This window comes from Rattus norvegicus, chromosome 1 (assembly GCF_021556685.1).
Source record: "Rattus norvegicus strain SHRSP/BbbUtx chromosome 1, alternate assembly SHRSP_T2T, whole genome shotgun sequence".
Taxonomy (NCBI): Eukaryota; Metazoa; Chordata; class Mammalia; order Rodentia; family Muridae; genus Rattus; species Rattus norvegicus.
In genome coordinates, this window is record NC_141534.1 from 266,300,845 (window position 1) to 266,589,202 (window position 288,358).

General features: G+C 44.3%; 5 protein-coding genes, 1 long non-coding RNA gene and 1 other non-coding gene across 53 annotated transcripts in view; 5 read left to right on the forward strand and 2 right to left on the reverse strand.

Moving 5' to 3' along the window:
* Window positions 1-600, reverse strand: part of LOC120100058 (uncharacterized) — a 3,349-nt gene extending 2,749 nt beyond the window's left edge. Inside the window, exons 1-2 of one of the 2 annotated variants that reach the window (XR_015653663.1) lie at window positions 318-600; window positions 1-229 (exon numbers count right to left, since the gene is read on the reverse strand). The exon at window positions 1-229 is cut by the window's left edge and continues 189 nt beyond it. This is a non-coding gene — a long non-coding RNA (uncharacterized LOC120100058). The remainder of the gene's footprint in view (window positions 230-317) is intronic. The other variant, XR_015653669.1, reaches the window with a different exon arrangement.
* Window positions 1-8,830, forward strand: part of Rbm20 (RNA binding motif protein 20) — a 202,680-nt gene extending 193,850 nt beyond the window's left edge. For 2 of the 3 annotated variants that reach the window (XM_087565441.1, XM_087565442.1), the window contains one exon: window positions 5,768-8,829. In XM_087565441.1, coding sequence (XP_087421567.1) covers window positions 5,768-5,878 — 111 coding nt within the window. In that variant the 3' untranslated portion in view covers window positions 5,879-8,829. 3 annotated transcript variants of the gene reach the window in all.
* A 16,562-nt stretch (window positions 8,831-25,392) lies between these two features.
* Pdcd4 (programmed cell death 4) lies at window positions 25,393-66,937 on the forward strand. 16 transcript variants are annotated; one of them, XR_015638196.1, is made up of 14 exons: window positions 29,254-29,579; window positions 29,897-30,272; window positions 47,686-47,792; window positions 49,657-49,959; window positions 51,485-51,579; window positions 53,249-53,362; window positions 58,743-58,964; window positions 60,281-60,378; window positions 61,066-61,180; window positions 62,946-63,053; window positions 63,274-63,384; window positions 64,072-64,211; window positions 66,074-66,187; window positions 66,803-66,937. XR_015638196.1 is itself a non-coding variant. In XM_087586734.1 (13 exons), the coding sequence occupies exons 3-13, from the start codon at window positions 47,750-47,752 to the stop codon at window positions 66,132-66,134; spliced, it is 1,410 nt and encodes a 469-aa protein (XP_087442860.1). In that variant the 5' UTR covers window positions 25,393-25,573; window positions 29,897-30,272; window positions 47,686-47,749; the 3' UTR covers window positions 66,135-66,937.
* An 877-nt stretch (window positions 66,938-67,814) lies between these two features.
* On the reverse strand, window positions 67,815-82,010 carry Bbip1 (BBSome interacting protein 1). Of its 19 annotated transcripts, none has more exons than XM_087658647.1 (6): window positions 81,951-82,010; window positions 81,036-81,129; window positions 75,629-75,782; window positions 71,502-71,558; window positions 69,048-69,124; window positions 67,815-68,374 (listed from the first exon to the last, which is right to left on the reverse strand). In XM_087658647.1, exons 5-6 carry the CDS (start codon window positions 69,091-69,093, stop codon window positions 68,208-68,210), a joined length of 213 nt encoding a protein of 70 aa, XP_087514773.1. In that variant the 5' UTR covers window positions 69,094-69,124; window positions 71,502-71,558; window positions 75,629-75,782; window positions 81,036-81,129; window positions 81,951-82,010; the 3' UTR covers window positions 67,815-68,207. The 19 variants fall into 19 exon arrangements, with proteins under 19 accessions (XP_087514773.1, XP_087514378.1, XP_087514881.1 ...); XM_087658252.1 differs by lacking the exon at window positions 81,951-82,010 and adding an exon at window positions 81,690-81,745 and having other exon boundaries at window positions 81,036-81,145; XM_087658755.1 differs by lacking the exon at window positions 75,629-75,782.
* On the forward strand, window positions 81,587-170,247 carry Shoc2 (SHOC2 leucine-rich repeat scaffold protein). 11 transcript variants are annotated; one of them, XM_087565473.1, is made up of 10 exons: window positions 81,587-81,835; window positions 107,303-107,411; window positions 118,624-119,535; window positions 136,450-136,587; window positions 149,593-149,723; window positions 162,339-162,527; window positions 164,708-164,830; window positions 166,518-166,655; window positions 166,938-167,055; window positions 168,227-170,247. In XM_087565473.1, exons 3-10 carry the CDS (start codon window positions 118,833-118,835, stop codon window positions 168,433-168,435), a joined length of 1,749 nt encoding a protein of 582 aa, XP_087421599.1. In that variant the 5' UTR covers window positions 81,587-81,835; window positions 107,303-107,411; window positions 118,624-118,832; the 3' UTR covers window positions 168,436-170,247.
* Window positions 93,602-93,729, forward strand: LOC120100368 (small nucleolar RNA SNORA20). The gene has a single exon (XR_015655865.1). It is a non-coding gene; the product is annotated as a small nucleolar RNA SNORA20 (small nucleolar RNA).
* A 13,896-nt stretch (window positions 170,248-184,143) lies between the features above and the next one.
* Adra2a (adrenoceptor alpha 2A) lies at window positions 184,144-186,944 on the forward strand. The gene has a single exon (NM_012739.3). The coding sequence runs from the start codon at window positions 184,144-184,146 to the stop codon at window positions 185,539-185,541; it is 1,398 nt and encodes a 465-aa protein (NP_036871.3). The 3' UTR covers window positions 185,542-186,944.
* The last annotated feature ends 101,414 nt before the right edge of the window (window positions 186,945-288,358 follow it).

Sequence of the window (288,358 nt, forward strand, 5' to 3'; positions counted from 1 at the left end):
CCGGGCCTTCAGCTGCAGGTATTCCCCGGTCTCTTCCTCTGCGCAGATAACTATATATTTACACACTGGAATAAAGATCACAGTTTCACTTCCATTGAAATGTCTAGATAGCATAACAAATGGTTGTCTCAGGCAGTGCACACACTCGGAACTGTTCTAGGCTCTGCGGATACAACAGCAACAGACGTAGACAAATCTCTCGTAGGGCTTCCGGTCCAGTGTAGGATACCTGTGCAAAATGAAACAGCCAACTGATAAGATATCACTTACAAATACACTAAGCCACATGTCATCCAAGCTAAGACGCCTTTACTTACAAATACCATTTGTTCTTCATGTTTACTCTTTGTCACACGGGAGGTTGGACCTTTAAATATACCAGTCACACTCTCTGCCTCTGAGCCACACCCCCAGCCTGATACACTGTTTCAACACCAATTAGGAAAAGTGATACGGCGAGTTAGACAGTGAGACGCTGTCAGTCGAAGGAAGCATTTTTAACTCAGAGATGTTGGTGGGTTTTCATAAGTATCTAAAGTCAGTGAGCAGTGCTGATTGATGTCCGCCGTTCTGTCAAGGCCTCTGACAGAAACCCTATCTGAGATGGCAGAGGCTCCTGGCTCCCTCATGGGTACACCAGGGAAACTCGAACAGAGGTGGGGCAGAGCTAAGGCAACGTCTGCGCCTAATGTTTTCAGGATTAAGTTCTGGTACAGGCTGGGCTTTGCATGTATTTCATTTATGGGCTCTCTCTCTCTCTCTCTCTCTCTCTCTCTCTCTCTCTCTCTCTCTCTCTCTCTCTCTCTCAGTGGGTAGTGGGGAGTGGGTGCTTCAAGGCAACTGCTTTTTTACTGTCAGAACCAGAGTTGAGAGGTGGGGAGCTGGGTCAGGCAGTAAAGTGCTTGCCATGTAAGAATGAGGACCTGCATTTGGATCTTTGACACTCACACAGAAGCTGGCTGTGATGTGGCACGCGCTGATAGTCCCAGCCCTGGGGAGGCTGGGGAGGCAGAGACAGGAGAATCTCTGGAGCTCACTGCAGGCAGTCTTGGTGAGTTCCAGGTTCAGTGAGAGACCCTGTCTTAAAATGTAAGGCAGAGTGAAAGAAGCAGACACCTAATATCAGTCACACACACACACACACACAGAGTCACACACTCACACACTCACTCACATACTCACACTCACTCACACAGACACACACGTTCACACATGGACACACTCTTTCTCACACACATACACACACATACACATACTCTCACAGTTACACACACTTACACACTCAGTCTCACATACATACACACGGACACACACTCTCATACATATTCTCACACTCACACAAACTCTCTCACACACACTGTCACACACACAATCCCACACACACATTCACACATGGACACACTCTTTCTCACACACACACACACATACTCACACATACTCTCACAGTTACACACACTTACACACTCAGTCTCACATACATACACATGGACACACACTCTCATACATATTCTCACACTCACACAAACTCTCTCACACACACTGTCACACACACAATCCCACACACTCACTCACACTCACACACACATACTCAGTCTCACACATACACATACACATACACTCACGGACATACTCACACACACATACTCTCATATACACTCACATACTCAGTTACACACTCATACACTCACACTTATACACACTCACACACACTCACATGGAGACACACACACACGGGGACACACACTAAATAAGTAACCAGTGTTTGCCCCACATGGCTCAATCCAAGAAGTGCATGGAGTGTTGCTGCCACTGTTTCGGGGCAGGCATTCCTCTTATAGTTAGTCTTTTAGAGTGACTGCTCTGATCAGGGTTTCTTTTTAAATCGTGTGTGTGTGTGTATGTGTGTGTGTGTGTGTGTGTGTTATTTTGTTTTGTATTCAAAGTAGGAACATACATGTGGAGATCGGAGGACAACTTTAAAGAAATCCATTCTCCCTTCTACCATTTGAATTCCCAGGATCAAACCCAGGTCCTCACCCTTCCCCTCGGAGCCGTTTCACTGGACCCAATCTAGAGGGTTCTTAAGCAGGAGTGTGAATCTTAGCATATGTGTAATCAGTCACGCACTGGGGTGGAGTGGTAACATGTCATTTAGGAACATTATTTAAACGGTTACAATGTGAACATCTACACTCACACTTACACACATTGGGAGGTGGGGAGGCACCCTGTTAAGAATCCTGGGTCTGCTTTGTCCTTGAGGAAGCTGAAGCAAGTTCCTAGGCCTTGGGCAGATGCTTTGATCCCTGATCTCTTCCTGTTACTCCAATAGTTAATATTCAGAACCAAGGCCTATGGCCTCTCGGCCTGGCTTTCTCACCGGTAGAGTCTGTCTCTGACTGAACCTGGACAGGATCTCCCTGTAGGGAGCAGCTGTTCTGTGACCACACCGGTCACATGTTCTGGCTCCTTTCAGGGAGGAAAGGGAGTGGAGGCCTGGTTTGTCCAGGGCAGGGACCTCGGGCTGGGCTCTGCAGGGCTGCTTGTGCAGTCAGCCACCCAACCCAAAGAAATCATCCTTTTTAGACCTTTTGCTCACTGGAAGGGTCATGGGGTTCTCTGGTCCTCATTTCCCATCGACTTTGCTGGCATCTTCTAGAAATGCATCTTCTTTGAGCCTCCCCTCCCCTGCTTGCACACTCCTTTTAGTGTAGACCCAGGAATCTTCATTCTTAAAGGTGTATGGCGCTAAAGGCCCAGCCCAGGGCTTTGAACCCAGAGCACATGTTATTCTGTACACCTGAGCCACACACCAAGGCCAAGAATCTTCATGTCTCACAGACTTCCTGGGAATGCCTTAATTCCTCACTCTTTGGTTTCAGAGGAATTGTATAGCCCCCAGGGAGAACCCAGAGTTCAAGTTCACTCCCACTAAGAGCTGTAGGAAGAATTCAGAGACTTCCAGGGCAGTGGCCTGCACTGAGTTCAGGGCCTCTAGGGTCAAACTCCAGGCAGCTTCCCAATCCCACAGCAGACCAGACCGCCATGAGCTCCCTAGATACATTGGGTGTAGACATTGCCTCAGCTCCGGACTCTGTCTGACCTCAGCTCGAGTTTCACTGGTATACCTCATGTCAGGGAGCCAGGAGCCTCGGCCCCAGCGATCTCAGGTAGCGTTTCTCTCAGGGGCCTTGGCTGAATGAACGCTTCTGTCTCTACAGCCTCTCCCACTTCACTCCAAACCACAAGTGTGGAAAGTGATGAAGTCTGGCCCACGGGGCATGTGCTGTCTGACTCAAGACAGGCAACTTCGAAAGTTACCATTCATCAGGAGACCTGACGTGGGGTCTCCCTGGGATGCCTCAGGAGGCAAGAGCCGGTCAAAGCTGTTTCAGTGCAGCTTCTAGAAATCTCACTATGCCGTCGCTGGTCATGGCTCTGTGAGCCCATGGGGAGTGGCACAACAAGTGTAGCTGGGACAAATATGGCTGCAGACCCCAGAGAAGAATGCACACAGACAGGGTGCTCACCCCCTCAGAATTCTCCAGTCAGACACAGGAGAAACTGGGGCTCCCCAGCTGCAGCCTTGCCCACAGGCGTCTGCTAGGGGCCCTTCTCCAAGTCAAACTGCTCCCACTTCCAATGGTGAGGATGACGTTGCTCTCACTCCACAGATCCGTTGTCTGTGGGGGTGGGGAGAGGTGAGGGGCTCCCCAAGTCCTACATCTACTTTAGCCCAGCCTGACATTCCTGAGTATTTACAGTGTGCCAGGCATCATGCCGAATGTTCTGTGAGGCATCCTGTCAGTTCCCCACTCTTAGGAAACACTGCGCCCCCACTCCCTGACTCCTTGCAAGGTTGCCACGGTTACCCTCACTTTACAGACATTAGGGAGATTCAGTCACTTGTCTGCAGAGACAGAAGATTTGAACCCAGGACATCTGTTAGCTGAGACGGCACACTTGACCACCGAACTGGACCTGACCCTTTCTAATTACCAAACGAAGTGCTGGTCGCCTTGTTCTTACCTCTCCAACATGGTCAGGCCTTTCCTCATCTCATTGTCCCATGCATTACAAGCACAGACCAGCCCCAGCTGACTTGTTAGCCAGGGCTGTTCACAGCCCTGAGTGCTCCCAGCACTGTGGAGGTGGTCCTCCATTGGAGAGAGGCCATGCTGTTCTTAGTCTCTAGCTGCCCACCCCCACTCTCCATAGCTTGTCCTACAGGATTGCTGGGCATCTCCGATGTCAACATTTCACAGAGGACCAGTCCTGGGTTTCTGCCACCCTCCACCTTCCCTCCTTCTGCCGTGACAAACAGGAAGCATTGTCATGAAGAATGCGTTCATGTAGTCAGGCAGCCACTAAGCGCTTGGCAATGAGGAGGGGCCAGAGGGTCGTTTGCTGTGGTTAGTATCTACACTTTCCACTTTCCTCACAGGAGACTCACGTTGTCTGTGAACTAATATAATGTGGTCCCATTGCCCTAAGATAGCTGGAGAGGAGTGACATGGCCCCATTGGCCAAAAGTGACATCAAAGCAGTCCTACACACACACATACACACTCTCACACAGAGGGAGGGGGGAGAGGGAAGGAGGGAGAGGGAGAGACAGACAGATGCATATACACACACACACATACACACACACAGAGGGGGAGGAGGAGAGGGAGAGAGAGAGGGGGAGAGACAGACGCACATGCACACACACATATGCACACCCGCACATACACACATACACACACATACACACACATATGTATACCCACTCATACACACATATACACACACACACAGAGAGAGAGAGAGAGAGAGAGAGAGAGACAGAGAGAGAGAGAGACAGAGACAGAGAGGGAGAGGGAGGGAGAGGGAGAGACAGAGGGGGAGGGAGAGAGGGAAGGAGGGAGAGGGAGAGACAGACAGACGCACATGCACACACAATATGCACACCCGCACATACACACATACACACACATACACATATGTATACCCACACATACACACAGAGAGAGAGAGAGAGAGAGAGAGAGAGAGAGAGAGAGACAGAGACAGAGGGAGAGGGAGAGGGAGAAGAGAGGGAGAGGGAAAGAGGGAAGGAGGGAGAGGGAGAGACAGACAGACGCACATGCACACACACATATGCACACCCGCACATACACACATACACACACATACACACACATATGTATACCCACTCATACACACATATACACACACAGAGAGAGAGAGAGAGAGAGAGAGAGAGAGACAGAGAGAGAGAGAGACAGAGACAGAGAGAGAGGGAGAGGGAGAGGGAGAAGGGAGGGAGAGGGAGAGACAGAGGGAGAGGGAAAGAGGGAAGGAGGGAGAGGGAGAGACAGACAGACGCACATGCACACACACATATGCACACCCGCACATACACACATACACACACATACACATATGTATACCCACACATACACACATACACACACACATACATACAAACACATATACACACACACAAACACACACATACCCACAGAGAAACAAAGAGAGAGAGACAGAGGGGGGGGGAGGGAGAGGGAGAGACAGACAGACACACAGAGTGAGAAAGACACACACATACACACAGAGATAGAGTCAAACAGACACAGAGAGTCAGACAGTCAGACTCACGCACATGTGCACCCATGCACACACAAACACACATACACATCACATCCACTAACATCTCTCTCTCTCTCTCTCTCTCTCTCTCTCTCTCTCTCTCTCTCTCTCTGTAATGTCCCTCTCCGTGCAGAAGTACCTGTCCCAGCTGGCAGAGGAGGGACTGAAGGAGACAGAGGGGGTAGACAGCCCAAGCCCCGAGCGCAGCGGGATTGGTCCACACTTGGAAAGGAAGAAGCTATGATACCGAGGCTGCCACCGTCTCTGGAAGGTGGATGGGAAGCCTGCTGAGCTAAGGCCAGCCTGGTCTCAGGGACAGAACTGAGACCAGAGAAGAAGGAGAGCCAGGCAGGACATGCTGCCGAGATGAGAAAAACACCTTGAAGCCTCTCCAGGAGCTGGCTCACCCTTCCGGGCCCAGCCACCAAGGGTGACCAGCTTCCCATGGCCTCCTGATTCCTTTAGTCTGTTTTCCCTCTCTCCCTCTCACTATCCCTTCTGTGCCAAAGTTTATTTCCTTTTCATAAAACCCAACTTCTCAGGGATTGTCGCTGTGTTTCAAGTTTTGATTGGATGTGGTAGGTCCGTCAAGTGAGGCTGGGTCACACAAGAAAAAAGTTTAATGGAAGGTCTGGGCTTAGAGTTATTTCAGTGAACCTGAGGTGGCCTTGGAACCTGGCTTCTGTGCGTCCCAAGGGTAGGTAAGCTGTCAGGTTCTGCAACCAAGGAATCAGTTGGCAGAGGTGGAAGTGGTTTCACTAAGGTTTCCTCTAGTCGGATCCTCGAAAAGGCTTCTTTTTTCTTTTCAGTTTCTGGCTAGTGCTGGAAATGGAACCCAGAAGGTCGTACATTCTAAACAGGTGCTGTCCCGATGAGCTGTCTGCCTAGCCAACATGTCCCAGGGACAGGGCTCACATAGTCCAGGGATTGCCTTTAATTTCTTCTGAAGCCAAGGTTATCTTGAACTCCTCATCCTCCTGCTTCTACCAACTGAGTGCTGTGATCCCAGGTATTGTGCCGGGAGGGGGGGGAACCCAGGGCTTCCAGCACAAGTGGCAAGCCATAGCCCTATTTGAGGAAGTCATTCATCCTCAGCTACTCTAGAAAACCACTGGGCTATGCCTTAATGTGCAATTGCACCGTATTATAGCAACAATGCATTATTGTACATCATTAGTATTTAAATTCACATTCATTTTATGGAGTGAAGAAGAACCCTGTATTGAAGAAGCTCCAACAGATTCAATCCAAGCTTCTTGGTTTAAGGATTATTCAGGATCTGTTCTATTCAGGACAGTGAATATGGTACATTGACTAAGCTCGAGGTCAGCCATGTCTTCTCTCTAGAGGATTTACTCCCTCAAGGAGGCAATCAATGTAGGCCTAACGAACATCACATGCTGACCACTGCCCTCTGCCCTCTGGCCTTCATTCATCCTTGGTGCCTCTGCTTTGGGTTACTCGGTATTAGAACGATTTGAAAATGCTCTCCCGTCAGAGGAGAAACCAAGAGACGGAGGGGTTGCTTATGCCGACTTGGAGGTTAAAACGTTAGAAAGAGCAGGTCCCTGATTCCCAGCAGGGTCAGCGCCCCCTCCCATACGGGCTGAAGGATTGTAGGGGAAGGTCTTGGGACAAAGGTACCGGAAGGCATGAGTACCACTAGAGCCATAGAGCGGATCCCCGAATCAGAAAGCCTGGCGCTGTCTTCACGGGTAGGCATGCCTCCTTGAAGGCTCCCCCAAACCCCCCGTCCATGTGGATGGTTTGCTTGTGTGAGTTTCCTGTTTATGTTCCCAAGCAAAGGAAGGCAGAGCAGACAGGGAGCACGTCTATTTGCTCCCCCCCCCCTTATACTGACATTCTACATTCTCCACCAACAGAAGGGCTGTGGAGAAATGATTTAGTTCAGTGCTAACATTTTATCATCGGGGAAACTGAGGCACAGAAAGGAGACAGGCGTAGAACCTAAAATAACCATGTGTCCACTTGGAGGCCTGTGGCTCCTGGGCAGGAGTGAAAGAACTTCTGGGATCTGTGAAAGAGGAGTTAGACAGAGAGAGGCCAGTCTGGAAAGGAGTGATAGGAAGTTGGGGCTTCGGGAAGGTGATATCCATCCCCTGGTGGATCCCAGAGGAGGTAACCTAGCGTCATGGTCATGAGCAAAGTCTCTGCTATTTCTCAGAAAACCTTTGACCTCTGGGAACAGCTGCTGCCCACATCCCTACACCCATCAGCACCCCCATCAGAGGCTGGACATGATTTCTCTTCCAGCAGAGTGAGGCAGACCTCCCAACAGCACTGGCTCCCCTGCTAGTGGCCTTTCTAAGGGAAGCCACATGGCCCAGCTCTCAGCAGCGGGATGGCTCCCTTGGCTATACATTGACCATCATATAAATATCAGCAAAACTGAAGGGTTAAAGAAACAGCAGTCTCTATGTTTAAAGTCATGGATGGTCCTATACATGTGTGTGTATATATACGTATATATTTTTATATAATTCCATTGGCATGGTTCTTGCATTTTTTAAAAATTCCTGTGTGTGTTCCATGCATCACAGTATTAAAGACAACCAGGAAGATATTTATTTCTTTTTTTATTTTATTTTATTTTATTTTATTTTATTTTTTTTTTTGGAGCTGGGGACCGAACCCAGGGCCTTGCGCTTCCTAGGTAAGCGCTCTACCACTGAGCTAAATCCCCAGCCCCTCTTTTTTTAAAACATTAATTCAGTGTCTCGTCAATCATTACAAAACGTCTCTCCCCAAGGTTGCTCATAAACAGTTGCTACCTTGTATAAAAAATTCATTTGTGCCCTGGGTTAATGTGTCAGCAAGCCAGTGTCCTTGAGTACTCACTGTTGGTACCTGATGGTCCTCCAGGTGGCACACCCAGAGGCTGTAGTGAACCTGTTGGGTGAGCAGCAGCCATTAGCGTTCAGGTTTCCCATTCTTGGACAGTCCGAGGCGGTGATCTGTAAGGTTATGCTTGAACTGGACCAGAGTTCCTTTGTTTCTGTGAGATTTTGAAAAACAGAACTATCAGTTAAGTTTGAACTTGTAAAGTATTAGAGTATTTTGAGTGTCTTATATAAATTGTCACCACTTTTTCTGATCTATATAATTGACCTAAAGTGTTTGTTTTTACAAAAGGAAAAAAATGGTTTTTAATAAAGAGAATTTGAAAGCTTGTGAGTGGCTGTGTCATGCCCGGATCATTCAATATCTGGTCAGGGCTCACAGCATCTCTATGCCAGCATTTGGTCTTCTGACTTTCTAGTTTACATGCGTGTGTGCAGTGTGTGTGTGCAGTGTGTGTGTGTGCATGCAGTGTGTGTGTATGTGTGTGCACTGTGTATATGTGTGCAGCATGTGTGTGTGTGCAGTGTGTATGTTTGTGTATGTGCAGTGTGTGTGCATGTGTGTGCAGTGGTTGTGTGAGTATGTGCAGCATGTGTGTATGTGTGTGCAGTGTGTGTGTATGTGTGTGCAGTGTGTGTGTATGTGTGTACAGTGGGTATGTATGTGTATGTGCATTGTGTGTGTGCAGTGTATGTATGTGCAGTGTATGTGTGTGCAGTGTGTGTGCAATGTGTATATGTGCAGTGTGTATGTGTGTGCAGCATGTATATGTGTGTGCAGTATGTATGTATGTGTATGTGCAGTGTATGTGTGTGCAGTGTGTATGTATGTGTATGTGCAGTGTGTGTGTGCAGTGTATGTATTGCAGTGTGTGCATGAACAGTGTATGTATGTGCAGTGTATATGCAGTGTATTTGCAGTGTGTGTGCACTGTGTGTATGTGTGTGTAGTTTGTGCATGTGCAATGTGTGTGCTGTATGTGTATGTGCAGTGTGTGTTTGTGTATGTGCAGTGTGTGTTTGTGTATGTGCAGTGTGTATGTGTGTGCAGTGTGTATGTGTGTGCAGTGTGTGTATGTGTATGTGCAGTGTGTGTATGTTATGTGCAGTGTGTGTATGTGTATGTGCAGTGTGTGTATGTGTATGTGCAGTGTGTATGTGTGTGCAGTGTGTGTATGTATGCCCAGGTTGGCAGGGCAACACTTCACTGCCAATGTCACCATCTCCAAAGCCTTCGAATCTTCTAAGGGTTTGAGTTGAGACTACAAACCAGCCCCCACTTAGGGCTCTGGCTAGGTAACCAGAGAGAATGGGGCTCTCAGTGGCCTAGTGGGTCTAGGGTACCCTTCTGGAACTCCTCACAAACCTGTAGTGCTGTCACCCAGTGTTCCCCAATCTTCTGGTGTCTGAACCATTTGTCTTGAGGTAGGGTCAGACTGTCTTTGATGGTGGACAAGAAAGATCTGGTGATCAGTGCTGCTGTGGACACTGTCCCTAGCAGAGGCCTATCTTTGCTGTAGTCACCTCTGTCAGCTCCTTGCTTGGGTCCATTTTCTTGAGCCCAGAAGGAAGTGATGCTATTAATCACCTCCAGGGTTGAGGTAGTTTGCTGGGAAGAGCTCTGGTATCCTGCAGGCAACACAACTTTGCTTTATGCCTCAACCTTCCCCTGTTCACGAGCTTGTTCATGTGAAGCTATGTGCCTCTCCTGGGCCTCTTGGCTAGGGTTTCCAATGGCCTAGAACCTTCTCTATGCCCTTCTTTCTTGTTAGCAGTACCCATGAGTCAATGAGGTTGGGATAGGCAGCCTGGATCCAGAGGTCAGAGTGGGGCCACCCGTCATTACTGTAGCAGATTACAGATCTAACAAATGCTTCTGTTGGGGCTGTTATGGCCCCACCCACACCCCAGTCTCAGTATGGCCAGCCAGGGGCTGACCCCAGGCCTCTAGTCCCCAACAGGGCTGGAAAACATCCTCGTAGCTACTGTCTGTATCCTAACTAACCAAAGACAAGAATGGGCCAGAACTTGTTCTTATGCATTTCTGCCTTTGGTCAGGGCCTGGGAGGCCTGAGGTGCTCCAGTGTCAGGTGTTCAATCCCAGAGTGTTGCTGGATGTGCACAGCTCTGGAGAACACAGTCTGTTTGCCCAGGCCCCAGGGCTACGCAGTGTAGATACTCTGACCAAGACTTGCCCTAGGCTTCCCCATGCCTGTGCATTCTCACCTGCTCTCTGAAGTCCCTAAAGCCTGGTTCTGGGCCAATCCCCTTACATTCAGATCCCACCTTGTACACACACCTCTCCTGACTGGCTTTCATGGTGTACAGGCTGGGGTCGCTACAGTGCATTAGTGAGGGCACTGGAGATTTAGCTCAGTGGCAGAGAGCTTGCCTAGCAAGTGCAGGGGCCTGGGTTTGACCCTGGACACCAGAGGTGGGAGGAGGGGGCTCCTGGATGGTGATGTTAGCCTCTGCTCTGTGCCCTTTGAACATCAACAGCAAGTGCTGTCTGTCAGATGTCTACATAGGCAGCAGTGGGGTGTCTAGGCACACCTCCAAGAGCTCTCAGTTTCTTTGTCTACCGTGATGCTCTTAGAACCCCAAGCATTTAAGGGTAGGATGACCTCAAAGACCCTAAGGTCTTGATCCTTCCTTCCTACTTTGTTTATCGACTGGGTGTTTGAGACAGGTTCTTACTATGTTACCCATCCTGCTTTGAATTCCTGAGCTCAATCCCTACCCAGGTCTTCTCCAAGCACATGTTCCTGGGCCCAGCATGGTCTTTCTTTTTGCAAGAAGGCTAGAAAAGACAGGGGCAGGTACAGAAAGGAGCAGTGACTTGCCTACAGCAAATCAGCTTCTTAGCGTTCACTCTGAGTAGTTAGTACTACTGGGCTACCCAGGGTGCTATTATATCATCCAGGGACTTTTTCAGGTCTGCCTCTTGAAGGACAGTGACAGTCAGCAGCACAGTGAAGACAGATCCTTGGTCTAGATCACCTTGAACTTGCCAGAAGACAGGTTCAGTCCTCCCTTGGAGAGTCTAGTCAAGTTGAAGCCCGGACGTTTGCTTGTCTGCAAGCCTCCAGGGAATTCAGATGGTGTCAGTGACCTTCTATGACAACTAGGGACTTCCCCATCAGTTCCTAGAATAGAAGGGACTTTCATTATACTAGGTACACACACAGGAGAGAGATGAATGGAGACGATTCAGGGGAGTGCAGAGCACTGTGGTCTAGTGAAAGACTGGCCTGGCTCTGGCAGGAGCTGGTGGGAACTGGTATGGTGGAGGGCCAGAGGGTGAGGTATGAGGCAGGATTTGTTTAATGGCATTCATAGTTACTGGGCATAGCCTTCAGGTTCTTTCTTTATAAACTTAAAATTTTAAATGTGTATAATATGCATTTTGATTATTATAGCTATTCGCCATTATCCCTTTCCGTCCCCTCTGAACTCTTTCTTCTCTGGGGTCTCTTTCTGTGAGTGATTGCAAGTGTCCACTCTTTAGCCCTTAGAGATGGTCCTTCTGGGGAGACTGCAGTAAGAGGAGCTTGAGCAGGATCATGTCATGTCAGCAGGAGTCCTGAGGCTCCTGTGTATGTTCTTCCCTGCTTTGCAGGAACCAGTGGACCCAGCATTAGCCCTGTTGATTCTCGAGGCCCTCTGCAGATCACCTGTGTGTGCTCTGCAGGGACCGTGTCCCTTGGCTTCTTCACAGTGCTGAAACATAGGTACTGATATTTTCCCTAATGGGAGAAAATGAGGCTCTGAGAGACAAAGTCATTTGCAAAGGACTGGACAAGCTGTGGGTAGGGAAACTGAACTCTAAGGAAACATTTAGTTCATGTCCTTTTTCCCCCTTCCTTCCTTCCTTCTTTCCTTCTTTCCTTCTTTCCTTCTTTCCTTCTTTCCTTCCTTCCTAATCCCCTCCCTCCCTCCCTCCCTCCCTCCCTCCCTCCCTCCCTCCCTCCCCTTCCTTTCCTTTCAAGTTAAGTTTTTACTATGTATCCCAGGCTGTTTTTGAACTTATGATCATCTACCCAAGTCTGGTGAGTACTGGCACTTAGGCATACGCTACCACACACTGGGCTTCAAAAACACACTCTTGACCTCTGTCTCCTCTGCCCATCTCAAGCCTGCCTTTTGTTCCTAGAGGCCATCGGCTCTGGATGAACCAAGAACGGCATTGCTTAGCTGTTCTGCAGGTGTTCATGGCAAGTTTTCTCATTACTAAACTCTTGACAGCAATGGCCCCATGCCTGCCCTTCCTAGAAAGATCAAGGAAAGACCCCACACAGGGGAGAAACAAGAAAAGGAAGAAGGGAGGGAAAAACCATTTTCTTCCTGTTCTCTACTCTGAAGATCTGACCCAGGGCCTGTGTCTTGTGGGGACAAGGGGAAACTAGAAGAAAGGGTCTGTTCACCTTCCTCCTGCTCCAGGCAGGTCAGGAAAGGAAAGCACCTGCTCTCTGCTCTCTTGGCTTTAGGGGACTTCAGACTGAAAGGTGATTTCCCTTGGCCTCAGAGCAGCAGCCAGCACCTTGAGCTGTTTTGCCCCCTCTTCTTCAGTGAAAACTGTTTGCCCGATAACCCCTTTCCAAGGAGTTGACAAGATGCGCAATGCAAGTCAGAGGAGACCAGATTAAGCCAACTGAGACCTGTTAAATGATAACCAAAGAAGGTTCGAGGCAAGAAGAGTGTGACCTGTCAGAGGTGACTGACATGTGGCTGGGAGCTTCAAAAGAGGAAGTGTGGTCTAGTCACTCTTCCTTGTTAGAATCTCCGTTGGGGGGAGGTTGCTCTCACCGAGTCTATTCTATTTGGTTGAAGTTCTCTGGAGAAGTCCTTAGGATACATTTTCCTCTGTATTAAGAAAGTCTCATTGTCCAGGGGACATCCGTGTGTCCAGAAACTCCCACCTCCTACCTACCTGAGGATCACCGCTTTACCGACAGTCAGCAGAGCTTTCCTGTTCTGTCTGTCTCCTGTCGTCTGGCTGAACTCCCGGGACCGATGTCCATCCGATGTGGAAGAGGCTGCCGTCATCCCTTCACATGTCCCTGTTGTGTCTGGCCATTCCAGACAACAGAGAGCCCGCGTGAGGAGACTGCGCATCTTAATTCTGGGGGGAAAATAAATTTCTCCAGCAATTGCTCCTTGGGGTCCTGGCAAAAAGATGACTGCTGCCTACTGGGAAGTAAGGAGTCCCCGAGGTGACGTGAGAAGCCCCAGGTGTCTGAGAAGGTGTGGCTCAGAGAGGACTGCAGGAACACTTTGGTTTGCCCTCAAGCCCAGGAGAATGGCTTTCTATCTGGGTCAGGACCCTAGAGAGCAAATCTGTCATGAGGTTGGGAAATGTCGCCTACTGCCACCTCCATCTCCCTGTGTGCCCCGCCCTTGCCCGTGGTATTGCAGTAAATCCGAGACTGTTCATCCCAATAAGATATGGCGGCTGCTTCCCTCCTCAGATGTGTCATAATGTCATAACCCTTATACTCCTGACTGCAGAGTGGAGAGGGACACCACTGGCTCTCGTCTTCCCAATCTGATAAAGAGTCAGTTATCAGCACACAAAATGCCTCCCAAGCCAGGGTTTCTTGGGAGCCACTACCTTGGGACCCAGGTCTTGGTTTATTTTTTTCTTTACCACAGAACCAGAATCATTAACTTCTTTCTACTCATCCCTGGGACCAGCTACAGAAGAAGTGTCCTGAACAAGTCTCTGCCCAGTAACCAGACACCACGAGGACTGGTCTAGCTAGTTGACTGTAGTTACAAGCCCTAGGGTACCACACCTAATTCCTGCACTGTTTTCCCCATCTTTCCATCTCTAGCTCCCCCTACCCAAGGGCTGGGAGTTGCCTCTGATGGTCTCAGAGCCCTGCTTAGTTGCTCCAAATGCAGCCTCCTAAACAGACCCATCTCTCCGAACCCCTGGGGGGCATCCCCTCCCCAAGTCTTATCCCTGACCTAGCCAGGCTCACCCTGTTCCACGGGACCTTCCCAGGTAGAGCTTGGAACAAAGCAGTATTTGTGACAGTTGTGTCAACACTGGATAGATGGCCTTGGTTCACCTCGAACCTGGGAAACCACACCTGCCTACCCAATGCCCACACCTCATACCAGTCCAAGGACTGTGGGGAGCTCCTGGCACTTTTTCCTCCAATCCCCTAAAAGGCACAGGGTACAGGGGTAGGCAGAAGATGGAGTAGGAGAGCCCTGGCAGAGAGAGACCGTAGTCTGGGTTGGAGGAATCGGCCAGGTGGTTAAGAGTTAAAGCTGACTTTCTGGAAGGAGCTCACCTACAGATGGCAACTCTCAGAGCCACGCTGAGCCTCAGCCCGGCCCAGTCTTGGAAGCTCCCAAGGAACAAGGCCTCAGGGACTTGAGGATTCTGACTCTTCTACCTAAGCTTTCCACATTCTTCCAAAGAATCCTTTCTACACTGTTTCGAAGACTTTGAACTCAAGGAAGCCTTGGGCCCCTGCGAGGGTGCAGCTATCACTGGCCCTGCTCTCTGGTAAGATTTGTAGACCAGACAGGGACTTCAGCTGCGCCAGTGTGACTCCCCATTTCCCTGTGAGCTCCTCCTGAGCCCAGCCACTCCCTTTCTTATTGATACTCCCACTGCCCAGCATCCTGCAAAAGGGAGGGACACACTCAGCCTGCTGTGGGCAGGCTCCTTGCCTTATGCTATCCGGTGAACAGCATTTAGCTCAGAGAGGCAGGATCCACCAGTCAGGCTGCACCCGCCCCATCATCAGGGATCTAAATCCCAGAGTCTGTCTCTAGCCCTTACCCTCCAGCTACTCACAGACACTTTAGAGGCTGAGTGCCCAAATGCCAGGGTGCAGTAAGATGGACAAACTGGGGCTCCCTCCCTTATCCCTTTTGCAGATGATGCCTCTCAGCTTTGGCCTTACTTCTCCAGGGTCTTGGGAATATATTATCTCCCAGAGCCCAGCCTCCCCTTTCTCCTTACAGCCCTACAGCTTCCCACAGCAGTTCTGAAGCCTTCTTCATTGACTGAAGGCTTCTGTCTTTTTGCCTTTTATTGTCCAGACTTCTAAAAAGTTTGTTTATTTATGTAATGAATGTGTATGGATGTCTGTGTGAATGAGTTTATGGGCATAAGTTACATGCAAGCGCCAGAAAGAGGAGTCAGATCCCACGGACCTAGAGTCACAGGTGCTTGTGAGTTGGCATGAGAACTGAAGCCAGGCCTTCTGAAAGAACAGTAATTGCTCTTCACCATGGAGCCGTCTCCCTAGCTGCTGTCCAGCCTTTGGAGGCTACTGTTTATCTACAAAAATAGGAATGGAACTCAGTCTCCAGGAGGGTCAACATAGTCTTCTTCCCCAGCACGAGACCAATTCCCAACCTTTCTGCTCAGTCTGTCTGCCTCAGTCAGCCTGGCCAGCACATGGGGGCCATTTCCTGACCTGCCTCTCCCACTGACTGTCTGGGTCACCTAATGGGGCCACTTCTTCCCAGGATGTCTTCCTCCGTCTTTCTCCCTCCGTCTTTCTCCCTCCTTCATTTGAGGTAGGATCCATGGTCACAGAAAGGCTTTGACCTAGTGTTTAAGCACACGCACAAGCATGTATGTGCATGTACATTTGTGGGCAATTGTTAGGTGTGTGAATGTGTGCATGTGAAGCTCACACAGAGCAGTTGTCATGGTTAACGGTTTTACTTTCTAAGGACTCCTGGGATGCCTGTGGGTAACACCCCTTTGCCCCTTCACCCATCTGGCCTTCATTGTACATAGCTTAGGGAACCTGCCTCCATCTGCCCACTGCCCCCATTCCTAGCCCAACAGCTATTTTTTTAAAAGATTTTATTTATTTATTATGTATGGGTACACTGTAGCTGTCTTCAGACACACCAGAAGAGGGCATAGGATCCCATTACAGGTAGTTGTGAGCCACCATGTGGTTGCTGGCAATTGAACTCAGGACCTCTGGGAGAGCAGTCAGTGCTCTTAACCGCTGAGCCATCTCTCCAGCCTCCAGCTATTCTTATGGGACTACTTAGAGCTTCTTTCCTTCTAGCCCTCCTTTCTAAATAAGTTCTATCTACCCAGCTTTCCCCTTCTCTTTCCTGTTAAGTAGAACCGACTAAAAACTGGCTTAGAGGGGAGAAAAGAGATGAGGGAGGCTGGGAAATATCCAAGATGGCTGAGATTGGCAGCTGGAGGAGGAGGGGAAGAGGGAGGAGGAGGGGAGAAGGGAGAGGAGGAGGAAGAAAGAAAGAAGAAGAGGAAGAAGAGGAAGAGGAGGAGGATGAAGAGGAAGAGGAGGAAAAGGAAGAGGAGGAAAAGGAAGAGAAGAATGGTTTCTTTCTCCAGGGACAATTACGTGGTTGGCTTATTGCATATGGCTGGGGAATTGGAAACCTGGAAACACTGCTGTGGATTATAGATCTGATCTCATTTCATGCTCTTCAGGGGAAGCCGTGTTCTACTTTTCCCTTACCTCAAGACAATACTAACTTACTAGTGAGAAGTCTCTCTCTTACATTTTGGATAACTGGAAAAGGAAACAGTACTGTTATTCAGTCACACACACACACACACACACACACACACACACACACACACACACCCATCATTAGTTAGATGCATCCAGTTTCCGGGGATGTTCAAGTGTGAAAAAGAAACACGGATCACGGCAGACATGTGCGTTGTGTTACTTCTGGGTTCATTTTCCACTGACTTATGCATTTATTTACTCACTTTACACCCCAGTCGAAGTCCCCTCCTCCCCCCTGCCCAGTCCCACCCTCACGGATCCCTCCCCCAGTCACCCCCTCCCCTTGAGTACCACCCATTCCAACACATCCAGTTGCAACTGGACTAAGCGCACCCTCTCCCTCTGAGGCCCAACCAGGCAGTCCAGTTAGGGGAAGGGGATGCAATGGCTGGCACAGAATCACAGACACCTCCCCTCCCTCCCGCTGTGATTGTTAGGGGAGCCACAGGAAGACCAAGCTGCACATCTGCTAAAAATGTGTAGGGGCCTAGGTCCAGCCCATGTATGCTCATTGGTTGGTGGTTCAGTCTCTGTGAGCCCTCATGGGCTCGGGTTAGTTGACTCTGTCGATCTTCTTGTGGTGTCCTTGACCCTTCTGGCTCACTCAATCCTAACTCCCACTCTTCCACAAGACTCTCCAAGCTTTGACTGTGGGTGTCTGCATCTGTTTCCATCTGCTGCTGGGTAAAGCCTCTCAGGAGACAGTTATGCTAGGCTCCTGTCTGCACGTATAGCAGAATATCAGCGATAGTGTCAGGGGGCTCTCTTCCATGGGGTGGACCTCAAGTTGGGCCAGTTATTCTTTAAAATCCAGCAATGTTCTGGGCAAGGATGGCTATGCAGGTTTTTCAAATCCACGGAGACAGACGTATCTGTGCTTCTCCTCACCTTGTGTCCTTATGACACCTTCTCTTCATGCTTGCCACATGAGATGGACTCAACTGACAGGAGCAACGGCATTCTCTCCAGGAACGCCCAGTCCTCTCTCAACGTCTCCGTAGACACTCAGAAATGTGGATGTCAAGCTGAAATGTGGATAGAAAACATGTCACATGAGCACCCTCACATGCCTGCCACAGCATAGTCTACACCCCAGGGAGTTCATAATGGTTTGGTTTCAGTCCCCCCTGCTGTATGTTTGGGCTGTGACAGATGTTCTCGGTGTCACTTGCTCTGACTATCCCGGGCTCTAGAGAGAAATGAGCACACAAAGGACATATTTGTGCGTGCAGAAGTGGGGGCGGCCTGCAGCTGTTTTAAGAAAGAAATGTGGTAGAAACTGAGGACACGGGGACAGATCAGACTACCCTTAAAGGGAAGAATGGGGGGTTGTGGTGGAGCCCCCCCACTCCTGGCATCACTTAAGAGCTCTGTAGAGAGGTATGGAAAGAGGCAACCAGAAAGGTAGGTGGAAATCTGGGGAAGCATGACATTAAGAAAAGCCAAGGGAAGAAGAACCTAAGGAAAAGAAGGTCCAGCAAGGCCCAGAGGGGGATCCAGCTCAAGGGGAGGCCCCAAGGCCTGACACCATTACTGAGGCTATGGGGCGTTCACAAAAAGGGACCTATCCTGACTGTCCTCTGAAAGCAACAAGCCGCTGAAAGGGTCAGATGCAGACATTTGCACCCAACCAGTGAACAGAAGCTGCTGACCACTGTGGTGGAATGAGGCAAAAGCTGGAAGAAGCTAAGGGTAACCCTGCAGGAGGACCAGCAGACTCAATTAACCTGGACCCCCGAGATCTCTGAGACGATGGATCACCAACCAGGCCGCATACACCAGCTGAGATGAGGCCCCCAACACATACACAGCAGAGGACTGCCAGGTCTGGGTTCAGTCAGAGAAGATGCACCTAATCCTCAAGAGACTGGAGACCCCAGGGAGTTTAGACGTCTGGTGGGGTGGGTGGGGGTGGGTACATCCTTGTGAGACGGGGGTTGGGGGGGGAGGTATGGAATGTGGAACAGTCGGAGGGTGAACCAGGAGGGGAATAAAATCTGGAGTGTAAAAATACATACATACATACATACATACATACATACATACATACATACATACATACAATAAACTAAATTAAATTAAAATAAAATAAAATAAAAAAGAAAAGCCATGGAAGCCTTTCTAGTGGGGGAGGCCTGGGCTTCCCCACGTGTGTGTCCTGAGAAATCTGCAAGGCACACTGTGGTTCTGAGCATGCGCTGGGCTGGGCAGAGAGGTAACTGGGAAAGGCGACACAGGGAGCACTGTGTCTGAGCTAAGGCCGTTTCAGAGCTGCTGTGCCTGGGGCGACACAGCTAATTTTCCTCAGTCGGTAGATGAATGCATATCCGACCTGTGGCCCGTCAGCCACGTGTGTCTATGGCTGTGAGTGTGGCCCAAGCACAAATCCCTAAGCTTACTTGAAAGTCTGACTATGAACTCTGAGGATGGAAAAGTCATGCTGCAACGTTAAGAGGTTGGGCATGGGGTGTGAAGATGACTCACGTTAAAGCGCTTTCTAGGGAAGAGATGGGGATCCCCCAAACAGGCTGGCTAGGCAGACTGGCCCAACTGGCAAGTTCTGGGTTCAAGAGCAAGAACTTGCCTCAGTGTATAAGGCAGAGAGCAACTGAGGAAGACATTCAACATCAGCCTGTGGCGTGCACACATGTGTACATATGCAAAGGTTCATCCACATGTTCCCACATGGATGTAAACACGCATACATATATGTATGCGCACACATGCACACGTACTCACACACACACACACACCCCACACGCACACACAATTTTATAAAACAAACAAACAAACAAATCAAAAGGTTGCATGTGGCTGATTCAACTCCCAACCACCCCTGGAGACTCCGTTGGCATTGGATTCTCAAGCCAAGCCTGACCAAGATAGGAAATGTATAAACACTCACACCCACCATTGCTGAGAATTGCTGCAGGAAGAAAAAAGCCAACCTCTGTGAACACATGTGGTCTGACCAACTCGGGCTCTGGCTTCTGGGTCTTGCCTGCCGAGTTGAGTCCTGCTGAACAGGCTGCAGGAGCTGCGGCCCTAGAGGGGAGCCTCTCTGCTTTTATCCCCCTTCTAGTCTGCTGCTGCTGGCCTCAAGCTTCCTCTAATGGATCTAATCCCCAGTCAGACCAACCTACTTACTGAGTCACATAGACTTTGATTTTTCGTATGACTGTCCCTGTTGTAGTAAATAATTAATCGGGGGTTTCTACCCCACCTTTGATCATTTAGTTCCTGGATAAAATATATAAAAGCTTTACATTTATATCAAGCTTTAATAGCACAAGAGCTTGGCAGATATCAACCCTCTCAGCTATTTTGTCTTCTTCCTGGACAAACAATGCTAAGATGCGACTTGGCATGTTCTCTGGGACCTCTCTTACTCTGAGTGCCCTTCACGGTCAGTTCTCAGAATCCCTTACCCCAAGGTGTCTTCCTCTTTCTCCACCCTTCTCTCCTCACAGTGTCCACCTCTGACCCCAAGCCCGGAAACTCAAGCCATGCCTACCTCTAGTCTGCCCAGCTATAGGCTCTAGGCCTCTTTATTGACCAATTAGGGATAACTTGGGGGTTACTTAGCATTGTTTGGTGTACCTGAGGATTTCCTCATCCCTGAGGGCCATCAGATCTTGGGGACTAGTATTTAGCATTACAATACATAGCAAGAGACCAAACCTCAACGCATCCCTCCCTTCTTCATAATTTGAAGAGACTGCACCTTTGAGGAGTCCATTCCCTTTAATTTGAACAGCAAGACTCAGTCTGTCCTATCCCTCTCGGGTAGCTGTTTACCAGAGCTAGACCTCAGCAATCGGAACACTTCATCCATATTCATTCATGTGGGAGAGGGACAGTTGGAAAATTCTATTCTCAGGCTGGGGCAACGGCTCAGTGGTTAAGAGCACTGACTGCTCTTCTAGAGGTCCTGAGTTCAATTCCCAGTAACCACATGGTGGCTCACAACCGTCAGTAATGGGATCTGATACCCTCTTCTGGTGTGTATGAAGAGAGCGACAGTGTCCTCACATACATAAAATAAATAAACCTTTTTAGAAAGTTCTGCTCTCTCTCCATCTGCCTCCTATGACTGTTTTATCCCCCCTTCTAAGTGAGATTCAAGTTTCCTCACTTGGGCCTTCCTTCTTGTTTAGCTTCTTTGGGTCTATGGAGTATAACATGAGTATCGTGCATTTTATCCACTTATAAGTGAGTGCTTACCATGCATGGCTGTCCTCTGAGAGGCTCCACCCAGCAGCCGACTCAGACAGACACAAAGACCCACAGCCTAGCATTCAATGGAACTTGGGGACTCTTGTGGAAGAAGAGTTGGGGAAGGATTGCAGGCATCAAAGGAGAACATCACAGGAAAACCAATAGTGTCAATGCCCCTCCTGCCTCCACCCCCCTCCCACACATATGTATCAGATGTGCAGCTTGGTCTTCATGTGGGTTCCAAAACAACTACCATGGGAGCTATCCCATAGGATGTTGCCTATCTGTGGGGTATGTTCTAGCGGGGCTGTTGCGTCTGGCCTCAGTGGGAGAGGATGTCCCAGGCCCCACAGAGACTGAAGGTGCTGGGGTGAGGAATACCCAGGGAGTCCTCCATCCACTCAAAGGAGAAGGGGGGAGGGGGGAAGGATGGTGTGAGAAGGGGGAGGGGAGGTGGGACAGTGAATGGGATATAAAGTGAACAAAAGAGAAGTTCTATTCTGAGTTCACTCAGCTTATGTCTGTGATCATTTGAATGTAGATCTTTGTATAAAATAAGGTCAGAACTATTTTTTGCAGTCATATTAAGATTTTATTTGTCCCTGTACTTGGGAGGCAGAGACAGGTGGATCTTTGAGTTTGAAGCCAGCCTGGTCTTCAGAGAAAGCTCCAGGGCTATACAGAGAAACCATGTCTTGGAAAATTAAAATAGATAGATAGATAACTAGACTGACCCCCCCCTTTGAAATCATATTTTATTTGCCTTTCTCACTTGTTGACACTTAAAGTGACAGGACAAAAGCAATAAAGAGAACAACTCTGGGTGCCTCAACCATGGGTGCCTCTGCTCTCCTTTGGGAAAGCACCGAGGGTCAAGTGGCTTCAGCTCCTCCTTTCAACAGTGTTGTTGTCCTAAAAGTTCCTCCATGACTGAAACATCCCACACTACAGGGAAGCTATTCACACAGGAAAGTGTATAACTCAAAATAGCTTCAGGAAGTCCCTGAAACTGAGCAGATTCAGTAGGCCCCTCCCTCCCAGAGTAAACAATAAAAGTTGAGAATCCTCCCTACACTGAAGGATGCCAAGCTGCAAAGATTCAGGCAAGCCAAGCTGTAAGGAAGTCTGAGACCAGACTAGATGCCTGGAAGTAGCAGAAACTAGCTGAGCTGCCTGGAAGTGGTTTATAACAACTGGGATACCTGGAAAAGTCACTCTCCAACCTGTTGAGCTGCCTGCAGGCTGTGTAGTATACTCCAGGTTCCCAGCTTTTTTGTGCTGTCACTCATGCCGGAGTGGGCTTTGGTGATGCAGAACTCTTTGAGTCATTTTGGCTCCTGTAAATAACCCCTCACCCATATCCCCGTAAGTCGTCCCAAGAAACCTCATTGGCTCACCAAGTTAGACTTTGGTGGTGGTAGCCACATTTTAGGTTATCATCGGCTCCCTCTCTGGGGTGAGTAGGTATGTGTATTACAAGAAAAGTTTGTCACACAAGTTAACAGTAACCATCAAGAAGTAGGCCTTGAGCCATATGACTATTGTGCTGCCAATATAGGTTTTACTCTGCAGTTGCAGATGTCATGGCAAATGGTTTTTAACTTCAGGGTCACATGGATATCTGTCTGTCTGTCTGTCTATCTATCTCTCTAGCCATGTAAATGCTTTTATTGGCATTGTCTCTTGTACAACCTACATGCCAGTTTACAATAGTCCTGAGAGCCATGTTTTCTGGACTGTTTCCTGTGACTTGGTGCCCAAAATGCACCTCATGGAATGATAGTTCATGGATTTGAGATGTAGCTCAGTGGATAGAGTGCTTGCCTAGCATGCACAGAGAACTTGGTTTAACACACAGGACCTTATAAACTGGGAGGACCCTCAGACGCTTGTAACTCCAGCTTTCAGGAGGAAGAGGAAGGATCTCCACGAGTTTGTGGCCATCCTCAGCTACATATGAGGTTCGCCCTTAGCCCAGGTTTCAAGAGCTCCTGTCTCTGCAGTTAAATGAAGTCAAAATAAAAATAGTCATTCAATTTTCCACACCCATCTACATCTATGTAGTCAACCAATTATAGATCAAAAGCATTAGGGAAAAAATGTGTGTCAGTGTTGAATGTATAGAAACACTATTCCCTGGGTGATATTCAATAGCTAGTCACCTAACATTGACATTACATTGATAACCACAGACAGTTTACAGGTCATTTAAGGTATATGAAAAGATATACGTAGGCTTATGCAAACATTATACCATTTTATACAGGGGCTCGTGGATTTCGGGTTTCTGAAATCAACATCCTGAGGAATGAATACCATAAACTCCACAGGAAGAGAGGCTGTGTCTGTTTGATTTTATGTACGCCTAGGCCTTGATATGTGCCCAGTCCATCACAGACCCTTGAGAAGTGTGTTGAATAACAAACTAATGGATGAGGAATGCTCTTTCTAGTCTCCAAGCCCCTTAGCCAGATCCCTCCCTGCATTATTGATGCTGCTGCTGGCACTGGACTCAGTTGTCCTCCCCGATGATATGTTTTTCAAGATGGAATGACATTTTTAGATTCAAAATTGTTCCCTGCGCTGCCAGGACTCGGCAAGAACAACTGTTTTCCATTAAACTCGGCCTCTGGGAAGCCTCCAGTCTCCTGGTGGTCTGGCCTGGGGAAGAGCCAGTGGTTTTTGGTTGTCATGTTATTAGACAAAGTGCTAATGCCAGCCATGGAGAAGGAAAAACCCACAGGAACTCTGCTGTTAAGCAGTAGTTTTCCAGGAAGCATGTATATATGTTCTTGGGTGCTTTTCTGAGCTCTTAGGTCTATGCTTCCTTCTTGAAGAATTCTGTAAAAAGTGTAAAAGTTTCAGGGACGTAGAGGTAGCAGTTAAGAGCACCGGCTGCTCTTCCAGGAGACCCAGGTTCGATTCCCAACATCCACGTGGTGGCTCACAACCATCTCTAAATCGAGTTCTGGGAGAATTAAAATCCAGAAGAGGTTTCAGTAAGTATCGGGCATGTACATGGTGCACAGACATACATGCAGACAAAACACGCACACATGTAAATTAAAATAATAATACATTCTCCTGCAGGTGATTTTAGAGGCAGAGACAGGAGAAAGAATGAATGTATCCTAATTGATATCATCTTGAAAGGATTGACACATTAGTTTACTATCTTCCAACTAAAAAAGAATATTTAAAGAAAAAAAGGAATATTTTATGATATCCTTATTATGTTAAATTTACCTGCTTCTTTCAAAGCATAAAATCTTGTTACATAAGTAGATGAACATTTGAAGTAGATTTTAATAATAGAAAACACTTTCTTTGAATCCCAACTAGGCCAAAAATTATTCCTCAAAAGAAAGTTAACTTTTCTCATTAGGAGACCTGTATGATAAAAAGCTATTCCTAATTATTAGTACTCTTTTAACCTCACCAATAAGAATCCCTTAAAGGGCTAGAGATGTGGTTCACACAGTAGAATATGTATCCACAGAGCCCTGAGTCCAATCTCCAACCCCACACGACGAGGCTTGGCAGAACGTGCCTGTGATCTAGGTCTCGAGTTCTCCCCTGGTTATACATCGAGTCCCCAACCAGCCTGCACTGTATGAAACCCTTAACCCTTCTCTTTGAAAACATCTAGCCGGGCAGTGGTGGCGCATTCCTTTAATCCAAGCACTTGGGAGGCAGGGGCAGGCAGATCTCTGAGTTCAAGGCCAGCCTGCTCTCTATAAAGCGAGTCCCAGGATAACCAGGGTTACACAGAGAAAGCTTGCCTCAAAAAACAGAAACAAAATAAAACAAACAAACAAAAACCTGAAAAATAAAACCCCATATCATAGAAACCTGTTTTCCCTGTTGCTTTTTAAGTACCTAGATAATTATATTGTTTTTTAGCTCTTAAGACCCACAGACTCTAAAATATTTACTAATTTTTGTTTTTTTATTTTGTTTTTATATTTTGTTTTTTGTTTTGTTTTGTTTTGTTGCCAGTCTGTGCTTAAATGGGGCATCTACAGCATCTTTAGGAGTCGCATGTGGCAAGGAAGAAGGGGTGTAAGTAGGCTGATCCGGTATTTGTGTAGTGCTTGTAGGAAGTCCTGCGGGGTTCTGTCCTTGGGGAGCTTACCCTCCAGAGTAGGACAGTGGAAAGTGGCTGGCTCTCGGGTGCCTGTGGATAGGCTGTTGAGACAAAAATGCCCCTAACAGCTTAAGGACTTTCAATGTGTCAGCTTGTCACAGGGTTGTCTTGGTCAGAGTATGTCTTCCCAGAAGGGATCTGTTGGAGCAGTTCCGTGTGTACAAGGAAGATTGGATCAGGTGAGAACCATGAGACCAGCAGGGAAGAAGCCAAGTCCAGAATGTTAACCAGGATGGGGTGGCGCTGTGATATTGGTTCAGGCAGGAGGCCAGAGAGTCAGCCAAAGGTGGCACAGCCCAGGAAAAACAAGTATGTAGGACTCAGAGCTCTGCCTGGCCAGTGGCTTTCCCTCCACTCTCTAGAGAGAGTGGCTAAGTTGATGCCTCAGTTTCCTGGGCTCCAGGATGGCTTAGTACAGCAGGAGTGCAGGGTGGCCCTCTCAGTGCAAAGGCCTGTGGGTATGTTGCTGCTTGTGCTTTGAGAGAACATCTGGGTGCCTTGGTGATCATCCCAGCACAAGCCATGTAATTCTGACCACCAGTGACGGGGAGGGAATCAGGTCGGAAGAGGAGCATGACCAAGAACGTTCTAGCCCAGTGCTATCAGAAGCCACTCAGGAGATGACTGTAGGGCTGATTACAGATTGACCCCTGCCAGAGCAGGTCCTTAAGAAGCTAGGCAAGAGGGTGTAAACTATTTTTGCTAAGCCACCCTGGGAATGGCTTGGCAATGTGGGATGAAGAATGTGGGCTTGGGGTCAGAAGAAAGCTACCTTGAGTCCAGGTTTTGTCTCTTAGTGGTCTGCCAATTGGCAAATAACAGCTTGCTATGTATATGTATGGATGTTGATGTGTATATGCGCATGTATATGTGTAAATGTGCATGTATAGGTGTAAATGTACATGCATATGTTAAATGTGCATGTATATGTGTATTATATATGTGCATGTATATGTATATGTGTGCATGTATATGTGTATGTATATATGTATATGCCCATGTATATGTGTATGTGTGCATGTAAATGTGTATATGTACATGTATATGTGCATGTATATATATACATGTATGAATATGTGTATATGTACATGTATATGGTATATATGCACATATATAAGCAGCATGTACTTACTCATGCATGTCCATATACATACCTATGTGTGCATGTGGAGGCCAGAGGTCAACACTGAGTGTCTTTCTTTATCCTTCCCCTGTATATTTTCTGAGATACATCCTCTCACTGAACCTGGAGCTCACTGGCTCAGCTCCACGAGTTGGCCCGTTATCTCCCAGCCTCTGCTCCATCAGTGCTAGGGTTATAGATGTGTGCAGCTGTACCCAGCTATTATGTGGATTCTGGGGATCCAAATGTACGTCCTCATGCCTGCACAGCAAGCCCTTTATCCGCTGAGCCATCTCCTAAGCCCCGCACACGATAACCTCTCTAAGTTAGATGTATGTCTGACGTCAAGATAACAAACGAACCTATTAAGAAGACAGAGAAAAGCCCTCTCTTCTCCAACTAACTCCCCATCCCCAGACACGTTTCATTAGTACTTTGCTTCTGATGCCCCGAGGCTTCCCCCAAAGCTTGTATTGACATGAATAGGTAAAGAACGGGAGATCAAAGACCACACTCACAAAATACACTTCTCGTTGACCTACTAGTGTTTCCTCATATGTGGATTAGCACAGCCTACTGATGAACATTCAGCGTGTTCATTTATCTGCGATGGGCACGCATGTGGGTATGAATTTGTGTAAGTTCGATCTCTCAAAAAGTGCTACTGCTGGGTCAAAAGGTAGATACACTGAACATTCTAGAAGAGCCTGCCAGATCGGCTTGTTCTAAAGTGTGCTGATCTGAACTCACAAGGGCAGTGGACGGACACTTGTTTCCATATTCCCACAAGCACTGGGTCTTACTACTTTTTGAGCTTCTGTATTTCCTTGACAACAGTGAGGTTGGGCATCTTTTTGTGCTTATTAACCATTGCCCTTTTCTCTGAATTCTTTATTTATATTTCTTACCTACTTTCCCTTTCAGATGTTTAAGTTGGGCACTCTTTGGACATTATGTGTGGAAATCTATTCGCTGAGAAAGTGAGGGAGAAAGAAAAAGACAATGTTCTGAAGCACCCAGGCGGGGGTGGAAGTCAGAGTCTGACTGTAGCAGGCACCAGGCATCTGTGTGCTTGGTGAGAAACATTAATCCTCTGTCCACTGAAAGCTGAAAATATTTTGCCCTAGCCTGCCATTTGTTTTTGAGCTTGGTCTGCACTAATCTTTCTTCATGCAGGAGCTCAGAACATTCCAGTGTTCAGGGTCTGCTTCTGGGCTTCCTGTCTTGCTTAAGCGGCCTCTTCATCTTCACGTTATGCAAGCTGTTTCCTGGGTTTTCTGGCAGTATTTTTTATAGCTTCATTTATTTACTTGCATGTGTTGAGTGCATAGGGGTTTGTACTTGGGAACCCAGGAGGGATAGAAGTTGGCGGGATAGTCATGGTCATACTGTCAGAGCTGCTTCTCTTATCCCTAAGTGCATCAGGGAGACGGTTTCATAATTGACTTTGTTATTTGGTGATGGCTTGGATACACACAGCATGTTTTTCTTTCTCTCCGTACCTTGCCTTTTCTTCCTCCATCCCTATTAAGTGCCCGCTCTCCTTCCCACCCATTCCCCTGTTACAGGAGTCAGTGGCTGGGGCAGTTACAAAGGTATCTGCTGTTCTGTCAAAGCTATGTTTCCTTTGAGAAAACGTTATCCAGCTTTGGTGAGGGTTTCTCCCTGAAAACTTGGAGACCACAAAGGACCAGACTTGTTGCCCTTGTCCTGACCAAGCCCTTACCCAGTTCATGCCTTCTGGTTTGGTTTTGTCAGTCACTGGATCAGAACTATCGAATAGTGCCTACCAGAACCATCAGTGGCCTGGTCTTCCCCGAGGCAATGATCTTCCTTCTCCCTGAATCTATCAGTAGCCAATAGATCAACAGTGAGGGGTAGGGACCCCTGAATACCCTGTGCTTTCCAGTCTACTGATGGGTCCGTCCTTTTACAAGCTGCAGGCATCTGCAGCTGCCGTGATTTGTGGCCGTCAACTGTATGTCTTGCCCTGAAGGTGGCATTTTGCAGCCCTTCTGGAAGGTTTTTATTTTTGGGCAAAATAAATAAATAACTCTCATTAATGCACTCATTTACATGCGCGACGCGACAGCTTGTTAACAATGGTTATTAATGTACGCCATGCGGTAACTGGTTATTTATAATGGGATTGCAGATGTTTCTAAATTTTCTTCTTTTTATTTGTATTTTTGTGTTGTTGTACATAAACGATATTTACCTGGACACGGAAATATATTTAGAGAAACAGTGTCAAGAAGGTGCTTTTATAACCAGGACTTCCCTTTAGCCCAGCTGTCTTGGCTAGAAGGCTGGAGATTGCCCAGGACAGCCCTGGGCAGTGTGGTTGGTGCCTTTTGCCCTCAAACACTGGGCTTGAAACATGGCAGACACCTGCTCAGTTGGTTCCATTTCTCTAAAAACCCACAGGATTCACACAGATGTAATGACAACAGATCAACTCATTGAACTTAGGTGTTTGGTCTGGCCACAAATCTTATTTCCTGATCCGCCCCCTTTCCTCCCCTGCTGGGTAAACCACATGCGTTTGGAGGAAATTTACCCTCTAAAACCATGGGTAAAGGTCAAACAGATTTGCATCCTGGGCCAACCGATCAAGGAGCATGCCTGTTTGGTCCATCAGACCTGTTTGCGGATACAGTTGGGCAAGAACGTTCTTGCCCGCCCCCACCCCGTGGTTAGCTGGGGTTGCCTTTATTCCTTTTGAGTAACGTCTCTATCTCTGACTTTTTGCATGATCCCCGGGGCCACTCTTGATAGGCAGTCAGCTGACCTAACTGTGGCCAGAGCACTGTGGAAGAGGCTTGCTGTTCCCTGGGGCTGGAGGTCTACCCCGGAGAGTTTCCCCTTTAAATACTCAAACTTTAATGCGTGGAGATATTTGAAGATAATTTGTTTTCTAAAACGACATTCTGTAAAGCATCGCCTTGTTAAACTCTACAGACTTGCTACCATTAGAAATGTCTTCAAAGCCCCCAGAGGGATCTTTGCACTCCGACGTCCGAGTGAGCGACATGTATAGACCTGTTTGTCGGGACAAACAGGTCCTGTTGCATTTCAGGGTCTTCCTTCCTCTCTACAGTTTGTTTTTCCCCTCGTCTCTACAGTTTGTTTTCCTTCCTTTTACCTTTTAACACTTCCATCAATAATCAGTGCGTTTATCTCCGGCAGCCAAAGTCATGCTAATAATCACATGTCTCCAAGGGTCCAGAGCGAGGGGGGGGGCAGGGGTGGGGGGTGGGGGGACACCAAGCCTATTGTCAGTATGCAAACAAAGAAAGCACCTTCTCCAGGGGCAAACCTAATGGGACTTTTGTCTGAGTAAGGTCTGATTGGGGTTCTCCATCTTGCTCCTTCACAGGTCTCTGAGGGGGGATTTTCTTCCTGGTTTTCACAGCGATGAGATACTGTCAGTTTACAGCTGAAGAATGCATACCAGTAAGACGTGACTCAGGTAAGAACACAAAGCAAGTGAGTGACACACAGCAGTGTCTGCCTCAATCCCATGCTCTCTCTCCTGAGGTTGGACTCTTATGAGACCCTGGGCATGCTTGGCTGGAGCAGAGCTCCCTAGAACCGTCCCAGACTGTTGAGCAGCAGGGGCCAGATGTAGACCCCGTGTCTCCCGGAAGCTTCCCTGCGTTTCATGATCCTCTCGGAACCCTTCTGCTGATAAAGCATCAGGAATTCGTTTTCTGGATTGCCGCGTTTATCTCTGGAGTGCTGGTTTGTTGTAGGTGAGTCCTGTGGGCGGCGGCGATTCAGGCTTATCTTCTAGGTAGTCATGCGCTGAGGGCTGCACAGTTCGACCCAGGCGGAAATCAGCTGCAAAACACCTAGTCCAGAACACACACCCCACACAACTGAAGCCAGCTGCTTCTCACTGACACATCCTGTCCCCAGAAGGCTCACTTCTTAGAATGTGGAGAGCTGGGCCAAGACAGGCCAGGGCAACAAAGGCCCCGAGGGAGTCTGTCTACTAAGAAAGGACTCTCTACGCAGTTTGTCTCACTTTTACTTCTCTCATGCAGGCAGATGGCTGGGTGAGAGGGCAAAGAAGAAAGCCGTAAGGCTACCGAGCTGGCCAGCAACAAGCCGCAGCCTTCCGCGGCTGCACGGTTTTTATTTTTTGTTTTTGTTTTTGTTTTTAATTCTGAGCTATTTCATTCAGAGAACAAAATACCCACTGGGAAAATGTTTTCTGGTTTTTCGTTTTGTTTTGTTTTTGTTTTTTTCTCACTTTGGGAAATTCTATAGAGGGCTATCAAAAGACACCACCCTGCTCCAACTCCTATGACCCTGGGCTGCTAGCCATCCACTGGTCCTCACATGTCTGACCTACCACTTAAGATTATGAGAGATTAGTTGTGCCTTTCCCTCCCTTCGAGTCCTCCTCTCTGCTTTTCACCCTTCCTAGGCTTTGATCTGAGGCGTTCCTAATGTACTCTTTACTCCTAACCGCACACGATACTTATTTTTGTGGGTCGTCTTTTCCCCGCTGGTCTAATCTGTGTGTTCCTTCAGGGTAAGACCTCTGCTTAGCTTATGTGCCCAAAGCCTTAATATCCTCTTTGCTGTGAGATGCTCAATACAGTTAAAGTAGACCAGGAACAGAGCCACAGGGTTCACCCTTAGACGTGGGAAGAACACCTCCACTCTAGCCTGGCCAGAGAACATTGCAGACAGAGACCTCAGTGTCGTGTGCCTCAGTTCCTCCAAAACAAGGAGACAGAAAGCCAGGGCTGGACAGTTAGTGTGGTTAACTTCATTTATAACCAAGACAATCAATATTTGACCAGGAGAAGTCAGGTAGGAGGTGGGGGAGCTGACATTTAAGCCAGGTTCTCCCTGACATAGAAGCCCCCCCCTTTCCATCCATGAATGACTCCATAACCCCACACCAGAGGATCCAACTGCTTTGCTGATTTCCCAGAAAAGGGCTCTGGCTGGCCAGGCCTGGGAGGGTCTAGGCACCCAGACAGGCAGCAGCTGGCTGCAGGCCATTCCTCCAGCTATGTGGCTGGATGAGCTGTTTATGTACTCTGCCTGTCTGAGCCCCGGCACCTCAGCTACCCCAGCTACCCCAGCTGGGGGCTTTTCACAGACGACCCAGCAGGCAGCCGTGGTGTTTCCCTGTGAGGAGTTTAGGTTGGCCATGGTGCTAGGGGGCAAGGGAAGTGGAGGGTCTCCAGTCTTCTTTGCCTCTGAACCTTTCATTCCAAGAGAGCAAAGAGGAGGGAGTGATGGGGTGGCTTGGGCCAAGCAAAGCCTAAGTGGAAATACGAAGGAAAAATGGTCTGGACTGTATTCAGGGCAAGGGATACAGGGGCTCCTTGAGGACTTGAACTAGGTTTTGTGTCACAAGGCAGCAGATGACAGCAGAAAACTTGGTGTTGATTGATGGTTTAGATCCCAGCCCTGCCTGTCACTGCTGGGGTGGGAATAGGCAAGTCAGTTTTGTTTTGTTTTTGTTTTTGTTTTTGTTTTTTAACCTCTTAGCCTTAGCTTCTTTATCTGTTGCACAAAGAGGACAACAGCAGCATTTTCCCGGGTTTGGCAAAGACACAGAGACGCCGTATCGTGCTAGGCACATAGTAGCCAGTAAGTGGCAGAGTCCCTATGAATTTTTCCTTTAAGTATCTCTTTGGTTCCTAGACTCGTGAACTAGTGAAAAGGTCAGGGCTACAGAGGACACCCACACAAGAGTGTCTAAAGACTGTGGATGGAGAAAAGGGAAGCAAAATCCATCGTGAGCAGATCCACATTTAGAGGAACTGAGGCTGAGTGGGAGACGGTCTGTTTCTAGTTAGGGAACAAACAGCCAACAGGAGAACTGGACAGTTGTTGTTGCTTCATAAGTGTCAAAGTTCAACTGAGAGAGAGAGAGAGAGAGAGAGAAAGAGAGAGAGAGAGAGAAAGAGAGAGAGAGAGAGAGAGGTATGTCTGTGTATATGTGTTGTATATGATGTACATGTGTGTAGCCTATGTACAGTGTGTGCAACTGTATGTACATGTGTTGATTCCTCTGTGTGTGTGTATGTGTGTGTGTGTGTGTGTGTGTGTGTGTGTGTGTGTGTGTGTGTGGTGTGTAGTGTTATGACTATAGTAAGACTGTATAGTAAGACCTTGGCTGTTTTCACTTTCTGTGTCTTAATAAGGACAAAAATATTTTTATGTAAATCTTTACTTTTAGCATATGCATGTCTTCTGTAATTCTCCCAGTGGCTCTCGGATAAGGAAAGCGAGTCTTGGAGAGGTCACTTGTGGGATGACCAACCCGATAGAGGTGGCCCTGAGCCTAGATCTACCCAACAACAAAACAGCAGCATTCAGGCTCACCCTCTGAGTGAAGGGACTCCTGAGTGCAAATAGACTTCAGGCTTGGCTCTGCGTCTGCCGTGGTGAGCTTTTCTTGTGGCGAGTCACCTAAACAACTGTGTTCCCTTCTGGCTCCCAGACCCACCACTTCCTGTGCAGCTTGTTGCCACCTCGTTTTTATTTTTGTCAGCTCTTCCTCTGGAGCAGGCCTCACCCCAGTGATGCAGGCTCACTGGTGGGAAGAAGACTGGCCTCTCAATTCTGCCTCAGCCCAGGCCAGCCGGGCGTGTCAACTTGATCCTGATGCTTGGGATCCCTTGTGGTTGGGGGTCCTGGAGAACTTCAGCTTCCTGCCATTCATGGGGTGGGCCTGCGGAGGAGAGAAGGACACCAGTCCCTCTCTTTGTGCGTTCACAACACAGTAAGGCTCCCGCTGCAAGCTGTCTCCAAGACTGCTTGCAGTATTTTTCTCTGAACAGCTCCCTGCAGACCCAGCAAACGACAGGGATGGCCTGGGCCAAACCTGGAAGTGAAACCCTAAGGACAGCCCCACATAGCTCTTGAACAGGAAATAGAAGTTTTATTCGTTCCTTTACTCTTTTACCAAACATTTACTGGCAAGCGCCTACAGGCACCAAGGTCTGGCCTTTCAGAAATCCACAATTCTGATGGAATAACCAATGTCAAAACGAAAAGCACAGCCCAGAGGCCAGCATGAGGCTACACAGGCAGCTAGGGAATGGTGGAACCTGTCCACCCTGGCTCAGCCAGGGGAAAAAAAATCACTCAACTCCGAAGGCTCAGTCAGGATTTGAGAAGTAAAAGCTGATGGCAGCCAAACACCATTATTTACCAAGTGTTGTAAGATGTCAGGTTCCCCCACTAAGACCCTTACAAATACTATTTCGTTTAATTCAAACGTTGGCCCTAGTGCAGAAGATGCCATACGTCTCTGTTTTCAGGAGAGGAGGCCGAGGACAGTGGGTGTGAGAGGTGACTTGCTCAGAGCGAGGATTTTATTTGTTGAGCAAAGTTCATCTGGGAAGTAACCCGTTTAGCTTTCATGAGGCTAAGGAGCAGAGAGGAGATAAGATTGGTGTTTTCAAACGGCTCCTTGAGTGAGGCGGAGGATATGCTGAGCACAGCCTGCTTGGACACGTGGTCCTCCCTGGCTACCAGGTCACATAAACCACCACGGCTGTGGCTGGGAACAAGTTTTTCCATGGAACAAGTTCTAGCTTGTGGCTGGCCCTGCTCCCTCAAGGCCTGCGGCCTCTACTTTCAAATAGGTCTTCCTCCCTTCTCTCTGCCTGTAGAAATTTTATAAGGCTTCCTGGACTTAGGATCCAGAAAGCAAACACGGTCTTAATGTACCACCCCGGGGCTACTTCCCTACTGATTAGGCAAGAGCTGGAGCCATTTCAGAGGCAGTACTTTTAAACGTCTTCTCAGGCCTGTAGCGTCCCCTGGGAAAGTCGCTCTCAGGGCTGTCAGTGACTCAGACATCTTTAAAGACAGCTAGAGTCAGCACTCTGAGGGAGGAGATCTACTTCTGGACGGTAACAGTATTTTTGGGAACAACTGCCCCTTTGAAGGAAGTCACATTTGTCTGTGAAGGTCCTGTGACATGACCGTGCCTGGTAAACTTTGGTTTCAAAGCAGTTGTATAGTTCCAAACCAACCAGCTTCATCAATGTCTATAGCCACCAGCCAGCCAGATCCAGTTCACCTTGTGGCTTTGAGCACAAGTATTCACCATGCATGATGCTGACAAAGTTTCGCCGTGTTGGTTCCTCTTGGTCCTATAACACCTGCCTTATATCTCTAAAGGTTTCTTAAGATTTAGTTTTCGTGAGTGTGAGTGTTTCGCCCGTGTGTAAGTGTGTATATGTACCATGCATGTGCCTGGCGTTTAAGGAAGTCAGAAGAAGGTCTAAGTTCTCTGGGAACTGGAGTCACATAAAGTTGTGAGCTGCCTTGTGGGTGCTGGGAATCGAACCCTGGTCCTTTGCCTAAAGAACAAGTACTCTTACCTAGTGAGCCTGTTCCTGAGGTCTAGCAGAGTGGTTCTCAACCTAATGCTGTGGCCCTCCTTATGTTGTGGTGACCCCCAGCCATAACATTATTTTTGTTGCTACTTTATAACTGTAATTTTGCTACTGTTATGAATTGTAATATACATATCTGTGTTTTCCGATGGTCTTAGGTGACCCTTGTGTACTGTCCCCAGGTTGAGAGGCGCTGCTCTGTGGGGCACCTAAGAGAAGGAGGCTTATGAGCAAACATTGCCATGCAGCCTCCTGGCTGCAAATGTGTGTAAATGTGGACAAGGGCTGCCTAGAAGCAGACTCTTACATCGTCTGCCAAGATTATTTTGGGGGTCTAGAGAGATGGCTCAGTGCTTAAGAATGCAGACTGGTCTTCCCGATGACCAGGAGGCTCACGACCATCTCTGACTTTAGCTCTGCCAGATCTAACCTTGTTTTCTGCCTTGGTGGACACTGTACTAATGTGCATGAATCCGCACAAAGACATGCACACATACGTACTTTTTAAAAAAAAAACAGGTATTAGGAGGAGATCACGAGGGTGGAAACCTAAGGCCACGTGTACAAGGAGCCTCCTTAGTGGACCTGGAAACCGCACCAAACTCCGTCCCCTTGCGTTGTTGTTTTCCACTGTGCACCCCACAAGGTGTTAATAGGAAATGGGCACAAAGAGGGCCAGGGTGAAGGCGTTCACTCTGCCCCACGTTATAGAAAGTCACAGGAAACTCGCAGAATGCTTCAGAGCACATCTCCAGAGGAATCAAGTGGTGTCCCTCCCCAGGAACTTCAAGGATTTTAAACAATCAATCCGTGAGTGGCATGGCTGTGCCTTTGTTTAGAAAGCTTTTGGGGACTGCACCTCTGTGGCTGGCATAGTGTGATTCAGTGGGGGTAGCTTCCGTGCGTAACCAGAGTAACTACTGGGGTGTCCTAAAGTAGCATTTCCACCGTAATTCTAGTAACGTTGGGGCTCCTTTAAAGATGCTTTGTGATGGGGCCTGTTGTGGTGGTACATGCCTTTAACCCCAGCACTGGAGGCAGAGGCAGAGGCAGAGGCAGAGGCAGAGGCAGAGGCAGAGAGGCAGAGGCAGAGGCAGAGGCAGAGGCAGAGGCAGAGGCAGAGGCAGAGGCGCAGAGAGGCAGAGAGGCAGAGAGGCAGAGAGGCAGAGGCAGAGGCAGAGGCAGAGGCAGAGGCAGAGGCAGAGGCAGAGGCAGAGGCAGAGGCAGAGGCAGAGGCAGAGGCAGAGGCAGAGGCAGAGGCAGAGGCAGAGGCAGAGGCAGAGGCAGAGGCAGAGGCAGAGGCAGAGGCAGAGGCAGAGGCAGAGGCAGAGGCGCAGAGAGGCAGAGAGGCAGAGAGGCAGAGGCAGAGAGGCAGAGAGGCAGAGAGGCAGAGAGGCAGAGAGGCAGAGAAAGAGGCAGAGAGGCAGAGAGAGAGGCAGAGAGGCAGAGAGGCAGAGAGGCAGAGGCAGAGGCAGAGGCAGAGGCAGAGGCAGAGGCAGAGGCAGAGGCAGAGGCAGAGGCAGAGGCAGAGGCAGAGGCAGAGGCAGAGGCAGAGGCAGAGGCAGAGGCAGAGGCAGAGGCAGAGGCAGAGGCAGAGGCAGAGGCAGAGGCAGAGGCAGAGGCAGAGGCAGAGGCAGTCTGATAAAAAAAAAGCTTTGTGATGATGTAAAATAAATGCACTGCTCTTGTCTCAATGGGAATGAGAGATAATTTATTCTGGAGCCAAATATGATCATGACCTAAGAACACAAATTTAGGTTACAGTAAATAGCAGTTTCAACATAGGAACTGTTCCAATTAGTTTTGTTTTGTTTGTCCCAAGACAAATGTTTCTTTGTGAAGCCCTGGTTATCCTGGAACTTGCTCTGTAGACCAGGCTGGCCTTGAACTCAGAGGTCTGGCTGCCTTTGTCCCAAGTGCTGGGATTAAAGGTGTGCACCACCATTGTCCAGCTCCAGTTAGTTTTTCATGCTGACAGAACAAAGGTCATAAGTTAAAATACTTTTCAAATGCATCAGTGGGTTCCTCAGGTAGGTGGTAACAGGAAGAGGAAAGCCCTTGATTTAGGTCTTACAAGCTGTCTGGTGGCATTCTGTACATTCCAAAGAAATTGAACTAAAAGTCACAAGGATGTGCGGTCACACACAGAGGTGGGCAGTAAATTGCCACTTAAGGGGTTAACAGTCAGAGAGAATTTATCTCTGGACCTGCAACGTCCCACCCTTTCCACAGCTGCTGACGCTCTACCAGCTAAGCAGCTCCGTCAGATGTTCACTGTGGCTGCAGCTCTTTTCCTGGGAAAGTTAACTAGCATTTGGGGCTGCTCCTGGCTCACCCTACAGAGGAATGGGCCGTTCTGGTGGAGCACTCACCCTCAACGGAGACCCGAGTGTTAGACAGAATAGGTACCATTTCCCAAACCTTGACCGTTTTGGTGATGTGATCCTTTTTGCCGTCTTTAGAAAAATATTATGAAGCAGCTGTGGTATCAAATGCATGTTCATAATTAAACTTGCATAAAAGTTAGAAAACCTTTTACACCATTTGAAGTGCATCAATAAAACATCGACCTAGATTCCTTGTCTTCAAAGAGAACTATCTAAAAATACCATGCACACACTCACAGATACAGACACATACATACATACATACACACAGACACATAGACACACACACATAGTCACAGATACAGACATACACAGACACACATACACAGGCACGCACACAGGTACTCACACAGACACTGACACACAGATACACACACAGACACACGTACACAGAGAAACACACACAGACACACATACACAGAGAAACACACACAGACACACACACAGACACACAGATACACACGTAGACACACATACACAGAGAAACACACACACACAGACTCACAGACACAGACACACACACATACAGACACACGAGCAGACACACACACAGTCACACACACAGATACAGACACACACATACAGACACACACGCAGACACACACACAGTCACATACACACATACAGAGACACACACAGACACACACACAGGCATACACACAGTCACACACATAGACACACACACACAGATACACACACATACAGACACACGCACAGACACACACACAGTCACACACACAGACACAGACACACACAGACACACACAGACACACACACAGACACACACACAGTCACATACACATACACAGACACACACACACAGACACACACATAGTCACACACACAGACACACACACAGTCACACACACAGACACACACACAGTCACACACACAGACACACAGATACACAGACACAGACACACACACACAGACACACAGACACAGACACACAGACACAGACACACACAGTCACACACACAGACATATACACAGACACACACAGACACACACATAGTCACACACATAGACATACACAATCACACACACAGACACACACAGACACACACACAGACACAGACACACACACAGACACAGACACACAGACACAGACACACACACAGACACACACACAGACACATACACAGACACATACACAGACACACATAGACACATGTATGTATGCAGGAATATTGTCCTATTGTCCCCTTTGCAGTTATTTTTCTTTCCTCTGCATTTGTAGTTCCCAGAGGAACTTGCTGCCTGCTAGGTCCTATCTGGAGGACAGCTTTGTCCGCTGTGCTGAAGAACTGCCAACTATGCTTCTGGTCTGCTCGGCTGCAGAGTCCAGGGATTTCCTGGAGGTGTGGTGTCAAAATGTCAGGCCTAGTTTTTCTGTTTAGAAGTGGTCTTCCTAGACTTTTGGAAGGAGGAAAAAGGTGTGTGTGTGTGTGTGTGTGTGTGTGTGTGTGTGTCCATGAATTTGTGTGTCTGTATGTGTACATGTGGTGTGTTGCAAACATAAGGAGAGGTGCAAGCCACAAGCAAAGGATCGTGGGGAAAAGAAAGGAAGGTGGCCACAGTTGGTGAGACCACTCAGTGGCCTGCACTTGCCTGGCACCAGATTGCTCTTTTGTTTGGGTTTGGGTTTGGTCTGTTTTCCTGTAACCTGGGCAAACTGTCTTCACCAGGCCACCTCCATTGCCCTTCCACTGTTTCTGACCTTCTGTGGAGTCCAATATCTAGGGACTGAGGATGGTGCAGTCAGGGAAGAGCTTGCTTTGCTAGGACCAGGACCCCAGTTCCATCCCCAGCACTCGTATAAAACCTGACACGGTGATATGACTGATACTCCTAGTGCTAGGGAGGTGAGGACATGCCGACCCTGGGGCTTGCCGGCCAGCCATGTAGCCCAATTGGTGAGCTCTAGGCAGAAGAAAGACCTTGTCTCAAAGGAGGTGGGGGATGTTCCTGAAGATGCCATTTGAGGGTGTCCTCCAGCGTCCACATGCGTGTATGCAACATGTAACTGTGCATGCACAAACACTCATAAAAATTGGTTACAATATCATTTTTTTTGGCTTTCCCCCTTTTCTTGTCACTAATTTGATTTTTCTGATCAGGACAAATACAAGTTTGATTAACTGTTAATCAGCTTCAATTTCCACCCCTTTTCTCTTGAGCCCACCCAGCACCTCTTTCCAGCCCTCTCTGCATTTCCTAGTAGAGTTGCTTCTTTGAATCACAACTCTGGGCCATTCATTACTCTCGGAGGCTCTCTTGATGCTACTAGCCTTAAGATTGGCATTTGGAAGGCGAGGGAGGATAATGTCGACTAAGAGGGAGAAGAGAGGGTTTATTCTGAGGTGTGTGAAGCCTGGCCCAGAACCCACTGTTCCAAAAGAATGCAAATAGAGCCCCCAGAGATACAATGGGAGGAGCCCAACACCAGTGGTAGTAAGCACAGGAAAGCACGGGGTTCCCCGACCGATCATTGCAAAGGCCGGGGGAGCTGGGCCGGAGGAGCTGGCACGGGCTTGGAAGTCAGGGCAGGTGTAGGTGTAGGCATAAGGTGTAGATGTGGCAAAATTTTATTTTATTTTTCAGGGGAACATGTTTTTCTGGCGTTCCTTGTCCCTAGGTGAGCTTGTTCCTAACTTGTAGCAGGGTAGATTTGGCAAACAAGCCATATAAAAGACAAGATGCCACGAAAGCCTCTCAGAGCCGAACTGCTGAGGTAAAAGCTATGGAACTATGGAACACTCCTGGGTATATACTGCGCCGACACATTGCATCTATTATATCCGTGCTGTGCTTCTGATCTTACCGTGGTCTTCTTGCCCAGAATGAGGCTCTTGGAAATGTCTACGAAGCATTTTAACGTCATGCGCTTTCGCTCTGCTCTAGCTACGCCATTCTTCCTTTCCCTTTATGATGACAGGAGAAGGCTCTGGAGACCAGACGTCTGGCTGCCATTAGAAAGACTCAAGGCTGATCAGTAGAAAGAATGTAGTGCAACCTGGCTTCCGGACAGCCAGTCTTCCTGTCCATAGGATCCCTACATGGCCTGGGCACGGAAACTGGATTTCCTCTCCTGGCTCTGGTTAGGAAGCAACTCACTAAATTCCTCTGCATCTGTCTCTGTACTCATCAAATGAGAAGTTTCAAGTAGGGAATCGCCCAGATTTGCTTTCCACACAAAAGCCCCATGATTCCTAGTGACCCCCTTATGTTTCACCTCCATCACCGCTGAAGCACAGAGTGTCCTACCCACATATTGGGGGGAGGCGAAAGTATACAGAGAAGTGCTCAGTAAACCTTAAAGCCATGCAAATGTCAGCTGTCTTCCTTGAGACTCTTTCTGCAGCTTCCTCTTCAGGCTATGTTTCAAGTTTCACCACTTGCGCTAAAGGAGACATAGCTTCTTATGGAAATTCCTAAAATCTTGTCTTCCGGAAAAAGGAGGCCAAGAGATCAGGGCAGGCAAACAGGGCTGATGCCTATGCTAATCCCATCTGCAAGTTCTCTGGAAGGAAGCGGACCACTCTCACTGCGAAAGATGGATTTTTCCAGTTTCATGCAAGGGTGAGAACAGTGCTAAGAGTTCAGATTTCAAATGTGGCTTTGTTCAGAGCATGGAGAGGCTGTCAAGAGCCCGGAGGTCACTGCGAGAACTTCTGCAGTTTGTCTTCCATTTGTGTATTTCTTGGCAGTTTACTCATGTGCCAAACCTAACACCATCCATTTCTCTGCCCTTTTTCTGATTAGGGGATGCCTTCACGCTGTTGCCCAGGCTGGCCTGGGACGCATGGCAGTCTTCTTGCCTCCCTGCTAACTGCTGGAATCATAGGTGTGACCACCATGTTTGACGACTGCTGTCACTCTTGCCAGTGGGATGATGGGAAGTTTTATCGTCAAAGCTTTGCATCCACATGTAGATCCTAGATTGAGAGCCACAATTATTTTGCCCGTATGTCATTGAGTCGTTTCTCAATACTAGAGGAAAATTCGGTTTTCTCTTGTTTTCATTTCCTGGACTCCTGTGGTGTACCTAAGTTCTTTGCAGAGCCTCTCAAGGTGTCAGGACTTGAATGAGTTCCAGAGAACCCTTGAAGTAGGCCGTCTTTTACAGTCCAGATCTGGGGAAGAGAAGTTGAAATGCCCCAAGCAATGCAGTTAGGAACAAAGTCAATATCTTAAAAGCAAAAACTGGAGACTTTGTTTCTCTTCTTCTCACAAACCTTAACAAGCCATACACCTGCTCTGTGCATCTTATCGCTGCTCAGACCTGCGGCTTCCTGGGGAAGGGAGGGTATTTAATGTCTGTCTGAACACATGGTAAAGGCTCTGCTGACACTTCTGGTGAGGGAGCACCCTCATAGAAGCAGGGAGAGGGAGGATGGGATAGGTTTCCAGAGAGGAAACCCGGAAAGGGGATAACATTTGAAATGTAAATAAATAAAATACCCAATTTAAAAAAAAAAAAAGAAAATGCCTTTTGCCAAGAACACAGCTGGATTAATTAGGTGCTTTTCACAGACCAGGCAGCCGATAAATACTTGCAGATTGATTTGCTAGGCAAGGGTTCTTGGCACCTGGCTACTTTCCTAGTTCTAGTGTATTTCTTTTAGTTTCAATCTTTTAGAACATTTAGCTATAAAAGCACCGGTGGTCAGGGTCCAGTGTGGCTAGAAGGGATGTCCGTGATAGTGGCTGTCATTACCTATATTCCCAAACTGGTTTCTTGCACCATGTTCCAGGATATCTTGAAGAAAAAGATATTAATAGAGAGACATTGAGTTTCTTAGACTGGCCACCAAAGTTGCCACAGAGTTTAGGAGTAAAGGAAAATTTAACTTTGTTGAAAGGTGTTCTCTCCAAGATGTGGCCATAAAACAGTTTCTCCCCCTGTGTTTTTTTTTTTTTTCAGGATACCTATTAAAATATTGCAAAATTCTTGTACTTCTGAATTTTACTGGTAAAGAAACAGAAGTCTTGAGGAGGGAGTGGGGTTGTTATAGAGAGTAGGCAGCTGGGACTAGGACACCATTCCTATCTTGCTCAAACTGGCCAACCACATACTACAGTGTGTTTGGGGATTTCAGGTATCAGGGTGAGGGTCGAGATGGTTAGCAAAGGGAAGGGAATGTTTTATTCTCTATTCGGCCCTCTTCCTGGGGGCCAGGTTTCCTAAACGGACTCTTTTCAAAGGTCCAAGATGCCCTTTTAAAAAATGGGAGTTGTACTTTATTCTTATTTACCAATTTTGGGGTATTTGCCCCATAAAGCCTGGACGTAGCATGTGTCAAGTGATGCTTCAGATACTGGCCATGTGACGAAGTTCTGAGGGAGAGACAGTGATGACTCCCAACTCCTGGGATTCTCTGAGTTTGCACAGAGCATATTTATTATATGGGCATAACATATCTGCAAGGTGCCTCTCAAGCACGCGATGCAAAGGGCGAGTGAGACACAGGTCTTGTGAGATAAGCCAGGACTGGGACTCAGATAAAACAATGCCAGGTAGAACGCCATCAGCCCCGCAGACTGGCTGGTACTCTGAGGAATCAGGTTTCAGAAAATGGATTATATTGGCATGAGACTTGACAAAGACTGAGGAAGGCTGAGAGACTTGGATAGGATGTACCAGGCAGAGATACCAGCTAGGAGAAACATTTCGAGATGATGCGATAAAAAACCTGGCGAGACAAGGGAGGATGTGGAGCCGTGAGCTGTCCTAGTGGATTCCAGAGGAGGGGCATCTATGCAGTGAGGAAGGCTGTGTGTGTGTGTGTGTGTGTGTGTGTGTGTGTGTGTGTGTGTGTGTGTGTAATAGCGTTAGATAACACCAGGCAGAAGGAGACTGGGTAGAAAGGCCCACGTTAGGGGGTGGCGGCTGCTATTGAGCAGTTCAATTCTGAAACAACCAAGAGAACGTTCTGGTATTGCCATCAGTCTAAATGTAAACAGGCCTGGAGAAAGCAGGTCAGTCACTTTCCAAGTGCACAGGGAGAACATACGGTACTGCACATTATCTCAGGAGATAACGACTCAGACAAAATGAAGGCTAGAGATGGCAGCCTGAAGGAAAAGTCACGGAAGACAGCTGTAGAGGACTCTTTCAATACACAAACCATAGCCAAATGGCTGAGAAACCCAGCTTTGGTAAGAATGCAAGAACCACAGTGGCCTGGCTGGTTGGCAAAGGGACTTCAATGTTTGTATCTCTTTATCTGGGAAATGGGAGCGATTTTTATCTCAAAGGGGTTAGGCCTTTGCTGCAAGAAACTTCCTGAGCACGTGGACACGCGGTAGGAGCCACGCGTGAGCAAGGGCCAGCGGCAGAAGTAAGTAGAGGTTGCAGATTCTTCCAGACGCCCAGAAATGGCAGGGACCTCAGGAAACCCAAAGCCTTTGCAAGGGTTGAGACGCCCCGTGGAGAGGATGGGCCGGTCCGAGCCACCAGCCGCACCCAGCCCCCACCCCAGCTCAGCCCTCCACCCGCTTTCACAACCCAGCCCTCCCACCTGCCCCCACCCTGGCGAGGGGCCAAGCCCAGCGCGCATGTGCCGACGTCGGAGCCCCCCCCCCCAGCTCCGCCCCTACTTTCCACGTCTCACTTCCCCTAGCTCTGCCTCGCAGCCTCGGCAGCAGCTCCGCCACCACGATTGGCTACAGGACGTCCTCCTCTCGGCCAATAAACGCCACGCCGTCGCCCCCGTGTTACTGGGTAGAACAAAACAAAAACAAACAGAGCGAGCGGGGCCAGAGGCGCTCCGAGGCGGTGGCGGAGGCTGAGGAGCGGGGTCGGGGCCCGGCGGACCAGAGACCCGGGCGAGCGGTGGCGGCCCGAGGGGGTCAGTACGGTGGGCGCGGCTCGCACGCTCGGGCGGGCGGCGTCCTCCTTCCGGTGGCCCCGGGTCGGCGCAGGCTGTCGCACGTTGGGAGGGGGAGGGGGCGTGGAGGCCTCGCTGCGGCGGTCCGGACGGTCGGTCCCGGTCCCCACCCGCCTCGGAGCCCTCGGGTCACCCTCGTTCGCCCAACGCCCGGGGCTGCGGGGAGTTGCGGGTGCTCGCTCTCCGAGGCCAGGCCGGCCCGGCCGGGGCGCTGCAGCGCGGGCCCGCCCCCTCCTCCGCAGCCTCTTCCCCGGCGGCCGGGCGTGCGTGCGCTCGCGGCCCAGAGGAGCCCCCGGGCGCCCGGCCGGACGCAGTTGAACGCGGGGGACGGGACGGTAGGAGAGGTGTGTCGACCGGACGGAGATCCGGTGAGGGGTCCGCGCCCCGAGCCCGGGCCTGGCCACCTTGGCTGGCCCTACTCGCTGCGGGAGGGTCGGGGTCCTGCGGGAAAGGCGCCGGTCGGTGCGGGCACGGGGCGCGGACAGCTGCCCGCCCTGACCTGTGCCAACTCCTCCTTGCTGTCTCCTGCACAGGGTCCCTTAAAAAAATAGAATATAGCCTAGAGAAAACAAAGCCGAGAAGGGAGCCCCCTCTCTGTGTGAACGCATGCTGTGTTTGCTGCACGTCTGTCCGCTACTGTAATGTACGTAGAGGGCGTGCTTTTTTGTTTTTTTGTTTTGTTTTGTTTTGTTTTTTTGTTTTTTGGCGCCCCCCACCCTTACCCTCAACAGTCTCAAAACTGCAGATGTAGGTATTGCCTGTCTTCCCAGGTCCCCGTCCTTGGGAACTGGGTCTGTAGCCAGCCTCTGTAGTCTCCTTATCTGCTATGAATGATTCAAAATGCGGCTCCTGGCCTGGGTGAGGTGTGGGTGTGAGGCCTACAGGCTGCGTTTAAAACAGTTTGATAGTCTCACAGTTGCATTATTCTTGATTTAAGAGTTTGAGACTTTGAGGGAAGGCCCTATTTATTTATTAAAAAACAAAACAAAACTGAGGCTTTAGCTTATGTGCTCGTCCTAGTATTTATATCCGTAATGGGCCTGCGATGTCTCTGTGTATCTCGTAGTAATAGTAAGGGCAAATACTTGTTACGACTGCAAAAATAAATGTGCATGCTTCTTCTCTATAGTGGTTGCTTTTTGCATTATTGTCACAGAGCGCTTTTATCTGATTGCATGTTACTAATTAATATGATTGCATCCCAGGGAAGAATTAAGGTACTTTTCTAGTTAACATATGGTCTAAACTTAACTTCCAGGATGTCAGAGTAATTTATCGGGCATTTTGGAAACGCACTGGAGAACAGTTAATTTCAGCCTTCATTTTTTTTAGCTGTATGCATGGCTTTTTTTTTTCCTCCCTCGTGGGAAATGATTTTGTATAGATTAGTGTGGAGCAAGTGGAATTTAGATTTTTTTTTTTTTTTGGCCTACATTGTTTGAAGTAAGCATTTTAAGGATTGTTAAATTAAAAGAAAAAGGAAAAAGCCTACTGAAGAGAGTGCAGCATACTGTCCTTTATAACAGCTGTGATGCTATCGGTGTGACTGGGCCTTGACTGTTTGATCCGGCTGTTATCTCCATGGTTTGGCTGTTATAATTAATAAAGCAGTGTATTATGTGTGTTGGTTATTTGCTGATAGCTGTTTTCAGTATCATAGTTTATTTTTAGTGTTTGGAAAGCAGAATTAACAGTTGGTGCAACAAACCTGTGCTGTCATAAACTTCTTTAACCCTAAGAAGGACTTCCCTATACGGCGCTGTAAGCTCCTGTAGTGTGTTTACCAGATCTGGATTCTTGTTGTGGTTCACCGGCTGTGCTGCTGTTTCTTCTTGCCCAGGCCACCTTCTCCTTCTGAACCTCTACATGAAGAACATGAAATAACGCGTATCCAATGCATTTTGAACTACAAAGGGCCTGAGAAGCATTATTTATAATATTTCCCCCTTTATTAGCTGGATGCTGCAGAAAATATTTTCTCAAAGGTTCTACTCGCATCCAGAATGAAAATAACACTTGAAGATGTAACTTTGGTTACATTCAGATCACATCAGAGCTGGCAGATTTCCTCTAGCGAGTGATCCAGGCATACGCTGAGGGAAAGCAGGATTCAGCAATTTCAGCCACGGAAAGTAGTAAAATTCTCCATTTCCAAACTATACTTGGTCTTACATTTGTATGACTCTCTACGTATCTACTTTAAAATTCATTTTTTTTTCTAGATCCCAAGTCATTTAAAATTAACACCGGGAAGTAAGTGGCCATTCAGACCTACATGTCAGTTAATTCTGAGCAGAACTAGAGAGTGATTTTTACCATGTTCTGTTTCTTGGGTAGGATAACGTCTTGGTGTAGCCTAACAGTCATGACATCACCTCAGCATAAGGTGTTACTCTTGTTTCACAAGTTGATACCTGTTTTAGGGAGAAAGGATATAGATGTGGAGGGCCTTATGCTTGTTAAACTTGGTGAAGTTTATCACCTGTCTGCTCTCCACAGCACACAAAGGTCTCACATGCAGGTGTTAAACTCCTGGTGACCCATGTGTGTCCTCTAGTGCTGCGATTACGTGTGTGTGTGTGTGTGTGTGTGTATTTTAACCACATCTGCCTTTTATTCTTAAAGCAGGTTGTGCTTTTTTTTTAAGAATGAAAATTTTAGATTATAAAAGCCATATGCTGAATATAAATCACATAATAGAAAGGGTTACTTAAAAATCTCTTCCTGTTTCAGTGCCTCATAAAAAGACAATGTAATGGACGAGGAAATGAAATGACAGCTGCCTCTGGTTTTGGATAGTCTGTGATGGGAAAGATCAGTACATGAAATGTTCTGATTAGCCAAGACTGTTGTTTTTATTTTAGAGTAAATTTTAGTTTTTGTTAGAGATTTATCCAGTACTTATGTCCCCGTATGTGGATGTCAAATTAATTTTAAGACTGTATTAAATGTGGGCTTGGGAGATGGAATGTGGGTTAAGAGTGCATAATGCTCTTCCAGAGGACCTGAGTTCGGCTCCCAGAGTTCACATCTGTTGGCTCACAGCTCTCTGTAAGTCCAGCTCTGGGGGAATCCAGTGCCCTCTTCTGCCCTACACAGCTGTCTATTCACAATGTGGCTTATAATGTGGCACACAAACACATGCAGAAGCACGCACACACACGTGCACACATGCATGCATGTACACGCACATGGTAATGGGGGGAGAGAATCGTAAAAGATTTGGTGTGTATGTTTAAAAGATGTGTGTTATAAATGTTTCTTTAAACCTCACGTTTAAGGGATTCATTGGCACATGCTGAAATCTGATGTAATTTTTTGTTTTTCTTTTTGTCTCAGAAAAGCTTATGGAGAAATTGGGAGCTAAGTATTAATTAGACTATTTTTGAAGGGATTGAGGCTTTTTTTTTTTTTTTTACATTTTATTCAAGTAAGTTGAATTTACCTTATTGTGTCAGTTTAGAAGATGTTGAACCTTTTTCTTTTCTTTTTTTTAAAACGTAGATTCTAAAGGAAGACTTCCATTTAGTAATTTGCGTATAATCAGTGCAAGTGAAATTAAGGAAAAATGGATGTAGAAAACGAGCAGATACTGAATGTGAACCCCACTGGTGAGTTGTATTCTAACCCTGCCTTGTGACCAACCTTGAAGCTGTTCCAAATGAGAGTAAAGCTCTTAAAGTACTTTCTTAGCCATGCTTAAGGTATCCTGGCTCTACAAAAAGGCAACGGAAACTAGTAAAAGTTTTGAGTACTTGCATTTAAAAGTGGTCAGCATTGAGGGTGGTACACTTAGCTGGGACAGTGTTGAGCGACGTTATGTTACAATAGTAAGGACTTCTACACTGAGATAATGTAGAAAGCTTTGAAAGAGTTTTTCAGTAAGGGCATGCTTTAGAACACCACTGTCTTCACTTTGGAGACTGTTGAAGATCGAAGGAGAGAGACAGACTAATGAAATGCTGTAACACACTATGTGTGTTTGTTTTGGATTACAGTGTTTTCTTATTAACATTTGTACTTTTTTGCTAAGAATCTAAAAGAATTGAATACATCTGTGCTTTTTAAATTGATTCAGTTTTCACTTTTTAGACTCACAAACTACAATAAAAGTCATATATGTCAACTTTACATCATAATAATAATTATCATAATTACAATTACACACCAGACAGTTTGGGTGATTTGCCTCTTATTTGAGTTACCCATCTGGGAAAATAAACTGCTAGAGTGGTAATGAAGCCAGTGGCCTTTCTGACTTAAAAATGTCTCCAGAGCAAAGCTGAGGCGCCATCTGCTTGTCAAAGACATCTGAGACAGGGGAGAGTGGTCTGTGGGGTGCTGTTGACAGGAAGTGCAGTCTGGTAATAGCCCCTTCTTTGAGGCTATGAGCAGGGAAAGTCATAAAAGAAGTAAAGCATTGATTGCTGCAATGGGTTGAATGATCATTGTATGACCATGTAGTGTTCTAGTGGCTGAAGTTGTTAGGATGGTTTTCATGGAGGGAATGAGATTTGGGTATATTTTGAAGAATTCTGATAGCAAATTAGTAACTAAATGACTTCTAAGCAAAAGACCATTTGGTCTCTTTTAGGTACTAATGTGCCAACCACTTTAGGTGCTAATGTACCAACATGTGTAGGCTGGGGACCTTTCAGAGATAGAAATTTAAGGAAATAGTTTTGGAGATAATGATTTTAAGAGCATTTCCTATATTGAAGGCAGTCAGTTCAACAGTTGTATTTGATTACAAGTCAAGTATATATTGCAGACATTAAGTCTCCTAAACATTTGTAATTGAGCAGGGAGAGTTTTGAAAATAGTTTAAATACCATCAGAACCTTGATTTCCTCATCTGTATGACGTGCTGAACTTGTACTGTCCAGTAGAAAAAGTATGTTAGACACTGTGCAGTTTATCTCCTTTGTCTCAAGATTCTTTATTACCTCTCTCTACTTGGTAACTCTTTGCTCACAAGTCTATAGTTTTTTTGTTCTTCATACTAACATAGATTTTTATTATCCAAGCAAGTGTAATAACTTTTTTTTAGAAAACCCTGTTAATTAAAATTCAGTACCTTCATTTACTTTCCTTGGTAATGGGACAAATAATCTTATCTGTCCTTTATTAGATCAAGTCATGTAAAATTGCCAATGTATGACTACTACTAGCCTACAGAATGTTAATTGCATGTGAAGTAACCAAATTAAATTGTACCTGACGGGGCTGAGAGATGACTCAGTAGTTAAGAGCACCGACTGCTCTTCCAGAGGTCCTGAGTTCAATTCCCAGCAACCACATGATGGCTCACAGCCATCTGTAATGGGGTCTGATGCCCTCTTCTGGTCTGTCTGAAGACAGTGACTGTGTGTACAAATACATAAAATAAATACATAAATCTTTAAAAAAAATTGTACCTGACATAACAGTGGATATTGGAAATACTTAGTTTGGTTTTCTTTTTTCTCTTTTAAGACCCTGACAATTTAAGTGACTCTCTCTTTTCTGGAGATGAAGAAAATGCTGGCACTGAGGAAATAAAGAATGAAATAAATGGAAATTGGATCTCCGCATCTACTATTAATGAAGCTAGAATTAATGCTAAAGCAAAAAGACGACTGCGGAAAAATTCATCCCGGGACTCTGGCCGAGGCGATTCAGTCAGTGATAATGGAAGTGAAGCAGTTAGAAGTGGAGTAGCTGTGCCCACCAGTCCAAAAGGAAGGTTGCTAGATAGGCGGTCCAGATCTGGGAAAGGAAGGGGGCTGCCAAAGAAAGGTTAGTGTGTGCTGTGCAAAGAAACAACTGGAAGAACCCCGGTTCCTGTGCTAGGACTCCCTTGTTGTAAACAGAGAAAGCATTAACAGTCCTAGGGCTTTATGAGTTGCATGAATCTTTATGGCAGAGCTGAAGGCCCATACCACTTTTTCTTTAGGTTGCTTACTTTTTCTTTGGAGTAAACTTTCTCTTTTCCTCTCAGCAAAATATAGTAGACATTGATGCTTTCAGTTATGAATTTTATACACATTATGAAGGTGGTCAGGTTTATTATAACTGTTACCAAATGAATCTATGTCTAATGTTAAAAATAGTGACTATGCATTTGGTAACATATACGTGGATCTGGGTCTGAGCTCTTTTTAGTTCTGCTGCTTGAGTGTTGGAGTAGATTGATTTATTTCACTGTAGTATCCAGTGCCTAGAATACTGATAGACATTTAAAATTCATTGGATGAGAGGCTTTCAGCCTCTGTCTATAGTAGGATTTTAGTAGAATTGGAGATTGGACTGGATTTTGAATGGTGTGAGCTTCAGTTACACATTTAAGACGCTGATAATTTAAATGGATCTTGTGATGAAGTGTTTGGAAAGAGGGGGGAACTGAAACATGGAGATTGAATTTCAGCATCTTTTATTAATGAACATAGAACTAATGCCAAGAAAAAATATGATTATGAAAAACATTTTTGTTGAGGTGAATAGGGAAAGATAAATATATCAGTATTCAGTGGTCTTTCAGAAATTATTTTGTGATTAGCTTACATAATCATATCAATCAAAGTGATCTGAAGTTATCTGGTTCTGGTCTGCTGTGTTGGCAAGGATTATAGTCCAGGTATAGAATGAAAACTTAAAAGGGGGGCAATGGCATTCTGAAGGCTTTTTAAAAAGTATTATTTTAGACAAATTTGGCCTTCTAAAAATGCCACAGTAAATTGATAATGGAAAAGTGAATTGCTCAGTTGAAGTTATAGTCTTTGTTCTATATGCAGAAGTAGAGAGAAACAGCTGTTACTGCTGTTGATTTTTTAAATAGCAATTATTTGTTAAAATACTGCTAATTTCTAAGTATAGTTTAATGTGCACTTTATGTGGAAGAATATTACATGTTAGCATGACGGTAGTCATTATAGATATCTGTGGAATGTTTTTTTTTTTTTTTAAATGTGTTGAGCTTTTAATGCCACATTTCCTGGCCCAAAATGTTTTTCTTCTTTATTCTTTTTTCTGGTTCCAAGAAATGCCAAAATTTAGAGCTGCACCACAGTGTCATGTTCTGTAAGGTCTGTGGTACAACTATTGCTCAGATTAAAAAAATATTTTAAAGATTTTGCCTTTGTAATTTCTAACTAAGTTATTTTGACTTAATGCTTTTAGAAATATAATCTATTATTGAAAAAGTGATCTTTATAGGAATTTCAAGTGTAATTCTCAACTGGAAAATAATTAGCATAAGAATTTTTACATTTGAAATTATTTCAGATTTCAGTTAATATTTGTGAACTATCAACTGAACTTTCAGGTGGTGCAGGAGGCAAGGGTGTCTGGGGCACACCTGGACAGGTATATGATGTGGAGGAGGTGGATGTGAAAGATCCAAACTATGATGATGACCAGGTATCAGCTATTTTTTTTAATATACTCAATGTTTGTAAGATTTCTTGATTTTCACTCATAAGATTGTCAAGTGATACATGGTTATGTATCAGTACTCCATAGCTATGAAGATAAAGACAACATGAATAGAAAAATCATATATACAGATTAGGAAAACCAGGTTTTTTGATAGTAAAGTATACATAATTTCCACTTGGTTTTGGGAGTCAGGAGGTCTTTATTGACTTGAGACTGGTGATAATAAAGGAGTATCATGGGCTGCAGGTATTGGGTTCCTTTTTAGAATCACTACTTAACATGAGTACTAGTGTATATGTTGTTCTGGGGACATGTGCATTTTCTCTCTCATGATAATACTTAATAAGGAATATCTTAATGCATCATTGTGAAGTTCTTTCTGTCTTTCTAATGGAAAAATTTTAAAAGTATAATTGGTGCAATGAATCCTACTGGTACTCTTCTTCCAGCTTCCCCAGTATTAACTCACAGGCTATCTTATTTAATCTATATCTGTTTACTTGAAAATGTCAGTGTGTGTGTGTTAGATTGTTTTCTTTGCACATTATTCTCATATGTGTACTTACCAGTTTTAACAGATGGATATGGAAAATTTCTAAGAGATTATAAAAATATTTAAAAGCTGTGGGATTGAAATACCATGTACTTTGCTAAATATTAGTCTTTTAAGTATATGCTGCAAATAATATTTTAAGTGACAAGTTGTAGGTAAATATTTTAGCTTTTCTGTAGAGTAGACACATGGGTTCATGATAAGCATTTTTTATCTTACTTAAGTTTCACTTGAACTGCTTTTTCTTAGATTTTCAGTCATTACAATATTGATCTCTTATTTTTATTATATTAATTTTGAAAGTTTCTGCTTTTGACAATGTTAGTACATATATAAGAATACTTAATCTTGTTAAAAAGTCAAATTTTAATGAAAGTATGTGCTGGGATGCCATGTTAAAGGTTTTGGGTCGAAAAGTTGGTTTTGCGAGGAATATAAAAGTTAACATAAAAGCTGAGGTGGCTTAGGTAAGGTGTTGCTATGCAAACAGGGGACCTGAGTTTGGATTTCTAGCACCTCTATAAATGCTGGACATACGGTGATCTCAGCATTGAGCTCAGCATTGAGAAGTGGAGACAAGTGGGCTCCAGGGCTTGCTAGATGGGGCTCCAGGTTTAGTGAGAGACTTTTTCCTCAGAAAATGAGGTGAAAGGGATGAGGAGATGGTTCAATAGGGAAAAGCACTTTATGTACAAATTGGGCAGCTTGAGTGTAGTCTCCACAGTCAGGAAACTGATAGGAAAAACCAGCTGTGGTGGATGCATCTGTCATCCAGTCCTTCAGTGAGGACATGGTAGGTGGAGGTAACCTTGACCTCTGGTCCCTGCACACCACATGCATGCATGGTACATGCTCCCCCCTCCATACCCAAGTAAGTCAGCATGAAATACAGAATTTGGGAGAAAAATTACACATTTGCTGCCGTGAGTGGGTTTGTTCTGTCTGGGGCCTGTTGACGCTTTGTGACAGCGTCGCACCCAGACTGATTACAGCAGGAAGCAATGTCCTTTTCTTGCCTTACTGGTGATCAGCTGGCGGAGCTATGAAACGATGGTTTCAGTTTATTCGAACATTTAATTTGTGATGCCCTTCTTTCAGGAGAACTGTGTTTATGAGACTGTGGTTCTGCCCCTGGATGAGACGGCGTTTGAGAAGACGTTAACACCCATCATACAGGAGTACTTTGAGCACGGAGATACGAACGAAGTCGCGGTAGGTTTTCAGGGGCAGGGGGTAAACACCATGGAGAGCGATTGGGGTTACTCTGGATAGAGCCATTGGGGTTACTCTGGATAAATTTATGTTCTTTTCTTTTGTAACAACAACAAATGTCAACCAAGAAAGGAACGTGGCTCAGTCACTGGGCGACACTCAGCAGCTTCAGAGGACACTGGTCCCAAGGGCAGCTTGCCCAGCCCTTGTGCGGGGCCTGTGCATGCCACTCCTCACTGTTATAAGTGTGCTGCCGCCTCCGTAGAGCTGGAGTCTGTGCTACAACAGAGAGCAGTTTGACCCGGTGCCTTCTTCTAGCCCTTCGATGGGCAGCTGTTCTTGAGTTGCTAGGGTACTGGGTTGTAGGCTCCCCTGTTGCAGGTAACAGTTGCTGTTCTGTTCTTCTGCTCCTTTCTATAAAAGACCCAAACCCTGCTGGGCCTTTGCTCAGGCTGCTTTTGCTATAGTGTCCAGCTACAGCCTTATCAACGTCTGGTAACTTCTAACAGGAAGAGACAGATTGTTTACCTGTACTACCGTGATCTTAGCCCGCTCAGAAGACATTTTAGCCTTTTCGTGCCAATCCCCCTTTCATTATCAATTTATACAAAGGATGGGCAGCTTAGGCAAGATGGGGTATGAAAATCTGCTACTATCCCAAGAGCTCCCCAAAGCCTCTAGCACCTTTCTGTTTGCAGACGTAGTTCATTGTAGGATTCTGACAGTAATGTTGACAGGTGTCATATGTGTCTTACCGTACAAGACCTTCGTATTGCCAAGGATTTCACACCTGTGCCTGGCCCTTGCCCCTGTGGGTTGATCTCCCATCTTCATTGAAGGGACTGGTATTGTCTCAAGATCCACAAGACCAAGTTCTGTAGAGTGACAAAAGTCAGGGAATAAGAAACAAAGACAGGAGGGGGAGGGGAAAGGAGAAGGGAAAAAGAAACAAGAGGGAGGGGGAAGGAATATTTGTCTGAGGAGGGGGAGTGGGATGATGACAACAACAGACAGGCTCTGAACAGTGGAGACAAATGTGATTCATAGCAGATGACAGTTTATAACGGTTAAAGGGAAACTCAGTGTAGGGTGAGCTGCTTAATTTTAATTAGGCATGTTAATTAGGTGAGGCAAAGGGGATTTTTGATTGCTGGACCTCAGTACTTTGATAGCTGGACCTTGGTTGTCAGCCTCAGGAGGAGGACGTGGCTGAGGGGACTCGACCTTGGTGGTTAGCCTTTGGAATGTAATCTAATGGTTTTTAATAAGGCAGAGAGAATGGGGGAGAAGGGCAAGGCCTGCAGGAGCCATGTTTGCTGTGCTTGGACTTCTAGGGTTCCTTCCCTCTTCCTTTAGATGCACCTGTAGGTCCTTTGGGTATACTTCTAGGTGTTCAGAAACACTCAGAAGTTAACATTATGTCATTTATATAACACATTTTCTAGAGGATGGGTGGGACAAGGCAACACCCTAACGTACCAACCCATGACAGAGGGAGGCTACAAAGGTAACATTGGTGAAGCACTCTGAAAGTCTGTTTAACCTGTTCTGAGCAAGCGTCAGGTGAGTGCAGAGGTTCACAACTAAGATGTTCTAAAGTGTAACGTAAGCAGGGCCGAATACGGAGAGGCTCCATGCATTTGTAGCAGTTCCTTCCTCCCCAGATCATAGTTGGGTACCAAGCACGTGGATGGGAGGCATTAACTTCATTAGCTCTCTGTAATCCTCAGTCATTCTCTCTGAGCCATTAAGTTTCCGATCCCGGGGCTCTTCCACAGTCTTCCTACATTTCTCCAAACCTGACAAACTCAGTAGCCTGACTCAGTCTGCTCAGACCTGCTCATGGCCAAAGGTGAATGTGGCTCTGCTCTCTCCCGCTGTACCTAATGGCTCCCTAGGTCAGAGTGGCCCTTGGTTCATGGTGGCTGCAGCTTCTCCATTCATACTGGGCTGTTGGAATTCCTGGCTGGGCAAACCATCTCCACTGCTAGCATAACCTTTTGCTGGAGGGAAATATACCCTTCATAGTCTCGGGGGATAATTCCACCCTTGGGGCAGGCTTGATCGTCTTCACTGTGCCGATCTATTCTGGGTGTCTTCCAGAAGCCCTTTAGCACACAGATGGCTTTCTTTGTCAGTCTTTTCCTTGGGAACTCCAGTGAGACCCAAATCCCACCACATCTGTCTCTGAATAACCCAGGCATCTCTTTATCTGCTGTGTCTTTTTCTTACCTCCTCTAGGGCTCTCACATTACAGACTCTCTACATCTTGCTCTAAGTCACTGAGATCTGTCAAATCCCCTCCTACTTTATAAAGATCTTACCCCACCAAAGGGCTCAGAAAAGCCACTAAAGCTCCACACTAGCCATGAGGTCCCTGCTGGATCAACCTTTCCTTTGCCTTCTCTGTGAACGCAGTTCTACCTGACCCAGTGAACCAGGTTCAAACACTGCTCCTCTTCCTCCTAGTTCCCTCAATAGCACCTGCCCCTCCTTTTTGGTCCTCCAGTTCCTGATGTTTATGGGGACTTCAGACAGAGATGACCAAGTGTTCTTCATGGCTTTCATAAGCCAATCCACCAAAGACTATGTCCATCACACTGCCTCAGGCCATGCAGCCTTTGCCTTAAGGAGGGATGGGAAGTTACATTACTCAGTTTTTCTGTCTCCACAGCAGTCAGATGGATCCCATCCACCCGTGTCCCACAGCCTCACAAGCCAGGCTAAAACAGGCTCTTTTGCTACTTGTTTAAACTTCCCTAATTTCAGCACTTTTAGTGCTGAGTATCTCTTGACCACTCTAGTTTCTTGCATGGGACCATATTCTGGATCATAGATTTTCCCTTTTATTCCATTAAAGGTTGGACCTCTATAGTATCTTGTATTGCTTTTACCATGATCTTCCTCACGTTGACTCTTCCTGTGGATTCCAAGGTCTCGGATCCCAGGCTGGGCTTCTGAGCATGGGTCTAACTTGCACTCTCTTTTCCTTGTGGCCCCCAACCCTTAAGAAGTCACCTCATCTCATTCTCTTGGTTATATCTGATTTGCCAGATTAGATGCTAACACGCAGGATGCTGCCACATCTCTTGTCTTGTTGCAATTGCTTATTTTTACACAAACAGGTTCCTGTTTGGCAGCCATCTTAGCCTTGAATGGTAACCTCTGCTGCTGCTTGCTTACAGTCCCCACCCTTGTGTGCTAATCTTAAAGACTTCAACTTTTTCTCTAAGATTCCTTCAAGATTCCTAATGCTGTGACCCTTTAATGAAGTTCTTCATAATAGGGTAATGCCCCAACTATAAAATTATTTCATTGCTACTTGTACTGTTATGAATCATAATGTAAATATTTGATATGAGGGATATATATGACCCCAAACAGGTCATGACCCACAGGTTGACAACCAGTGCTAAACTTTTAACTGTTTTCAGAGCATCTCCATATCCACGAGAGGAGCCCACTTCTCAGGCAGGCATGCCACTCACACTGTAGAGACCGAGATTGCCATCTGGGGCTCTTCCCACAGATACTGCTACTCTTGATGGCTCAGTCCTAGTTGCATGTCTCGTAACAAGAACTGTGCAACTTCTAGCACCCAACTGTAGTACAAAAGCACACTAACACACTCAATAAAGGAAAGGAAGATTGTATTAGAGATCACTGACAAGGACACCACTTACAGTGTTGTAAAAGTAGGCACCTCCTAGTTGTATATCATGGTTTAAAAATCCCAAGAAAACTTTAAAAGTGGGCAGTGTTAAGTAACCAAGTTAGAGTTAGAACTCTGCCTTTAAGGTTGTACTACTGCAGGTATTGGACTATTTTGAGCATTAAATGGAGTGGCATGATACCTTATAACCTTGTTGCATAGTTAGTAAATATTTGGAACTATTTGTTGTGATTTATAGGGAAATTTTTATTCCATCATTTAAAATATTAATCCCACTTAAACACTGAAGATCCCACTTTATATTCACATGAGAGAATAAAGCAAACATGTACTGTAAGAGGAGGCGAGGTCTTACTACAAGCTCTGGCTGGTTTGGAACAAACTATGTCAGTAAGGTCATGTTGGCCTTGAACTCTGAAGTCTGCTTGCCTCTGCCTCCCTAGGGCTGGGATTTAGGCATGTGCTATCAAACCCAGTCTTCAAGAGAAAACATTTAAGTGGACTATATAAACACTCTGTATATGAAGTAATTTTATCCACAAATGTTCATCAATTATTTGTGGAAATAATCATAATAGATTGTAGAGTAGAGGAGAATTAGTTTGGTTGGATGGACTGTTAAGTAGAGGATTAGTTAGTTGTGGCCGGATGGACTGTGTGGTAGAGGACTAGTTGTGGCCGGATGGACTGTGTGGTAGAGGACTAGTTGTGGCCGGATGGACTGTGTGGTAGAGGACTAGTTGTGGCCGGATGGACTGTGTGGTAGAGGACTAGTTGTGGTCGGATGGACTGTGTGGTAGAGGACTAGTTGTGGCCGGATGGACTGTGTGGTAGAGGACTAGTTGTGGCCGGATGGACTGTGTGGTAGAGGACTAGTTGTGGTCGGATGGACTGTGTGGTAGAGGACTAGTTGTGGTCAGATGGACTGCTCACACTGCTCTTCATATCCTCAGTGTATGATATTCAGGCAGGGAAAGCTCATATCACCGCTGTAGACCTAAGCATGACTGATGATATTTTTTTAATTGGATATTTTCTTTATTTACATTTAAAGTGTTATCCCCTTTCCGGGTTTCCCCTCCAGAAACCCCCATCCCACCCATCCCCCGGCCTCTATGAGCATGTTCCCCCCCCCATCCATTCACCTACCCACCCACTCCTCCCCCTTCCCCTTCCTGGCATTCCCCTACACTGGGGCTCGAGCCTTCATAGGACCAAGGGCTTCTGCTCCCATTGATGCCTGACCAGGTCCATCCTCTGCTATAGATGGAGCTGTACTCTTTGGTTGGTGGTCTAATCCCTGGGAGCTCTGGGGTTTCTGGTTGGTTGATATTGTTGTTCTTCCTATGGGGTTGAAAACTCCCTCAGTTACCTCAATCCTTTCTCTAACTTCTCCATTGGGGACCCCATTTCTCAGTTCAATGGTTGGCTGTGAGCATCCACCTCTGTATTTGTCATGCTCTGGCAGAGCCTCTCAGGAGACAGCTATATCAGGCTCCTGTCAGCATACACTTCTTGGCGTCCCCAGTAGTGTCTGGGTTTGGTGACTGCATGTGGGATGGTTCCCCATGTATGGCTGTCTCTGGATGGCCTGATGATATTTCTAAAGATAAAGGAAGGGCACTGTAGACACAGAGAATCATGACTGCAAACGTAAGACTGTACTGAGCTAGAGAGCCAAGTACCCTTGTTCATTCCTCCACACAGGAGATGTTAAGGGATTTGAACCTTGGGGAGATGAAGAGTGGTGTGCCCGTGTTGGCAGTGTCCTTAGCCTTGGAGGGGAAAGCCAGTCACCGGGAGATGACTTCCAAGCTGCTTTCTGACCTTTGCGGGACAGTGATGAGCACAAATGACGTGGAAAAGTCATTTGACAAGTTGTTGAAGGATCTCCCCGAGCTAGCCTTGGACACTCCGAGAGCACCACAGGTTTGTGACACTTCTTTGTTCCTTTATCTCTTACAGGTACATGACGCTCCTAGCAGATCACAACTTTGCAAGGGAATGGCCCATGTTTCTAGCCATACAAGAATAGCTCTGCACATTTTTAGGTCCCCACTTTGTCTCATAAACAGAGGGCCACCCACTTGCTGGCTAGTGCTGTACACGGAGCTATACTGAGCTGTGACCTACCTAGGTCTTGATGGAACTCAGCAACCCTTTTCTGTTTGCTCTGTGTAGTTTTTAGGTCATATGTAATACATGTATTTTTTGCTCATAGTTTTTTAAATAATATGTACATTATTTTACTAGCTAATAATTTTAAAGATATTATGTTGCTATAACAGATACTGATTTACTTGAGTGGAATTTATTAAAACAGTTCTAACTGTTCCCTTTTGTCACTTTGAAACCATGTAATTGCTATTAACATTTGCATAAAAATTGAATTTATAGGGGGTTTCTAAATGCTGTTTCTGTAACAGGAAGTTTATATGAGTAAAAAACAAATATTTCTTTTCCCCTATTTATATACACACTTAAAAATGGTCATCTGAGTTCATATTAATTATAGAATTTTTGATAAATAAAATCTAAAATGAAGACAGGCCAGGTGAAAAACCCCAACACCAAGCTGTTAATGTTTTAATAAGTATTTTTTATTTCTAGGGTTTTTTTTTGGTATTTATTAGTGTCATTTTACCTTTATTTAGTTAGAAAGTAGAACTGTACTGCAGACACTGTTCTGTAGTGTTGACTTTTCCCATAAAATCTGGCTCCTGTTTCCGTGGTGTGGCCCCATGTGTGTGTGCTTTGTGTGCACTCACTGCTGGATACTGAGCTGCTTTCAGGTTTTCTAATAAAGATCACTGTGGTCAGACTTAGAAACGGACATTTATTTGTGCCTAACTTTTCTCCATAACATATATTTTATAGTTAGTTGGGAACACGCTCTGGGTATTGAAGAGGAGAGGTTTCTCCATGACTTTGAGGTCATTTTAACAGATACTATTGAGTATATGTTGAGACTGGGTCAGTGTGCAAAGTCCTGGAGATTATGTAGTGAGCAGAGCAGAGCAGAGCTGCCTTTCCATCCTGATGGCATGGACTTGAAGGTCAAGCTAATCAAGGACAGGGCGTGCGCAGTGCAGGGCGCACAGGTGTTTCTGCACCTCCCAGCACGTGAAGGTCAGTGAGGACAAGGAGTGTACACCATGCTTAACCAGCAGCTGCTCTTGCATATCCTGCCATGTACTTTAGGTATGGCGTGTTTAATGAGACGGTTTAACCATTTCCTCCTACAGTTGGTGGGCCAGTTTATTGCTAGAGCTGTTGGAGATGGGATCTTGTGTAACACCTACATCGATAGCTACAAAGGCACTGTGGACTGCGTCCAGGCCAGGTGAGTGAGTAGGAAGTGAGATTGCAGCGTCCTGTAAAGTGATAATGCACACGAGTCCTGTGAGTGCGGCGTTACGTCTTCATTGTTAAAAGATGTTGCTGGGGTATAACAGGAAGACGGCAGTAATAAAAATGCAGTAGTTTTGAATTAAACTACGAGGCTCCCTCTTTTTAAGTCTCCCTTCTCTCGGCCTCAGTGTCCCTGCTTATAAAATGGAAGCATTGAACGTGTAGTGTCCATGATGCCTTCTGGCTGGGACAGTTCTTTGGTTTAATGAATTAGAAGCCAGAGGTGCTGTTCGACGTTTCTAAACTTCCTGGAGACTGATTTAGACAGCCAGCCCTCAGGCTTTCTCAGATACAGATACTGATTTTGAGGGGCTACATTAGGTCACAGTGAGGAGATCTCCCTGGGTGGGAAGATGGGAATCGATGTAAAAGTTCTTTCCTGGTTATGTGACTGTTATTTTACAGTGCATTTTGATGAGAAGTAGTTGTAAAAGAATACGAGAATGTAAAATATTTTTAAAAATACCTATTTGAAAAGTTATTTTTAAAAGTACATATGTTTTGGTACATTAAGGTTGTTACTACATACACAGTTTTGTAAACTTTATTGATAATATGGTAAACATCAGGCATATCTATCTGCTAAATGAAATTCTTCTTTTTCTGTCTTTTTCGATAGGGCTGCTTTGGACAAGGCTACTGTGCTCCTGAGTATGTCTAAAGGTGGAAAGCGTAAGGATAGTGTGTGGGGATCCGGAGGAGGGCAGCAGCCTGTCAATCACCTTGTTAAAGAGGTACTTACTGAGAGCAACAGAGAAGCAACAGAACAAGTACTGGATGGTGCCTTGGTGGGCAAGAATTCAATGTGGTCATATGTGGGCAAGTAAAGCTGAATAACCTGTGAGCTAGAAAGATTACGTAGTCGTTGCTGTTTTATCCTGTTTTGTGATTTAATGGCATGACTATTAGATCTTTCATGAATGTAAGAAGTCTGTGAACACCTAAGAAATGAGTAATTAGAAGAAGTCTGTCTGTAAAGTCTGTTGTCCGAAGTCTTTTTTATAGTAGTATTTAGTTTAAATATGCGGCTGAGGGGAGGTCATTTGTAATTATTCACTGTGTGACTTACATGAGCAGTGGAGTAACCTGACACTCTGAGTTAGGGATGATGGACATTAGAGTAGGTCAGTGGTGGAGCTTGAGTTATTAAAGTGCAAGGCTTGCTTCTTGTCCATTTCCTCTTGTTCTGTAACAAGTGGACCTGTAGTGTCCAATTGCACATGTGGAGACAGACCTGCAACAGAAGCACGCAGTGCGTGTGCTTGTTCAGTGCATTCCTCTCGTTGGGTTTTTGATTAGATTGTGTGTGTGCACGTGTATGTGTATGTGTGTGTGCGTGTGCGTGCGTGTGTGTGTGCATGTGTGTGTGCACGTGTATGTGTGTGCGCGTGCATGCTCGTGTGCATGTGTGTGCGTGTGTGTGTGCGTGTGTACGTCTTCGAGTGCGTGTATGTGGATGTGTGTGCGCATGTGTGCGCACATGTGTGTGCATGTGTGTGTGTGTGTGTGTGTGTGTGCGCGCGCGCGCGCGTGTGTAGTGTGTACGTGCCTGCCTTGGGTCTTCATGCTTGCAGTGCGAGTGCTCTCCCCACTGAGCTATTTGCTTAGCCTCAAATGCATACTTAAAAAAAAAAAATTTCTAGTTAGGATATAGTTTAGTTGTAAAATTTCACTTTTATGAAGACATTATAGAAGTTGAAGTAGAGGATATTTAGATAAATTAATTTTATTCATCCAGCCATAATTCACTTATTGCCACTAGATACAAATGTCCTTTTCTCAGAAAATTTGTAAGGAAGATTATTTTTAGTGAAGCTCTTTTGCTGAAAAAACATGTTTTTTTCCCCTAGAGCCATAAATGATACTGTACAAGCTTTAGTTGGAAATCAAGAATTGTCTCTCTTGTTCAATTACTCAATTTTTTATTTTTTCACATTAATGCTTTAATGGGTTGGGTAGGTGTTTTGTGGCATTCTCAGTGATGAGACTTTAAGTTAGTGCCCTCTAGTGGCATAAAAAGTTCCCTGCTCTTTTTAAAGATTGATTTTAATTACATGTATGTGTGTAGGAATGTGCACATGAGTTAAGGTGCCCACGAGCTGGAGTTATGGTGGTTGTGAGCCATGTAAAATGGGTGCTGGGACCTGACCTCAGGTTCTCTGCTGAGCAGGGCGTGCTCTTAACTGCAGAGCCAGCTGTCCAGCCTACATCCCTGTTTTAATAGGATACATGGGAGCAGGATAGTCACAAGCCGAGTTCTTCATATTATAAAACCTACTTGGATACTGGAAATGCTTAGAAAACCAAGCACTGCGTTACTTTATAACAGAATCACTTGAAGCCCAGGACTTTACTTTTAATTATGAGAAAGTTCTTTTTTGACACCACTCTGCCAAATCCCTATGTTCAATATTGGTGCGAATGTTAATAAATCTTTTAGGCAAGTACCCATGTTTTCAAAATTAGAAATTCTAATATTTCAACTTTTAAATCTAATAGATCGATATGCTGCTTAAAGAGTATTTGCTCTCTGGAGATATGTCTGAAGCTGAGCACTGCCTTAAGGAACTGGAAGTACCGCATTTCCACCACGAGCTGGTATATGAGGTAAGGCTCTGTCCACATCACAGAGGGCTTTCCAGTCTTCTACACCACAGTAACCAAGGCTTCCTTAATAATACCAAGTTTTTTCCTTAAACATATTAAAGTAATTTATAAGTTTATATAATCGCTACATGTTAGAGGAGGGATTGGATTCATTTTTAGGACCAGTTTCTCATAAGTTGATTCCCAAAAATTCATTAACTCTTTTCTGTTCAAATTTTAGGCCATTGTAATGGTTTTAGAGTCAACTGGAGAAAGTGCATTCAAGATGATGTTAGATTTATTAAAATCCTTGTGGAAGTCTTCTACTATTACCATAGACCAAATGAAAAGAGTACGTATGGCATTACTGTGAATACGTTTTAAAGGTCCATGCTTCAACTATATGATTGCATAAGAGTTATGCATTTTCTTTTTTAAAGATTTATTTATTAATATGAATGTACACCTGCAGGCCAGAAGAGGCCATCAGATCCCACTACAGATGGTTGTGAGCCACCATGTGGTTGCTGGGAATTGAACTCAGAAACTCTGGACGAGCAGTCAGTGGTCTTAACCTCTGAGCCATCTCTCCAGCCCGAGTTATGACTTGTTAATGAAACTTGTCTTTTAGGGAATGTGTAATGTGTAGTATTATGCCTTTGGATTTTTTTTTAGCTCTTTATATTTTTGGAAAATGACAGTTTGGGTTTTTTTTTTTCTCCTTTTAAAGAATAATTGTTCAGTTTATGTGATGCATAGAGGAAACATTTAAATTTTTTTTATACTTAAAATTGTGTTTTTTGAAATGTTGATGAAATGATCTTATATTTTAGACAAATAGTTAAGAGTAGATGGGGAAGTCGATAGTCAGGGAGTCTGGCTCTTGCCTGGAGCTCTTTTGGGAATTTTTGAAGAAAGCAAGGATATGTTATTTTCCAGGGTATGCCAGCTTGAGCTGTGGTGGTCATGGTACAGGGGCAGTTGTTTCGTTGTGTATGCTGTTACATGGGCTTACGGTTGTGTATCAATTCTGTTCTAGGGTTATGAGAGAATTTATAATGAAATTCCGGATATTAATCTGGATGTCCCACACTCATACTCTGTGCTTGAGAGATTTGTGGAGGAATGTTTTCAGGCTGGAATCATTTCCAAACAACTCCGAGATCTTTGTCCATCAAGGTACTTTATTTAAATAATACTTTCTCACTGAACAATACTGAACGAGAGCCTTGGGAAGCTAAGGTAGCTGTTTGTCATTCTGGCTCTCAGAAAAATAAAAGTGTCTTTCTTGAAGTGACTGGAAATGAAGAATCATCTGCTTAAGAGTTGATGGAGAAACAAGCGTGAATCTTGTCTCCTTGCAGCTGTGGACAGGACTGGCATTTGGAGGGAGCTGACTTTATAGTGTACATCTTTGCTAGGATGTACTAATGTTATGTTAGAGTCCGGATTATCACCAGTAAGAGAAAATTGGGGATTTTGTAGTGAACCTTCAAGTTCTCACAGCTAGTACATTGTATTGGTAACATTTGAATTCAGACTTTTTTAGACTTCAACGTCTAAACTCTGCTGTACTCTGTATAGCCACTCTATAGTGGCTTCAAACTACAGGTGGGCATGATTTTTTTCAGGGGGAAAAATATTTGTACTTCTAGGATGTAACGTAAGTGTTGGTAAGGGCTTTTCCCCCTAAAATCTGTGAGCTTGTAATGTAATAAGTTAAGTATTTAGGTGGAGCCAAAGCTACATTTTATATACATTTTTATGTCTGGAAAAATGTAAGCTTTGAATATTTTTGTTTTTCAAAGACTCTCAGAAAAACTATTTCTAGGTAGGCTTCCTTGCTCTAAAAAGTTTAGACGCTAAGAGCAGATGATGGTGGGAAGTGTGTAGAAATGTCTGGAATGGAGTTGTTGCCTAGCTGTTGTGTAGACAGCATTAGAGAAGCCTCGCCCTGGCAGAGCCTTTCTCTTCACTGTGTCACCCTGCTCCTAATGGAGTCTGCAGCCTTTCTGTTCAAGGCTGAACACATGAACGCAGTATGTTTCTCTCAGCACCTTGTGGTTGCTTTTTAAGATTTGCTTTTTAAGCTCATATTTGAAAGTCTGTATATTTCCTGGGACTTTATTCTGAAGAGTCATTTGGAGAGTTCTTACATTGTGTAAGTCAAGAACGTAGACGTTTAGCCTCCCACGTTTTTACTTTCCTGTGCTCAGGGTACATTTATGCGCCATCCTTGCTGCTTGTGCTGGTGACGGGGAGAGCAGGGGCTCGTCCTCAGACAGCTCTTTGCACGCACTGAGGGAGGCTGCCGGGCAGCTGCAGAGAAGGCTTTCTTGAGTTTTCAGTGACAATCAGGAATCCCCAAATGGGGTATTCAGGCTAGAAGAAAGTAGATTCTGATTTGGTTATGTACGCTCAAGATTTGGACTTTCCTAAGACCAAAACGTTATTAATCAGATATTTGGCCATATACATATACATTTGTTAACATTAATTTGTTGTATATGGATTTGTGTGCCTATGTCATGGTGTGTATGGGGAGGTCAGAGAGCAGCTTGTGGGAGTTTGTTCTCTACGTTAACTATGTGGGTCCCAGGAGTGATCCTCTGGCTTGTTAGCAAGAGCATTTACTTGCTCTGAACCATCTTGCTGGCCACACGTGGATATTTCGATAAGTTGTATTGGTCCATCTTTAATTCTCACCGCTGTTTAAAGTAGTGTTTGGCCCACATGCTTCCAAGTAAGGCAGGAATAAATAAATGTGAATGTGTAAGTAAAATGTCTTCATTTTCTAATTTAACTTTATTCAACTCCAAGTAGATGAAGAAAGGTCATTAGTAATTATGCATTTATCTAAGCTATCATACATGTTTGTCATCTGATGTCTTATAAACATCTAATGTGACTAGTATGTAGAAAACATTTCCAAAGAATTCAGACACACCAGCCTAACAGGAAAACCCTTGGAAAAGTCGAGGCTTTAGCGTTTGTCGATGAGTCATATTTTAAGTGCTTTCGTTTTTGTCTTTTCATTACAGGGGAAGAAAGCGTTTTGTAAGTGAAGGAGATGGAGGTCGTCTTAAACCTGAGAGCTACTGAGCACAGCAACTCTTACAGTCAGTCTTAGGTGTTACCAAGAACAGATCTCAATTGTAAGAGTTGTCAGCACAGCTTTTCTTTTTTCTTTTTGTTTTTGTTATTGTTTTTTTTTTTCTTTTTTTAAAGAATTTGTTTTGGGTACAAGGCATTTCTAAAATTTTATAAACTTACATTTAATGGGAATTTTTGAAGGAAGTATTTTCTTTTTTTTCTTTTTTTTTTCTTTGAGGGGAAATTAAAGGAGGGACCGAAGAGTAACCACCTATGTGTGGGGTGTTCTGATAAGCTACTTTCTAAGTGCCATGTTTATGACCTAATCATTCCAAGTTTTGCATTCATGTACGACTGCCACTCCTTTCTTTCAAGGACAGTGTTTTTTGTAGTAAAATCACTGGTTTATACAAAGCTTTAGTTAGGGGTGAAGTGAAGCTGCTAAACCCCATTTTGGCTGCTGCTGTGGAGATGCTGTGCTTTGAGAGTAAACACACACACACACACACACACACACACACACACACGCATACACGTACATAGACATACACACACAGACACGCACACACGTACATAGACATACACACACAGACACGCACACACATACACGCACACAGATTTTTGTCTTAACGGACTTTAAGAAGCGAGTTAGTCATGAGACTTTTTCGTCTTTCCAGGGAACGTATTGATTGCCCTTAAATATTAGACAGTTAAGTAAATGGTGGCTGGAACATCTATTTTTCTACAAAACTGGAAAAACGAACCCGGTTCTACAAGAATGTACAACAAAATAAAACATGTGAACACTGTCACTTCTCCGTGGGAATGCATTTGTTTCGTCTTTTAGGTCTCCTGTGTGACTCTTGCTGGGCCCTGTGTTCAGTCCAGCAGTGCAAAATAAACAAAAACATTTCATTGTTTGGGACAGAATCTCCAGGCTGTCCTCAAACTCAGGGTAGTCTTTCTGTTTTGGTGTCCTGAGTGCTGAGAATAAAGGTCTAGGGGATCAGATGTCTTCTTGTGCTTCCACGGGTGCCTGTATACAGGTAGCATATACACAGACATATAAATTAACAAATTTTAAAAATGTAATAGTTAAAGACCTTTTAAGGTTATACTAGGGAGATACACATACACTCTAAATTTCTATTTATTGAGAGTTTAATGAGTGAAATTTGTCTAATATATAAACAGCTCTTACCCTTAAATTGTTAATGTGTTTAACAGAAGCATTCTCCATGTACTTAAAGCTTTACATTTATCTAAATAACCAACATATAACTACCAGTAAATGTTTCCTCACGGGGGTTACATTACTACCTCTTATAAAGCCTGGGTACTTAGCAAGGTAACTAGGTCCTCAGGATCTGTGGTAACTGAAGGTGTCTGCTGACTGTAGCAAACCATTACCAGTTCCTTGGTTATAGGGTTTACAGGGTTACGTACTCTCCTTCTGAAAGAAAAGTTTCTAGTATTCAAACTTCATGGCTCTTGGACGCTCATATTAAGTTTTTTGCTGTAATAAGCATTTTCAGGTTTTGTGTTTGGTACTTGAGTAGCAGTTATGTAATTCTCTATTTCTTAAAATTAGTGTAGTTCAGAGCTTATGTCCTTGGTCAGGTCAGCAGTGAACATGGTGTGGCACGCAGTTGGTTATGTTTACTTTTGGGTAATGTACAAGCCCAACAATATGTTCACAGTAAGAGTTTATTTTCAGATTCAGGTGTTTAATAAACATAAAGAAATCCTTCATCCACAAAAGACGCATTTAATTTCTTACACTCCTAACAATAGGTGCGATAAACAAGGTGAGAAATTTATAATTTAAAAACTTTGAAAATTCCGTAAAACCTGGTTCAAAGTTTTTCTCTTAACACAAACCAATGTTTAAACACCTGAATTTTCTGTTTTAAGTTTGGAATGACCAGTTTAAGCATTTTTAGCCTACGGATGCAGAATAGTCTCTAGTCACTGAACAGATGCAGAATAGTTCTAGTCACTGAACAGTTAGGATTCCTTAGCCTACAGATGCAGAATAGTTCTAGTCACTGAACAGTTAGGGATTCTTTAAAGCGGGAGTGGCTAGTGGGTTATTTGCCGGTTGTCTTTTTCTGCCATTTCTTGTTGGCGAACTGTGTCCTGTGCTGTTTGCTGCATTTTCTCCAGTCTTTCCAAAGTCAGAGATTTTAAGGGTAAAAGCTTGGGTTTACACAGCACCATTGTGGTTACATCTTCCACAGACAACTGCCCTATTAATAAATAAGAAACTAATTAATTTGAGGAAGATAACTGGTGATTTAGATTTGTAACTAGAATGTAAGTACTATCAATAAAACAGTTTGTGTTCCTAGACTGACAAAGCAGTACTCCACAAGCAACATTTCTATACACCCCAGGGTCAGGCAACAAGAGCTGGACATGGCTGCTAGACTCTTCTGTTGCCACAAGATGTAGCTGTGTGGGCCAGATGTTTAATTGGCAGTATACAGGCAACATAAAAATACAGCAAGATGCAAAAAGTAACAAATGCTCAACTTATGAATGGCTACCTTGGTTAGCTTAACTAAGTTTGACTTAGGTTAATTTCCCCAGCTTGGAATCTTGCTTTGAATTAATTCCACTCAACAATTTCACATAGGGTTTGTAGTTATAGGAAGCAGCATTTAATTTTTAGATCGCCCATTACGGAGAAAGTTGGGATGTTTCACGGCTTCCTCATGAATAGTGTGATAGTGTGGAAGTGCACAACAGACGAGGCAGACGCCGCCAGCCTAGTTGCAGATACTTAGCTATGAGCTGGGGCACACGGTCCATCCCCTTGTAAATCTCCAGTAGCCTGTGACCCAGATACTTGGGACGTGTGTGTACACGCGCACACACACGCACGCACGCGCGCGCGCGCACACACACACACACACACACCTTGTTTTGGAAGGACTTCTCGGAACATCGACTTCACTTCTGCCATCTGTAAACTGCTGGGTACAGTGCTTTCGCTCCTTCAATGAGAAATCAGTTACCAACATTAAAATTCTCAAAGACTGGAGATTAACTGAACCACAATTCCTACAGAAAGTGAACTACATTATCTGCATGAATTTCTCATTTGCTTTCTCCTCTTCCCTGAAAATCAGGGGGAGACATTTCATATGTATGATCTTGTCACATTTTTATTCAGTAGTAATTGGAATATCAAGCATTCTAACTTCTCGTTCTAGGAAAATTTTTTTTCCTTTTTAAAAAGAATCAGTTGAGAAAAGACAATTTACAAATAGGTCATCTTGGTTTACTGATTGCTTCTCCCGAGGAGAGATACTACTAACATAATTCCCATCTGAAAAGGGACGCAGAGAGAAATGAGGTAACTGGCCAGCAATTCCTTTTTCAAGAATGTATTTTGAAACGATTTATTTATTTCATGGTCACTGGGATTTTGTCTGCAGGTTTCGCCCCTGTGAGGTGTTGGCGGTACAGAGAGTTGTGAGCTGCCGTGTGGGTGTTGAGGACAGCAGCTCTGGGGGAGCAGCTACTGCGCTCAACCACTGGGACAGCTCTCTAGCCCCTAGCGTTCTTTTTCTTAAAGAGCTTAGTTCTACTTTTCAAGGCCTTTGCTAATAGCAGGAAATACCATAACGCTCAATTCCTGGATGCATAGCTGTAATCTGTAAGAAAGCAATACAGTGGACCAAGAAGCTACAGACTAGATAGAAAAGTATGCTTCCAGCAGTCCTGCTGAGATACCGGGTGATAAAGGTGTCCTCTTATGTTAGTCTGTTAGGGCTACCTAAGCACATACTACTTACCTTGCTCCGAGTGCTATAGCCCAGATTACTGTTCTGCTGTATGCTCTTAAGTATTGTGGATCAAGTAGTAGAATGATGTCTTCCTAAAATGCTTTTCCAGACAATGCCACCCATTTAGTGATGTTTGACCACACTGAGGCAACCTTACTATATGTCTTTCACAATGTTACCACCAAGACTTAGTATTTATAAAGTGGTGCTGCTGGCTTGGTGCCTGCCTTTCCCACCCACTGCAAATTAATTATAGCCAAGTGAAGCTGCTTCTGTTTTTTGTCATTCTTGTTCAACTACTTTGGCATTCCTTGTAAAAGGATACTCTGTATTCTTCAAGCTGGTTATTCTCTCATTCAAATTACTCTGGAATGCCCAGGTTTCCCAAGAAACCTCCATCTGCTCTCAGAACTTCTCTTCAGACTTTTGAGAGGTGATGTAAGAATGGGCCAGGAAAACAACTCGTCATAAACTGAGCATGAGTTAAGTCTACAGTGCAATTACTTTAGAATGCACAGTTCCTAGAACATTTCTTTCTTGTATCTATACCTGGTACCTAATACCACAGCCTTTTTCTTCCACGTTGGGTTGAAGGCTGACAGCACTGCTTCATACCAATGAAACTGACCAAAACCACGGAGCCCCTAACCTTTGCATTAAAAATATTACAGTGAGACACTGCCAGAGCCAGGCAGCGGCAGTAGTGGCGCACTCCTTTAGTCTCAGCACTGGGCAAGCAGAGACAGGTGCATCTGAGTTCGAGGCCAGCCTGGTCTTCAGAGTAAGTGCCAGAGCTGCCAGAGCTACAACAGAAAAACCCTGTCTTGGAAAAACAAATACTGTGCCTGCATCAGGCACAGCTCCGTCATACCACTGAAAAGCATGGGATATCACTGCCTTTGAGAAAAGTAAAGCATAGTAACTATTTTATACACATCACCAAGATGCAACTATTATAATAGGTTAAGTTGTAGCTGTCTATAGAATGAACAACTCTAGCTGTGTAATTAAGTCACTACTCGTTTTTCTTTAGTTTGTACCTCTTACACATCTGAAATACAGCCCAAGGAAAACAGTGAAGCTTGACGTTCATTTCTCTGTTTGACTGAACCACTGTACATGGAAAGGGTGTGGGGCTAAAGGACTGGCAGAGAATGGGTTGGGTCTGGTGTGGGTAAGATCAGTGCCCTCATTTGCTTAGGCAGTTTCTACTTTAGTAGGACTGATTCTTGTGCGAGGCCCCTTAGGCCTTGACAGGAGAGAAACAGGAAGGGAAGGGCTAAAATAAGCAAGGTGGAGATCCGATGGCCAGCGTTGGCCAGGATCCACAGTTTTCATAGCTGCCCTGGAAGTCTAGAATAGGACAGGACATTCATTTCTTTTTCTCCTAGCAGTCTGCTATTAGCCAAACAAAAGTTTTTAGGGTGTAGTGTTTTCTATGGAGTTGTGGCTACTCTAAATATATTATCAATGTAGGTGAGGTATGTATAAAACCAGAAACAGATGGATCAAAAGAGAAATATTTGCAAACAACTATTACTGAAATGTGTACTGGAAAACTGCCGTGACGATGAGGGCCTACCGTGCGCCAGGTGAATGTTCATTGGTGAACGAATAAGAATCGGTTGCCTTTTGGACTCTACAGCCAGAGATAAGGGAAGAGAAACAACACAAGGAAGTCAAATGCTGCAGATACAAGTTTAAACCGAGAAATGCTGGAAGAGGGTAATCCAGCTGTTAGAAAATCATGGTGGTGCCGTAGGGCGGCCCTAAGCAAAGCTTTAGTGTGTGGGTCTATGTGCCTTGTCTTGGGATTGTAGACAAGCCAAAAGCCTGTTAATTCTACAGTGAGAAGGTTTAGGGAAATGAGCAGCCTGATTCAACTCTTTTAACGTAGCTGCTTTGCTGTCTCTACTAAAACCAAATGTTCTACTTCAGTAGAAGTACAAAAAGAGTGCTTGAGAATAGGGATGCCCATTCGGCAATGCATTAACGATGAAACTGATTAGAAAATGCTAAGCAACACTGACCCACTGATTAACCAGCTGGCCAAGAGTTAAAAGTATTGGTTATGCATTGATTAGAATATTATTTTAGAATGAAAAAGTTATCTAGATTGTGATGATTATTAAGAGAGAAATATTAAGATACAGGACTAAACTTACTGTGCTGCAACCCAAAATTTTAATACTCAACTAAATGCAATGTCACTAGACCATAGTTTGAAGCTCTTAGGGTGATCTTTTTAGAGTTTGTAATCTTCAGAGAATGTAGTTCTGATTGGGTAGCACAGCTCAAAATCCTGTAAACTACCATAGCACTGGATTGTCTAAAGTGAATGTAAGAGAATGCAAAAGAAGACAAACCTTTGCCATAAGATATTTTATGGCTTTTGCAGTGTTGAAGACTTGTCTAAGAAAGACAGCTTTGAAAGTCAATACTGTATGTGGACAAATTGGAAGTTCTTGGAGTATAAGATCACTGAAAAATGCATATTGTTAAACTCTTACCTGCAGAGCCTTAGTATTTTGGAGAAACTAGAATTCTCAGTTTGCACATTTTTAAATTGACATACATTCTTCATTTTAATAATTATAAAGGGGATGATTTCCATACACTTTAACATGAAGTTTTAAAATATTCAATGTAAACACAGCAATTTGGTAGCTAACCTCTCAATAAAAAATGAAGTTCTTTCTTAGAAATTTTATATTATTCATACCTAGACCTCTTTATTTCTGTCACAATTTTAATGTAATGTACAATTTTCATGCTTGATATTTGATCATATAATCATATCTGGCTATAAAATTTATAAATTTAAATTATAAATTTAAAATATTTACCATGTATCTGTTACTAAGGAGACCTTTCTCAGTAAGTTCATGTATGCATGACTGAGAATTTATTTGGATTGCCACAGTCTGGTTTTTCATTTATACATGCATAAGTACTATGAACATACTGGAAATTTTTTTTGTTCAAGTTTTGAACATTATATATTTAAAAGTAATAGTGATCTATCATGAATAAGAACTTTTAAAGATTTTATTTTATGGCATTGATGTTTTGCTTGCATGTGTGTGAGGTTGCCAGATTGGAATTGGAATTGCAGATAGTTGTGACATGCTGTGTCCCATGCTGGGAATTGAGCCAGGTCCTCTGGACGAGCAACTGATGCTCTTGGCCACTGAGTTGTCTCTCCAGGCCCATTCATAAGTAGTTTAATGAACTGACCAGTAAATCAGGACTTACCATTACCACGTTAGACAAGGGCTGTACCGTGCAGCTGCACTGTTAGTGCAGTTATGTGTCCTTCTGTAGCTGTGGAGGCTCAGCCTCCTTAATCCCAAGTCCTCAGTCTTATTAAGAGCTTTATTTGCTTATTGTCTCTGGCACCTAAGAGACTTCTGCTCCTAGAAGCATTGAATCACAGTCAAATTCTACATTGAATAGAAAATGCCCCCTTTGGTGAGGTGACTATGAAGGGAGGGTATGTGAAGTGACACTGAAGACACATTTCTAAGGTGATCCAGATCAGAGACTGACCGTGGAAGTTAACAGTCGGCACGTTTGTGGTTCTTAGCCTTGTTACCTCCACTCTGTCCTGATTGTCTTCAGGTGTCTTGACAAATATATGCACCCTGGCTTCCATACTCTGAGTTGTACAATAATCACATTATGCTGCCTTTAGACATGTTAATAGATTACCTGAGGGAATTTTATAGTTCTGAAACTTGAGGTAGCCTGGGAAGGAAAGAAGTTAGATTTTTCTTTCTAACACCAAGACTCTGTTGGACTTCAATATACTCAGGTATGTAATGCATCTGTAGCAGAACTGACAAATGTGTTATTTGCCAAACTTAGTTCATCTTGGACTGTTTCAGAATGCTTATATGGTACAGTGTTTACTGTAACATACTAGATGCATGAGTGATAAGACACAACACCATTACTTATAAAGCCAATTCAGAATCACATTTTTCTGAATAATAAAGAACAAGCCAAGATGGTTTACTGCCTTGCCTTAGTGAGATTCATATTGTACCATTCTATACAGCACTCCCTTTGGGTGGTAAGAAAATGAACAAAGATGACTAAAAAAAATGCTAAAATAACTGGATTATGCAGGCATTGATTAAAATTTGGAAGGAATAGTAAAGCCCATGTGTAGTGGTTTGAATGGGATTGGCCTCATAGTGTAACAGTTTTGAATACTTAGTCACCAGGGGATGGCGCTATTTGAAGGGATTAGGAGGTGTGGCCTTTTTGGAGGAAGTGTGTCACTGTGGGGTGGGATTTGATTTTTCAAAAGCCCGTGTGAGGACCAGAATCTCTTGGCCAGCAGACACAGACGTAGCTCCCAGCCACTTCAGAGCCACCTCTGCCTGCGCGCCGCCATGCTTCCCACCATAATGATAATGGACTGAACTAACGGGTCCTCAGTTAAATGCTCTCTTTTATGCTTTTTCAAAGTTCTTTTTTGCTTTGGTCATGGTGTCTCTTCACAGCAATACAACAGTGACTTAGGACAGCACACTTGAGGTTTCGGCTCATTAAGTAGGTTAAGTCTAATTTGAAGGCACAGTGATGGAGGTAGAGTCCGTTGCACATCAGCGTGAATGATAGAGGTGCACTGAATTACTCAAGGGCCTGGAAAATGGTGGGTGGTGGGATCAGTGCTAAAAGATAAGTGTACACAGCAGTTAAGAGCGCAACTTGTCTTCTTTTAAAGCACAGTGATTAGATTTTTGCTTATTTTGTATGTGTGCAGGTGCACATATGCCATAGCAATGCATGGAAAATAAGGAATTCACATCACACCAATCTCTAGCACATAAGGGCTCACTGAATATTCGCAGTCCTTAAGTACGGTACCACTGTAATGATGCCACACAACTAGATTCTCAGGAAGAATGTCTGATAACAGTTATGGGGCTTATTATTATTATTATTATTATTTTTGGTTCTCTTTTTCGGAGCTGGGGATCGAACCCAGGGCCTTGCGCTTCCTAGGCAAGCGCTCTACCACTGAGCTAAATCCCCAACCCTGGGGCTTATTACTTTTAATGGATAAAAACAAACCAACCAGCACAGAGGGACAGTTGAGAATTACTCATTCATTGCCCCATCCACTATCCAGACCAGAACCTACTTGGCTTCTGAGATCAGACCTCTGCACAGTGCCATGTCTACAGACTCCCACCATCCTATCCAGAGCCGTACCCTCATAGTAATAATCTCCAATGCAGGTTAGTCTAGTGTATCTAGCTGGGCAGCTGGAGCAGGCCTTTAATCCAAAGGCAGAGGCAGCCAGGTCTCTGAGTTTTAGGCCAACCTAGTCTACAGATTAAGTTTCAGGCCAGTCAGGAACACTGTCTTAGAAAAACGCTCCTCCACCTCCAATCAATCAATCAATCAATCAATCAATCAATCAATGCATCTACCTACCTACCTATCTTAGCTTCAAAATGTCAAGCTGTATTAATCTAGACGTTTGAACTGTGTGTAAATGTTACCTCAGAATGGAACTTTAGAATTGAGTTACTTTAGGTGTAGCCAGAGTAAAACCAGAATTACCCGTCTCCCATTAACCCTAAAATATATATATTGCAAAATGTAAAAGACTAGAAGAAAAACGTGACCATGTCTAAGAAGAAAAAGGATCCGTCATACTCCATTACCTGGCCCTCTTCTCAGGTCTGTTACCTGGGCAAATAGCTTGGAGGTCCTCTAGAAAAACACAAACGTCCACTGTGTTAGAGAGACGAGCGAAAAGAGCTCACAATGAGTGAACCCAATGAAGGCTGGAGTGCACCTCTTCACAATCGATTGGAATGGGCAGCAGCTCTGATGTGACTGACTGCGGTTAGAGAGGGAGTGAAAAATGAGCCCGAAGGAAGTCTCAGGGATGCGCACATGTTTAAAAAGGAGCATGGAACACAAAGAAAGTAAAGCATACTTTTTTTTATCTCATTAGCAGCAGCCCCAGATGATATATATAGCACACAGTGTTCTTTCTTAGTTTGTAAGTTGAGTATTCTAATTGACATAATTGACACCACCCTGAAAACAGCACAGGATGACAGGTTGTTTCTTGGCCATGGGTTTTATTTACAGCTATAATTTTCAGTGCTGCTGACCAACTCAGGGTCTTGTTACGCTAAGCAACTGCTCTACTATGGAGCCTCAGCCTTAGTATTATGTTTTAAAAGAATGTGCCGTGGGAGCTGTCACATTAAGCAGATATGAAATATGTTAAATAGATAATCCGGGCTCTAGGCTTTAGTTCATATCTTTGTCTAGCTATCTTGAAAATGCAAGCTGTGGTTAAAAGTGATAGATAGAAAGGCGACTGTCGCTAAATCCTAGCTCCAGTTACATGCATGACAGGGCTTGGCTCTGTTTTTAAGACTGTTCTAGCTCACAGGAGTGTGTGACTGTGTTATGTCTTTTCTCAGTACTCTGTGCCCAATACTCTTAACTTGTTTTCTGGTCTTCACCGACCCTCCGTTCCCCTCGTATTAAATACACTCATCAGCATATCCTGACCACATCTCCTACGTCTGCAACGGAACGCTTCACGGTAGTTTAGGAGTCCACATGTTTTCAACAATGCTATGACAACAAAGCAATTGCATGATCTGAGTCACACAAGCTTGCGCTGTGCTTTTTCCTCTAGTAATCTACTTACATTTATATTTTAGTGTGATACAGACTGTCCCTAGGGCTAATTAGCTAGCTGGTTCGCTCGGTTTCATGTTCCTCCTTTAAATGATTCTGAAGTTATACTGATGGTAACTGTGCGACCCTGAGTACATCTGCAGCCTGATTTCCTCATGGACATTATCTATACAGAATTGTAAGCGTCAAGTAAAGAGTAGACACCAGAAACGTCTAGAGATCAGTATGGTTTACGATCCTAAGTCAAATCTTTACGTCACGAGGGACTTGCAATTAAGGGATTTTCTAAGTCCAAGATTTTTGAATCTTTATAGACACCATATCCTATAATATGGCACGATCTGTTTAAACATGAATTAACACTTTTTATAAACTTATTTAAATTTAAAGCAGCATGCACTGCCGAATACTTAAATGTTTTCAAATGAAGCAAATATACACCATAGTATCTGTATAACTCAAGGTTGAAATCATGTCGAAGGTTTTAAGTGATCAGCGAAGAGCAGAGACCTACGCAGACTAATGATGGGAGCAGGAGTCTTGAACGCTAAAAATACATCTTGAATTTTTGGTAGAGATGACAAGTGACTTGATTCTTACCAAGAGAAGTAAAAGAAGTACTTTAAAGCATTCTGATTGTCTTTACACAAAGTCCTAGTGTTTTTATGTAAGAAATATAGACATCATAAAGCTACAATCCTATAGACCCAAACTAGTTTAGTTTTTTCTTTTTTTTTTTTTTTTTTTGGTTCTTTTTTTCGGAGCTGGGGACCGAACCCAGGGCCTTGCGCTTCCTAGGTAAGCGCTCTACCACTGAGCTAAAGCCCCAGCCCCTTAGTTTTTTCTTATGGTCTGCTGGACATTTAAAAAGTTTTCGAACCAATTTTGGAAACCTACAGGTTTGACATAAAATCCAAATTTTGCTATACCTGGCAGTATTTGCTGACCATGTGCTCTCACATTCCCAGTCTTCCTATCCCACTGCTCCCATCCTCTCCTCAGCTCAGCCATTGTATGTGACACTGACCTGTAGTAAAGTATAGAGACAGTGCGATACACGCCAAATTGTCCGACTGCACCCAGTGCACACCGACCGATCCTTTTTTTGAGACAGGATCTGGGTGCAGCTGCTTAGGTTGATCTGGGACTCCTGGGCCCCAGGAATCTTCCCTGCTGCATCCTCAGCAGGAACTGGTTCTACTGGTGCAAACCACTGGATCTGGCCTGCTAGGCACTGAAAGTTAAATCCCAGAGGCTGAAACACCACAAAGAATTCTATAATATAAAGGGTATTTGTTGCAAGGGCTTTTAAGTAAACTCTTTTGCGAATATTAAGCCAGCTCCTCTAGAGTAAATTCAGTTTCGTGAGGTGCGGTTTCAAGTGAACATGGCATAGAATTGTGGGAATAACAACAAAAATTTTGTTTTATTCAAAAGTTGAAGTTGAATCATAGATGAATTTTCAAAAACATAGATTTTGGAGGAATAGGAGCTAGGACAGTACAAGGGATTACACTTAGAGCCTTGTGTACACTAACCAAGCATTCGCTGCTGAGCCACACCCTTAGTTCCCTAGTCTCTGTCCAAGCTAATAAGAAAAGGGGGAGAGAAAGTCCAGAAAGAACGTTTTCCCCGGCATGTACAGTAGTAACACCCAGTTTTACTCCAGCAATTGCCCATATGCTAGCAGAGTATGGACTGATAACATTCATGTGGAGAAGCCAACTGACATCAGATATCAGGCAGTTGGAGACATAATAGATTCTATTCTGCATTGCTAGCTGTCATCTGCTAGTATAATTGTGTTGCAACATGCTCAATTTGGTTAATTAACTCAGACTCATGTTAATAAAATGTGTGGTGTCTAGTTTCTGAAATGCGCCCAAGCCCCAGAACAGGCATTGTTGATGGAGATCTGGAAGATGCCGTAGTAATACTAACGTTACATTCATATTCATCTCATGTGAAATACTGCTCTCTCTAATAACTCGTTTCACAACTTGGTTCTGTGACAGTCTTAAAAATACTAACCAATAGCCGTTGTGAAAAGTTAATTAGTGGCTGAGATAATTGGCTAGCTATTTCCATAGTATATAAGGAAAGAACTATTTTGATAGTTTACATTGTTTTCCAAAGCCCAGTCCTCAAATCTCAGAATTTCTGCATTAAAAACCTTGTGTCATCATTAAAAAATATACATTTTTTCCTAAAGTCCGCCAGAATCACTGTATTACAATCTTTTTATATGTTTGACATTGAACTTGGAGATCTCTCTCCACACACACACACACACACACACACTCATTAAATTTCTAAATATTTTAATGCCCAATGTGCCCAAATTATACATTGCTATAGAAGTTTAGAACAACAATGATACTCTGACCACATTCTGTATGCCATGAGGCAAGCTGAAGTACTTTGCGTTCTGTTAAATTTAGTTTTAAACAGCCATAGACACTTAGCTAGTGAATGGGCATCTTCCTAACTCCAGGTCTGATTCTAAAACCTAGTCTTAACTACTATGTTATTTAGCCTTCCTGAATTCAGTATTAAGTTGAAATTGTTTCACAATCATATAGGAGCACACTTCCTCCTACACAAAGAATGCAGCTATTGGAACATGTTATTTTAACTTTCAGTATGACTGCTAACAGCATTCTATGCTAACCTAAGAAATCTCCTTTTAACTTTCAAGAAGAAAAGTGAGTGTGGAGCAGGAGGACCACGGGAGCTCTGCATTCTTGGGAGGGTTCCTCTTGTCATTATAAACCAAATCCCACAGTTCTCTCCACTGGGCAGAGCATGCTCCTAATGAGATGTTAAGTTTAAGCTTGGTTTTTAATAGGCAGTCCTTACTACCAGAAAGCTATTACAGAAACAACAGGACCAATGAGATCTTGCAGAAGAATTTCAAGGAGAAAATACCATTGCCTAGACTGGATTGTGGCCAGAGGGACAATAGTTACCTGGGTATCTGCTGAGATAACATCAAGATTCACATATTTGAATTACAGAGCTATACATCTTTCAACAGCAGTCTGCAGGGTGCCAGGACTTGAAACTCAAGAAACTATGCTGACATCAGCATACTTTACTGTAGATTTCATTGCATCAGCATAGGCAAAGTAGCCACATTTATCAAAGGGAGACAGTCTATATTGACAGCCTAGGGCACTTTAAATACTCTATACACACAGGCAAATTAAATGCCAAACTCTCAGCTTGACAATGGGATGGACTTTACTAGTAACACGAGGCAAAGGTATATGTAGTTGCATTTGAGAACCTAACTGGAAAAAGTTACACAGTTATGCACAAAAAAAAAAAAAAAAGAATTAAAATTAATCAGGCCTCAAGTCTAACTTCTAATTGGTATGAAATAAAAAAAAGGGATCCCTTTTCAACAATACCTCTGGATTTCTTTGACTTTGTTAAAATGTCAGTGTCACAGAGAGGAAGATCGGGACAGCTATAAAATTCTGAAGTGGCAATGCCCATGTACAATACAAAACTTCTGAAGTATTTTGATTTGTATAGTCTCTGTATTTTATGTTACAAAATTGCTACTTTTCTTGGTTGTAATAATACTGTATTTTACTAATTTAAGATTTTCAAAATCTTAAATTAACGTTAGGGGGTCTAACTGCAGATCAATATATTATTTCTAAATAGTACTAAAGTAGGAATGTGAAGAGGAAAGAGGTGTATATATATCAGAATCTGAATAAGTATCCAACATAGGTAAATAGGTCTAAGGCTGTAAGTGCTCCCCGCCCTCCTGTTTTGAGATAGGATTTCACTCTGCATCCCTGTAGCTTTGAACATGAGATTCTCTTGTTTCAGCCCCTAAGTGCATCACACCATCACACCTGGCTTTTTTAGCTTTGTAATGTGTGCACGTTTTCTCTCTCTCTCTCTCTCTCTCTCTCTCTCTCTCTCTCTCTCTCTCTCTCACACACACACACACACACACACACACACACACACACACACACAGTCGGGAGGGTAATTATGTTGTAAAGACTTCAGAGGTCGACCCTAAGAAGCACTGAGTGCCAGGGACCATGCTCAATTCTGCTACTGAAGGACACTGCTAATAATTTAACCCTTTAGGAGAGCACTATTATGTGCGGAGCAGGTGAATCCCACACGGATCACGTTGTTCAGGCATAACACAGTCAACACAGCAAAAGGTCCTCAAGCAGCTGACCCATGAGATAGTGAGAAGGGTAAGGTTTCCTGTTGGAGAGATTGCGGTACACATCTCCAAGGATAACAGAATAACTGACACAAGTCACAAAAGGTGACAGCCGACTTCAACGATTAACCTCAGCAGAAACAAGACTACTTCATTGTTTGCTGGAACACTGGTGGAGAAGGCAGATTCGCACTTTTTCGATTGGTTAGGCAGAAGCATATTTTAATTTACCTGAAAATTGTTATCTTTTTCTTGCAGCTTTAGGAATCTGATCTGTAGTTATCAGAACGGTTGACTTCTTGACTCAAAATGCCCACAGAAGGAACTACAAGAGACAATATCTTGGAGACACATAAAGCATTTTAAGTATTTTTAAATGTTCTTTAAAAGGATGGTCACAATCGTAGACACCCAGGACTAACTACTACAATACACCCTAACCCAGAACTCTAGTGAAAGCTTACAAAGTGCCCAGAATGGGAAGAAAAATCAGAAGATGAGGGCTGGCTCAGGGAAGTCATCTTTTTCTTTGATAGTTGGGGTGGAAACTGGTTCCTTTTGGTTCCCGAAATCTAGAGTTTCTAAAGGACAGGAGGTGAAAGGACCATACTCTAGAGGAACTCGCGGAGGTGTGTCGCGTGTCCCACAGTGCAGACCTAGGGTCTGCGGGTCCTCTGGTCTGGCCGGGGTGTGGGTCAGGCAGCCTCGCCCTACAGGGAACCTCAGAGGGGCGGAGGGAAGGCTGGCCACCGCCCCACCAGCCGGAAAGGAAACCTTCTGCCAGCGGAAGCGGCCCTGGGCCTTAGCTAGTAGTCTTCTCCGAGCTCCCTCCCTGCTGTTCATCCGGCCTGGCCGGCCCCGTGGTAAGGCGTCGGGAGCACTTACCTCACTCTTCAACTCTGGAAGAGGAGGTATCCCCTGGGGCGCAGGCTGGGGCGACTACTCCCACCTCCTGGCCATGACCCTACTAGGAAGTGCCAAGCGTAACTTCCGGCGCGAGGGAGTTTTGAAGCTCTAAACTGTAGTTCTAGGTAAGTGATCAGGCGGCTCAGTGAAGAGCCTGAAAAACCAAACCTGCAGTTCCTGGGCGCGAATTAACTCGTCCAGTGTGGACTATCTGTGCACATCTTGCGTAAGTATACTTACAGGTGCAGCCCTTTCCAGATGGCTCTGCTGTTGCCTGGGGCAACGGAGGGGACCGAATGCAGGAAAAGTATACGTCAAACGGGTGACAGGAAACGCCTCCTGCCATTATCAATTATGGCTGCCTGGGCTTCAACCGTAACTTCCGACTGGGAGTTGTTTCTCTACCCGGCTGGAGGCTTTCTCTGTGGCGGAGCTAGCCAGCGGCGCCCAGTGGGCGGGAGACCGCGCGCGGCCGCGGAGGAAAGGAAAAGGGCGGGGACAGGGAAGCTGGCACCAATGTCTCGCTCTGATTGGGCGACTCCATTTGCCATGGCTCCGCCCATTCCCTCCTCCCTAGCGAATGCCCAGGCTTGTTCAAGAGGGTCGGGGCGGGGCGATTGGAGCCAGAGTGTGTGGAGGGGCGGGGCGAGTGGGGGAGGGGCGGGGGGGCGGTGGCAGGGGAGCGTCGCTCGGGGAGCGGAGGACGAGGAGGAGGAAGGAGGTGAGCGGGGATGGTGGAGTCGGGGCTCCGGACGGCAGCCTGGGGCGGGAGCAGCACAGGGGCGCCCGTGGGCCAGTCCTCTGCCTTCCTGCCTGTCCGGGGACCTGGCCAGCCGTCGGTAAGGGGAGGCCCACAGGTCCTGACAGGCGCGAGCCGCGGGGGCCGGGGCGAGGCCTGAGGGGTCGGGGCCCTGGGAGGCGCCGCGGCTGCTTTCCGGGGTGCCACGGCCCGGGGCTCCGGGGCCTCGGAGCCGCTGCCCGCGCGGGGCCAGCGGGCGGGGCACCGGGAGCAACCGGCTGCCCCTGACAGCACCGGGCCGGGCCTACTGCGGAGCGGTCGGCTGGGACAGCGCCGGGGCGCGGGCGCGGGCCCGGGGCTGCCGGTCGGTCAGTCGCGCTCCGGTTGCTCCCGGCTCTCGGCGCCTCCGGGCCGGGACTGCGGGGCTGCCCGGGTCGTGCGGACGTTTGGCGCCGGGCGGGCGGGCGGACCGGCGGGCGGGCGGGCGGGCGGGCGCGGCCGTGGTTATGTGGGGCTATGAGGCTGTGGAGCTGTGGGGCTGTGGGGTGGGGTCGCTGCACCTCCTCCCCAAAGTCCTTGGCTCTGGGCGGTCTCCTCCCCACAGACCGACCCTGCGGGGAGATCGGCGGATCGGCGTTGGGTGTGTTGCGGAGTGAAAGGAGTTGTGGCCGCCGAGACCGCCCTGCTAAACACGCCTGATGGCAATCTCCGCGTCGGCTTTGAGGGCTAGAGGAAAAGTAGTGTAACTCCCCGCCCCCAGCTCGGAACGCAGGAGGCTGCAGGGCAAAACGATTTTCCCCCTAGCCCCTCGGTATCCATTGTTTTGTACCATCCCCTCCCCCATGCCTAGGTAGAAGAATAAGGACTCCAAAGCTGTAATTCGCCCGCCTCTCCCCACTCTTCCCCCCAACCCCCCAGTCCCTCTCAGCAGAGGTTTGGGTTAACTGTGCAAGTAGGGGTTTACAAACAGGTGGAACGCTTGTCTATTTGGGAATCGGAAAGATGATGTTTTTGGGGTGCGTTTTTCATCTGATTTCACCTTTACACTTGGGAGATTCGATTTTCTCCCCATCGGTTTGTAGCTTTATGAGGTGATGAAAATAAAAGAGGAAACCCTGTTTTGCGACCTATCCCCTCAAGTGTTTCTGAGGGCTCTGGGGAAGTAAAAATTAGCTTACAACTGTGGACTGTTTGGTATATTGGTCTCCAGCAGGATGCTGAGTCTGGGAGCTTACCCCTGTGTAATCTTGTACACTCTTTGTAGATGTCAGAAGTTCTAGCATCTACCGGAAGGATTGCCGAGTCAAAAACTTTGCTGTTTTTCAGAATCGAAGGGTGGACTTGTGCAAGCAAGCGTTTTTGTGTTTAAGTCATCAGCACTGACAAAGATGTTTGGTTTTAAAGACCTACATTTATTAGTGCACTCCTCGTTCCTTTAGTCACCCATCGTTGGCATGGTCTTTGTAACTGTTCTTTGTTATATATTTGAAGAAACTTAAAGGTTTAGCTATTCACAATGTGTAATATTCAATAAGTCTACAAATTAAGTTCCAACTATGTTTGAATTCTTCAAATGTTTTATTTTTCATATGAGAGTTAAAGATTATAGAAATAAATTACCTAAATACTTAAATCATTCACCACAATGGAGCTTAGGCTGAATACTTAAAAACTTTTTAAGTATGAAGTCTTTTAAACTTACTGAGACTCAAAGTATTTTTATTTTAGATTGAGTGTGCAAAGTAAAATAAAGGGTTTTGTCTAAGGTTTGTACCTTTCAAAGATTAAATATGACATAAAGGTAACATGACATCACACTCGTGAAATCTCAGTTTGGAGTTAGTCTCACCTCACTCTAACCAAGTATATTTTCCCCAGATGCTTATTCAGTTTCCGAAGAAACTATATTTGTCACGGTTGGCATTTCGGTTATGATATTCTCAATGTTTTTCTTTCATTATTTAGAAGTTAATATGGATTGAAAAATGGTATAAAGAGATACCTTAGTATTTTGAATCTGGATTACATTTTAGTTTGTTTTTCTAAGATGTCATGATCAGAAATTAGATCAGAACTGATTTTGGTCCTTGTAGCAAATATAGGTGGAAAGTTGGCGTGTGAACTTCAAAACAGTCATAAATTTGGAGCACTTCATGTTTAAATAAGAACAGGAAAATTATTACTTTTGATGTGCTTGTAGAAACATTATCACATTGGCTGAGGATGTAGCTTAGTGGTAGAGTGTTTCCATAACATGTACAATGCCCTGGGTTTGATTTTCCTAGCCCTGTATTAAGTACATACACACATACATAGCTGTTTTTTATGTGACTCAGAACAGGACAATGGCTTTCCCTCTTCCAGTAGTAACTAATTATATTCTATATGAGGTAACCTCAGGATGGCGTCTGACTTGTTGCTGCGATGTGAGCTTGTTTGTTCTTATGTGCGTGAGTTTTGCCTGCATGTGTATATGCAGCACAAGAGGCCAGAAGACGGCAGATACACAGGAGTTGGAGTTACAGAGGGTTGCTGGTCCTCTAGAAGAGCAGCCAATGTTCTTAAACTGCTGAGCTATCTTTCCAGCCTCAAATATAATTTTTTTGTCTTCTATTATCAATATCAATTGTGGATAAAATTGGGATGTTTTGTGCAAGTAATGAAATTTCAGTCATACTTTTAAAAATTTGCTGAATTATTTTTTGTATATTATGTTTCCGAAAGGTTCTTGTTTTTAAAAAGGTAATTCACATATAAAAATTTTCTTAGACCGGAACAAAAACTAGACCTCTTGTGTATAGATCTAAGGGTGTGACTGTTTGGAGTGTGAAGATGAAACAAAAGAACATTTCTGAGGCTTAGTTGCTGTGCCCTTCATCTGTCTTTCAAGGATGAAGAAGCATAAAAAAGTTCCCTCAGTGAGCTCTGAGGTTTGTAGCTTAGATGTGGTGTAAGACTTCTGGAATTTGTTTACAAAACTATCTAAATTAAGGGAGGGGATTTAGATATTAGGAAGTATCAGTGTTTATTTTTATTAGACTATTAGTGAGTGGGTAAATGTTTTCTTGTAAATGAATTGACACTGGCTATATAATCTAGCAGAATGATATGTAAAGTGATACTTGAAATGAGTCGTGTAAATAATTAGTTTGGTAGACAATCTTGCTTAGTGTCAGACTTACCATAGTTTGTGCATTAGCTGTTTTGTATCACATCATTTGTAACTGAAGGCTAATGAACAAAAGCATGAGCATAACTAAGCATCTGCTCTCTTTACAGTATCCTAACTGCTAGGCCTTCATACACGGGCTACACCACATCAAAGCTGTGCCCTCTAGACCTTTTTAGAAGTATTTTCTCGTAATGAAGTAACTCCCAATATTCTTATCTACTTGTCTAAGCTTGACTTTTAAAATTTGCAGTTTCATAAGTTACAAGGGACTGTGGTGTGCTTGGACTTGGACTGCTGCATAGTATCTGAAATGTGCTTGTTAATCAGTACAGGGTAGAGAAAACATTTGGTGAGTCTGAAAAAAAGTATTCTAAAATAGGTACCCATTTTAAAGTAAAATAGTTTTTATTCAGTGTATTCTCCTTGTCCCTAACTTTTTAGAAAGGCATTGTTAGTTCAGTGAAGCAAAGTTGGAACACATAAAAAGAGTATTATAATTACAAAGTGGTTTTAAGCTTTTGAGATGATGACATGTGTTTCTTGAGTAAGTATGTAGTTCTCATTGTCAAGATTGAAAGAGAACTAATTAGATTTCATACTGTCTCAGTGCAATTTAGGATAGTCAGAAATGATAACAAAAAGTAAGGGCTCTTTTCTAGGGAGAGTGGACACACTGCTTGTGTCTAAACTACTGTTTAAAGGGTAAAGTTAGCCTATTAGTATACCTGAGAGTTTTATGAATTGTTTTTGTGACGTCTTTATGACACTATGAATTTCTAATGTTTCAATATATTAGCCTCCATTGCTATCCAGAAGTTTTACCATTTTAATTATATAATTTTATAGCTGATAAATTTTTTTATTAGGGTCTGGGGAGATGGCACAGCCTTATGTAGTCCAAGTTAGCCTCAGATCTGAAGTAACAGGCTGGCCTGCCTGCAACTCAAGCCTCTGCCTCAGTTTCTGGAGTGTGGGGTTTTACAGGGTAAGCTACCATGCCTTCTTTTAATTTTTTTCTAATGTTCTAGAAGTAATGATTACATGGCTTGTTTTGATACAAGTAGTTCCTAGATTTTGAAATTAACCTGATTTCAGGGTTTCCAGTTTGTATTTCTTGTCCACTTTGCTTTCAAGCCTTCCTAGTAGTGCAGTCTTTAACTTTTTGATACATTAGATAGCTCTTAATTATAATCAAATTATAATCTGCACATGGCATACTTATCTTAGGAGCTGATGCAGAGGTAAATACTCCTTGTTTTCTGCTTTCCTTAAATTACAGTTTGTTGCCATGAATTGGACAGGCCACACTTACACAATGTGACAAGTGCCATGACAGCAGAATCATGGCAGACTTGCATATGACTGAGACTGTGTAACAACTGGCAGTGCTCATTGGAGGATATACCCTGTGTGTGGTAGTCGAAGGTAGAAAAAGAACAAGGGTTAGGTATTAGGTCCATTTTGAAAATTATGAGTACTAGTTGTTTGGATTCCAGTAATACTTTTTTTTTTTTTTAAAAATCCTTAAATTTTATTTGAGGTGTGTGTGGGTACAGGTAAATGAATGTCACAAAGAAGGGCAGGTGTGAAGGTCTGAGGGTTACCTGCCATAGTTGGTTCTCTCCTTGCACCACATGGGGTCTTGGATGGAGCCCAGACTCTGTGCCACCTGCTGTCTTTGGTATGCCGGCCAAGATTTTAAGCCCTATAATAGATTTTCATTAAAGTTTATATTTTTGGTGTTTGTTTCTTGTGTACTAATTCAATTTGGGCTTTGGACTATAGACCTGCATTAATGTGAAGGGGTACTGAAATTATTACTTAAAATGCTTACCTAAAAACATTTTTGATTAATATTTAATGAAATATGAAGAGAACATATTAGCCTAGTATGTGATAATGTTGAGGCTCACTGATGATGTACTTTTACATTCAAATATTGTTTCCTGGGGTTGGGGGTTTAGCTCAGTGGAAGAGCGCTTGCCTAGGAAGCGCAAGGCCCTGGGTTCGGTCCCCAGCTCCGAAAAAAAGAAAAGAAAAAAAAATATTGTTTCCTTTAGGCAATATATGAAGAATGATATTTAGATACTTAGAACATGGTTAAAGTTATTATGTAAAAACCTTATTCTTATTCTGGATGACTAGTGCTAACTTTTCAGGTGCTTCTGATTCTGTGGTCAGAGGTTAGATCCTGATGGAGAGCTTTGTATGCTTTCACTGTCTGAACTTAGGCATGAGTGATGTCATTGCTGTTTGAGGAAGGATCTCCTTAGGTACTCTCCACAGCCTGCAATCAGCCATCTCCCCTTCCAAGCACTGGGAATATAAGCCTGGGCTACCACATCTAGCAGTCAAGTTTCTTCCTCCTCCTCCTCTTCCTTCTTCAGTCAAGTCATGGTTTTTTACAATAATCTTTCCTCCTCTTTCTTCTCTCTTTCTCTTCCTTCCTCCCCGCCCCCTCTTTTTTTCTTCACGACACGGTTTTTCTGTGTAGTCCTGTCTTGGAACTTACTCCATAAACCAGGCTGGCTTTGAACTCAGAGATCCACCTGCCTCTGCCTTTCTAGTACTTCAGATAAAGGCCTGCATCACCACTGCCCCATTCAGTATTATTTCTTGAAGGGTATAGAGAGACTTGCAGAAATTTTGAGTATTCCTTTTTTATAGATTTTTGTATTTCAGCAGCCACCTTAGAATGTTATATATTATATTCCATGCATCTCTATGTTATTGGGAAACTAAGGATTTCTGATTGGATTTGCTTTCATACTACCTACACCTCTTTGATGAACTCGAGGTCTTAGTTTGATATGTCATTTGGAAGATTTTGATCTCCAGATTTAAAGAATCTTATATTTTCTCTTTTGTAACATTCATCACTTTTAAAATGATTTGCTTAATGTCTGTTGACTAAAATATCAGATTCATGTTGAGCATTCACTCTTTGTCTTTATTGTTTTTTCAATGTATTAACACAGTGTTTTGACCTTGTAGATTTTTAGTAGAAAATTACTTTTAAGTTATTAATAATGCAGAGCCCCAGACAGACTGAATAGGCCATTAAAAAGAACAAAGAGATTTTTGCACATTCTTGTTCTCAAATACACAATTTCTAAATCCTTGGAGCCCCTCAGACCTTAATTTAGGCCTTTTTTGCTCTCATATAATATACAATTAAAATGAATAACAAATGGTAAAAAGGCTGGAATTAATTCTTATAGGTTGTAAGAAAGTTGACAATAAGAGTTTGGGAAACTGCTTGTAAAACAGTTGGAAGCTGGGTGTGGTAGATGTAATCCCAACAGTTGATTGCCCTGACTTCCAGGCCAGTCTGTGCTTTAGAGACCGTGTCTCAAAACAAAAGAAACGACAGAAGATGTTTAAAGAAAGATAGTAGCTTAATTTGTAAGCATGTTGAATCTGTCAAGGTGGCATTTTTTTATACATAAAATAATCCAGGGATAGTCTTAATTCCATAAAGAAGTCAACTGGTGTGATTTGTTAAAGATTACAAAATGTTTATTTCAGAAAGATTTCCTGCCTGAATGATAATGTTAAAGCTTTTAGATTTAAGCTGTTGTTATTAGGAAACTTTGCATGATGAGGTGAAACATAGCAGGTATCAAGGAGCATTTACTGGGCAGAGTAAATGGAAACAATTATCTGGAATTATTGGAATAGTATAGTAACTTATTACTACTGTAACATTTTCAAAGGTGGAATTTTATATTTAACCTCTAGTTGATTGGTTAGCTGTGCAATATGTGAAATTTTGTAGCATGCTTTTCTTGATCAGTGTTGTTTGAAAATGTAACCTGTTAAAGTGACAAAGTGGCCACAGTGTTGTAGCTTTATTGTTTACTGGGAGTAAGCTTTATTTCTCTTGCCATCTTTCAGTCATCTGGATTGGGAAATTTCCGTTCAATATTACAGTTATTTCTTTACCAACATTTAGAGGTGTATAAGAGATTGGATGACCTGGTGGAGAGAGTGTTTAATTGTGAAGCTTTAGTTTGTGTATATATGGGATAGAGGGTTTAACATTTCACTCAGAGCCTTTATTTCTAGTTCAAATATTTGCATTTATATCTTAATATTAAGATATCTTGAATTCTGTGACTATATATGGGTAGGCAGAAGAAAGGTTACTTTTTTTTTTATAACAAATACAGGCTGATCTCCACATGTTAATCATAGTTCTGAATTCATAGAAGTGAGATGCTTATATACGGTTGGGGATTTAGCTCAGTGGTAGAGCGCTTGCCTAGGAAGCGCAAGGCCCTGGGTTCGGTCCCCAGCTCCGAAAAAAAGAAACAAACAAACAAACAAAAAGTGAGATGCTTATATACAAGGGAGCTTAAAATAGTAAAGTTTATGATTTAACCTTGAAGACGTTTATTTCTGTGCTTTGGAAGTAGTGTTTTGAAATTCTTAATACTAGAAATCTGGCCTCAGTTCAGAACACCCACTAAGCAGCAGCAGTGGGAACTTAGCATACTCAGTATTTTAAGTTTTCATCTTTCTGTTCTATGATAGCTTATAGTGGGACATGTAGAACATGGGTTAACAATAAAGTGTAATAATCAAAGACTCTGTAAGACTACCAGGTTTTGTTTTTGAATTCTAAAGAACTAAATATGATCAGTGAAAGTTTGCAAAAAATTGGATGCAGATGTTTTATGCATGAAATATAAAAGTTATTTTGGAGCTTGAGAAAAAAATTACTTTTTAAAAATAGGGTCACTATTTTCAAACGTTTTGAATTTTTTTTTTTTTTGGCTAAGCCAGGTGCAGTGGTTTATGCCTTTAATGTCAGCACCTGGAAGGTGGATATGGGAAATCTGGAAGTCCAGTGTCATCTTTGGCGTTACAGTAAATTCAAGGCCAGTGGGCTCTGTCTCAAATTTTTTTTTTTTTAGCCAAGGTAGTTTTGGTAATTGCAGCGAATATTTCCACAGTGCTGTGTACAGTACTAAAAGCTCAGTGAGCAATTTTCCTTTCACCTTAATTTTAAAAAGAGGCTTCTGTGTGGCATGCCTGTGAGTGTGGGCATCTGCACAGACCTGAGGCTGAAGTCAGGTGCTTTTCCTCCATCCGTCTCTCTCCCTTCCATTCTGATAGCAACTCTGCTGCTGGCCAGTGAGCTCCGCGGCTGCCTCCCAGTGTTGGGGTAACAGACATACCTCTCCATGCTGACCTTTTATTAGACTGTGGTGGATCTCAGCTGAGGTCTTCATGCATGCAAAGCAAACACTTTGAGCCATCTTCCTCTCCTGTGATCTAATCAAAACCCACTTACTTCCCTAAGGCTCCGTCCCTAAAGATGATCAGCTCATTGTGGGTTAAGCGTAAGCCACAGCAGCAGGTCATTTCCTAGTGTGGTGGGGGTTGGGTGCGGTGTTTACATTTAGAAGGTAGCATTTCCAACTAGGAATTATATGGTTCTGTTTAATGTGTTAATAAAGTTTGTAAAATGTTTGCTGCCTTTGAGTATTTTGAGAATCTTGATGAGAGAAATTCCTTTTAACCTTGTTAAGTTAGTCATGACTGTTGGATGTTTCTTTTGATCTTCTATGAGTAGTTTTGCTTTGCAATATTTGGAAATACATAGATATTTTTCAAATCTAAAAGATGTCATGTATGTTATATTAACCACTGGGCTGGAGAAAGCTCAGCAGTTAAGAGCACACTGGCTGCTCTTACTGCAGACTGAGCTTTAGTCCTCAGCTCCCACATAATAGATTACAGCCATCTTTAATTCTAGCGCCAAGAGATCCTACACCCTTTTCTGACTTGTGGGCATCAGGCACGTATGTGGTGCACATACATCTGGCAAAACTCATATATATATATATATGATTTTTTTAAAGTAAAGTTACATTAAGACTCCTCAAAGTTCCCAGGGACTAAACCACCAACTAAAGAGTACACATGGAGGGACCCATGGCTCCAGCTGCATATGTAGCAGAGGATGGCCTTGTCTGGTATCCCTGGGAGGGGAGCCCCTTGGTCATGTGGAGGCTCGATGACCCAGGGTAGGGGAATGCAGAGGCAGGAGTGGGTGGGCAGGTAGGGGATCACCATCGTAGAGGCAGGGGGAAGGGGGAGAGGATGGGGCTTGTGGAAGGGAAACTGGGAAGGAGGATAACATTTGAAATGTAAATAAATAAAATAACCAATAAAAAATAAAAAAGAAAAGTTACATTAAAACCATACTGTTAGGATAGTAGGCAAATAGAATAGTTAAGCATACAAATCTTTTTAAAAAAGTGTACTATATAAATGGTTGAAAGGCCATTTGCTTTATATAACCACAGCAGATTACCTGTAAGTTATATACATTGAAGATCATATGCTCTGACCTTGCTGTTTGTGGTACTTAATGTTTTTGGGAGAAATTTACATAGTCATTGACAAGTGAAGGTCTGTGGGTTTATGCATATACTGAAACACTAAATGTAATAGCTTAGAAGTACTGAAAGATCTATTGGGTATTATAGTGACCTTAACATGTGTAATAAAATAGTAATTACATTTTATTTCTCTTGTTTTACATTCATCTACCCTCTGGGTTCTTGGTTAGTCTATGAATTAAATTGACATAGTCAGATTAACAAGAGAAAAACCAAACTTCAATTACATGTTAAAACAGGTATCTTATAAAGCACAGACAGACCGATGATTAAAACAATGCAGCGTCTTTGTATATGGGATATATGTAGGCTAGAGAGAGGAAAAGAGGGTGTGGGCTTCTGGAGGAGATAGGGGTTTGTGTTATAGTATGTGAATGGAGGGTTGTACAGCAATAATGACAGCCTTGTTAGTAAACAAAGCCAGGTACTAGTTACATGAGAAAGGGCTTGGTCTTTAACTCAGTCTTAGAAAGCTTGCTCAGCGTGCACAAAAAGATTAGTTTAGTCTCCAGCACTCCAAATAACCACAAGCATCTATAGTGATACTGATAACTTGTCAGTCCTCAGAGTAATCTGATAAGAATATGCCAGTGGAAATTCATTTTGGGTGGCAAACATTGGCTTCCAAAAGTTATGTTTAGGTCATGTGTTCTGAGCCCCATTGATAACCAATATTTTAAACTTACTTCCAGTTTATACAGGGAAATTTGGAAATATTAGATTGTCTTGGCAAGAAAGACAGTTTCAACAGTATAAGTAAATCTTTTTTTTTGTAGAGTTTCTGTGGTATAAAGACTTTTTAGGTAATGTTTGATTAAAATGTCTGATGTTGAGACTGCTGAGGAACTTTACAACTTATGTACCTGGTAAGTTAGAGTTGTACGAGAGAGCTGTAGTCCCAATTAAGGTTTATGTTGTGGGTTGTTAAGTAGGAGTTTTCAGCTCTTTATTTTAAATCTGCATGTCTGGACTCTTAAGTTAATATATACAGTAATGCAAATTTCCTGAAAAAACTTCCATGTATTTATAGCAATATCAAATAAGTCAATCCCGTCTCTACGTCTGCTGAACTGTTAGTATTTTATCTTGCTTTCCTAACAAGGAATGGGGGAAAAGTAAATTTGAAGGTAATGTATATATGTACTCTTTTTTTTTTTTTTTTTTTTTTTGGTTCTTTTTTTCGGAGCTGGGGACCGAACCCAGGGCCTTGCGCTTCCTAGGCAAGCGCTCTACCACTGAGCTAAATCCCCAGCCCCATGTACTCTTGACATAATTCTAATTCCTACGGACACGTAGAGGAAACATTCATGGGCAAGAATTCTTTTAAACCCCTGTGAAAATGAATCCTATCTCAAATTCACTTCACTGTTGTGAAGAAGCATTCCTTTAGTTCTCTTGAAAATAAACAGTGTGTGTTAAAGCATATTACCGTTATCACATATTTGCTTGTTTTTCGGACTACTACTTTGGCTTTCTGATTTGGAGGATTCTTTTCTTAAACTCTTTATCTTGAAAAATAGTTCTGTGTCATTTTGAATCAAGAGTTTTTTTTTTTTTTTTTTTTTTTACCCCCATTAATTTGCTGCTCTTTTCTATCAGTGATAGGAGCGGTTATACGCATGGGATAAAACAATATTGGGCTATTGTACACGGAGATGAAGTGTGTTTTGTCTCTTGTACATGGTCTGGACATTGTAAAAAAGATTTGTTATTTTTATCCTTAAGTTATTTAAAAGAATAAATAACTTTTCAGATCTTCATAAACAGTAACAAAAAATTAGACCTGCCATCTTGCCATGTTTCAGATGTAAAAATCTGAGTGAGTTGTTCTAAGTAGCCTATAGAGAAACATTGTATAAGAGATAAGGGCTTGTGTTTATTCAACCATATTCAACAAATGTTTATTGATTTATGCATATTTGTGCCAAGTAAATCTATATCTTCTGTTATGAAGTGCTTCATGTGAAAATGCTTCTTTATAGAAGGAGTTTGCTTAGGGAAGAACTGTATATATTTCTAGCAGAAGAAACGGCTTGTGCAAAGTATTAGTTACAAGCAATGACAAGCCCCAGTATGGTCTGAAAGACGCTCGTGCGACCAGTGTCCAGTGGGAAATACTAGGGTTGTGGCAAAAGGATCGCAAATTACTGCCGACTTTCTTGGATTTATCTTGAGGGCTGTCTCTAATTGTTTTCCTTTGCCGTGACCTGTTAGATTTGAGTGTTTGAAAGAGCACTAATTACAGTGATTATGCTAAGAACAGAGTTGGGGTGGACATGGGAAGGCAGGTAAGAATGTCATTATGGAGAGAATTACCTATACCTGATTGTAAGTGGGATTAAAGCCTGCGTTGTGGGCAGTGGCTTGGGAATACATAGAGGTTGATGAAGTCAGAAGTTTCTGGAGAAGAAGGAATAGGATTTGGTAATTGTGGAGAATTGGAGAGAAGAAATCATGACTTTTCAAGATTCCTGGATACCTCCTACCTATTTGGAGGGTGGTTGTGGGGGTTGATTTCTGCTTAAATGTTCTCTCCCAGGAAGACTTTCCTGATCCCCTACTTTGAGGCCTCTGTTGATTGTTTTCTCTTTATGCTCATGGATGGATTATTGCTTTGCTTTACCCGCTTGTCTGTCAGTGTATAGGCAAGTACATTGAACTCGACCATAATATGTAGAGAATAACATTAGCAATAAATATTAGTAGCTGAAGATTGTCTTAACTTGGGCTTTATTGCTGTGAAGAGACCACAAGTACAACTCTTACAAGGACAAACATTTAATTGGGGTTGTCTTACAGTTTCGGAGGTTTAGTCCATTATTATCATGGTGGGAAGCATGGCAGTGTGCAGGCAGACGTGGTGGTGCTGGAGGATCCACAGGCAGCAGGAGAGTGCTTCACCCCCACAGTAACACACTTCCTCTAACAAGGCCACACCTACTCCAACAAGGTCATTCCACTTAATAGTGCCACTCCCTGTGCACCAACCATTCAAACACATGGGTGTATGGGGCCATATGAAGTCTTAATTGTTGATTAAAATTTTAATGTTTAAATTGTCTTCTAAACTGTTAATGTCTCCAAACATATCTGTTCACTTATGAATTGGATCATTTTTTGACTTTTAAACACTACTTGTAGAAAGTATGTTTAATTGACTTGAAGTATTTGATAAATTATTTAATAAAATTTTATAGGCTTTATTATTATTGACCTCACTTCTATTATACATTCAGGCTTTTTCCCCTATCTCTTATTTGGTTTTCTTTGTCAATTTCAAAATAAACCTACCCAACCTTCAGACTGTAACTTAAGCATAAAGCCTTATCTGTTCCTGTTCTAGCACCCAAATTATTGAGACGAAGACATTAAGTTTATTAACAAACTGTAAATCTAGGCTGGGTGAGTTCTGAGCTATTCTAACCCCAAGACTGTTAATACTAGACAAATGTCTGGTTACTTGCCAGCCTAGTTTTGCCTGGCTCCCTCTGGTCCCTGTGTGTTCTCACATCTGCTCTCTCATCTCAACCTCATAGTGAATCCTCCTGGTCTCTCCATGTGTTCTCTCAACCTTTTTTTCGTCATGGTCCTTTTTCTACTTCTCTCTCTGGGACTTATGGCTGGGATTAGATGAGCCCTTTATTGACCAATCAGAAGGTGAAGAAGAATGTTTACAAAACACCGAGACAGGTGATGCTTCATAGAAGTAAAATATTAGTGTCCTGGCCTGCACTTAGCTCTCTGTCAGTAAAGAAATCAGCATTTGAGTAATAGATGCATAATCTTTACACAGGGCACAAAAACATTACTCCATCACAGCTGGTATTGGATTATTTGATGTTTAGAAATTTTAAAAGCAGTGTTGATCATTGTAATATATTTAGCAAATGTTCATATAGAGATAAAAGCAAAAGTGAATGATTAAAACAAAAATCCCAAATGAGAATGTTTATAACTTGTATGCAAGACAGAGTAGTAACATACCTTTCATGCAAAGAATCCTGATGAACATTTTGTAATGAAATAAGCCAATATAAATGAAGACCTTCCTGTCTGTAGCTGACAGTACTTGCTGCTTTCCAGAGGATCCAAATTCATTCTCATCCCCCTTGTCAGTCAGCTTACAGACATCGTAACTACAATTCTAGAGGATCTGACACCCTCTTCTGCCCTCTGCAGGCACCCACACATTTATGGCATACAGTTAGGCAGAGACATAAATTGAAAAAAAAAATGTAAAGGGACAACCAGGGCTCTAACCTTCAGTTGTGTAGGAGACCAGGCATATACATAGACATGCGTGAAGGCAGAAGCACTGTGTCAAGTAGCGGAGTCAGGGCACTCAGGGTAGCTTTCTGTCAGTTGACTGTTGTCCCTGAGAGGTGTGGACCCAGGAGACCCCAAGTAGTTTGATGTTTTTAATGAAAAGAAAGAGTCTAGGTTTTTGTGTAAAGCTCTGATTAAGTGGTGGTGATTTCAAAAAAAAAAAAAAAACACTAAAACTACATTATGTGTTAAGCAAAATGTAGCTATTAGACATATTTTCTCTGAATATTACAAAAGTAGGAGATTGAAATGAACTGCTCACTAATAATTAGATTAAAAAGGTACTTTATCAGGTTGATAATTTAAAAGACTAGGAATATAAATTAATGGGGGGCTCTGAAGACAGACAAAATACCACCTATAAATTTTTTTAAATGTATATCAGTTCTTGGTTCAACTTTTAGCCATGTGCCTTACAGTTTTGATGAGGCCAGTTTTATGGCCAGTGATGGCATTATCTGTCCTGGTAAAAACATTTTTTAATATAAATGAAGAGAGTAACTAGTAACAGCCTATACGTGGGTTGATGCAGGAATAAGTTGCTGTAACCATACTACAAGTCAGAAGCAATAAGAAAGATGAAATCTATCTATATGATATGGGCCCAGAATTTAGTTTATCATTCATATGTGGAATTCTAATGTATCATACACTTATACTATATATGATATAGATTATATGATGTCTATATAATATTCCAGTGGATTGTACTGTGTTTTAATATCTTAAATTTCCAGTGTTTTGTTGTTTTTATGCACATGATAGTAATAAGTTCCTTTTAACACAGTGACACATTAAAATACTTAGCTTTTTGTTTGAAGAAATATATTTGCATCTGAGAATTGGTATTTATATGGCCTGTGAAATGCAGAATTACACTCTTGTGCATGGTGGTTAGAAAAACTACAAGACAGGGCTTTGTACAGCAGCGGATTCCCTCAGGTTTTAAAGGTGCTTTGCTTTAGTAGTTTGTATTGAGTCAACACAGAGTTAGTCCACAACATCCAAAGGGAGAATGTAAAATTTCTCCTACTTAGAAATTTCTGCTTGGTTTTAGTTTCTTTTAAAGTCTAAATTTGAAAGTGTATTTGTGTATATGGGTGTTTTACCAACATATATGTTTGTGCACCATGTGTGTGCTGGGTGCCCACAAAGATCTAAGGAGGGTATTGGATTCCCTGGAACTGAAGTTACAGAAGGCTTAGGGTGCTGGGAATTGAAACAGTGTTGCTGTAAAGTTATAAAAAAGGCTGTCTTTTATCCCCACTAGGTCTGGCACCTTAGTGCCTCAAGATATCTGATAGATATCTTAATCTCAGTCAGCAAAGCCTCTCACCCGCTTTGCTCCAACCTATATCACATTGCCAATAGCCTCTCTCTGAGCCTGGTAATAATCTCTCTACCTATCCAGTTCCCAAAGCAGACTGCCACCATGTCAGAAAATACATCTCAATTCCGCGGAGACCACATACTCTCTTAAACTTAATTCACCACAAGAAAGAACACACAACACAATAACCTCTGATCCAATTGATAAGATATAATTGCCCACCTAAACATACAAAGCCCTGTACACACCCATCCCTTAAGGACATTCATAACAACCTGTAAAGGTACAGAGAGGAATCTTTTTTTTTTTTCTTTCTTCTTCTTCTTTTTTCTTTTTTTTCTGGAGCTGGGGACCGAACCCAGGGCCTTGTGCTTGCTAGGCAAGTGCTCTACCACTGAGCTAAATCCCCAACCCCGAGAGGAATCTTAACATCTGCCTCCATGTTCTCTTCCTCCAGTCCCCTTTTGTTCCTGTCTCCTCCTCTTCTCTCAAACTTTTCTCCTCCCCATCCTTCCTTCTCGTCCAGTGACAGGCCTCCTCCTATCTTGAACCTGTCTTCACCTGTGTCCTACAAGACAGATAGCAACAGATATTCTTAACACGGAGCTTCCTCTTCAGCCCCCATTTTATACTCTTTGGTAATTTCTCATGGGACTACAATGTATTTAGACTCCTCCTCCACAAATCTTCTGGACTCCTGTGACATCATTTTCTCCTAATTGGATGTTTTGTTATTTATCTTTTTCTTTCTCTTTTTTGCAACTGAATTTAGTTAGTGGTGCCTAAGTATGCAGGGCATAGAGCAGCGTCCACTGGAGCATGGCTACTTACTGTGGGCTGGCTCCACTGCTGATTGATTGTCTGCCCCAACAGTTGTAGCTGCCATTAGCACCTCCAGTAGGTGAAGGGCTTCCTGAACGTTTGTGCTGGTGCTGGACTCTTGACTGGTTAAGTTTTATGCAGGTCTTTTTTTTTTTTTTTTAATAACTATAAGGTACTGCAATTTTGTGAGTAAGACATCCTGTTAGGTCTTAGAGAACAGTTTTGTAGTAGTCTTCCCTACTCTGTGGCTCTTACAGTCTTTCACACCCTCATGTTTGGGAGGAGGTGCAGTTTAGGGCTGAGTACTCCACACACACTTTTCAGTGCAGTGTGACCAATTGTGATTCTCTGTATTAACTACCATCTGCTGCATAAAAAGCTTCTCTGATTAAGGGTGAGAATTGCACTAGTTTGGATAGAAGGATAAGTATTTAAATGGCAGTTTAATACTATATCCCCTGGATAAATTAATAACAGTAGGGGTTGTGGTCTGCCAAGCCATAGGCTCTTGATTAGGTTTATAGTTCCAGGTCTGAGCTCCCTCCAGTACAGTGGGCCTTAAGCTTGATTTAAAAAAATCTCTTGGTTACTGCTGTAGCACTCATGACACTTGCATTCACGAGCAAATCTTAGCAGGCAGTCCTTATTGGAGCTCACAGGACTTTTCAGCAGTTGGTGGCACTTTTCTTTCAGTACCCTGCAAAGCATGTTCTAGCACTGAGAACGCTATTCAGCAGGGAGGAAGCTTTCAGATCAGTTTGATTATCTATATGCTGTAATCAAAATCATATGATGTCTTACCATCAGGTTTTAGTGGGTGACTCAGAGCAATGGCAATGGCCTGTATAGTTTGGGGGGGTCCTCTAGGACCCTCCCCTGACTAACAACACCATGACACTAGGCGTTGTGTTTACTCACCTCTAGCTTCTGTGAAACTCCAATTAAGCAGGTGAATACATATTTTTGGTGTATAAAGTGGTTGGTTTCCTTACACTTTTTCAATAATCCTGTTATCTCCCCTTTCTTGCCTTTTCCCCATTGCATTTATCTATTTGTGTGTGTGTGTGTGTGTGTGTGTGTGTGTGTGTGTGTGTGTGTGTATGAGAGAGAGGGGGGGAGAGGGAGAAAGGGTGAGGGAGGGAGGGAGGACATTGTGATCTAGTCTGAGACTTTTAAAATGAGCTTATTAAACTTATTTATATTATGATGTCTTTTATAATTGATAGAAATAAACTAAGAAATATATTTAAAGGTATAAAGCAGTTTAGCATAAATAATGTGAGCATATATCAGTCCCTTTATTCTACTTTTTGTTGATCATTCAACATTGACAGGGATTGTAGCATTTACATTGTATTTGGTAGTTATAACCAATCCTCACAACTTGCCTTTTTGCCCTGGTTACTGCTTGGCTGAATTTTCAAGGTTAGCTCATAAGAACAGTTTGAGTTCTTAATATATGTTAGTTTTTAACTGTTTTTAATCATGAACCATAGTCTGTATATAAATTCTTGGGGTACACTTTTCTCCTTGAAGTGTTTGTAGGTATTTCTCTGTTGATTTTTATCACTATTTACTCTTTCCTTTCTGTGTTTATAAACTTTAGACATGCATGAGTTATTCTTAGTCACTGCAGTCTTGACAGTGTAGTAGGGATTTTCTCTAGTTTATTTTCTGAACACCATGTAGGAACCTTAAGATTTAATTTTGAACACTATCTGGAATTAGTGTCAGATTACTTAGGTTAAAAGGGCTCAGTGCCAAAATATTGCCTCCACTTTAAGCATCCAGACTTCTAGCCAACTAGCCAACTCCATCTTTTTTAAAAATTTAATTTTTATTAGATATTTTTTATTTACATTTCAAAGGTTATTCCCTTTCCTGGTTTCCCGGACATAAGCTCCCTATCCCATCCCCCTCCCCGTCTTCTATGAGGGTGTTCCCCTTCCCCAACCACTCTCCTTCCCACTCCCCCTCCCCAACCACCCCCCTTCCCAGTCCCCCTGACATTCCCCTGCACTGGGGGGGGGGGTCCAGCCTTGGCAGGACCAAGGTCTTCTCCTCCTATTGGTGCCCAACAAGGCCATCCTCTGCCACATATGCAGCTGGAGCCATGGGTCTGTCCATGTGTCCTCTTTGGATGGTAGTTTAGTCCCTGCGGGCTCTGGTTAGTTGTTGTTGTTTTTATGGAGTTGCAAACCCCTTCAGCTCCTTCAATCCTTTTTCTAACTCCTCTAATGGGGACCCCGTTCTCAGTTCACTTGTTTGCTGCTAGCATTTACCTCTGTATTTCATGTGCTCTGGCTGAGCCTCTCAGGAGACAGCTATATCAGGCTCCTATGAGCGTGCATTTCTTGGCTTCATCAATATTATCTAGTTTTGGTGGCTGTATATAAATGGGCTGTATACCTAGGTGGGGCAAGCGCTTGAATGGCCATTCCTTCATTCTCTGCTTCAAACTTTGTCTCCATATTTCCTCCTATGAATATTTTTGTTCCCCCTTTTAAGAAGGACTGAAGCACCCACACTTTTCTCATCCTTCTTCTTGAGCTTCATGTGGTCTGTGGATTTTATCTTGGGTAATTCGAGCTTTTGGGCTAATATGCACTTATCAGTGAGTGTATACCATGTGTAATTTTTTTTTTCTTCTTTTGATTGGGTTACCTCACTCAGGATGGTATTTTCTAGTTCCATCCATTTGCCTATGAATTTCATGAAGTCATTGTTTTTGATAGCTGAGTAGTAGCACTCCATTGTGTAGATGTACCATATTTCCTGTATCCATTGCTTTGTTGAAGGGCATCTGGGTTCTTACCAGCTTCTGGCAATTATAAATAAGGCTGCTGTGAACATAGTGGAGCATGTGTCCTTGTTGTATGTATGTTAAAGCATCATTTAAGTATATGCCCAGGATGTAAACTCCATCTGTAAGTAAAGAATTACTAGAAGGGCTCATAGAACTTGGGAAGTTCTATTTTTAATTACTAGTTTAATATAAAGGATATTCAGCCCAGAAAGAGTTAAATGGAAGAGATGTATTAGGCAATACGGGGAAAAAGGATGACTGTTTTATTCCTTTATAGTACCTTTGTATATTCACCAAAACAGAAATTCTGCAAGCCCTGTAGTTTAGAGATTCTTACATAGATTTCATTACATAGGTGTATGATTGATGAAGTTGTTGGCCATTTGTTATTAAGCCAATACCCAGCCATCTCGTGTATACATGGAAGTGGCTAGCACTGTTTCAGTAGCCTTGTCAGGTAATTGGAGGTGTTCTGTGATACTTCATCCAAACTTGACAGAAGTCATTCCTTGACGTTTAATGTAGTTGTAAGACTATACCAGTGAGCCAATTCCAGCTTTTTATTTAGAAATAATAACAAACTCATGAGAAATTACAAAAAGAGTGTATCACCTGACTTCTCACATTGTTGAGAAGCCTACAAAATTATAGTACAAGGTCAGTATCAACTCTAACGTTGACATTAATAGCACTATTCATATTCATACAGTAACATATGTTCTTTCGTGTATTCGTTGGGTGTGTGTATAGTTTTACCTATTTTTATTTCATATACATTCATTTAGCTACCAACACAGTCAAGATACTGATTGGTTTTTGACCAGATACCAGTTTCCCCTCCTGCCATGTTCCATCTGCTAGGAACCGCGGCTCTGCTCTCCACCTCTTTACTTTATCATGCTAAGAGTGGTCTGTGAGTGGGATTGTAAAGTATGCCACCCTTTTGAGATTGGCATTTTTATGAGGCATGATGTCCTTGAGATTCAGGTTGTTACACCCGTCAGTCGTTTGTTCCTTTTTATTGCTCTGTGGTGTTCCCCTGTATAGTTATATCGGGGTTTGTTTAACTGTTTATTAAAAGACATTTGGGTTATTCCCAGTTTTTGCCATCATAATTAAAATTTGTAACAGTGGTGGTGGACAGAGTTTTGTGTCAATGTGTTTCAATTTCATAGGAATGACTGTCAAGAGCTGCAGTTATGTGATGTAAGATAATGTGCTGTGCATAGTATAGTATATGGTGTGTTCTAGAGTGACTTTACCTGCATTCTTTTGCCTTAGACCACAGCTAAAGGTAACATTTGGCTGTGACTTTGGTTTTACTTCAGGTGTTCTGCTAGATATGTAATAATGTATCAGTATGTTTATCATTTTTATAAACTCCTCTGTGTTAGTATTGTATATGACTGCAGACAAATGAGTTGCTTTCTCAGAAAGAAAATCAAATTTTAATAAAGTGTACACCCAATTTCCAATTGGTGCTCTAATTTCTTGTTCCCTCTTTTGCTGTCTTTTCAACCGTTCTTTTCTTCAGTCCTGCCTGCACAGTGTAGTTAGTCCTTTATTTCCATCCTTGGCCTTCTAAGTCTCTCAACGTAATTAATTTAGGAATAAGGTGTAGACTACCAAATACAGTTCAGGAGGAAAAAAACCCACCTGAATACAGTTTTAGAGGAGAGTGTTATTATATGTTGATACCTGAATGTCTCAGATGCTAAATGTACTTGCCTCTCATTCATGTCTTTTGTCTGTTCCTTTTTACTTCTTTCTTCAAAAGCTTTCACGTTGCTGTCAACAAATAAATTTGCTTCTGCCCTTCCACTGTGTATGATTGGCGATAACGATATCTCAACTGCTTTCTGTTTTCTTATCTCCAAAGAAATATGCTTTCTCTGAGTCCATGCTCATCTGTTTGAAAAGAAAAGGAATCATCTCTTTTCTCTAAGGCTAAGTTTTATGCTAGTACGTATACCCTTTCCACTATTCCTTGCAAGTTGCAAGTAGCCGGGCTGACTGCTTTAAGAATTACTGTTGCTATTGTGTCTACATCATGGTGTGTGGTAGAGGATAGAAGCTTGTGTACCATGGTGCATGTGCAGAGGTCAGAAAGCAACCTTGGTGGGCTCTTTTCCTTAATGTGATAACTCAGGTTGCCAGGCTTGTGTGGTAACACCATTGCTCAGCTGCTCCTGTACTGTGGCTTTGCAGTATGGTTACTCAGTCCATGTGTGTTCTTTATCCATCCCAAGATGTTTGCCTTTTCCACAAGTACCATCTTTTTATTTATACTCTATGGATATACTGTATAAAATTATTTGTTAGCAGTTTCATACATGCGTGTAACACACTGTGGTCACTCTTACACTCCTGTTCTCTTATCCGTTATCAAACACTATTAACCCTTCTCCTCCCACCATCCTACTTTCATTTTCCTTAATTAAAATGTTTTCTGAGAAATTCATGCATGACTACTGTATTTACATCATTTCTACCCCTCCTCCTTACTCCAATTCCTCCTATATGCCAAAGCTTGGTATAGCTTGTTGATAGTAGATCTATTTTTAGCTTTCTGAGAATTCTCCACACTGATTTCCATGATGATAGTACCAGTTTGTAATCCTACTAACAGTGAGTGGGTTTTCTCCTTTTCCTATATCCCCACTAGCATTTGTTGTTGGTTGTTTTCTTGATGTTTACTTCTCTGACATTTGTATGATAAAAGCCTCAAAGGAGCTTTAATTTGCATTTCCCACATTGCTAAGGATATTGAACATTTTAGAAGACACTTATCCATTTTTATTGCTTCTTTTGAAAACTGTTCAGACCCATGGCCCATTTTTTTGATTGGGTAGTTTATTTCTTAACACTTTTTATTGATTCTTTGTGAGTTTCACATCATGCACCCTAATCCCTTCCCATCACTCCATATCCACCTTCCGCCCTTGCAACTTCCCCACAAAATAAAATAAAAAATAAAAGTAAATAAATAAAACAAAGCATGGGAAGTATCTTTTATCTTTATTAACTTGAGTATTTCTTATTTACATTTCGATTGTTATTCCCTTTCCCGGTTTCCTGGCCAACATCCCCCTAATCCCTCCCCCTCCCCTTCTATATGGGTGTTCCCCTCTCCATCCTCCCCCCATTACTGCCCTCCCCCCAACAATCCCGTTCACTGGGGGTTCAGTCTTAGCAGGACCCAGGGCTTCATGGGAAGTATCTCGTCTTGGAAGCTGTAGTGTCCTACTGTATATATACCTGTTTGTCCCCACGTCTTACTTGCGATGAGTACTTCATTTTCTTGATTTGTTTTTGACTGTCTGTATATTCTGGATGTTAATTCTCCATCAGTTTATAACTGGCAAAACTTTCTACTCTGGGCTTCCTCTTCACTTAGTTGATTGTTTGGTTTTAAAAGGTCTCTTCTATTGGTCTTAATTCCTGAGTGAATGCAGTCCTATTCAGGAAATTCTTTCTTGCACCTATCTCTTTTTGGGCACTGCCTGCTTTTTCTTCCAGCACTTTCAGATTTCACATTGAGGTCTTTGATCCACTTGGAATTGATTTTTGTGCAGAGACATAGATATGGATCTAATTTTATTCTTCCACATCTGGGTATGCAGATTTTCCATCACCATTTGTTGAAGATACTGCCTTCCTCCAGTGTATACTTTTGGCATCTTTATCAAGTATGAGATGGCAATTAATTATACGTACTCACTTTGGGGTTTTTTATTTTATTCCACTGACTGATATGTCTGTGTCTGAGCCAATTTCAAGCTGTTTTTGTTACTATAGCTCTGTGATAACTTGAAATGTGGTGTAGCAATCACTCTGTCATCCCTATTCCCCAAGATTGCTTTGGCTATTTGGGGTCTTTTGTGATTCTATGTAAATTTTAGGATTTTTATTTTTCTACTTTCAAAGAGTGTCGTGGAGATTTTTGTTGGCTTGATGAAGTTTGGAAATGGCTTTTGGTAGGATGGCCATTTCTACAATTTCTGTGGGTATATAAGCATGAGAGGTCTTTCCATCTTTTAGTGTCTTTCTTCAAGACTTAACATTTTCCTTGTAGAGGTCTTTATCTTTTTAGTTAAGCTTATTCATAACCTGTAAATGGGAGAGTTTCCATGATCTTGGGAGTGTTTCCTCCCCACTTGCCTTTGGTCCTGCTGTTTGATGACAGCAGTAGTAATGTTGTCTAGGACAATGTATACATCCTGTCACTTTGCTGAAAGCATCCATCTCTGCTGTGTTTGCTTTGAATCTTTATATAGCCCTAGCTCTTCTGGAACTTACGTAGGACAGGCTGGTCTAGAACTCACAGAGATCCTCCTGACTATGCATCCTGAGTGCTGGGATTAAAGGTGTACAGTACCATGCCAGTGAGTGTTGATCGTTTGTAGAAATTTTCTGATACAAATTTTGGATTATTTTATGTATCATCTGCAAAATAGGAATAATTTGATTTCTTTTCCTATTTGTATCCCCTTAATTTTCTTCTTTTATACCAGGTAGCACTATATACTGAAAAGGCTTGAGAAGAATGGCTAGCTGTATTTTGTTTCTGCTTTTCATGGGATTTCTTTGGGCTTTTTTTCATTTAGGATAGCATTGGCTGTGGGTCTGTTGGTCTCAATGTGCTGAGGTGTGATCCCTCTAGTTTTACTCTTTATTATGTTTGTCATGATGGTGTTTATTTCCCACTGTGATTGATCAGGCAGCCTGTGGGCATGGGTGTAGAAGGAACATGGAGTTCACCAGTGGCTCTCTGAAGGCAGTGGCTTCCTCTCTGCTAGCAGCAGTCACTGCCATTAATCTGTGAGCTCAGATAGAACTCTGGGTCTGCTTCATGTTTCTATTCAGATTCCTTTCTTTGATTTTTGTTTCCAAACCATCTCGTATGATATTCCTATTTTCTGTTATTTGTTTATTTTAAGCCAGTGGTTTTAAACTATATTAAACCTAATATCCCATGCATGTAGTAAATTTTTATAATGTAACCTTCATAATTAAAAAAATCAATATAATAATTAATTGGCAAGTGAAATATAAGAAAATTTATTTTGTATGTCAGCATGTGGATGTTTTGACACAATAACAAGGAACAATGAAACATCTGGTATATATTTTTCATGTTAATATGAGAATGCTCAAGCACAACACTAGAAAATGATGAAGACCAAAACAATGCACATGTATCACCACCAGTAGCTGTAAGTATAAACTGGAACAGAAGTATTTCATTTGTGACTTAAACTCCAATGTTAATATGGCTGTCAGTCAGTGTCAGGTAATGAATAAACCTTAAGTTTCAAATTAAAGTGGTTTCTGTCTGGAATGAACACATTACTTTTTACAATTTAAGAACTTCTGAAGTGTCTGAAGAGAACTACAGTGTACTAACAAATAAATAAAATAAATAAATCTTTAAAAAAAGAACTTCAGAAATAGCTGACTCTCATGGGTAAAATGGATTTGGTTCTGGGTGATTGTTATGAAGTTGTTCATCTAGTTGGCATCTGAAGACTAGATAGTATGCAGAGATAGTCCTTGTGTGCTAATCTTGTCTATTGAATCTAATTCTTACGTATTTCAATTAAAAATAATTAGATTATATATTCTTACTATATTTGGCATGGGCTGTTGAAGTGTTTTCCAGATTTTTCCTTACCACAGATACTCATTTGGTTAACATTCTTAATTCCTAGGATTGCTAAGATCCTCAAATGGATATCACTGATTGGCATTGATGGGGCATTTGAGAATTTATTATTAGATTTTTTTTTCTTTAACTATTTTGGTGCTCGGAGAACATCTGGTTTAAGAAAAACGATTTTGTATTGTATCAGATATAAATTTAAAATTATGCCTCATTAGAGTTGGGAGATGATACTTTGAAAATTATAGTGTCTGCAAAAGAGAGTCCACATTATGAAAGCTGTATAACAAGCTTTTCAAGGTTTGACAACTTATATTTGCAGTCATATCACGGGCCCTGAGCTCCAGTTGTGGGACGATTACCCTATGATTCTGCAGCGCTTTCCTCGGCTCTGTCACGCTCAGGAAGTTGATACCTACACAGGGTGAGCGGTGAGTTGTGCTGAGCTTCCAGCCTCATCATGCTCTTCAGGCTCCCAGTCGTTCTGCTCTCAAGTTTCATAACTTGTCTGTTTCTTTTCCTTATTTAAAATCATTGAAAGTAAGAATGTTATCTTTTCCAGTAAGCCCCAGATATAATTTAGTGTTTTCCCTCTTTAGTATAGAATAGAGTTATTAAGGGCATGGGGAGGGGAGTTGAGGGGGTAGGGGAGAGAGAGAGAGAGAGAGAGAGAGAGAGAGAGAGAGAGAGAGAGAGAGAGACAGAGACGCCAGCCATGAGCACATGGAGAGAAGGGGGAGGTAATGGGAAGAGAGAGGGAAGAGGGTAAGGGCAAAGAGATAGTAGTGTTTAGAGAAAGTATATGGATTGATTATTCTTTTTAATTTTTTAATGTACAAAAATGGATTTGGCTGACATTTTCATGCAAAAATATCATTGCACTTTGTTCATATTTTCCTTTCTGCTGCACTTCTTTCTTTGCTTTGCTTTTTGGGGTGGGGGTGTCAAGATAAGGTCTTACTATGTAGTTCTGGCTGTTCTAGAACTCACAATGTAGGCCAGGCTGACCTCAAGTTAATAGCCACCTACCTGCCTCTGTCTCCCTTGGGATTAAAGGAATGTGTCACTATACCTGGTTTGATCAATTACTTTAAAATTTTGACTTATATAATATAGCTTTTAATATAAAACAAAATACTTTACATCTATAGTAGGTCAGCAAATTATATATATATATACATATATATATATGTTTGTGTGTGTATACGTGTGTGTGTGTGTGTGTGTGTGTGTGTGTGTGTGTGGTCTGAACTTTGATATAAATGATGCTCAATACAATGAGTCATTTCATTGAAGTTCAGCTAATACAGAATGCATGAGAAAATCTAGAAGGAAATTCAGCTTTACTTGATGAGAGTTTAGAGTAACTGCTTTACCTCTACTTCATGTTAGAGGCCGCTTTAAATACCCCATGGTTTGAGTGCCTCGCCATTGGATGTTAGAAGGATTCTGTTTTACCTTTTACCTTGGTCCTCAAGTGTTTCTAGTTATGGCTAGTGGGAAAAGTGTGTTCCCATTTTTGACACACTCCCCCACCCCCCAATAATCTTTCGGTTTGTGAGCAGAAAGTGAAGCCAGAAGTTTCCTTTAGTCACAGCAAGGAAGTTTTTCTTATCAGTTGTGTTGTGTTGCTAGTGACTTTCTGCTAAAATTAAAAAAATTTTTCTTTCTTTCCTCCTCCTCCTCCTCCTCCTCCTCCTCCTCCTCTTCCTCCTCCTCCTCCTCTTCCTCCTCTTCCTCCTCTTCCTCCTCTTCCTCCTCCTCCTCCTCCTCCTTCTTCTTCCTCCTCCTCCTTCTTCCTCCTCCTCCTCTCTTCTCTCTTCCCCTTCCTCCTCCTCTCTGTTTTTCCTCCTCTCTCCTCTTCCTCTCTCCTCTTCTCCCTCCTTCTCCTTCTCCCCCTTCTCCTCCTTCTCTCCCCTTCTCCTCCTTCTCCCCCTTTCTCCTTCTCCTCCCCCTTCTCCTCCTCCCCCTCCTCCTCCCTCCTTCTCCCTCCTTTTCCTCCCTCCTTCTCCCCTTCCTTCCCCTCCTTCCTCCTCCTTTTCCCCCTCCTTCTCTCCTCCTCCCCTCCCCTTCCCCTCCTCTTTCCCTCCTCCCTTTTCTTCTCCCTTCCCTCCTTTTCTTCCCCACCTTTTCTTCTCCCTCCCCTTTTCTCCCCCTTTTTCTTTCTCCCCTCTTTTCTTTCTCCTCCTTTCCCCCCTTTTCTCCCCCCTTTCCCCTCTTTTTCTCTCCCTTTCCCCCTTTTCCCCCTTTTCTCCCTTTCCCCTTCCTCTCCTCCTTCTCCTCCTCTTCCTCATTATTATTATTATTATTATTATTATTATTATTATTAATTTTTAACCTAGCAATCAGCTGTTCCTTTTTCTTCTTTTCCTATGTAGAAGTTGACTCTATAGATTGCCATCACCCCAGGTAGGTTTTAGATCTTTGGACTAGTAATGCTCAGATGGGAACGTTTATGTAGATTTTCCAAACTTCAGAAAATTGGTTATTCTAAACTACTACTGGTCCCAAGCATTTTCAGTAAGGTCTACTATACTAAACCTGTATTTTGTACTTGTCAGCCAGTTAGAAAACGAAGTCTAATGTTGGTATAAGCAACAAAGAGAACAATCATCTTGAATAAAAACTGAAAATTAAAATATGGATATCAACACTTTAAGTAAGTGGATCCAGGTTTGAAAAGGGTGTATGAGGAGTGAAATGAGGCAAACTCAAGTTTAGCATGTATATCTTTATAACATTTGGGGAACAGGTTTGAGGTAGAAGAGAAGGGTGCCTTTATATATAGTATAATTTCACATTTGATTTGTACTATAATAGATGCATAAAACAACGATGGGGGCTGGGAATGTAGTTATTCAATGGTAGTGTCTGGAATGTGGGAAACCTAGGTTCGATATCTAGCATAACAAAAATACAAACCATAAAAAGTACCCATTGGTTTTTAAAAGAAAGTCGAAGTAGTGGCTTTAGAAGTCGGGGGGTAGGATAAGAGGTTAGTCACAATGAGAATCAAAGTTACGTCAGAGTAAGTATGACAAGATTTTAACTTATTTTTTTTTTTAATAATAGGCACTTCCCAAAATGGGGCTGATAATTCACATTTAATGTCTGGTTTATAATACAGACTTGTTATTTTACATTGATAGATTTCAAAGATGATACAGTTTAATCATTTGTGGCAGTCTGGTTTAGTGGGTGACATGTAGTTCTCTTTACACTGTCTCTCATGTTCATTTGTTCAGTAGGTTAACCACAATTTCTGAAACTCACCACCGTCAAAGTTTGATCTGTAGGTTGCCGCAGCTCCAAACAGTTCTTTCAAGTGTAGAAGAACTTAGTCTTGGTATGGAAGTCAGTGCGTGATTTAGGAATTTGAAAAATCCTTGCTGGGGCTCACGAAGAGGAAGAGAAAGAAACAAAATCCGTAGAACACATGGAAATTGGGGAAAATGATTTTGTAGTGTACCATAATAAACCACAGTAAACCCACGGGACTTGCAGCATAATGTAAAAGCCCTTAACTGTGGTGTTGCCTTTCTCCCTCGGTCAGAAGTGGGGAAACAGTCTATTTCACTTAGCTCTTCTGTCTCACTGTTCTTACGGTTTTCTGCCCTTGCCTGGTTCCTCATTATGGAAAGTATTATGAATTTTTCCCCACTACATGAATATAGGCACCTTGAAGGCAAGGCAGGAAACAAGACGCCTGTTAACCAGCACCTATTACATAATAAGGACCTTGTTTCATGGTGCTCTGCGGGCCTGTTCGTCCCCTGGGAGCTTACTTTTCCCTGGCATCTCCGAACTGCCCAATCCATCTCTTTTAAGTATTTTTTCCTAAGTTTTCTTCTGAAAGTTTTATAATATTTTTTTACATTTAGGCCTTTGATTCATTTTGAGTTAATTTTTGTGTGAAATATGTGATTTAGGGCAAGGGTTTTTTAAAAAATGTCTGTTTTATTTTCTGTAGCACTAAGATTGAACCCAGAGCTTTATGAATGCTCAGCCATTATTCCACCAGTGAGAGGTGTCCCCTGCCCCATTCTTTTACACTTTAATTCGAAACTACTAGATTAATTATAGTTGAGTAGTTCAGTAGTGTTGCTTATAGCTGTGTACAAAGTTCAGAAAAGAAGAAAATGAGGCTAAAAAAAAGTTTCTAGACGAAGAAAAAGATGCTGAACTTACTGAGTTTAGTTGGTTTTCTTGCCTTTTATTTTGTGCTCCCTAGGTAATGGCTGTGCCACTGCACTGCATCTCCAGCACATACACATGTCCATACACACATACTTGCCACAGCGTGCTTGTGGAGGCCGGAAGTCAGCCTCGGGTCAGCCCTTACCCTCCACCTTGTTTGAGGCAGGGACTTAAGTTGTTCTTAACTGTTTATGCTGGGGTTGTACGGTTTTAAGAATACAGTTCTGTGTGCATGTAGTAGTTTTTTTTTTTTAAACAAGTATTTTATTTTCAGAGCTATAGCAAGTGAAATTATCTTTTAAATTTTAGTATAAATATTTTGTTTCTAGTTTATTGCAATATGGTTTCTGTTAGCCCAGTTCAGGGACTGAGGTGGACTTAGTAGTTTAAAGAAAGTTTTGAAGATTCCCTTTAGTGTCATAGACAGTATGTCTGCAAAACAAAGTACGTTTGCTTGGCATGTGCTCCTGCTCCTTTCCCTCCCTCCTTTCTTTTGCCTGGCTAGAACTTTCACGCTATGTAGAACAAGCATGGTAAGAGGTGAATTAATTTTCAACCATGTTCTTAAAGATTTTTATTGCTGTTCATTAAGGTTGTTGGCCTGTATAGCTCCCTGTGTTTTTTAAGCTCATTTGTCTACTTTAAATATAGGGTATTGTGTTCTCAAAGTGATTGTTGAAGGAGACTGTATAGAATTGATGTTCTTTTGTATTTTGATTTTTTTAAAGTTTTTAAGTTGGAACTGTCACCTTAGGGTGTGCTCCTGAGTTGATGGTATCAGTCAGATGTTTCTCACAATTCATTGGCATGTGTGGTTGATAGGTTCCTCTTTTGGAAGGGTTTAAACTGCTTTCAATTTCTTTTTTTAGAATTATCCAGATATAATTAGTTTTGAGTCCTTGTTTTTATAGTATGTAATTTCAAGTATTTAGCCCATTTTTTTTTTTCTGTTGTGGAACATAGTTACAGAGTTGTCTTTAGTGTCCTGTGCTCCCTTTAATGTGGGATCTTCAGTGACATCCCCCATGTGCCTGTTTTTATCTTTGTCAAAGTTGATAGATGTTTATCAGTTTTGTGAATTTTTAAAAATTGAGTTTCTGCTGTTTTAGTTTTGATTTCATGGGTGTCTTCTTGTGTATTTTGTTCTACTTTCTTTGGATTTCTTTTACTTTTTCCTAGTATCTGGGTGTGGAAATTTAGATTACTGGGATTATATAGTCTGATATCATAACAGGCATGAATATATTTCCCTCTAAGCTGCTGCTTACACCCTATAGATTTTGATATGCTTCACCTTTACTCTGCTCAGTAATCCTATTTAACCCATAGATTATTTAGTATTTATTTTCATGTGTTTAAAGAATTTTCTTGTCTTTCTGCTACTGCTTTTAGGCTTATTTCTTATGATCTTTAACATTTAAAGTTTCTTTATGTTTTAGGATAAAGCCCATTTTGATAAATGTTGTATAAATCCTTGAAAGAAATGTGTATTTTCTAATCACCTAGTTCCAGTTAGTTTATTTTCTTTTAAATAGCTATTCTGTAGTTGAGTTAGTTGAAATTCCCGTGGTGTGTGTGTGTGTGTGTGTGTGTGTGTGTGTGTGTGTGTCTGTGTGTCTGTGTGGTGGAGGTCAGTGTTCTCCACATTAAATTTTGTGACAAGGAGTCTCACTGGACCTGGATCCTTTTAACCAGCCTAGGATCTATCCTGTCTGGCCCAGCACCTGGGTCACAGAGTGGGTGCTGCCATTCCCGGCTTTCATGTGGTGCTGTGGATCTGAAGTCTAGCTCTAATGCTTGAGCAGCAGATACCTTGCCAACCAAGCTAGCTCGGGTCTGTCTTGTCATGAATATGTGTATTTTAAAACCATATGATTTTAGAATACCCATTAGTAATTATTTTCCTGGAGAATTGACTTTTCATATCAGCTCTGTTTCTGTTCCTGATAATGCTACTTTGATACTGTTTTTATTCTAGATTTTCTTTGATTAATATTTCCATGCTCTCTTTTCCCATCTTTTTTAAAAACAATATATTTTTTTTATTCTTTGAGAATTTCATATGTAATTTCCCCACTCCAGTTCTTCCCAGTATCCTTCCCATTTTTCCCTCTCAACTTTTTGTCTGTTTTTGTTTTTGATTTTTTGATTTTTACGCACAGTCCAGTTAGTGCAGCTTGTTTGTCAATGGGTGCATTGACATGCTCTAGAGCGTGGGCAGCCTACCCGGAGCCATAGCTTCTACTTTGCCCAGTTACTACTGCCACTAGTTTCTCAGCTCGGGATAGGGATTCATGAGCTCTTCGCCCATTTGTTGCGGCTTGATTGAATGCTGCTTTTGTGCAGGCAACCATAGCCACTATGAGTTCACGGACAGTCACTCTGGCAGGCCCAGAAAATGCTATTTCACATCTTCCAACCACCAACTCTTAAAATTTTGGGCCCTCTCATCTTTAATCTTCCCTGAGTCTTGGCAGGGTTAGGGAGGATTGCTTCAGTGGTCTCATTTAGGGCTGGGTAAACGCTACTGGCATTTGCTCTGTTCATATTGAGTAGTTGTGACTCTCACTAACCCATCTACTGCCAAAGGAAGCCTCATGAGGGTTGAGAGCTACACTGACCTGTGTGTAGGAAGAAGCATGGGTACCAGGCGGTGCGCTCCTGTGTCCATTCTCTTCTGTGTAACCAAGTGTGAGCTTAGTCCTCTGTGGTGGGCTGTGAATCTAATTTTAACTGCCCTGGATGGCTATATTGACTGTTTTTATAGATTATTTATGGTCCTTTAAAATCATCCTGCCTGTCTTTTTTTTGGGGGGGGGGTTCTTTTTTTTTCGGAGCTGGGGACCGAACCCAGGGCCTTGTGCTTCCTAGGTAAGCGCTCTACCACTGAGCTAAATCCCCAGCCCCCCTGCCTGTCTTTTTAATTGTGTATTGCTATGTTGGAACCCTTAGATTTAATGTTGTTGTGCTTGGATTTAAATGTGCTGGCTTTGTATTCTCTTATTTCATTCATCATATTCTCTCCTGTCTTAATGAATTATCTGAACCTTGTCTTAAGGATTTCATTGTGTGTACTCATTTTATATTGTCTTTATATTGTCACCACATTATAATTTATGACTTACAGTATCTTAAAATTTTATTATTCTTGTGTCAGAATTTTACTGGTGTAAGTAGAGTGTATTTAGCATAGGCCAAGTCTTTTTCTTTTCACTTTATGATACTGTCATCTTGACTATTACTGTTCATGTATTAACATTCATCCTTGCTTTCAACAGTGGAGCATAATTTCAACAGTCAAACAGTTTATAAAACTGAAGAGAAACATTGCAATTTTATATTCTTTTATCTTCATTGATTTTTTTCATTTCTTTTTTTAAATTTTAATTTTTTTAATTGAAAAATAGATTCCCAGCCAGTTTCCTACCCCCCCACCACCCTCCCCCGCCTCCAAATTCTCTTCACCACATCTAAGCCTCCATCCTTTTCTCTTCAGAAAAGAGCATGCCTCCAAGAGAGAACAGCCAAAATGGCAAAACAGATACAATGAGACAAGGCAAAGCCCTCATCTGGAGGGTTGACAGAAACCCAGTAAGAAGAAAAGAATCCCAAGATCAGACCAAAGAGCCAAAGACACCCCACTCCTACTGTAAGGAGTCCTACAAAAACACCAGGCTAACAGCCATAACATATGCAGAGAACTTGGTGCAGACCCATGTTAGCCCCGCTTAGTTGGCTCAGTGGGCCGGGTTTTCTTGGTGTCTTCAGTTCGCTCTGACTCTTAACAATCTTTCTTCTGCCTCCTCTTCAGGGTTCCCTGAGCTCCAAGCGGAGGAACCCAATGGAGACCTCCAATTTAGACTTCGTTTGCATAATGTTTGGTTGTGGGTCTCTACACCTACTCTCATCCTCTGCCAGAGGATTTACTGCTTTGCAGATTTCCAGTCTGCAGTTCAATTACCCAACAATGGGCAGCTGTTTCGCTCAGTCCCTCGAGGCTAGGTGTTTCAGTTGGTCTTCTGTGTAAGGTGGAATCCTGAAGAAGGCTCCAGTTTGCTGGCAAGTTGAAGAAGGGAGCCTTCCTCCTTTCATTGTCCTTATGTAGACCTCCAGCAGAAGGCTTGGTCCAGATTAAAGACATATACCCCACACATAGATCTAAGTTCTTTACATGGAACTTACTCTGTCTCAGGCTGCCCTTGAACTCAGATCTGCCTGCCTCTGTCTCCTGGAATTAAAGGCATGTACCACCTTGTCTGGGCCTAGACTTTTCTTGGCCACTGTACCTCAAGATCTAGATCACGGGTGTGCCCACCTTTTCTAGACTGTAGTTCATTCCAGGTATAGTCAAGTTGATAAACTGGAATAGCCATCACACCCCTTTTCATTTCTAATTTGTTAGTTTGGATATTTTTTATCTTTGAGTTTGGGTAAGGGTTTGTCTATCTTGTTTATTTTTCTCAAAGAACCAACATTTTGTTCATTGATTCTTCTATTGTTCTTTGTTTCTATTTGTTGATTTTAGCCCTCAATTTGATTATTTCATGCTGTCTACTCCTTTTGTGTGTGTCTACTTCTTTTTGTTCTAGAGTTTTCAGATGTGCTGTGATGTTGCCAGTATGACATCTTCCCATTTTTTATGTAGGTGCTTAGTGCTATGAACTTTCCTCTTAGCACTATTTCTATAGTGTCCCATAAGTTTGAGTATGTTGTATATTTCTTTTCATTGAATTCTGGAATGACTTTAATTTCTTTATTTCTCTTTTGACCTATATTTCATTTTGTGTTTCTTTGAGTTCTTTCTGTTGTTGATATCTAGCTCTAATCCATAGTTGTCTGGTAGGATACAGGGAGTTATTTCAATTTTCTTATATCTCTTGAGATTTGCTTTGTGCCTGAGTATGTGGTCAGCTTTAGAGAAAGTTCATGTGGTGCTGTGAAGAATTTATATTCTCGTTTATATTTATATACCTCATTTATATTGTTTGGCTGGAATGTTCTGAAAATATTTGCCAGGTTCTTTTGGTTTATAACATCAGTTAACTCCAGCATTTCTCCTTTTAGTTTTTTTCTGAATGATCTGTCTCCATTGGTGAGAGTGATATATTGAACTCTCCCAGTATGAGTGTGTGAAGGTTAATATATGATTTAAACTGTAGTAATACTTCTTTTACAAAGTAGGTACCGTTTTGGGGGGATGAGGTTATAGATGTTAAGAATTGACCTATTGTCTTGTTGGGTTTTTCCTTTACATATATAATGTTCATCCCTATCTCTTTTAGTTAATTTTGGTTTGTAGTCAATTTTGTTAGATATTAAAATGGCTATACCAGCTTGCTTCTTAGGTCCATTTGCTCAGAATATCTTTTTTCTAAGTCTTTACCCTGAGGTGATGTCTATCTTTGATGTTGAGGTGTATTTCTTGCATTCAGTAGAAGGATAGATCTTATTTTCACATCTATTCTGTTAATCTGTATTATTTTGTTGGGGAATTGAGATCATTAATACAGAAAGATATCAACGTTCAACAATAGTTAATTCCTGTTGTTGTTGATGTTGTTGCTGTGTGTGTATGTGTGTGTGTACACCCTGGATTTGTAGATAGATTTTTTTTTTTAAATTTGATTTTATTATGGAATAACTCATTTTTCCACCGATGGTAATCGAATGTTTTGCTGGGTATAGTAATCTGGGCTGGCATCTATGATCTCTTAGAGTCTGTAGCACATCTTTCCAAACTTTTTTGGCTTTTAGAATTCTCCATTGAGAATTCAAATGTAATTTTAAAAGGTCTGCCTTTATATGTTATTTGATCTTTCTCCCTTATAGCTTTTAATCTTTCTTTGTTCCATATGTTTAGTGTTTTGATTATTATGGTGAGTGGACTTTCTTTTCTGGTCCAATCTATTTGATGTTTTGTGTGTATGCCTTTTCTACCTTTATAGGTATGTACTTCATTAAGGGTAGGAGATTTTTCTTCTGTGACTGTCAAATATTTTCTGTTTTTTTTTTTTTTTGGTTCTTTTTTTGGAGCTGGGGACCGAACCCAGGGCCTTGCGCTTCCTAGGCAAGCGCTCTACCACTGAGCTAAATCCCCAACCCCATTTTCTGGGTTTTTGAGCTGAGTTTTTTCTTCCTCTATTCCTATTATACTTAGGTTTGGTCTTTTTATAGTGTCCCAGATTTTCTGGGTATTTTGTGTCAAGAATTCTTTCTACATTTTCCTTTGACCTATATATCCATTTCTTCTATAGCATCCTCAATGAATTTTTCTTTTTTTTCATCTCTTGTATTGTTGGTGAAGTTTGCCTCCTGTTTGCTAAATTTTTCATTTCACAGATATCAACCAGCCTTGGCATATCAAGTTAGGCACATCTTCTATTGGGTTAGACCAGGATGCCCATTAGGGGCAATGTGTCTTAAAGGCAGGTAACAGTCAGAGACAGCCCCTAATCCTGCTGTTATTAGTCCTACATGAAGACCAAGCTACATATTTGGCCATGAGACTTGACATCTGTTTTTATAAGTTGCTGGTGAAGTCTCTCTAATGAGAGTTATGCTAGGTTCCTGTCTGCAAGGATAGCAGAATAGCATTAACAGTGTCAGGGGTGGGCTCTCTCTCATGACATGGGTCTCAAGCTGGACCAGTCATTGGTTGGCCATTCCCTCAACTTCTGCTCCATCCTTGCAGGCAATACAATTGTAGGTTGAAGGTTTTGTGGCTGTGTTGGTGTCCTAGTCTCTCCATTGAAGTCTTGCTGGGTTATGGAAGATGGCTGATTCAGGCTTCATATCCCCTGCTGGAGTCTTAGCTAGGGTTACCCTCTTAGATTCCTGGGAGCTTCCATTGCCTTAGGCTTCTTGTTTGTCTCAGAAGTGCCCCCATCCACTTCAGTTGTCTGTCCTAGTATTTTCTCACTCAGTCCTCCTGCCACCTGTTCCCTCCTGTTCATTCTCTCCATCCAGTTCCCTCCACTCCTACCCCATCCATCCACAATGTCTATTCTAGTTTCCCTTCTAAGGGAGATTCACATGTCCTCCCTTAAGCTCTCCTTGTAACCTAGCTTCTTTGGAAACAACTTATTCCCACAAGGACTACTTAGATATATTAAACGAATAAATATTTTAAAGTCATTGGAACCGTGTTAGTACATAGAAAGTACTTAATTATTAGCTATTGTGATTTTGCTTACTTTTGAGCTCTCAAAACTTGGATTCTTTTTTAAAAAAACCTTTTCCTATGAGTTTAACAAGTTCTATGAAAGGAGGCCTGGTGTGCTGTGCACCTCAGCTCTTGTAGTTCACAATGGATATTTCATGATAGAGGCGAGTAGAGTAATGTAGAAGATATAAGGAAAATGACAAATTCTGTGATTGTTTTGAGAGACTTTACGTAATGTAAATTATAACTTAAGGTAACTTACCACTGTCTGTGTTGTATTTCAGGAATCCTAATGAACTGACCAGCAGCATTTTCACAAGTTGAAATGAACAGAGAGCTTTTAGAGCCAACATGTAACAGATGGATGTGAGCCCAAGGCCATCATCTTCATGCCGACACTCTTGACTGGGTAGGATCTGTCTCTTCATCTTTGATCTGGATTGCTGGCAAATAAAAGGAGTTCATGTAGTGTTTTAGTTAAGCTTGAGTCACCATGAGTAGTAGTTTAGGAAAAGAAAAAGACTCGAAAGAGAAAGATCCCAAAGTACCATCTGCCAAGGAAAGAGAAAAGGAGGCAAAAGCCTCTGGAGGTTTTGGGAAAGAAAGCAAAGAAAAAGAACCTAAAACCAAAGGGAAAGATGCCAAAGATGGAAAGAAGGAGTCCAGTGCTGCCCAACCTGGTGTGGCTTTTTCAGTCGACAATACCATCAAACGGCCTAATCCAGCACTTGGGACTAGAAAGAAATCCAGCAATGCCGAGGTAACTAAGGAGCTTAACAAATGCCGGGAGGAGAACTCAATGCGCTTGGACTTATCCAAGCGGTCTATACATATACTGCCGCCGTCAGTCAAAGAGTTGACACAACTCACGGAACTTTATTTATACAGTAACAAATTGCAGTCCCTCCCAGCAGAGGTGGGCTGTCTAGTCAATCTTATGACGCTGGCTCTCAGTGAGAATTCACTCACCAGTTTGCCTGACTCTCTCGATAACTTGAAGAAGCTGCGGATGCTTGATTTACGGCATAATAAACTGAGAGAAATCCCTTCGGTGGTGTACAGGCTAGACTCCCTGACTACTCTCTACCTTCGCTTTAACCGCATAACCGCTGTGGAGAAGGACGTCAGAAACCTGCCGAGGCTCAGCACGCTTAGCATCCGAGAGAACAAAATCAAGCAGCTCCCTGCCGAGATCGGTGAGAGGGTCGGGGTCCTTGGTCTCTGTTAGATAAGTGACTGCCTGAGCTCTTTCATACCAGAAACTTCTCAATGTCGGGAAACATCTTATTTCTATAATTTTTCTTAATTACAGTTTATTAAATATGAGTAGATAGAGATTATTTTATTAAGTGAGTTTTAAAATAGATATAATTAGACTTTTATTAGACAACTGAATCTGCTTTTTCATTGGAGAAAGAATTTAAAAGAGGTTTGCATAATTTTTAAGTCGTTATTTTAACACTTGCTTTTATTAAGTATGTTTATAGATATATTTTATGCTAGCTATGTTGTATCAGCTTTCCTATTCTGTCTCTCTCTTTGTATGAAAAACGTTAATTTAAATTAATATCACTTTGTACCTGATTACCACAGTCAGTTGTCTTAGCGGTGTGAAAGGCCACTGCCATAGTGTGTTTGAAAGGACTCGCATGTTTGTTAAAATAAAGTGCAGAAGCTGGGCACAGTGGTGTGCAGGACCCAGGACGCCCCACTCTAGGATGATTACTGGAGCCCAAGGTTTGGGTGCGTCCTGGCAGGCAGAGCCTCAGAAACAACAAGAAGCAAACAAAGTACAGCATAGAAGGGCAGAGGACAGATTTATAGTGCGCACACACGTTGCTACTGGCAGTTTGATACATTTCACTGTAGTCTGATGCATTATACTGAGACAGAGGAAGGACTTACTTAAACTGCTGTGGGAGAAAGGAACAGGTAAATACACAGATCTATACAATCAACTTTCTTGATCCTTTGGAACAAATTTTGGCTATTTTTTTAAATTGTGGAATTCATTTATGAACCATTTGGAATATATTAATAGTTTTTGAGAAATTTTAAATGATGTCTTTGAGCCCTTTTGATAAGATGTTTAAAATATCAAAATAAAAAATGGATTTGAGAACATAAAGAGTTTTTCATGTTGTTATAGGCAGCCTGTTTGCTTATGAAGAACCACAGATGAAGCGACTATTTTGTTGACTGAAGGGTTGTCTTAGGGATGATATAGGAAACGTGCATGCTAGATTTTGCAGCTTCTTGGTGATGCAGTGTTCTATGCTTAAATTAAAATATGACAGTTAAGTTTCAGATATGTTCTTATATTTTACTCTACACACTTAAACATTGATTTTGTCTTGTGGCTTCCAGCCCTAATGAGAGAGGTGCTTCCTCATAAAGAACATTGGAGTTGTCTTAGTGTTCTCTTGCAGTGAGTAGCATGTCAGCTTGACAGCTAACTGAGACATCTAGGTCCAAAGGCAGTAGGAAGAGAGACTCTGGGCTTGCCGTGGGCTTGTGAAACCTAACAGCCCACTTGGAACAAAGCCACACCTCCGCCTAATTCTTTCAAATAGTACCATTTAAACTGTGACAGACGTTTAAATCTGAGCTGGTGGAGGGCATTCTTACTCAGACCACTGTAGGAGCCTGCAGAGACTCATGGTTGCCCAGTATACAGAAAACAAGCCGCTGACTGTAGGCCTCTAAACAGTCCCTCTACCACCCCTCTTAAGGCTCACTCAACAGAACAGTGGGGTCAGGAAGACTGTAGGAACCAGAAGATGGGGAAGGGCTGGCTACAAAAAAGCCATTCCCTGGATTGGATACAGCTGCTGTAACTAAATCAGGTACAGGTTCCTGTACTGGCTCCACACAAGACCAGTACTATCAACAATTAGTCAAGGGAGCCTGGGGTCACAGCTCCAACAGGTCCTGGGGAGGAGAAATCACAGTCTTTGTTGTGAGCTCTCTGCTCCATGCAACAGGCAGGCTCCAGTGGCTAGCTCCAAAACCATGGTCACACAGATGGCCCTGGGTATTCTTTTTGGGTCACAAAGCAAACCAGATAGGCAAAGCTGCATGAGAGATTTGTAGGAAAGGGGAGATGGGCAGGGTTGGTGAGGATAGAGAAAAATGGTCAGTATTCAGAGTGCATCTGCCAAACTAAAATGCCATAATAATAAAAAAGAAAAAATTAATTTTTCTTAAATATATTTAGACAACCCAATATAGATATTTCTCAAGTAATGTGCATACGCGAGATGACTCACTCTTGAGCTATTAAAATAGTCTCAAAAAAAAAAAAAAAGAAAACGAGTGGGTGGAAATGTTTCATTCCACGTGTCCTATAGGAAAGTAGCTGCTGAGTGACTTGCTTTAGTACTAGCTTCAGTTAGAATTTGACTCCTACAGATAGCTCATTGTTGACAGAAGTTTAGTATTTTGTAAAAAGAAATGCTGATTTTTTCTTTAGAAATATAAAACCATTTCTGTCCATGCCCTCATTGTTCGGTGTTTGTTTATACAGGGTCCCCACAGATTGACTAATTCACAAGTTTTCTCTCTTAGGACTTGCTTCCATAGCATTGCTATCAAATACCCTGGAATTGAAGGGATACATTTTTTTCTGGGCATGGTGGTATACGTCTATAAGGTCAGCATTTAGGAGGTGTTGCCAATTGGAGGTTGAGGCCATCCTGGACCATACAGTAGACCTTATCTCAAAACCAAGCTAAAGTATAATGTTATGTAGGAATGAGAAGCTGGGGGAGGGGAAGCACATGACCTGGAGCAGTTTAGGGTAGGGCCTGGTGAGAAGACCTTTGAGGAGCACAGGCACTGAGTGAGTCTGGAGGTCAGCACTGGCTTTGTGTAGTAATAGGCACCACAGCCATTGGTCCTGAGTTCCTTTTGGACCTGACACTTTTCTTCTCTTTAATCTTGAGGTAGACTCTCTTGTATAAAGAGTAGTCAATAGGAAATACTGGCTGTTCCTTTAACTTCCTCATTGGTTGCTTTGAGTCCCAGGTAAAAAGAGTTTGGAACCGTCATTCACTGCAGGCATGTTGAGGTGGAAGTCAGATTTAGGTGAATAACTGATTTAGTTATTCAAGTTGAGGATGATCTGGACAGTGACATTTTACAAGATTTTATTTTTTTGGGATGGCCATGATTATTATGCTTTGAACCCAGAGATAAGCCCCATCTTTGTGTTATGATTTCTTTTCTCTCATTAAATGTGTTTGACTTAGAATGTTTTAAAGTAACTAATTAATTACAATCTTCAAAAATTATTCTTTAAAAACAGTTGAATTAGAATGTTTGTAAAAGTTCTTTTGTACTCAATAAAATGTTACATATTTATTAGCATACAATTTCATATGAATTTGATTGTCAAAAGAACTGTTTTTGCTAGCAGAATGATCTAATTGTTAAAGGGTACACTTTAAGACTCAGATCATTTCCCTCATTTAAAAACAATTCTCATGGGGCTGAGGAGTCAGCCATCAGTGAGTACTCCCAGAGGAGTACAAAGATATGTAGTTCTCCTGGGCCTAGTGAGCAGCCAGCCTAGCCAAATAGGTCCCAGTGAGAAATCCTGCCTTAAAGAAGACATGGTGGGTAGCACCTGAGGAGAAATGACACCCAAAGTTGTCTTCTGGTCTCCATCCATCTTCTCCACTCCCAAACCCAACCCAGCCCAAGTCAACCCAATCAAACCTTCACATGCATATGTGAGAAAGTAAAGTCAGTAATATTCTTTTTATCTGTTTGACATAACATTTATTTGAAAACAGACAATTCATGGTACTTGGCAGTTATAGTTTATCTTAAGTCAATTGGTATGTAATCAATATGCAATAAATATGTAATCAGTTATTTATTCATAATAATGCAAAATAAACAGAATTAGTGGTCTTTAAAAATTGAATAAATTTAGTATAGATTAACTGTTTCTGAGGTGCATTTTCTTTGAATATCTTAGATGCTAAATACATATGACTTGAGGGCTGGAGAGATGGCTCAGCAGTTAAAGGCTAGGCTCATCACCAAAATAGTAGTAATAATATAGAATACCGACAGCTTGAACAGAATTTATTTGAAACCCAGTATTTACTCTCCCCCACCCCCACTACTTTGGTGTTTTATATTTTAGCATTTTTAGTATTTTAGTATCATATTGTAACATTCTGGTGTTATAATAATATTTTAGTGTTATTTTCATTAAATATTTCACCTTAAATAGTAAGCTTTAATCCCTAAAAGTTCTAAAATTCCTATAGTTTTTCTAGGAGCAATAGAATTGCTTTAGTGGATCCAGACACTATTGATTAAAAATCTCATTTGAAATTTTTTTTAACAAATTCCAGTACATAACTTTATAGGAACTAGAGATTAGTAAGAAATTTACAGAGTAGGGAATGAACTGTTCAGATTGGCAGGTCTTTTACCAAACAATCAATACTTGGAGGATAGAAGCTCTCATCGTTGCTCAAAGAGATAATTGGAGAAATAGAAACGGTATGTGAGCCAGAGAAGCATTCCGATTGTGTTGCCTGAAGTAAGTGGGAGGGAGACATCAGTCATACCCTTAGAGCATGTTATGTTACCCAGTGATGACAGTGATGACAGGGGTTCACTTCTGCTGTTCATGTCCCTTCTTATACAAGTACTTGTTTAGAGGAGACTACAGACTTAAGTTTTTAAAGAGGTGGGGAGTGATGGTTTGCTTGAGTGTCAGATTGCTCTATTTCTCTAAGTCTACTTGTTGGTTCATCCTATTTAATCAATATTTCAAACCTTTTTTATGTCTGTATTACAATGTGGGTGGAATCTTTGTTCCCTTTTTTGTGGGGGGGGTCTAGTGGGGCTCATTTTGTCTTGGGGAAACTTATTTTTAGTAGTCTTGTCAGGATTCTTTTCTTACTGTTCTGTTACTTCATGCTTTGAGATCATACTTCCTATATTTAGACGCTGGGTTACATTTTAATTGGATCTCAGAGCATTGTTACAGCATTGTTGGATCTAGATTTTGTTGAGTTACTTTAATTAATATTAGACATACAGTTTGGCATACAGTTCAGTTACTTGGGAATCAATTTGATTCTTTGTGTTTTCCTTTTAACCTTTGTTTGCAGTTATTTTGTTTAGATCTAAATTATTCCCAATGTGCTGTTCTCAGGACTCTTCCAGATAGACTGTATTTTTAGGGGGGCTTTTCTAAGTGGCAGTTACTTAAACTGTTCCCAGCCGTGTGCTACACTACTGGGAATTGTTGGCTCTTTGCTACCATTCCTTATTTGATTCTATATGATGATCAGAGTGTAGGCACATTCTAGGTGGGACTCCCTTTCAGGTTGCACGACTCCTGTGCTGCTGTGCCATTCTCTCTTACACGCTGCCTTAAAGCAATTTGGAGGCACTTCTGTTGTCTTGACTAGTCCTTTCCTGCTTGTTTTGTAATTTGTATCACTCTTGGGCAGTAGCTTGGCAAACAGAAGATTCATATAGTTTTCCTTGGTCTTGGAGAACATGATTATGTTTAGCTCTTGCTACTGCCCTAGGCACCATTTTCCTTTATGCTGTGTTAGTTCATTTTAGCCATTGTGGTTCGTACTGGCTGACATCTAGTCATTGCTGATTAGATGGTTTGGATGGCGTATATGTGATGATTATGGATGAATTCTCCTGTCACCCTCTTGTAAGTATTAACAGTTTGTTTTGCTCCATAGTTAAATTTCCTTCAAGTCATTTTAATCTTGTAGAGATTTAAATTCAGCTCTTAGGGGTTTTGTTTGGACGTCCTATATTCTTAAGCTGTGATTATTTTTGGTTTCTCCTCTGTTATATAGCTCTTGATACTGTTTCCTAATCCTTCTAATTTGGCAGGGCTGAGGTTCCAAACTGTTTGGCACCATAGTAAGGCTGATCTACTCTCTCTGTTTTCAAACTATTGTTTCCTTTTCAGGCTCTCATAATCATCTCTCACACATACTTATTTTTATGTACCGCAAATTTTGGGACTCCATTCTTTGTGGTTTTTTTTTTTTTTTTTTTTCCTTTCTGCTACTAAAGTTCCAGTTGCTTTAATAACTGAATCTTGTCCTCTGGCTTCTCAGACTATTAGAGCTCTGGCTTCTGATGAGATTATTTTCCCCAAGCATATTTATGAGAAATGCATAATTAAAAAACGAAGATTTTAAATAATTCCTTTATTAATTATCTCATATAACAAAGCATAATTCTTTTTTTTTTTGGTTCTTTTTTTTTTTTCGGAGCTGGGGACCGAACCCAGGGCCTTGCGCTTCCTAGGTAAGCGCTCTACCACTGAGCTAAATCCCCAGCCCCCAAAGCATAATTCTTAAAGCAACAGTAATTTGTTCATCAGTTAGAATTATTTTCAGTGGACTCCTGAGTCAAGATTACTTTCCCCAGAGCCTCTCATCAGGCTCTTAGCCGAGGTGTCGGGTGGTATCTGAAGGCTCACCCCAAAAAGGTCCCACACTTACGTTCAGAATATCCCTGTCAGGCTCAGCTGGCAGAGGGACCTTGCTCCATCAAGGATGGCAGCTTTGAGAAATCACAAGAGTATAGCAAGGTGGAAACCACAGTCGTTTGTAATTAATCACAGACGTCATATGTCATAGCATGGTTAACATATTTTGCAGTTCAGTGCACTCAAAGGAAGCAGGTGATTATTTAATCAGTATGTGTATTTATCCTGAAGGAGGAGTCACTGTGGGCTGTTTTAGAAATCTTGTTAAGGTTCTCTGCTTTTAGGGGTTGAGTTCTTTCCACCTCTCCCAGTAGCTCTTACAGTAAGCACTGTGTTGATTACTACCTAGTTGAAATGACTTACCCTAGACTCTAAAGTGTCCCGCCTTCTTGCAGAACATCCATTCAAATCTATGAGAAAATGGGCCTTTGGAACAGTTTTCTAACCATCTGTTTCAAAGCTTTAATTTATATTCATTATTTGGTCCAAATGGTTCATATTCCGTAGCTGACATTTAGTCCATGGCACATTCCCGCTTCTTCCCCTTCCATGCCTTCGTTCCTCTGTGCACACGCTCATCTACTCTGTCCTGACTGCCCTCATCATTGACTCTTTCCATCCCTTCACCCTGCTCTACTTAGCATTACATCCTATTCTTCTGAGTCCTGACCCCATGCTCTGTCTAGGGTAAATTTCTTTACTGCTGACTTCCAGTAGGTACACAGTACGTTTTTCTTTAAAAAACAGGTGAGTGAAGTCATGAAGTTAGAGATCATTAACTAGATGGCTATGGTGGCACATCATGCAATCCCAACACTCAGGAGACCTTGGGCTTAAGGGTCTGAGGCCCACCTGGAGCTGCACAGAAAGATCCTATATAAAAGCAAACAAACCTGAAGAAACCGTTACCATTAATGACCTTTAAGGTCCAGAAGAATGGCTCTTAATGTTGAAATTTTATAAGCAAGCAATAAAGGGCCAATTTGGAGTACAGATCCTCTTTAGCTCCCTTTAATAATTTATAAATAGTCTTACTAATTTCCAGTTTCAAAGGAACACCCATTTGATGTTTTGTATTGTAGTCTGTTTCTTCAGCATCCAGTGTGGAACCCAGAGAAGAGAATACATGATTGTTTGAATTAATGCCCAGGTAGTAGTAATTTATCTTCTGTTAAGTTTTAGAAATATGCGTGATTGTGTAATAGTCTTTAAACTTGTTATATGAATGGTGTGTGTGTGTGTGTGTGTGTGTGTGTGTGTGTGTGTGTGTGTGTGTGTGTGTGTGTGTGTTTCTGAGGGTCTGTCTGCCCTGGGGAACTGAGTGTTAACGGAGCTAATTCCTGGTGTGCCCATCCACAGGGGAGGAAGTAGGACTTCGCCTCACTTTTCCTTTCTGCTTGATGAGCGTTAGTCTACATCCCAGTAGGTTTACTCTTGGGCAGCAGAAGTCACATTACCATTGTCTGAATGTTTAACACTGTCTGTATCATAAACTGTCATTTATGGTACATTCTAGTTTGAATTATCACCTTTGGGAAGAGATATGTCTGACATTTTGTTGTCTAGTCAGTGTCATGCTTAGAAAGTATAACAACATTTTGTAATTCTTTTCTAGAGACAAAAGTATTTTTAAAGAACTGAGATACAATTATTTTATACTTAGAAAACTTATGTAGAATAAAATGTTTTCACTAAAGTATGTTAAAAATTGTTCACTTTTGCAAGTTTTCCAAACCAAACCCTCATGCAGTTTTTCTGTCTTAGTTTAGATTAAATGTTCAAAACAAAGAACTGAGGTAATGCTTTTGTTTATCTTTTTATCAAAGAATATTTAAAGAAGCTTGCACCTGTCGTTAAAATATAGTGCAACTAATGTTAACAAATCATGTAATCAGCGTCGCAGTTAAACAGAACACCAGTTCCAGCCACTGATGCTAGTCTCCGCCATTACCTCTAGCGGCTGTACCCATGGACACAATGCAGCACGAGAACTTCTATAGAAGTACATTAATTTTACTTGATTGTATAGGGAGAAAATGTATATTTTATATACATCTATATTACACACACACACACACGCACGCACACACATTTTTGTGTGTCTGACCTCTTCTACTGGCATTATTTTCTGTTGTATAAAGTTAGAGCATGTCTATTTGCATTCTTACCTGACCAACAGGATAAAACATCCACATTTAATCCCTTTGCTTTCCTTTGGTGATTTCTAGATAACAGTTAATGCAAACATTGCCGTTGTATATTAATACTGATTTTGGTAAACCTATGAACTTGTTTCTGTTAAACTTTGCAAATAACAGTGAAGTCGCTGAGTCCATGATTTCCCTCTACTTCTTTTACTACTTTTAATTGTGCTCTCTAGGTAGTTTTTGCTCATTTTGTATATTGTAGCCTTTTAAATCCACTCAGCCAGACTTGCTTTTCTCTTTACTCATAATTCAATGTATATGTTTTATGTGTGCTCTAATGTTCAGTTCATAATTTGCCACAGTAGATGTTTAAGCTTTGTGAGAACGAACACTACCACATCACTAGTTCCTCCTTAATAAAACCACCTGATGTCCCGTGAGATCCCCTCTCAAACTGTAAGCACTGCACACACCAGAATGTCAAAAATCAAAAACACTGATAATCTCTAATTTAACTGAGGATTCTTACCCATTGTTATTGCAAAATGGTTTGACCCTTTAGATGACAGTTATCCATGCATTACAAAGTTAAATGATGTCATCATAATAGATTTTGCCATGTATGCTTCCAAGTATATACCCAAGTGAATTAAAATTTATGTTCACATTAAAACTTACACACGGATGTTTTAGTTAGCATCTTTATTATTGCTAAGACTAGGAAGCAACTGAAATGTCCTTCATTAAGTAAATAGATTGATTGTCTATCAGCAGTGGGATACTGTTCAGTGACAGAATGAGCTATCAAGGTGCTGAAACCAACCAGGACTTTTTGGGTGTAAGTAAAAGCTATTCTGCACATCCTGTGTGTCACCAGGGGTCAGGACTCCTTGAGGAAATGTCTGATGGCCTAATATGGAGGTGCTGTTTACATACAGGAGAGTCTTCAACAAAAAGGAGTCTAGTCTAAAACAAATCATAGTGCTTGCTGAGTTTGAGAAGTCCTACAGATTGTTAATTAGCCGTGTTGAATCCCAGCCGCTCCCAAGTGAGCCGTGCTCCGTGCTCTAACTTGCTGTGTTTAGTTGCCCCGCCCATCTGGATGTGCTCTGCACCCTCCTTTTTACTAGTGGACATTCATCTTAGTTGGAGTTGAAGCAACTTTTAAACATTTATTATTAAAAAGACAGGGACAAGCCAACAGCGGTGGTTCATGCCTACAGTTCTAGCACTTGGGAGGCAGGGGCAGGGGATGGAGAATTTGAGTACTATGTGAACCACGTAAAGAGACTTTGTGTCAAAGTGGGGGAAGGAATGAAATAACAAAGTTTTATTTTGCACTTGATCTTAGCCAAAAGGCCAAGAAGTGATAGGAAGTTTTATTCTGATGAATATTAGTCTTCAAAATTATTTTTTCTTTCAGTTAAAATGATGGTTTGCACTAAGCACTGTGCAAGATATGGAAAAGAGATATAGGTGTGTATTTCTGTCTTCCAAGAGTTGTCCCAGGGAGAAGGAGGGGGAGGGTCAGGAGGGGAGGAGGAAAGGAGGACTTTTCGGCTGCTGTTAGCTGCTGCTTACACTTGTGCTGGTTTTTGAGGAGATCTGGAGGAGAGACCTGGACCTTGGAGAGTGATACTAGTTGAGAAGGGAGAAAATGGTGCTTCACATTGAGAACCATTCATCAAATGTTAGAATAGCTATTTCGATTATTGCTGAATAAAAAGTATTGAAGATCTCTAAAATATAATAAAAGGATCATCCATTCATTTAGCATTATGTGATTTTTTTTATATCCTAATAATTTACCTTTTTTTGAAGTATGCTTTGCTTGAAATTGCTCAAACTGACCTAGTTTTCACTTGGTTAATATTAGCCTTAGGTTTCTGACCACATATTGAAGTGCTGAGATTGCAGGTGTGTATCACCAGGTCTGGCTCTCGATGATGGTCTTTCCTTTTAAGGGGTGTTGCTTGCTTGTTGTAAGTTTTAGGACATTCAGGATAATATTAATTTGCTTCCAGTGAGCACTGTACCGCTGTGTGGCAAGTGTGGACGCCTTACAGCAAAATGTCCCTCTTTTTCTCTTTCACCTTGGACCATTTCCACTTCTCAAGATCTTACCACTGTTAATGCTTTGACCAGACCGATACCTATTCTATCAGTTAATGTGTTTAAAGATGTTAGCTGTGCTCTTTCTTTGCTACCTTCTGTATGTCGGTTACGTTTCTATATACATTATTTTCCTTTTCTCTGAGTTTTAGTATTTCTTGTAAATCAGTGGGTACAGGTGCCCTCAGTTTTTGTTAGTCCTGTAAGTCGTTGTTTCTGGGTTCCTTTTGAAGGTATTTTTATTGGTAACCGACCTTTATAAGCAGATGATCCCCTGCATCCTCATTTTGGTCTTCCTTCTACTTGAGCTTCATGTAGACTGTGAATTGTATCTTGGGTATTCCAAGTTTTTGGGTTAATATCCACATATCAGTGAGTACATACATTCCATGTGTTTTCTTTTGTGACTGGGTTACCTCACTCCAGATGATATTTTCTAGTTCGATCCATTTGCCTAAGAATTTCATGAAGTCATTGTTTTTAATAATTGAGTAGTTGTACTCAGTCCATTGTGTAGATATACCACATTTTTTTCTGTCCATTCCTCAGTTGAAGAACATCTGGGTTTTTTCCAGCTTCTGGCTGTTATAAATAAGACTGCTATGAACATAATGAAGCATGTGTCTTTGTTGTATGTTGGAGCATTTTTTGGGTATATGCCCAGGAGTGATAATAACTGGGTCCTCAGGTAGTACTATGTCCAATTGTCTGAGGAACCTCCAGACTGATTTCAGGGTGGTTGTACCAGCTTGCAATCCCACCAACACTAGAGGAGTGTTCTTTCTCCACATCCCTGCCAGCATCTGTAGCCACCTGAGTTTTTGACCTTAGCCATTCTGACTGTTGTGAGGTGGAATCTCAGAATTGTTTTGACTTGCATTTCCCTGATGACTAAGGATGTTGAACATTTCTTTAGGTACTTCTCAGCTATTCGATATTTCTCAGTTGAGAATTCTTTGTTTAGCTCTGAACCCCATTTTTTTATATGTCTTTTTTTTAAAGTAAAAAATAGATCTTTAATTATATATTATAATATTTCATGTACTCTACTAGTAACATGATTTTATTAACATGTATAATGACAAAGTAAATGTGGATTGTTTACCATCTAAAGAAAATTAAGTGAACTTTTGGGGCCATTAAAAGAGAACAGTGATATTTTCATTTCAGAGATTAGACATGCAAGCAAACTTTTAATAAATATCCATCGAAGACCTGTTATATGTCAGACAAAGCCTTTAATATTTACTGAGATGGGAAATAGTTTTTAAAGATGTTTAATCATGGGTTTATATACTGTGTATGACAGTAAAGGTCAGATCAAGAGAGAGCCTGGCTGACTGGAATTCAAATTAACATCATTTCTCCAACTTGATATACCAATGTGATTACCCTGGAAGGGTTTTTATTTATCTGACTTTCTTTTTTTTTTTTTAATTTATTTAATACTTAATAATAATTCTTTGGTTTCCGGGCAAACATCCCCCTCCCCCCTCCCCTTCCTTATGGGTGTTCCCCTCCCAACCCTCCCCCCATTGCCGCCCTCCCCCCATAGACTAGTTCACTGGGGGTTCAGTCTTAGCAGGACCCAGGGCTTCCCCTTCCACTGGTGCTCTTACTAGGATATTCATTGCTACCTATGAGGTCAGAGTCCAGGGTCAGTCCATGTATAGTCTTTAGGTAGTGGCTTAGTCCCTGGAAGCTCTGGTTGCTTGGCATTGTTGTACATATGGGGTCTCGAACCCCTTCAAGCTCTTCCAGTTCTTTCTCTGATTCCTTCAATGGGGGTCCTATTCTCACTGAACCCCATTTTTTTTTTTTTTGGTTCTTTTTTTCGGAGCTGGGGACCGAACCCAGGGCCTTGTGCTTCCTAGGTAAGCGCTCTACCACTGAGCTAAATCCCCAGCCCCGAGAACCCCATTTTTTAATAGGGTTATTTGTCTCCCTGCGGTCTAACTTCTTGCGTTCTTTGTATATTTTGGACATTAGCACTCTGTCAGATGTAGGATTAGTAAAGATCTTTTCCCAATCTGTTGGTTGCCTTTTGTCCGAATGACAGTGTCCTTTGCATTACAGAGGCTTTGCAGTTTTATGAGGTCCCATTTGTCGATTCTTGATCTTAGAGCATAAGCCATTGGTGTTTTGTTCAGGAAAATTTCCTGTGTCCATGCGTTTGAGGCTCTAACCCACTTTCTCTTCTATTAGTTTCAGTGTATCTGGTTTTATGTGGAAGTCCTTGATCCACTTGGAGTTGAGCTTTGTACAAGTTGATAAGAATGGGTCAATTTGCATTCTTCTACATGCTGACCTCCAGTTGAACCAGCACTATTTGTTGAAAATGGTACCTTTTTTTTTTTTTTTTCCATTGGAGGGTTTTAGCTTCTTTGTCAAAGATCAAGTGTCCATGTGTCAGAACTAGCAGGTATTGACAAAAATGATAGTTTTATTACTGCAGTAAATGACAGAATGTGTTGAGAGAGAAAGTCGTAGTGTCTCAATGACTTTTGACATCCTATAATGCAATCCTCATGATTTTATGTGTGAATGCAGGTGTATAGAGGGGAACTCCGATATAGCCATATGATATTGATTAAAAGACTCATCTGAAGTCTGCCCACTGTACCAAAACAAGCAGAGGAGATGTGAGTGTAGACTTAACCGGTGGGTTGTGTGGGGGATGGTCTTGGCTTTTCCACTGCTGTGCATGCGTAGTTGGAATCTGTAACTTGTCTGAGAGTCTGCGTGAGGCCTGCAGAGAGAGGGGCTGTTCCCGGGGGCTCCGCTCTGCAGGCTCCTCGGTCATCTCTGTCACAGCACTGTCCTCCCTTTGAGCTGCTCCTTAAAGCTCCAGCTCTCATGTCGGAAACTAAGTCTCGGGATTCACATTACTCTGGGTTTTAGGTCATGAATTTGTCCTTTGTCCTCAAGTCTCTGAAGAACGTAACAGGACTTGTTGATCCTCAGCCTTTTAGTTATTATTGAGGATAGGAATGTTGACTTTAAGTTTCTTTTATGTATCAGAATGAAAATCAGAGCTAAATTAATGTATAAATTTCCTCTCTGTTCCTTATTAGGATTTTTTTTAACATTAAATGTATTTTAAATTTTGTCAAGTATTTACACCAATCATCAAATAATCTTTTGTGTTTAGAACTGTTGATGTGGTGAATTACAATGAATTTTTCAAGCACAGAACCTGTATTGTGTATGTGCAATTTATGATTCTTACATTATGTCTTTTAAGTGTCACCTATACATAGTGTGTGTGAGGTTACATAAAGAGGGCATTGTCCGTTAGTCTGTAGATTCTTTTTTGTACTGCCTTTGGACTATCAAAGTAATGCTAGACACATAAAATGCCCAATTTGGAAACTTTCTGTGAGAGATGATGTAAGGGTTCGTTAACTCTTGTCTAAGCACTCGGTGTGCATTTCCAGAGACCGTTGGTGCCTACAGATTTTTACAAGGAGTGCTTTCCAATTACACATAATATTTATCTAGTAGATAGAATATCACTGAAGCTCCATATTTGTTGGGTTTTGGTAGTTGTATTTTTTTTAAAGGAATTGTTCTGTATAGCCAAAGTTTTTGAATTCATGATTCATGATTATTTTAAACACAGTAGGCTGTGCTGTAATCTCAGCACTTGGGAGGCAAAGGATTGTCACAGGTTGAGGATAACCTGGTTTACATGGTGAACTCTGGGCTATTTGGGTATACATAGCAAGAGTCTGTCCCCTCACAACACCAACAATAAAACAATAGCAATACCAACAATAAAAATAACAAAACTGTAAGAACTGGGCTCAGTATGGTGGTATATACTTATAACCTCAACATTTGGGAGGCTACAGATCATAGGATCACAAGTTCAAGATCAGCTTGGACTATGGGGCAAGGTTTAGCTCAAAACCCTCAAACCCAAAGCTTGAAGAATATATAGTCTCTTGTTCATTAATATTTGTAGTATGAGTTTTTCTCTTTATCATTGCAATTTTACAAGCCTTATCAGTTTTCTGAACAACTAGCATTTACATACATTGATTTGTTTCTATTAATTTTATTGATGTAGATTCTTGTATTTTGGATGCATACTCATATTTTCATTGTACTTGCCTAGGTACCCTTCTACCCCTAAGATGAAGGGACTGCCTTGAGATTTCTTATCTAACATAAAAATAAATCTGGCTTTTAGGTTGACCATACATTTTACAGTGTTAAAAAGTGGATGTGACGTAGGGTTTATTTGGAGGGTTAGTGGTATTGAATGCATTTGTATTGTCCAGCTATCATCATTATCCACCTACAGAACCTCTTCATCATCTGAGAACAGAAATGTGTGCCCATTAAACCTCCACTCCAGTCCTCCTCTGAACCACTGTTCTACTTTGTGTCTAGCAGTAGGGTTAGTCTAAGGATCTCACTAACTAGGATCTCATTAACTAGGGTCATATAATCTACAACTCTTTGTATATAGCCTATATCACAGTATATTTTTTCAAACTTATCCAGTTTTAGCATGTATCAGAATCCTACTCTTCTGTAAAGCTATGGAATATTTACTGTTAATACGTATGGCACTCTGCTTATTCATTGACTTCTGGACATTTGACATTATACTCACTTTTTGACAGTTAATGAGTAATGCTTCAATGAGTACTGTTGTGTGTTGTAAATTTCAGTTAGTCCCTGCTTCCACTTTTCTGGTTTTTAGATAGTTCTAGAATTCCCAGAGTTAGAATTATGTGGTAACTGTATATTTATGTTCGTAGTCTTTAAAGAAGCTACCCTACTGGTTGCCACAGAAACTCTACCAGTTCTTATTCTGATCAGCTGAACCCAAAGTTCTAGATTTTGTACATGCTCAGCAGCGTTTTCTGTTTTCCAGTGATAGCTGTCTGAATGGTTAAAGTGATAAATTGTGTCTCTTAGTTATCTGCTATTTAGATGATATGTTCACTACTTTTACCTATGCTTATTGGCCATGTATGTGTATGTTATTCAAAAATCTAAATAGTACCTTTAAACTTTTTTCATTTTTATGTTTTGAGTAAACTGGAGGCTGGCTTTAAGCTAACAGACTTTCTGTCTTAGTCTCCTACATGTGAGATTACAGGTTATGATACTGTGCTTAGCCGAACCAGTTTTTAAATTGGCTTCATTGGGGACTGAGAAGGGTGTTTTAGTGTGTGTGTGTGTGTGTGTGTGTGTGTGTGTGTGTGTGTGTGTGTGTGTGTGTGTGTGTGGTGTGTGGTGTGTGGTGTGTGTGTGTGTGTGTGTGTGTGTGTGTGTGTGTGTGTATTCTAAATATATCCGTATTCTGTATCAAATCTACAACCTGTAAATACTTGGTCTCTTTTCACTCTCTTTTGATGAACTCAAACTGATGTTTTGTTGCCTTTGTCTGTAAATGTACACATTAGCAATCTGCCCCGCATTCTTCAGACTTGAACAGTTTTACCCTTCAGTGTCCCCAACCTCTTGCCTCTCAGTATTCAGAGGCAGGTGGACTTCTTGAGTTTTAGGCCAGCCTGCTCTACATAGTAAGCTCCAGGACAGCCAGGGCTACATAGAGAGATCTTGTGTCAAGCGAACAAACAAACAAACAAAGCAAAATATCATGTGCAGACCAACAAATCTATTACAGATAGAAAAGGGTCTTAACAGACTTAGGAGAAATCTGAACTCTCACTGAACCTCTTCATAACCCAGAAATGCTAGGGGAAAAACCATCTCATTTTCTATTAAATTGAGAAGGAATTTTTCTTTGAAATACGGATTTAGCCATTTATAGAACATTGAAAGCACACATATATTGATGTCTCTAGTATGTAGTGAATTTGGTTAATAAAATTAGTTTTTGAAAAATCTTAGACTATATTAGCATTTATGGTCAGAATAGTTGCTTAAAAGGAATTGTGTAACACAAGCTTAGATGGAGGTGGTTTGTACATAGCTCAGTGACAAGTGTGAATGCTAAAATGCGTGAGGCCGGGTTGGGGATTTAGCTCAGCGGTAGAGCGCTTGCCTAGCGAGCGCAAGGCCCTGGGTTCGGTCCCCAGCTCCGAAAAAAAGAAAAAAAAAATGCGTGAGGCCTTGGGTTTAATCCTCAGGACCAAAGACAACACCAAGCACATAGAACATAAAACAGTGGTGCGTGGGTTTGTCACGAGCTGCCCAGTTACTGAAATAATAGTTTGGGATTCAGTGCTTGGCTGAACTTTGCACAGCATAAGTGTCGTCAGTAGATAATTTACCATTTTGAAGAAGTTGAACTTAGAAATCATAAATGTATCCCTTGCTTACAAGAATTACCTGATATATTCTTTAATGCCTGTTATGTCGATTAATTGCAGGTGAACTGTGTAACCTCATTACCCTGGATATAGCTCACAATCAACTTGAACACCTTCCGAAGGAGATTGGGAACTGCACCCAGATAACCAACCTGGACCTGCAGCACAATGAGCTGCTAGACCTCCCAGACACAATAGGTATGAGGGGGAAGGAGGTACTGAGGTCTGGGACCACGTGTTAACGGAAAGGACTACTTTTGGTCCATTTTGGTAATAGAAAGTCAGAATTATCAAAGTACTAGTAAAACTTTTAAAATAGTCTTTTAAATCACTATTCTATTTCTTGATAAAGCAAATAATTAGATCTTAGGAAATGAACTCGTTTAGGATTATAAAGTTGATAAAACGTTGCGTTATTGTATATTTACTGCCGAATAGAGGGATTTCTGTTTAGTTTATTTCAAAATGTCACAGGCTAGTAATATGAATGTGATTCTTTTTTTTTTTTTGGTTCTTTTTTTTTTCCAGAGCTGGGGACCGAACCCAGGGCCTTGCGTTTCCTAGGCAAGCGCTCTACCACAGAGCTAAATCCCCAACCCCTATGAATGTGATTCTTTATTAAGATACCACATTGCAAAATAAAATCATTGCTGTCTAGGTTTTAAAACATGACATATTTTAAAATATGTATAATTTCAAAAGTTGTTTGTAATGTTGAGTTGGTAAGAGAGAGATACTTTGAAGATGGTTAAAATATATTTTGAGGATTTTTCCCAAATTGCAAACTGGAGATATTTAGCCGTGATAATATTTTATACTTGTATAGTCTTGTTTTTTTCTAATTGTCTAGAAATATATGTAAGCCAAGAAGGATATTTTTATAAACTCTTTGTTATTTAGAAAAAACTCATCTGTTCTTGATTTATATAATATAATTCTATGAGAGGTACTGTTAATAAAACATTTTAGGTTTATGGTGATGCTGTCTTTTTCAATAATTACTGTGTTTGCTTCTGTCAGGTATTTAGAGGAGCCATCTTAATAATTTTGAGTTATGTGCAGGTGGGTTTTTGAAGTCTCTTAGATGACACAGAGCCTGTTGGTGTCTTGTTCGAGGACTGGCTCAACGCTGGCTCAGTTTATGTTAAAGGAGCAGCCTGAAGGGCTCTACCTTGGCAGGACTTAGATTTCAACTCCTGACAGAAACATGACACGGTCCCTCAGCCCCAGCTTCTGTTTGGGGAAGCTCTCTGGGACAGATCCCGATATCTGATTTTCCTGGGTTCTCAGCTTGTTTCCAGGTTACTGCTCTTAGCCACCACTCTGTTAAGTCGTTTATTTTGGAAGATGTTTTCAGTTTGTTTTTGGTGTTTTGTTTTACTTTTTGTTTCTGTATTAAATTGGAGAGAGATGTTGTCTACCAACCACCAGGTGATAATATAAGTCAGCAATTTCTTAACAGAAAACCAAACTGAGACTTAGTATATATAATTATATATTAGATAAAGAACTGAGTTTTATGTCTTTCTAGTCTTGACCCATGGATCTTCCTATCATAATAGTATTTGTATTGGTATTAAATTAACTACTTTTTCTTTAAACTGGAAAGGCAAAATTGTCTGCATTATGTAACAAGTTAAGGAGTGTTGTGTCAAATACACTTACAATATAAAAAGAACAGATTGATGACGATTCAGGATATTAGAAACCATGGCGATTACTTCCTACTTTTTGTTTTTAAAATCACTGAAGTAACTAGGATGGTCAGAGAAGTGATCTCAGCTGAAAGAACACAGAGTCTTTTCTGTACTCATGAACATGATCATGTTCAGACTGATACAAAAAAGAAACCCACAACTTTTAGAGCTGTCTGCTAAGGAGCTGGGGAGACTGTGCAGTGGCTACAGCACTGTGTAATCATGAGGTCCTAGGCTTAGCTTCCCAGTGCCCATGAAGACCTGGACGTGGTAGCTCACTCCTGTGAGACCAGTGCTAGGGGGTGGAGACGGGCTTCCCAGAAGCTTCCTTACTGGCTGCTGCTCTAGCCAGCTAGTGAGATTAAGATTCCCTGAGAAACTTTGAGGAAATGAGGTGGAGCATAACAGAAGCACTGAGCATTGAACTATGGCCTCCAGCGGCCCACGGCGGGATATTCTCCTCCCAACACACGTGTATATGCAAATGAAAAGATGTTAGAAAGAAGTGTTCACCAAGTCAAATTCGTTGGAAAATGCTGTGTAATACAGTAAACATAAAAACCAAAATAAGAGCCTGTAGGCTAAAGTACAAGGAATACTCCAGAACCAAGAGCAGAAAGATAGGAACAATAGAAAGTAAGTGAAGTTCAAAAGTCACAAAAGAGAAAAGTTCTGGAAAGAAGCGAAGTAGTACAGTGAAGAAACTAGTAAAATACAATTTTATATTTTCATGAGCTCGACTAAAACTCAGATAAACTCTCCTTCCCCAGAGCAGGGCTTCTAGGTGTGCACCAAGACACCCACTTACAGGGTTCTGAACTTGGATCTTTATCTCTGCTTAGTAAGAACGTTACCCACTGAATGTCTCCCAGGTCCCAGAAGTTTTTCTAGAGAATTAATGAGACCTGTGAAGACAGATCTAAACACAGGTTGGCTATTTGAGGAGTAAAGTGTTAGGAAACCATAGAAGACAAACAGATAAGGAAGAGAGGAGGACTGGAATCGATCGCACAAGGCATGTTCCTGTAGCACGTGAACAGTTAAGAGTCTTTGATTTATTTGTAACACGTATGTTCTCATAAAACATTTTAAAATGGTTTTGTCTAGTAAAGTTGGTCACATATAATAACTTGGGAATGTGCCTCTTATCATTTGACATTTATATAAAAGTGGCATAACTTGGGGGAGATAGCTCAGTAGGTAAGATTCCTGGCTACTCTTCTAGAGGACCCCAGTTTGATTCCGAGCACACACATGGCAGCTCACAGTTGTCTGTAACTCCAGTGCTAAAGGATCCAATGCCATGTTCTGGCCTCCTGGAATTTAAGTGGTGTATAGACAAACATGAAGGCAAAACACAAACACAGTAAACGAGAAAGAAGAACATGGCATTCATATTTGATAAAATTTACCAGTGAGAACACTTGGGTCACAGTGTTTCCTTAGTAGGAATGTTGTTTAAGCAGTTTTAGTTTCTTCGTAGAACATTAGATTATCACAGTGGCTGACCAGACAGTGATGTATCCTTACCCTGCTCCACTGCCTGCTCCACTGCCTGCACTTTCGGGGAGTCTCTTTACAATCTGATCGGTGTCAGTTACAGTGTCAGAACAATTGTAATACTGTTATCTAATCTTCATTATTCTAATTTTATTATTCATCAGCTGCTTAATTGCAGTAAGATTAGTCAAATTTTGATTAGCTAAAACCTGTCTGATAGTAGTTTTATCAAAACAGTTCCTGGGAGCAGTAATGTTCTCTTAGTGGTCATGTATTTGAGCAGTTGGGCTGGCCACACAGTTACTGGACTCAGTTCCCTTCCCTTGAGAATTAGGAAGTAGCTTTGCCTTTCGGTTCTGCCCTTTGAAGTTTAAGGTATGTGTTTTCACATTATAAGTGGCAGGTTTTTTGCCCAGCCATACAAAGGATCAGGTCTTTATTTCTGAAGTTTAAGAACTATGTTTTTTTCAGTGCTAATCTTTTTTGATGACATTTCTCTAGTATACTTCTGGGCCAGCTCAACTTGGGTTTTAATTTTTATCCTAATAGCTATCTGTTTTTAAAAATTGCATAGTGACATGTTTAGTTTCTTTTATTGGATGTTGCTACATTGAAATAAATGTCTTCAAATTGGCTTATTATTTGAATAACTGAACAGTGAAGGGAAAGTAACTGCCTTCAATGTTCTCTTTTTTCCCCCATGGGTTTGTCATGTTAATAATTTTACAAGAACAAAACAAAACAAAGAACCTTCCATAAAATCCAGAATTTTGCTTGTTGTAGAAGGAAGAAGGTGTTGCTTTACCCTACTGCAACAAGGCAGGAAGACCTAAGTGTAGTTTAGCCTAAGTTGTAAAGCTGTGTGCAGACCTCAGGCTGCTGAGTCCCTGGGTTTCTTAGGTTGCTAATTTGTTTCTTGAGCAGGTTCTGGCTGCCTTTACTCATTCTAACAATTAAGTAGGTGTATGGGATTGGTCATCATTCCCTTTTTTCCTCTCAGGTAGTCTTAGCAGTGTTGAGTGTTTTTATGAATTTATCTGAATCCCTATTTTGTTCAGGAGTAATAAGCAGGTGTTGTGGTCAGCAAACTGCAATATCCTTGCATATGGGAGAGAACAGGCTGCTGAGAATCTCCTGTGAAGCCGGGCTAGGGTCCCTTAGACACACTTTCTTTGAGAAAGAGAATTGTTCTGTGTAACCTTCTTTCTCCTACTTTTAATTTTATGTGCATGTCTTTTTTTTTTTTTTAAACAGAGGTAATTTTGTGCTTTAGTTTGTTTGCTTATTGTGTGTCACTGGGAATTTGAACCCCAGGGTCTTGTACATGCTAATCAAAATAAATCACAAGCAAGTGTTATTATAGGTAGAAGGCATTTGACTTTATTGTGGTTTTGTTTTGTGTATGCAGTTTTTCCTGGTACTGGTGGAGGTTAGAAGACAGGACCAGGACTTAGAAGTTGTGAGCTGCTATGTGGGTGCTGGGAGTCAAACCTGGGTCTTCTGGAAAAGTAGGCAGCCCTTGACTTCATTATTAATCTCTTGTAATTAAGATGATGTTGTAGACTTCATGTCTCACATCTATATGATCAGATCCCAGGTATGTATTAGAAATCAGTGAGAATGGAAACAATAAGAATTTAAAATAATACTACATCTGTGTGATAAGTTTGTTAGTTGCTGGAAGATAAAACAGTTATGTTTTGGGGTGAAGTCAAAGTTAGGTAATATGTGTTGGAAGTTTTACATTATCATTTTCATATATTGTTTATTAAATAATTTATTTTGTCTTCTGTGATCCCTTCTATCCCATATATTATGATTGAGTAGCCAAAGGTAGAGACTTGGTGAGAAAAACTAAACATTTGGATTGTGATCTGTTGTATACTTAAATCTTGTGATTGTTTTTTGTTTGTTTGTTTGTTTGTTTTTGTTTTGTTTTGCTTACTTAGGCATGCTAAGGATTGAAACCAGGGCCCCACACATGCTAGGCAGGGACTCCATCATCAACTCTCCTCAACTAACATTTGAGGGTCTTCTGTTTTGTTGGAGAAGAATAGCTCATTTGGGAAGTCAGTGGCAAGCTTGAGCTAGTTAGCATATGGCTCTCTTGATACTTCCTACTAAACATTTCCATCATTCACTGTCATCATGGCCCATACTTAAAATGTGACTCAGTGAGCAGGCAGAAGAGCCACTCTCTGCCCTGTAGAGCTGCTGTTCTTGTAGCAGCTACCCTCCCTCCTGTTTTCTTGACTAAAATATCCTGCCCTAAATTCACTTCTGAAATCACATATCACCTCACCCATAGCCACTCCCCACCTTAAATAGCCAAGCTGTGTCCCCTGCTTTATTTGCTGTCAGCTTCTAATTGAGAGTTCATACTTAGTTAATCACTGCCACTCGATACAACGCCACGGTCACGGCCCTTGCTGGGCCCGAGGAGAGGGGGGGTAACTAAGGGTAGTTAGGTCAGAGTCTTGAGTACGCCTCGCTGAGTGATCCAGACTACATGGACTGCGTAGAATCCTTTTCTACTTCCAGGCTTCTCTGGGGACAAAAAGAAAACCTTAAGTCTTCTTACAGAGCCATCTTGTTCAGAGGATGAACCTGCTTTTTTGTAAAATATTCTGGGATTTCTGTAACCATTATGAAATAAGAGGAGAAAGGGTCTAAAACAGGATAAACATTCAACTTTTTATTTCTTTTCAAAATTAGATAAAGAGAGAAGGATGCAACAAAACCTCACATTCAAGGCTAAAGCACAGGCCAGTCCACAGAGGTCTTTGTGTTGCACTCTGAAGAAATGCAGAGTGGTTATGGCTGAGGAGACATTATGCCTGGTGTGGTGGCACACCTTTAATCCCAGCACTCGGGAGACAGAGACGGGTGGATCTCTCTGAGTTCAAGGCCAGCCTGGTTTACAGTGAGAGTTCCAGGACAGCCAGGGTTCACACAGAGAAACCCTGTATCAAAGGAAAACAGACAACAGCAGTAACAGCAGAAACAAAGGTTATAAGTGACTTCTGTGCAGTGTCATCTGTAACTTTGAAATAAGATTTCTTGTTTTTTTTTTTTTTTTAACATTCAAAACTTTAAAAAAATTCTTTTCTTTTTTTTCAATTTGCTTTAAAAATGCACCTTTGGTGTTATTCCATCTTTAGTATGTTCTTCCTACGGATTTTTTTCTACTTTGTTAAAATCGAGAGCCCATTTGGATTTGTGTTACTGAGGTGTTACACAGAACTAACCTAAAGAGAGACTGTGTATCTCATTTTGATTCATGACCTTGTAATTTCACCATGTTTAAAAGATTTGACAGCACAAGAAAATAAACTGTCACAGTGGAGCACAGAGTCATTTACAGTCAAAGCTAAGCACTTAAAGCCAACCGTCAGTGTTGGACCATGATCAACCTGTTTTTACAGAGACACTCAGCTCTGGTCGTTTTCTCGGCTTGAATGTCTCAGCATTAAAGCAGACCACTTCTTGACTTCAAGGTTGCAGTTTAGCGAGTAGCGTGGTTCCCACTCATGGGAAGAAGTTGGAGTCAGAGCCATGGCTGAGGAATCACAGTGAATGGCAAACTCGGGTACCACGTGCCTTCTTCCTCCTCTTCTGTATTGGTATTGCCTTCTCTGTTAAAAGTAATAGGAGCATGGCTGAGTGCAGACACCTCTTCCACATTCTCCTAAGTAAGAGAGAAGGCGTTTGTAAGCGTAGGTTTCTCATGGGTCATGTTTTTAAAAATTCACCTTCTTTCTATCCCTACTGTGAAGGACAAGGTCAGAGCTTAGGTGGAGGGAGGCACTATTATAGTCCTGGTCAAAGGCATGCATTCATTTCGCAACAACGTTGTTAGTTTGAGATGTTTGAATTCTAGAAATCTATTCTGATTTTAAGGGTGACATTTAGTTTGGTTGTATTTTACTGGCTTTTGAGATGCGCAGCCTTTAGAAATCCATCACCACACCACTGTATGTTCGTGAGAATGACTCGGATTCAGTGGGGTTAAGAGAGGTGCAAAGCATTGCATTTGTCCTTTGCATGATTAGAGGAGACACGCATGCCGGTTGATGGAGCAGAAGTCGGAATCTTTCCATTACGTCCTTTGCTCTTCTGGTAGACTTCAGACTCCTTGACAGATGTTTCAGTGATAGAGAATGGCTTAGTAAGAAGAAGAGAGAGATGCCATATCTACTTCTCGTTTTTTTAAGGTTGGTTGCCTTTACAGACAGTCACAGTCAGTACTTGAGGGAACTTCCCGTCTTTGCTAGCTTCGCTGTCACAGTGGCTGTTGGCAAGCAATAAAGATAATCTCACTGTGTGTCTTCCAGAGAGTGAGTGAATCACACGATCTTTGACTTTGTGGAAATAAAATTGATGTGGCTGTGTGATTTCCATATTCCTAACTGTTCAAAATAACTGTCCTCTGACAAATCATGAAATATGCTGATGTGTGATTAGATGTATGAATGAAGGTTTGCCTTGCTGAATCCCTTTAAATAGTTAGAAATATGACATTAGTTGTGTCATGGTTAGATATATACTGTTACTCACACACACAGACTACTTAGAGATGTTAAATAGAATGAAATATATATACAAGACCAAATATATCACTCCTTGTTTTGTATACATAAATGATTGTTGAGAGAAAGCTCGCAGTAGGTACATACTGAACTGGCCCCATGTAATCTAGAGAAGGGAATAAGGTTTTGTGTGTGTGTGTGTGTGTGTGTGTGTGTGTGTGTGTGTGTGCGTGTGTGTGTGTGTTGTGAGTTTTAAAGGTATGGCTAAGTAGAAAGAGTGCAGAAAGGGAGAGAAATTACCACTTTCTGTGTGGCTTATACTACTGGCATGTTCCTTGTGGATTTTGTGGAGAATTATGTTCACACGGATCAGGTGACTCTGACATGTGTTTGAAGACCAGGTCCAGAGAAGTCTTACTTTCATAGACCTCTGTTATTCTACAAAGTGAGAATTTGTCAAAGAAGAGAATTTTGTAGGCCTTTTGTAATTTTTTTTCTGAATCTTGTTCCTAATAGAAAGGACAGATAAATGTGTAGCTTTTGTAACTGTTAACACGCATAAATCAGTACTTTTTGTGTTCTTAGCTCTGAAGTGTATTCTTCAGAGAATACAGGACAGGAGAAATATACCTATACCTACTACAAGGCCCCTTAAAAGATTTTTAGTCAGTTGAAGGAAATAAGCCAATATATGAAAGAGTTAAGAAATTAACACCAAGTGTATTTAAACAACAGTTTGTATGATCTAGAATCTGGCTGAAGTGATGTGGAAAGGTCCATGAGCAAATGTGTTCAATATAGTCCATGAGCTCAGCAGTGTGGACAGTGGGGAGCAGCTGGGAATGAACCCAGCATTCTTCTCTGTCAGTGAGGGAGCCAGGGACCTGAACACAGTCCGTGAGGACCTTTGCAACTGTTGCCTTTCAACCGGACCCAGCCTGGAATCACCTGCGAAGAGTCTCTGTCTGATCAGGGGAGCCTCTAGGGAGGGTCTTAATTCAGCCTGCTGGGGCACACCATTTCTTGTCAAGGAGTCTTAATGGTGTGAGTGGAGAACTGCTCTGAGCGTACAGGGAAGCAGCTGAGCCCTCAGGGACTTCATTTCTCTGCTTCTGAGTGTGGGGATAATGCTTTACATTTCTGCTGCCCTGACTGCCTGGGAATAGTGAGCTCAGATAAACCTTTTCTCTCTCAAGCTGCCTTGTGTTAGGGTACTTTATCACAGCAGCAGAAATGAACCAGTACAGGACAGTCTTAAAGAAAGATTGGTGCATAGGAAGCGGCCAGAGTTTGAGTTTCTTCGTTGTGATGTCACTTCACATACCTCATGCTAAACTCCACACTGATTACCTGTGTGGTCTTGTTATGATTGGTGGGTAAAATGTCCCTACAGTCATATGTATTTGAACACCTGGTCCCCATCTGGTGGTGCTTTGTTTTGAAAGTTGTGAAACCTTTAAGAGAAAAATCCTAGCAGAGTAAAAATGTGTTATAGGGTCACTGGGACACATGGGACACACTTTTGGTTTATCAAGATGTAGGCAACCACTTCCATGCTCTGTGGTCACAACTACCTCTCCTGCTGAGGTATGGTGATACCTTCAAATTGTGAGCTAAAGTCACTGTCCTCCCCTTCCCAACCGTGAGAACAGTGACCAAGTGCTGCTTCTTAGCTGTTTTCATGGAATGCCATGGAGTGGCTGCCTAAAGCTTTAGCTCCAGTTATTGACCTGGGAGCTCCTGCCTTATATGTAAGCATACTCCATCTACATTTCACTTAACAGCTTATAAATGTTCTCTTCTACTCACTCACCACGCACTCACTCACTCACTCACTCACTCACTCTGTGTGTGTGTGTGTGTGTGTAGAGAGAGAGAGAGAGAGAGAGAGAGAGAGAGAGAGAGAACGCACGAGAGAGAGCGCACATGTCCAACAGAGGTCAGAGGACAACTTTCAGGACAACTTGTACCATTGTGGGGTCTAAAGGACTGTGTATTCTCAGGCATGTGTCAAGCCCATCTGTTGAGCTGGCTCACTGATTCCTCTCCTCTCCACTTTTACATTTCCTTCTTTGTTCATTTCCTTCTGTGGTACCAGGCAGGGATGTTCCACTTTCATAGTAACTCTCCCACCTGCTTTATAAGGTTGGCTTTGATCTCTCCTGCTAGGGGTTGTCCTTCACTTCTATAAATATTCAAAGCATTTTGGTCAGACTTTATAATATCTGAGCATACTAGCCACTTGTGGAGGTAAGCGTCTTGAGAGAATGGACTGTGCTATTCGGCATTTTCTATGGCAGCATTGGGGTCAGCAGGCCAGGAACCCTACAGACAGACTGAGTAGTGTGAACACGGCTGATAGATTAGGGAAGAAGCAATATTTAGTGTTTCTCAGTTACATGAAAATAAGAGTAGATTTATATCACTGTTATGATAATAGACTATCAAAGAGACAGAAGAGAGGACTATTTTAAGGATATAGAATTTGAAGGATTGATTTGGACAAGGTAAAAGTGATGTTAGGAAACATTTCAATTAATGAAATTATGTATGTATGTATGTATGTATGTATGTATGTATGTATGTACGTACGTATGTAACAGCTTTTAGACTTCAGCCTGCCACGTTAGCACCCCTTGGCATATGCTGCTTTATCATAATACAACTCCCAGCAGTGTTCAACTGTGGATGTTCTTTGCCTAGTTTTGCACTAATGTTTTGATAGTAGCATTTACGAGGATCTGAAAAGGGAAATGAAATAGAAATAAGCATTTATAATTGGCGTGGCCCCACTGATCCTAGGAAGTATTGGCATAGTGTTAGGAATAGCATTACAGATACATCATGAAGCCGGTCAAAGCTGTGTTGTCTCAAGTATAAAGTTGAGTTTTAGGTGTCAAACTATTTTTGAGGCTAAAATTGAGACTAAATTTTTTCAGATAATTTCACTCTGTTAAATATGCAAATGTGTGCTATCTGCAAGGTTTCTCCTACCGTTGGCCTCACTTTTAGGGCACTACCCATCTATCTGGAAAACAGATGGACTTACAAGTCTCAACTAAGTGAAATAGCCATAACAGTTTAGTCTGAAATGCTTCACTCTTGAAAACAGATTGAGATGTAAGACTTACAAATTTGTACACAGATTTCACCTCAGCCTTGAGTCTAGTGGTCCTGTGGGGTCACTATGTAGTAAAGAAGCAGTTTCAGTAAACTGCATCACGAAGTTTGAGAGCCGGCCTGTTATAGAATCAAAGGTTGGAATCAAATAGTCTGTGTAAGAAGAGAACATTTTAGTCCTGAGCATAAAGAGTAGCCATTTGTGATCATACTTGACTCACCGGGAGATCACATGTGGCCTGAGGATGTGCCGAGGTTGGTGTTAGAGAAAGAAGTGCTAGTTTAGTTGTTCTGTGTACACGTTTGTAAGTCGCTTGCAGTGAGAGCGTGAGGCCCTGGTTGTGTCTGTAGCAGGTCTAGGAGCAGCAGACGGCCGTTTGCCTGGGGCTTGCTGGCCCGCCAGTGTAGTCAAGTCTGCCTGTTCCAGGGTCAGTAAGAAGCTATCTAAGAAGTACGGTAGGGAGGGGTGACTAAGGAAGACATGAAACATCAACCTCTGGCCTGTACAGACAAGCACAAACAGGCCTGTGAGTCCATTTGCATGTGTCAGCACACACAAACACATGCACACAGTGAAATACAACGTCCCAGTGTACATACCTTTTAACTATTAACTAATAATAGTTAATAATACTAGACTCAAGAATTGTCTGCTTTGAAACATAATTCTGCAGGCTTACTTACTAATCTCATAAGGTTTAGTTTGTAAATATTACTCTCTCATTACCCAGATAGTTTACAGGCTAAAGGAGGAAAAAAATCCAGCAGTATTTCTGACCCTTCAGGGTTACAGAGTTTACAAGTACACTTTCACTTTTCTAAATGATGTATGTTCATGTTGCATATGTTATAAATAATATAAATACTTTAGTTTTCCTATTGTATTGTGCTATCCAGTTTTTCTTGTACACGTAAATGTTCCCATTTTTGCTAGTATGTATATAATTTTAACTTATTTTATTTTTCACTAATTCAGTGTTTTTAAGTAGCAAAAACAGATTAGTATCCTAGAGCAGTAGTAACAATAATAAAGATAGATTCTTATTCTCATTTCTGATCACTAAATTGTCTGGTGTTTTGGAAAGCAGTCAGTCTGTTTTCTTTATTGTTGTTTTGTTCTCCCACCCCCTTTAAAGTGGATATGTCTTACCAGAGTGCCATCAGAAAGATACCAGTGAAGCATCTTGAGTTAATTTAGAAATTATTTCAAGGCAAGCTTAGCTTATTTTTGCTAAGGGGTAGTTTTTATTGCTGCTTTTATATTCTATTTTACACCTTTTAGAATCTTAATTAGAACTACAAATTCTTGGCTCAACATCCCAACAGGACCGCAGAAAAGAAATGTAAGTGGTGTGTGTACCTGTAGAATACAGAAGGCAGAGAGCTGGCAGGGTTTCTGTGATAGTGTTTATTAGATTTAAGGTATAGACTCTAAGATAAGATAAAGGGTAAGAACTAGCTTTAAATTTATTTACTGAGAAGGGACAGAATGTGAAGACTGACTGGTGAGGACTGTGGGCATAGTGACTGCTCTCTAACAGTGTCAAGGCTTGACTGATGCTGTTAGCGCTGTTAGTTATCGTAGTAATGTTGCATCTAGAAAGATGGGCCATAGGATGCTGAGAGCAAAAATAAGAAATGACTGTCTGTAGATTGGAGAAAGCGCAGTCTCAAATCCGTGTCTACAAACACTAACACACGGGGCATAGGCATCCACCTATGATTCCAACACTGGGGAAACTGGCTAATGTAGAAGAAGGGCAACATTGTAGCCAGAAATGTCAGAGCAGCCAGTGTGATTTGTAGTTAGAAATGAATCAGTCATGACGAAGGAATATACTGGATTTAATTGCTAGTGATGCCCTTTTAAGTATCAAAACAAGTTTATATGTGTTGTTTAGTGGATATTGGGTGAATCTCTTATGATAACAGACACCATAGTCATCCAGGTAGTTTACACGTAGCTTGTTTACACATAGCTTGCTGTATTGCTTTGACAGTAAATCTAGAACATAGCTGGGGAATGAGATGTTTCATCTTGTGTTTGCTCAGTAGTGTCTAATGTGCGTTCAAATTGGGTATGCTGAGATATCACTGGGTGTCATGGTGGCATTTGATGCTCAGGACCGTGTGCTCTAAGCTGAAGATTAATTTGTTAAGTGATGCCCAAAGCTTTCTAGTACTGTTCATTTAAAATTAACTTATTGTTATCTATCGTTATTTTTCTAATAAACCCCTTGGTTTAAAGATCTGCTGAAATAATACTTTAGAGTAATTAATATCTAGGCTGTAGCTTATGACAGTGTAAGGCTTATCAGATTTTCTGAACGGTAAATTCCTTCTTTTTGTATTTACAGGAAACCTGTCCAGTTTAAATCGCCTTGGCCTGAGGTACAATAGATTGTCAGCAATACCCAGATCATTAGCAAAATGCAGCGCACTTGAGGAGCTAAATCTAGAGAACAATAACATTTCTACTCTGCCAGAGGTAAGAAGGAGCCTAGAGGAAACGAGTGTAATTGAAACTAGTTGCAAGGTGACGGAGGGAGATCTAGGCAGTCTTACAGCTGGATCCATAATTTAGTTATTGGGACTGTTTAATGACTATGGCCACCACTATACAGCCAACCACCACTGAGGTAAATTCCAAAAAAGGAAGGTTGGGAATAAGAGACTACTGCTCTTTTAATGTGGAAAAGATGGGGGAAACCAGAGTGAAAGCCTAGCTGTGGTCCCTCTTTTACTACTAAAAAGCAGAAGTAACTTATGCCTCTAAAGGAAAGCTGTGTGACTTGATTTGGAGCTCCCTTTCCCTCTTAAGCTAGCACCAAGACACATCTGATGATTGGAAAGAGTCATCTGTATAGCACTATTTATCGTCATGATTAATTGTCTCTGTGACCCTAAATTTTTACCCTGTTAATGCAGTGATATCAAAGCCTGTTTAGTGCCTGAGAGCCAACACATCAGATGTCTTCACACCTCATTTTTAACCTGAATTATGCTGATTCTGTTTGAAAAGACATTTGTCTATTAGGGGAATAGCAGTTTTCATCTCACTATCTGGTCTGCCCTCTTGTGAGCTTCAGGTCTCAGTAGAAGACAGTTCTTACATTAGCACTCTGGAGCCAGCCTCTCTTTTTATAAAAATGAGCTGTAGAATAATGGGTTTCAGTGTGACATGTGGTTTAGTTCTTGTCTTAACTGTATTAAACAGTATACCACTAGTCCTGCATCCTTGGCGATGTGTACGCTTCCTATATCCAAGCATAGCACAGTATTGTAACAAATGCAGTACAGGAACTCTGGGCTTACCCATTGACCTTTACAGTCTTTTCTTTAAATTTACCTATTTATTTACTTATATCACAAATGCTGTCCCTCTTCCCTAGAGTCCTTCCCCCCAGTTTCCCTTCCCTTCCCCTCTGAGAGGATGGGGAACCTCCTGGGTATCCCCCCTACCCTGACGCATCAAATCTGCAGGATTAGGCACATCCTCTTGCATTGAAGCTAGACAAGCAGTCCTCTACTACAAATATGCCAGGGGCATTGGTTCAACCCATGTATGCTCTGTGGTTGGTGGCTCAGTGTCGAGAGCTCTCAGGGGTTCAGGTTAGTTGACTCTGTTGGTCTTCCTGTGGGGTTGGTTCCTATACTCTGCAGGGCCTTCAGTTCTTCCCCCCAACTCTTCCTTTAGAGTCCTTGAGCTCCTTCCAATGTTTAGCTGTGGGTCTCTGCATCTGTTTCAGTCAGCCTCTGAGTAGAGCCTCTCAGAGAACAGTTATGCTAGGCTCCTGTCCTGCAAGTATAACAGAGCATCATTGATAGTGCCAGGGGTTGGTGCTTGCTCATGGGATAGGCCTCAAGTTGGGTCTGTCATTGGTTGGTCATTCCCTCGGTCTCTGTCCTGTCTTTGTTCCTTCATTTCTTTTAGACAGGGCAACATTTGTGTCAAAAGTTTTGTGGGTGGGTTTGCGTCCTTATCCCTCCACTGAGGGTCCTGCTTGGCTACAGGAAGTGGCCTCTTCTGGTTCCCACTGTTAGGCATCTTGGCTAAGGTCACCTGTTGACCCCTGGGAACCTCCTCCATATCTGGGACTTTCTAGAGATCTGTTCCCTGCCCCCACCCTCCAGCTGCGGGTTTCTATTCATTCTCCTGGCCCTCCAGACCTCTCTCCTGTCTCCTCACACCTGATACTGCCTCCCTATTTCCCTCCCCTCCCCTCTCCCACATAGGTATCTTCCTCCTTCTGCCTCACATGGCTTTTGTTTTCCCGTCTAAGTGAGATTCAAGCACCCTCACTGGAGCTTTCCTTCTTATTTAACTTCTTGGGTCTGTGAGGTCTATCCTGGGTATTCTGTACTTTATAGCTAAGATCCCCTTATCAGTAAGTGTACACCATGCATGTCCATGGGTCTGGGTTACCTCACTCAGAATGATCAGCCCAAGGTATCAGATCCAGTTCTAAGAATTAGATCATCTGGGGAAGTCCCACACCCGAGGATCCCGGCCCGCAGCAGCTCTCTGCTCCCAGACCCGGTGAGAGAGAGACCCAACCGCCTGGTCAGGTGGGCACTCCTGAGGCTGCAGAGCGGAAGAGACCACCAACACTGCTCACCCCTGCCCACATCCCTGGCCCAAGAGGAAACTGTATAAGGCCTCTGGGCTCCCGTGGGGGAGGGCCCAGGAGCAGCAGGACACCTGCCGGAGACACCACCGGACCCTGAAGGAAACAGACCGGATAAACAGTTCTCTGCACCCAAATCCCGTGGGAGGGAGAGCTAAACCTTCAGAGAGGCAGACAAGCCTGGGAAACCAGAAGAGACTGCTCCCTGCACACACATCTCGGACGCCAGAGGAAAAAGCCAAAGACCATCTGGAACCCTGGTGCACTGAAGCTCCCGGAAGGGGCGGCACAGGTCTTCCTGGTTGCTGCCGCTGCAGAGAGCCCCTGGGCAGCACCCCACGAGCGAACCTGAGCCTCGGGACCACAGGTAAGACCAAATTTTCTGCTGCAAGAAAGCTGCCTGGTGAACTCAAGACACAGGCCCACAGGAACAGCTGAAGACCTGTAGAGAGGAAAAACTACATGCCCGAAAGCAGAACACTCTGTCCCCATAACTGACTGAAAGAGAGGAAAACAGGTCTACAGCACTCCTGACACACAGGCTTATAGGACAGTCTAGCCACTGTCAGAAATAGCAGAACAAAGTAACACTAGAGATAATCTGATGGCGAGAGGCAAGCGCAGGAACCCAAGCAACAGAAACCAAGACTACATGCCATCATCGGAGCCCAATTCTCCCACCAAAACAAACATGGAATATCCAAACACACCAGAAAAGCAAGATCTAGTTTCAAAATCATATTTGATCATGATGCTGGAGGACTTCAAGAAAGACATGAACACACTTAGGGAAGCACAGGAAAACATTAATAAACAAGTAAAAGCCTACAGAGAGGAATCACAAAAATCCCTGAAAGAATTCCAGGAAAACACAATCAAACAGTTGAAGGAATTAAAAATGGAAATAGAAGCAATCAAGAAAGAAAACATGGAAACAACCCTGGATATAGAAAACCAAAAGAAGAGACAAGGAGCTGTAGATACAAGCTTCACCAACAGAATACAAGAGATGGAAGAGAGAATCTCAGGAGCAGAAGATTCCATAGAAATCATTGACTCAACTGTCAAAGATAATGTAAAGCGGAAAAAGCTACTGGTCCAAAACATACAGGAAATCCAGGACTCAATGAGAAGATCAAACCTAAGGATAATAGGTATAGAAGAGAGTGAAGACTACCAGCTCAAAGGACCAGTAAATATCTTCAACAAAATCATAGAAGAAAACTTCCCTAACCTAAAAAAAGAGATACCCATACACATACAAGAAGCCTACAGAACTCCAAACAGATTGGACCAGAAAAGAAACACCTCCCGTCACATAATTGTCAAAACACCAAACGCACAAAATAAAGAAAGAATATTAAAAGCAGTAAAGGAAAAAGGTCAAGTAACATATAAAGGGAGACCTATCAGAATCACACCAGACTTCTCGCCAGAAACTATGAAGGCCAGAAGATCCTGGACTGATGTTATACAGACCCTAAGAGAACACAAATGCCAGCCCAGGTTACTGTATCCAGCAAAACTCTCAATTAACATTGATGGAGAAACCAAGATATTCCATGACAAAACCAAATTTACACAATATCTTTCTACAAATCCAGCACTACAAAGGATAATAAATGGTAAAGCCCAACATAAGGAGGCAAGCTATACCCTAGAAGAAGCAAGAAACTAATCGTCTTGGCAACAAAACAAAGAGAGTGAAAGCACACAAACATAACCTCACATCCAAATATGAATATAACGGGAAGCAATAATCACTATTCCTTAATATCTCTCAATATCAATGGCCTCAACTCCCCAATAAAAAGACATAGATTAACAAACTGGATACGCAACGAGGACCCTGCATTCTGCTGCCTACAGGAAACACACCTCAGAGACAAAGACAGACACTACCTCAGAGTGAAAGGCTGGAAAACAACTTTCCAAGCAAATGGTCAGAAGAAGCAAGCTGGAGTAGCCATTCTAATATCAAATAAAATCAATTTCCAACTAAAAGTCATCAAAAAAGATAAGGAAGGACACTTCATATTCATCAAAGGAAAAATCCACCAAGATGAACTCTCAATCCTAAATATCTATGCCCCAAATACAAGGGCACCTACATACGTAAAAGAAACCTTACTAAAGCTCAAAACACACATTGCACCTCACACAATAATAGTGGGAGATTTCAACACCCCACTCTCATCAATGGACAGATCATGGAAACAGAAATTAAACAGTGATGTCGACAGACTAAGAGAAGTCATGAGCCAAATGGACTTAACGGATATTTATAGAACATTCTATCCTAAAGCAAAAGGATATACCTTCTTCTCAGCTCCTCATGGTACTTTCTCCAAAATTGACCATATAATTGGTCAAAAAACGGGCCTCAACAGGTACAGAAAGATAGAAATAATCCCATGCGTGCTATCGGACCACCACGGCCTAAAACTGGTCTTCAATAACAATAAGGGAAGAATGCCCACATATACGTGGAAATTGAACAATGCTCTACTCAATGATAACCTGGTCAAGGAAGAAATAAAGAAAGAAATTAAAAACTTTTTAGAATTTAATGAAAATGAAGATACAACATACTCAAACTTATGGGACACAATGAAAGCTGTGCTAAGAGGAAAACTCATAGCGCTGAGTGCCTGCAGAAAGAAACAGGAAAGAGCATATGTCAGCAGCTTGACAGCACACCTAAAAGCTCTAGAACAAAAAGAAGCAATTACACCCAGGAGGAGTAGAAGGCAGGAAATAATCAAACTCAGAGCTGAAATCAACCAAGTAGAAACAAAAAGGACCATAGAAAGAATCAACAGAACCAAAAGTTGGTTCTTTGAGAAAATCAACAAGATAGATAAACCCTTAGCCAGACTAACGAGAGGACACAGAGAGTGTGTCCAAATTAACAAAATCAGAAATGAAAAGGGAGACATAACTACAGATTCGGAGGAAATTCAAAAAATCATCAGATCTTAGTATAAAAACCTATATTCAACAAAATTTGAAAATCTTCAGGAAATGGACAATTTCCTAGACAGATACCAGGTATCGAGGTTAAATCAGGAACAGATAAACCAGTTAAACAACCCCATAACTCCTAAGGAAATAGAAGCAGTCATTAAAGGTCTCCCAACCAAAAAGAGCCCAGGTCCAGACGGGTTTAGTGCAGAATTCTATCAAACCTTCATAGAAGACCTCATACCAATATTATCCAAACTATTCCACAAAATTGAAACAGATGGAGCCCTACCGAATTCCTTCTACGAAGCCACAATTACTCTTATACCTAAACCACACAAAGACACAGCAAAGAAAGAGAACTTCAGACCAATTTCCCTTATGAATATCGACGCAAAAATACTCAATAAAATTCTGGCAAACCGAATTCAAGAGCACATCAAAACAATCATCCACCATGATCAAGTAGGCTTCATCCCAGGCATGCAGGGATGGTTTAATATACGGAAAACTATCAACGTGATCCATCATATAAACAAACTGAAAGAACAGAACCACATGATCATTTCATTAGATGCTGAGAAAGCATTTGACAAAATTCAACACCCCTTCATGATAAAAGTCCTGGAAAGAATAGGAATTCAAGGCCCATACCTAAACATAGTAAAAGCCATATACAGCAAACCAGTTGCTAACATTAAACTAAATGGAGAGAAACTTGAAGCAATCCCACTAAAATCAGGTACTAGACAAGGCTGCCCACTCTCTCCCTACTTTTTCAATATAGTTCTTGAAGTTCTAGCCAGAGCAATCAGACAACAAAAGGAGATCAAAGGGATACAGATCGGAAAAGAAGAGGTCAAAATATCACTATTTGCAGATGACATGATAGTATATTTAAGTGATCCCAAAAGTTCCACCAGAGAACTACTAAAGCTGATAAACAACTTCAGCAAAGTGGCTGGGTATAAAATTAACTCAAATAAATCAGTTGCCTTCCTCTATACAAAAGAGAAACAAGCCGAGAAAGAAATTAGGGAAACGACACCCTTCATAATAGACCCAAATAATATAAAGTACCTCGGTGTGACTTTAACCAAGCAAGTAAAAGATCTGTACAATAAGAACTTCAAGACACTGAGGAAAGAAATTGAAGAAGACCTCAGAAGATGGAAAGATCTCCCATGCTCATGGATTGGCAGGATTAATATAGTAAAAATGGCCATTTTACCAAAAGCAATCTACAGATTCAATGCAATCCCCATCAAAATACCAATCCAATTCTTCAAAGAGTTAGACAGAACAATTTGCAAATTCATCTGGAATAACAAAAAACCCAGGATAGCTAAAGCTATCCTCAACAATAAAAGAACTTCAGGGGGAATCACTATCCCTGAACTCAAGCAGTATTACAGAGCAATAGTGATAAAAACTGCATGGTATTGGTACAGAGACAGACAGATAGACCAATGGAATAGAATTGAAGACCCAGAAATGAACCCACACACCTATGGTCACTTGATTTTTGACAAAGGAGCCAAAACCATCCAATGGAAAAAAGATAGCATTTTCAACAAATGGTGCTGGTTCAACTGGAGGGGCAACATGTAGAAGAATGCAGATTGATCCATGCTTATCACCCTGTACAAAGCTTAAGTCCAAGTGGATCAAGGACCTCCACATCAAACCAGACACACTCAAACTAATAGAAGAAAAACTAGGGAAGCATCTGGAACACATGGGCACTGGAAAAAATTTCCTGAACAAAACACCAATGGCTCATGCTCTAAGATCAAGAATCGACAAATGGGATCTCATAAAACTGCAAAGCTTCTGTAAGGCAAAGGACACTGTGGTTAGGACAAAACGGCAACCAACAGATTGGGAAAAGATCTTTACCAATCCTACAACAGATAGAGGCCTTATATCCAAAATATACAAAGAACTCAAGAAGTTAGACCGCAGGGAAACAAATAACCCTATTAAAAAATGGGGTTCAGAGCTAAACAAAGAATTCACAGCTGAGGAATGCCGAATGGCTGAGAAACACCTAAAGAAATGTTCAACATCTTTAGTCATAAGGGAAATGCAAATCAAAACAACCCTGAGATTTCACCTCACACCAGTGCGATTGGCTAAGATCAAAAACTCAGGTGACAGCAGATGCTGGCGAGGATGTGGAGAAAGAGGAACACTCCTCCATTGTTGGTGGGATTGCAGACTGGTAAAACCATTCTGGAAATCAGTCTGGAGGTTCCTCAGAAAATTGGACATTGAACTGCCTGATGATCCAGCTATACCTCTCTTGGGCATATACCCAAAAGATGCCTCAACATATAAAAGAGACACGTGCTCCACTATGTTCATCGCAGCCTTATTTATAATAGCCAGAAAATGGAAAGAACCCAGATGCCCTTCAACAGAGGAATGGATACAGAAAATGTGGTACATCTACACAATGGAATATTACTCAGCTATCAAAACCGAGTTTATGAAATTCGTAGGCAAATGGTTGGAACTGGAAAATATCATCCTGAGTGAGCTAACCCAATCACAGAAAGACATACATGGTATGCACTCATTGATAAGTGGCTATTAGCCCAAATGCTTGAATTACCCTAGATCCCTAGAACAAAGGAAACTCAAGACGGATGATCAAAATGTGAATGCTTCACTCCTTCTTTAAATGAGGAAAAAGAATACCCTTGGCAGGGAAGGGAGAGGCAAAGATTAAAACAGAGACTGAAGGAACACCCATTCAGAGCCTGCCCCACATGTGGCCCATACATATACAGCCACCCAATTAGACAAGATGGATGAAGCAAAGAAGTGCAGACCGACAGGAGCCGGATGTAGATCGCTCCTGAGAGACACAGCCAGAATACAGCAAATATAGAGGCGAATGCCAGCAGCAAACCACTGAACTGAGAATAGGTCCCCTATTGAAGGAATCAGAGAAAGAACTGGAAGAGCTTGAAGGGGCTCGAGACCCCATATGTACAACAATGCCAAGCAATCAGAGCTTCCAGGGACTAAGCCACTACCTAAAGACTATACATGGACTGACCCTGGACTCTGACCCCATAGGTAGCAATGAATATCCTAGTAAGAGCACCAGTGGAAGGGGAAGCCCTGGGTCCTGCTAAGACTGAACCCACAGTGAACTAGTCTATGGGGGGAGGGCGGCAATGGGGGGAGGGTTGGGAGGGGAACACCCATAAGGAAGGGGAAGGGGGAGGGGGATGTTTGCCCGGAAACCGGGAAAGGGAATAACACTCGAAATGTATATAAGAAATACTCAAGTTAATAAAAAAAAAAAAAAAAAAAGAATTAGATCATCTGAATTTTTGCTCTCTAATAGTGATAATTCAGAATAGTCAAGATGGAAGACCTATTATTTAATGTTACCCACTTTAAAAAAATTTTTTTTTCTTTTCTTTTTTTCGGAGCTGGGGACCGAACCCAGGGCCTTGTGCTTGCTAGGCAAGTGCTCTACCACTGAGCTAAATCCCCAACCCCCACTTTTTAAATTTTAACACACCCAAAATTGATCACTTAGCACATCAGTTAGGTGTTTTCTTCTCAGTGTCACCTTTTTTTTTTTTTCCTTTTGCAGGAAAGATCTTGTATTGTAGCCTTTTTAAAAAGATTTATTTATTTATTATTTATTTTTTATATTTGTATGAGTAACTGTCACTGTCTTCAGACACCTCAGAAGAAGACATCGGATCCCATTACAGATGGCTGTGAGCCACCGTGTGGTTGCTGGGAATTGAACTCAGGACCTCTGGAAGAGCAGTCAGTGCTCTTGACTGCTGAGCCATCTCTCCAGCCCACATTGTAGCTTTCTGACCTGGTATTTGCTATGTAGCTGAGGCTGGCCCTGCAAGTGTGGCTGTTCCCTTGCCTTAGCTTCCTGAGTGCTGGGACTACGTGTGCGCCACTATGTCCAGATAGAGTCGAGAGGGGAGTCCTTTTGAGAGTTTTTGTCACCTTAAAGGTCGAGTCCCTATAAAGGTTAAACATTTAAAAATATGTTATTTTATATACAGATTTATTGTTAGTGAAGGAAGACTAATAATTCTTGAGTTGCTGGGATGTAGACATTGCCATAGGTTCTTGTTTGTGTACTTAATATTGTATAACTGAACTAAGTCAGTTTATTGGCATTTACACTATTTATTGCAAATAAGATAAAGCAGTGCTTCACTACTTATTCCTTTCCTTTCGCAATCTCTGATGAGAACTGATCTTTTATCATATGTTTTCAAAGAGGGACTGGTACCCCACAAAGTTATTTCTTTGGTTTGGGCATTGGGAGTGAGTGTTAAATCCTTTTACTTGTGACAACAGGATTATAAAAAGGACAGCTCTCTTTGGTCTGAGTATGAGAGGTTGAGTGACTGTGTGTACCTGTGCCTGTTTTTAGGTAGAGACCCTGGGGAAGCCATTGATTGGCCTTGTTTAACTGTGGGAAATCATTAAGTCTTACTTAAAACCATCTAGGTGCTTTTTGGAAGTAGCATATTTTCAGTGTGAATGTGTAATTCTGTTTGTAACCTGGAATCAATAGGAAAGCAATAAGATCCATTAGGTGCCACTTAGAACACGTTCAGGCTGAGTTAGAAACGTGAATCATGGCAGTTTGTAGTAAATCAGAAGTTGAAATCAGAGTTGGTAAAAATGAGTGCCTTTTCTTGAAGACATCAGAGAATGTAAGTGGTATTAATATAGACATATACACAAATATTAATTAATATAGACATATACATAAAGAGTTTTAGCAACTCTAAGTACATGTGCTCAGTGTTTGAAACTAAGCTGTACATACATGGCTTCACTTGCCCTTAATAGAACCCTTTAATTTGATGGCAGGCATTGAATAGATAGGTAATACGTATTAAGGGAGGTTTGGGGCCAATTTCAGATTTAAATATTTATCTGAAAATATGAAGAAAATGGATTATGTAATCATCATCTTAGAGTCCACAAAATCTGTTAAATTTTATGCCACCCCTCAAATACCCCTCAGTTCCATCTTCTCTCACTTTCTCTCCCAGCCATCTCTCCCCTTCCCTCCCCTCTGCTTCCCATCCCAGGCTGCCTCCAGCTCTCCCATTAAATCTACTTTCCCCTCTGGGGGAGATTCATGTGTATCCCCAGACTTTGCCTCTGTGCCTAACCTTTCTGAGTCTCGGAGTTGTAGGTTTGTTACCATTTATTTGATGGTTGATACTCAGGTTTTTGTGAATACATAGCATATTAGTCTTCCTGGTCCTGGATTACCTCACTTAGAATTTTTTTTTTTTTTTAAGTTCCATCCCTTTTGCCTGCAGATTTTGCGATGCCATTTTTTTTTTTAAACGGCTGAGTAATATTCATTGTGTAGATGTACCACATTTCTTTTTAATCCATTCTTCTGTTGAGAGGCCTCTAGGTTGTTTGCAGTTTCTAGCTGTTAGGAGCAAAGGTTCTGTGGAGGTGGTAGACGAGTGCTCTGTGGTGGGTGGAGCATCCTTTGGGTGTACATCAGGAGGATAGAGCTGGATCTTGAGGTCGATCAATCCCTGTCTCTGAGAAGAGTGGCGGTTTTGATTTCCATAGCGGTTGTATAGGTTTTCACTCTGGCCACCACTGGGTGGGAGTCCCCCTATTCCTCATCGTCACCAGCACTCGATGTCAGTTGTGTTGTTGATTTTAGCCATTCTGACTGGTGTAAGAATCTCCATATTAGGTTTTGATTTGTTTTTTCCTGATGGCTAAGGGTGAACATTTCTTTACCTGTTCCATGGCCACTTGCATTTCCTCTGTGGAGAATTCTCTGCTCAGATTTGTATTCTGTTTTTTTATTTACATTTCAAATGTTATTCTGTTACCCAGTTTCCTAGACATGAGCCCCCTATCCCATCCCCCTTTCCTCCTTCTATAAGGGTGCTCCCCTCCCCATCTGCTTCCCTTCTCCCTCACACTGACATTCCCCTGCCCTGGGGGTTCCAGCCTTGGCAGGACCAAGGGCCTCACCTTCCATTGGTATCCAACAAGGCCATCCTGTGCTCCATATGCAGCAGGAGCCATGGGTCTGTCCATGTGTAGTCCCTGGGTAGTGCTTTAGTCCCTGCGGGCCCTGGTTGGTTGGCATTGTTGTTCTTATGGGGCTGCAGTTGTATCCTATTTTTAACTGGGTTATTTGGTTTTTGACACTTAGTTTTGTGAGTTCTTTATACATTTTGGGTATTAGTCCTCTATTAGATGTAGAGTTGGTAAAAATCTTTCCCCACTCTGTAGGCGTCCTTTGCCTTACAGATGCTTTTCAGTTTCATGAGGCCCTAGTTAGCCCAAGCTCTAAGTGCTCAGGAAGTCTTCTTCTGTGCCAGTTAGTTCAAGGCTGTTCTCCACCTTCTCTTCTCTCTGGTTCAGTATATCTGGTTTTATGTTGAGGTCTTTGATCCACGGGGGCTTAAGTTTTGTGCAGAGTGATGCATATGAATCTATTTGCATTCTTCTACATGTAGACATCCAGTTTTGACCAGCACCATTTGTTGAAGATGCTGTCTTTTTTTTTTTTCCAGTGTGTATTTTTGTCTTCTTTACCAAAAATCAGGTGTCCATAGGTGTGTGGATTCATATCTGGGTTTTCAGTTCTATGCTACTGACCAACTGTTACTACAGCTCTATGGTGCAGCCTGAAATAGGGGTGGTGAGGCCTCCGACAGGTCTTTGTTGTACAGGATTGTTTGTTTTTCCATATGAAAGGAAATTGTCCTTTTAAGGTCTGTAAAGCATTGTGTTGGAATTTGATGGGGTTTGCATTGAATCTGTCAATTGCTTTTGGTAGGATGGTCATTTTACTGTGTTGATTTCTACTGATTCATGAGCATGGGAGATCTTTCCATCTTCTGATATCTTCAGTTTCTTTCCTCAGAGACTTGAGGTTCTTACCGTATAAGTCTTCACTTGCTTGGCTGGCATCACAGTACGATATTTTGTATTATTTGGGGGCGCTTGTGTTGTTTCCCTGATTGCTTTCTCAGCCCCTTTTCACTGGTATTCAGGAGGTGACTGAGTTTTATGAGTTCATCTTGTATCCACCCACCTTGCTGAAAATATTTATCAGCTGTAAAGTTGCCTACTGGGATTTTTAGAGTCACTTATGTCTACTATGGTGTCATCTGTAAATAAAGGTAACTTGACTTCTTTTCCAATTTGTTTCCCCTTCATTTCCTTCAGATGTCTCATTGTTCTAACTAAAACTTTAAGTGCTGTATTGAATAGATATGGGAAGTGGACAACTCCGTCTTGGTCCTCACTTCAGTGTAATTGCTTTGAGTTTTTCTCTATTTAATTTGGGGCGGCTACTGCTTGCTGTAAACTCTGGATGTGTGTAGTGACTGTCGCTGACGGTAGTCACACAACCCCCTGACCAGGCTGTCATTACTCCCTGTAAGGCTGCTGCTTTGCTTAAGGAGAGTAATGGTTCACTTCTGAATCTTATTCTTACTTTGTTTTTACAGAGTCTTTTATCCAGTCTTGTAAAATTGAATAGCTTGACCTTAGCTAGAAATTGCTTCCAGTTGTACCCAGTGGGAGGCCCATCTCAGTTTTCCACCATTTATTCCCTCAACATGGAACACAATCGAATCAACAAAATCCCATTTGGAATTTTTTCCAGAGCTAAAGTGCTGAGTAAGCTGAATATGAAGGTAAGCATCTGTGTGTGTGTGTGTGTGTGTGTGTGTGTGTGTGTGTGTGTGTGTGTGTGTGTCTGTGTGTGTGTGTGTCTTTGTGTGTGTGTGTCTGTGTGTGTCTGTGTGTATCTGTGTGTGTGTGTCTGTGTGTGTCTGTGTGTGTCTGTGTGTGTGTGTCTGTGTGTGTGTGTGTGTGTGTGTGTGTGTGTGTGTGTGCGCTGTGCTTCTTCTCATTCATTTTTCTCTGCTCTGCATATGGAGAGCAGCTAACGCCTTGCTGGTGAAATCTAAGCTGTTGACAGAGATGCTGGAGCATCCTTAATGTCTTAGTAGGTGACAGGTGCCTTCGACCTGAGCACCCTTAGCAGGTTGTCCTCAGTGAGCAGTTATGGGGTTTGTAGAAATGCAACGGACAGGATATATACTGTATAACTGTATATCTCATAAGTGCCAGTTTACGCCCGCAGTTTAATCTGTCTAATGCGGACAATAGAGAACCACCAACACTGATGCTCTAGACTAAGGCACCGCTCACTTTCTTTAGCAGTATCCTCGGTTTATTAAGGAACAGTTAAAGTGTGCAAAAATATCTCCCTACTCGAGTTTAAGCTGTCTTTAATATGCTGGTCATTATGTTAAGTTCTAAGGTGTTATGTAATTACAGTAGGCTGAGCTGAAGACAGACAGCAGCTCTCTGTGGCTGTCGCAGTGACTGGCGCATTCCTGTCAGGTTCTTTGCCTGCTCATCTGCCCTGCATGAGCTGCTCTCACCTCTGATGAAATTTACTGTGGAGGGAGAAAAAGAAGTGGACAGTTATTAGTCCTGTTATTTAATTTGTAGTGAACTAAATTATAGAAGCTAAGGGAAATGATCACGGATCTAGTCCTGACTGCATCAGGGTAGGAATCCAGGAAACCTAAGTTTCTTCAGATCCAGATAGTGTTCTGTCATAACATACGAAGTCCTTTTGTCTTCAAACCATGCACCATGATCGTGACCCTTCCAGTCTAATCTGTGATTTCTTTGTTTCTATACTTCATCATGATAGTTCATTGGGTGCATATAAGTTAAAAGGTTAAGTCAAGAAAATCTTTTTTTTTTTTTTTTTTTTTTTTTTTCTGGAGCTGGGGACTGAACCCAGGGCCTTGCGCTCCCTAGGCAAGCGCTCTACCGCTGAGCTAAATCCCCAACCCAAGTCTAGAAAATCTTAAAACCCTCAGACAGTTTCTTAGTCTGTTCCTGTGAGAACAGGTGCGGAAGCTGTTAGCCTTCCTGCCAGTGTGGCAGTGCTGGTGGGTTAGCTTAGCATCAGACTTCTTGGTAGTGTTCCCCGGGTCCTGGGTGCAGTCCTCAGTATGAGTAATAAGAATTGTCTCAGTTTCTAGTAGACTTAGACCGTGGTGGTGCAGGCGTTTGCTAGTTTTACATTTGAATAGACATTTTTATGGCTCTGGTGTTTTCAGAGTATATCTGCCTGGGCTGGTTTGCCTAAGGTTTCAGTAAAATAACAGTAAACTATAGAACTTTGTCTAATTTCTTCAAGTGTGATAAATATCAACAAAACATTTTTTTTTGAAAAAGCAGTGAAGCTTGACAATTTTCTCCTTATACTTATTAAAAAGTACAAATACTTTTTAATTAATTAGTTTATTTATTTAGTTTGGTTTTTCAAGACGGGGTTTCTCCGTGTAGCTTTGACTGTCCTGGAGTTGCTCTGTAGATGGCTGGCTCAAACTCTGTCAGAGATCCTCCTGTCTGTGCTCACCAGTGTTGGGATTAAAGGTGTGCACCACCATTGCTTGGCATTTTAAAACAGTTTTTTTATCCTGCCCATATCTTAATTCGAACATTCTTATTTTACTCTGATCTGTACATTATTATAAAATGGAGAAAACCCCTTTGTCATGAGGATCTTTGACATTTTTGAGCAATTTCTCTATATGTTTTATATATGTTTTATTATACATACCCACATAAGAAAATCTAGTTTAACCTAAAAATAAAAGCCTAATTAATTAAAACTTGGGAAGTTCAGAAGTTTTATTTCTTGTTTGTTTGTTTTTTGCTACATTTTGCTCATTTTTTTATTTAGATAATAAATGAGAATAAAGTTTTCTGTTGAAGTAGTTTGCTTGCAAAGGGAAACATAAATGGTATCTCTGTTTCCATCTGGGATGCTTCTTGTCTTTGCCAGGACAATCAGTTAACATCACTTCCTTTGGATTTTGGAACTTGGACCAGTATGGTAGAATTGAATTTAGCGACCAATCAGCTCACAAAGATCCCGGAGGACGTGTCTGGTCTTGTTTCTCTTGAGGTGAGTTTAGAGTACGGTACTTTTAAATCCTGAGATTTGCCAGAGGAAAAAAGAACCATACCATTTGAGCCAAGTTTGAAGCAAGCTTTATTAAATACTAAATACTGACCAAGAGTTGGACTTTGGCCACTTTCCCAGCGGAGTAGCCCTGAAATAGCATGCCATATAGGTTTTTATGGAGAAAACCTCATAGGCCACCACACTTTCCCAAGAAAAAAACTACAACTCCCAACATTCCAGGAAGTTGCCTGGTCCTTGGGTGCATGGGGCTTACAGATTAATTTTGGGTATTACAACCTAGTATGTCTCAAAACCCTGCAGGCTACTGTATGAGCTTTGTGTTAATGCCAGCAGTTTCTATTGGTTAACAATTATAATTAGAAAAGGTCGCAACTAGACTCCATTAGATGCACAACCCTATTTAGGATAGTGAGGTGTTTGACTGCTCTGAGCCATCTCTCCTAACAAAAGCTTAGAGATTTAAATGCTTTATCTCTGAAGAGAAAGGTATCTAAAATTCAGCACCTTTAAAACATTTTTCCTTAATTCCTTTTAGGAAACATGACATTGTCAGTAATTATGGATCCTTCAGATTGACATTCAGAGCCTTTATTTTATTGCTTTGACCTAATTATATCACTTCTCTGTATATTGGTAGTGTGTTGTCCATATTTCTAGCTCTCTGTGTAATCTTAGAGTCTGGTCTGGAACATTTTGATTTTTTTTTTTTCTTTTAAAAAGCTCTTTTTTGGGGTTGGAGATTTAGCTCAGTTTTAGAGCACTTGCTTAGTAAGCGCAAGGCCCTGGGTTCGGTCCCCAGCTCCGAAAAAAAGAAAAGGGGGGGAGCTCTTTTTTTCATAATTAAAGATTCATCTTTAGTCAAGAATGACTGCCACTGTCTTTGATTAGTGAAGTTTTTATCCTTAATGAACAGCTTACTAAGATAGTAAATATGCTATTTTAAAGATTTTTAAAAACTCAATAATTATATTTTACTATATCATAATATAATGCTTCTACCCTTCCTAATACTGTGACCCTTTAATATAATCTCTCTCATGGTGACCCCCCTAAAATTATTTTCATTGGTACTTCATAACTGTAATTTTGCTAGTTTTGAGTTGTAATGTTAAAATATCTGATATGTAGGATATTTGATATGTGACCCCTGTGAAGGGTTGTTTGACCAAGTCACGTCATCTTACTTCCCAGTGTTGCCTCCCCATTTCCATGCTGAATGAACCTTCTCTGAGACAAAGGACTCTAGCTTCCTCAGCCCTTTTTAGCCCCTTAGTGGTTTTAGGATGCATTGGAATGAGATGTCTAAAGAGTAATTCCAGTGGGTTGATCTAGGCACCTGTAAGTCAGTTGCTTGCTTTCCTTAAGTGAATATTTTAAGGAATTTTGAATAATCAGGTTCTCACTAATACTTATAATTATTCACTGTCAAAATATTTTAATTTTAAGGTAAATAGTTTTGTTTTTCTTTTTAAAATTTAGTTAAAAGTAAATTATTTCTTGGTTTCATTAGTTTTTAAGTAATTGAATTATAATCTTTTTGTAGTAACCATTAGTTTTAAAATGTTGTATTAGTTATAACTATTAGCATTGCTTAATAAGCTTTAATTCACATAACATCATATATAATGTTTTGAGTCACAAAACGTTCTTAATCATTTCTATTTAGGTTCTAATATTATCGAACAATCTTCTAAAGAAGCTTCCCCATGGTCTTGGAAACCTTAGAAAGTTACGAGAATTAGACCTGGAGGAGAACAAGCTGGAGTCCTTGCCCAATGAGATTGCTTATCTTAAGGATTTACAGGTAAGGCCCTCCCAGTGGCTTTAGAATTATATAACTAAAGTTCTTAGAAACCATTACAAATTAAGTTTTCTTTAGATTTTGATATAATTCTTAAAATAAAGAATTTTGCCATACTGTCCTTATGAACATGAAATACACTATCTGCTTTTGTTCTAACAAATAATAAAGAAGTCTCACTCAACTCAATTTACCTGATTTATTACATTTCTTAGAGATATCATTTTAAGTGCACATCAGTTGTAGGAAATGCATGTGTAACTTTTTTATTTTGTTCATTTTTAGAAATTAGTCTTGACAAACAACCAGTTGACCACTCTCCCCAGAGGCATCGGTCACCTTACCAACCTCACACACCTTGGTCTCGGAGAGAACCTTCTCACTCACCTTCCTGAGGAAATTGGTAGGCTCCTGTGGATGCAAGACAATGATGGTTGATTCTGTGCTTTCAAACAATAGGTTTGAAAGCACACTACTTTGCAAATTCAGCTTAGAGCAAGCGCAGGGCTTATGATGGAGGACCAGTGGTTTACTCATGATTTGTTAAAATTCATACTATATTTGAGAATGGTTTAGAATGCTGTCCATAGACTTAATAAATCTCAATTTATAAACAAGTGTTTCTTTTTTTCAAAATTATTTTCTGTCCTTCTAAATTTAACAGTTCCATGGCCTGAATTAAATTAGCAATGTCTGCTGAAAGGACCCTTGTGGCTCCTTTGTCCTCTCCTCATTTAATCTTGTTTATGACAACAGTGCTGGCACTTCAGGCATCACCACTCTGTATAGCTTTTGAAAGGACATTTCTCAGAGGGCTTCAGGGTTAGTAATCGCGCTTGATTACTGTCAGTGCCTAAGTTTACTTTTAGAACTTCCCAAATGTATTTACATCTATTATTTATATAATTAATATAGCTACTTTGAATTTTGGCAGTGCAAGTTACTTGAGTAGTTCCTAAGTTAGTAATTCTGTGGATTATGGTCTGCTTCCTATAATATCCTGTCCTGGAAGCAGGAGAAAGCAGTAAGGAATGCTTTTGGAAGTGTAGACAATTTAAAAGGGGAGTCTTAGCCATCTCCCCTAGTAGCTTAGTATAGGGACTTGCAGCTCTCATGTCCCACATGTAAAGGAGGACAGTGACTTACTTGGTCTAGGGCTTTTCTGAGATTAAACATCCTACATCTAGACACAACTGTACTGCTGGCTGTTGGCTTACTGTGTTCCTGGTGTCCTTGGTAAAGACTCTGTGCTTTGATTTTTAAAATCCATATATGAACTCCCAGCTGTCCCAGCGGAACCTCTGAAAATAGAGTGTTTCTAAAAAACACTTACGCTTCAAAACCATTGTGATTTCATTGGGATAGAAAGTGACCTATACAATAGAGTTTTACAAACTTTCTCCAGTTGATTTGAATGTGCTGCAGTTTAAAATCCGTACCTGTCCGAGTTTTAAGAATAGTAATGACGGGGTTGGGGATTTAGCTCAGTGGTAGAGTGCTTGTCCCCAGCTCCGAAAAAAAGAAAAAAAAAAAAAAAAAGAATAGTAATGACGTTTGTTTCCCTTCCTAAACAGGTACACTGGAAAACCTAGAGGAGCTGTACTTGAATGACAACCCCAACCTTCACAGCCTCCCCTTCGAGCTTGCCCTCTGCAGCAAGCTGTCAATCATGAGTATTGAGAACTGTCCACTCAGTCACCTCCCACCTCAAATTGTTGCTGGAGGGCCTTCATTCATTATTCAGTTCTTAAAGATGCAGGGTCCGTATCGTGCCATGGTCTGATACAAACTGCTGGTCCCATACACTGTTCAAAATAGACTGCCATTACTCTTTGGTATCTGTATCTGTGTCTGTGTGGATATCGATCTATGGCAGACTTATAAAGACTGCATTATGTGTTTCTGCTAATAGAGGAATCATAGCCATTTAGATTTTTTTAATTCTGTAAAAAAAAAAAGGCTTAATAAGTTTTCTTTGCTAAATTTGATGGGTGTTTTTTCTGTTGTGTAATCTGATATGCCAGTTTGTTTAAAAATCTTCCAACAAATTATGAAGTCACTAAATTTAAGGGACAAAATAGTATAGTTAAATATATGTTTCTCTTAGGCAAATGTGGGCCAAAAATTTTGTTACATCTTTTCATGTAATTTCCCCCTAAAATTGTCAGATCTTTATAACAGCATAGACCCTGAAGATAGAATTTTTCTTTAACTTATTTTGAAATTTGAAATTTAAATTTTATATATTGTTTACAATCAGAGTGAATCACTGGATTATTTTGATTTGCTCTGTTTTAATCAGTCACATAAAGTTTATATTCTGTTAAAGAATTTGCATCAGTTAGTTTAAATATTAAAAGATACTTTGTCCACACAGCTGGCAAACAGAAAATATACATTTAGAAATCAAATTTTGACTAGTTTACTTCTCCAGTGAACTCGCTGTAAAGCACATGCGTGCAGTGACTGTTGGGGCGGGGACCGACCTTCCTAGGATAAGTAAGTTTGCTGCGTGGGAGTGGAGTCTATGGTGAAAGGCCTTCTCTTCCCTTCTCTTCTTTTTTCCCCACTCCCAAAGTTGCAGATCCACAAAAATTTAACAAAAATTTGGCAAGTAAATAACACATAAACACACATTCTATATATGTATATACAATGCTATATAGATATGTATTTATTCTATCATAAACTACAATAGGTAACTTAAAAGACTTCTTTCTCCCTCTACTTGTACAATGAGATGAATGTCTCTAAGGTTATTTAACAGTGTACTATGGTTTTATATCTTGGCTCGCCTTGTCCATCTTCTGTTGGGGAGTATCTGTGTCTAAGCACATCTTCACACTGTGCTGTATTGCTGCTGAACTAAATGCACTTTCCCCATCCATGGGGCACTGGCTTCAAACAATTCAGTTCAGTACCATTACTCGGTCTCATCCTCTCGTCGTGCGTAGGTGGTAGCACAGGTATGGAAAACGGCATTGCACTGATGCCATTGGCAGTCTGTGGAAGTTATGTAGGATGTGCATGGACTCTTTGATAATAGTTTCTTTTGCTTTACTGCCTTTATGAATATCAACTGTAAATGTGTGCCCCTTACATAGTATTCTTATTTTTGGTAGTGTTTGTCTAGGTCAGTTTAATTACTGAGAACACCCCCCGCCCCCCCTGAGCAAGTGCATCCTAGATACAGTCCTGAAACACACCTTCCATGCAATGAATGACTGAGTAAATATTGCTGCTTGTTCTTCTGTTTTGTGCCCCCTCCCCCACTTTTGGGTATTTTGTTCTAAACAACTATTTTTAAATATTAAAACTGTAATATCAAGATAAAAATTTGGACTTTTGCTTTTCCTGGCACTCAAACTCAAGACTGGGTTTGAGGTCAAATCTGTGTTCGTAATTGGCAAATTTGTAAGAAGCAAATAAGAAACGGAAGGCAGGTAAAGATAGAAAACCCTAGAATGCCTAAATGTGCTATAAAACTATTGTAGATGTTCACTGGATTTTACAAAGTAATAGCCTTTCTCCTCTTCCATCTACTGTGGCTTTTCAGTTAAGATTTTGTTTATAAAAGGAATTTATTACAGTTCTACCTAGAGCTTGTGTGTGTGGTTTTTTAAAAACAATCTCATATCAGTTGTTTTGATAGTAAGATCATAGAACTTAAACTTGAGAAGTAGTGGTCTAGTGTCTATTCTTGTAAAAACATGGTTTTTCAAAATGAAAATATATGAAAAAATGTTAAACAATTTGTTTTCCCTACATTTATTTAGGTTATTCTACAACAGAGGTGGGAAATGGTCACAACCTTACAAGTAGAACTAGCACTCTAATACATACTGTGTTATCAACCTCTTCCTAAAGCTCATGTAGATAGAGGGGATTATCACCCTCTTCAGGATGTGAACTCTAGAGCTTTTTATGCCTGCTGTCTGGGAAGATCCACTTAGTTTCATTACCGTTTCTGCTAACAAACCACAATGGACTCCAGTGAGGAGGAGGACTCCTTGTCAAGTCAAGATCCGCAGTGCTTGAATGAGGGATGGTGACTGACGACCAGTGAGTTCAGTTTCTCACGGCGTGTCACTGAAACTAGTCGCCATATTTAAAAGTTGTCTTTAGAAAAAAAAGAAAAAGAAAAAAAAAAAAAGAATGTCGATACTCTCCATAAGATTTGGTTAGTAAATTAAGAATCATAGACTGTTATCTTTAGCATATAAGTTTTGGGTTTGTTAATCAGTAAAATGGAAATATCAAAGTTTTTCTTCTGTGGGAGTTTATTTAGAATTTTACAGAGAAATGAGAGATGGTGATTTATACATGAACACTAATGAAAAAGTAGAGATGGAAACGCTTGAAGAAAGAAGAAAACATAAACAATTCATGCTTTCACAAAAGATAGGGAATGCAGTTGGAACGGATTCTGAAAGCTTGAAGTATAAGTTTCTAGTTAACGTTGTGTAGTCTGCACCATTTAAAGTGAACAGATTCTGGGCTGGAATAAAACTAAATGTGAGATGTAGCCTAGCATTCACAAGGCCTTCAATCCCAGTACTCCCACCCTGATAATCCAAACAAAAATAACTACATCATAGAAAGAAGAGGGAGGAGAAGAGAAGGAGGAGGAGGATAGGGAAGAAGAAGTGGTCTGGAGATTGCATAATGGTTAAGAGCACTGTCGACTCTTGCAGAGGTTCCAAGAATTCCTGAGTTCAATTCCCAGCAACTACATGGTGGCTCACAACCATCTGTAATGGTATCTGATGCCCTCTTCTGGTGTGTTTAAAGACAGCTACAGTGTACTCATACACATAAATCTTTAAAAAAAAAAAGGCTGTTAAAGAAAAGAAGAAACAGATGCTCAATTAGGCACGGTGGTTCAAACTCAAGGCTGATGCAGGATTTCAAGTTCAAGAATAGTGCGGGCGATGTACTGAGATCTTGTTACCTTCAAAAATAAAGTTGCCACTCAAGAAGTAAATGTGTCTGTTCAGCTGTAGATGCAGTGGGCCTCATGTGTGCCTTTTTGGCTGAACTGAGGGAAAATGTCAACTCTGGGCCCTTTCAGTGAAAGGCACAGGAGGGTCATTAGCCTTCATATTGTTGCTTTTGAAGCCAAGCATCCTTAAAGTAGCTTTTACACCCCGGAGGCTTTGCTGGGCGAGGCTCTGCCCTTATGGCCTCTGTCCTCTTATCCAGTGCCTAGCTTCTCTTTAATCATGCTGAATCTCTTAAGGTTACAGTGAATGTACCAACAATTGCTGTACATGAGCTCAATACTTCTCTCTCCTCACCAAACTCCATGTTCCAAATCCTCTGACGTTTTTCCTTTCATCTACCATTGTAAACTCGGGTAAAAGCTGCAAGCAGCAGTCTCAGCGGCCTGGATGTTAAACTTTGTTGAGATTTCCTATCAGTCCATCACTTTACTCGGAATTTCAGCATATGAAGCACAGCCAGATTCTGTCAGATGTAACATGAATGGCCCCCAGCACCCATCCCAGTCTTACCCCCACCACATGAAATACAAGGCGCCTGTGCTGTTAGCCGTCTGCACTTAGGAGTTCTCACCAGAACCATCAGTTGATGTAACACTAGGGTCGGCACTGCCCCCTCAAAGTCCCAGATCCTTAGCTGGTGCTGATCGTGTATTTTCTTATTACAATTTACTTGATAGAAACAGGAGTAAATGGTTCTTTTGGTTCTGTTTCAGAGAGATTGAAGTCGTGTGGTATGGCAGGCAGGGCAGACATGCTCTGTCTGGAAGTGGAGTGTGGTCATAGCGGACATGGAAGGAGAAAAAGCAGGCCAGAACTGGAGGTGCATGGCCTACTTCTGTCAGCCAGGCCTACCTTCCATGAGCTCATTTGCCTCCAAAATCGTGTCACCAGCTGGAGGGCCTGTGCAGTGGTGACTGACTGTCAGCCTTTAAAACACTGCAAATTACTTTGCATATAGGCAGGCTGCCTTCAAGTTTAGTGAGTTTCTTTGTACCTCATTATCTAATTGAATTTAATGGCTCTCTTTCACTGTTACTTGTTCATGAGGATTTTTTTGTTGCTGTGGATTTTGATAATTTGGATTATCAGAATTTCATTTTGTTCACAAACTTTTGACTGTGACTTAATTTTTTTCTAAAACATTAAAGAAAAACCCTGTTTAGGCTTTTTAAATATTTGTTGTGTGTTGAGTCATAAAATTAATTTCCCTGTTTTTAAGTTAATCTGACTGTATTACTTTCAAGATTTAATTTCTAGGGAAGGGAGTGGGTTGCGCACATCACATCACACATTGCTGAAATTAGAAGCAGCAACATCTGGCCCCTTAAGCAGTGTTGTTACTCCACTGTGTTTCCTCCCTCACTAAGTCATAACACCTGCCCAGCTCTGGCTGAGATCTGTTAAAGGGGTGGATGCTGATTTAAACAGTGGGGCCTGGTTAAGCTAACAGTGAGGGCTCATTGAGGCCCTCCAGCCTGCAAATGCATACACTAATGGTGAAGTTTCACACTTGTCCTTCTAAGCCAAAACAGTTCAGGTGCAGGACTAAAGCCTGCTATATCTGCAGCTGTGTGTGTGTGTGTGTGTGTGTGTGTGTGTGTGTGTGTGTGTTTTACTAGTTTTAATTTGGGAGATGACTTGAGGGGGTTGAAATTATCTCCTCTCTCAGGTAAATCTACTAGTTCAGAAGTACCTAGGACCGTGAAACTCGCAGTGCAGTCTTCTTTTTTCTGTCACATTGAACATAGGACTGAGGGACCACTCATATGGCTTCCTTTCTAGAGTTTCAGCTTTGGAAGAGGTTGTTTCAGAGCTGTGAGAACAACCTTAAAGGATGGGAGCTTCTGTGCAGTAGTTCTGAGTGACTGAAGGGAGTCTGGCAGAGTAAAGGAGTGGCAATGTTGTAGCCTGATTGCATTTTTTAGACCTGGAAGGAGTCTAAACATAATGACAGTTTGTAGGATGGTTAAGCAATTCTGTGTTTCTTTGTCCTCTTACATCCTAAGTTTGGAAAGTATATCTACATCCTTGGGGAATCTACGATATAGTTATTTTCTGTTGTACATCTTGAGAAGAGAGCATGGACAACCCACTTCCAGTTCCGCCTTTTTGCTTTCTGGTTGAAGATGTGATCTTTAGCTTTCTGATCCAGCTGTCTGCTGCCAAGCCTCTTCCTACCAGGAGGATGGACTCTGCCTCTGAAGCTGTGAGCCAAAATAAATCCTTCCGTCAGTCATCTTTGGCTGTGGTGTTTTCTTACAGCAAGGGAAAAGTAGCCAGTGTGTCCACTGTGCTGAAGCTGACCGGTGTTGGTCAGCCACATTGACAGAAGACTTGGAAGAAGGGAAGCCGCCACGAGCTCCAGTGATCCGTGACTGAGAGCTCTCAAAGATGAGCAAAAACAAGTTCAAGAAGTGGGTCAGGTCACGGTCAGTTCACCATTCACCCCTCTGTTAGAAATTACTTTTTGGACCCATGTAATCTTGAATTTCCTTTATAAACTTTGCGCTAAATGAAAATAAAAAGTACATACTTGTCAAAATGTTTGAAATGGTGAAAGCGGAGCCCAGAGGAGCACTGAGAACAGCTTGTGCTATATTAAAAAAAGAAAAAAAATAAGATCTAAAATAAAATGAAAATTTTAACCTAAAAAGAAACAACCTTTAAAAAGAGCAAATGTAGAACAATCCAAAGGAAAAAAAAGAGAGTAGACATCAGTGAAATATAAGACAAAAAGTCAGTAGAAAAAAATGAAAACAAGTTATTTGAAAATATTAGTAAACACATAAGCTTCTACTCATGCTTATGGCTTCTACTGCCTTACTAATTCTTGTTATCATAAATGAAGACAATGATGTCACAATAGTCCCTATGGAAAAAAGGTTAATAGATACTATGAAAACCTCTGTGCACCTAAACTTGATAGCTAAAACAAAATGGGCCAATTCTTTGAAAGATAAAATGTGCCAAATTTTACATGAGGAAAAAAAATTTCTATTTAAGAAACTGAACCTGTACTTATATTTAGTAGAATTAAACATTTCAAAAATATGTATCTTTAAATGGTTTATACAGGTAGTTTTCTACAATCCCTTCCAGAAAATAGAAGGGGGTGGGTGGGTTCGTTCTTTTTTTTCATTCTTTGGGGTCAGATTTATCCCAATACTAAGCCCAGATGAAGTCCTTAAGATGCCATACAAACATCTCTTCAGAACACCGATGCAAAGATTCTCGACCAAATATTAGCAAGTTCTATCTGATCATGCATAAAAAGTTATGCACAACCAAGTGCTGTGTATGCCAGGTACAGAAGACTCTGAAATTATGTATTATACCGCCAGGTTAAGGGGGAACATGTCACATGATTATATTAATCAACACAAACCCAAAACACTTGATAAGATGTTTTATCTCTGTGATAACTTTCAACAGCCCATTTCCAAAGGAGCAGTAATGATGACCTTTTCAGGTATACAGAAATATGATTGTCAGTATCATCTGCCTGCCTCCCTGCCTGTCTATCTGAATGACTATCTGTTTGCCTATCTGCCTGTGCTGTGCATCTAACAAATTCAAATCCTAAAACCTAGAATGAACTATATGCCCAAACATCAGATGTAAAAGTCCAAGCTCCTAGCTCTGTGTGGAGAGCAAGAGACCTAGATATCCAACACGACATTGAAAGACAAGCCAGAAAGGGGCGCTACAGAACCTGGGTCTGGCAGTCGAGTTTTAGGTATAATGCCAAAGGAAAGGTATTCATAAACTTAAGTGTCATTAATCTTTTTTTCTCTGCAAAGATAAGTGGAGTTCCTCCATCGTTTTCAGTTGCTCACACTACTTAAGTTGGGGGATGAAGGGTAAAGACCTCACACATGGGTTTCTTTAATTTTTGTCTTGTTAATCTGCCTACTAATGCTTACTTTCCAGGTTGTCGAGTTTGTGTTTTCTGGATGTTTTAGTTGTAATGTTTAGTTTTTCACTTGAATGTTTGGTGGCAGAGAGAGAAGTGGGGAGGGTCATTATGATAGATTTGCTTCATCAAATATCTGTCACAGGGGAAGGTATATCTTTTAAATTTTCTCTATTTTGTCTCATTTTCATGATTGGATAAAAAGTTGTTTTGAAATTTCATCTTAAGAGTACCATCATTGCTGGAAATCTACCCCCCCCCCTTTTTTCCCCTTCTGTTTTAGACAGGATTTCACTATCTAGACCAGGCTGGGTTTGAACTTAGAGTTGGGCCAGCCCTGTCATGGGAGTTCTAGGAATACATGTGTGTACATGTGTGTGCCCCACTACTCTTTGTGCTTCATAAAAGCTTGATTACATTTTGAGTATCCAAAAGAGTCCTCAGGATACACTGAATTATGCTTTGTGCATGATTTTCACCAACGGATCTTGACTCAATATAGTTTTACCACTAATTAAAGCTTTTGCATCATTTATTCCAGTCAAGTGTTTTGATGGAACAGAGTGGGAACCAAGTGGGAGAGTAAAGTGGGGAATAGCTATGTGGACTGTAGAGTCACTCAGTCTGAGGTGGAGAAAGGGGTCCACTACTCTGCCTCACAACTGTGAAACTGGACACAGAGCTGGGACAGACAGTGGTGGCTTCTCTCCAGACATGTTGAGAGCTGTTTGGCTCCTTATATTGATTAACCAGTGCTTTTGCTTCATCTTCTTTCCTTTGGGGAGGGAAGAAAGAAAGGAGAGAAAATAAGAACAAGAGAGCCAAGAGGATGACTCTGCCCTTTAGTGACGGAGAGTATGAAATGCTGCATCCGCCTTGCCCAAAGCCATCTGCCCCCTGGATGGGACCGGATCTCAATTCAGCCTTAATCAAGCCATTTACTGTTCTACTTCAAGTGGAATCAGTGCCAGTTGTGGGAGGAAACGCCTTGGAAATGTCTACGTCTTTCTCTAGCTTAGGTTTCCTCAGCTTTGACAGCTGGGTCCCCCTCCTCTCCTCTGCCTCCTCCCCCTGCAGTCTGGTCCACACCGGATTCTAGATCCAGGCACAACTGTCAACGTTTGAGTTGACTCCAAAAGAGGTGATTCCTAATTTCCATCTGTTACAGACTTTAGAGCATGGATGACCTGCTGTGAGGCTTTTCCTGCCAAGCCCAATGTCACTGTGTCTCTGGATTTCACCAGTGTTTGTATATCTCCTCTGGGGTAAGGAGCCCTGTGGTGCATCTCCTTCTCGATTGTGAACATCAACTCATTCACACACACACACCTTTACCTCTCGCACAAACGTTACACCAATGTACCCAAATGTGTTAAGCCCATTACCGCCACTTATTTTTGCTTTTACTTCCTATTTCTAAGTGCTGGCTTGGTTTATTAACAATTCATTGCTGAGACTGTCAGATCCTAGGATCTATTTGCATTGATACTCAGATTAATACGGGAGAAAGTGTTGCTAGACAAACAAGAAATAAGCAATGTATATTTTACATCCATTAAGCCAAACTCTAAGCTGACTATGTCCTGTGCATTCACACATTTAATCTCCACTTAAAAGCGTATGTGTGTTGTGTACAACTCTTTCCTGTTTTCCACATGTGGAAACTAGGGCCCAGCAAAGTCAAGTAAATGCAATTATCAAATGGCAGAAGCAGGGCGGGAACTTCTGCTTTGTCACTCCCAAGTCAAATTATCAATGGCTCTCTTGAAGTGCTTCTCAGGACCTTGCAGGCGGGGGTTCCTGAGCAAGAAAGAGTTGTGCTGTTGACTGAGGAGAATTGGGAAAGGCCATTTTAGTAACAGTCATAGCCAGTTTGCTATCCTCTCCTTTCTCTCCCCTTCCTCTCCCTTTCTTCCCCCTCCCCCATCTCTGTCCCCCTTCTGTCTCTCCCTGTGTTTCAGGCACAATGTCTCCATGGTTTCTTTAAGCAAACATGAAGGGTGACTCACTTTACCTAATTAGATTAATGGAATGTTAGCTTAAGACTTATTACTGTTGGTGACAAATGCCTCCTTTGTACCCATGGGCTGGCGCTCTACCTCACGTGTCAAGTGCAAGAACAAATAGCCGTTGCTCACCATAGCCAGTCCAGGAGTTGCTTTTCCTCCTGTGTCTGGACAAAGGAGAACATTATTCCTTTGCTGGTTGGGGTGGGGCAGGCATTTATCTGTGAGGACTGTCCCAGAACCCCGAGGTAGGCGATGGTAAGCTTTGTGAGTGTACACACACAAACACTTCAGGGTCACACTTTTAAGTCAAGGCACAACACGTTAGGTAGAGTAAGGTTGCAGCTAAGAGTCTGCAGAGAGCTCAACCTTCCTTGGCATCCTTAGAGTAGAGTTGATCCTGGCCCACCGATCTCTCTCTGGTCTTGGCTGGAGGCTTTCACAGATAGGAAAACACCTGCCTCTGGTTTCCAGGCCAGGAACGACAAGGGCAGAGGTAGGGCTTATTGCTGTAGCTTGTGAGCAGCCACAGGGACCTGGCGTCACACTGGGACATGAGAGCAGATGACAGCTCTACACAACACCCCAGGAAGAGGCCCCCTTTCCTTCTGCCTCCTATCAACTTTCAATAGTCACAGGATGCCAAAGGCTGAATTCAGCACGCGGAAAATGAGATGTGGGCGGAGTTAAGTGAAAGCTCACAGGTCTTCCCTCCTCCTCTCTCAGCAAGACAGTGAGTGGACAGATGTTTGTAGCTCTGGCTGTGTGTACTCCGTGAACAATTGAGAACACTGTGTTCCACACCTGCTCATCATGTTGAGATGAGCAAGAGTGTTGTGTTTAAGTCCCGTGTTGTCTCCCCACGTCCGTGTGTGTGTGTGTGTGTGTGTGTGTGTGTGTGTGTGTGTGTGTGTGTGTGTAGAGTGGTTTGCGTTTGAATGTGTGGCAGAATTTCTCTTTGAGAGAGTTTTAACACTGCCTAAGGATAAAAGCTAATAGGGAGGCAGTGTTTTTCCTCTGAGACAATCAAATATTCTAAAGTAACAAAACTCGTCCCCCCCCCCCCTTGCCAAAACTAACAATAGTAGTAACAATAACCTCTCTCTAGCTCACCTGGCCCTTTCTGTTAAACTCAAGTTGCCATCGAAGTAAGCGCACTAGTTGCTTTCCATTGACTTAATACCTGGCAGAAACAACTCATTAGCCTCACAGTTCAGAGTGAGCCGTGTTACCTTGCCCTATGTCCTTAAAGAAAAGAACACCATGGTAGCAGGAGTGTGTGGAAAGGACCAGGCATGACCTTCAAAGACACCTTAGTTACATTGCTTGTTGTAGCAAGAAGCAGTGTAAGGAAGAGAGGGTATATAGTGGCATATGTGTGCTGGAATACAATCCATCATGGCGGGTGGCAGAGCAGGATGCTGCAGTCCTGGTCCTTATCCACAACCCAGAAACAGACATAACAGGAAGTCAGGCCCAGCTATGGGACTACCAGGGCCATCCCCAATGACTCACTTCCTGCATGGAAGCTCCACCTCTTAAAGGATCCACAACTCCCTAAACATCGCGGTCAACCGAGGCCAAATGTTCAAACACAGGGACCTGTGGGACTTTCCACTTTCTAGCCACAGTAAAAGCCATGCCCCCAGTGACTTCCTTCCTTCGACTAAGTCTCTCACTTCTTTAAGTTGCCACAAGCTCTCAAAATAGTGCTACCAGCTTGGGAGCAAGCTGTCAACACAAAAGTCCTGTGAGAAACACTTCACATTCAAGCTCAAACTGTAGGGCTGAGATGTGAAGGCACATTTGGGTCTTATTTGACAGTGGAATCAGCTGCAACTTGAAGACAGATTGTTTGCCTCAAGCAACATTCACATTTTGGCAATCATCTAATTGACACAATTAGAACACCTCTGTTGACTTAAAAATTCCTTTTAGGAAAAATAAAAATAAAAAAAGAATGAGAGGGTCTTTGTATTGCAGTTTTATTGCTGCAAAGAGACTATGACCATGGCAACCCTTATGAAGGAAAACGTTTAATTGGGGCTGGCTTGCAGTTCAGACGTTTAGTCTATTGTCCTCATGGCAGCATGTAGGCATTCTTGGTGCTGGAGAAGTAGTTGGGAGTTCTACATCCTGAACCAAAGGAAGCAGTTAGAGAGAGTGACAGTGGGCTTAGCTTGAGTTTCTGAAACTTCAAAGCGCCCCCCCCCCACATACTTCCTCCATCAAGGCCACACCTCCTAATCTTGTTACTCCCTGTGAGCCTTTGGGGGCCATTTTGATTCAAACCACCTCAGTCTTATACCTATATCCACGGGTTACTTAGTAGCAGAGTTGAATCCTGATTAGGGACTGAAGTAGTAGTCATCTTGGCTGTCTACTTGTGGGCCTGTGTCAGATGGGGAATTCATTTTATTCATCTCACGAATATTTGTGCGTGTGCGCATGCGCGTGTGCATGCGTGTGCGTGTGTGTGTGTGTGTGTGTGTGTGTGTGTGTGTGTGTGTGGCGAAATGGAAGTACCAAGACCACACTTTAGCACTAGCAAACTGGTATTCTCAAGGGGTCTATTCTAGAAATAGTCCATGATGCGGCAGATCCCTCTTCAGGGATGCTCTAGGATTAAAAGATGAGCCCACCATGTGTGAGTGGGTGGGCCCAAACATCAGTTTATTCAAGCTAACACTGATACCCAGGAGAGGGGGAGTTCTCATTTCTTCATGCTCTACAGCAGAAAGGGTGAGAGACATTCACTCTCCCATGGAGTGTGCCTGATGCCATACCAGGACAGAGAGCATCCGAAGCAGAATGAGGTATGTGCTGTACCCTACGTATGCCCTACTGTATTAGTAACAACTGGAGGAGAAGAGAGGATAGAGGGGAACTTCCCAACACCTCCCAAGAGGATCAAAGTCATTATGTAACAGGATGACTTGTGACAGCCATGCCTGTATCTCCCATGTGCTGTCCCGCTCAGCTTATGTAGTGGTAATGAGGATTGAACCCAAGGCTTCGTACATGCTGGGTAAGCACTCCACTCTGAGCTACATCCATAGCTTTAGCCTCTGGATGGGCCTTTGATAGTGTCCAGAGGGCAGAGCCTTGCAGTTGGTGGGGTGGTGGTGGAACATTTCTTGGGCTTACATTCAGGAAATATGGTCCAATAAATGGCTGGCAATGTATACTTAACCTTGCTAACCTTATTTTCCCCCATTTATATAAGCAAAAGATTAGACAAAATAATATATAGCTTAAAATGTGCTTAGCACTGTGCTCAACCTGTGTTCAGTACTAAGAAGTGCTCTTTTGGTATTTATCTTTTACTAATAGTTATAGGCCTTCATGAGTAGGTCCAGAGGTGACTCTTCCTCAGGCCCCCAATGACAACATCCAATGTTTGATCTGCCTCAGCTCCTTTGAGGTCTGTGGTATCATTCTAAGAGTCTGCATATCTGAGACTCAGGGCTGTGATTCTCAACCTGACCTCATTCTTAGTAGCTTCCATTGGCTTTTCAAAAATCTCCACATAATTTGGACACTCCCCGCTGACCACTTTTAGTCACCTTTCCAAATGAGCACACTGGCAATGACCCTGTTCCTGACAAGAGGCTCAGAGCAGAGGGCTAAGACAGGGAATAAAAGACTCAACGGAGAGGGGACAGTCTGCCATCTTGGTTTTCTTGAGCCTCTGAAGTGTTCCTAGTGGGATGCCTGGGAGCAGAGGCTATCCCACCCACCAGGGAAGGATTGGGGGTAAAGGCACTGAATTCAAATAAAACATCTGAGACATAGTTAATAGCACTGTCAAATACTAAGTGACTAGTCAATTCGAACTGATGGTCAAGGTGATTCATGGACCCTGCAGTCCTCAGCCAGACCCGAGCCTGCACTTTGATGTCCTGGGGCCATCTGCTCGGCTCTGCTCAGACCTTGGATCCTGGCTTGGATGACTGCATATGACATTTAGATTTAGTGATCTCTGAAGTATGACAGATCTTTCTAAGGTCTTATGTCCATCCTGTTGACATTTTGTGCTCTCTGGGACTTCATGATCTTCCTGCTGCTCATTCAAAGATTTTAGACAGCATAGCAAATCTGGTGCACAGGCTCTCCTACCTGTGGTGGGACATCTAGCATGCTTAGAAACCTTGCCAGCTACCCCCAAGCTCCTACCATTCTCATCAGAGAAAGCATGGAAAAACCCTTTCTTCCTTGACTAGCATGGGGCCCTCACTGACAGATGTTGTGTAGACGTGTGTGCATGTCTGTGTATTGGGGGTGTAGGAGAAAAGCCCATGTAAGTAGGGTGAGCCTAACAAGATGTTTTTCTTTCACGTTTAATTGTACAAATGTGTAAGGCACTGCGTGTTAATTCAATATTACACACAGTATATAAGGACCGAATCAGGGTAGTTAACGTTTCTTTTTCCATAGACATGAAACCCTCTTTGACAAACATAATAATTTTATACATCTGCGGAATACAGTGTGATACTTTAATACGTGCATACAGTAAGTGCTGATTAAAACAGCGCGATCGAAGCTTATATCTACTTATAACGTCGCGGAGCTCTTTTTTTTCCAGCTCTTCATAAAATATCTGTGCCACAACAAATGCTCAACGGTTCCCAGTAGTTGAAAGCTGTGCAAGCAAAGAGGAAGGTCCGGGACGCTAACATCTGCAGAAGGTTCCGAGCCTCACTCATCGGAGGTAGATATTTCCAACCTGAAGATTTCTGCATCATCGCACAGTGCCGTTTGAAATCTGTTCCCGCTTACCCCACCCCCGAGCTCAGTCCAAAACTGCCCCCAAGACAGGAAAAAAAAAAAAAGGGGGAGGAGAGGGTTCCAGAGGCACCTGGAGCCCTTAAGTCGCTTTCCAGCCGTGACGACCAGCGGCCAGCAGGTGTCAGTGCGCTCTCGTTCTGTCACAGCTCAGGGCCTGCCCCTCCAGGACCCTTCCCCAACGCGGTTCAAGGGGGCGCAGGGCAGACTCCAGGCCCCGAGAGTCCCGCAGACAGCTCGGTGGCTGCAAGGATACGTGGCCTTCTCTTCCCTAAGTATGGATAACTCCGGCCTGGTCTTCTCGCCTGGGTGCTGGTCCATTCCGCTCCAGCGGTTCCTTAGGAACCTGCACAAGCTTACCTCTTCAGGATCCCTTTCATCCTAGCCACCAGAGCAACTGCGTCTGGCCTGGGGCGGGGCTGCTTCGCCAGCGACTCTTATGCCACCCTGCATCTCCTAATTCGGGTCCCAACACCCTGGCACCCTCTCCTGCTAGAACCCAGCTAGATGGGTGTACTGCTGGGTGCCCGCTACTGTCTCCTGGGCCAGCTAGTAGCTGCCCAGCAGGCCAACTCCCAGCAGGGGCCGCTCCCCACTCCCTAGGCTCTCTCTTAAAGCCCCCTGCTCCCCGTACCCGCCTTTCCAAAAGGCCGGTCCAGCTTGCGAGGCAGCGCTCTCTGGGGTCCGACGCCGGTGCGGGCTCTAGACCTAAGGAGGGGAGGCGCGAGGGGCGGAGGAGGGTCGACTTCCCACGTGGGGGCTGACGCTAGCTGCTCAGCAACGCCGGCTTCTTCCTGGGGCTATAAAACCAGTCCAGCGTTGAGAGGCCGAGCAGCAGCGGCTCCCGCTTCCGTGCAGACGCCCAGCAGCCGGCGCACACCACCCAGCCACCCCAGCGCCCCCAGACGCAAGTGCTTCGGTCCAGCTAAAACTCACGTGGTCCTCCGACCCCCGCCGGGTCTGCGGCGCTCAGCGCCCGCCCAGCTCGCGGCTAGCGGCCACCCTTGGCTCCGCCGCGGCTCGTGGAGAGCCGATCGCTCACCTAGCTTGGCTCTGAGGACCGAGGTGGGGGGGCGGCTTCATGCGGCCCCCACACCCTTTACCCCACCGCCGCCGCCGCCCCCGAACTCTGTGCGCAGCGTCCCAGCCCCAGCAGGGCGCACAACTTTGGAAGTCCCTTGGGGCTTCTGGAGGAGGCAGAGTCCGCGCCTTCGCCGGAGGTCCGGCCCAGCTCGCGCCACCGCGCCTGGGAGGTAGCAACGGAGTCGGAAATCTCTTCGGGGGTATAAGAAGACAGACCTAGGACCCCGAGCTCGCAACGACACCCCTCGGCTGCCTCTTGGGGTAAGACTTCCTGCTTTCTCTCAGCTTAAGAGTCAAGGGATAGATGGCTAGCTAGATACATTTGTTTAATTTTCTGACATCTTTCCAAATCATCAGGCCACCGATAATTTCTTTTCTCTTTTCTTGAAGAATAAATCTCCAGCCACCAGCTGGCCCCACTCGATCCTGCCGCTTAGAAATAAAACTTGACTGTGTTTGTGGAGCTGGGAGAGAGAAAGCACCCACCCGGAGCATCGGAAAGACGAACCGGTGCCAGTTCGCGGGCTCCAGTCCATGGACCACTAGCGGTCCCCAGCTTGGGCCCGTGCTCCCTGCGGCCCTCTTCCCTATGTGAGGCGCGGCGGGACCAGCCGCGCACCGGAGGAAGAGGAAGGACCCACGGACGCGGGGCCGGAAAGCAGCTGGCAGCAGGCCCAGGAGAACCAGCACCCGCGTTCATGTTCCGCCAGGAGCAGCCGCTGGCCGAGGGCAGCTTTGCGCCCATGGGCTCCCTGCAGCCGGATGCCGGCAATAGCAGCTGGAACGGCACCGAGGCGCCCGGAGGCGGCACCCGGGCCACCCCTTACTCCCTGCAGGTGACGCTGACGCTGGTGTGCCTGGCTGGCCTGCTCATGCTGTTCACCGTGTTTGGCAACGTGCTGGTTATTATCGCAGTGTTCACCAGCCGCGCGCTCAAAGCGCCCCAGAACCTCTTCCTGGTGTCTCTGGCCTCAGCGGACATCCTGGTGGCCACGCTGGTCATTCCCTTTTCTTTGGCCAACGAGGTTATGGGCTACTGGTACTTTGGTAAGGTGTGGTGCGAGATCTACTTGGCCCTCGACGTGCTCTTTTGCACGTCGTCCATAGTGCACCTGTGCGCCATCAGCCTTGACCGCTACTGGTCCATCACGCAGGCCATCGAGTACAACCTGAAGCGCACGCCGCGGCGCATCAAGGCCATCATTGTCACTGTGTGGGTCATCTCGGCCGTCATCTCCTTCCCGCCACTCATCTCCATAGAGAAGAAGGGCGCTGGCGGCGGGCAGCAGCCGGCCGAGCCGAGCTGCAAGATTAACGACCAGAAGTGGTATGTCATCTCGTCGTCCATCGGCTCCTTCTTCGCGCCTTGCCTCATCATGATCCTGGTCTACGTGCGTATCTACCAGATCGCCAAGCGTCGCACCCGCGTGCCGCCCAGTCGCCGGGGTCCGGACGCCTGTTCCGCGCCGCCGGGGGGCGCCGATCGCAGGCCCAACGGGCTGGGCCCGGAGCGCGGCGCTGGTACCGCGGGCGCGGAGGCCGAGCCGCTGCCCACCCAGCTTAACGGCGCCCCGGGGGAGCCCGCGCCCACCCGGCCGCGCGACGGGGATGCGCTGGACCTAGAGGAGAGTTCGTCGTCCGAGCACGCCGAGCGGCCCCAGGGGCCCGGCAAACCCGAGCGCGGTCCCCGGGCCAAGGGCAAGACCAAGGCGAGCCAGGTGAAACCGGGGGACAGTCTGCCGCGGCGCGGGCCCGGGGCTGCGGGGCCGGGGGCTTCGGGGTCCGGGCAGGGAGAGGAGCGTGCCGGGGGCGCCAAAGCGTCGCGCTGGCGCGGGAGGCAGAACCGCGAGAAACGCTTCACGTTCGTGCTGGCGGTGGTGATCGGCGTGTTCGTGGTGTGTTGGTTCCCGTTCTTTTTCACCTACACGCTCATAGCGGTCGGCTGCCCGGTGCCCTACCAGCTCTTCAACTTCTTCTTCTGGTTCGGCTACTGCAACAGCTCGCTGAACCCTGTTATCTACACCATTTTCAACCACGACTTCCGCCGCGCCTTCAAGAAGATCCTCTGCCGTGGGGACAGAAAGCGCATCGTGTGAGCGCTCGGGCTGTGCCCTGCTTACAGACCCTGGTCAGATGCAGGCCCTGGGCTTCGAGGGGGCGCGTCTACGCATGCAGCCCCTAGCACTCTGAAACCCTGGACCTTCCTGCTCTGTGTAATACCCAGTTTGGAGGGGACTTGGTGGCTTTTGAGACCTTTTGTTACCATGTGTAAAGTTCTGGCTGAGAGGGACATATGCGCCTTTTTGCTGGTTGTTGTGGTTGTTCCCAGCCCACAGCCAGTTTCCTGGTGGGCTACCCCCGATCAGTATTGTTTCCTGACGATATTGCCATCTTCTCCCCGAGTCTGACTCTCCCAAGCTCTTCAGAGCAAGCACAGTACTAGAGAGGGCATGACTGCCAAAGGGTTAATGAACCAAGGTTTCCTAGCCCTGGCTAATTGTCACTTCCCTCCTTCCCCCCCTTTAAAAATATCATTCAGGGCAGCCCTGCCTGCCCTCCGTACCCTCCACTGTAAATATACATTATTTTTGATAGCACACTTTGTGTTCCTCAGAATTGGCCTTGTCGCGATATTGGAATCCCGGCTGTGGGGATGCCCTCCAGTCACAGACAGTGGGCTATCTGGTCCAGACCAACGTCCTTTGCAATGCAAGTCCCTTTCTAGTGTTATTACATCGTCGCTCTCAGTACTTTTCAGCAGTAACTGGTAACTGTCCCCTGGACACGGACCTGCTTTGACATTTCCTGAGAGGGAAGGGATTTCTGTTCATTTTCCCCCTGTGCCTAACAGCATAATTGCCTTTTCCTATGTAAATATTACAGCGATGGACCAAGACAGAAGGAAATGAACCTTCTGCCTGGCCCCAGCCCTGTGTATAAAGCCATTATTCGCTGAGGCACCACTTGCCCCAGTAACTCACTTTAGAACTGACGCTGCGGTTCTCCTCTCCTCTGGGGCCAAGGCTTGAAGAAGAACGGGTGGGTGTGCTTGTTTCTGTCTTGTGTGTGTGCCGCCCCTCATCCAGAAAGTGCTGAGTAAGGGGAATCTTTTAGCAGCTGTTTTTAGACACACAGGAGGGGAAATTATGTGGAAGAAACCTACCCGATACAATTTGCCAAGGTAAACAGTGTGAGGAGACAAACAGTCCGCCACACTGTTCAGCGCCAGCCCCAAGAGCTCTTGGGTATCAAAGTGTTACCTCCCCTTGCTTTTCTGGCTGAGATCACGTCACCAGTGAATTGCCAAAGTCAGGGAGTAGGCGGAGAATTGGTGTTTACAACCTGGTTTCTACTTAGTTTAGGCGGACTGTGGAAGGCCTGCGATCTGTTTTTCCTGAGAGAAAAACCTAAATGTCAGCACTTGTTGCTCATGATGGTGGATTTTTTTTTAAAATAAAAGTTTACAGATCAAATGTGAAATAAACATGAATTAAGTGATCCTCCTGTCTAGTAATTGAGTTTTCGAGGCTCTAGGGTTATCTGATAACACACACGTTTGAAATTGCCTTTGAACCCCTGAGCTCTAACACACTGCCATTCATGTCTCCGTTGTATGTCGCCCATCCAACTCGTTGCCTTCTTTAATTTTTCAAGAGTGCTATGAGGTAAATCGTACTGTTTTTCCCATTTTACAGGTAATGAAACTGTGCAGAAGGTTTACTTAGGGTTAGTAGGTGTTCGAGTTCATTATTTCTCGTTTCCTCTCTGTGAAGAGCCTGTGCTTTCAACCCCAGAGTTTCCAGGTTTGTGCTGCCCACACTCCTCTGAATGTGAATGCATCGTGTGCACAGTGTAGATATATCCGGTGTATGGTATGCACACGCGCTGAAGTCTATGTGCCCCAGATGTGTGTATTCCAAAGCGTATGTCTATCCTAAAGTGAATGTATACAGAAGTCTGGGATGCCCTGGAAACTGTGCATCAAACAGTAAATGCGCTGACAGAGAATACGGTAAATGCAATGCAGCTCGCTATAGGTAACTAATGTAATGGCGGCTTGAGTTTTCTCTAGCCAGAGTTAGGCTTCCTTCTTATTTCTGTCTCCTATCTACATTTGTCCCTTTGCTTCCGAGGGCTTTAGACTCAAACATTGGTTATGAAACTTTATTGCCAGGAGGGTCTTAGAGATCTGATCATCCCTCCTAATACGGAGGTGGGCAGGCAGAAGTGGCTTGTTTAGGGTCCCATCGACGTAGGTAATGGGGCCTTGGCCCCAGGCTGCCACCAGTTGGGAAGATTAGCCCCGAAGAGCATGAGTGACTGTGGAGAAGGTCTCCTGATGCAGCTGAGTGGAGAGATCCCAGTGAGGAGCTGGGTTTGAGGGACAAATCCAAAGGACCAGGGGTAGTTTTGGGGTGGGAGAGCAAACTTGGTAAGTGCAGCCACTTGTATCTGGTGTGCAGACCAGCTCTGCATGTCACAGACATGGGTGCTAAGTGCCTTTTGGACGTGCTTGCTGCATCTTGCCTATAGTGAAGGGGTATGTGCTGGGATGGAAGGTAAGTGGCCCTTGGACTGAGAAGCCTGGGAGAGGAAGGCAAAGGGATTTTAGAGGAGGCCTGCAGTCATCTAGGTTCTTGGGGCCTACAAGATAAGAGGGGAGGCAGGAGGCACTTAGCGCCAGTAACTCCTGTTCAGGGGTTTCACAAATCACCTCCCTCCCCACCCCTGGCCTGTGGTACCAATACCGGCTCCCTGAGTTGATGCTGAGGCCTGCCCCACCCTCCCTTTATTCTAGGGCACCCATTGCCCCTAAGGCAAACAGTGCTGGACAACAGGCCAGCTTGGCAGGCCTCCAGGACCAGGGCTGTGTGACCTAGGCATAGGGGCAGAGAGGCACAGAGCTCCCCGTTGGCTTTCCTCTGCCCTGCTAGCTAAGGGACAGTTTGCCTTGCCTGTATCCCCAGAGGGCGGCTGAGGCCCAGAGGGGGGAGTGAAGGCAGAGGGGTGTGAGAAGGGTCTCCAGTCTTGGCATCTCCCATCCAATCCGTTAGCAGAGAAGCCTTAGGCATGGTTTGCTTGGAAAAGAAAGACATGAGGCCTGGAGCCCAAGCTGGACTACCGGGGTTTCTGAGTTCACAGAAGGGCTTGCGGCTTGAAAGGGCCCAAGCAGCCATTTGTGGAGGTGCATGTGGAGGTGGGGGTAGGATGAAAATGGATCTTACCACAAGGAGGAAAGACTGGATGATGGCCCCTACCTTTCCTCCCCAGGCTCCCTCCCTGAGAGTCACAGTGGCTTCATGCAGCTTCCTGGATTCCTTGCTGTGAGGGCAGTGGGTTTGGGAGCGCTTAGGACCCTCGTCTTGTCTGGGCAGTTGCATAGCCTTCTCCCACAAGGCTCTGTTCAAGGACTCAAGTGAGATGGTCGTACCGTGGTCCGGGTGTTTCCTTCTCAGTGACTCAGTTCAGTCAGCGACTCAGAGCCCAGATGTGGCCTCAGCCTCTTCAGCTCCCTCACCCCCTAAGCAGAGATCCTGAGAGCTGGCTAGTTGTGCATCCTCCTGGGCTCCAGTCACCCCTCTCCTCCCCTGGACTCTGTCTGTCACCATCTATCCCTACCACAGATTATGTTTTTCTCAAGAGGAACCAAGAGAGAAATATGGGGGCTGGCCCCCCGCCCTGGCAGATTTCAACAGTCTGTTCTTAGGGGTGGCAAGGGCAGCCTCTGGCTCTCCAGGGATATCTGTTAAAGGAACCATTTTATTCGGGAATCCAGAGTCAGGGCTCGTTGGCAGGTTGTCCTCCATACCTTACCCCGGGGTTCTGACAGTCTTCCAGTGGACCTGGGAGTCTGGGATGCAAAGACCCCCACCTCAGCAAAGGGTGTCTCTGTAACGGGAGCCAAGCCACAGCACCACACAGTTACAAACGCCAGAGTTCAGGTGGGACATACCGTCAATCGACTTCAATGGACGGAAATCCTGGGGTTTAGAGTTCGATACAGAAAGGGGTGGGAAGAAAGGAGATGGGGCGTCAAGAAGCCTGCTCTCTGGTCTTCGTTTTGCGGTGGACTAGCTGTGGGACCTAGAGCTTACCTTGTTGAGGAAAAGGAAACTTGCTGCTTTGTCTAGTGACACTTAGACGTGTTCTGTGGACCTAATTAAACCTGTCTCTAGCCTATCCGTGGGTCTGTGTCCACCCGTTATCCAGTTAGTTCTTATCATCTCCATGTCCATCTAGTTCTTGTTTATATAGCACTTTCTAGGAAGAGTTTCTTAGATTATAATTACATCATTTCCTTCTTTCCTTCCTTCAAACCCTTCTGCTTCCCTCCACCTCCTCCAATTTTTCCTTTTCAAATTCATGACCTCTTTTTCTTAAATTGTTGTTGCTGTTGTTGTTGTGATGGTGGTGGTGGTGGTGGTGGTGGTGGTGGTGGTGGTGGGGTGTGTGTGTGTGTGTGTGTGTGTGTGTGTGTGTGTGCATGTGTGTGCTCCTAAATATATAGAACATGTCAGTCCGTATAAGGTGATTTTGACAGGTCCCTTTGGTGACATAGTGTGCTGTGTTTCTCAAGCTGCATTGAATCATGTTTGCTGGGACACTTGGCTCAGGGATCTCCAGGGGCTCTTCTGCAGATCCATTTTCAGATGGTGTAAAATCCTAAATCTGCTCTCCTCTGTCTCTGCTGGGTAGAGCATGGGCAGAGACAGGTCCAACTCTTCTTGAGGACACGCTTATTTTGTTGTGTTTTGCAGATGTGTGCCAAACTTGCCTGTATGTATGTGTGCACGTGAGCATGCCTGAGTGTAGGTGTGTGATTCCATGGGAATGCATGGGCATATGCATACTCATGTACACTTGTATGAATATCTCTCTCTCTCTCTCTCTCTCTCTCTCTCTCTCTGTGTGTGTGTGTGTGTGTGTGTGTGTGTGTGTGTGTGTGTGTGTGTGTGCTTTCTGTGTATGGAGGCACAGGACCAGCTGGCTCATCTGGGGTGGAAGATCTAGACTACTGAGAGGTGGGCATGGTGGGAGGCCGGGCTGGTGAGGCTCGTAATGTGCTTCCCAGCTCAGTCATAGCTAGAAATGTAGGTCCTCTTTGAATTTTGGATCTGAGCAAGAAAGATGGCATATCGGGAACGGGGTGGATGAAGGGAGGCTGAAGGTTGAGAAATGCCTCCAGGGGACACCACTGGGGCCTTCCAGCACCCTTAGGTCCTACGGAATGGGCAAGGGAGCTGCTGATCAAACTCCTCAACTCAGGCTGCAAGGTTGGTGCTAGCAGACATCGCTGATGGGGGGGCAGGAGGGTTAGCCTTGCCGAGCTGCCTTGGGCAGGAAGAGAAGCAGAGAATCTCTTGCTCATGCACCTTGGTCTTCTAGTGGTGGTCCTCCCTGAAGACTCAGAGTACAGGGAGCTCTCAAGATCAGCCTTCTAGAGCCCAGCTCAGGGTCCATGACAGAGACAAGCACAGAACACTTAGTATCAGACTTGAAATGGAGCCAGGACTAGGCAGTGTGTTAGCACTTGGGGAGATGAGCCAGAGTGAGGAGAGCTATCCTGCAGTTTATCCAGGGGCTGGCTGTTTAGATCACTGGGCAGCTAGCTGTAGAGAAGCAGGCAAGCAAGCAGGCAGGCAAGCAAGCAGGCAGGCAAGCAGGCAAGCAGGCAGGCAAGCAAGCAAGCAGGCAAGCAGGCAAGCAGGCAAGCAGGCAAGCAAGCAGGCAGGCAAGCAGGCAAGCAGGCAGGCAAGCAAGCAAGCAGGCAAGCAGGCAAGCAGGCAAGCAAGCAGGCAAGCAGGCAAGCAAGCAGGCAGGCAAGCAGGCAAGCAAGCAGGCAGGCAAGCAAGCAGGCAGGCAAGCAGGCAAGCAGGCAGGCAAGCAAGCAAGCAGGCAAGCAGGCAAGCAGGCAAGCAGGCAAGCAAGCAGGCAGGCAAGCAGGCAAGCAGGCAGGCAAGCAAGCAAGCAGGCAAGCAGGCAAGCAGGCAAGCAAGCAGGCAAGCAGGCAAGCAAGCAGGCAGGCAAGCAGGCAAGCAAGCAGGCAAGCAGGCAAGCAGGAAAGCAGGCAAGCAAGCAGGCAGGCAAGCAGGCAGGCAGGCAGGCAGGCAGGCAGGCAGGCAGGCAGGCAGGCAGGCAAGCAAGCAGGCAAGTAGGCAAGCAAGCAGGCAAGCAGGCAAGCAAGCAGGCAAGCAAGCAGGCAAGCAAGCAGACAAAATCCACACACAGAGAGACCTTTCTTTCTCCTTTGTGGATGTAAGAGTCTGGATCTGTTATGCCCAGACCTCAGGGTCCCTGCAGACCACAAAAGAGCACCAGGAGACCAACTTACACACAAAAGCAGAGTCTTTGTTCAAGCCCTAGCTCACTTCTCCAACCTCCCCAGTGCAATGGATGGATGTGGAAGGTGCTGACCTGGCGTCGGCCTTATCTTTCAGACAGTTTAAACTGGGTAAGGGGCTTTCTAACTTGGTAGTTACATGACTGGTTGGCATTTTAGAAAGCACAGCTTGCATGAGAGTCTAGCTAACATCATAAACTTTGCTATAACTTGAGTAATTTACCCTGGATCCTACACTGGGCAGTTCCCCGTATCAAGGGTGGAGTGGTTGTTACTCGGAGGTGGTGGTGGTAGGGGGTGTCTTGGTTCCTGGAACCAAGCTGTGGTTTTTCCACTTACCAAGTTCAAACTGAGGACAGGCTGGGCATGAGAAGGAGTGTGAACACAAAATAGAATTAGCCGGCTGGGTCCTTCCTTCAAGTATCCATACTGTTACAAGCATGGCTTACTGTGTGTGTGTGTGTGTGTGTGTGTGTGTGTGTGTCTGCATACACAGGCACATAGACACTGAGAATCCTAGCCATAGTTCTCTGGGCTTCAGGGGACAAGAAGCAGCAGCTGAGTTGCATAGAAAAGATGCCATTAAGACTGAGGTCTAGCTGCAGAGAAGTGGGGATTGGCCCAAGCCAACATTGTCAGATATCCCTGGATATGCGGGGGATTCTGCTGCTCAGTCCTCATCGCGGGGGCCTCCCTTCCTGTCTTAGCACATTCCCAGGATACACTTAAGATACCTCTCTCTCTCTCTCTCTCTCTCTCTCTCTCTCTCTCTCTCTCTCTCATGCTCTGGTCCTACCAGAGGCATGGAGATGCCGAAGTAAAGAGATAATGAAAGATTCTCTTCTTCAGTCTTTCTTTCATTTAACAGTTATATATTTCTTAAGTCATGATCAAAGTGGTGAGTTGGAGACAGAGTAATGAACAAGGAGATCAGAGCTCTTGCTTTTTAACCTGATACCAATGGCACCAGGGCAGTGACAGACGAAGACCCAGGATTCCAGTGGTAGAACCTGAGTTGGGCTAAGGCACAGAGAAGGAAGTGTGGAGAAGTAGACACCGAGCTGAGAACCGAGGCAGAGGCTGGGATGAGTCCGATAAGGAGATGGGGAGGGGCAGCTGGATGGAAGAGGGGGGCACCATGTTTGAACAAGTTTCCTCTGGGAGGAGGGTGTGCTGTTGAGAGTGACAGGAGAGGGGCACAGGCCAGACCATGCAGCTGCTGGTGAAAGACTATCCGGGAGGCAGTGGGGGCCACTGGGATCTTCTTAGATGAGAGAGGGTAATGATTGGATTTGTTTGGAACAATCAATGTGGCCACTGGATAGAAGCTGACTAGGAATGTGTGTCAGTCACCCAAGCTAGAGATGCTAGGGGTCAAGATAATGACACTCAGGGAAGCCTGAGGCCCCTCCTCCTGCAGAGGTCACCTAGCAGGCAGTGCTGACCCAGAGCTTTCCCTGTTTGCACCATGGTTCCCGCCTCTGTGAACAGACAGCTCTCAGAGCAGTTCCTGCCTTAGAGGTTCCTGTTTGTGGCTAAAAGCAAACATCCCTTTGGAATATTACCAGTTGGCCTTGGTGATGCAGAGAACGACTGCTCCTTGGGCTGGTTTCCCCCACCTCAGCAGCTTTATCGACTCCCAGGCAGAGGGAGGGGTGGGTTAAAATGGACAGGGTGGTGGGTGGGAGCTTCACAGGAGGACCGTGGGGCACAGAGTGCATGCTCCTGATATTTGCAGGATGTCTCCACCCAGGGTTCCTCCTGAAATCAGAGGATCTTGTAAGCTGTATGTCTGGCTCTCACCCTGTCCAGATTCCTTAAGAACAGTCATTTGTCTCCGAGGATGTTAGGGAACCTGTGACACATGCTATCTGCTTGCTTCTTTGGGGCACCTCTATCTGCCATCAACTCGCTGCCCCGGGACAAGCCTTTCCTACGCCTTTTCATAGTTGCTTCTCTGCCCGCACCTAATCCTTTCTCTTCTGAGGCTTGATGGAGTCGGGTAACTCTTTGCTCAGAGCCTACAGAAAGGTGCCTGACACAAATGCCGACGTACACCAACCTGAAAGAGGGAAGGGTTTGTTTGTATTACCGTTCCAGGTTACAGCTCATCACTGAGGGAAGTCATGGCACGCACTCAAGGCACATGGCATCCACAGTCAGGTGTACAGAAAAATAAACATAACCCTGCCCCCTTTTCATTTTTTAAATAGTTTAACTGCCCTACTTTATTTACTCCCCTGAAAAGCGGTGCGTGTGACATTTTACGTAGCAATGGAGGTTCGAGGCAGGGAGTGCTGTAAAATGCTTGACCAATCGCATTAGGGATCGTCTCCTAATCTGACAGCACACACTGGGACTGCATCCACTCTAACCTCCCAGGGAGAAAGGGCCTGGTGCCCGCATTAGCAGTGACGGTGGGGATGCGCGAACTGCTGTGGTAACTGGTGTGGTAACGCATCGTGAGGTAACGCATCGTGAGTGTGTGTTAGAATAGAGAGAGAGGAGCCAGACACAGTGAAGTCTTCCCAAAACATAGAGCATTAACTCGGCAGCATTTGTACAGTGGAACATTTTACACCTTTAAAGAGAAGCGAATCCACTTGGAAAAGTTACAGATTATGAAGTATCTAGAGGACCTTTCTCTTTCTATGGCCTGTGTAGACGTGTGTTTGCGTGTGCGTGGCTGGCCGCATGTGTAGTTGGAGGTCAGTGACCATCGTCCGCACCTTCCTCGAGTGCTCTTTATTTCCCGCATCAGCATCTCTCTCTGGAATCCGAACTCACTGGGTCCCGCTAAGCTGCCAGCTGCCTCGGCTTAGGTGTTTTTCCTTCATGCTGTCTCCGTGCAGGGATTGCAGATGGGAGCCACTTCTACACCCACTAATGTGGGATCTGGGCATCTCGACTTTGGTCCTCAGACTCACTCGAGTAGCAAGTGCTTTATCCACAGAGCCGCCTCCCAGTCCCTTTAACTTTTCACACAGAAAAATCCTTGGCTATAACTGGTCAAACATGGTCACATAGAGACCAAAGAATAACAGCAAAATCCTGCACAAACCAAGCCGCTCGCGATTATCTGCAGAGGAAGGTTTGGGGTAATGCTTGGTCACTGTTGCCATTGTTGAAGGATGCTCGCTATGATGCCCATAACCATATCTTAACACTTTGTGCATCCAGTTAGCAGGCTGACTGAAGAGACAATGGTAGTGTATCAGTGCAGGGGCTAGGAGCAAGCGTGGCTTTCTGAGACAGGGTAAATAGAAACGTTAAAGCCTTAGCAAATAAAGGGCAGAGTTCTCAGTACATGACTGTAGATATTTCTGGATGCCCTAATCATTTCTCATAAAAGTAAACAAAGTAAAAACTCACCTGCACAACCAAAACTTTGATCTTTCATAGAAATTAGCAATGCTCACGAGTGTGCACTGTCTGATTTCATTCTGCAAACCGGAGCAAGGTTTGTTGTTCAATGGCAGAGTATCTACCTCATGTGAGCGAGGACCTAGGTTCTATGCCCAGTACCCTGGGAGCAAAAAACAAAAGGAAAGGAAGCAATTATTACTCCTAACAATGGACTCCACAGGCTTCAATATATCCTGGCACTCTGAAGCACTCTAACCTTCCTGGCCATTATTAAATTACCCAGACCATTAAGAAAGTCTCATTAATTAATTACAAAGTAAGAAGAAACCTTCTACAAATATACTTTTTAAAACCTGCCTGTGAAGTAGTGTAAAATTCATCTGTGGGCAATCTTTATTCCTATTTTTCTCACATACACTTAAATATTTTCCTACAGTGACCAGGCATCATCTTTGTGGCAAAAATGAAATTTTCTTCACGTCAGAGGGGACGCATAACAGGGCTTCTGGTCTGAACAGAAGATGCTCTGGTGTTTTAAAGAACGGAATGCTGGGAGGAGGGAAGATGAACATAAACATTTAACAGATTACAAAAGAAATATTCACGGCAGCAAATGAAGCCACCAAAAGAGAATACATGCGATGGGAAATGACGAGGTAAAAACCACAATCAAGAAGATTTTCATATCCTGCGCACAGGCGATGTGCTAACTCTGAAGAGGGAATTAGATATCTTTGCTGCTGGCTGACCCACGAGGGACGAGTACATTTCCATCTGGCCAACGCCACAGTGTTCTAGCAATGTAAGAACCAAGTCAGAGAACAATTGCGAGGTTTTGCAGCGCAGTCATGGGGTGGGAGGAGAGGAATTACAGAAGCCAGTGCCTGGGAGATTGTGGCAGGACAGGATGGCCTCTGGCGCCTCTCTGCTTTCCAGTGACAATATTCTGGATGCTGCCCTGCAAATATATGTTCACAGATAGCCCAACATGGTAAAGGTACAGTGGACCCAGAGACCAGTGTGGCACCAAGCACAGAGTTATGTTGCTTGTATCATTTATTCATTGACAGGCTCCTAAAGATAGACTAAGATGTGTTAGGAGAGAACGGATGCTTGATCAATGACATCTGTGACACTCTTTTTTAGTGTGTGTGTAAGCGGTTATGTGTGCATGTGCAGGTGTGTCAGCGCACGCATAGAGGTTAGAAATCAATGTTGGGCACTCTTCTTACACACACACACACACACACACACACACACACACACACACAGAGAGAGAGAGAGAGAGAGAGAGAGAGAGAGAGAGAGAGAGAGAGAGAGAGAGAGAGAGAGAGACTGAGGTATATTACAGAAAGAATGTCTTTTCGGAACAGGGCAGTGTTGTCCTGCAGAGGAGTGTCCTGTTTTCAAGCGGCCACAATCCCTGCTCCTTAAATATTCCCCTAAGATTGCTCCAGTGACGGGGTAAGGGGCAGCAGGTTTCGTAGTGCACCCTATATTTCCAATGCTTGGAAAGCTAAGGTGCCAGCATTGAGAGTTCCTGCCCAGTCTGAGCCATGGTGAGGTCTTTTTTAAACAAGACAAGATAAGAGATACCAAAGAGATTGAACCTGACAGGACCACAGGGGTTTTGGCTTCTGAGGACCTAAAACAGTTGAACACTAAAGACAGTCTGGATAGTGAAGATACTGTCCTTAGTAAAGATGCGCTAGGGCAGGCCTGCTGGCAAGGAGTCCTAGATGGGCCCGAGATGTGCAAGGTCCTAGACGAATCCTCTTGGAAAACAACTGCGTGCTGTACACAGACACACAACAGGAGATGTGTGTACATATATGCACTTGTGTGTACATTTGTGTATAAATTAATCACTTAATGTCTATGATAATTGACTCCAGAGCCTGCTTGTATACCAAATTCTGAGGACGACCAATCCCCTTATATGAAATAGTATTTGATCCGAATCACTTTCCCGTGGACTTTAATTTTCCTCTGTGTTCCCTATAACCCTAGGTATTATAGTGCTGTGTAACATATTGTTAATGACGTGCAAAGAGTTACATTTCTATACTTTTGTTTGAGGAGCAACAGGAGCACATTTATGGTTAGCACAGATGTAGTTTGTTTTCTGAACAGTTTTCACTTTTTTGACCCACGGTTGTCGAATTCATAGGAGGGGCTGACGTGTGTGTGTGTGTGTGTGTGTGTGTGTGTGTGCATATGTGTGTGCTTGTGTGTGTCCATATGTGTGTGTATGCATGTGTGTGCTTGTGTGTGCATATGTGTGTGTTTGTGTGTGTGCTTGTGTGTGCATATGTGTGTGTTTGTGTGTGTGCTTGTGTGTGTGCATGTGTGTGTGCTTGTGTGTGTGTGCATATGTGTGTGTGCTTGTGTGTGTGCTTATGTGTGTGCATATGTGTATGTGTGTGTATGTGTGTGCATGTGTGTGTGCTTGTGTGTGTGCATGTGTGTGTGCTTGTGTGTGTGCATATGTGTGTGTGCATATGTGTGTGTGTGCATATGTGTGTGTGTGCTTGTGTGTGCATATGTGTATGTGTGTGTATGTGTGTGCATGTGTGTGTGCTTGTGTGTGTGCATGTGTGTGTTTGTGTGTGCTGGTATGTGTGAGAGATTATAGTGCTTGTTATGTCATAGATAAAACATGGCTTCCATTCTTTAAGGCTGGCTATGTCTTGGTAGGAAGCACCAGAAAGACATCTATCTGCATGGATCACTTTAGGAGGAAGGCTCAGAGTTCCTTATTCATCTTCATGGCAGCCTCCTGTCGTGTGCAACAACAGATGATACTGAGCCCCCTGAAGGACAACATCGAGGCCAGTGTTGCTCTGGGCACATGGAGATGGCCCCTTCTGTGTCCCGGGTCCGGGGTCCCAGCTCTGTCAAGGCCTAGACTTCCTCACTGTCACTGCTGACATGTGTGGGCAGCTATGGTGGCACTCCATGTTCTCAATGTTCATCTTGGCCTTCTCACCATTCACTTGGTTTACGCTGTCATAGTGCGTTCTCCATTGCTATGATGCTCTCTGACCGCCGTGATGGCTTCTCACGTTCTGGTTGTCTAGGCTTTAGAGCTGGCATTTGACATTGTCTCACAGGTACAAGTTCCTCCTGATGATGCTACTTGCTTAATAACACCAGTGCCCTGCTCTATGTCCCAGCAACAGTGGTGAAGATCCCCTCTTGGTCAACCCTGTTTCTGGGCCTTCCTGTAGAAAGAAAGATGACTCATTTGGCTGCTCCTAGCTTTGAAGATGAGGTCTGAGCACCTCCTGTGGCTGGGGAAAAACCACAGGAACCAAGTGGAAGACACAGAAGTCACATGATCCTTTGCAGGGGAACTGTACCTTTCAAGTCGTTTATGGGGTGGAACACTTACTTTTACTTTCCTGAGGGCTTAGATTTTTTTCAATACCTACTTCAATAAGGGATCTTAAATGCTTTACCCTCCCTTCTAGCCCACCACCCACCAGAGGAAGTGAAAAGGAAAGGTTAATAGGACAAAGGGAGATGTGGACCTAGTTAGGAATAGTTCTTTGGGGGATGATTCCAATCTCTGTTTTCAGGATTTCAGCAGTTCAGTTCACAGGAATCAGCAGAGTAGCTCGATCTACTAGGAAACACCACTCACTGATCAGCAATGGCAGTTCATTCCAGAGGAAACTGCAAGGCTCTGCCAATCTGCCTGACTCTTCGGAAGCTGCAAGAAGCCACTGGACAAGATGTTCTTTGGTGCATTTCTCTCATTGAAGTCACGATGAGTGACGATCAGGGAAGAAAGCAAGATGAAGCAATGCCAGTGTTGTTAGCAAAGACCAGCATCAGTAACGCCCAACCACGACCAGCAAAGAGTGGCAAGGCGAACCAATGCCACACAGCGTCGTCCACTGCCTGTTGGGTTATATTTATATCCTTTCTAAACATCACATGTTCTCTCAAGCATCTGCTCCAGCAAAACACCACAGGCCCCCTTTCCAGACAGCTTCCAGAAAACACCACATACCGGTTCTCAGGAAAAACATCCCCCCACGTTAGCTTCAACACAATGTCCTCTAGTAATACAGTCTCCAGAGAAACAACACATGGTACAGCTGAGTCTCCAAAGAAACCAGAAATTGTATTTCACTTTCTTTACACCCACAGCCTTTCTTCAGCACTTCTAGAAATTGCCTGCATGGGGCAGAGGAAACAGGTAAAAATAGTAAGATGGCTGGCTTCTCTCTGTATCACACCGAGGTCAAGCTTATGATAGAGACTGTGTGCCAATCGATCCCTTGTCATAAGCCGCACGGTGCACAGCTATGGTTTGCCTACAAAGTATATTTCTTTTTTTTTTTTTTTTGTTCTTTTTTTCGGAGCTGGGGACCGAACCCAGGGCCTTGCGCTTCCTAGGTAAGCGCTCTACCACTGAGCTAAATCCCCAGCCCCTAAAGTATATTTCTTGCATAACAACATACTTCGTGTGCATGCTCAGACTGCCATGGTTCATCTCCATTGTTGATTTAATTGGATTGAGAGACATCTAGGAAATTAGTTAAAAAAATCTCTGGTTGAGCTGTCACGGTGTTTCCAGAGATTAAACCATGAGGGTTCTGTCCCAATATCCATTGATAAATTCAAAATCTATGTATATCATTGGTTGGTGGAACCTTCTACAGAAGGCAGGCTCGTATGGGAGAAGGGGGGCGTTGTTTAGGGAACATCCTTGAAGGTTCTATCTTGCCTTGGCCCCTTTCTGCTACTTCTCTTTGCTTCCGGGGTACCATGAGCTGAGCAATGCTTGTCCGCTATGCCCTCTGTGCCACAGTGATGCCCCGCCACAACCCTGAAAGCAATCGAGTCAGGCTGGGGTGTGCTACAGTGTGCTACGGACTCTGAAACCACGGTCTGAGACAAATCTTTCTTCCCTTGTCAGGTGATCCACGCAGTGAAGAAAGACGAAAGTTCTGACAAACACAGTTACCAACAAAACAGTACTCTGAGTACACGAGTTTGGGATGGGCTTCATGGCAGCCTGAGAAGCTGAATCCAGGCTGGCAGCCGGTGAGTTCCCAACCCTGACAGCAGCGATTAGGTAATGAGATGCCAAGGGCTGCCTGGGGTTGTTGGAGAGAGCGGATGTCCTCTGCTACTGTCTGTACTGTGCATACCCATCACCGAGAGGCTTCATGGGAGAGGGTAGAACTCCGACAGAGGGAAGAAGCACGTTTTAACGATACCGATAGAGCCCCAGGTCTGATTGTGACCTAACCCTAGTTTAAAAAGGTTCTCGAGATGACAGCTTCCCTTTCTTTCACTGGAGCTGATATAAATTAGGTCCCCAGTCACTTGCAACCAAGAAAGCTCTGGCAGATGTCACCCCATTGTTACTAATCAGCTGGGGTCCGTTTGCCCTATCCAGACATTGTGACCAGACTCGAAGAGGCTCTTTTACTGTTGGCAGACCCGTGTCTCTGAGAGTCAAGGGCTTATGAACTGACAGACCCTGAGGCTTACAGCTCTGGGTCCTTAGGGCCAGAGGCTCATGGCCCCAGGCTGCACAGATCAGGCACTTTGGCTCTGTGTGCTCATGTTGGAGGTTTTGATTTCTAGTTGCCTTGCACTCCGAGCTAGTGTAATTTTCAGTTCCTAGCAGCAAACAGTAGTATTGGCAGTCAGGGATCGCTAAGGCTATGAAACCTAGGCCTTGAGTATCAGATCGTGGCTCCTATTACTTCCACTGTTATAGTTTTCTGCCGCTCAGGCTTGTCAACTCCTTTATAACTCTTCTAGCAGCTAGGGACTTCGGTCTCTCAACTTTGGCATTTCATAACTGTTTGTCTTCTCCATACGTCTGCTACCGGTTATCTCTGCCCACTCTGCTCCCCACCACCCCCGTCTGCCCTTACTTGCCTTCTGGAACTCATTAGCACTTTTTGGAGAGGCTTAGGTGTTTGCTCTCAAGTGCCACTGGTTCTTAGGTTACGATCGACTCGCTGCACTAAGGTCTTTGAACGTACCTGCGGTACATCAATCCACGATCAAGCATGCTACCCCCTAGCAGTCGTAAGGGAGAGTATTCGATACAGTTCTTTAATATAATTCAGGGTGAACCTGCAGCCATCCACCAATTCCTGAATCGTGCAGGAGACAGAAGATCCTCAGTCATTTCGGTCTTCAGTTCCCAGACTCAGCTTACCCTTCCTGTATTTCTGCAGAGGACAGACTAGCAGTTCTCACAGGTAGTTCCTGATTCCAAAACATGGTCTAACAGTTGTCAGTCATTAGAGAACATGGCTTAAAGAATGCCCACATCTGAGCAGGACCCATGGCTTCCTAGGGACTGGGTGCATGGTAAAAACCTAGGAATGGGTTTGAGGCCGTTGAAGTAAGTTTGGGGTGTATTCTTGCACTACATCGTAAAGCAGACCAGAGGAGCGACGGCATGCACCACTGTACTATCAGCCTTCTGCAGGTATGCTCTGTCTCTTTGCGAGCCTAGAGAAAATCAGCTTTCCAAATGGTGACACAGTGATGGGCCAACACATCCTTGCATGCCAGTGATTCCCATGGGGTTTCTGTGTGGGTCTTTGTGGGTCTGTGCAAGGGTGAAGAATCTTTGCAGTTCTGAGTTTGAACCCTGGGATCTGCAGACTGAGCTCCATATTAAACTGTGCAGGCCAAGAGAGAGTCACACCTGGGGACCAATTTCTCTCGTCTTCCCAAGGCACATGGGATGTCACCAACCTGCACAATTTGTCCATCTTCATTTTCCACTTACGACCTACCTGGGCTGCTGGAACACAGCACCTTAGAGGATGAGTTCAGGGTCCTCTTCTTGCCATATTGCTTGATATTTTTTTCCTTTTCTCTATCTCTCCCTTCCCCTTTTCTCTAAAATCCCATCTCACTCTCCAGCTGAAGTCTAGTATGACACCTGGGAGTTTGCTATGGACTTGCTGACTTTGGGGCTTTCATTGTTGGGTAGATTTTGGTTTGAGGGAAGGAAGAGTCTGAAGTCAGAAATTAGGTTTGGAAGAATGGAGAAGATCCCAAGAAAAGATTCTGGATCTTTTGTTTAATGAGTGTTTATGGCTCCACTGACTCTCAAACACGATGCTTTTGGCTTCACAACTTGAATTATGAGACTCAAACAGAAGTAACCACAACCCCTAAACAAGGAGAATTGCTATGCTACTTGGAGGTGCCTTCCTTGGGCCAGCTCTTCTTCTGGGCCATCCTGGTAGGTGGTCTGTGCTCTGACCCACAGACTACGAGAGACTTGGCGTTATGGTGGAAGGACTTGCTGTTGTCCTTCCTGGGTGCATATCAAGGACATCTAACTTTGACCCATGACTCCCTCCCACTGTCTGCAATCTTATTAAATCTTGTGGATGCATAGTCTTATGACCCAGCCATGTTCCCAAAGAGCAACATTGACCTGGGTCTCCACTCCGACTCCTTTTGCTATGGCTCCCTATCCCCAGGAGCCATAGTCCTGGTAATACCAACATCATGCTCTGTTACTGATCAAGAACAAAGCAAATGGATCATCAGATGAACAGCTCTGCTTTTGTGCCTATTCCAGACATGACCTTGGAGAACTGGGGGACTGGGTTCTATTGCATGCTGGATCCCAGTTGTGCTGTGTGTGTGTGTGTGTGTGTGTGTGTGTGTGTGTGTGTGTGTATGTGTGTGGACACACGCCTTGCTTGCATGACCTACTGTACCCTGGCATTCAAGCTCGGACCAGGGCGCAAGTGCAGGCTGGTAACTGAAACCACAGAATCTCTCGGATGATGGGAGAGAGCCTGCTGCAATCTTGAAGTCAGGGCATAGCCCAGAGACTGGGGTAGAGGCCTCTGGGGTCTCTCTTGAATTTCTCAGTATGGGTGGGGTTGAGTCCTGGTTCTACTTTTCCAAACAGGTCAACGTCAAGTTGGCAGGTCCACTGAGCTCTTGCAAGACAATGGTGGAATAATGTCACTAGAGCTGTGCTTCTCAACCTGTGGGTCATGACCCCTTCAGGGCGTCAAATGACGCCTTCACAGGGGTCACCGAAGACCATCTGCCTATCAGATATTTACTTTATGATTTATAACAGTAACAAAATTACAGTTACAAAGTAGCAACAAAAATAGTTTTATGGGGTGGTGGGCAGTCACCACAGCATGAGGAAGTGTATTAAAGGGTTCCAGAGTTAGGAAGGTTGAGCTCTAGAGGCTGTTAGAGTCACTACTCTGAACTCTTGGGGAGTGGTGGCCACAAGAGATCTGAAGCCTAGGTCCTCAGAGAAGAACTGCTTCGTCACTGCAGGGCATCTGCCAGTGCCACAAGAAGTCATAAATACCTGTATTCTGACCTCTTGGAAAGCGGAGTACTCCAGTTTCCCCAGCCCAGGTGTGAGTGCCTGGGCTGCCTCAGTTCTGCTCCTCATGGAATCTCTGAGAGCTAAAGAGGTAGCGAGGTAGATGGTGAAAAAGGAGAAAAAGGCACTCGGTCAGGACGGATTTCCAGGGTGCCCAACTCATGTCTGTGTGCCTCAGACTGTCCTGGTTTGGCCATTAAAAGCCCCAGATTCTAGGAACTGCTTCATGGCAGTGAGAACCAGTGTGGGTAGGAATTGTACCCCACCTCCAACACTCTTACCCCATTGTATTTCATCAACCCCTAATTGTACCCTACCCCATCCCATTGTCCTCTCCACAATCCATTGTACCTCATTAACCCCCTGTGCCCTGTGTCTGCCCCTGCCAGGAGTCCAGTGAGCTGTCTGGACCACACCCAGTGGCGTCTGAAGCTGTAGTGACAGAACTGGAACTTGAACTGGAAGTTTTTTGCTGCACGCCAGTCTCTCCAATGGGCTTGCCTCACATTTCCCCCTGGGCAAAAGCAATGACAAGGCACAAGAAAGAGGGAAAAGGGAGATCTGGTCAACCTTGGAGGAATCAAGTAGTAAGACCCCTTAGTCTGTCTCAGCTCTGTGGGATGGCCACTGCCCTCAGACATGATGGCCGTCATGCCTGGGAAAACACAGACACTTAAGTATCACTTGGTACCACCTGTGGGCACATGGCAGTGCTGGACAATAGCTAGAGGGTGGTGCTTGAGTCTCTCTCTCTCTCTCTCTCTCTCTCTCTCTCTCTCTCTCTCTCCCTGTTCCTTCCCTCTCATTACTTTATTGTCTCATGTATCATATCCTGACCCCAGTTTCTCCTCCCTCCCCCTCTCTCTCCTCGTTATCTCCTTCCTCCCTACTCACTCCTCCTCTGATTCTCCTCAGAAAAGGGCAGGGCCCCCAGGGATATCAACCAAACACGGCATATCAAGTTCCAGTAAGACTGGGCACCCTCCCTCAAATTAGTGCTGGACAAGGGTCTCCAAAGCAGGCAAAACCGTCAGAAGCAGCACATGCTCTATCTATTGGAAGACTCACAAAGACACCTACCCACACGACTTATACATATACAACAGAGGGCCTAGGCTAGATCCATGCCCTAGGCTAGACCCATGCAGGCTCCCTGACTGTCAGTTCAGTCTCAGGGAGCCCCTGGGTGTCCAGGTGTTTTCATCCTGTGGGGTTTCTTGTGGTGTCCTTGACCCCTCTGGTTGCTACAATCCTTCCTCCCCTCTTTAGCAGGATTCCCCGAACTCCACTAATGTTCAGCTGTGGGTCTCTGCGTCTGTTTGCCAGTAGCTGGATGAAGCCTCTCTGCTGACAATCGGGTTAGGCACCAATCTGTGAGTACAGCACAATCTCATGCCAGCCTGTTTGGTTCTATCCTGGCCTTTGGTTTCTGGTCCTCCAGGCACTGTCAGGGATGGGCTCCCTCTCATGACATGGGTCTCAGGCTGGACAAGTCTTTGTTCAGCCACTGCCACAATTTCTGTATTACCTTTACCCTAGCACAACATGCTGGCAGGACAAATTGTAAGTGAGAGGTTCTGTGGCTGGGGTGGAGACCCAGACCTTCCACTGGAAGTCTTGCCTGGTTATAGGAGATGGCAGTTCAGTCTCTGTATCTCCCATCACTAGGAGCCTAGGGTCACCCTCATAGATTCCTGGGAGTTCCCAATGGACTAGGTTTTACCTTGCCCTTGAATTGTCCCCCAATTCCAGTTGTCTCTTTCAGTACTCTCTCCTTCTGTTTTCTCCCCATCCTCAACCATTCCCCTGAGTCACCCATTCCCAATTCCCCAGTCCACCCATCCCCAGTGACCCCCAGTCCACAGGCAACATCTCTTCTCTTTACTCTCACTTCTCCTAATGAACATACTCATATAAGAAATACTCACTGTTGGTTCTTCCTCATGATATCCCTTTGTTTGGAGCACACCCTTCTATCATCTATCTCCTTCCGCCAAGATCCCCCCATTCCAGCCACTGCTCGGGTCCCAAGTACACACGTAACCCTGTGAGCCCTTGGGATGAGTCAGGCACCACAGTAAGGACCTTGCATTGCTCACTTAAGCATGTGCCTCTTATGCCCATTTTACAGATGAGGAACTGAGTGGTCGCCAGTGTCCATCAAGGGGCACGTGGCTTTCACTCGTTAGGCTCCCAGAGCCTTCTGGCTGGAGCACTTGTCATGAGGCTGGATGACCCAGCCTCCCTGTGTGCTTCTTTGATAAACTGTGTCTCAGGGAGAGCTGGGCTCCTCCATGGCACAAGCCTGACTCCCGTAGTTCAGAAAGGGCCCAGTGAACACTTCTTCAGTGAATAAGCGAATGAATTGATGGGTAAGTCACCAGTGAGCCTGCAGGACCACTGGGGCTCTAGCCTGAGGTATTTAGAGTTCTTGGGCATAGACAGAGCTAGTGGGGGTTACACGTTAGCAGAGGTGTCTGTCTCAGACGTCCCAAATTCCCCTATGGTGGTGAGGACCTCCGGGGAATAAGTTTGAGAAGGTTGCCTTGAAAGTGACTGGAACTCAGGATGTGGGTGACTCAGCCTGAGTTGAGGCACAAGTGGGCATCTGCATCCCTCTCCTCGATGCCAGTTCTGGAAGAGCAGTGGGTCAGTGCTTCTGAGGGGCACATCTCTGTGGTAAAAAACATCTCGAAGCCGCGCCCTGATGCACCACTCCAGCCTCATGAAAAGCCTCACACTATTTTTAGTCCGATTAGAAAAAAAAAAAAGTCACCTCCTTTCCCCCACCTGACAATTCCCTGTTGATCTCTGCTCTGAAACTCCTGTGCTCCCTATGTGGTGGCCTCTTCCATGTGGGGCCCGGATAGCCTGGTTTTGTTGTGCAGGGATGAGATTGATGGGAGGTCTGACATTAGTAAAGGATTGGGGTTCCAGGAATCTGAACTGGGCATGGCTGGGGAATCCACAATTGTTGTATGAGTTTGTAATTTCAACTGGCCTCGGGGATGATCCAGCAGTGCTGTGCCCAGCCACCAGGCAGAAATGTAGCAACGGAAGGGGCATAGTTTATCTTGACTTATGGTTTCAGAGGGCTTGGGCCACAGGCTCTAGGCCCCATGTCCCGAGGCAGAACATGATGGCATTGATAACTTGTGGCAGAGGGGGCTGTTTACCTCACGGTGTGCAGAAAACAGCCAGCCAAGAAGGGACGAGGGAGCAGGTCTAACTTCATTTATTCCTTTTTAGATTTTTATTTTATGTGTACAGGTGTTCTTCTGGAATGTACGTCTGGGTATCAGCTACATGCTGGTGTCCGCAGCAGGCAGAAAATGGCATTAGGGTGCCCAAGATCGGAGTTACAGACTGGTGTGACCCACCATGTGGGTGTCGGGAATCAAACCCAGGTCCTCCAGAAGAGCACCCAGTGTTCTTAGTCACCGAGTCACCTCTTCAGCCCCAGGCGTGTCTAAATTCAAAGTCATGCTTCCAGTGACTTATTCCTCTAGCTAGGTCCTCTCAAAGCTTCCAAGGCCATCTGAAGCAGCACCGCTGGCTGTCGACCAAGCGTTGAACCCTTGAGCATGTTGGGCAACATTTTATATGCACAGCACACAGCACTGGCTGATGGGCTGATGCAGTGGAAACTTCCCAAGCTTCCTGATGCCGGATGGGAAAGTGTGGTGACTCCAGGCCTTTTGTTCTCCCCAAAGGCTAGGAGGACCACCTGGAGGGATGGCTGGCCCCATCACCTGGATACCTGAAGCTGGTGAGCCCCTGCTCAAGTGACAGTCTGTGCTAAGCCCCACCTTAGTTAGGGTTAACCTTACTGTAGCAAAACATCATGACATTAAAAACAACCTGAGGAGGATAGGGTTTATTTCAGCTTAGAGTTACATCACAGTCCACAGCTGAGGGAAGTCAGGGGAGGAACTCAAACAGGGCAGGAAGCTGTATGCAGGAACCGATGCAGAAGCTACGGAGGAGTGCTGCTGTCTTGCTTGCTCCTCCCAGTCAGCTCCACCTCCTTTGTAATAGCACTCATGGCCACCAGTAGAGAGGGGGCACCATCCACAGTGAGCTGGATCCTTCCGCATCAATCACCAATAGAATGTACCAAAGTCTTTCCCATAGACCGGTCTGGTAGGAGCATTTTTCTCAACTGAGGTCCCCTCTTCTCAAATGAGACTTGCTTATGTCAAGTTGACCTAAGCCCGGCTGTTTGCTGAGGCTTCCTTCCCTCTGTGGTTGTTCCTGCAGTAACTCCTCCCCTCAAAGCCTGCAGTTACTATAACAGTCCCCATTTTACAGAGAGGGAAACTGAGGACAGGGTTAGAAATTCAGCCCTCAATTGGCTAGAGACCCTGTCCTGGTCTTAAAGGACTTTCTTTCCCATAGTTGTGTCTGAAGACCACACTGATTAGGTCTCTCCTCGATGGTGGGGTCCTTGAAAGGTTTCCTCTGGGAGCCAAGGAATGTCAGGCCTCAGAGATGACAGTGGGTGTCATATGTGGGAGCTGCTTTCTTTCTTTAGCTTAGTGTCAGGTTCAGACTCTTTTATGATCCTAACCACTTGGAGCTTTGTACAGGAGATCAAATAGCAAACAGGTAGCTGTCTATGGCACCCTGCCAGGGGAGGAGGGGCAGTTACTGGAGGGAAACTCCTTCACCCAGCACCAGGCAGGGTGACGATGACCCATCTACCCCCCAAGCCAGATAGTGGTTTCCTTCTGCTTCTCAGGTGGGGCTGAGAGAGAAGGAAGTCCAGGCCTGGGCAGAGGTCAAGAGAAGGGAGGATCAAAGACTCTGGTGGTGTTTGCTCATCCCCGTGCCTGGCAGAAGCTGAGTGGAGACAGCAGGGACATAGAGCTGCATTCTCTATGGCACTGGGCACTGCTGCCATTCTGGGCTCAGTGGCTGGGGTAGGACAGAAGGAGATAACAACTTGTGTTGGTGGGATGACAAGGACTATATCTGCCCCACCCCTTTAGGAATCTCAACTTGATGAGGTCTCGTCTGCACCATTCTCCATCCAGTTTCCTCTTTGTGCAGGTGAGGGTGGGAAGTGGAAGGTTAACACTGCGGCGGGTGAGCCTTGAAACTGCTTTGATTTTTCAGGGTGTGGTGGATAGACTGGTGACAGTCTGACTCTTTGGAGTTGGAGTGAAGCTAGTCCCCAACTCCCCTCCCCCTGTATCTATTTTGAATTCTACTTCTTTGGAACCTTTACTCAAATCTTCCATTGTTTAGTTTAGACTAATGTCAATATTGGCTTTATTTCCCTGGGGCAAGGAGAGAAAACAGCCTTCATTTTGTGTGCTACCTTAGTTAAAGATGGTGGCCACCTTGGATGAAATCTGTGGCTAAGACGAGACTCAACAGAAAATAGTGCTATACTTGATTAGCAGTGCCTGCCCCATTGGGAGATGAAAGTGAGGATGTCCATGTTTTCTTCTGTTTGGGGGGGGGAATGAGCTAAATTTCCTCATTCCTACCTGTCCAGCTTGTGGTCAGTGAATGTGTAAAATACAATGTCTGTTCTCTCTTCTAGGGGTCCAGTGTCTATCATATTGCCCCTTTCCATCCGCAGTGGGCTAGCCTCCACTCAGCTTCTAAAGTGGATTTCCTAGATTTCCTATAACAAGGACACAATCCTGCAGCCCAGCTATGAATACAGCCCGTCGAAGTCTGGACTTCCCCTCCCCCCATTCTTCTCTTCTTTCCTCAGCAGTACTTCAGCACATATACCTTAGAGTCCAGGCATGGTAGCCTCTTTCTCACGGTGTCCTGGGTTTGTGTCACTTTCTACCCTTTACCTCCAGAGATGCTGGTTGTGTTTGAAACATCATTCCCTCTTTCCTCTCACCTAAGACCCAGCTAACGCATCACTTCCTTGGTGAGGTCTTTCTGTCCCCAGGTCCTCTGCACCTGTGTCATTGGTTTCCTTGGGGCTTTCTGTTTATGTCTTCATCATTGCCTGTGACCCTACGGACAGAAGAGTAAAAACACAGCGAGCCATTTCCCATTAGGTTAGCAACCGATAGAAAGCAAGGCTAGTGTGTGACACTGTAGCCTGGCAGGGCCCCTGGCTCTCTGAAGGGAGACACTCAAAATTTTCTCTGAATCCACGTGAAGATGAGCAAACCCCAGGAAACATGGCTTGAAAAACATTTTGTTTTAGAGCCTCGTTTTAGATCCCGGACTGACCTGAAAATTTTCTGTGTAGCATAGGTTAGTTTCCTGTTTGTAATTCACCTGCCACTGCTCCCCAAATGCTGGGATTACAGGTGTGTGCCACCACACCCCAGATTTAAGTGGCTTGAGGTTTGGCTCCAGCCTGCCCCGGCTGTGGCTTAGCACACAGCTGTAACAGAAGCGGAGGAGCAGGTGACGGAATGTTCCTCAGAAACCGGGCAGAGACTAGAGTGAAATAATGTTCCTGGCAGAGACTAGAGTGAAACAATGTTGCTTTCTGAGCTGATCTGGCTTCTCCAGGTGGGAGGTCTGGGGTGGGGACAGTGGAATGGAGTCAGGCACTGATCTGGAGGGCAATGTTGAGGTGGTGGTAGAGGTTAGGGAAGGATCTGTTGCTGGGAGTTTGGGGGTCACAGACGGCTTCACAGAAGAACAGCTCAAATTGAGTCTTGAAGGAAGTGGGGGAGACTGTTCCAGACAAGGACCAGCACGTGTCTGTCATGGGCTACACCTAACCTTCAGAGAAGATTCTCTTACACGTTCCTCAGCTGGGTCCTTGGCTTGTGTGGGTGATGGTAGCAATACAAGGGATCACTGGGCTTCTCTTTCTCTTCCCATTGGCTGTGCGATGTGGGACATCGTCCAGTGATGGCTAAGGCCAGAGTTTTCTCAGAGACTTAGTTCTACTCCTGTCTTGCCCTCCTGTCCTACTAGCTGAAAGCACAGGGCAGGAGGGAGGCTCTGGAGGCTTTTCTGTGGCTGTGACGAAATGTCTGAGAACCAGTTCATAATTTATAGAGAATAGAAACTGATTTGACATATGGTTCTGGAAGTTTGAGAATGTGGCAGAAGCGTTGTTTCACCTCCGAGGGCCTGCCTTGAAAACATAATATATTAACTTTTTGAGGAGTTTACAACTGCATACAATGTATTTTGATTGTGTTCATGCTAGCCCCTCCCACCCCACCCCTCACTCGCATCTCCTTCTAACTTTATGCCTTTTCTCTTTTTTCAAATAACCTGCCCAGTCTGACTGGGTGTGCGCATCTACAGGAGCATGGCCACAACCTTAAAAGGACTGGAGTCTCCCTGGAGCCCTCTTCTACTCTGTACTGTGATGGGTGAGGGGGATGATGTGGTCAAAGAGTTTGCTTTCATAACAAAAGCATTCCTATAATAACCTATAAAGCTACCAGTCCATGAATGGATGAATTTGTTTCTCAGGGAAGAGCCCAGTCATTCCTTCAAAGGTCTCAACTCTCAACACTGTTTGGAGTTGAAGTGCCTATATATGAACTTTTGGGGAGCCATGGCAGAGAGCAACCCTTCCTTGTGGAGGTACCATTGTAGCCCAGTATCTATCTCATAACGAGGTGGGTCAAACAGAGAGTGTGTACCCACAAAGGAAAGAGGGATCGTGAGCCCCCAGAATTAGCATGCACAGAGAGGAGGAGTTCAGGCTGCCCCAAGCATCCTCAGGAACTCTCTCTCCTCAACAGCAGATCTGAATTAGATACTTCACAGGGATGAAGAAGTACAGCTCATCCCCTCGGCCCTAAGCACCTCCTCTCTGGAGGAAGGAGTCTTTCCCACAGCATCTCCTCTGTATACTCGGGGTTCGCTGGAGAGATGAGACCAACTGCCGAGAGTCAGCTGAGGCTTTGGATATCATCTCAGTAGACACACTGATGACTACTGCTGCGGGGAAGCACCATGACCAAAGTCAGCTTGGGAGAAAGGGTTCGCTTCACTCCCACTTCCCTATGAGAGCTCATCATCCAAAGCAGTGAGGGCAGGAACTCGGAGGCAGGAGTCAATACAGAGGCCATGGAGGGGTGCTGCCCACCGCCTTGCTCCCCATGGCTGTCCAGCCAGCTTTCTTATATCTCCCAGGCCCTCCAGCCCAGGGACGGCACTACCACAGTGGGCTGGGCTCCTTATAGTCTTGCCTACATCCCTGCTTTATGAAGGCACTTTCTCACTTGAGACTCCCTCCTCTCTGTTGATTCTACCTTGTATTTACATAAAGCCAGCGAGGACACGTGTCCTTGTTAAATCATGCAAAAGGAAGTTTCTGCTCAATATCAAACCTTGCCAGAGCCGAGACCCTTTAGTTATGCTGCCAAACTGGGCCACCCATGGGAATATAATGTAGGCTGCACACCTAATTTTAAGTTTTCTAGTAGCATTTAAAAACATAAAAAAAGAAGCAAGTGAATTACATATTATATATTTTATTTTATCCAAGCTCTTCAAAATCCTCTCATTCTAATCTGTAATAACAGTATTTTACTTAAATTTCCTTGTCACTATAACAAAATATATGGCCAAAGCAACTCTAGGTTCCTATGGCCTCGCGGTGTCATAGGTTTGGTCCTTTATGGGAAGACAAGTGACGGCAGAGCACTTCCCATCCTGATGGCCAGGAAGCAGAATGAGGGGATGTCAACACTAGGTTCTCAGACAGCAGCTATGATACAAGGACACAGGGCTGGGGACATAGCTGAGCGATACAACCTTGCTCAGCAGGTGCAAGGCCCAGAGGTCAGGCCTAGCTCAACAAATCGAGCAAGAAAACAGAAGCAGAGCAGAACCAATCCTCCTGATCTCCTCAGGGGCTGTTTAATTCATCCCGTTTGGGTCAGGGGCACTGGGTTTATTTGAATCTGAAGGATCTGCTGATGGCTGATAAACTGTTCTATAATAAGCTGCAACATTGTTGCTTTATTTCAGGGTGAAGACAATAGGATCCAGCAGTGGATGAAATGATTGGTTGGATCAGGGACCGTGACACTCAAGAATAAAAGCCAAGAAGACAGTGTGCAGGATGTCTGGTGTATGGCGTCTTTCGTTTGGCTAATTTCTGTTGTGAGCAAATCTGGGTTTCCTTAGATGTTCTAGAAGGCATGGTGATCAGAGAAAAGAGCCCCAGCCTTATTGCCTTCCTTTCCTTACAGTTGGTATCCCCTGCTGTTCAGAGTTGTGTGTGAGGCCAGCCGAATGTCTTCAGTTCCTGGTGAGATTGATAGGCGGCTCCTTAACATAGCCAAGATAGGGGCAGGCCTCTCTCTGAGGGCTGCTGGGCATAATGGGGTCTCACTTAGAACCCTTCATGGCCTCCTTGTAGCTTTTGCCTTAACATCTCTCCCTTTTCTCTGCTTTGAAAGCAGATCCTGGAATTCATTCGTCCATTTAATCATCTAAAATATATTGAGCACCAACTCTTTGCTAGGCACTTGTTCCACCGAGGTGAGCAGAGTAAATACAGACTCTGCGTCTATGAGCTTCTTGTTCAAGATAGCGAGCAGTTAATCAAACATACACACAAACATGCTATTTTAGCCGTAACCTCTGCCCGCCCGGTGAGAGCGCTATCAGAGGGAAGTCCAGTTGATTTGACATGCGTAAATGTTTTAAATTGGTAATTGGTGTCGCTAAGGTTTCCCCGGTGTTTCTGAGAGCTGGCAGGATGGAGAACCAGTGTGGAAGATGAATCCTGGAGGTAGGGGCCGTGGGTTCTATATCTGGGTATCCCACTGTTTCCTGTTTCTGAAATCACTCTGAAACATTTTGATACACACGCAGCCTCAGTGCGGGATCAGGAAAAGGAGAAGGTTGAATGAGGACTGCGGGACACCGTCATTCCATACTGTTTAGTAGGCCATGAAAGAAGTTGAAAACTTAACATCAAAATTTAAAAGTTTTAATGTTTGAATAGGTAAAATAGTCACATGATTTAGACAAAAATGCTTAGAGGCGTGGGACATAGCTCAGTCGGTTACCTTGGAAACATGAGGACAAGAATTCCACCCCAGAGCCCGAGTGAAAAGTCAGGTTGGGGTTGGGGAGGGCATGGACTGGTAATTCCAGCTGGGAAAGATAGAGGTGGGCAGATCCCTGGGGTTTGCTGGCCAGTCAGCCTCTGTGGGTGAACCATAAGCACTGAAGGGTTCTAAATGAGACCCCATTAGACCCAGCATCCCTTAGAGACAGGCCCTCCCACTTCTTGGCTCTGTTATGTCTGTGGTAGAATGGCATCTAAGTTTGACTTCTGGCTGCCATACATGTGTATATTTGCGTACATACATACACATGTACCTTATAGCACACAGTTCCCCTGTCTTGGAAAAAGGCAATCCTCAAAAAGATTTAGAGTTAAAAAATATTTCCTCCATCCAGTTTCCCCTCCATTCCACGTACCCACTGCCTCACAGGGTCAAAAGGAAAACACCTTTATTTGTTCATTTAGTTCCTTTTGAAAGGACAAGTAAATGAAGAGAAGTCCCCTCCATCCCCTGCTGTCTTTAGAATTGTGACAAGCACTGGCCCCCACTCTCCTTTAAAGACGATTTTGGAGCGCTTTCTGTGTGCGTGCATAGAAGCTTCCCCATTCCTCAGTTTTCCAAGCAGCTGTGCAACTCTTTGTTTTGTGGGTGAGCGGTAAGCTCATAATTTATTTCACTCCTCTGCTTGGTGATCTCTTGTCTGTTTTCTAGCCTCTGCTGTAACAAACTACACTGTAGCAAATCACCTTGTAAACTCGTCACTTACGTCATCTGCAAGTCTATCCTAGGGAGGTTCTCAGGATGCGGTTGCAGTGTGCATTGCCATGTGGAGAGAAGTCACTAGGCTGCCTTCTGAGGGGTTTTTGGCTGCCCACCCATGACAGCCTGCTTTTCTAGAGCCTCTCAGGAGAGGGTTGGTCAATTTTGGCCCCTGGGCGAGTTGCTAGCCACAAGATACAGTGTCTCTGAGTCAGTTTCATTTGCTACTTGCTTATTAGGAACGCAGCTGAGCACCTTTCCGTATCTTAAAGTCATTTGCAAATTTCATTTCTATCTGTTCATTTGCCTTTCTAGCTGTTCATTTGCATCATTTTCCTCTCTCCACCTCTGTAAAAGTTTGTACATCTTGGACAGATCATCCCTCAGTCTGTGAAATGGCTAAGATAGATTCCCCCTGGATTTTTCTTGTCATTTTTTTCCATGTAAAATTTTGTATTTTTTTGTATGTGTACATTTGTGCACATATGAGAGTGTGAGGCCTTGAATGCCATTCTCCAGCCACCAGCTCCTTTTTCTGTTTTTGAGATCGGGAAGGACTTCTTATGGCTTCTTAGATGCCTGCAGCTTACCAAGTAAGACATGAGGCTGACGGCCTGTGAGCCCAGGATCTGCCTGTCCCCACCTCTTCAGCACTGGGGTTAGAAGTCTATGCTGTTATGCCCAGCTTTAGCATTTTAATGACTAAGCCCAGAAATTTTCATTTTTTATCAGTCAAAGCAATCTGTGTTTTACTTTTTACGACTTCTGTAATGTGAGCCTCAGAGATGGCGGTCATGGCTGGATAGAAGTTCCACTGTTTTCTTCCAGTCTTTTACAGTCCCTAGCGTTTGGTTTTAAAGTTCCGGTCCCTTTGGAATTTATCTTGATATGTAGACCCTACCTTGTCTTTTCTCTAGATGGTCACCCAGATAGACTTCTATACTTACTGGTCCTCCACATTTCCCTCTGCTGACCTGTGAGGCCACTTTCATCACATGCCCAGTCCCCCACACTGCTGGTCTGTTTCTCACACGTTCTGTTTTGTTGGGATGTTACTCTGGGCATTTTGGTGATGGGTTGGCTTAATTACTAGAGCTCGATAACCTGCACCTTCCCACAGTTCTTCAGAATGTCTGCTGGTATTTATCTGTTTACTTTTCTTTATGAACTTCAGGATCGGCTTGTCCAGTGCCTTCTCCTCATCCCCCTCCAGTCCTGTTGGTATTTTATAAGCCGGTCGTCGGTAAAAGCAGACTTTAAAGTGAGATTGTCCACGTTCCAATCCTGACTGCTATTTTCCCCCTGAGTGGACAAATTTTTATTTTTTAAGGCTTCGATCTGTCTAAAACATGTTTCACAATGTACCGTGCTTATAAGAGCATTCATATAGAACTTAGTATAGTGGTGAGTCCAGAGGCCGTGGGTCTCAGCTGCAGTCTCCTGAGTAGAGTGGTTTCTGAGGTTCTTTTTGCTTGGTCCCTGGGTTGGCACCTCTCAGGTCACCTGATGTGTGCACTTTCTCCACAGGACACATCCAGCTATGGCTGCCCCCCCCCCCCCCTCTGTGATAACTCCAGCTTGTGTCAAGGTGACACACAAAACTAGCCAATACAGAGGGATTGCATCACCAAGCCCTAAGGCAAGAGGTCACTGAGGTACTCCCCACTCCTTCAGACTCTCGGCACTGGTGCACAGCTCCCTGTCTTGTGCCTGAGTAGAGACTGAAGCGTGACTGATGCTCCTAACTGAGCTGTTTGGACTCAGCTCCATACAGGTAGACTCTGGGAGCTGAGAGTTGAGTCCCAACTTCCTGGAGGCCCATCCCTATGGATTGGTGACAACTGTTGAGGGAACCACAGTGCAGCTGTGGCTCTGACACCCTCTGATTTCCTGTGTGACCCTTTGCGAAGAGGCCCTTTAATAGAGCACGAAGGTAGATTCAGACTTGGCTGCCCAGGGCTCACAGAGATGGGAGCAAAGCCTGCCAAATGGAAATCCCCGTTTCCGGTCGCAGGGTTACTCCTATAGCCAAGTAAAGGGGCTGAAATTTACCACCGCTGCTGCTTCCCATGCCTTTGTCTGGGCTGCAGGAATTCTGCAGAGCTCTTGTCTCTGAGTGGCACCCACTGGTGGACGTCCACTTCCATGGCCTACTTAGCTTCTGCTGGCTGAGGTGTGGGGTTCGGGGATAGTCTCCAAGTAGGAATTCAATCAAGAGATCTGGTGACATGTGTATTCCTGCCAGATCATAGCTTGTTTCTCTCTGACGAGCATTCACTCCATGCCAGGTTTGAGGTGCCGGAGTCTTTGTGGAGTAAGAGCACCAAAGCTTATTTAGAACCGAAGTCAAGTTCAAGTGTTCCCTGAGCTCTGACCCTTAGGAAACTCCTCTGAGGGACCTTGCTTATTTTCTCCCTTCTCTTTCTCATTCCTGTTTTTTTCAGATGAAGAAACGAAGGGTCTGAGAGATTCAGCTGTCTGCCTCCCAACTATGTGGGTACTGAACTGCCGGATCAAGACCTGAGGAAAACGCCCTCTACTTATCCCTACCTACATCTGTCCTTGCTCTAAGGGACTCCCGGTCTCTGCATAGAGAACAGAGGGGCCTCCCCAGCTTGATGGGATAGGAGAACACAGAGGGCTTCTCCTTCCTCTGTTCAGGCAAAAGGTCTTTGCAGGTAGTTTAACCCACCCACTCCAGTGTCTGGGTTCAGGGTTCTTAGCCAACCCCTTGTTTCTTTGCCAGGTTTTAAGGACCAGGGGAGGGGATGGATACCTCATGGAAGCAGAATAACTCCACTTTTAGCACTGAGTGCTTCTTTTTCCAGGAGGAGACAAGTGTAGTCCTTACAGGGGGATTGTCATATCCTGATGGGATTGGCACAAGCTGACATTTGGGAAGAGGGTGCCTCTACTGAGAAAAATGTAGCTCCCACACTGACTTTTGAACAAGCCCGAGGGGCATTTTTTTGTTGTTTTTATGATCGGTGATAGCTGTGTGTGTATGTGGTTCATCTCATTGCTTGATACAACCCTTGGCTGGGGATCTGAATGGTGTAAGGAAGCAGGATGAGTAAGCCACAAGGCGCAAGCCACTAAGCATGCTCCTTCCATGGTCCCTGGTTTATGGTCTGCTGCTGGGTTCTTGCTCTGTTTGAGAGCCTCTGCCCTGACTTCCCGAGTGATGGTCTGATACCTGGGAGTGTAAGCAAAATTAACCCTTTCATCCGTTTTTGATCATGGTGATTTTCACAACAACAGAAACCTAACTAGGACACAGACAAAGAAATGATTCTGCACAAGTCCAGAATGGGTGAACCAGTGAGTTTATTGGGGTCACTTACAATGAATGTATTGGGGTCACTTACAGGTACATAAACAACTTATGGGTAGTTACACCATCAAAGAGTCTTCCTTCCATGTAGACATTGTTATCTGCTGATGTGTTGCCATGGAGGGGCTGGGCCTTGTGAGTCTTAAATGATCTCTGGTTCTTTCACTTGACAGTGTAAATGTAAAGTCTCCTGCAGGGAAACACAACTGCTTTCGGTATAGAGACACCGGTGGTCATGTCTCACCCGCGTCCTCATGTGGAGGTCTGAATGTTACAATGTGCTCCCTGCTCTGAAGCTGTTCTTACACAGAGGGGGCTCAAGAGACAACCGCTTAGCTGGCTACTTGTCCCTAAAGGCAAATCCAGAAGAGGTGAGGTGACGTGAGAAATATCCCATAGCTTGTGCCTGGAACCTGGGTGGCCTGGGCCTCTGCTGTCCTCAGTGCAAGTTCTTTATTTGCTGGGGCAGCCCAGAGAGATCTGGGATAGGAGCCGAGGCACACCTATATCGATTACGCAATGGGAGCTATAGCAGTTGATACACAGGTATCCAATATATGACTGGGGTGGTGGTCTGAGTGTCCTGGCCACAGGATGGCTCCGGTCTGAAAAGCTGGAAGAGGGAACAGGTTGGTGTTTGATGGGAAGTAGGGGTGGGACAGACCTGTTTGGATACCACTGGTGTCTTGACTGGCACATTGTTTCACCCGGTTCCCAAAGGGCTCGGTAATAGAATTGAAGAAACCAGAATGTAAATGTCTAACGCGTCTCAAGTGGAATTCGCCAGTACTGTCGACAAATGGCTCTTGAACAGAGGGGCTAGGGTGCCGGGACTCTAGTTCAGGATGATCACCACTTAGCTATCCTGGGTTCTGAGGGGGGTGGGGCAGCATCTCATGGGTCTGCAGTCTCTCTTGGTTTTCTGCAGAGGGAGGTGACACAGTTTACAGTAGCCTCTGTGACAAGTGTTTAATCAGGCCCCGCCACCTACTTCATTTGCGTGGACTTTGTTTACACCCAGGCCTTGTTTGGGTGCCCATAAAATGCCACACCATGAGTTTTGTTTAATCCACAAAGCCACTTGAACGGTTTAATTTCTTTCCATGGACACCCATTTCAAGTCTGTTCCTGCCTTGATTCCTCTGTCCTGCTTTTCTTTAGGAAGAACGTTACCTTTCTTTCTTTTTTTTTTAAAATGGGGTTAGCATTTAAATGAGCCCATTTCAGGAAAAGTAGATTATAGCATGTGATGTGAGTGGCTTCATCTTATCAGTTGAAGTCTTGTCACTAGGTAAAGGCTGACCTTCCTCATAAAACAAGATACTGAAGAGGGATTTCTGTTGGAAGATGACCACCAAAGTTGAGCTGCCTCTTGCTCCCTGAGTCTCTAGGCTCTGTCGTAGACTGAAGACTTTGGGTTCCCAGCCTCTGTCATCGTGAGGTGAGGGATTTACGTTGGCGGAGAGATAAATAGGGTTATCGCAAAGCAACCGTATTCGACAGACATTGACTGACTTCCTGATACTCCTTTTTTCATTTGTGTGTGCTCCTGTGATGCCTGGAAACTGGATGTGTGAGTGCTCCTGCATGTGTGTGAACCCATATGTGCTTGGATATGTGTATGCACACACATGTGTTGATTCATGTTCCTGTACGTGTGTATGTGTGTGCATATGTGTGTATGTGTGTATGTATATGTATGTATGTACCCATGAATGCATGTGTATACATGTGTATCTGTGTGTATGTGTGTGTGTGTCTGTGTGTCTGTGTATATGTGTATGTATGTGTGTGTTTTTATGTGTGTATGTGTGTATGTATGTGTGTGCATGTCTACGTATGTATGTGTGTATGTACCCATGCATGCTGTGTGTACATGTGTATCTGTGTATATGTGTGCATTGTGCATGTATGTGTGTATATGTGTTTATGTGTGTATGCGTGTGTATGTGTATGTGTGTGTGCATGTCTGTGTATGTATGTGTGTGTATGTACCCACACATGCATGTGTATACATGTGTACTGTGTGTATGTGTGTTTATGTGTGTATGTATGTGCATAAGTGAGTCTGTGTATGCATATGTGTGTATGTATGTGTGTGTATATACCCACTCATGCATGTGTATCTGTGTGTATGTGTGTTTATGTGTGTATGTGTGTGTATATGTATGTGTATATGTATGTGTGTACCCACACATACATGTGTATACATGTGTATACATGTGTATATGTGTTTATGTGTGTATGTGTATGTGCATGCATGTATGTATGTGTGTATGTACCCACACATGTATGTGTATCTGTGTGTATGTGTGTGTTTATGTGTGTATGTGTGTGTATGTGTGTATGTGTGTGTATGTGTGTAAGTGTGTCTGTGTGTGTGTCCTGAGGTTTGAACTCAGATCCTCATGCTTGTTTGGCACTTTGCTGGCTGAAGTGTCTCCCAAGCCCTTACCAAGCATTTCTTATGTATATGGTTGTGCCAAGTGGTTGGTCTCTAAAGAGACATAGACTTGAGTCTGTCTTTAAGAGATTTAGAATCTGAATAGACACAGCTGGTCACAAACCCAATTTAATACTGTGCTCTGGGGAATGGGAGAGCCAGACTTAATTCCTGGTCCACTGGAAGACAAGGTGAGCTTGCCATTTTGCGTCCTGAGTGGAGTATCAGTGGAGTATCAGGAAGCCAGTCCTGGGTGGGGCTGGGTTTTGGAACAGGACATTTTAGATCTTCTTCATGTATCCGTGCCATTTCCATTTCAGAGTGTGGAAATCAGGTTCGGTGTGGTGGTATAAACTGTTTTGCTTGTCATGGATATGTTGACTGTGCAGAGACACTGGACTGAGACATCACTATTCTGTGGTTGTTCTGAGAGTGTGTGTGTGTGGGCAGGGTTGATGAGGCAGACACTCATGTCTTAGGAACATGTATTATCAAGTTGTAGCTTTTTTACATTCCAGAGAGTGATGTGAATAGCATCGATCAGAGTGTCCAGGCTTCCACATGGAGACCTATCAAATCTCCACCTCGTGTCTTAATGGTAGAATGAGGAAAATCGGTAAGATGTATTGTGCTTGTTCATACTGCAGACGTTGTGCTAAGGCATTCTTACAGCAATCTTGGGAAGCAGTCCTGGAGGAAGTTCAAATTACGAGGGCTTAAAGGGCTCCCCAAGGTCACACTGCTGGCACACAGTATGGCTCTACTCAGCCACCTCTGTTTGTGGAATGAGGATGTGGGTATTGGGTGATCTATCTGTATCATTCAATGTCAGGAGGAACAGAATCTCTTGTTCTGAGAAGATGGCGAACTCCCTGACCTTTCTAGATACTTCTTAGAACCCCAAACTCCCCTCTTTCCCCTCAAGCAGAAAGAACTGGAGGGCTGGAGGACTTGAAATCAAACCTGACAGGAGTTGAACACTCCTTCAAAAGTGCAGAACCCTTCCCTGAGATGCGATGTTAGTGTTGCTCTCAGCTTTCAGTCTGCCTCGTTCTCGTACGAGGAGGATATGCTCAACCAACTAGCTCACGTCCTTCCCCACTGAGTGTGGTGTCCTCTGAAAAATGACAAGGTCTGTTAAGCTGGATCCACCCAGTCACTCGGAGTAACCATTCACGGATGTGCTTCTCTTGCCTCTCACGGCGGCGACTTCTGCGGAAGGAGCTCACGTCACTTCTTACCTCGAGACTAGGAACGTGAGAGGCAAAGCTGTCAGGTCACACGTCCACAGTTGCTAGTGAGTCATCGAGTAAGTGTTCACAAGCCCTGCTCAGCTTTAGGTGCCATGTCAGGGGTCTTGACATGCAGAGCTAAGGTAGATAGACAGGAGCATGCTCATGGGTAGCCAAGTCACTTGCTGACTTTCTTACTGAACCAAACTTACCCCTGAGCTCCTCTGCTGTGCTGGGGACTCTGGTGTGTGCTCCAGGAGCACCCACTCAGCTGTATCATTCCTGTCTCCCAACAGCCTACGGTTCCCTCAGAGAGAGAAGGGTCCAAGGAGAAACAGTAGCCTATGCCATCGGGTCACATTCTTCCCCGGGGTAGAAGAAATCAAGAAGGGGCCAGCTGCCTCTAGCTTTAGATGGCCTTTAGAACGTCACAAAGAAGATGGGATTTGGGCTTTTTTTTTTTTAAACAGGAAGTGCTGTCTGTGTATCGGTGGAGAGGACATGGAACAGAATTTTAAGAAGGGGACCATCTGGACATAGGAGGCCAAAGCACAGCTGAGGGGAAGAGACGGCATAAATCTTGGTACTGGAGAGATGAGTAATCTGTCTAGCTCTCTGAGGGAGCTTGGAGGAGCTCTCAGGCTATGCCTTCTAAGGAGAGACAAGAAGACGAGAAAGGCACAGGTGTCTCTGGAAGGGTTGTCCCGTAGGCTGCTGGGTTTAGTTGCACAGTTACTTGTATCAAGGCCTTGAGGAAGGACATCCCGGGATCCAGGCCAGGCAACGTGACGAACAGGACTGAACCAGCAGGCCTCTGCTGATCTCTCCGACTGTGTCTACCAACTAATTGCCTGCTGCTGTCCCCTGCACCCAGCCAGCACACGACACTCAGCACCTTCTGCCTACCAGTCTGGAAACCAGCTCCTTGCTGCATGCATTCGCAATGGCCGTTCCCTTTACCCAGGAGCTTTTTTTCCTACTGTGCCCCACTGACCCCTTCTCATCTTTTGGTTTCTCCTTTCAGAATGGCCTTCCCTGACATTTCCATCTGAAGTAGGCCTTTTCTTCTTGATTCCCTGTTACCTCTGCTGCTGTCCGTCACTCTGTGGACACTCCATCGGCTGCAGTTCCTGACATTTCTCCTGCTTGTGCTCTGTAGAGTGTAAACACTGAAACATCATGGATTTAGCGGACCTGTTTTTTAAACATGTAAATGTGTGTGCGGTACATACATGTACATACACATGCATGTGTGTATGCATGTATGGACATATGCAGAAGCCAGAAGTTGATGTATGTGTCTCCCTTAATTGTTGTCCACCTTCTATGCTGAAGCCTGATCTCTCACTCAAGAATGGAGAACTGGTTGATTAGTCTGGTAATCCCTGTTTCTGCTCTCCAAATGCTGATATTGTAGGTAGGCTGCCAGGTCCACCTGGCATTGATGTGGATGCTGCTGTCTGGACACTGGTTCTCACATTTCTTATCTCATATGTGCCTTACCCACTTATCCATCTCCCCAGTCCTGGTCTTAGGAGCATCATGTTGTCCCCATGATGAGGACATAAGTGAGTAAAGCCCTCACTCTGACCGGTCTCAGATATGTAGAAAGACTAGGAAATAAATCTTGGTTGTGTTAAACCATGGGGATTTTGGACTCATTTGTTTTGTTTTTTCGGAGCTGGAGACCGAACCCAGGGCCTTGCGCTTGCTAGGCAAGCGGTCTACCACTGAGCTAAATCCCCAACCCCTTGGACTCATTTGTTAATGTAGCAGAGCTTAGTCTGTTCTGACTGATTAAGACTCCTAAATTCTCATATTTTCAGAGGGGTCCATGAGCTAAGTAAGGTCAAGAGCCACTAGCTCAGTCGATGCAAAGTTCAACTCTTGATTAACATGTACTTCTTTAGGCACGAGGTGTACTGGAAAATTCTTCATGTGCTGTTCCTTGAAATCTCCAATAACCTTAGAAGGAAGCTAATATGAATGTGGACCATACCTGGTTATTACAGAGGCACAAGGACAACAAACAAACAAACAAACAAACAAACAAACAAACCAAACCGTAGGGTGTTGGTGCTGGAAGAGGTCTGCAGGACAGCAACATGGGTGTTTTCTGAGTTTTTTCAGACATGTAAAACCAGCAGACCCTCACCAGACCTACATCCAAATCTGCACACACTTCCCCAGGCGATACATGACTACACCGGTGAAGGAGACATAGTGACGGTGAGAGGACTCATCTGGTGCCACGTGGTACGAAGACAGGTGACTGGGGTGATTTCCTCCCTTGACCCTTTTGTCCTGTCCTGGCCAGGAGAGCAGCAACAGAGGTGTTGAGACCTGATTGTACATCTAGTTTCCTTCCAAGTCTTGGCTCCTCTGGAAGGAGTATCTTCATCCAGAAAACTACCCAGAGAGTGTCTAGGGTGTATTTTCTTTCCGCTTATGCGTGTGTTGGAGAAGAATGAGTAGTGGGCTTGGCATAGGGTCAGACATGGTCCCACTAGGGACAGCTGATCTAATGAGGGGCTGGGATAATTTCTGCAGAATAGCAGCCATGTGTTGTGGCTCCTCTGCGATGGCAGAGTACAGCTCCCCCCCCCCCCCAGGGGATGATATTGTGTCAGTTCTGACCTGAAAGAACCCCGACTCCCTGCTGGGTGCTGAACTTCCCAGAAGAGTTCACACAGTTCTGCTTAGCACCCTGTACTTCCTGCTTCTGCTACAGGGGCTGAGCAAGCCTGCCCTGTTATCGGCTATAGATGGGGAAATGACCAGGAAGCTGTGGCAAGAGAGAGATTACTGCTTCCTGCAGACTTGGCCAGTGCTGGGCATCTGGGAGAGGGTGATTCCACTGGCCCGTGGCTCTCGGCACCTTTATCAGCTGGTGACATTCATCTCCATGGAGTCAGCACGGCTGCTCAGAGAACTGGAGTTCCGAGCAAAGGAGTGCAATTTGTTTTCTCCCCTGAAACACCAACTTGCCCTCGGTTCTGTTCTTGTCTATTTGGAGTTTTCCATGAAAGCGGTTTAATGTCCTCTTTCCTGGTTAAGATCCAGCTCTCCGTTTAGCTAAGAGTGACACCTTATATTACAGAGGGATTAATTAATCCCACAAACATATACGGGGTTTCTGGAGAGAGCCAAGCACAGGATAAACTAGAGCGCGGTGGGTGGGTTTTGTTTGTTTGTTTTCGTTTTGCCTCTGGGCCAGTTAGAATAAAGCAGCAGCAGCAGCATTGTGGGTTCGTTTGCTCACGGTTCTGGGAGACAGGGTTTCAAATGACTGTGCCTTGGACACTTGAGGGTGGTACAATGTGGCAAACAGGGATGGAACCAACAGTTTGGGGCCACAGCTTAGAGCATCGGCTGAACATTCAGACCTGGATTTAGGAGCTGGCCCACCATGATCCCTTAGAGCTGAATCTGTGACTCAGAGAAGTACATGGATGCTGCTGGAGGGAGATGAGAAGACAGCAGAGCTGTGAACCCAGCTCTTAGTCTTAGCCCACTAACCCCCAAATACAGGAGTCGGTGGCTGGCTGGGGATGTTGGGATGAGGGGCATCTTCATTCTGGAACCTCATTCGTTTCCCGGGAGGGAGTTACCGAAATGCCAGGCCCTCCAGTGGCAGAGCTGGCTGCCCCTCTCCGCCACTCGCCCCATTTTCCCAAGCTGGGCTCTGTTTTTGTTCTCGTTTGGAAATGTAGTTGCAGAAGGGCCAAGGGTTGCAGAGGCTCCTCAGGACAGTCGCCAACTTCCTTCCCAAGGATAAACGGAGCCTGGGCCTACCCTTGGCAAAGTGCAAAATAAGAATTAAAACAGTGACACCCTCCCCTCCCCTCCCCTCCCCTCCCCTCCCCTCCCCTCCCCTCCTCTCCTCTCCTCTCCTCTTCCCGCTCATTCCCCCAAACCCCGGACTCTGACAGATTTATTTTGGAAAGCGACAGGAGGCTAATGGAATCACTTAATTTCCCCGATAATAAATTACCCCCAAGTGCACTAATTGAAAGTTTCACAACATGCAGTTTCTTTCTGCACGGCCTCCTTGGTAGGCGTCTCTTGCTCTGACAACCTTGTGGTCCCCTGTTCTCTCCCCGTGTGTGTCCCTTCTCTACCCCAGGGAAGCTTGTTTGGTGAAACTTTCTGATTTCTGGGCTTAGGATACTGACCTTAGCAGGGGAGCCCTTGAGACTTTTGAGGCAGAAAAGTAAATGTTGTGAAAACCATGGGGTCAGGGTGACTTCTGCCTCTGTCACTTCCCAGCAGACTACTTGGAGAAGTCAGACATTTCATTTGCCTCAGCCTTTGCAAACTAGGGATCACAGTGCTCAGCTAGCTGGGTGCTGATGGGGCCCAGAGCCAGAGCCTGCGAAATCCCTAGCATCTAACAGATCTTTAGCAAACGAAATTTGCCATTCATTCATTCATTCATTCATTCATTCATTCATTCATTTTAGGCTTGTAGAATTTACTGCAAAAGGAAGCTTGGGGTATTTCCAGACAGAAGTTTTAGAATTGAGTATGCTGACATTGAAGGGTCTGCAAGACCTTTTTTTTTTTAAAATTAATTAATTTTTTTATTCTTTAATCATTTTTTTTTATAGTCCAGACTTTATCCCCTTTCTGGTCCACCCTCTAACTGTTCCACATCCCATGCCTCCCCACCCCCATCTCCAAGAGGATGTCCCTACCTCTTCCACCCACCCTACCAGACCTCCCCACTCTCTGGGGCCCCAAGTTTCTTGTGGGTTAGGTGCGTCTTCTCTGACTGAGGCCAGAACAGGAAGTCCTCTGCTCTGTATGTGTTGGGGGCCTCATAGCAGCTGGTGTGTGCTGCCTAATTTGTGGCTCAGTATCTGAGAGATCTCAGGGGTCTAAGTTAATTGAGACTGCTGGTCTTCCTATAGGATCTCCCTCCTTCTAAGCTTCTTCCAGCTTTCCCCTAATTCAACCACAAGGTCAGCAGCCTCTGCCCATTGGTGGGGTGCACATATCTGCATCTGACTCTTCCAGCTGCTTGTCGGGCCTTTGGGAGAACAGTCATGGTAGGTCCCTTTTTGTGAGCACTCCATAGCCTCAGTAATGGTGTCAGGTCTTGGGGCCTCCCTTTGAGCTGGATCCCACTTTGGGTCTGTCACTGGACCTTCTCTTCCTCAGGCTCTTGAGACTTGCCTTTTAAAGATAGTATTTGCCATCTAATTTTGAAACGTGATATATTTCCCCTAGTTGTTGGAGTCCAGGAGAGAGAGAGAGAGAGAGAGAGAGAGAGAGAGAGAGAGAGAGAGAGAGGAGAGATGGTGGTAGAGAGCAACGGGAAAGCAAATCAAGCAAGAGGAAGACACGTGCAGAGTGGGCCAGAGACAGCAGGCCTACCTTCGTTCAGTGGAGTCAAACCATTATGTGGTCCTGCCTGCCACAGCCATGGTCACCAGTCTTCCTATCCAGATATTTGAGGTTTTTCAGCCTGGAGACAGGGCCAGCTGGAAGTGGAGGCCCATCTCTATTCCCCTGTAGCTCAGAAACTGATCGCCTGTCTGGATGTTAGCTGGAGAGTTGGAAGCAACAGTGACATTTTCCCCTGTGATGCATGAATAATGTGCAACTGGCAGTGGATTGCACAGCTGTTGGGCATTTTCAAGGCAAATGACTTCATACGACGAAGAAAATATATGGTTTGTACAATCAAGGTCTGGCCTGGGTGTGCGTTACGGCAGAAGTCAGGATCAGCTGGCTGTCCCATTGGCTTGAGGAAGGGGGCAGGGTACATAGTGGTCTCCATGCCAGCATCCCAGGGAATGAACACTTGAGATCCGTGTGGCTTTCTCTCGTGACATCGCATATATCATTAGAGGCATCTGGTTCTAGCACCGGACTCGGCTCGGTTGGGATCCAAGACAGATAAACCACGCCCTGTTGCTCTCTATACACCAGGACGGCAGTGCGTCTGTCTCATTTGCACAGAGAAGGGCAGAGCCAGGGAAAGGGCTGGCCTAGGCTGGGAGCTGCGGCCATGACCACATCTAGTCAGAAATGAGAGATAGACTTTATGCATGAACAAGCCAGGACACTCCCAGACACTTTGGAGGCAAAGGCAGCTGCAAATGTTTTTTTCCCTTTCAGTGTGTGTCTCTGTGTCTCGGACCCCTCGACTACAAGGCAGATGCCAAGACTGGGGTTGTCTCTCAGTTGGTAGTGTTTGCCTGGGATGAGTGAGCCCTGGGTTTGATACTCAGCACTGAATAAACACTGTGATTTCATCACCCAGGAAGGGAGATGGGAGGGTCAGAAGTTCAAGGCCAGCACGTGAACATTAGGCTGTCCTAAAAAGAGAATGCCAAGGAGAGGGAGGAAGGAAAGGAGGAGACACACTTGATCTGCTGTCGGCATTTTGAAACAGTAGCTGCCACCATGTTCTAGGATGGCACTGTTTGGTTAAAAAAGTGTACAATGTAACTCTGTGACTAGGTCCAGCGTTCCTTACTCAGTAGACTCCCCTACCCCAATGTGCTGGAGTTGCTTGTTAGGACTGGCCTGGTTTGAGCCATCAGAGCACGCAGCAGACATAGGAACAAGCTCCTTAGGAAGTCCTCATATTTCCTTCTCAAGGAAGCTAACACTTGGACCTCTTCTTGCCCAGAGGTTAAGTAGGGAAGAGGTCAAGTTGCCCACAGGCATGATGGGAAATTATCCAGCTTTCTTTCACTCAGCACCGTGCATGCTTTCTGGGATCTGTTGCAGTTCGTTTGGTGGTGAGTTTCAGTTTGTTTCAAAGGTCCAGTTAGGAGTTGAGGAACTTTAGCTGGGAAAGTTGTGGGTGGGGTCAATGTTCTCACAACCACAAAACACAGAGGAAGAAACTACAGGTGCTTGGTCCTTACTCAAGAGACCTGTGTGATCACTTGAGAGGGAATCAGAGACATTTCTCTACTTGTCTGTAGTTTGAAGAGTGCGTCAGGTGGCCATCAGGGAGAGGCACATATGGTTAGGGCCGAGCCTCTGACTTTCAAGACCTAGGGTCATTCATGTAATCTGGAATTAGAAAGGTCATCGTCGTCGGGAGACTGAAGCCCAAGGATCTCCCTCAGAGGCAACATCCAGCATGCAGAGAGGAGCTTTCTGTCATTCTGTCTCTTGGGGCAGGTTAACTCAGAACTTCACTGCTGCCCTGAGACACGAAACCTGGCCACCCTTGTAAACTCTCCTGGAGAAATGATACCTAGAAACAACAGATATTTGTTGAGAGAATGGATTTATGTTCATTCCTTTGATTCAAACCATTGTCTCTAGAAAACCGAGAGAAATGCAAATATGTTTTCTGGGAGAGGCAGCGGGTTAAGTGTTTAAGCATCTATCACCAGTGTGATGGCTTTGTTTGGTTACCCAACTCTGCTCTGAGTAGCTCCCCGGGTCATTTTGGTGATGGTGTAAGGTGTGCAGCACACTATTAGAAAGGTGTGCCACACTCATCAAGGAACTGCTAGAGAGTCCCAGGCTTTGGAAGAAGAAGGGCCAAATTCTACATTCTTCCAACCTGTGCCAGGGTTTGGAAGAGGGATGGAAAGCCATGTTCCCTCTGCACACTTCCAAACCCAGGCTCCCAGAGAAGAACCAGGGTTGGCTCCACCACCAGTATGCCAGTGACACTACTGAAGCAGTGACGGGGTTGAGAGGTTGCTCAGTCCCCACTTTGCATCGTGACACAGTGGGATGTATTCTCTCTATATGTTGAGGTTTAAAAGGTTGTGGTAAACATATATAATGTAATGACCTGACCGCTTAACCACTTGTGAGTAGTAGACATGCTAACTTAGTTCCCAGCGTCGGGCTCCTGTCACTACCATCCATCTTCAGAACATTTTGGGCGCCTCAAACACAAACATCCTCATGCTCCAGCCCCGGTAACCAGTTTTCCCATCTCTGACTCCATGAGTTCAACCATTCCAGGTCACATTGCTAGACGCATATGCTATTTGTCCTTTGGATGGTTTCGTTCCTTGGCATGATGTCTTCAAGTTTGTATGTGTTATATGTAGTGTGGGTCTAGGTTTCTGTCCTTTCTAAGGCTGATTCCTATGCCACCATGTGATCATGCTGAATCTTCTTTACCTTTTGGTTATTGGGAATGCTGTTGTCACAGAGCTGACACACAAGAATTTATTTCAGTCTCTGTGTCCTTTGTTTGAGTGTGGATCCAGAGGTAGGATTGTTGGGCTGCAGGGCATTTCCCTGACTAGTGTTTTTGAGATGTTCTTTCCCCTAATGACCATTTTATAGTCCCACTAGGGATGCACACAGATTATTATTTTTGTCTATATTACCTCCAATGGGTTATTTTCTATCTTTGTTATTGATGACAGCCATTCTATGAGATGTCTTTTTTTTTTTTTAATTTGCCCTCTCTTTAGTCACAGATGTAATAAAGAACAGGTGCCTATGTGATCTTTCATTGCTAGAGGCATGTAGATGTTTTGCTTCAACAACAAGTGATACATTAGGGGGACTCAGCTCATGGGAGGACCAGGGCCATATGAAATAAACATGTTTAATTAATGCACGATCATACGTTAGGCATAAAGCTGGCCGTAGGTAGCAAGTGGTCTCCATGAAGCAGAGTACATTGTCAAATTTTACAGTGGCAAAATAAGTAGAGTTAAAAAAAATATGTCATTGGTATCCTGTGTTTATGCATGAGTGTATGGTTTTTACCTATGCTGTCCTTCAGGACATACCTCTGGCATATAGCACTAGTAGCATTAGTGGTACGAACGTCATAGGAGCAATTGACCATTGTATGATTGGATTTAATGCTACTCTGGGAGGAACACATGTCTGATGCTATGAATCTGGCCAACAATCCAAAGTGGGGGAGCTTACAGGTCCAGGGAGATGAAGCTTCTACTATTATTTTGCCAATTTTGGGCAAAAATACTAACACGAATATTACAGTTAACAAAGGATTACCATCTGGAAAGGCAACATGTCTGCCCTAGACTCAGTCCTCTAGTTCAGCTCTGCACAGTTCTAGATCCCAGGACTGATGGTTAGGAGAGGTATACGGCAAAGGCACAGACCCATTCACGCCCTGCAGATGGCTGTTGATGGCCATGCTAGGCTTATGTCCCCAAACCAGAGCAAGGGAAATTATTACCCTTTTAATCATAAAGAAATAACTGCTCAGAGGAAAGTCTATGTTCTCCAAGTCATGCAGCTGGTATACCCAGGATGTAAACTCCTGGGTCTTCCGACGTCAAACCTCCTTGTCTGGCCCTTTGCTTCCCTGGCAACTGAATAAGAGGCATGTGATCAGTTACCTTTAATGTTGGCACCGTGTGAGCCTGTGTGAGACTACAAATGCTCCTCACGCTGCCAGGATTGACCGTGAGTCCTGTGTGCACAAAGGGAAGGGCAGGCCAACCTTTGAATGTCTTGGGCACTTTGCCATCCGCTAGTGAGCAGTGATTGTGTGAGGAAGGTGTTAGATTACAGCCTTTCAAAGCTCTCTGCATGCTGACTCACTACCCAGGGCCGATAGTACAGACCTCCCGTGTGGGAATTTGCTTCAGTAGAGACGTGTGCAAAGAGTGGTGGTGGTAAAAGAAATGTAGTAGCAGCAGCTTCTCCCCCTGAGATTAGCAAAGTCTCTAGTGAGCGGAGAGCATCAGAGCAGGTACTGTAGCATGCAGAACGGGAGGTTACAGTGGGAGGAAACAAATTTGACCCAAAACGTAGCTTGTTAAGGTTCTTGTAGGACAGGCAAGGGCATTTGAACTTTTGCCTGTGGACACTGAGGACCTGTTACAGGAAAGGTTTTAAATGACTGTGAACTCAGGGTTCTTCTCCTCCCGTCCCAACGGGCATTTCCTATAGGAACTCCACGCCCAGTACAGAGGGTAAGCCCCCTGTTTCTGAAAGGGTGATGGTTATAAGCAAAAGGTAACGGACAAATTACCTACACGATAATTTTGGTGTCTTTGGCATGTTCTCCAGGGCACCTGCTAAGTGGTAACCTTTCCTCCACAACCTTCCGGTGAAAGTGATCCTGTGGTCCGGAGGGTCTAATGAACTCATTGACACGAGGTACTTGGCAGACAGGGCTGGCCAGCCGGATGTCACAGAGCCACATTGGCATTCTGCAGCTGAGCAAAAATTAAGAGACGCTCCTTGACTGAGTTTTCCCAGCTGTAGCACAGCACAGGCAGGATTTAAACCCAGCTGGCCTGGCTGCGGAGTTCTGCTCTTAACCACGCAGCTACCCTCCAATCAAAACACCCACATTCAAGTGAGGCCCTCACTGACTGCAGAGAGAGGGCACAGGGAACAGAGGAGGCACAATGAATCCCAGTAATTAGGTCTTTGGCCCAGTAGTGAGCTTCCTCACACTGCGATCTCCCATTTCTAATTCAGTTAGGATTTGTAACATTAGTGCTAAGATTAGAAGGAGTCGACCCAGAGCTTAGAGAGCAGGGCATTGTTCATAACAGCTGCGGAGCAAATGAAGACCGAGTGTAACAACACAGGACCAGGGGTAATTACAATGTTTCTTTCTAAAGTAGAAGTCTTTTCCTACCCTCAGACTGGAGAGCAGGAAGAGGTGTGTGTTTAAATGATGATGGTTGCTGGGTCTCCCGCAATATGCAGTTTTTCTCACACGTCATCAGATGGAAGGAAACTCAAGTTCATGTGCACAGCCCTGGCAAGAGGTTTCACAAGAGAGTAGGGCGGGGGGCACCTGTCTCTCTGTCACTTCTCTCTGTGAGAGGTGACACTCGCCATCTCAAAGGCTCCAGGTACACACCCTCACCTCACCCTCATTGCCTGGGAAATGCAAGGCATTTGGTCCTGTGCACCGGAGAGAGCCCGAGGGAGGTGTCTGATCCCGAGTACCAGACTGAATCTCAACTTCAGCTGACTACGATGTTTCATGAAGGTGGTTCCAGGGCAACCCTGAGGAATGGGGAGAGGACAGGTGGACATACTGGGAGGGACCCAGGGAGGGGAAGCACAGTGGGGGTGGGTAGCTCAGGGGTCTAGGTAAGAGCCCTTTTCATCTTGCCTGGGGATTGTGACTCCATTGATGAGGAAGGCAAGTGCTCCAAAGAGAGAAATGGATCCAAAAGACCGAACATCAGGGCAGCCATTGCTTGGGACTGGAGGAACCTGGGCATCCTGGTTGGATGGCTCGGAAGTAAACACACAGAGACTGACAGAACCTGCCTCTAATGTATCCAGGGGACACTAAACGCTTTAGTATATTCTCCCATGAATAATTTCTCCAAGTCTAACCACATTAGGCCCCCCGAGGGGAGGTGGTTTGGGTCGCTCTGTCAGATATCTTTGCCACTTAAGCGAATGATGGAGAATGGGCCAGCCACAGCGCCTGGGTTTGCGGATGAGGCAGGCAGCCAGGAGAGCTGGCCCCAGAGGTTTTATTTCTTTGGCTGTGTAATCAGATTGGAGGCAAATGTTTTTCTGTGTCTCTTCTGTCTAATCTCTGTTTTGGTACCATTCTTCCTCCTCTGTCCTTCTACTCTGGATTGGTCCTGTGGTTGTCATGGCAACAACTCTGACTCCATCCCAGGTTCTCATTCTCAAAAACCATCCCACCCTAAGTTCTGTACCCCTGGAGGGCAATGGGAGAAGGGTGCTTATTAAATTGCACAAGGATTCAGAGCTAGGAAGTGAAGACATCCTAAGACAGACACTGAAGCCGAAGAACCTCATAGGTGGGACACAAGGGAAGGAGGGGCTGGGATCTGGGTCCAGGAACTCAACTTTGCCAGATCAACAGAAAAATTAAAACACACTTTGCTTTACAAATGACTTAACATAGGGCAAGTTACGTTAGAAGGCTGCTTTCAATACAGTTTATAACACAAAACGCTGCAGTGAGGACAGGAAGTTAACCACTGTAGAGAAGCCAGAAAATTACAGTGTGAATGACAGGCAGCATGGGTGGGTGGAGAAAGAGAGAGAGAGAGAGAGAGAGAGAGAGAGAGAGAGAGAGAGAGAGAGAGAAAGAGAGACAGACAGACAGACAGAGACAGAGAGAGATAATGGGATAGTCTTAAGTCAATCCTTACAATTTTTGGTTAACACATTCAGTCATAATCTTCTGGCTTTTTTCCCCCTGGAAGAAAAACTTTACGATCCTATTTTTGGCTGAATATATTTTACAACTCATTTAAAAAATATAACTCAATGCTGTAATTTACAAAACCATTACATTCTTTTCTGAGCATTAGTTTTAAGTGTTGTAAAGCGGTCTGCTTTAGAGACTTAGCATATTTACAAAGCTGTGTTTTGCACATTGGCTCCTCCTCCCAGTTTCCTCTGTTCTAGAGTGGCCCCTGGATTAAGCATCCTTGGAAGGGGGAGGGGCACCCTTTCTTGACTACCTTCTTAGAATACATACAGTCCTGGAAGAGAGTATGTTACAGGACTATGTGCAGGTAAAGTTTTGTTTGTGATGTTTTTAGGCAATGGTGCCCCTTTGCACCTCCAATATGAGAAAGCCCATGTCCCCCTGGCATTTGGTATTGTACTTTAAAGCATTTTATCCTGTTTATAACTGAATTATGGTATCTTCTTTAATCTGCATGTTTTCCATTATAAGCAAAAAATGTCTTCCACAGTTGACACTTTAATCTCTTATCAATTATCAATTCAGTTTTGTTCAGTTTTTCAGCTGGTCATATTATTTACTTTGAGAAATTTTAACGTTAGTGCTATTAGTTGTTTTCCATCTAGTTTTGCAAATATTTCCATTAAACATGCTTCTTGCTTTGAGTTTGTTTATGTTTATTTTAGACCTTATATATAGACAAATCTGTCAAAAATTTTCTTTCACGCCCTACCTAGAAAAATCTGTCCTGACCTGTGATTACATGTTCAAGTATCCTTTTGTGTCCCATCCTTTTAAAATTTTATTTTAACATTTAAATCCTCATAATTTAATTATAGTGCAGTCTAAGCCAGTATTCAAAGCACAGGAGATAAATTATGGGGGACGAAAGATTTTGATTCAGTGTGTGAATGAGATTTCTTTTTTTTTTTTTTGGTTCTTTTTTTCCGGAGCTGGGGACTGAACCCAGGGCCTTGCGCTTCCTAGGTAAGCGCTCTACCACTGAGCTAAATCCCCAACCCCTGTGAATGAGATTTCTAAATAGTAAGAGTTGCAGGAAACGAGGAGACCGACGACCAGGGAAGTAAGCTGATCTCATCCGCTGACCTCCCACTCTGGCGAGGAATCGCTTGGGATTCTATAAGCGCTCAACCAATGTTTGCTGAGTGATCAATGGAACGGGGATCTCCATGGTTGGCTCTGGTAATACTGAGTTCCTCACTTTGGTTTTTGTTTTTTTCTTCTGACTCAGTTTTTGATTTACTCCGTCTCCATCTGTGTAGATCATTCCAGAACTGAGAACTATGGTTCCCAGAGGTGAAGCAGACAGGGAGACAGGAGGCGGCCCAGGAGCTTCTTAATTCTCAGTGCACGACTTTGGAGAGAGGTCTTGCTGCAACCATCGTCGCCGTGGGCTGCATTGGGATGGGAGGGGAAGAAAGGAGTGGATGAACTCGTTCTGAGCCAACAGCGTCTATACACAGGCTGGGTAGGTGAGGCAGGGCCATCAGGACCTTAAGGGAACCCATTTCTGGGACATGGATCATACTCTCTAGAGAGCAGAAGACGATGTCAGCACCTAGGTGGTTCCTCTTCTAGCAACTGAGTGTGCTGACGTTTTAGTAATATAAGAAGGTATGGGCCCCGATACTTTATCCTCCACTGACTGGGTTCATGTGGACTAGTGGGAATCCTTACGTCACAGATGGGAGTCTGAACAAGGTCATGCACTACGGACATCAATATGGAGAATCCTCAAAGATCTGAATGTAGACCTACCATGTGACCAAGCTGTACCGCTCCAGAGTCTTTATCTAACAGACTTGAAGTTCACAGATCACAGGGGTGCTTACATGCCAATGTTTACTGCAGCACCCAAAGAGTTAAACTATAAACCAACCTACACCTCTAACAACTGAGGGATGGGCAAAGGAAACGTTGTATGCACGCACAATGGAGATTGATTTTCCTAGCCGAGGAGAATGAAGTCATTCGTGTGCAGGAAAATGGATATAATGTGGAGGTAATCATGTTGGGTGTAACATACATATGCATATACATATCATATATATATGATATGAATCTGTAATGTCTAGGTGAACAGAGTAGACTAATTGGAGGGATGAATAAAGAGAAAGCAGAGGGCTTGTGGGGAAAGGTACCCAGCGCGCAATGTGTGTGCAAATGTCCCCACAGAGCACAGTAGAATGAACAACGAAAGGTTTTAAAATGAAAGTTAATGCCCGGAGAACTTTATCAGTGATATCCACCATGAAGCCTCTTGCCATGGTTCTCTCGCACCCTTTAGAGGATGCTTGTCAGCAGACCACGCACAAGTACCCGTGAGCTCTGCCGTCAGTAGCAGAGTGTCAAGGTGCTGGTTTAGTCACATGTGTGCTGACTTCTAGTTCCGACAGCCAGTGCCGTGACGTGACGTGAGTAACTGACACATCTCCCCATCTGTTTCCCCCACCCCATAGTGGTATTTTTAGGATAATGGTTAAATAAAACCCAACCTTCAAAAAAAAAAAGGCAATTATTAAATCTCTTTTGCCATGAAATTGAAGTTGTGTGACATATACAGTCTACGTTTGCATTCATTTTATTTATTTTTGAAAATGTCCTCTTTTACTCCTTTTTAGAAAATCCCATACCTCCATGCTCAGCTTTTTCCCAGTAAGGTAGCGGTTACTTTCCAGAGCTTTCTCTGACGGAACACAGTGCTCTGCTGTTTGAGCGGCTGTGCTGAGGGCCACCAAGTCACCCGGCGACAAGTCGTTATGACAGCAAGCTTTGCCACCATAGGACACAGGGTTTTCCAGTTCATCAACTTTTCATCTCCAGAGCCTGACATGTAGGTTTCAGAAGCGCACCTGCTCCTGTAAATCCAGGCTGGCTGGGTTGCTGGGTGACTGAATTGGTGCTCTGGGGTAGCTGCTATGGAGGGACAGCAAATTTACCTGGTGTGAGCAAGGGGACCAATGCTTTAAGGGCACGATTTTGTTTAAGGCTCCTAAGTGGCAGCATTTGTCAAAAGCTTACCACACCAGGTGCTACTCTGTGACCTTGTGACCTCATGATCGAATGAAGCCTGCATTAAAAGGTGCAGTTACTTATTTAGGAGGCTCGGCTCCATTCTCCTCGCTGTCCGTGCTAGTTTTATGGGATCACAACTTTGAAACCCTAAATCACCCTTGGGTTAGATCAAGATGACTTTAGGCTTGGTTGGATCCCGGTGCACAAATGATATAATCAGAACTCTCCCCAAGCCCCCTCATCTCCTGCCCCTGTCCTCCTCCTCCCTTCTTCTTCCTCTCCTTCTTTGTATTTCTTTATATTGACTTTGTTCTCCAGAGAAATCCCATTCGTGGCAGAGAAGAGTCTACCAGTATCTCCAGTTTGAACCCCACCTGCTTAAAACCTAAGAACGCATTAGGGTGTGTTGGCTGCCTGCTCATGCCTGAACCCAGAGAGAGGATGAAACTGTATCAGTCGACACTGGAAACATCCTAGTCTATCTTGGCCAGTGACAATGGGTCTGGCTGAGGCAGTGAAGGAGATAGTAACTGTGTACACAGTAAAGCCTAGATGGGGAGGAGCAAGGCTCGCCTCACCATTCCCACCCGTAGCACGGAGTCTGGGAACGGGATGGCACATCTAAGGAATAGCAGAGTCATTCGATTCAAAGGAGATGAAATATCAGGCATCTACCACAGTCCTTCTGTACATCCCAGACGGAGAGACAAAAGGTCAGAAGTAGGAAATTTGCTGGACCCTGTACACTAGATTCTGGAGTCTTCTTTCCATTATTTGGTCTTTATTTGAATTATCCAAACACATTGCATTTCCTTCCTCAGGAAGACCTGCGAGTCAACTGGAGCCAAATGACTCTGCAAGAAGTTGTCCAGTAATTGAGTGTGTGTGGAGAGAGTATTTCGTGTACTGTATGGATGCATCACCTGTCAATTAAAAGGCCAATGGCCTATGGCTTAGGCAGGAAATGGGAGGTGGGACATCTGGAAGGAGGATGAATTCTGGGAGAGAGCCAGGTGGGAGGTCAACCCCCAGATGAGAGGAGACAGAGGCAAGGTACTTGAGCACAGGTAACCAGTCACTGTGCCATGATGTAGGCTGAAATATTTGGGCTATTTTAGCTATCATCTAGTAAGAAAAGAGCCTATCTATAAGGCCAAGGTACTTATAAATATATTTTGAGTCTGAGTCTTATTTCTGGGAGCATGGGACTGGGAGGAAGGATCAGGAAGGACTATAGCAAGAAGGGGTTAGAAAAGAGTTCTGACAAACATGTGCAGACTTACTGTGAACCAAGGGTGAGGACAAACAGAGGCATCATGGATGGTACAGAGCCTACCCTGCTTAAGAGACAGGAGAGCCACAGGCTTCTTCCTCCCAACATGGCTTTCCTGGAGCATTTTCTTTGATGCAGGGAATCACATGCTCTAGAAACCACAGCCTTTGAGAGCTCTGAGATGCTTGCTCCTCCGGCTTCTGAAGGAAGAGGTCATGGTGGTATGTGGGCAACTTTCCATCCTCACACACCTCCTTAGAACCTTACTGTAGAGCTGGTTAGAAACATCTAACATCCAAAGTTCAGGCTTTCCGGAAAGGCGGGCAGGGGTGCGCATGTGCAGGCTGAGGCTGCAGTCTGCAGTAAAATCTCATTTCCATCAGGGAGACCCCGCACTACGTGGAGGCTTGGATTAGCCACAGGAACTTTATCAAGAATCATCTCCCTACTTAGCACAACTGACATTGGTCTCCCCACATATCTACAACAGCATGTTTCACTTGATGGAATAACTGGGGTCTATCTAAACCAACTTGACACAGAAGACACTCCTTTATTTCACAGCAAGTGACAGGACTTGCCTGAGTTGTAAAGGGAATGAGGAAGTCATAACAAACCTGAACCAAGCAGGTCTGATGAATGGTTAGGATGTTGAACCAGACTGTAGGTGTTGGGGGTTCAAGGTTGAGGATGAGATCTTCAAGGATAGTGGTGGCTATTTTAGCAATCTGTAGTTGGATTGAAAGGGTGGGAGGTGGATTGGGAAGAGAATAATTCAGTGGCCTTCATTTTCTGCCACCCTCCCTTGAGTGCCTAGCTTCTGCTGGCTTCTGTTGCTGTAATTTTGTCTCTTCTACTTCATAGACTTATTTATTCTTCAGGTCTCACAGAAGGTCAAACTCCAGTCAACTGCATGGGAATTGCAAAGTCTACAAAGCCTCACCTGCTCATTTCTCATGAGATTCCCCCTAAATTCTTTATTTATTTTATGTGTATGCATGTTTTGGCATGTATGTTGGTATTTATACCATTTGTTCCTGGTGCTGGCAGAGGTCAGAAGAAGGCAACATATCCCCTAGAACTAGACTTAAAGACCATCATGAGCTACCAAGTAGGTTCAGGGAATCAAATTCCAGCCCTCTGGAAGAGCAGCCAGTGATCTTTTTTTTTTTTTTTTTTTTTTTTTTTTTATTAACTTGAGTATTTCTTATATACATTTCGAGTGTTATTCCCTTTCCCGGTTGCAGCCAGTGATCTTGATTGAACCTTCTCTCCAGCCCTGCAATGCCTCTCTTCTAACATCAAAGACTTATCTAGCGTTGTCAACAGACTTCAGGTTTGCAGTTCCGAGTTCGTTCTGTCTAACGATAGTGGTCATTGATTGGAAATGTGCTAACATGGTCATTAATCAAATGAATTTTCTCCAGATTGATGAAACGTCTGAAAAAGACCAGGGGGACCTTTACCACTAAGGACAACCAGAAATGAACGTAGAACTTGGTTTCTGAAGATTGACTTGGCACAAGTCTTCTATGAGGAGGAGAAGGAGCCGGCTTTACTCGTTAAACACCAGAAGTTTTCTATGTCCTATGGAAGCTTTAATTAATTTTCCAGACTGTGAGCTGTGCCTTCAGGGAGCACAGAGGGCTGATCAGATTTCCAGTGCTTGACCTGCTAAGTCACGCTCTCTGCTGACATTCTGTGATTGACATGTTGACAAGTGAAGTGTAGCCTGCAGAGCTCTTTTCCATTATTGCAAGCTGTACTGTTTGTCACAGTAATTGTCTTGTGCCTTTGCTTTTGCTTTCATTGCACTTGGGCAATGGGACATCCCCCCTTCCCCCATAGGGTAGACCAGTTGGACAGATGGGATGAGGAAAATGGGTCTGGATGTTTGCCTTAGACTTCTTAGAATCTGAGGAAGAGCCGTTATCTGGGACTCTCTAGGAGTGACTTGCCTTAATTATGTTGGGACAAGAGAGAAAAATGTATCCTACTTGTCCTTTGTGTGTGTATTTGTATATGTGTATGCACATTTGTGTGTTTGTATGTGCGCATGTGTGTGTGTGTGTGCGCGCGCGCGCGCGTGTTTGGTCTTGTACAATGTAGTCCTTAGCGCTGTCAAGGAAAATAAAATCCAGCTCTCACCTAAAAGTTGGTTAAAGAGAGTTTATTCTAAAACCAAATATAAGTAACCATGGCCTGGGAACACAGATTCATGTCATTCCAAATTCCACAGTCCAATGTACAAACGGTTTCATGAAGTTTCTGTACCGACAGAACAAAGTTAGTCATAAACCCAAACGTTTTAAAATTACACTGATGAGAGCATTAGAAAAGGAAGTTATAGCTAGGAGAAGAAGTCTCAGCCATAGGCCACAGAGGCTTTCTGATAGACTTTGCAGACCTTTGATTGGTGGAGAACAGAGTTTCGTTGGATTAGTACATTCCAAAGGTTTTTATGTGTTTGTCAGGATATTGGGTTTGGCTTTATCAACTAGTCACAGGATGATAGCTCGGTGACAGAGGTGGGCAAGGATGGTCCTTAGGTAGCTGAACATAGCCCAAGATAAACCATAATTAGGATTAGTGTCACTGAAGAGATTTATTTGAACTTTTATTTTATTTTGTATTTTGTAATATTATATTATTTTACCTTTCCCTTTCCTCTCTCCAAATCTTCCCATCTACCCCTCCTTGCTCTCATTCTAACTCATGGCCCCTTTTCTCATTAATTTTGTTTAGATACCTATATGTATATGCATAAGCAGACATTTTAGCACACTTAAAGAATCTTAAAAATCTTTCTGCCCTCTCTTCCGCAGTGTTCCTTGAGCCTTAGGTGCGGGGGTTGTTTTGTAGCGGTATCCAGTGGGATTGAACTCTACAACTCCACTTTTGGGGTGGTTGTAGTTTTCTATAATGGAGATCATTGAAGTTTTAATCCATCAACCAGCCTTTGCAGACATGGCTCCTTTCCCAAAATTCTTGTTCACAGAGTGAAACTGCCTGTGTCTTCATGAGATCAGTCACGCCACCTTGCAAGACTCCATCTCACCTTGCCTGTTGATTGCTGATGTTCCTTCACAGGAGTAAGCAGGGAGAGAGGGTCTTCCGACCCTCATCTGAGTTTCCAGCCCCTTCTAGCCAATGAAAGGAGTATTGCACCAGTTGTGTCCTTGAGGACTAGAGCACGTAGGTTGGGAAGGTTAGCCTAGGAGTGGTCTCCACCTATGAGGAAGCTATCATCTACACTGGGTATAGACCTCCCACTCTGGCTGATTTAAGCTGCCCATGCACCTGCCTGTAACCTCTACCATGCTCTGTAACTAAGCCTAACAAACCCATTGCTTACCCTGTGTAGAATTCTGACATTGGGACCTGATGAGGAGGGGACGGATGTTTACATCACTCTAGGGAAGGAGTGCCTACCATGGTTTGATGTCAAGTTTGCAACTGACATCAAGTCAGGTAAATAGACCTCATTTCAAGAGCCAAGTTCATATGGGTGCTAGAGCACTAGAGGTCGGTAGTGGGTGGTGGCTCAAAGGGGAATCAAGTCTTTCCTGGTAGAAGTGGAAAGACAATACCACTATTACTGAATTTCCATGGAAGGTTTGTGTGTGTGTGTGTGTGTGTGTGTGTGTGTGTGTGTGTGTGTGTATTTGTGTGCATGCATATCTGAGCATGCCTGTGTATGCATGTGTGTGTATGTGAGTGTGTCTGTAAAGAGAATGGTTTGAGAATGAAATGCTAAGCTGGTTTTGAATAAATGCAGAATATAAAGGTTAGCAGAGATTAGCACAGAACTTCTCTGCTATGCTTCCTTACTTGGTTTGCACACTATGTGAGGGCAGAGTTGGGACTTGTCCCTTTGTAGTGCAGGCGACAAACTCTTTTGGAGTAGTGTCTTCTCTGGCCCCATATGCACTTTCAAGACAGAGTAACCTCAAATGCCCACTTTTCTTTGGGGGGACTCCTTTCAAGGGTGTACAACAGCACTAAGTTGGTCCTGTTGGTTTTACTGGATGTCATATGCCATCACTGGTTTCAAAGATGTCCTCTGCCCGAATCTCCTCTGGATTGCTTAGACTTGGGTTCTGGCTACATGGGATGCTAGCTTGGCTTCATAGCCGAACTCTATGTTTTTGTTTTATGATATGGGGTCTATATATTCACATCTACATCTATATAGATATGTATGTGGGGGTCTATTCTGTTACAATAAGAATTCTGGAGTAGACTGTTTGCATTCAGCTCTTCCACCATGTTGCCCGTTTCCCAAGCTTCCTCTGTCTTTGCACTCCATCGTTTCTGGTGGGTAGATCCTGTTCTTAAGCTTATCGTCACATGGGAGGTAGCCTGCTTCTGCCTGACTTAGGTCCGTGTTCCAGGTGGGAAAGAGGAGAAGGCAGGAAGAAGACAGCAACAGACTATTTTATATCAGGGAAACACAGCAGATTTCTGCTTCCGTGTTCATATCTCACTGGCCAGAACTGGGTCTCAGGGCTGCTGCTGGCTGGAAGGGACTCTGAGCTGATTCTGTGCTGATGCAAGACTAGATAGAAGACAGGAAATCAGTGCAGATGTATGTAGTCCTTCAACCACGGCCTTGTCTTTCCTTGGTGTTCTGCAGCTGTACCCTACCCTTGCACACACTGGTTCCAGTCTCTCAGAGAGAGACTTTCTGCTTCTTGCTCCTCAATCCCACTCCCCCAGGAATCCTAGGAAGCCTTGCTCAGTTCTCCTTGGCCTGGGAGCATGGCTGACCTGGGAGTTTCAGTTGCTCATCTCTAGATCTGCTGTGATATTCATGTTGAGACTGCACTTGCCTTGGGCCTGACTGGCTGATGACTGGGTGCGGCGGAGACACTGGGGTCATCATCGCTGCTTAGTATGGACTGCTCCAGCGGGGGTTTTACACAAAGCTTGTCCATCCACCTACTCCAGTTTTCCCCAGAGTTCTTCTGATCTCTTCAGCCCCTCTTCTTCACTCTTCTGCTGCCATTAGAATAGCTGTGTGCTCGCAAGTGTTTCTCTTCCCACTCCCTCTCCATTAGATATTTCCTCATCTCGCCATTTAATGACATCTTAGTCTCTCCTTCTTGGGGGGTGCTCTGTGTGCGTGTGTGTGTGTGTGTGTGTGTGTGTGTGTGTGTGTGCCTCTGTGTGTGTGTATGTGCGTATATATGTATGTGTGTGTCTGTATGTGCCTCTGGTCTGTATGTGTGTATATATGTATGTGTGTGTGTATGTGTGTGTATTATGTGTGTGAGTGTGTGTGTATGTGTGTGTGAGTGTATATGTGTGAGTGTGTATTATGTGTGTGAGTGTATGTGTGTGTCTGTGTGTGCCTCTGTGTGTGTGTATGTGCGTACATATGTATGTGTGTGTGTATGTGTGTGTCTGTATGTGCCTCTGGTCTGTATGTGTGTATATATGTATATGTGTGTGTATGTGTGTGTATTATGTGTGTGAGTGTGTGTATGTGTGTGTGAGTGTATATGTGTGAGTGTGTATTATGTGTGTGAGTGTGTGTATGTGTGTGTATATGTGTATGTGTGTATGTGTGTATATGTGTGTATATATATGAGTGTGTATGTGTGTGTGAGTGTGCATGTGTGTGTATATGTGTGTCTGTGTGTGTATATGTGTGTGTCTGTGTGTGTATTATGTGTGTGAGTGTGTGTATGTGTGTGTGTGAGTGTATATGTGTGAGTGTGTATTATGTGTGTGAGTGTGTGTATGTGTGTGTATATGTGTATGTGTGTATGTGTGTATATGTGTGTATATATGTGAGTGTGTATGTGTGTGTGAGTGTGCATGTGTGTGTGTATGTGTGTCTGTGTGTGTATATGTGTGTGTGTGTGTATGAGTGTGTGAGTGTGTATGTATATATGTGTGAGTGTAAATGTGTGTGTGAACCCAGCATGCTTCCATTCCTTCTGTAACTGCACACATCCCCTTTCTTATCTAGTGAGCCCCATCCTATCCCCATTCTGTTCTCTAGTCTGCAAAGAGGTACAGGGCTTTACTTCTAATTTTTCTGACAGAGAGAGAGAGAGAGAGAGAGAGAGAGAGAGAGAGAGAGAGAGAGAGAGAGAGAGAGAGAGAGAGAGAAAGAGAGAGAGAGAGAGAGAGAGAGAGAGAGAGCACCTGAGGCAGATTCTTTGCTTGAATTCTAATAATTCCTCTCACCTGACCACACAATGAACCAATTATATTTATTGAGCATTTGTTCAGTGTGTCAGTTATGTGTCAGTCAGGGTCTCTGTCCTGGTGGATCTTGGGAGCAGTAGCTTTAGGAAGGATAAAGCCTTCATTTTTCACCACTGGACAAGACCTCGTCCTCATCACCCTCTCTTAGACACTGGGAACCTGTGCTGCTCAGAACCTCTACATTGCTTCTCTGCCATGTTCTTGGCAAATTATAAAAAGAACAATACAGCTGTTGCCCTAGTGTCTAGCATATCAAGAGTCCAGATAACACAGACCCATTGTAACCATGGCAACCCTAATGGAGCACAATGACCCAGAATAAATCCAGGTCCCAGCCTTTTGTGAAACGTGAGCTCTGTGGACTCCAGGCCGTTTGGAGAGAAGGGTGCCTTGAACCTGGTAGGTGACAAAGGAGAGGTGCTGTGCCCAGTGAATGTGGCGAAGTCTTGATTAATGCTCGTGTAGAATAGTGGTCCATGGGTTGTGAACTTTTTTTTTCATGTTCTGGATCTGCCTTGAGCTTGCTAAATAAAGACAGATGGGCAGCTTTCATTTTTCAGTTATGGAAGGCCCCTGGGGTATCTTCTATAAAAGAACACATGTGTGACACAGTCAAGCACATGGATATGTTAAGACTCTTGTGTGCATGGTTTGCTGGGTCTCTGCACTCTGCACAACTGGGCGTGGCTTCAGGGCATGGCTTTCTGATGAAGTTGTTTTCTGTTCTTTACAAGGGAGATGCCCTCTTCCAGGGATTTAGACTGTTGTCCTGTTGTCCTTTTCTCTGTTCCGCAATGCTTTGTTTCCTTGAGTGCTTGTTTACTGTGTAGCCTTTTCATGAACACATGAGATGAGGGCTTCCTTGTCCATCACATCTTGTCTCGTTGAGCATCTAGCAGAGGTCCTGGAATGATGTTGGTGCTCAATAAATGCCCTTTCAAGGCCAGCTTCATGCTTTCCCCTGTGGTATTTGGGAATGTACAGTCAGGGCAACACAGGGACATGTCAGATTTTTCCCTTAGAAGTTCTTTTCTCCCCCCTCCTCCTCCTGCCCCTCCTCCTCCTCTCCCCATTCTCCTCTCCCCCTCCTCCTTCTCCTCCTCCTCCTCTCCCCCTCCTCCCCTCCTCCTTCTGCTTCCAGGGCAATCATAGAATGTGTAGCCCAGAAGCTCACTGCTATCCTTGCCATGGCATATGTCTTTGATCTTGAGGAGCAGGGCTTGAGGGGAGGACTGAGAGGATAGAAATTTCTACCTCAACCCTGTCTCTTTCTGTGTGTGCATGTGTGCATGTGTGTGTGAATCTTTGTGTGTGTATATTTGTGTGCACCTGTGTGTGCATGCCTATGTATGTGCATGTGCATCTGTGTGTGTGCATCTCTGTGTGTGTGCATGTGTGTGTGCATGCGTGCGTGTGTGTGTGTGCATGTATGTGTGTGTGCGTGTGTGTGTGTGCATCTGTGTGTGTGTGTGTGTGTGTGTGTGTGTCTACCTTACTGCTTTAACTTAGTTTGTGCTACTTGGGCTTGAACCCATGGCCTTGTGCTTTCTGAATATGTGCTCTACCACCAAGCTACCCCCATATCCTCCTGCTGCTTTATTTTTTTAAAATTTTTAAAATTTTTATTTTTTTATTAACTTGAGTATTTCTTATTTACATTTCGACTGTTATTCCCTTTCCCGGTTTCCGGGTCAATATCCCCCTAACCCCTCCCCCTCCCCTTCTTTATGGGTGTTCCCCTCTCCATCCTCCCCCCATTGCCGCCCTCCCCCCAACAATCATGTTCACTGGGGGTTCAGTCTTAGCAGGACCCAGGGCTTCCCCTTCCACTGGTGCTCTTACTAGGATACTCATTGCTACCTATGAGGTCAGAGTCCAGGGTCAGTCCATGTATAGTCTTTAGGTAGTGGCTTAGTCCCTGGAAGCTCTGGTTGCTTGGCATTGTTGTTCATATGGGGTCTCGAGCCCCTTCAAGCTCTTCCAGTTCTTTCTCTGATTCCTTCAACAGGGGTCCTGTTCTCAGTTCAGTGGTTTGCTGCTGACATTTGCCTATATATTTGCTGTATTCTGGCTGTGTCTCTCAGGAGAGATCTACATCCGGCTCCTGTCATTCTGCACTTCTTTGCTTCATCCATCTTGTCTAATTGGATGGCTGTATATGTATGGGCCACATGTGGGGCAGGCTCTGAATGGGTGTTCCTTCTGTCTCTGTTTTAATCTTTGTCTCTCTCTTCCTGCCAAGGGTATTCTTGTTCCCCTTTTAAAGAAGGAGTGAAGCATTCACATTCTGATCATCCGTCTTGAGTTTCATTTGTTCTAGGCATTTAGGGTAATTCAAGCATTTGGGCTAATAGCCACTTATCCATGAGTGCATACCATGTGTTTTTTTCTGTGATTGGGTTACCTCACTCAGGATGATATTTTCCAGTTCCAACCATTTGCCTATGAATTTCATAAAGTCATTGATTTTGATACTCCTGCTGCTTTATTTAAAGCCATCTGAGCTGTGGACACCAAACTGAGAAGTCTCTTAGGTAGAACCACACAGATGTCTCTTTTAAGTTTATGAGTTGATCACTTTCTGAAAAATAAAAATATAAATTAAAAACTCCTCGAGTCCTGTATATTTCTGTCTCCATCCTTTGGTAACTGTGGAACGAGGCAAAGGCTACCGTTCACCACTGATCTGGTAGACGCTCACCTTCTTGGCTCAGAGTCCCAGTGGGGACTACCTAGCCCTTGACTGCCTGCTGGCTAGAAGATAATTATGAATGGATGATACACTTCTATCCTGCCTGACTAGGGTCAGATGTGCAGTGTTGCTGGCTAGGGCCTGGAGTCAGTGCTCTTTGGAAAAAGTTTTCGGGAGAGGATGTGATGGTTGGGTCACCTGCTGTCAGGTGAATACAGCTGAGGTAGACAATTCCACTTGTCCCACTATTGTTGACAATGTTTTGAGCCAACAGTGGTCCTCGCTCTGATTGATTAGAGGCTGCTGCACAGACAGTGTGTATGGGAAGCCCAAGGATGCTCCACAGAACAGATGAGGAGGCATGGCAGCAACATCAGCACCAACTCAGAGCAACTGAGGTACGCTCCTCCCGGTGGCTTTCTTTCTTTGTGAATGTGTGTGTGCAGGAGTGTTTGTGGTGAGTATCCATGAGCATGAGTGTGCATGTAGAAGGCAGAGGATAGCCTTCTGTAGCTCCTTAGGTACGACCCTCTCTTGTTTTAAGGCAGGTTCTCTCACTTGTTTGGGGCTTGCTGAGTAGACTAGACTGGCTCGCCAGCGAGCCTCAGGGATCTGCTTGTTGCCTTTGCAGCACTGGGATTGCAGTTACCAGCACACCTATCCTCCCCATCTCTGCCTCAATGTGACTTCTGAGGATCAAGAAGCAAGGCAAGTATTGCGGTATATATGCTCGGGCTAGGGAGTGGCATTGTTAGAAGGTGTGGCCTTCTTGGTGTAGGTGTGGCCTTGTTGGAGTAGGTGTGTCACTGTAGGCATGGGCTTTAAGACTCTCATCCTAGCTGCCTGGAAGCCAGTCTTCCACTAGCAGCCTTCAGATGAAGATGTAGAACTCTCAGCTCCTCCTGCACCATGCCTGCCTGGACGCTGCCATGTTCCTGCCTTGATGATAATGGACTGAACCTCTGAACCTGTAAGCCAACCCCAATTAAATGTTGTCTTTTACAAGAGTTGCCTTGGTCATGGTGTCTGTTTTCAGCAGTAAAACCCTACCTAAGACAGCAAACTACCCCCCTAGCCCCTGTTTTCAGTCATGGATCGCAGTGTGGCTTGATGTCTCTTTGCCCACCTTTGGTAGAGCGCTCTGTGGTTTCCCAAGGCGTCCCTCTACATCTCCCCATGCTCTGGCATGCTGATCTCGATTGCCCCTGCTGAGGCTGGGGTAACAAACTCCTCCTCCACGTCCCATTCATGTAGCTCTCTGGGCGGGCCTGCTGAGAGTAAATCTCTTTATCTGACTTCCCTTGCCTCTTCCACCCGGAGCATCACTTTCTTGCTCATCTGACAGCCAGTGCTCTAGGTGTCAAGTCCACTGTCACACGAGGAATGACTGCAGGCCTGAGCTGTCACGTAGCATCAGGGACAGTCGTTGAAAATATTTTGCTTTCTCCCGGGTGACTTTCAGATTCCTCCAGAGAACATTTTTGAAATTGCTCAAGTCCTCAGAGCCCATCAAAAATCCTCCTTGTGCAAACAGGGCATAGTTTAGAGCACATTAAGGCCTTTTAAATGTTCTTAAGGGATTTTGTTTCCTGGCCACTTCCCATTTTATGAGCACACGGCAGGCGGGTCCCATGGCTCGCTGATTCTGGGGGTGAAACTGTCTCGGATCTCACGAGTGGTAGGATTGGTGTGGTTGGGCTAGCACTGGGAAACTTTAAGAAGTCTCATGGGTCTGTGGCAGGGTCACATGGGAACAAACTGGAAATAAAGCACTAATACGCAGGGTCGAGGCTTTGCAGGTTGTCTTCATATACAAATCTATTTTTCCTGTTTTTAGATTTTATTTATTTTTATTTCATGAGCATGGGTATTTTGTCTGCTCATGTGTCTGCACACCTCATGTGTGTGGTACCTGTGGGAGCCAGAAGAGGGGTGAGATCCCCTGAAACTGGAGGCAGAGATGGTTATGAGCTACCACGTGGGCGAGGGGATAGAATTCAGGTCCTTTGGAAGCGAACCCAGTGCTCTTCACTTTGGAGCCATCTCCCCATTTCCAGGACCGCACTTCTTCTATGTCTAGGTATTCCCCGCTAACAGGCAGGACAACGTGGCTGGAGAACGTGATGTCTGCTGCTCTCCCTGCATAAGGACAGGAGGAGGCAAAGGCAGTGCCTTTCGAAGCTTCTGAGGCTGAGCTCCTGGGCTCTCGACCTTCAGTTCAGGTTCAAAGGGGAACAAGAACAATGATAGGCGCTGGCTCTGCATGCGTTCAGTAGACCAACACACGCCTTGGCGTTTTATATGCTGCAGCCATGACAGTGAAGGTAAAATAGCACTCATCGAATCCCGCCACGTTTTCTGAAGTGCCTTTCGCAAATCTTTACAGTCATCGTGGAAGCCGTGCAGCCAGATGGAGTGTTCTCATTTTGCAGGTAGTACGCGTGCTGTTGAGCGTGTCCACAAGGCTCTCTCCCTGTTCTTTGTGGGTGGACTCATTTGAGAGAACAGTCCTGCTTGCCACAATCACATACTTTGTATACGGTCTTTAAGTCATTCTGTGAGCCCTTTCCCCGGCTTCCCCTCTACCTGTCTTGTCTGGTATCTAGTTAAGTGGGTCTCTTTTCTGGTTAAATGAGTCTCTTTTCCTGTCCTGGGAGAGCGGGTCCTCCTATTCTGGAAGCTCTTGCATTCAAGCACTCAGCCTTTTGCTTTTCCTGTGAACATTTATCCTTTGCACACCCTCCCTCCATGGTGGATTTAGTTTAATTTCTTCCCAGGCTTATGGAGCTGTTCAGAGACTTGCATTTTAAAAGCTCCCACGATTCCTACACAGGTGACTCACAGCCTGCTCTGTCTGGGGAAATATATAGACAGTTTCCTCTGTCCTAGAACATCTCAGGACACTGCTCCTGGAGGCACCTGCAGAAAGGTAAAGAAAGATGCAAGACTTCTTATGTCATGATCATGTGTAGCGGGGATATTTGGATCAGGTCCTCACATAGCCCAGTTGTAGCAAGTTGGCCTTGAACTTGCTACCCATGTTCCTGGATTGCAGGCTTGTCTCATGACACTGAGCGTGACATGGTGCTGAGAACTGGGTCCAGGGTTTCATGCATGCTAGACAAGTACTCTACTAACTGGGTTACATCCCCAGGTACAGTGGTTATTTTGAAAACCAAACAAACAATGCTATTTCTCAGCTTGTTTGTCTAGATCTCTCTCTCTCTCTCTCTGTCTCTCTCTCTCTCACACACACACAGAGACACAAACATACACACAAACACACACACACACAGACACACACATACACACACATATACATACACACATACACACACAGACACAGACACAAACACACACAGACAGACACACACACACGCATACACACAGACAGACAGACACACACACTGACAGACACAGACAGACACACACATGCATGCACACACACACAGATACACACACACAGACACACACATACATACACACACACACACACACACACACACACACACACACTGAGGCCAATGTCTTGTAGACACTTCTTTATACCTTCTTCTCTGAGCTGCAGTAGGCAAAAGTGGCTGCCACTGCAGATCTAAAAGGGGATTGCAGCACTAGTTTGGGTGGACCCTCTGTACCAGGAACGTGTGTTTAATCTTTCAGGAGAACACGAGGGATGGCAGGTGTGTGTGTTAGTAACACAGGATCCTCGGACCTAGGAGACACCAGGCTAGTCCTAGAACTCTGTGACAAAGACTTTTGGCCAGACATCTCCATGCTCATTGGACAGATTTGGTGGCACACCAGGACTGTGGATCCTACAGTCACACTGATGTTCCCAAAGAATCTGAAACGTTAACATCCTCGGGGGTCATGTGCAACATTTGGAAAGAGGAGAGGAAGGGTCATAAGAAGACCAACACACCGCGGCCAGGGGAATAACATCAGAGAAAGCCATGAGCTCCTTGGTCATCCCAGCCATTGTGATCCGGGGAAGCGGGGGTTTGCCACAGTTAACAGTTTTCCTCACATAGTTTTTATATTTTCACCAGGCTTTTATCTGTTAGTTTAAGCATTAAGTTTTCTGTATCTCCCTTAGTAAGTATGGAAAAAGAAGATAAATCTGCAGACACACACGCGTGCGCACACACACACCACACACATATACACATAACACACACACAACACACATGCACACATAACACACATACATACACACACCACCCACACACACACATCCCATACATATACACACCACACACACCACACACATATACACACCACACACACACCACACACATATACACACCACACACCACATATACACACCACACACACACCACACACACATACACATACCACACACATATACATACCACACACACACACACATCCCATACATATACACACCACACACACACCACACACATATACACACCACACACCACATATACACATAATACACACACACACCACATATACATACCACACACACACCACACACATATACACATAATACACACACACACACACACACACACACACACACACACACACACACACTCCCTGCTTCCCCAAAGCAATGACTTCCTTTCAAGTCATCAAAGAAATTATTCTTTCCTGTGTTCAAAGCCAAAAGGGGAATAAGTTCAAAATAAATCTAGACTGCAGTCTCTCTCCTTCCTGGTCATTTCCCACCTGCCTGCCCAGTGCCTGCCCTGAGCATTTACTTTGGACCCCTCTTTTCACATTTCACATTCAGGATGTGGGATTATACCTGGCAGCCTTTGCCCTTCCCCAGCTAGTGCTTTTGAGTAGGAGTGGAGTGGAGGGAGACAGTCTTCCAGTCAACAGTAGTTAGGTACCACTCGTCTAAATCCTGTTTGGGAAATGCAGGATGCCATGAGAAGTCATGCCGGAGGGTCAGGAAGCACCTCTGAGTAGGTGGTGCTTGAGCTGAGACTGGAGGATGAGGATGAGTCCTCTTCGTGGAGCTGGGTAGGTACAGAGCGTCCTTTCGGGATGCAGGATACTCATGAGCAACAGTGACAAAGGCTCCAGGGCAGGGAAAGACAAGGGTGGCTGAGCAATTAGGAGAGGATGCAGCAGAATGGAGAGAAATGAGATTAGGGATCGCAGAGTCCTCTGTAAGCCAAGGCCAAGGCTGTGACCTTCGAGAGCATGGAGAATCCACTGGAGTGTCTACACAGTGGCTCATGCTCTTCTGTGCTCCTTCTGAAAGATAAAACCGGTATGAGGGAGGTAAGAGTTGGATCAGGAAGGCCATGCAGGAGGCTGGAAGAACAGCCTGGACCTGAGGTCATGGTGGTTCGAAGGGACAATGGCTGTGTGGTTGCAGAGCGATAATGGGTGGGAGAAGCCCTGAGCAGGTAGAACTGTGTCAGCGACCTCAGGGGAGGGGGAACGAGGCATGATGATGGGTCCGTGAGCACCCCATGTGCTGTTTCCTGAGATGTCAAGGCCGGAGTGAAGGGGACAGGGACAATGGCCAGTTCTCCCGTGCACTTGCCAGGTAGAAGACGCCCCAGGGTCGTTCGAGCAGAGGCCTCAAGAAAGCAGGCTGCTGTTGCAGGATATTTGATCACGTTGTGAACCCCAAGATTGTGCACCGGAAAGAGTTTGCTGTGGTGTGGCTTAGCTGTAGACCACGCCTTTAATACAAGAGCTAAGGAAAGTCAACCCCAGGGGACGGGGCAGAGCCAGCGAGCCCCTGACAGGAGTTAACATCCGTCGACGGGAAGGAGGGTCTGTGAGTTGAAGGAGGTTTAAGGTCAGCTGGGTGCTTCCTCTGCCTATCTGAGCCAGCAGGCTTTCACACCAAAGTCTTCATTGGTAAAATCAAATGCTTGTTTTTTTTTTTTTTTTTTTTAAACAACAGGCCACAGGTGGGACCAACCCTTGGAACATAGAAGTACCCTGTGAGGGATAGTTTTAAAAATTTCTCATTTCCAAATATGTTTTTTAAACACTCTAAGCATCCCTGGGGTAACTAACATTACCGCTTCAGCTCTTATGCAGGTCTCCTGAGAGTGCCAGATGCACTGAGGTGCTGAATTCTGTTCTCATGCCTTCTGCTGTTCAGCTGTGATTTTAGTGTCCAGAGATCCCAGGCCAAAGGCAGCGATCACGGGTGCCGTGGAACTAGGCTCGTCACGGGCTGGAGAGTGGGTGGGGCGGCCCATCTGAAGGCCAATGCTGGAGAATGATCTGCAGCTTCAGAACTCCCAGGAGATCAGGGAAGCCAGCCTTGAGGGAGGAGATCAAAGATGTCAGAGATCAGTGAAAAATGGGATTCAATATTAAGACAGACTGCTAAGAAAACAGATAGGAGCTAGCCAGGAAGTGTTGAGGCTGGGCCATACACACATGGGTCCAGAGAAGAGGGACAGGGCAGGGTGTCATGGACTCCCCGGGGAGGATGAACTCCTAACTACCTTGACACTAGTAGAAGAACATGACAAGGAACCACAGCAGAAATTGACAACTACAGCCTGCTTGTTTAGGACAATGTAAGATGCTTGATTCTTCCTCCTTAGACAAGGCTAAGGGGGAAGGGGGTGGGGCGGGGTTCCGTTTGCATGAGAGACCAGCTGACTGGCTTCCCATCCAGTCTCGGTTTTACTGTTCTCTTTCCCTCTCGTCCAGTCCTCAACTCGCAGTCTCCTCCTTTATCTCATGACTTGACAGCCCTGAAGAGTTAGGCCAGCATTAGATACAACTGAGAATTAACTATGTCTTGATGCATGGCAGAGGCGGTAGTGGGATAGGCGTGTCCTGGTGGCAGGGGCAGCTTTCACTTTGTTCCCTTGCTGATACTGAGCCAGGCTCGGCTGCCTCTCTCATGTCTTCAGCAACTTCTTATTCTCTTGGAGAATAAGAGGACATAGAACCCAGGGAGATCTATGTCCGCACAGCCATAAAGAAGGGAGGAGGACGGATGCTCACATGTCCCAGCACAGCAGTGAGTTTTAGTCTGTATGCTTTAGGACACCGGATCACCAGTCCTAGTGAGAGTTTCAAACCTTGCCTTCTGCTGTCTGAACTATTCGGTGGATCACCCTTCTTCTGATCTTCAGTCAGCGATGAACCTTGTCTCCCTTCGCTATGACTTAAAAAACGAAGTAAAGTATTGCAAATGAACTCTTCATACAGCTATCAGCCACTGCCGTTACCCTTGACACAAATCCGTGGCAGTTTGCACTAAGGTGTGTGCACGCACCTATGGACCCTGGGACTCGCACTTGCTCGGCAGCACCAACCACTGGACTGAACCCTCACCCTGCTGTGGAATATGAAGCAGAACACCTGTTATAGCAACGATCCCAGGTCAAGAAGAGTTGAACTTCCCAGCAGACAATGCAAGAGGAAACCAAGAAAAGACTCTGCTATTTCATTGGAACTATCAATTTTTTGTTTAAAAAAAAAACAATAAATCACTGCTGGTATTGTTTCTAATTTAGGATATGCTTAGAAAATATTTGGCAAATTGAGCAAGCACGGGTATGACATAAACCTCCCTCTGAGCCCAACGGAGAGAACGTGCTGCATTGTGTTCTTACCAAAGGGGACTGAGTTCAACACCTGGATCCATTCTCAAAGGCTACCCTACCGGGAAGCAGGGATGGTCTCAGCAGGGCCATTTCTCTTTACAGAATCCTGTTCCGGCCATCAGCAGTCATTTCTGGGAGAGTGTTGGGTGTAGAAACTCCAGCAGTTCAGCAGAGGAAAGAAAGGGGGCTGTAAGGACCTAACATTTCAAATCTAGAATTTATCCCTGAAAAAGCCCCCTAGAGGCACACAAAGCTATGAAAAATCTGTGTACAAAAATGCTCAGTGACAGACTGCAGAGCAAGGAAAGCCTGTGTGTCCCACAGATCTGTCCATGGAAGAGCTGTCCACTGACTATGCCCTCTCTCACGATGCTTTACTCCATAGCTCTTGGAAACCAGGTAGACAAAATGGCTGCCTTAGCCTGATCTGAATGAGGATAACACTGACAGATATGCTAATGTGCAACATGGTACGCTCTGGAGGCTTCGACTCTAAAACTACAGGCAACTAAGGAAAGCTGCCTAGGGAAGAACACACACACACACACACACACACACACACACACACACACACACCTGGACTAACAGATTGGCTAAATAAATGTATATACATATAATATTTGTGTGTGTGTGTGTGTGTGTGTGTGCGTGTGTGTGTAACAACAAGAAACAGAGGTCATGATTGTAAGACACCATGCAGACAAAGGTACATGGGAAAGTTTGAAGAGAGGAAAGGGAAGGGAGGAATGTTATATTATAATCTCAAAAAAATTGAAATAATCAGGGTAGAGGCATGAACTTCCTTGAGAATCCATGTACCTATCTTGTGAGGCTCAGTAATAAAATCGAATTTTGAGAGAGCATGTAGGCAATGATTTAATCTTTAGGGAGCATTTTGACATTAATAATTTATATTTTAATGTGCAAATTATCGGCAAAATATGCATCAAGTTGACTAGCTACCTTGTGACAGTGAGGTTTGGGGGGCAATGTTGCATCTGCTATGGTATGTCTGTCGGAGTTGAATTTTATATTACCTCATATCACACGTGTTATCATCAAGAGTAATAAAGATACTAAGCGGTGTGCAGGGAGGTAGGGAACATAATGTATAAGTATGGCCTCCACCCTCCTGGGGTCAAAGTCTGGTGGAGCAGAAAACCACATCAACCAATACACTGCCAGGTAAGTTCTGCAATAACAGAGCATGGACAAGGGGCACCAGTGTCGTGGGGAGCAGTCACTGGTAGAAGGGTGTTATAACTACTCTTCTGTTGCTCTGATAAACACTGACTAAAAGCACTTAGAGAGGAGAGCATTTGTTTGGCTAACATTTCAGGTCATCATCAATCACTGAGGGAAGCCAGGGCAGGAACTCAAAGCAGGAGCTGAAGCATAGACCGTGGAGGGATGCTACTCACTGGCTTGTTCTCAAGGTCATGGTCAGTACCTTTCCTACACAGTCCAGGGCTGCCTGGCACTGTCCACAGAGGGTTCAGCCTCCTGCACCAATGAGCAGTCGAGAAAATGTCCTACAGATAGGTGCACAGGGTAATCTATCGGAGACAATTCTTCAGTCGAGGCATCCTCTTCCCAGGTGTGTCAAGTCGACAAGGTTAGACATCACAGAAAGGCTTCTCGTCTTGGTCTGGAAGGACATTCGCAGTGACCATGGCAAGGCAGTTAGGTTAACAGATGCCAAGGGAATATTCAGAACATGGCTCCTCTGTCTTGGTACTCAGAGAGCAGTCCTGGGGCCATTCTGACTCAGGAAATGTCACAGGAGTCCAGTTGGTGCAGTGGACATTTGATGACAGATGATCTAAGGGAGGCATAGAAGGTCAGCTGAAGTCACATGCTGTTGTTTGTCCCTCCTCTTGAACTTGGCATTAAATCAGAGCTCCTTCGTTGGTGAGCTAAGGACCAGTTCCAGACGACTCTAATTAGCCCCCAATGTTCCTACTTCACAGGATTCTTAAATCTTGACTTTATGATCCTGAGGCAAGACATCCATGTCATCAGAGGAATTATTTATCAAGAGATGAAATCACTGAGGTGCTTTGATTGATATCAGGGTGAAGGGACAGAGTTACTTATTTCTTGTTGACAAGAAGAACTTTGTGTTTGCACAGTGCCCCGTCCACCCCAGGAAGGCGTCAGCAGACTCATGATGACCTGCTTCCATTTTTTTCTCTGGTTCTTGGAGTTGGGCTCTGGGGCTCTGTCTCCCTCCCACGCTCCTGTTTAGATTGAATTTTAGGGTAGATAAACCAAGGATGAGTCTTCTGTCTCTAACATCTTTCTCATGCTGGACAGATAGGGAGTGGAGGGAGGAAAGGAAGAACGGATGGGATGGAGGTGTAGGGGAATAAGGATGGAGAGGAGAGGGCCTGAGGAGAGAAATTGGGTTGACCAATGGGAAAGAAGAAAAGGATGGGCAAGGACTGGTTGCTCCAAGAGCTATGCTTGCTCAGAGATGTCCATCCCTGGGGACTGGGCGGCAACTTCACACGGATTGGTTTCCATGGATAAGCTCTACCTACCTACAGCCAGTGGGCTCTCCTTAAAACTGGAAAGCTTACTTCTCTCCCACGTTTTCCACCCTGCAGGGCCCCTTGGCGACCCTTTAGGGCAACGTGTGTCATTCTCACCCCAGGTGTGCATTACTCTTAACACACATTTAGAAAAAGACACAGGCCCTAACTATCGCTTGAGGACAGAACACAGCCCTCTATGTACTGCTGTCAGAATCCCAGAAACTACCCTGACTCCCAAACCCAAGCCCTCCCCATCCAGCCGCTACCCCACCTTCTAATGCCACACATGGTTCAGTTCTACTTGTTTTAAAAGACCTATTTACTCAAAACACTTATGTTTGTCCATCTTATTTTATGCATATATCTTTTGCTTGCATGCATGCATGTGTTCTACATGCATACCTATAGACTAAGAAGGACAGAGTGAGGGGATCAGATTTCCTAAAGATGGAGTTACTGGTGGCTTTTCACCATCGTGTAGGTCCTAGGACGTGAACCCAGCCAAGACGTACAAGTGCTCTTACCTGCTGATCCATTTCTCCAGTCCCTCAAAGCTTTATTTATTTTTACATGTATGAGCATTTATCTGTGTGTATTATGATCGGTTCCCTGGGAGCCCAGAAGAGAGATCAGATCTTCTGGAACTGGAGTTTTGGGGAGTCGTGAGGCAGTATGAATATGCACTAGAAACAGAGCCTGGGTCGTTCATAAGAGCAGCAAGTGATCTTAATCGTTGAGACCCCTCTCTAGCCTCAGCTGTAAATACAGAAGCCGGTCTTGCATAGGTCTGACTTCCTTGTTTCGACATTATACTTATGTGATCCATTTGTAGGCTGAATAATTAAAAAAAATTTTTTTTTGTCCTTAGGACTTTATTACAACAAAGTTTAAACTTTATGATAGGGTCAGTAATGAACCAGTAAACATTCACATTATGCCTAGTCATTCTAGTAAGTGTTCTAAAGTTGTACCACAAAGGAAATAACTGAGACACATTTGGGATTCTGTTTGTCTGTTTGTTTGGGGGGTGGGCGGGGGGGGGGGGTAAAGTTTACAGCCAGGGAAGTCACGACAAGAACCTGGAGATAAGAGCTGATGCCCAGGGAGTGGAGCGGTCCTGTAAAGACATTTATTTCTACCACTGTCAAGCATTTTAATGAATATTTATTATTTTATTCTACTGCTTATGGGCATTTTGATTATTCGAACTTTGGGGTGTTACAAGTAGGCCACTGTGAGCAGTTTCGTGCATTCATGTACGTGAATATAGCTGACTATGCTGCCAGGGGTGAGGCTCTGGTCACGGGAATGAATATTTCGATTTAACACCCACCCCATGGAAGCGTTGACAGCATCTGTGTCCCAAGTCCTCACAGACACTTGAGATGTCACCTCTTCTCCATTCTGGGAGAGGCACTGGGGTCCCAGTTTGCAGAATATCTTTTTTTTAAAAGATTTATTTATTATATATAAGTACACTGTCACTGTCTTCACATAGAAGAGGGCATCAGATCTCATCACAGATGTTTGTGAGCCACCATGTGGTTGCTGGGATTTGAACTCAGGACCTCTGGAAGAGCAGTCAGTGCTCTTAACCGCTGGGCCATGTGGTCTTAATTTGGTATTTCCCCAGTGACACATGAAGCCCCAGGCCTTTGTGAAGGAGCCGTAGCTTCCTCTTCAAGCACCTGCTCAAGCCATTTGCCCGTTCTTGCTTGCATCCGTCCCTCACCCTTGTTCATTGGTTACAGGTTCTTTGCATAGTTTTGATATTTTTACACTCCTTTGGGAAAAAAAAATCTCGAAATCTTCTCGTGAACAGTTTTCAATGTAGTCTAACTTACCACATTTGTGCTTATAGCGCTTTAACATTTGAGGGACCTCTGCCCACACAAAACACCCTCCTGGGTCCTCCTGTGTTTGGACCTTCACTCTGTCTGTGACGGATGCTTGGGGTTCGTATGCGGCCAAGGCCAAGGCCATTCTCCACAGAGAACTGCGGTTGAACCAGCCCTGTACTGAGAAACCCGGGTTTCCGGCTGTGCCCTGCGCATGCGTGGTTACACAGCACAACCGCACCATTCTCTGTTGGTGCTTCTGGATATCGCCCAAGGCACCGTTCAACCCTTTCACGTGCTTACAAATGTCTCTTTGCTACTTTCGCTGATAAGAGAGGCGTGTTGACGTCTTGGACACGAGTTCTAGTTCAATCTGTTCCCGCTTTGTTCTGTTAGTTTTGCATTTACATAGTTTGAAGCTTTGAGTACTGGGTGCATAGTACTGAGGTCACATCCGCTTGATAAATGCTAAGCGTGACAAGCAGCCACGCCGCTTTTCTTGTGGATAGCAGGTGTCTGATTTATCTGTTCACAGTTCTATATTGCATCTTATATTTGACCGTTCTCTTTCACTGGCTTGCCGGTCTCTGATTTTTAATATAATTATCCATACAATTATGTTTAAAATCATATTATTTTTGAGGAGTCCCATCTATTCTCCCTCCTCCCTTTCTTGTGGATTTATTTTAATGTTCTCCTTATTTCTGTTGTTAACCAAAGACCTTTTAGCAAATGTTTCTAGTTGCTTCTTTTGCGTTTACAAATTCACGCAGAAACTGGCAACGTATATTTCCTTTCCTCCCAGTCAACTATGATCATTCTTTTCAGTTCTAAATGTTATGGGCACATTGCATTTTTTGCACTGATAAAAAGTGAAATAAAGATACTTTAAAAGGAATTCTTCATACTTATACAAATGATATTGTTTTACGTTTTAAGTATTTTATGTTTACCTGCTTTGAGGAAAGCAGGCCACTTTCCGCAACAGAGGCGAACTCTGTGTGGACCCCGCTCCTGTAGCTCTTCATTCCTTTGGGCTAACCTTAAATTCTCATGTGCACATTAGAGTCCTGATTTCTGTATCGTACATGTGGAGGGTGCCTCGTGCTCTTCTCCGTGGGAAACTTTCCATTCCTCTTCTTGACCTGTCAAAAAAACCCTGCAGGTTTCTGCTACTGTCACTCATATATATATATATATGTATGTATGTATGTATATGTATATGTATATGTATGTATGTGTATGTGTATGTGTATGTGTATGTGTATGTGTATATGATTTATTTATTTATTTATTTATTTATTTATTTATTTATTTATTTATTTATTTATTCACCTCTCCCCCCTGAGCAGTGGTGGGGTTAGGACTCAGACAGGAGCATTTGCTAAGCAAGTGCTTGGCCACTGAGCTACCCCTAACCCTTGCCTTCATTTCCCCCCATAGAACTCATGTGTGATTCCACCTCAGCAGACCACCTATTTATTTATTAACTAATCTCCCTCTTCTGTGTCATTTTGATTTTATTGCTTTTGACCAGGTCCTTGCAATCGCACCACCTCATTCGCCTGCGTGTCCTGCCTTCCCCCCACGCACCCCCTGTTCAATACATCCTTATCACTGCTTTTTGACAATTTGATTGTATATCACCGCGCAGTTTTCTTCATGTTCATATTGTCGGGATTATCAAGCTTGTGAGATCTGTAGGTTTATAGTTTTTTTTTTTTAAATAAAATTTAGAAGAATTTGGGCTGTTATTCTTCAGATATGTCTTCTGCTCTCGCCTGCTCTCTTTTTTCTGATTCTGTTTACACGAATGACTTTGGTCTCAAAGGTCATGCTTCTTTTTTCCCTTTCTGTGTTTCTGTTTCAGGGTTTTTTGTTTGTTGTTTTTGTTTTTATTTGTTTTGATTGTTGAGTGCCTCAGAACTTTGATTCATTTTAAGCAGCATCTAATGCATGATCAAAAGGCAGTGGCTAATGTGATGTGTCAGTCTGGCTGGGATGGACTGTCCAGATATTTGGTCAAACATTATTCTGGTGATTTCTGTGCAGGCTGTTCCTTCATTTTTCGGTTTCGAGGGTGGGGTGAACATCTCAGTTTTGAGCCTGTGGACATTGAGGGAAGCAGACTGCCTTCTGTCACAAGGGTGGGCTTATGTGATCAACTGAAAAATTCGTAGAAGAAAGGCTGACCCCTATTTAACCCACAGCTGGAGCCCCTGAGGACTCCTGCAACAGTTTCCTCTGGACTCACCGGAAACAAAAGTTCCTTGAATATTCAGCCTGATCCCCTCTCCTGCATGTTTGTGCCTGCAGCTACGTAACTGTGTGGACCGGCTGGCTCTCGACAACACATCTCTCCTGTGTCCACACGCTTCTTCCTGCCTTCACCTCCCTCCACCAGGTGACCCAGGTTAACACAACGACACTCGGGAAAGCTCTTACTCTGATGCAGTTTTGACCTTTAAGAACCCATTCCCACCCTCTTATTACCGCCTTTAAGATATTTATTTATTTATTTATTTATTTATTTATTTATTTATTTATTTATTGGAGCTGCAGAGGGGGCTCAGGGGTGAAGACACCGCCCTTGTAAAGGACCTAGGGTCAGTTCCCAGCACCCGCGGGGTATCTCACAGCCACCTGTGACACCAGTCTTGGGGGATCCGATGCACTTTTCTAATCTCCTTGGGCATAAAGCATTAGGTAGTACAGATATATACATGCCGGCAGACACTCACACATCATTTAAAAGTATACAACTACCTTAAAGCATGAATTAATTACATGTGTGGCTATGCATGTCTCAGTTATGTGTGGGGATGCGTTATTTATTTATTTATTTATTTATTTATTTATTTATTTATTTATTATATGAGTGGCTGTGCATGCCTGTTACTCACTTATTTATTACACATGTGAGTATGCACGTTATTTGTTTGTTACTCTATGTGTGACTGTGCATGTCCCCGTACATGCACGGAGGTCAGAGGCCCTATCTGCAGTCCTCTCCTACCATGTGGATCCTGGGGCTACAACTCAGCTCTCAGCCTTCCCGACTGCTGCCCCTATACCCCACCCCTGCCAATCCGCCTTGCCAGGTCTTTCTTGCCTTTTATATTTACCATATTGGTGCAGTTCTCTATCATGAGTGTGTGTATCATGGATTAAAAACTCAACGCTTGCCTGGTGTTTGCACTGTCGCTGGATCCGTGTCCCCTGAGTCTTTTTTCTCCCTTTGTAGATCACACATGCGCTCACCAGAAGGACGCTCTTGATGACGACGGCTAATTTGCCAATGTCATCTTCCGTATAGCATTCCGGCACAGACAACCCTGTCTTCTTTCTCGTATCCGTGTTCTCCTTGACGGTGCTGTAAGACCCTTCCAGCCCTTTCTAGCACCATCATGGGGTCTCCATGCATGATGAAGGCTGTGGTCCTTTTACATGTCATGTGGCTGCCTCCCAGCTGCTTACCGGAGAGCTTTGGTAGTCAGGAGGAACGCCCTCCTCATCCTGGGCCTTGGCCTTATACTCTCCGTATTTTCTGGGGATCCAACCTCAAGCTCTGTGGTCTTTCCCAGAGGCTCCTTATGGAAATCTGCATCTTGGCAGCAGCTCTGCTGCAGATGGCGGAGAGATAAGCTCTGTCAGCCTTTTGGTTGTAGGAGGCACTCGGCTTACGGGGCCTCTGAGTCTTCGCAGTTTTCTCTGCTAAGGTCTGCTTAGTACTTGGTAACAGACAAAGGAACCCTTGTGGGTTTTCTGAAGTTCTATCTCACCTCCACAGAGTCCAGCTGCCCTAGCCACCTCATGTTTATGTCTGCATTCCCTGACCCCATGGGGATGAGCCCAGATTAACCCTGTTTGGATATCTCTTCCCCTTTCAGTCACACCGTCCCCTAGTGGCTGCTGTTGACACATTTTGAAACCATCATTGGTATAGTTTCTTACCATCAATAGCAACAGCCATGACCAGTCTTTTTCTCTATTCAGACACAGGGTCATTATATGTTGGGCATCCCTGTGTCCAGCCGGTCATTATCTGTTGAGGATCCCCGTGTCTAGACTTTGCCTCTGATTTGTTTTCCTTACTTTGCTTCAGCAACGTTTCCCTCTCCATTAAAAGCTACACAGAGCACTGTTTGAAGTAGTCACTTGCCATTCTCTTAGAAGCCCGTGTATCTGGACCGAAGAACAGGGTTAGGGATGGATTCTGGACCTGGGACTTGGTCCTTATGAGGCCACTGGCTGCAGGAAAATGAGATCTGAGCCCTGGAGCTCTGGGAATCAGGTGGCATCTTCACACACATGCTATTCCCTCTTTCAAGTTAGGTCCCAACTTTTCATTTTCTAGGATCACTGTTTCCGCCGTAGGTTGAGTATCCCGCATTGGAACACAGGTGGGAAAATCATGGCCGTGCGAGGCCAGCCTTGCTTAGCTGGAGGTCCTGCTTCCTCACTCAGCAGCTGTGCTAGCTCCTCACAGTCTCTTTGTTCACTGGGAGGGCAGGGGATGCTCAGACTTGGCTCCAAGACTATCTCCAGGTGCAAGCAAGATGCCCCCTCCTCTCCACCCAGGGCTTTGGTGTAGCGCTCAAAGCATGCTGGGCTCTCTTTCCTTAGTTACAGGGTGGTTTTCTTCTTTATAATCAGGCAATGGACTATCAAATGGAGGTGTCCCAGCCTGAGAAACGCTACAGGGACTCTGGAACATTCCCTTACCTCTCCTTGCTCACAGGCTGGAAAACCAAACAAATTTAGCATTGCATTCATAATTGTAAAGATGACTCGTGGCTGCGATTGAGCCCAAAGAGGCTTATCTTTGTCCGGCGCGTCTCAGACCAGCTGCACGGGCCATTGTGAACCCATTATAAATCCTGTCTAGTCAGTGATTCAGCTGTTCTCTCCAGTCTGCCACCAGCTGGGGCCTGGCTGGGCTGTGTCAAGCCCGTGGGCATGCGTACTGAGTAACCTGGGTTTCAGTTAGACACAGTTGGGTCCTCAGACCGTCCGTGAATAACTCCTTCGCCTCAGTCTCTACAGAAGCCTTAAGTGTTCAAAAACGCTATGTCTGCAGTCTATCCCATTGTAGACACGCTCCTCATGCAGGCGCAGTCAGGCAGTGTGTTAGCCATGAAGGGAGGACCTGCCCGGGCTCCTGTAGGTTGTGAAGTCAATGCTGCACCTTGCGTACTGTGTAGACTGCACACGTGTGCGGGACTATCCTGGACTTTGTGTTCCGTCGCAGACATGGGCCCTTCTCCATGGTTAAATTGAGAAATTGGTCTCCATCAGACGCACAGTTTCATTCTCTTTTTCTCCTTTCTTCGTTTTCTTGTTGACTAGCCCCTGTCTAAAGAGTCGTCTTACCCAGGGATGCGGCTGAACCCTGTGGATGTTTCTTCACTGTGCCTTCATGAACTTGAAAGCTGGATGATAATACGACTGCTTTAGTGAGTGAGAGCTGGTGGCTGTACAGCTGGAAACAGCATGGGCTGGCTGAGGCATGATGGGCGGAGCTAAGGCATGGTGGGCGGAGACTAGGCGTGGTGGGAGTGGCCCTGTGTTGCTTTTTTTTGAATTTTTTTAATTTACATTTCAAATGTTATTCTTTTTCCTGGTTTCCCGTCCATAAACCCCCTATTCTACCCCTCCCCTTCTTCTATAAGGGTGTTCCCCCTCCCCAACCACCCCTTCCTTCCCACCTCCCCACCCTGACATTCCCCTACACGGGGGTCGGGGGGCAGCCTTGGCAGGACCAAGGGCTTCTTCTCTCATTGGTGCCCAACAAGGCCATTCTCTGCTACATATCCATCTGGAGCCATGGGTCTGTTCATGTGTACTCTTGGGTAGTGGTTTAGTCCCTGGGAGCTCTGGTTGGTTGGCATTGTTGTTCTTATGCGGTGGCAAACCCCTTCAGCTCCTTCAATCCTTTTTCTAATTCCTGGGGGCTGTACATCTGGAGAGAGGATTGGATGGCTAAGGCATGATGGGCAGAGCTCGGTGGGCGGAGCCGAGGCATGGTGGGTGGAGCCGAGGTATGTGGGCGAGGCCCTGTGTTGCTTTTATCCGTCATAGTTACTCTCCTATTTCCTTCCTGAATCTTGCCTCCACCCTCTTCTTGTCTGCAACAGTTTCTCCAGGTCTCCACACTCGGGTTCTCCCAGATTCCTTTGGAAAGTATTTGTTCTTGGTCTCATTTTCTCAGAAGTTACCTGGCAAACTCTGACTTGTCTAGTTGACTGAGGATACTAGTGGGCTAGGAGGGTGCTAGTCGATTAAAACCACCCTCTCAGGTGACCAGCACATCTTTAAGAGGACGGAGAGCATGTTTTCTGGGGGGAATGAGCTTCCAAGGAAAAGGAGAATTCAGGTATAGAAGAGGATGCTGGAAGAAAGATGGGTAAACTGAGTCACTACTCAGCCTCTTGCTCAAAGCCTGTAAGCTGGGGTATAATTGTGGCTCAGAGGGAACAAGTAGAAAGCCGAGGACTTACTCCCTGACATTAGGGTATGCAAATGCAGGGTGGAAACTCCATAAGCAGCAAAGGAAGTAATCACTCTCACTAGGAAGTTCTGGATTCCATGTCATATCTGGTTCAAGCTGATGGTTCAAGTGTCTGCTTTTTGTTTCCTTCCTCTTCCAAAAGGGAGACCTGAGAGGGAGGTGTGTAGGATGCCACATACCCCAGTCATTCTCCACAGGTCTTAGCTCTCGAGCATCCTTCTGCTAATGTCCCGACTGACAGAGGAGGATCATGTGTCGGTGATGATGTGTAGACAGTGCATGGTCACTTGTCCTCGCTTGCTCCTAGGCTGTACTAGAAAGCCAGTCTTTGCTTTATTCCCCGTCTCTTCCTTATTGGCTCATGTCTACTCCTTCAACAGCCCCATGTCCTTTGCTTCCTCTTCTGAGGATGCTGGATCCCCCTGTCTCAGCTGGCTCTCCTGATTCATCTGTTAGAGTCCAGTACCTGCTCCCGTCCCAGGCTTCTCCTTGGCTATTCAGACTCCATCCCGATGTGCTTGTTAGTCATTTCCTGTTTGCTCCTGCACACTGTCTGACATGAGGCAGGCATTTTATTGACGAACTGAGGAAATCAGAAGGGAAGATGGTTAATCATTTAATTTGGGAAATAAAACAATAGAAGAGGAGGAGATAGCAGAAAGTGTTCTTTAGCCGGGGCCAGTGGGAAGGCTGTGGAAGAGAGGGCACTGCATATACAGCATTGCTAGACATTGCTCCAGGCTCATGGCAGCTTGGGTTCTGGAGATTTTCCAGAATCTTCTGGAGGCATCACCGAGAACTCATCCGCTTGCTGTTCCTTCATTCAATATTTATTGACCTTCATGCTCCAAAAGCCCTTCTAGGATCTAGAAATGCATCTGGAGAACGGAGGAAAAGAAAACAAAACCCATGTCTCCATGAAGTTTACAACTCATTGGTTCCGTTTGGTAACAAATAAATAAAGAAGAGTTGGAAATCACTAAGTTGGCAAAGTTTGAAAACCAGAGTTTGATTTCCAGTGTGCACCTGGCTTTCTACATGGGGGTGGCAGTGTGGGCTGCCCTGGAGCTGTGGAGGCAGAGGCAGCAGGATGCATGGTGCGCGTTGGCTATACTGTTTAGCCGAACTGGCAGCATGCAGGTTCAGTGGGAGAAATTGTCCAAAAAAAGTGAATATTCTCTAAATATACTGTATCTACGTATGAAATTGCCAAAGCATAAATAAAAACAAAAACAAGGCAGTTATCAATTGAGGAGAATATCTGATATCAACCTGTGACCTCCTAGACACATACAGAGAGGTGTGTGTGTGCCTGTATGCATGTACACACAGACACAGCATGTGCTCATGGCATGTACACACAGACACAGCATGTGTTCATGGCAAGTACACACAGACACTGCATGTGCTCATGGCATGTATACACAGACACAGCATGTGCTCATGGCAAGTACACACAGACACTGCATGTGCTCATGACATGTATACACAGACACAGCATGTGCTCATGGCAAGTACACACAGACACTGCATGTGCTCATGGCATGTACACACAGACACAGCATGTGCTCATGGCAAGTACACACAGACACTGCATGTGCTCATGGCATGTATACACAGACACAGCATGTGCTCATGACATGTACACACAGACAGATCATGTACTCATGGCAAGTACACACAGACACTGCATGTGCTCATGGCATGTACACACAGGCACAGCATGTGCTCATGGCAAGTACACACAGACACTGCATGTACTCATGGCATGTATACACAGACAGATCATGTGCTCATGGCAAGTACACACAGACACTGCATGTGCTCATGGCATGTATACACAGACACAACATGTGCTCATGACATGTACACACAGACAGATCATGTACTTATGGCAAGTACACACAGACACTGCATGTGCTCATGACATGTATACACAGACACAGCATGTGCTCATGGCAAGTACACACAGACACTGCATGTGCTCATGGCATGTATACACAGACACAGCATGTGCTCATGGCAAGTACACACAGACACTGCATGTGCTCATGGCAAGTACACACAGACACTGCATGTGCTCATGGCATGTATACACAGACACAGCATGTGCTCATGGCAAGTACACACAGACACTGCATGTGCTCATGGCATGTATACACAGACACAGCATGTGCTCATGACATGTACACACAGACAGATCATGTACTCATGGCAAGTACACACAGACACTGCATGTGCTCATGGCATGTACACACAGGCACAGCATGTGCTCATGGCAAGTACACACAGACACTGCATGTGCTCATGGCATGTATACACAGACACAGCATGTGCTCATGGCAAGTACACACAGACACTGCATGTGCTCATGGCATGTACACACAGGCACAGCATGTGCTCATGGCAAGTACACACAGACACTGCATGTGCTCATGGCATGTATACACAGATCATGTGCTCATGGCAAGTACACACAGACACTGCATGTGCTCATGGCATGTATACAGAGACACAGCATGTGCTCATGGCAAGTACACACAGACACTGCATGTGCTCATGACATGTATACACAGACACAGCATGTGCTCATGGCAAGTACACACAGACACTGCATGTGCTCATGGCATGTATACACAGACACAGCATGTGCTCATGGCATGTGCACACAGACAGATCATGTGCTCATGGCGTGTGCACATCTGACACTGCACAGCACTGACAGAGCTGATAGCCCATGAAGAGAGAGGCTCAGCATGTGCAGACTGTGGAAGGGGGAAGGACATGAACTTGAGTGACCTCTAACCTTCTCTGAGAAGATGCTCTTGAGGTGAGGTCTGGATGACGCAGGAACTCAGCCAGAGCACGTATCTGATCTTCAGGCGAGACAGTAATTGGCCGAGGCAGAAGGAAGAGCAAGTGCAAAAACCCTGGGGCAGAAGCAAGATGGAGAGCAGCGAGCACGGGACGTCTCCTCTCTCACCTGCTTTTTTCCACTTTACATTATAGCTTTTGCAGATAAGCCAAACAATGTTATAAGTTCACCTCATTATATACAGTGGGCACATTCCTGGAAATGTGAGCACAGCTATATGAATTTAATTTGGGTAACTGAATTCCACTTAAAGGCACACAGGTAGCTTGTCACAGTAAGTGACTCTGTGGTGGTCCATTTACTAAACGAACCCCCAGCCCCAGAGGAGCCTGTAGGTTCCTCTCATCCTAAAGCCATTTGGTTTTACATTTGTACAGAAGCCAAACACTTACGCACTCTCCAGAAGAGGGAGGCAGCACAGAACCACATGTATAAGTAATTCATGCTTGTCTCCTATGGGGGTCACTCGACACTCTTGGTACGGTGGCCCTTGCACAAGAGTGAGCAGATCGGGAAGGCTCTGCTTTTCCAGCTTCCTTGCTGAAGTTGGGGACCCATCCATCCACCCATCCAACTATCCTACATGCATAATACAAAATACACAAATAACATTCATGTTATATCTATCATGTTATATATGTGATATATATGACAGCCATGGGAAAAATTTCCTGTGTCCTTTCAGGCCCAGTGAGCACATCCAGGCACACAAAGGTGGTTCTGGCAACATGGTTCATACTTAATGTATTAATTTCCTAAATGGATTTGTTTGGGAACTGGGACGGTTGCTTTTAACTGTCAATTTGACGTTTCTAGGCTCTAGCAATAGACTTTAGATCTAGACTCAGAAAGTCTAGACTCAGAGTCGGTAAGGAATGATCTAGATCATGTTGGCTTGAGAGGACATCTGTGGGGAGGAGTTTGACTGCATTGGGTGGCATGGGAAGACCCAGCAACAAAATGGATGGCATCATTTCCTACTTTGGTACCAGGCTGTGTACAAGTAGAGAAGGGGAACTGTTGTTGTAAAAATATAAAAATAAAAAGGTATAGTTGTCTTTTACCCTGCTGGGTCTGTACCGTGGTGCCCCAAGATATCTGCTAGATATCTTGGTGGAAACACATCCCAGCCACACACTTTCCTACACTCAAACCCTCACATAAAAGAACACACAACACAATAACCTTTGACCCAATTGGTAAGATATAATTGCCCACTTAAACATACAAAGCCCGGTACCATCCATCCCCTGAGAACATTAATAACAACCTGTAAATACACAGAGCAGAATCTTAACATCACCTGCCATGGCTTCTCACCCTCTCCTCTCTAGTCTCCTTCTTTCTCTCCTAGTCTCCTCCTCTCCCTTCAAACTTCTCTCCCGCCCATCCTTCCTTCTCCTCCAATGAGAGGCCTCCTTCTATCCTGTACCTGCCCCTCACTTTACAAATTCAATGGGGAGGTGGTTCTGGTGAAGTCACCTGGGTTCTGAGTAAGTGACTAGGCAGCTGTCCTTGGGGCAGTGGAATTAGCATCAAAATACAGATAACTCCAGGGCAAACCATGATAGGGAACTTGGCAGAAGGAGTGTGAGCCTTGCTTCCTTCTGCTCTGCTCTTGCCTGGGGATAGGGTGTGACTGGCTCTATAGGGTTCCTGCCACCCGCCACCCGGAAGGTCCCACGGTGAATGCACTGTGGAAGTGAGAGCTAAGCAAACCCTCTATCCTTTAAACTTCCTTTGCCAGGACACGGCAGCCCAGTTGTAGGAAGAGAAACCAGGACAAGTAGCCAGCAGGTGCATAACATAGCAGCTTCATATGTTGCATAGGAAATATGGACCTATTTATTGAAAACACTTTTTGTGGTCATTAAAGCAAAAGGGGGTAAAAATAAAGAACAACAGAAAATAACTAAATAACCAGCTTTTGTATATTTGGACTGAACTGACTGCAGATAGAAAAAAAAAATTACATCCATACTTGAACACGGAGAGAATTTTCTTGTCATTTCCTCTAACGATTCAGTACGATGTTTATTTTATAGCACTTACATTTCATTTGGTAGTCTAATAATCTAGAGGTGACTTAAAACATCCAGGATCTGTGCAGAGGTTATAGACAGACGCTGCAGTATTTTATGTAACATACTTGGTTATTATGGGTTTTGGGGTATGTGAGTTCCAGGGCTGACTCCCTGTAGACACCAGCAGGTGACTATATTATTGGGAAATAAAGTAACCGTGTGGCTAGAATAGAGAGGCAGCCCAGAAAGAGCCAAGGCAGAAAGTTTAGCTTCTAGCCACAACCTGTTACGTCACTGGTAGTCCCTGCACCGTTTGTCCAGTGGGAAGAATAGCTGATGTGCGATGTGTTGGTTCTGGCAGTAGAAGAATCAGTTCTCTCTGCAACTTTGGCCCGGTGGACTTAACAATCTATGAGATGGTCGCCAACAAAGCCTCTACTGTGGAGAAAGGAAGACACAGCCATTTAGTCGACTCCTAACCATTTTGTATTACTTTACAGGAACAGAACTGATGGGGTGTATGCATTGCGAATGAAGATTTAGTAGAATGGCTTATACATTAGGATATTGTTAGTCCACAATGCCTGCACAGCAGAGAGACTGAGAGCTCAGGGTGGCTAAGTACCGATGGCTGGATGTCTCAGCAGTTTTGATTTGATGTTGAAGGGCTGGGAGATTCCTGGAGAGGCAGTGGTCTTTAGTTCACACTGGAAGGTTGCAGAAGCCGGTATCTGACAGTCTGATGTCAGTGAACGATACAGGCAGCAATAGAAGCATCAACAAGAACCACAGGGAGAGATGGACTTTCCAGCAAGAGTTAAGGCAGCAGGACAAGCAACGCTGCTTTTGTACGGGGTCTCCTTGTATCTGGGCCACCCATCAGCGGTGGCTACACACTCTGGGCATGCTCTCCCCTCCATCAAACCTTCCTAGAAATGTCCTCGCAGGCCCTTCCAGAGTCATGTCTCTCAGTTGATTCTAGGTTTTATTGATCGATAATTGTGATTAACCATCACGCATTTCATCTCAAGACCTCAAGTTCTAAGTCAAGAGCACCTCTCTCTTTCTTCCCCCTCTGCTTCCTTATTCGCTGCAATTGGATGGCTTCACAGGAACCACTTATGGTTTCAATTCTGATAAAGTGATCTTGTATCAGAGTTATTTTAAAAGCAACTTGAACAGAACCCAATGAAGACTTTTAAGTGTTTATTTTTCCCCCCTGAGTATTTCTTGTTGAACTAAATATCTTGGGGGAGATTAAAAGCAAAGAGGGTGAACCACTTTGCCTGTGCTTGGCCTTTTCCCGGAAGGTCTCATGTGAACCGAAAGCTTGCAACTCGAGTTCTATTTTAAAATCACCCTAGAGTTGTTTTTAAAAAGCTATCCTGTAAAGAGAATAATCATCAAAGTCCTGCCCCTAACTGTTAGGATTGGTGGGGGCACATGGATTTGTTTGTGAGTCCTGCCCCTAACTGTTAGGGTTTGTGGGGGCATATGAGTAGTTTATGAGGGTGAGAACATGACTCTTATAACCACCCCTTCCCATGTTTGTGGGGCCTGGGAACATGATTTCCCCCTTAGGAAAGTTTGGGGATAGTGAAAGGAGAGAATGTGGACCAGAGTGCTTTGTGGAGCCTGGGTAGTTCTGTAGTGTTCTCCTTTTGGAAAATAGATGTTCTCCCTGGGAAGGAGTTCAGAGAAACGGCCTCAGCTCATTCTGAAATGGCAGAGAGGTGAGTGGGGACTCGCTCGCTTTATGAAAGCCAATGACTGTCACCTCCTAATAGTGTGTCACCTCCTGAGAGCCCAGGGTGCAACATGACAGGGAAGTGGGATTTCTATTCCTGTGGGGAAGTTTCTAAGCATGCACTTGTAGTATTTTGTTTGGAAAAGAAGCAAAACCAGTTGTTCGAACATCTGGGTTGGCCACAGGGATCACTTATCTATTGGGGACATTTTGTGGGTCGCTGTTTTGAGAAGGAACACAGAAAAACTTGGTTCCAAACTCAACATTCCACTAGGAGATGGAATTTTCTCTGCTTCTTTCTGACATAAAAAGGTCATCTTGTTGTTTATCTACAAAGGCAGGGGAGCCAGAACTGTGGCGTATTTTGCATTTGGAAACACTGGCCCAAATCCAGGAAGCCCAATGCTCTCTCCAGTTTTTGTCCCGTTTTTATTTAAAGACGTTGGCCTCAGGAGTCACTGGGGAAACTTGACTTACAGTTCTGCTTGAGGAGGTGATGGCTTTGGTCCAAATGGAGAAACTCAAAGTCATGGACGACATTAGGGATGGATTAGGCACATCTCAAAGTAATATATGCTGTAGGCAACATAACACCAGGCAGACACAAACTGAGAGCACATCCCTAAAAGGAAGAAAGAAATCAGGGTGTTACCTCACGTCTCCTACTCAGTATCGTGCTCAAAGTCTTAGCCAGAATGGCAAGATGATAGACAGAGATAATACAAAATGGGAAATGGATAACTCAAAGTCCCCCCACTTACAGACACCATGGTCCTATACTTAAAACACTGTATCTACCAGAAAACTCTTATAGCTGGGAAACATTTTCAGTAGACTTTCAAGACATAAAAACAATATATGAAAATGAGTAGGTTTCATGTATAACAACAAACATCTATTCATAGAAAGACACGTGGAAGGGCATCTCATTCATAAATGGCTAAAATGCAAATACACAGAATACCCAGGAATAAACCTAACCGAGGGAGTGAAGGGCCTCTAACCACAAAAAGTCCAAGACATCGAGGAAGAAATTCAAAGAAGGCACTAGATGATGAGAGTCCTTCTGAGCTCCTGGGTTCTCAGAATTAATATGAGAATGTCAAAGGTTACTTACTGAAAGCAATCTATAGTTTTAATATAAATCCCATCAAAATTCCAATATCAATTTGCAAAGGACTAGAAAAAGCAATCTAAGGACACACAGGCAACATCAGAAGAGTGTGTAGGCCATGAAATCCCTAAGGAGAAGAGCACAGCTGGAGGGACGACACCATCTGACACCACTTATACTAGAGATCTAGAGTGCCAGAGACAGCATGGTACTGCATCAAAACAGACACACACACAGGACGGAGAGGATAAATACATAACTTTTGACAAAGGTGCCCAAAGCATGCAGTGGACCAAAGACACCCTATTCAACAAATGGTGCTTGCCGAACTGGTTATCCACATGCAGAAGAGAGGGATTAGATCTGTCTTTCACCTCATATAAAAATCAACTTGACATGGGTCAGCAGTCTGAATTTGACATCTGAAACGTTGTAACTCTTAGAGGGAAGATAAGTCCCTGCACTTTCAGATATCGGCTTAGGCAAGAAGTTTCTGAATGGGACTGTGGTGGGCTAGGAACTGGCCACACCATTTAACAGGAGGAACTCCATGAAATGATCTCAGAAGTTATCACTGAGCCTGACAGTTGGAGGACGCTGTGCTTCAGCTAGGACGCCGATATCCAGCCTTTACAAAGAACTGCATCAGTTAGACACAAACAACAGATAAACACACAGACATGGTAATCTGCAAAATGGGGCTAATGAAATGAATGGGCACCCCTGAAAGGAAGAGAACAGTATTCTTTCCAGGGTTCAATATTCCTGTTCTGTATAGATTAAAACTGCTTTGTGACGCCACCACATCCCATCAGAGTGGCTCTCCTCAAGACATCTGACAACAAACGCTGCTGTGGGTGTGTGAAAGAAACTCTTAAAAAATTAATTAATCACCTTATATCTCAACTGCAGCCTCCCTTCCATTCTCTCCCAGACATTCCCTCCCCACACATCCTCTCCTCCTCCCTTTCTCTTCAGAAAAGGTCAGAACCCCATGGATATCAACCAGCCCTGGCCTATCAAGTTGCAGTAAGACTAAGCGCATCCTCTCAAAAGCAGGCAACAGAGTCAGAGAGGTAGCCCGTGCTCCCGCTGTTAGGAGTCCCGTAGGAGACCAAGCTACCTAACTGTAATGTATGCACAGAGGGTCCAGGTCCTTCCCATAATGCTTCCTGGATGGTAACTCAATCACCCTGAGCCCCTAAAAGCACAGGCTAGTTGATTCTGTAGGTTTTTCTTGATTCTGAAAGAGGAACTCTTACTCACTGTAGGCAAGAGTGCAAACTGGTACAGCCACTGAGGAGAGCAGTATGGAGGTCTCGTGAAGAATTGAAACAGAACTTCCATATGCCACAGCTCTCCAACTCCTGGGCCTACCTTCAAAGGACTGCATGAAGTGCACACCGACACTCGCACATCCACGTTTATTTCTTTGACAGTGTAGTGAGGAAATAGAAGCAGCCTAGATACCATCGATGCCTGAATGGATTAGGAAAATGTGACGCATGCGCACAGGACGATTTTATTCAGCCGCAGTGAGAAGACGAAATCATGAAATTTGAAGACAAGTAGGTGTATTTGCAAAGCATGATACTAAACAAGGTGATCCAAACCCAGGGACAAAATTGCACATTCTCCCTCCTAATGGATCCTAGAATGCAAAACACACATGTATGTCTGTGTGCGCGCTCACACGTGTGCATGTGTATGTAAGTGGATGTGTTTGTGCATGCACACACATGTGAGTGTACATGTTTGTATATGCATGTGTGTGTGTGTATGTGTGTGTGTGTGTGTATGTGTGTGTGTGGTGTGCGCACTCATGCTTGTACGCATGTAAGTTTGAGTAAAACCTAAGGAGTGAGAAAGGAGGCAAAAAGGGGACAAAAGGAGGTGATGAGGGAGGGAAGGACTGGCAGACAAAACACACATGTGACATAAAAGCAGAAACTAGCCGGGAACAGGGGGATGGAGGTAGTGAGGGGGAGGGAAGAGGGTCACCAAAAGACATTTTGTTTGAAAACACTGCAACATCTAATGCTTTGCATATTAAAAATAAAATTATCTTTCTCACTAGTAATTTGTTCATCCAAGGCTTTATATGGAAGCCGAGTTCTTTCCCATCGAATGCATCAGGATTTAAGGTCAATTTTGGTTTCTAAGCCTGTGAGTGTTTGCTTTGCCATGCTGAATCAGTTTTTAAAGTCGGGGAGTCTAGGCTCCACAGAGCTCCAATAGGGCTTGGATATCTGTATTGCCGCGTCCATATGGACTTTTTTTTATTTTTCAGTAATTCACTGAAGCAGTTTGCTGCCCGGACACCAGCGGTCCTCCTCCTGGCACTCGTGATGAGCATTCTTATTTATGCAGATGCCTCAGGGACAGGCTCTGAGGATTGGTGGGTAGGCCAGCTTCCCACTGCCGAGGCTGCTGCCGCAGCTTTATCATCACCGTCACCGTGGCCATCTGGGATCAGGTCCTGGCTCCGGCTGCTCCCTGGGGGCCCTTGACATGTTGGGCGTCCCCTGGTGTGTCAGGCCAATTGCTTAGAACGGACTCTGCTCCGGCTTGCGGTACCAGCGTGCTCGGGCCTTATGCACCATCATGTACGCGTGCTCGGACCTTATGTACCGTCATGTACCCTTACATTGCCTTGTCAGGCCTCCCTTGCAAAACTCACACTCAGAGAAGAAAGAATCCACGTTTTCAAGGAAACGAGGCCCTGAGATGCTGGGTGCCTGCTCATGTACATGCACTAAACATGGCTACCTGGAAAAAAAAAAAACAACCCAGGCTCCCTGGTGTATATAGCCTAAGTTAAATTTTGGTAGGGCATCTGGAGACACAGCAAGTTCATCTTACATCCACACGTGTAGAAAGATGTTCATCCTCTGCTGGTTACACCGTTTACATTTGTCGAAGCCTGCCATTGGTTCACCCAACAAGCAGGGTCACGTGGGCTCAGCCCCTCGTCTGTTCTTGCTGGGAATGCTGATCTCCGGTTCGGAACTACAACGACTTCATGATTCACCTCCTCTATGGCGGTCTGACCTGTCCAGCTCTCTGAATAGCCTAGGGACTTGTGAAGGTCACAATCCCCTTTCACCCCTAGAGAATCCTGTTGGATTTGGGGAATATGGAATGGAGCCTAGGAACCAGCATTTTAGCCATCAGCCAGGTCTTCTGATGGACCGCCAGCTGGTTGCATGCTTCCTTATTTCCCTTCTCAGGAGTTTTTCCAGGCCTCTGCAGGTTCATTTCTGTGTCTTAAGAGCAGAATTCACTCCACTCTACTCTGTGTCTTGCTTTATCTGGTTCAGCCATCCAAGTCGCACACTCATTTGTGACACGGGAAGTGGCCATATTTCTTGCCTATTTCTGCTGCACTAAATCCCCTCTCTTGTTCTGTGAAGTGACTTCCATCAGCGTAGCAGAGAAGGAAGTGGGTGGCCAAGTCCTTTTTGGGAAGACATCATTGAGTTGAGTAGAGAAGTCTCTCTCTCTCTCTCTCTCTCTCTCTCTCTCTCTCTCTCTCTCTCTCTCTTTCTCTCTCTCTCTCTCTCTTCCCCCACCCCCAGTGTCTGTGTGTGTGTGTGTGTGTCTGTGTGTATGTGTGTGTGTATGTGTGTGTGTGTCTGTGTGTGTGTGTGTGTAAGCACGTGTGCATATGTCATGTGCTCCTGGGAAGGTCTAATGGTGGAGGAAGTATATTTTGATGGACACTAAAAGCCAGAGCACTTCAGACTGGCAATATAAAATCTTACAAGGGATCCGAGGAAGACCTAGAACTTGGCATAGGTTAGCTCACCTGATACGTGGATGCATTTTTTAAAAATCACTTGTAAGGGCTTCATTTTTGCTATAGCAACGAAGAGCTCCCCGTCTCTGCAGCATTAAGGACTCACGTGACATGCTTCTTGCAGTTCACCAGAGTCTCAGTTATGTCTTCCCTCCCTGAGATTCTTGGCGGGCGGAATAGCAGACTGAAGCCCTGCAGGCTTCCTAGCAGAGAGAAAGAAGTTTGGAACATCTTGTACAGAAAGGTACCACTTTGGCGTGGAGATGCTATGCCGTTTCTCCTTACAAACTGCCAGCCAGCGCTGGTGATGTGGCTCTAGAGAATAAACAGCCAGAGTACACGGACTCTCACCAAAATAGCTCACCAACTGCAAAGCGCTCGACACGGTCAATCGACTTCGAGGTTTCTTATAAAGACGCATTAACTGGTGAATGATGCATATACAACCCAAGGACCAGACTCCAGGAGTCAGCCCTTCGGCAAGTCTCAGCATTCTGATGATTAAGAAGGATCCACCACTGAAAAGAAAAGACCCCTTAGCTGAGTGAACAACTTTGGACGTTCTTTCCGAGATGAAAACGTTCTAATGTGCAGGCCTTCTGGAATTACCATGGGTTATATTTTGATACAGTCAGTATAAGTTAAAAAATTACAAATGAATGTACATTTAAAATATGTAGAGTGCTCCATTAGCAACTCAAGTCACTGTAGATGTTGGTTGTTTCCTGTCAGGGTTGTGACTGGCCAAGAGCTGTCACTTCCTGCTCCAAACACAGTATTCTATTGCCAGTGGCTACATGGAGAAAAGGCCCAAATTCCAAAAGTAAGGACTTTCTCCAGAATGTGTATTGGGAAAAAATTGTATGGGGATGTCTAGTTGATTTTATTATAGACCCACATAGTCATCCTCCTTTTTTTCCTGGTTTCTATCTGGGCATTTGCCTGGTCCTTGGTCTCCTATGAGGGTGTTTCCTTCTTCGTACATCTCCCTCTGGCTGCAGGTGTTGGTATACCGAGGCGCTATGCAGGGCTGGATTTTTGATTCTCTAATGAGACGATGTTCATCATGTGTGGCCACACACTACCTTGCTACTTTGTTTCCCTGTCTCAGCATTTGACTCCCTGCTGTGTTCTTACTTTCTGTCAATGCTCACATGAGACCCGAAGCCCTCACCTTTTAGGACCTGGAATGAGGACACCTTTGAGGGTACTAAAATCAAAGAGAAACTGTGGTCCCTTCATGGGAGTTTGTGTCTGCCCTGATGTAACCATAGCATTTTTCAGGCCTGTTTCACTAGTGGTTGAGCAACGGACTGCAGTCATGTAACTCCCGTATTCTACACACTCCACAGCTGGGAAGTTCACCTCAGAGAAAACCACGTTCGTTTTTCATCACCTTATGGAATCATGAAGACGTTGGCAATGCTTTCTCTGGGATCAGAGAGTCCCAGCTGTGTGGACTCTTGCAAGGTGCCTGCATTATGGTACCTCATTTCCTTCCCTCGTGAAGTGGGGTGACTAGAGAACTTACAGGGGTGTCGTGGACTGTATCATAGGTATTGTACACACAGTACTGTCCATGATAGGGCTGACAGGGTTTGTTGACATTATCATCATTGTCAACGTTATTGATATCATGACCACCGTCCTCAGCATCGATGTCCTCCCGCATCCAGCTTCCTCTTACCAGGAGGGGGGGTCTGTGGAAGAGCTGTCTGCCTTCTGGCCTGTTAGTCACAGTTCACTTACCAAGTGGGTTTCTCTTCATATCTCACTGCTCCCTTCTAAACGTCAGCCTCTGACCTGAGGAGTGCTTTGGTCAGCACACATGCTACTTCTTTATAGTCCTCAGATTGCTCAGGAGATTACTAAGTGCCATTTGAAGAAACCTGTATCTTCTGAGCTCCCCAAGTACAGAGAACACAGGTTTCTGTCATCAGAAAACTTTGTCTAATTCAATGAGGCAGGGCCCCAATGAGAGTCTTCCCATGTTTGCTAGCTGCTAACTAGTGACATTTACATTTAACCCATCACATCTCATTTACAGATAACAACGAAACCCTCTTCTGAAACACCAGGCTTACTGAGGCATAATTTATATAAAGTTTACCATTTGTAAGTTGAGAAGTTTGATAAATGCACACAGTAGTGCGGTTATCACTACAATAGAAAGATGGAGAACATCTGTTATTTTGTAAAGGTCCATGGTGTCCCTTTGAGTGTGTGTTCTGGTTTTTTTTGTTGTTGTTTGTTTGTTTGCTTGTTTTGTTTTGTTTTTTCGGAGCTGGGGACAGAACCCAGGGCCTTGCGTTTGCTAGGCAAGCGCTCTACCACTGAGCTAAATCCCCAACCCCCATGGTGTCCCTTTGAAATCTGTCCCCTTCCCATTAGCTCTGATCCCCAAACCACTCTGTTTTCTGTTTTCTGTCCCTTGAGTTTTCCAACTTGCAGACTATAATAGAAGCGGATGGTGTGTTAGTTTGCTTTTCCACTGCTGTGATGAATGAATGCCGTGACCAAAATCAACTTGTGAGGGAAAGGGTTTATTTCATCTTTTAGTTTACAGTTCGTCATTGAGGGGAAGTTGGAGCCCAAGGAACCAGAACTCAGAGTGACAAATTTTGCAAATGTTCCGCTGTATGCAGGATTATAGCAAGAGACATGAAAGTAAGAGGGGACTATGAGGTAAGATAAAGGGAGCAGAGGGGGAGGCAGAAAAGAGGAAGTGACTGGGGACGGGGATATGGTGAAAACATGCTGTCTACATGTATGATGTCACGACTCACTCATTCTTATGTATAATTAACATACACCATAACAAGGCTTCTACGAGGTCCACTCAGCAGCTCGTAGATGGCACGCGTGACATGTGTACTCAGGTCTAGAAGGAAGGTGACACACACTCTTTATTTTGTGTGCTGAAGCACGTGGGGGTGAGCACGAATGCTTGTGTGATAGAATGTGTGGGAGTGCGCCTGCAGGTGCACCAACAGGTGTGGGAGTGCGTCTGCAGATGCGCTAACACCTGATATCTTCCTTGATTGCCCTCTACCTTTTTGATTGAGGCTGACTTTCTCACTCACCAGCTGGGACAAGGCTAGCAAGCCAGCTTGCTCTACAGATCCCTTCACCGTGCACCCAGGTGGCCCAGGTGGCTCAGGTGGCCCAGGTGGCCCAGGTGGCCCAGGTGGCCCAGGTGGCCCAGGTGCTCACAGGTGCTCACAGGTGCTCACAGGTGGGTTCCCACAGTCCCACCTGCCTGGCATTTGTGTGGATACTGGAGGTTCCCTCAGTCTCACATTTTTGTAGCAAGTGATTTACTGACTGAGCCGCCTCTCAGGCCTCCCCCACTCCCCCACTTCAATCTAGCTCAAAGCTGTCTGGAGTTTGCTAAGTCTGAATGAGCCCACTGTCACACTGGGCTGGTTCATTAAGACTTCAGATAATGCTCACTTCTTGCTTCATTTAGTTTCTGCAGTCATGACGCTGGAACATTCAGGAGCATGGGGGGCAGCGGAATATGATGAATTGTGTACTTGAGCCCTGGAAGCACATACCCATAAGTAACATTGCACATGAACTACATGTCTGGGCGTATCTCTGGGAACTACAGGAGGACCTGGAGAAACATCCCCTCTATTTCTGAGCTTATGGAGAGAGACCTGGCTCGTTCCAGCTCTTTGAAAGAGGCTCCTCCATTTTGTTCGTTCCTCCCTGAATGGACCATCCTGGTCTCCCATCATCCACCCTAATGGCTCATTACTCAGACTTGCCTCTCATTTCTGCCATTCTGGAAAATTGCAAGCCTCATTTTCATGTTGGCTCCCACTCCTGAGGCTCCTTCTGTGGAAGGGCAGCCCAGTGTGGCTTGTGGGGGGCCCTCGTGGCAGCTCTCTCCTTATTTGGCCCAGCTGGAAGCACACATTAACTAAGAGAGGATGAAGTTCCCAGCTTGTGAGAGCAGTCTGTGCTCTGAGGAGATTCTGACTCCTCGTGCAGATGCTGTCCCAGGAGAGTGGAACATGGGGGCGGCACTTTCCTTTACCAATGGTCACAGCTCCCCACAGCTGTTCCCACTAGCAGACCCGACCACTCCATTGCCCTCCCTTTCCTCTCAGGACCCCATTCTCCTGAATCTCATTCTACATAGTGACTTGCTATGGTGGACATAAAACATTTCTACAGGCATTTGAGGGTCCTTAGAGAACACGGTATGTCCTCTTGGACTTCTGAAGGTGGGAGACAGTGGTGAGGCATCGTCAGGGCTGGTTTTCTCCAAGCCTCCTCTCTCGGCATGGATTCCTCTTACAGTGGTAACGAGTCACCTTGGTTTGGCAATCCATCCTTCTCAACTTAACTTCTAGGATCTGCATTATCTCCAAATATGGATACACTGAGGGTCAGGGTTTCTGAATGCTAATTTGGAGAAGGACACACAATTTAATTCATAGTAATTTCATTATAGTCTATATTGAACACACACACACACACACACACATACACACACAGGGTTTTTCAAGGTTTACAGAATTCAGAAGAATTGTATCAGGCCCATCCATGAGGATATTATGAGCGTACTGTTAGAAACACAGACATATGTGTGTCTTTCCACAATGTCAGAATAACAATAAATCCACAAGCCACCTGATTTGTTAGGTTACATCTACCAAGGATTACTGAGTTCACTTGCTAGTCATGACCACCGACGGGCAGAGATTCTTGTATTCCTGTCTTAATTACTAACATTAGCTCCCAGATTACATATTAACTTAGGCATCTGCTGGTTGTAGATGCTGAAAAAAGATGAAGAAGCTGCCGAGTCCCAGGGTGTTGTATGGAGACAGGGAGGGAGGGAGGAAGGGAGAAGGAGAGAGAGGGGGAGAGGGAGAAGGAGAGAGAGGGGGAGAGGGAGAGGGAGAAGGAGAGGGAGAGGGAGAAGGAGAGGGAGAGAGAGGGAGAGGGAGAGAGAGGGAGAAGGAGAGAGAGGGAGAAGGAGAGGGAGAAGGAGAGAGAGGGAGAAGGAGAGAGAGGGAGAGGGAGAGAGAGGGAGAGGGAGAGGAAGAAGAAGAGAGAGGGAGAAGGAGAGGGAGAGGGAGAGGGAGAGAGAGATGGAGAGGGAGAGGAAGAAGAAGAGAGAGGGAGAAGGAGAGAGAGAGGGAGAGGGAGAGGGAGAGAGGGAGAAGGAGAGAGAGAGGGAGAGGGAGAGGGAGAGGGAGAGGGACACAGAGTCAGAGAGGCACACAGAAGCACAGAAAGACAAATGGAGTCACACACACAGAGATACAGAGACACAAAAAGACAGAGACAGAGTCTCTCTCTCTCTCTCTCTCTCTCTCTCTCTCTGTGTGTGTGTGTGTGTGTGTGTACGAAGTAGAGTACCACTACTTCCCCATTTTCGGGGCTCCTTTAAAGCCTGGGGCTAGGGAGTTGTGTCTGTGTGGTTGTGAAGCTCAGGTGTTTGGTGTTTCTGAGGTGGTGCGATATACCCACAGGCGTAATTATTCGTGGGTAGGAATGAAGATCAGTTTGTCTCCTGTTGTGCTGGCAGGGGCTGGTTATTTACTTCTGCAAACAAGATGGAGAGCGGTTCTTTCGCATGGAGCAACTCGGGTCAAACCTGTCGCTTTATAAAACTGAATAATTCAAAGCTTGGCCCAACTTGAAAATGATGTTTAATTATCCAGAGTAACCGGGGCAGGTCTGCTTATTCTCCTCAGTAGGGCAGGAAATCTCAAGTCTAAGGAAGGCAGTTGTCGGGCAGGAGGCCCTGGGAAGGCAAAGTAAACTCCTGACTTGCTTCGCGCTCCTGCTCGAGCCCAGGCCTTGACTAAGGGCTCCTGCTTTCTACGCTCTGCAACCCTGTTTGACTGTTGGTGAAAATATAGAGCAAGGCCCTGACTTCCATCCTCTGAAATAGAGCTCTCTTCAGATTGCCTCTCAGGATGGCGGAATGCAGGGAGTTTGACCGCGCTTATCCCACGCCACCAGAAATGAACATACCTTTGACCTTTCAGAACATGCAGGGTGTGGGGCCAGAGGGTGAGGGCTTAAGCCATGAGCCCCGTACCAATTAACGGTGTGACCCTGACTATTACTCCTCTATAGGCCCTAGTCCTCTTGTCTGTAAGAAGTGGCATAAAATGGCCAATTTCGTGGAGTTGGTAAAAGGACATCAGCAAAGTTCCATATACACAACACACAAGAGCAGAGGGACAGATCACGGCTGGGAACACCAGGAGGGATGTTCAGTGTTCAGGAAGACCCGCAGGTAGGGTCATGTGAGTAGAACACGTTGATAGAGGAAGGATTTGGGGCCCTGAAGCCTGCCCATGCACCCCACTTCTTGATAATGAGACAGCCTGGACATTATCCAGGTCCCTATGGTCAGGTGCCTAGAGCTGTGAGTGACTGCCATGAAGTGCAGAGGGCAGTCCAGCACAGTGGCCAGGGATGAGGACTCACTAGCAGCATCTAGCAGGGTCACATTTAAGGGGCCACTCTTGCCCTAGGGTACATGGGAACAGGACTTTAAAAGAACCTGGTGGAATTTTGCTCCTTATTAAGAATTTTTGTCTTTAATTGTGTGTGTGTGTGTGTGTGTGTGTGTGTGTGTGTGTGTAAGTGAATGTCTTATGTAAGTGTCATATGTGTGAGTGAATATCATGTGTGTGTGTGTTTGTGTGTGTATAAGTGAATGCCATGAGTGTGTGTAAGTGAATATCATGTGTGTAAGTGAATGCTACACTCACGTGGTGTGTGTGTGTATGTAAGTGAATATCATGTGTGTAAGTGAATGCTGCACTCACTTGGAGTGTGTGTGTGTGCGTGTATGTGTGCATGTGTGTGTAAGTGAATGTCATGTTTGTGATGCTTGAAGAAGACAGAAGATGCTGGATCCCTGGATCTGGAGTTACAGGTGATTATGAGCCACCGGATGTGCTTGTTTGGAACAGAGTTCGGTCCTTTGGAAGAAGCAGCTATGGCTTTTAACCTCTGAGGCATTTCCCTAGCTCCCTCATTAAAACATTCTAATGGACATAGTAATTAATAGTTAGGAATATTAATACACACATGTGTCTATACATCTTGTAATGATTAAATCAGGCTAGTTAGCATATCACCCCCAATTCTTTATTTCTTTGAGTTGGAAACATTCAAAATTCTCTCTTCTGGTCATTTTGAAAACTGTAATAAACTACCAACAACAGTAGTCGCCCTACTGTGCTGTGGGACTCCCAAACCTAATCCCCCTGTCTGCAGCTTTGTAGCAGCCAACAGCCTTCTCTGTCCCCACTTTCCCACCCTGCCCAGCCTTTGATAACGATGATTCCTCATTTATAGCCCCGAGATTGCTTGGTTTGATCACGGACGTGGAAGGATTCCCCTGCCTTCTCCTAAGCCTCCACTGCTGGTGCCCTTCTCCACATCTGTGAGGACAGCAGGGACGTGGAAGGTACAGCATTTCTGAAGCCACACTATGCTCTCGACCAGGGCTAACATGGACACGTCTTTAAAGGGAACGTGGAGAATGAATGTTTATGCTTTCTAAGTTAGTTTGTTGTAAAAAAAAAAAACAAAAAAACAAAAAAAACTCACTCATCCCCCAGATTCCCTTCTTTAGACACTCAGTCTTTTCCTCTTGTTTCCCGGCTGTGGTCCTGCCTGACCTAGCTGGTTTCTAGGAACCTTTTCCCTGGCTTAGAGTCCCATCATCCCTGTGCCAAATGAGAGGAAAGAGAGTTTGGGCTCAGATCACTTGGACACCAATGGGAAGCCCCGCCCCAACCCCTGCTGTGCTTCTGAGCACCAGGAACTGGTGAAGCAGAGACTGGGTTTCTTAATACGTCTTTCTGAAAACGGGTCCCCTCTCATAGAATATGTCCCGAAGAGCCTGCCACACTCTCCAAGAAAACTCGGCATTAGATTCTCATGAAAATGCCTTTTATCCATGTGACCTGTATGCTTCGAGCGCCATTTGAAGCTTTTGAAACAGCATCATTTAGTGTCAGTTATGCTTCTGGGTTCTTGTCAACCCTCCCATCATCTTGCTAACTTCCTGGAGCCTGAATTAGGGCTCACCTAATTGTGCCACCAACTCTATGCCGTCCAAGAATAGGACTTCATTTCCCTGCATGCCACCAACACCGTGTCTCTGTGTCTATGTCACAGGCCTTGACATATACAGCCTTACAGTGTGGGGAGGGGTGCATAAACACATTATGGTGCTACTGTGGTCTCGAGACCAATGTCAAGAGCTGTCTGTAGCTCAGTGGTTTGTGCACCCTGGAAGTCTCTGCCCAAATGGCTCTCCTATGCAGACCTCTTCCTTGAGTTCATGTCCCCAAGATTAGGCCAGGTTGCTGGTTTAAACACCCCAGGTCCAGTGTCTGGGAAGAAGGGCTGGTTTTAGAGGGCATGGCCCATATGTGTACCTAGATAATAAAAGAGCGGCTGGCGTGGTATGCAACCAGAGTTCCAGGAAGATGTAGTGTAAAGATGTAACGATCTCTGCTTGAGCTCCTGCCCCAGTGTCAGGGGCCAGTCTATGCTCACCCCTGCATTATCTCAGAGGCCTGGGTTTCAGCTCATGCAGACTGCGCCAGGGCCTCTAACGATGGGGCTAGGAGATTTATTGCAATAAACACCTTGTAGTGACACACAGCCTGCAGAGCAAATCCAGACTTGCCTTGTTGTAGCTGTGGACATTGGCCAAATAAATCCACCCTTTGCTTTAGGTCTCACCTCTGTGAGCAGCCTCAACAGGATATCCTTTCAGGGATTGAAGGGGGCGAGCCAAGCATGTTCTGTGCTTGGAATGGGACAGATGTCCGTGGGGTGGGTGGACACCCCCTCCCCTTAGTGTTTGCACAGGAGAGATGCTTGGTATGGTAATCTGACGACCCTCCCTTCCACCATTCCAAATCACCGTCAGTGAGTGGCTCCATGGATTTCCAAGATCTTGACCATTAAGAGCCTCAGTGTTCATAGACTCATAGCAAAAGAGGGGGGTTCAGAATCCATGGGTACAAACTTTTAATTTGAAAGCCTAGGACTTTCAGGGGCAGGGGAAGGAATTTATTATTTATTTACTCTTTAGTTACACAAGAGTCATGGTATAGGATGCTACGGGCACCTTTTGCCTCTTGTGATCCCCCAGCTCCTGAGGCTGCCTTCTCTCCTCAGCTCCCTGCAATACTTGGGCCACCTTTTCTCTAGCCTCGTCAGCTTTGATTTTTCTCCACATTAAAAGCAGAGGAAAGGCAGGAAAAGGGCCATGATGTTCCTTCAGATGCACTCTGTACACAGTTTCTGTGAGGAGAACTCACTCCTCGGAGGGCTGAGGAGGAGAGGGTGGGAGAGTCTGATGCACGTCTGCGGAGATCGATCAAAGAGAGACAGGTGCAAGGGAATCGATGGCTCTCACTCTGACTGGTCCCTTCCTGCGGCCGCTGCATTTGAGACACAGAAGGGCTGGGGCATCCATCTTCTTTCAACGGCCTCAGCATGTGCCACGCGGCCTTGTGTGTTGTGAGGTGCAGGTGGGGTCCTTAGCTCCCGGCATCACTCCCGCTGCCCTGGACTAAGGTTAGTGGTGGGGTCCAGCCTGGAAAGAGATGACAGACAGGTGACATGCTTGCTCATCCAGGGATGCCAGCGATGCAGTGGTGTCTCGCAGGCTATACTGGTGCTGACAGCTGGCACGAGATGAGTCAGACAGATGCTGCAGTAAACGCTGACAATTCCTAACTTGGGGGAGAGCCATTCTGGAGTCCCTGTGCTAAGCGCTGCTTGCCTGTCAGCTGCTGGAGTGGTCATCATTATTCCTGCTTGTTTCCCAGGGTGGATTCTATACTTCGTGGCAGTCACTCGCAGACCTTCTGAAGGGTCCGAAGCCAAAATACAACTCTGGTCCTCTCCTCCCGAAGTCACTGTCCTGTTGGTGGACTCAGAGAGATCCTCTGTCACTGGGCCTCCATTGACCTGTCCTGTCCTGTCCTGTCCTGACTCACCGGTAGCATGCTCCTTGTCTTTGTGTTCCTTTAATGGTGGGCTACACATAGCCTTCAATGGTGGGCTACACGTAGGCACCATGATTCCTTTTGTCTTCACCCACATGTCTCCTTCTGTTCCTGAGAAGGCTGCTTCTCCTTGCAGAGCTCTGGACCCCCACAGCTCTGGTGGTCTCATTGTGACCCCACTCTCAGTGTCTCCCCAAGGCAGCAGAAGGTGCCTCTCCTCCAACCCCAACAGGGAATATGCCTCCTTTCCAACAACCCTTGGGCTTCTACTGGAATGTGTGCAGCAGTTTTCCCACCCCTCAGTTCACACAGCTCCTGCACCTGGCTCCCAGCACTAGCCAAGCCCACAGCAGAGTTCTGTTGATGTTTGTTGAGTGGTTACAGGATGGTGAGGGGGAACTGAGCACAAGGAACAGGAGCTGTAGAACAGACACGGTAGCAGCAAGAGTCTGTGCCTTGGGAGAATGTCAGCCGCCTTGGCCCATCTAGCTGAACCTGTGTGAGATTGTGTCCAAAGTCTGTGGGAAAGCGCAGATAAGAGGTCAAGGGTCTCCGGAGAGTCGTCTGCACTTCAGGGTAGGGCTGCCGATGATCTGGAGGGCAGCCCCGGGATGCTTTTCATCATGAACGGAAACACAAAGGTTGGCCTCATTCCAGACATGAGGGTCCTTAAAGCCAGTAATTTAGCTTAATCATTTACATAAATTGAATCCATGGTCCCAGAAAGGAGTCATGATGCCTGGATTTTGGTCCAGCTCTCCCTTGCTAGCTACATGGCTTGGCAAATCTCCTTTCCCAAACACAACACTCATCCATTGCCATCATCAGCTGCCATTGGGAGATGCCTAGCCCACCTGTTGGGGATGTTGTGAGACTCCCAAGCACCGAGGTGGGAGAAGCTGTGAGGATAAGGCCTCAAGCTTCATTTCTCTTCAGAGCAGGAGGTGCTGGGTGTGGCTGTGATTGGTGTCCCCCGAAGCTCCCACTTGGGATGCAGCACCTGTGCCCTTCTCCTTGGTTTTGCCCGCCTCACAGAGAAGGGATTGCCTGCTGGTCTCTGGCCTTGTCTGTGGCATGAGGGATACTCTGCTTCAGCAGGGCTCTGTGTGATCAACGGGTGCCCAGTATTCTTGTGTGTGTGTGTGTGTGTGTGTGTGTGTTTTGTTCATGAGGGTTGGGATTTTTATCTATTAGGAGAAAATAGAATTGCATATGTGTTTGGGATCTTGATATTGATCACAGATTTTTTTTCTTTATTAACTTGAGTATTTCTTATTTACATTTCGACTGTTATTCCCTTTCCTGGTTTCCAGGCCAACATCCCCCTAACCCCTCCCCTTCTATATGGGTGTTCCCCTCCCCATCCTCCCCCCATTGCTGCCCTCCCCCTAACAATCATGTTCACTGGGGGTTCAGTCTTAGCAGGACCCAGGGCTTCCCCTTCCACTGGTGCTCTTACTAGGATATTCATTGCTACCTATGAGGTTGGAGTCCAGGGTCAGTCCATGTATAGTCTTTGGGTAGTGGCTTAGTCCCTGGAAGCTCTGATTGGTTGGCATTGTTGTTCATATGGGGTCTCGAGCCCCTTCAAGCTCTTCCAGTCCTTTCTCTGATTCCTTCAACAGGGGTCCCGTTCTCAGTTCAGTGGTTTGCTGCTGGCATTCGCCTCTGTATTTGTTGTATTCTGGGTGTGTCTCTAAGGAGAGATCTACAT

Coding starts and splice junctions, on each gene's coding strand:
- Pdcd4 (XM_087586734.1), top strand. CDS start 47,750: ATGGATGTAGAAAACGAGCAGATACTGAATGTGAACCCCACTG. Junction 58,965..60,280: donor ACACTCCGAGAGCACCACAG/GTTTGTGACACT, acceptor TTCCTCCTACAG/TTGGTGGGCCAGTTTATTGC. Junction 63,054..63,273: donor ACCACGAGCTGGTATATGAG/GTAAGGCTCTGT, acceptor TTCAAATTTTAG/GCCATTGTAATGGTTTTAGA.
- Bbip1 (XM_087657974.1), bottom strand. CDS start 69,093: ATGGCAGAAGTGAAGTCGATGTTCCGAGAAGTCCTTCCAAAACAAG. Junction 68,375..69,047: donor AGAAGTCCTTCCAAAACAAG/GTGTGTGTGTGT, acceptor ATTTATTAATAG/GGCAGTTGTCTGTGGAAGAT.
- Shoc2 (XM_087565473.1), top strand. CDS start 118,833: ATGAGTAGTAGTTTAGGAAAAGAAAAAGACTCGAAAGAGAAAGATCCC. Junction 149,724..162,338: donor ACATTTCTACTCTGCCAGAG/GTAAGAAGGAGC, acceptor TTGTTTTTACAG/AGTCTTTTATCCAGTCTTGT. Junction 162,528..164,707: donor TGAGTAAGCTGAATATGAAG/GTAAGCATCTGT, acceptor TGTCTTTGCCAG/GACAATCAGTTAACATCACT.
- Adra2a (NM_012739.3), top strand. CDS start 184,144: ATGTTCCGCCAGGAGCAGCCGCTGGCCGAGGGCAGCTTTGCGCCCATG.